Here is a 288,358-nt window from a genome sequence, read left to right as displayed (position 1 = left end):
TTCTGTGTCTGTTTTAATCTTTGCCTCTCTATTCCCTGCCAAGGGTATTCTTGTTCCCCTTTTAAAGAAGGAGTAAAGCATTCACATTTTGATCATCTGTCTTGAGTTTCATTTGTTCTAGGCATCTAGGGTAATTCAAGCATTTGGGCTAATAGCCACTTATCAATGAGTGCATACCATGTGTGTTTTTCTGTGATTGGGTTACCTCACTCAGGATGATATTTTCCAGTTCCTAACATTTGCCTATGAATTTCATAAAGTCATTGTTTTTGATAGCTGAGTAATATTCCATTGTGTAGATGTACCACATTTTCTGTATCCATTCCTCTGTTGAAGGGCATCTGGGTTCTTTCCAGCTTCTGGCTATTATAAATAAGGCTGCTATGAACATAGTGGAGCATGTGTCTTTGTTATATGTTGGGGCATCTTTTGGGTATATGCCCAAGAGAGTTATAGCTGGATCCTCAGGCAGTTCAATGTCCAATTTTCTGAGGAACCTCCAGACTGATTTCCACAATGGTTGTACCAGTCTGCAATCCCACCAACAATGGAGGAGTGTTCCTCTTTCTCCGCATCCTCGCCAGCATCTGCTGTCACCTGAGTTCTTGATCTTAGCCATTCTCACTGGTGTGAGGTGAAATCTCAGGGTTGTTTTGATTTGCGTTTCCCTTATGACCAAAGATGTTGAACATTTCTTTAGGTGTTTCTCAGCCATTCGGCATTCCTCAGCAAAAGGCAGGTGATATGCTATCTGGCAAAATTTTAGTATAATTATGTTTATTTGGCATAAGAAGGTATATCATCATTTATTTGGCATAAGGAGGTACATCATCAAATACTACATCATTAACTCTTAAAATTTCATTCTCTTTCATTTTAATAAAATGTTTCACTTTTGAAGTCCTCATTTAAATGATTAATTAAACAGTTTACTTAACCCCTGAGTACACTTGGAGCCCAGCCTTGGGTATTATAGGTAGAAATGCCAAGAAACATGTTGTCAAAACTAGGTTGTCTAAGAAGAGAACTGCAAACATTTATAATAAACAAAAGCATACTTCATATGACAATATTGAAATGTATGCAATAAAAATTTTCTATACTGGTTATCTGCTGCTGGGAAATGAGGTTTCTCCTAGTGCTGTTGTGCCTTATGTGCAAAACATTATTCCCATCTGAGTGCCAAGCACTTGGGAACAAAGCCAATGCTAGTTTCAAGAACAAAAGAACAGTTTGGAGCCATCTGTTTGATACTGGACTTCTCGTATTGAAAAGTTCCTACAGGAACAACTTCTAAACAAGACAAACAGAAAAAGGAAATGGAACAGATTTTATGTCACTGTATCATATCCAAATTTGTCACTGGGCTTCTGAAGGTAAAAAAGCCCAAAATATGAAAAAGAAAACACAAACCAAAACAGTTGTTTTCATGGTCCTTTTGTGTTTATGTGTCTTCTACTTTTAACATTATTATTTTGAACTGACTGCTACATTATCGTAGCAAAATTAATAATAAACATGGCAAGATTAAGAAACATCATTAAAAATGGCTGAGGCTGAAGGCATGAGAATTGAGTTGTAGTAATACTTATTTGTAGAAATTCACACAAAAGGTCTGATTGTGGCCCTAAGATGTTGCAAACACTCCACAGCATGTGACCCTGGAGTCTTCTAGCTTCCTTCTCAGACTGTCACAGTCACTGTGTCCCATACATCTGGCTTTACGTTTAAGCTATCGGTTCTACCTTCATAAACCAAGAATGGCTCTGTGGAGGGCTAATGTTTTCCTTGGTGCTTTTGGAGGAATCCTTGCTTTTGTGTATGGGTTGTTTATGTCATTACTCCAGGCTCTCTTTATTTCACAGATCCTAGAAGAAGTAGATAAAGAAGCAAATCCTATAGTGAACTATAGGAGGCAACAAACCATTACTTATGTACACATAATTTGTAAAGCATTATACATAATACATGCTGACAAATCTCCCTTGCATCTTTACTTCTCATCCACCAATGAATCCTTCCAAGTGTCTTTTTGAGTATTTTCAAAGTCAAATAATTCCATTTGTAACTTAGAGGTGATGGCCATGCCATCTTCTATGGGCTTTATCATCAACCTTTTGAGTTTGTAGTAATCTAATACATAGGAAACGGTGTCATCTCTCTTATAAGTGAGTGCAGTCAAGCAGGATTCTATATCCCTGAAGCGGCATATACCTGATGGTACCTGTGAGTACCATCTTTAAATATTTTGTCCTTTTTTCCAGGAGTTTTAATTTCATTTTCAATTTCTAAGAGTTCTATGTAAAATTTAAAACATTGAATTCATCTCTACAATATTATGTTTTAATTCCATTTCAGCCTTTCACTCTTGACTCTATTATATTTTCATATGACTATTTATTTCATCTAGCTAAGCTTTTGAATCTTTTATTTTTATGTACCTATATCATTAACCATAATTATAAGGGTTTTCTCATATCTTAAATAATAAAGTAATTTACTGTATATGAGAATATTTGATTTTACATTATCTGTGAAGATTTTATTTACCATACAACAAAAAGAAAAACATGTGTGTAATAAAACCAATATATAAACAAATGCACATCGTAAAAACATCACTAGCATGCATGGCATGTATAAAACTATGTCCAATTTCCTTTGTTTACTAAATGCTGTTTTATTCATAATTCAATATTATTGTAATATTTAACAACAAAAATCTTTTCAATGACATTCAACAAATTTAATAGCTTAGTAATTTATGAGACAGTGAGCTTGGCAGAAACATATTCGTTTAAAAAATAGTTATTTTATGATATGTATATGCATATGTGTGTGAGTATATGGATGTGCACCATGTTTGTATGCAGGGGTTTGTGAAGGTTGGAAGAATATATCAGACCCTCTGGAACTGAATCTGTGACCATGTTGGTGCTAGAAATCAAATCCAAGATCTCTGCAAAGGCAGCAAACATGCTCAACCTTTGATCTGTCTCTCCAACCTAACCAAAATATGTATTATATTTGCTCACTTTGTATACATCAATATGTTCATATATATTATAAATGACAATACATACATATCTGTATATAAGTAACTATATATACGATGTTAAATAATAGTTAGAACTTAGTACTAAAAGGAAAAGATCAGAAAAAAAAAGACATTTCTCTAAAGAAGATGTAAGATGTCAATAAACACATGAAAGGACCATTAACGTAGTTTGTCATTAGTGTTATAACTTGCCCATATAAAGTGTTGCCAATTTACTACTTAAGCTTCTATCTATCTATTTCCACGATAGCTTTGACTATACATAGAGTAATCAAATGTGTCTTATTTCCACGTTTTTGTTTTTCCTTTCAGTGAGATGAACCTCCAGATGTTCACTTGCTATGCTTAGAGGTCTACATGATTGCAGACAAGGAATCAAGAGGACCAACATGATCTTCCTGGCTGCTGCTGCCGCGGAGAGCTCGTAGGCAGCATCCCACGAGCAAACTTGAGCCTCGGACCACAGGTAAGACCAAGTTTTCTGCTGCAAGTGACCTGCCTGGTGAACTCAGGACACATAGAGGCAAAATTCCTCTAGGACCAGGCACTTCCGGTATTTAGCGGGAGTCCCAAACCTACAGATCCCTGCCCACAGCAGCTCTCGGCTCCCAAACCCCGTGGGAGAGAGACCTCACCGCCTAGACAGGTGGGCACTCCTGAGACTGCAGAGCGGAAGAGACCACCAACACGGCCTACCCCTGCCCACATCCCTGGCCCAAGAGGAAACTGTATAAGGCCTCTGGGTTCCCTTGGATAAGGGCACAGCAGCAGCGGGTCCCCTGCATCTGAGACACCGCCGGAACCTGAAGGGACCAAACGGATAAACAGTTCTCTGCACCCAAATCCCGTGGGAGGGAGAGCTAAACTTTCAGAGAGGCAGACACGCCTGGGAAACCAGAAGAGACTGCACTCTGCACACATTACTGATTCCAGAGGAAAACACCAAACACCATCTGGAACCCTGGTGCACGGGAGCTCCCGGAAAGGGCAGCGCAGATCTTCCTGGTTGCGGCCACCGCGGAGAGCTCATAAGCAACACCCCACGAGCAAACTTGAGCCTCGGGACCACGGGGAAGACCAACTTTTCTGCTGCAAGTGACCTGCCTGGTGAACTCAAGACACAGGCCCACAGGAACAGCTGAAGACCTGTAGAGAGGAAAAACTACACGCCCGAAAGCAGAACACTCTGTCCCCATAATTGGCTGAAAGAAAACAGGAAAACAGGTCTACAGCACTCCTGACACACAGGCTTATAAGACAATCTAGCCACTGTCAGAAATAGCAGAACAAAGTAACACTAGAGATAATCTGATGGCAAGAGGCAAGCACAGGAACCCAAGCAACAGAAACCAAGACTACATGGCATCATCGGAGCCCAATTCTCCCACCAAAGCTAACACAGAATATCCAAACACACCAGAAAAGCAAGATCTAGTTTCAAACTCATATTTGATCATGATGCTGGAGGACTTCAAGAAAGACGTGAAGAACTCCCTTAGAGAAACACAGGAAAACATTAATAAACAAGTAGAAGCCTACGGAGAGGAATCACAAAAATCCCTGAAAGAATTCCTGGAAAACATAAATAAACCACAGGGATGGGGGGAGGGAGGGAAGGAGGGAGTGGAAAGAGGGGGAAAGGGAGGGAGGGAGGGAGAGAGAGAGAGAGAGAGAGAGAGAGAGAGAGAGAGAGAGAGAGAGAGACAAGGACTAGGCAGGAAGAACAGGCCTAGGGAGAAGGACCCAAAAGAACAGTGTACCTACAAAAATGCTGTAATGGAACTTATTACTCTGTAAGAAACTACAGAGTAAAGCTAAACACAACCACCATTCCTCCCATGTCTGGCAAGTAGAAGTCCATAGAGAGGAGTCACAAAAATCCCTGAAAGAATTCCAGGAAAACACAATCAAACAGTTGAAGGAATTAAAAATGGAAATAGAAGCAATCAAGAAAGAACACATGGAAACAACCCTGGATATAGAAAACCAAAGGAAGAGACAAGGAGCTGTAGATACGAGCTTCACCAACAGAATACAAGAGATGGAAGAGAGAATCTCAGGAGCAAAAGATTCCATAGAAATCATCAACTCTACTGTCAAAGATAATGTAAAGCAGAAAAAGCTACTGGTCCAAAACATACAGGAAATCCAGGACTCAGTGAGAAGATCAAACCTAAGGATAATAGGTGTAGAAGAGAGTGAAGACTCCCAGTTCAAAGGACCAGTAAATATCTTCAACAAAATCATAGAAGAAAACTTCCCTAACCTAAAGAAAGAGATACCCATAGGCATACAAGAAGCCTACAGAACTCCAAATAGATTGGACCAGAAAAGAAACTCCTCCTGTCACATAATAGTAAAAACACCAAACGCACAAAATAAAGAAAGAATATTAAAAGCAGTAAGGGAAAAAGGTCAAGTAACATATAAAGGCAGACCTATTAGAATCACACCAGACTTTTCGCCAGAGACTATGAAAGCCAGAAGATCCTGGACAGATGTCATACAGACCCTAAGAGAACACAAATGCCAGCCCAGGTTACTGTATCCTGCAAATCTCTCAATTAACATAGATGGAGAAACCAAGATATTCCATGACAAAACCAAATTTACACAATATCTTTCTACAAATCCAGCACTACAAAGGATAATAAATGGTAAAGCCCAACATAAGGAGGCAAGCTATACCCTAGAAGAAGCAAGAAATTAATCGTCTTAGCAACAAAACAAAGAGAAGAAAAGCACACAAACATAACCTCATATCCAACTATGAATATAACAGGAAGCAATAATCACTATTCCTTAATATCTCTCAACATCAATGGCCTCAACTCCCCAATAAAAAGACATAGATTAACAAACTGGATACGCAATGAGGACCCTGCATTCTGCTGCCTACAGGAAACACACCTCAGAGACAAAGACAGATACTACCTCAGAGTGAAAGGCTGGAAAACAACTTTCCAAGCAAATGGTCAGAAGAAGGAAGCTGGAGTAGCCAATCTAATATCAAATAAAATCAATTTTCAACTAAATGTCATCAAAAAAAATAAGGAAGGACACTTCATATTCATCAAAGGAAAAATCCACCAAGATGAACTCTCAATCCTAAATATCTATGCCCGAAATACAAGGGCACCTACATATGTAAAAGAAACCTTACTGAAGCTCAAAACACACATTGCTCCTCACACAATGATAGTAGGAGATTTCAACACCCCACTCTCATCAATGGACAGATCATGGAAACAGAAATTAAACAGAGACATAGACAGACTAAGAGAAGTCATGAGCCAAATGGACTTAACAGATATTTATAGAACATTCTACCCTAAAGCAAAAGGATATACCTTCTTCTCAGCTACTCATGGTACTTTCTCCAAAATTGACCGTATAATTAGTCAAAAAACGGGCCTCAACAGGTACAGAAAGATAGAAATAATCCCATGCGTGCTATCAGACCACCACGGCCTAAACCTGGACTTCAATAACAATAAGAGAAGAACGCCCACATATACGTGGAAGCTGAAAAATGCTCTACTCAACGATAAGCTGGTCAAGGAAGAAATAAAGAAAGAAATTAAAAACTTTTTAGAATTTAATGAAAATGAAGGTACAACATACCCAAACTTATAGGACACAATGAAAGCTGTGGAAAGAGGAAAACTCAGAGCTCTGAGTGCCTGCAGAAAGAAACAGGAAAGAGCATATGTCACCAGCTTGACAGTATACCTAAAAGCTCTAGAACAAAAAGAAGCAAATACACCCAGGAAGAGTACAAGGCAGGAAATAATCAAACTCACAGCTGAAATCAACCAAGTAGAAACAAAAGGCCATAGAAAGAATCAACAGAACCAAAAGTTGGTTCTTTGAGAAAATCAACAAGATAGATAAACCCTTAGCCAGACTAATGAGAGGACACAGAGAGTGTGTCCAAATTAACAAAATCAGAAATGAAAAGGGAGACATAACTACAGATTCAGAGGAAATTCAAAAAATCATCAGATCTTACTATAAAAGCCTATATTCAACAAAACTTGAAAATCTGCAGGAAATGGACAATTTCCTAGACACATACCAGGTACCGAAGTTAAATCAGGAACAGATAAACCAGTTAAACAACCCCATAACTCCTAAGGAAATAGAAGCAGTCATTAAAAGTCTCCCAACCAAAAAGAGCCCAGGTCCAGACAGGTTTAGTGCAGAACTCTGTCAAACCTTCATAGAAGACCTCATACCAATATTATCCAAACTATTCCACAAAATTGAAACAGATGGAGCACTACCTAATTCCTTCTATGAAGCCACAATTACTCTTATACCTAAACCACACAAAGACCCAACAAAGAAGGAGAACTTCAGACCAATTTCCCTTATGAATATCAACGCAAAAATACTCAATAAAATTCTGGCAAACCGAATCCAAGAGCACATCAAAACAATCATCCACCATGATCAAGTAGGCTTCATCCCAGGCATGCAGGGATGGTTTAATATACGGAAAACCATCAACGTGATCCATTATATAAACAAACTGAAAGAACAAAACCACAATCTCATTTCATTAGATGCTGAGAAAGCATTTGACAGAATGCAACACCCTTTCATGATAAAAGTCCTGGAAATAATAGGAATTCAAGGCCCATACCTAAACATAGTAAAAGCCATATACAGCAAACCAGTTGCTAACATTAAACTAAATGGACAGAAACTTGAAGCAATCCCACTAAAATCGGGGACTAGACAAGGCTGCCCACTCTCTCCCTACTTATTCAATATAGTTCTTGAAGTTCCAGCCAGAGCAATCAGACAACAAAAGGAGGTCAAGGGGATACATATCGGAAAAGAAGAAGTCAAAATATCACTATTTTCAGATGATATGATAGTATATTTAAGTGATCCCAAAAGTTCCACCAGAGAACTACTAAAGCTGATAAACAACGTCAGCAAAGTTGCTGCGTATAAAATTAACTCAAATAAATCAGTAGCCTTCCTCTACACAAAAGAGAAACAAGCCGAGAAAGAAATTAGGGAAACGACACCCTTCATAATAGACCCAAGTAATATAAAGTACCTTGGTGTGACTTTAACCAAGCAAGTAAAAGATCTGTACAATAAGAACTTCAAGACTCTGAAGAAAGAAATTGAAGAAGACCTCAGAAGATGGAAAGATCTCCCATTCTCATGGATTGGCAGGATTAATATAGTAAAAATGGCCATTTTACCAAAAGCGATCTACAGATTCAATGCAATCCCCATCAAAATACCAATCCAATTCTTCAAAGAGTTAGACAGAACAATTTGCAAATTCATCTGGAATAACAAAAAACCCAGGATAGCTAAAACTATCCTCAACAATAAACGGACTTCAGGGGGAATCACTATCCCTGAGCTCAAGCAGTGTTACAGAGCAATAGTGATAAAAACTGCATGGTATTGGTACAGACACAGACAGATAGATCAATGGAACAGAATTGAAGACCCAGAAATGAACCCACACACCTATGGGCACTTGATTTTTGACAAAGGAACCAAAACCATCCAATGGAAAAAAGATAGCATTTTCAGCAAATGGTGCTGGTTCAACTGGAGGTCAACATGTAGAAGAATGCAGATCGATCCATGCTTATCACCCTGTACAAAGCTTAAGTCCAAGTGGATCAAGGACCTCCACATCAAACCAGACACACTCAAACTAATAGAAGAAAAACTAGGGAAGCATCTGGAACACATGGGCACTGGAAAAAATTTCCTGAACAAAACACCAATGGCTTATGCTCTAAGATCAAGAATCGACAAATGGGATCTCATAAAACTGCAAAGCTTCTGTAAGGCAAAGGACACTGTGGTTAGGACAAAAACGGCAACCAACAGATTGGGAAAAGATCTTCACCAATCCTACAACAGATAGAGGCCTTATATCCAAAATATACAAGGAACTCAAGAAGTTAGACCGCAGGGAGACAAATAACCCTATTAAAAATGGGGTTCAGAGCTAAACAAAGAATTCACAGCTGAGGAATGCCGAATGGCTGAGAAACACCTAAAGAAATGTTCAACATCTTTAGTCATAAGGGAAATGCAAATCAAAACAACCCTGAGATTGCACCTCACACCAGTGAGAATGGCTAAGATCAAAAACTCAGGTGACAGCAGATGCTGGCGAGGTTGTAGAGAAAGAGGAACACTCCTCCATTGTTGGTGGGATTACAGACTGGTACAACCATTCTGGAAATCAGTCTGGAGGTTCCTCAGAAAATTGGACATTGAACTGCCTGAGGATCCATCTATACCTCTCTTGGGCATATACCCAAAAGACGCCCCAACATATAAAAAAGACACGTGCTCCACTATGTTCATTGCAGCCTTATTTATAATAGCCAGAAGCTGGAAAGAACCCAGATGCCCTTCAACAGAGGAATGGATACAGAAAGTGTGGTACATCTATACAATGGAATATTACTCAGCTATCAAAAACAATGACTTTATGAAATTCGTAGGCAAATGGTTGGAACTGGAAAATATCATCCTGAGTGAGGTAACACAATCACAGAAAAACACACATGGTATGCACTCATTGATAAATGGTTATTAGACCAAATGCTTGAATTACCCTAGATGCCTAGAACAAATGAAACTCAAGACAGATGATCAAAATGTGAATGCTTTACTCCTTCTTTAAAAGGGGAACAAGAATACCCTTGGCAGGGAATAGAGAGGCAAAGATTAAAACAGACACAGAAGGAACACCCATTCAGAGCCTGCCCCACATGTGGCCCATACATATACAGCTATCCAATTAGACAAGATGGATGAAGCAAAGAACTGCAGGCCGACAGGAGCCGGATGTAGATCGCTCCTGAGAGACACAGCCAGAATACAGCAAATACAGAGGCGAATGCCAGCAGCAAACCACTGAACTGAGAATAGGACCCCCGTTGAAGGAATCAGAGAAAGAACTGGAAGAGCTTGAAGGGGCTCGAGACTCCATATGTACAACAATGCTAAGCAACCAGAGCTTCCAGGGACTAAGCCACTACCTAAAGACTATACATGGACTGACCCTGGACTCTGACCTCATAGGTAGCAATGAATATCCTAGTAAGAGCACCAGTGGAAGGGGAAGCCCTGGGTCCTGCTAAGACTGAACCCCCAGTGAACTAGATTGTTGGGGGGAGGGCGGCAATGGGGGGAGGATGGGGAGAGGAACACCCATAAAAGAGTGGAAGGGGAGGGGGGAGGGGGATGTTTGCCCGGAAACCGGGAAAGGGAATAACACTCGAAATGTAAATAAGAAATACTCAAGTTAATAAAAAAAAGTTATTAAAAAAATATAAGTTTGTATACCAGTCAAAATGAAAAAAAAAAAAGAGGACCAACACTTTGATTGTATTTCTGGGTCAGCTAAGTCCCTTTGGATTATGGACATGTCAAAGGGTCCTACATTTTTGGTAAGACACCTGTCTTCTCTAGAGGATATTGAAGTTAGACAGGAAATTCAACATGGAAAAAATGCCCCCAGTACTTCTCAGTGAAAGGCTGTGGTCAACAGGCACATTGCAGCAGATGGAACAGTGATAAAAGCCCAAAAGAGACGGAGGCACCTTTGAAACCCCCCAAAAAAAAAAAAAAACACAAGGATCAGATTATCAACTAGTCTTAAAATTTTAAATCCCAAAATTAATTTTGGCCATCTCTGTTTCCTAAAACACTTACTACAAAAGTCTACCTGAGTGATATTATTGCTAGTAACATAAAACAAACTAAATCTTTTAAAGACAATGAATCAGGCTGTAGAGTCCTGTCTACTGACAGGATAGAGAGCAATAGTAGCCACACCCAACTGGCAACCTATTAAAGGATTCCACATTCTTCTTGGAGAACAGATTTAAAATTGGGTCTCATATTCTCATGATGAAAATGGGTAATACTGTTATACTGCTAGTAGTAATTGCATGATTCTTTGGAACTTGTATGTTTGACCACTATTTTAATTTTCTTTCTTTTCCTCCTCGGGCTTCTCCCCCTCCAATCATCCAGTAGACCACTCAGACCAGCAACTGTCTAACTCCATCTATTTGGATTCCTTTGATCTCTCTCCAATAAAAGTTAGCAAGAGTTGATATTTTTCCTGAGCATGCCAGAAAGTTTTCAAGAAATCAAGAAAGACTTTTACTTCTCTTAATCGTGTAAAGTTTTTGTCAGTTTGACACAAACCTAGATGTCTGGAAAGAAATGTCAGTTGAAAGATCACCTCGTCATTCCATCCCTGGGCAAGAAGACTTGAGCTATAAAAGGGACACACATAGTTGAGAAAGCAGCAGTCTTCTGTGGCCTTTGCTTCAGTTTCTGCATCAGCCTCTCTTGGTATTGGACAGAGAGGTGAACGTGAAAATCCAAAATATACTTTTCTCCCCAAGATGTTGTTGGTCATAGTGTTTTAGTGGAGCAACAAAAAGATAACTAGGACAACCATTTTTAGTGACTGAATAGATGTTTTATAAATCACAGGCATTTGGAGCTGAGATAATTACAAATGTATGATGGAGGTTAGCCAGCAAATCTGGGACCCATCCTGCAGTCTCACTCCTTTGCAGAGGATGTGGCAGAAGGAGCATCCTGCCTAATCTCTGCTTTGCTTGTACCTGAACCATCATTTTCCTCTATGTGTGATCCTTTCTCTTACTCATATTTTGTGATAGGAAAGCTTACCTGATTAATATGACTGAATAACACAATACAAAGAAGTGGTCTGTAAGAATTACAAGAGACTTGGTCTTATAGTTAAATCTTATTATCAAATACATGATTAAAAAAAACTACTTAACCTATTTGAAGGAAGTTAATACCTATCTCACGCATAGAGAATACCAAATAATATATGTTGTTGTTGTTGTTGTTGTTTTAAGAAGAAAACATAAGCCTGAAATTATTTAGTTGGGAAAGTATATTTCACATATGCAAGGTCCTAATTCAATTGCTAGTCCCAAAAAAGGAAATCTATCACCACAGTATCATATTATAGACACTCATCCCATCAACCCCTCTTCTTATCCTCTGTTGAATATGAGATAAATTTAACACTCAAACCACTGATAATTGTCTGTCTTTCCTGGATTCCTCAGCTTTCTCTTCAATGTCAGCATATCAAGCTCACTTACTGACACCCTAATATGTCCCCTTAGAGGGCAAGAGCTACCATATTATTGAGCTGACAAGTTTCTGAAGCTTAGGGTAATGTTTTTATTTTAGAACCTCTTTTCTTTCTCAAAGATACTGGTACCCACAGCACTACCCCGTGATGATTACCTCAACATTTCTGTCTTCCCTCCTCCAGATTTTTTTTGGGGGAGTAACTATGGAATGCTGTATTAAGACAAATTCTGAAACTATGTGGGGAGGGTTCCATGGCCCACAGAAGCAGGAGACAAGAGGGATGATAGCCACGAATTAATCTTTCCTTCTAACGGAGCTCTGAGAAAAGGGAGTTACTCTAAAGAAGCACTAGAAGTCTTGACCTTAAACAAGTTCCAAATGTCATTCTATTGTTAGTAGTCTTGTCTGGATAAAATTCAGGGACAGAACCAAAAGCTGTGGAAGCCAGAACATCTGGAATCAAGTTTCAGAGAAACTCCTTAACTGGGATATTCCCAGGATTTCAGATAGTTTGTGAGTGATGTGAATGGGAAGGCATAGGCAAAGGATGATCAGTTTCCTCTTTCTGTCCCAAGCTTTTCTACAAAACCTTTATTCCAGTTTTATTGATGACCCCTAAGTCCTGTTATCCTCCTGTCTTAGAAAACAATAAAACCCCCAAGACACAGGCTGTATATAGACTCATATTATTGTAACCTGCAAAGGCCTTACAAGGGGCAAAGAAAGGAAAGAAAAATACCTGCAGGGTGTGCTAGAGATTGAACCCAGAGCTTAGAAATGCACACTAGGCAAGGTCTCAAACAACTGAGCCACACCCATGGCCATTTGTTTTTGCAGCAGGGTCTCTCATTCTGTTCTACTCCCAGGACCATCTGTAATTATGTCCATCTGCACCCTCTGTACCCATCTTCACAGCTGGTTCTGAGATCCCTGATGCTACAGGGAGAGACAAACAGGCTATGGAGTGTCTGTAAACACAATACCCAGGTGTCAGTCAGGATTCCACTTTATTTCCGTAGACTTACAGACCAGGTTGCTAGACTCTAGGACAGTAGAGGGTGTCTGGTGGTGCACATCTGCCACCTCTATGTATCCTTCCTCACTTCAGTCATATCCTGAGTGGAATACTTCTTTAGAATTCCCTCCCTTCTCCCTGCCACAAAGAACAAGAGATAGACTGACTAGTGTTGGAGCCTGAGCTCTCAGAACCTCTCATGCTGTTGTCTGTATTTCTATGGTGCTAATTAATAAACTTTGCCCCCCCAAAAAATATTCCACAAGATGTTTGATCACAAAAGAAGTTACTCAGGAGTTGCTAAAGGAAGATTGACCTATTGTATTGCTTGGAGTAAGGCACATATACAGCGCCATGCAGGTGCACAAGTGCATTGTGAGGAAAGGGATGTATAGCAAGAAGAGTTCTGGCATGCTAAGGTACCTCTGCCTGCCTCAGTTCTTCATGTAGTATGTCACACTCTGAAATTCTTAAGTAAGCAAATAAAAAACATGTAAATGTGTATCTCAGAAAGTAAGAAACCAAGAAAAACTAGACAGGATGTTGATAAATTCAGGAAGTAAGGAAGAGGGCCTGCTGTGAAGCAGTGTACTGCCCTAGTACTTCTTCAGGGTTATCTGACTTACCTCTCCACGGCCTCACATGCACCTTAACTCCTCTGTGGTGGCTCACAAGTTTTAGTTGCTTCATTCTTGTACAAATAGAATATACTGATGAGCACATTATTTTCTGCAGTGACTTCAGATTCCTCTAATGACAGCTCTAAGAGCTACATGTGCCCAGTTAGAGATGAGATTATACACAAGGGTGCAAAAGTGTCATCATGTGGAGAGTGACTCTCCATAAATAGTATCCTTGTCAATATAATAAAGTTGTCAAAAGGGGACAGGGTGATTATCTGAGACTGAAAAAGCTTTGTGCATAGATAGGAAGAAAAGAAAAAAAAAGTGACAAAAAGGATCAACCATTTGCCCTTGGATAGTGTTGAATAAGATAGATTTTTCTAGGTGCCTGGTGAATTGAAGATATATCTAAGTATAAAGGATCTTTTTTTATGTTATCTCAGTGGGTGGCTTATATGACTAGATTAAAATTTACTTTGAAAATTTACATGAAGCCTTCTGTTTCGCAATAGTCAAGAACAATGGTATGCCATTTAAATTTGTGAAGGTGCCATTTTCTGAGATGTATTTATGCCAATTGTTACTGTGCACATGATGGGCTGTACAGATATTGATAAAAAACGTATGATCTTTTATTTTGAACTCTTTCAGAATTATATAGGCAATTAAACTGGACCAAGTAATGATCCTTAGTAAAACCCGATCACAAAGACTAAGTCACTTGTGTGAGACTATGAATAATTTCAAGTCTTTTGCAGTCTCACACAAGTGAGGTTGCTCCTCCCACACAGAATCAAGCCTCTGCAGTCTGCAGAACACAGAGAAGGGAGGGTATAAGACTTCTGAAGACAGAGCTTCAAAATAATTATAGACTCTGTAACAAGCCATGAGGAAAGCGACTGAAAGGTAGGACCCTTAAACAGCACTATAGAGCATCCAACATGGCACACATGTGACCAACCCTCCAGTATCCAAGTCTTCCCACTGAAGCTCATTCCTTGTAGAACAGAGGCAAGCCTAGCAGCTGTGCCCGTTATTACTCTCAACTCACTGAGAAAATAATAATGGTTATTTTAAACATTTAGTATTGAGCAATTTGTTCTATAGCCATAAATAATGCAAATGTATTAAACACCTAGAAGCATGTAATCACATTTTCGAAAATGCCTTTTTATGAATGTACGTTTATTAATGCCCTTTCAAAATGGTAGCTTAGATGTATATGTAACTATCTCCACACTCTGTCCTGTGACCAGAATCTCTGCCAAGATTACACAACGTAGATTATAAAGAGCAAATTGTGAAAATATGCAAAGTTAATGATAAAGTGTATAAAAGATCAACACATTGTAGAAAAACACATTGTATTTGGAATATATGTCAGTTTTGCATTTTATCATCATAACTATAAGGATAAAGAATACTTTGCCCATAGTGAAGCTCAGCTTGCTTTTCACTCAGTTGTTCTTGGAGAAGTGGTACAGTGAATGAAACTTATCATCATTTGATAATCAAAAATAATGTAGCCACTTCATACCCACCTTGGAATTTAGTTAGTCCATGCAAACTCCAAGTTTCATACCTGGACAGCATCTTTATGATGTCCATTTCCCTTGTCGTCTACAGAAAAAAATCTAGATTGTGCAATGTCTTGCAATGGACCCGGGGTGAACATCCAATCTGTATATTGACTTCTTAACTTTGTTGGCCTCTTGTCTTCAATGGCCACCTCTGACTTGCTTCTTTTTCTAGCTTATCATGAGATGTTCGTCATCTTTACCACATTGGCTACTTAAGCATCAGAGCCTCTTCTTTTAGTAAGTGGAAGCCAATGTAACATCTAGCCTTTGCCACAAAGATAAAATGATAAAGACATTCTGAGTGATTAGTTCAGGACCCAAGTAGGTCAACCAGCAGCATTGACAATGGGGTGCACAGTTTGAGAATTGTTAAGTATGGCCTTTGTGTCTTCAGGAATAATAGCTATATTTGTACTTTCAATAGCTATATTCAACCTTTTCAAAGTTGCAGCTCCCTACTTGACTATTGGTGAAGGATGGGGCCAATTGGTCCCTTTTGGCATCTGCTACTGCCCTTGGATATTGTATGGGTCAAGTCCCTACTGGGTAGCCATGCGATATAGCTAAAAAATTAATATCTAGCAACCCTCTTTCCACATTACCCCCATGTTCTTCTTGTCCTTAGTTCATGTTAGGTTAACTGACCCTTTGAAACTATGATATATTTTCAAGCCATCCTGGAGTCATGACCATAGCATGTTCTTCTTGCCTGAAAACATGGCCCTTCTCGCAGGCACAGTCACCCTCTATTCCCATTCCTTCCACATTCTTCTCAACAAGCATAGAAATAGTCTTGACTCTTTTCTACTCTAGAGCTGAGGGGTCTTTTTTCAGGTCCTAGAGCAGTAATAGTTGCTGTTTTTAACAAACTCTCCACCATTCAACTTTACTAATGAAGACTCAAGAGCCAGATGCTAGAATGAAAACCTGCTAGCTTAAAGAAGCAGAAAAAGCCTGGAGCTGGCCTTCCTCCTTAGCCAATGTCCCAGAAGGAATATCTTTCTCACATACCATCTCAAACAACCTCCTTCACTGTCCCTCCCTTCTACTTGTGTGCCTCTCTATCCATCCTCCAGACTTCTTTCTCTCTGTGATGGTTTTATAATAATCTTATGTTTACTTCCTGTCAACTCTCTTGTTCCACTTCTTGATATATGGTTGGCTTTATTTAATTCTATTTACAATAAACAGGAAGCTCTTAGAGTAAAGGTGTACACTAGGGGATGAGCCACACCACAATTAAAAACAGGCTTTTAAAGTAAATAACACAATCTTGAGGTACACAGTGTGACCAAATATCCTGCAACAAATAGTAGAAGTAGTTTTTTTTTTCTTTTCAGCAAGGCTTCTCTCTCTCTGTTAGAGCATGAAGAACTTTCTAGTTGTCTCTTATGTATATAAAGGAGGCAATCTCCTTGTCTAGCCAGCAGAAATCTTTTCAGTAGATTTATGAAGTCCTTCCTTCCAGTCCCTTGTAGGTTGTTTGATCATCATCATGTTGCTCTGGAACAACTTAAGTAATTGGTCCCAGCAAGTTCATTACATGATCAATTTGTAAATTTATTCTGTCTACACTCTATATAGAACAATACTGAATAAATGTTTTTAAATGTCTCTGTAGAGAGAGCTTGGTGTGGTTTGCTCAGCCACATGTAAATTTGGAAATCAAAGGACAAAAGTCAGTCTTAGTTGGATTTCTCTATCAGTCTCCACCTTATTTTCTGAAACAAATTCTCTCACTAAATCTAGAGCTCATCAGTTGGATTAGAATGACTGGCCAGATAACCTGCAAGCATCCAACAGTCTCTTCCCTGCCACTTAGTTGGGGGGGGGGGAGTGTTGGGAGGGTGATAGATCCATGCTTGACCTTTGCATGGATGTGAAGAATGAAACTAAGGTCCTCATACTTACACAGAAAGTACTTTTCCCCCTGAGCCCTCTCTTCGGTCTCCCCCTTAAAATTATATTTTTAATTCATGCCTACAGTTAGAAGTGGATTTTTTCTCCGTTCTGTGCAGTAAAACCTATATATTTATGTTTTTAACAAGTGGCGTGTCACCTGAAGCAGTGTTTAAATCATCAGGTGAAACCACAGATATAGGTTGTGCCAGTACTATATGGCCATCTTTTGGTTGTCAGTCAGGTTTTAGTGTGAGGTCTCTAAAGAATTCTGAAAATGTTTGGTGAGACAGAAAGTATAGCAGTTCCATAAACTAAGGTTTCATACTGATTGCATTATTAACTTTTAAAATTGCTTCCCAAAGGCAAATACTGAGTCCAAAGAAAGCCTGAAGGAAGCCAGGACTATGATCACAGTGCCGAAACCACTACTTTTGACACACTCTGTGTCTGATACTCCTCTACTTCTTTTTGCTACTGTTCATTCTCAGTGAAATAACATAGCTAACAAGACAGCTCGGAGAGGACTTCAAGCAGTATAGAGTGGGCAGCCTTGTCTGGTCCATGATTCTAGTAGAATTGCTTCAAGCTTCTCTCCATTTACTTTGATGTTGGCTAGTGGTTTGCTGTATATTGCTTTTATTATGTTTAGGTATGGGCCTTGAATTCCTGATCTTTCCAAGATTTTTATCATGAAGAAGTGTTGAAGTTTGTCAAGTGCTTTCTCAGCATCTAATGAGGTGATCATGTATTTTTTCCCTTTGAGTTTATTTATATCATGGATTACATTGATGGATTTCCATATATTGAAACATTCCTTCATCCCTGTGATTAGGTCTACTTGACCATGATGGATGATCATTGCAATATGCTCTTAGATTCATTTTTGCAAGAATTTTATTGAGTATTTTGACATCAATATTCATAAGGGAGATTGGTCTGAAGTTCTCTTTCTTTGATGGGTCTTTGTGTGGTTTAGGTATAAGCGTAATTGTGGCTTCATGGAACAAATTGGGTAATGTTCCTTCCATTTCTGCTTTGTGGAATAGTTTTAAAAAGTATTGGTTGGTATTAGGTTTTCTCTGAAGGTGTCATAGAATTCTGCACTAAATGCATTTGGCCCTGAGATTTTGTCTGCTTCTATTTCTGTAGGGGTTATGGGACAGTTTAGATGATCATGATTTAACTTTGGTATCTGGTGTCTGTCTAGAAAATTGTCCACTAGCTCCAGAATTTCCAGTTTTGTTAAATACAGGCTTCTTAGTAGAATCTGATGATTTGTCCTGCCAGAGCAATTAGAAAACAAAAATAGGTCAAAGGGATACAAATTGGAAAGGAAGAAGTCAAAATATCACTATTTGAAGATGATATGATAGTATATTTACATGACGCCAAAAATTCCACCAGAGAACTCCTAAACCTGATAAACAACTTTAGCAAAGGGACTGGATATAAAATTAACTCAAACAAATCAGTAGCCTTCCTCTACTCAAAGGACAAACAGGCTGAGAAAGAAATAAGAGAAACAACACTAATCACAAAAGTCACAAACAATATAAAATACCTTGGTGTAACTCTAAACAAGCAAGTGAAAGATTTGTATGACAGGAACTTTAAGTCTCTGAAGAAAGAAATTGAAAAAGATCTCAGGAGATGGAAAGACCTCCCATGCTCATGGATTGGCAAGTTTAATATAGTAAAAATGGCCATTTTACCAAAAGCAATCTACAGATTCAATGCAATTTCCATCAAAATTCCAACTCAATTCTTCATAGAGTTGGAAAGAGCAATTTGCAAATTCATTTGGAATAACTTTAAAAAGCCAGGATAGTGAAAACTATTCTCAATAATAAAGAACTGCTAGGGGAATCACCATCCTGGGCCTCAAGCTGTATTACAGGGCAATCCTGATTTAAAAAAAAAAAAACCTGTAAGGTATTGATACAGAAAAGTAAGGTAGATCAATGGAATAGAATTGAAGACCCAGAAATGAACCCATACACCTATGGTCACTTGATATTTGACAAAGGAGCTAAAACCATCCAGTGGGGAAAAGACAGCATTTTCAACAAATGGTGCTGGTTCTACTGGAGGTCAGCATGTAGAAGAATGCAATTCGGTCCACTCTTATCACCTTGTACAAAGCTCAAGTCCACTTGGATAAAGGACTTCCACATAAAAGCCAATACACTGAAATTAATAAAGCGAAAGTGAGGAAGAGCCTCAAAAACACAGGCACAGGAGAAAATTTCCTGAACAGAACACCAATGGCATATGCTCTAAGATCAAGAATGAACAAATTGGACTTCATAAAATTGCAAAGCTTCTGTAAGACAAAGGACATTGTGAATAGGACAAAATGGTCACCATCAGATTGGGGAAAGATCTTTACAAATCCTACATTCGATAGAGGACTAATATTTACTATATACAAAGAACTCAAGAAGTTAGACTCCAGAGAATCAAATAACCCTATTTTTAAAGGGGGACAGAGTTAAACAAAGAATTATCAACTGAAGAATATCGAATGGCTAAGAAGCACCTAAAGAAATGTTCGGCATCCTTAGTCATCAGAGAAATACAAATCAAAACAACTCTGAGATTCTACCTCACACCAATCAGAATGGCTAAGATCATACCTCAGGTAACAGTAGATGCTGGTGAGGATGTGAAGAAAAGGGAACACTCCTCCTTTGTTGGCGGGATTGCAAGCTGATACAAACACTCTGGAAATAAGTCTCAAGTTTCCTCAGAAAATTGTACATTTTCCTACCTTAGGACCCAGCTATACCACTTCTGGCCCTAATCTAAAAGATTCTCCAACATATAACAAAGACACATGCTCCACTATGTTCATAGCAGCCTTATTTAGAATAGCCAGAAGCTGAAATGGATCCAGATGTCCTTCAACAGAGGAATGAATAGAGAAAATGTGGTACATTTACACAATGCAGTAGTATACAGATATTAAAAACAATTATTTCTTGAAATTCTTAGGCAAATGGATGGAATTAGAAAATATCCTGAGTGAGACAACCCAATCACAAGAGAATCATACATGGTATGCATTCATTGGTAAGTGGATATTAGCTCAAAAACTCAGAACACTCAAGATACAATCCACAGACCACATAAAGCTCAAGAAGTTGCAAGAGCAAAGAGTGGGTGCTTCAGTCCTTTTTAGAAGGAAGAACAAAATATTGACAGGAGAAAATACACAGACAAAGTGTGGAGCAGAGACTGAGGGAAAGGTCATCCAGAGACTGCTCCACCCAGGGATCCATCCCATATACTGACACCAAACCCAGACACTATTGTGAATACCAAGAAGTGCATGCTGACAGAAACCAGATATAGCTGTCACCTGAGAAGCTCTGCCAGAGGCTGAGAAATACAAAGTCAGATGCTCTCAACCAACCATTGGACTGAAAACTGGGCCTCCAATAGAGGAGTTAGAAAAGGACTGAAGGAGCTGAAGGGGTTTTCAACCCTGTAGGAAGAACAGCAATATCAAGCAACCAGACCACCCAGAACTCACAGGGACTAAACCACCAGCCAAAGAGTACATATGTAGGGATGGATGGCTCTAGCTGCATATACAGCAGAGAATGGCCTTGTCGGATATCAGTGGGAGGAGAAGCCCCTAGCCCTGTGAAGGTTCAATGCTCCTGTGTAGGGGAATGCCAGAGAAGGGAGGGAGTGGGTAGGTTGGTGGGGGAACATTCTCATAAAGGCAGGGGAATAGGGGCACGGATAGGTGGATTCCAGAGGGGAAATCAGAGAAGGGGATAACATTTGACATGTAAGTAAAGAAATGATCCATTTAAAAAAAAAGATAGCTGGGAGAGATAGATATCATTGCTTCAAATTCTGACAGTGTAACCTACTCTGTGTAGACTTCCTCTGTCCTAGTTTTTTATTAGTCAATTCAATGAGGCTTGGTGTGTTGAACAAAACTGAAAAAGTCCCTTTTCCTTAGGATGGTGGGAAGATTGGGAAGTATTAGTCATCATTCTCCTTTTTTCTATCAATTAGGCCTGAATTTCTCAGAGCAGACTGCTATCACAAAATCCTGCCAACTGGAGACTCAGACACTACAAATGTAGTGCCACAATTCTGATGGGTTAGAAGCCCCAAATCAGGATGCCATGAGGTAGATTTTGTTCTGAGGTCTGTGCGGTTGACTTCTTGTAAGGAAGCTGTTAATTTCCTTTACTTTCAAATGGCCTCTTCTGAGGGCACACTTCAAGCGAGAGCATGCTATAGCCACTCTTCCTCAAATTCCATCATCCCATTGTGCTGGATTATCTTTAGTACATTATTGAATTTAATACTTATTACTTCCAGGAGCTTCATCTATAAACTTTATATCAGGCAACTGCAGGAGATTCAAAATTTTTTACCTAACACTTCCCTAACCCAAATTTCTTTTAAGGCCCTGGCTTTCCATATCTAAAGCTCAAACTATATTTACTAAGTGATTAGAAACAGACCAAATGTCATGGCTGCCAAGGGATTTCATGCAGTAAAATGCTAAGACATATGAACATTCTGTTAAAAGATAGTTGGAACACTCATGAGCTTACTTATAGTCAGAATTAAAGAACAGTTTGTGACTATTTCTTATTCTGGTTGCATTGCACCAAATACCACCACCTGCTGTTGTTTGTATCAGAGATTTTTCTGAAAGCCTCCTATGTTGAAGTTTGATCCCAGATGGAGCACTCTTCACAGTTAAAGATTTGGAGACATGATTGGATCATGAGTTCATCCACAGATTAATCCATTGGTGGATTCATAATTTAATAGGCCATTGAGGTGAAAAAATGCACAAATTCTGAACTACTTGAAGGGTCATACTTATTTATTGTCTCTCTCCTCTCCCATCTCCCTCATTCCCCTTTCTTTTCCTCTTTATCTTTTTCCTCAATTTTGGACTTCTCTAATGACAGCAGCTTTTGTCTTCTACACTCTCTTGTGTACCCCCTGCCAGATGCCCAAAGCAATGAGGCCAAGAAACCATGAACCAAAACCTCTAAAATTAACAACACAGAGACATACAAACACAGACACAGACACAAAGACACACATACACACACACACATACACACACACACACACACACACCTCTTTTAAATTGTTCATATCAAAATTTGTCTAGAAATAGTAAGTGTACCCTGCTCACACATCTAGCTCCACTTGTGAGACAGAGACTTAGGCCTGGGTAATTTTTTGTCTTCCTTATGCTTCTCTCATCTAGCTGGAAGCAAACTGACTCTTGGATTTGACTAACTGGAGCAAATCAGTTCTGTCTGTAGGTCCAACTAAGTCCCAAACCTTTGCAGTTGTTGGCAGTGTGGCCTGAGAGGAGATAAGGACCCGGTGAGAGAAAAATGAGTCAGGTGTGGAGGTCAGGAGAATCTTGCAACTGTGATTGACTAGCAATCAGGTGCTTTTTTTATTCATACAGGTTTCATAGAACAAAGACAGAGTAATGATTATCCAAAAGGTATAGATTTTATCATTTCATCTTGAAACTTATGTTTGATTATTTACTACATGTTCAGGGTTACAAATTCAGTCACAACTAGGAAGGGCAAATAGAACAGATTTTATTTTTATTATTAGCCCTATAATTCTTAATTCGAAGAATCTAAAGAATATCTCCTCCACAGTATGATATGTATGTCTCTCCTTACTGTATGACAGCTTTTAGGCTGGCATTGCTTGTTATTTTAAAGCACCCAAACAAAAATATCTGATTCAGTCTTTTTATTAATAACAAATACTAATGCCTAACTCTTTACATTATAGCCTTTCATCATCTATATAGGAAAAGGTTATTTTTCTTCATCTATCTTATTTCTAAGTTCTATTCTTTCAGGGGTATACCAAGCAAAATCCCCTCTCTTTGTACTACATTTTCCAAGAGCTATAAACATATTGTAAAAGGAGGCCTTTGAACTGTTACTAATTGTCCTGGTCAGTCAGACTTTGTCAACTATGTCTAAGCTTACTTTGTTTCAATTATAGTGTTTGAGTTTTATTGGGGCAGATACCCCAAGAAGACTTATGGAGTAATGGCCTCATGAACAAATTTATAACTATGTGTTTATCTGTGCTTAAAAATCTCCAGGGAATAAGAAAGACTTCCACATATGGTCATATAAAGGTGTGTCTCAAAAAAGCTGAATGCATAGTAATTTTATAACTTTACCTAAAAACACTCAGACATAATTTTCTCAGGAAAAGACATAAAATGAATCACACGGCAGAGCATCCCCTAAAATGGAACTTGCAAAGACCAAACCTAAAAGTGAGAGCCAGACTGACGGTGATCACAGCATTTGGCTCAGTGTCACTGGAACTGTCTCAAACAGCTGTGCTGGCTTCATGACTTGTGCCATTTCCAGTGGATGGGGATATGCCAAGATGCTATCTACCTTCTGTCTCTGACCTAACTACAGAAGATTAATTCAAAAATATTCTTTCAGAAGGAGCAAGAATAAGCATGGCAGTGGGAGGCTTAGAAGCAGAGAAAAAAAGAAAAGAAAGAAAGAGCATCTGAATCCTAAAAGTGACACAACTGCCCTCATATTCTACTGGCCCAAGAAACTGCTAGGAATAGATGAGACTCAACATGAGAAACAGCTCTTCCTCTCTTCATGAGACAAAAAAAAGGTAAAGCTAGTTTGCAATCAATTATACAAAGACCATTATGTCCAGCATCCCTCTCAGGGTTACTTTCAATACATAATACTCATAGGGCTAGTTTCAATAGCATCGGCTGTGCAGGCACAGACATGAGTCTTATTTGTATACTTTCTTGGCTAGCAATGAATTAAAATCACTCCCATCCCTATAATTAAAAATAAACAATAAGCAACCAAAAGATTAATCTAAACATTCCTATACTTAATTTGAAATCAACATAACTTGGGCAACAGCAAAGAAGTAGGGAGAGGAAGAAGAGGAGAAGAAGGAGGAGGAGGAGGAGGAGGAGGAGGAGGAGGAGGAGGAAGAAGAAGAAGAAGAAGAAGAAGAAGAAGAAGAAGAAGAAGAAGAAGAAGAAGAAGAAGCAAGCTCCTACTCAAAGAAACCAAGCTAGAGCCTCAACTCAGAAACAATATGTCAGAAAGAAAGTGTCACTCAAAGAAGCAATATGCATAGATGAAATTTTAAAATCACAATGAAAGACTAGGATGATATGCCTTCTGCATAATCAAGTAGTCCTACCTTATCCAAGGAGAATTACCTACATAAAATCCAAGACACATAATTTAAAAGAAACACTATAAACACAGTCAAAAATTCATAGAGATTAAAAGAGACAAAGGCATGAAAAACAGGAAAAACCCAAATGAATTTACAGAGGATTGGGATATACTGCAGAATAAAAACCGAGTATTTCAAAACTATATTCGATAAAGAAATAGAAATGCTGAAGCAAACATTGGATCAAAAACTGAATAACCGAGAGTACAGAAGAGTCCCAGAAGCTCCCAAGTCTTCTCTCCATCTCCCAGTGAAGTGATCAGACTTTGAACCACTGTGCTCTTCTAAAACATACATAGAGAGAGTAAAAGAACAGGATAATCATCAGAATAGAAAAGAGATGCTAGCTCCTGGTCTCCTTCGGTGCCCAGAGCTAAGATTGTCCCACAGCCGTTCAGACCCAAAACCTGCCTAGAGGGAGGTGGTCTCCAGCAGTCGTCTCACTCCTAAGCTCACAGATGAGATGCCAATTTCACTATACTAACTGTCCAAAGAGCAACCCACCAGGAGCGAACAGAGCACAGGAACCACAGAGCAGTCTGGGAGAGGACACTTCCAGTCTCCATCTGTGCCCACAGCGAAGGCTGTCTCACAGTCCTCTGGACCCAAAACCTGCCCGGACAGAGCTGGTCTCACAGAAGTGCTTTCACTCCTAAGACAACAAGCTCACAGGCACACAGGAAGGACAAGCTCCAGTAAGAGACAGCAAGACAAAATAACATCACAGATAATGAGAGGACAAGCACAGGAACCTAAGCAACAGAAACCAAGACTACTTGGCATAATCAGAACACAGTTCTCCCAACACAGCAAGTACTGGATACCCCAACACACCAGAAAAGCAAAATTCAGATTTCAAATCACATCTCATAATGAAGATAGAGGACTTTAAGAGGGACATAAATGACTCACTTAAAAAATACAGGAGAACACAGTTAAACAAATAGAATCTGTTAAAGAGGAGACACAAAAATCCATTTAGGAATTAAAGGAAACACAACCGAATGAATGAACTGAACAAAACCATTCAGGATCTAAAACTGGAAATAGAAACAATAACAAAATCACAAGGAAAGACAACCCTGAAGATAGAAAACCTGGGAAAGAGATCAGGAGTCATAGATGCAACATTACCATTAACAACAGAATATAAGATATTTAAAAGAGAATCTCAGAGGCATAATATGCCATAGAAAACAATGACTTAACTGTCAAAGACAATTACTCTTATACCTAAACCACACAAAGACCCAACAAGATATAGAACTTCAGACCAATTTCCCTTATGAATATCGATGCAAAAATACTCAATAAAATTCTTACAAACCGAATCGAAGAGCACATAAAAACAATCATCCACCGTGATCAAGTAGGCTTCATTCCAAGGATGCAGGGATGGTTTAATATACGGAAAACTATCAACGCAATTCACTATATAAATAAACTGAAAGATCAGGGCCCAGGAGCGGCAGGACCCCTGCCAGAGACACCGCCGGACCCTGAAGGAAACAGACCGGATAAACAGTTCTCTGCACCCAAATCCCGTGGGAGGGAGAGCTAAACCTTCAGAGAGGCAGACAAGCCTGGGAAACCAGAAGAGACTGCTCCCTGCACACATATCTCGGACGCCAGAGGAAAAAGCCAAAGACCATCTGGAACCCTGGTGCACTGAAGCTCCCGGAAGGGGCGGCACAGGTCTTCCTGGTTGCTGCCGCTGCAGAGAGCCCCTGGGCAGCACCCCACGAGCGAACCTGAGCCTCGGGACCACAGGTAAGACCAAATTTTCTGCTGCAAGAAAGCTGCCTGGTGAGCTTGGGACACACGGAAGCAGAATTTCTCTAGGACCGGGCACGTTCTGTGTTTACCAGAAGTCCCACACCCGCGGATCCCGGCCCGCAGCAGCTCTCTGCTCCCAGACCCGGTGAGACAGAGACCCAACCGCCTGGTCAGGTGGGCACTCCTCAGGCTGCAGAGCGGAAGAGACCACCAACACTGCTCACCCCTGCCCACATCCCTGGCCCAAGAGGAAACTGTATAAGGCCTCTGGGCTCCCGTGGGGGAGCGGCAGGACCCCTGCCAGAGACACCGCCGGACCCTGAAGGAAACAGACCGGATAAACAGTTCTCTGCACCCAAATCCCGTGGGAGGGAAAGCTAAACCTTCAGAGAGGCAGACAAGCCTGGGAAACCAGAAGAGACTGCTCCCTGCACACACATCTCGGACGCCAGAGGAAAAAGCCAAAGACCATCTGGAACCCTGGTGCACTGAAGCTCCCGAAAGGGGCGACACAGGTCTTCCTGGTTGCTGCCGCTGCAGAGAGCCCCTGGGCAGCACCCCACGAACAAACCTGAGCCTCGGGACCACAGGTAAGACCAAATTTTCTGCTGCAAGAAAGCTGCCTGGTGAACTCAAGACACAGGCCCACAGGAACAGCTGAAGACCTGTAGAGAGGAAAAACTACACGCCCGAAAGCAGAACACTCTGTCCCCATAACTGACTGAAAGAGAGGAAAACAGGTCTACAGCACTCCTGACACACAGGCTTATGGGACAGTCTAGCCACTGTCAGAAATAGCAGAACAAAGTAACACTAGAGATAATCTGATGGCGAGAGGCAAGCGCAGGAACCCAAGCAACAGAAACCAAGACTACATGCCATCATCGGAGCCCAATTCTCCCACCAAAACAAACATGGACTATCCAAACACACCAGAAAAGCAAGATCTAGTTTCAAAATCATATTTGATCATGATGCTGGAGGACTTCAAGAAAGACGTGAAGAACTCCCTTAGGGAAACACAGGAAAACATTAATAAACAAGTAGAAGCCTACAGAGAGGAATCGCAAAAATCCCTGAAAGAATCGCAAAAATCCCTGAAAGAATTCCAGGAAAACACAATCAAACAGTTGAAGGAATTAAAAATGGAAATAGAAGCAATCAAGAAAGAACACATGGAAACAACCCTGGATATAGAAAACCAAAAGAAGAGACAAGGAGCTGTAGATACAAGCTTCACCAACAGAATACAAGAGATGGAAGAGAGAATCTCAGGAGCAGAAGATTCCATAGAAATCATTGACTCAACTGTCAAAGATAATGTAAAGCGGAAAAAGCTACTGGTCCAAAACATCCAGGAAATTCAGGACTCAATGAGAAGATCAAACCTAAGGATAATAGGTATAGAAGAGAGTGAAGACTCCCAGCTCAAAGGACCAGTAAATATCTTCAACAAAATCATAGAAGAAAACTTCCCTAACCTAAAAAAAGAGATACCCATAGACATACAAGAAGCCTACAGAACTCCAAATAGATTGGACCAGAAAAGAAACACCTCCCGTCACATAATTGTCAAAACACCAAACGCACAAAATAAAGAAAGAATATTAAAAGCAGTAAGGGAAAAAGGTCAAGTAACATATAAAGGGAGACCTATCAGAATCACACCAGACTTCTCGCCAGAAACTATGAAGGCCAGAAGATCCTGGACTGATGTCATACAGACCCTAAGAGAACACAAATGCCAGCCCAGGTTACTGTATCCAGCAAAACTCTTAATTAACATTGATGGAGAAACCAAGATATTCCATGACAAAACCAAATTTACACAATATCTTTCTACAAATCCAGCACTACAAAGGATAATAAATGGTAAAGCCCAACATAAGGAGGCAAGCTATACCCTAGAAGAAGCAAGAAACTAATCGTCTTGGCAACAAAACAAAGAGAATGAAAGCACACAAACATAACCTCACATCCAAATATGAATATAACGGGAAGCAATAATCACTATTCCTTAATATCTCTCAATATCAATGGCCTCAACTCCCCAATAAAAAGACATAGATTAACAAACTGGATACGCAACGAGGACCCTGCACTCTGCTGCCTACAGGAAACACACCTCAGAGACAAAGACAGACACTACCTCAGAGTGTAAGGCTGGAAAACAACTTTCCAAGCAAATGGTCAGAAGAAGCAAGCTGGAGTAGCCATTCTAATATCAAATAAAATCAATTTCCAACTAAACGTCATCAAAAAAAGATAAGGAAGGACACTTCATATTCATCAAAGGAAAAATCAAACAAGATGAACTCTCAATCCTAAATATCTATGCCCCAAATACAAGGGCACCTACATACGTAAAAGAAACCTTACTAAAGCTCAAAACACACATTGCACCTCACACAATAATAGTGGGAGATTTCAACACCCCACTCTCATCAATGGACAGATCATGGAAACAGAAATTAAACAGAGATGTAGACAGACTAAGAGAAGTCATGAGCCAAATGGACCTAACGGATATTTATAGAACATTCTATCCTAAAGCAAAAGGATATACCTTCTTCTCAGCTACTCATGGTACTTTCTCCAAAATTGACCATATAATTGGTCAAAAAACGGGCCTCAACAGGTACAGAAAGATAGAAATAATCCCATGCGTGCTATCGGACCACCACGGCCTAAAACTGGTCTTCAATAACAATCAAGGAAGAATGTCCACATATACTTGGAAATTGAACAATGCTCTACTCAATGATAACCTGGTCAAGGAAGAAATAAAGAAAGAAATTAAAAACTTTTTAGAATTTAATGAAAATGAAGGTACAACATACCCAAACTTATGGGACACAATGAAAGCTGTGCTAAGAGGAAAACTCATAGCGCTGAGTGCCTGCAGAAAGAAACAGGAAAGAGCATATGTCAGCAGCTTGACAGCACACCTAAAAGCTCTAGAACAAAAAGAAGCAAATACATCCAGGAGGAGTAGAAGGCAGGAAATAATCAAACTCAGAGCTGAAATCAACCAAGTAGAAACAAAAAGGACCATAGAAAGAATCAACAGAACCAAAAGTTGGTTCTTTGAGAAAATCAACAAGATAGATAAACCCTTAGCCAGACTAATGAGAGGACACAGAGAGTGTGTCCAAATTAACAAAATCAGAAATGAAAAGGGAGACATAACAACAGATTCAGAGGAAATTCAAAAAATCATCAGATCTTACTATAAAAACCTATATTCAACAAAATTTGAAAATCTTCAGGAAATGGACAATTTCCTAGACAGATACCAGGTATCGAAGTTAAATCAGGAACAGATAAACCAGTTAAACAACCCCATAACTCCTAAGGAAATAGAAGCAGTCATTAAAGGTCTCCCAACCAAAAAGAGCCCAGGTCCAGACGGGTTTAGTGCAGAATTCTATCAAACCTTCATAGAAGACCTCATACCAATATTATCCAAACTATTCCACAAAATTGAAACAGATGGAGCACTACCTAATTCCTTCTACGAAGCCACAATTACTTTTATACCTAAACCACACAAAGACACAACAAAGAAAGAGAACTTCAGACCAATTTCCCTTATGAATATCGACGCAAAAATACTCAATAAAATTCTGGCAAACCGAATTCAAGAGCACATCAAAACAATCATCCACCATGATCAAGTAGGCTTCATCCCAGGCATGCAGGGATGGTTTAATATACGGAAAACCATCAACGTGATCCATTATATAAACAAACTGAAAGAACAGAACCACATGATCATTTCATTAGATGCTGAGAAAGCATTTGACAAAATTCAACACCCCTTCATGATAAAAGTCCTGGAAAGAATAGGAATTCAAGGCCCATACCTAAACATAGTAAAAGCCATATACAGCAAACCAGTTGCTAACATTAAACTAAATGGAGAGAAACTTGAAGCAATCCCACTAAAATCAGGGACTAGACAAGGCTGCCCACTCTCTCCCTACTTATTCAATATAGTTCTTGAAGTTCTAGCCAGAGCAATCAGACAACAAAAGGAGATCAAAGGGATACAGATCAGAAAAGAAGAGGTCAAAATATCACTATTTGCAGATGACATGATAGTATATTTAAGTGATCCCAAAAGTTCCACCAGAGAACTACTAAAGCTGATAAACAACTTCAGCAAAGTGGCTGGGTATAAAATTAACTCAAATAAATCTGTTGCCTTCCTCTATACAAAAGAGAAACAAGCCGAGAAAGAAATTAGGGAAACGACACCCTTCATAATAGACCCAAATAATATAAAGTACCTCGGTGTGACTTTAACCAAGCAAGTAAAAGATCTGTACAATAAGAACTTCAAGACAATGAGGAAAGAAATCGAAGAAGACCTCAGAAGATGGAAAGATCTCCCATGCTCATGGATTGGCAGGATTAATATAGTAAAAATGGCCATTTTACCAAAAGCAATCTACAGATTCAATGCAATCCCCATCAAAATACCAATCCAATTCTTCAAAGAGTTAGACAGAACAATTTGCAAATTCATCTGGAATAACAAAAAACCCAGGATAGCTAAAGCTATCCTCAACAATAAAAGGACTTCAGGGGGAATCACTATCCCTGAACTCAAGCAGTATTACAGAGCAATAGTGATAAAAACTGCATGGTATTGGTACAGAGACAGACAGATAGACCAATGGAATAGAATTGAAGACCCAGAAATGAACCCACACACCTATGGTCACTTGATTTTTGACAAAGGAGCCAAAACCATCCAATGGAAAAAAGATAGCATTTTCAGCAAATGGTGCTGGTTCAACTGGAGGTCAACATGTAGAAGAATGCAGATCGATCCATGCTTATCACCCTGTACAAAGCTTAAGTCCAAGTGGATCAAGGACCTCCACATCAAACCAGACACACTCAAACTAATAGAAGAAAAACTAGGGAAGCATCTGGAACACATGGGCACTGGAAAAAATTTCCTGAACAAAACACCAATGGCTTATGCTCTAAGATCAAGAATCGACAAATGGGATCTCATAAAACTGCAAAGCTTCTGTAAGGCAAAGGACACTGTGGTTAGGACAAAACGGCAACCAACAGATTGGGAAAAGATCTTTACCAATCCTACAACAGATAGAGGCCTTATATCCAAAATATACAAAGAACTCAAGAAGTTAGACCGCAGGGAAACAAATAATCCTATTAAAAAATGGGGTTCAGAGCTAAACAAAGAATTCACAGCTGAGGAATGCCGAATGGCTGAGAAACACCTAAAGAAATGTTCAACATCTTTAGTCATAAGGGAAATGCAAATCAAAACAACCCTGAGATTTCACCTCACACCAGTGCGATTGGCTAAGATCAAAAACTCAGGTGACAGCAGATGCTGGCGAGGATGTGGAGAAAGAGGAACACTCCTCCATTGTTGGTGGGATTGCAGACTGGTAAAACCATTCTGGAAATCAGTCTGGAGGTTCCTCAGAAAATTGGACATTGAACTGCCTGAGGATCCAGCTCTACCTCTCTTGGGCATATACCCAAAAGATGCCTCAACATATAAAAGAGACACGTGCTCCACTATGTTCATCGCAGCCTTATTTATAATAGCCAGAAAATGGAAAGAACCCAGATGCCCTTCAACAGAGGAATGGATACAGAAAATGTGGTACATCTACACAATGGAATATTACTCAGCTATCAAAAACAACGAGTTTATGAAATTCGTAGGCAAATGGTTGGAACTGGAAAATATCATCCTGAGTGAGCTAACCCAATCACAGAAAGACATACACGGTATGCACTCATTGATAAGTGGCTATTAGCCCAAATGCTTGAATTACCCTAGATCCCTAGAACAAACGAAACTCAAGACGGATGATCAAAATGTGAATGCTTCACTCCTTCTTTAAATGAGGAAAAAGAATACCCTTGGCAGGGAAGAGAGAGGCAAAGATTAAAACAGAGACTGAAGGAACACCCATTCAGAGCCTGCCCCACATGTGGCCCATACATATACAGCCACCCAATTAGACAAGATGGATGAAGCAAAGAAGTGCAGACCGACAGGAGCCGGATGTAGATCGCTCCTGAGAGACACAGCCAGAATACAGCAAATATAGAGGCGAATGCCAGCAGCAAACCACTGAACTGAGAATAGGTCCCCTATTGAAGGAATCAGAGAAAGAACTGGAAGAGCTTGAAGGGGCTCGAGACCCCAAAAGTACAACAATGCCAAGCAACCAGAGCTTCCAGGGACTAAGCCACTACCTAAAGACTATACATGGACTGACCCTGGACTCTGACCCCATAGGTAGCAATGAATATCCTAGTAAGAGCACCAGTGGAAGGGGAAGCCCTGGGTCCTGCTAAGACTGAACCCCCAGTGAACTAGTCTATGGGGGGAGGGCGGCAATGCGGGGAGGGTTGGGAGGGGAACACCCATAAGGAAGGGGAGGGGGGAGGGGGATGTTTGCCCGGAAACCGGGAACGGGAATAACACTCGAAATGTATATAAGAAATACTCAAGTTAATAAAAAAAAAGAAAAAAGAAAAAAAAAAAAAAAAGACTAAGACCAGTGCCAAGTCCATGACTCCAAAATTTATGACTGAACTCTAGATTGCCTTAAAATTCATGGCTCTCAAATTTATGAGTTCAAACTCATGACTTTCCAGGCTACAGATTTAAATGTATTCAATAATTTAAAAAAAATTGTTTTGTGAGCGAATCGACATACAGTTACTATTTCAAAATGCTGATCTGGAAATGGCCAATGAAGTGACATTGTATCTTGATTGTGTGGTGGTGGCATGGGGGTAAGGTACTCTATCATTTTAGAAAGTATTTACAATGTTAACATTAATACCATTACAAACCTATATTAAAAATAGAACAATTGTAAAAAAAATAAATAAACTGAAAGATAAAAACCACATGATCATTTCATTAGATGCTGAGAAAGCATTTGACAAAATTCAACACCCCTTCATAATAAAAGTCCTGTAAAGAATAGGAATTCAAGGCCCATACCTAAACATAGTAAAAGCCATATACAGCAAACCAGTAGCTAATATCAATCTAAATGAAGAGAAACTTGAAGCAATCCACTAAAATCAGGGACTAGACAAGGCTGCCCACTCTCTCCCTACCTATTCAATATAGTTCTCGAAGTTCTAGCCATAGCAATTAGACATCAAAAGGAGATCAAAGGGATACAGATTGGAAAGGAAGAAGTCAAAATATCTGTATTTGCAGATGATATGATAGTATATTTAAGTGATCCCAATAGTTCCACCAGAGAACTATTAAACCTGATAAAACACCTTCAGGAAAGTGGCTGGGTATAAAATTAAGTCAAATAAATCAATAGCCTCCTCTACACAAAAGAGAAACAAGCCGAAAAAGAAATTAGGGAAACGACACCCTTCATAATAGTCACAAATAATATAAAATACCTCGCTATGACTCTAACCAAGCAAGTAAAAGATCTGTATGGTAAGAACTTCAAGCCTCTGAAGAAAGAAATTGAAGAAGATCTCAGAAGATGGAAAGATCTCCCATGCTCATGGATTGGCAGGATTAATATAGTAAAAATGGCCATTTTACCAAAAGCGATCTACAGATTCAATGCAATCCCCATCAAAATTCCAACCCAATTCTTTATAGAGTTAGACAGAACAATTTGAAAATTCATTTGGAATAACAAAAAACCCAGGAAGCTAAAACTACACTCAACAATAAAAGGCCTTCCTGGGAAATCACTATCCCTGAACTCAAGTAGTATTACAGAGCAATAGTGATAAAAACTGCATGGTATTGGTACAGAGAGAGACAGATAGACAAGTGGAATAGAATTGAAGACCCAGAAATGAACCCACACACCTATGGTCACTTGATTTCTGACAAAGGAGCCAAAACCATCCAATGGAAAAAAGATAGCATTTTAAGACTGAACCCCCAGTGAACTAGACTATGGGGGGGAGGGCGGCAATGGGGGGAGTGTTGGGAGGGGAACACCCATAAGGAAGGGGAGGGGGGAGGGGGATGTTTGCCCGGAAACCAGGAAAGGGAATAACACTCGAAATGTATATAAGAAATACTCAAGTTAATAAAAAAAAAAAAAAAGCATCAACAAATGGTGCTGGTTCAACTGGAGGTCAACATGTAGAAGAATGCAGATTGATCCATTCTTATCACCCTGTACAAAGCTTAAGTCCAAATGGATCAAGGACCTCCACATCAAACCAGATACACTCAAACTAATAGAAGAAAAAGTGGGAAGAGTCTCGAACACGTGGGCACTGGAGAAAATTTCTGGAACAGAACACCAATGGCTTATGCTCTAAGATCAAGAATCGACAAATGAGATCTCATAAAACTGCAAAGCTTCTGTAAGGCAAAGGACACTGTGGTTAGGACAAAATGGCAACCAACAGATTGGGAAAAGATCTTTACCAATCCTACAACTGATAGCTGGCTAATATCCAAAATATACAAAGAACTCAAGAAGTTAAACTGCAGGGAGACAAATAACCCTATTAAAAATGGGGTTCAGAGCTAAACAAGGAATTCACAGTTGAGGAATGCAGAATGGCTGAGAAACACCTAAAGAAATATTCAACATCTTTAGTCATAAGGGAAATGCAAATCAAAACAACCCTGAGATTCCACATCACACCAGTCAGAATGCTAAGATCAAAAACTCAGGTGACAGCAGATGCTGGCGAGGATGTGGCGAAAGAGGAAGACATTGCTGGTGGGATTACAGACTGGTACAACCATTCTGGAAATCAGTCTGGAGGTTCCTCAGAAAATTGGACATTGAACTGCCTGAGGATCCAGCTATACCTCTCTTGGGCATATACCCAAAAGATGCCCCAACACATAACAAAGACACATGCTCCACTATGTCCACAGCAGCCTTATTTATAATAGCCAGAAGCTGGAAAGAATCCAGATGCCCTTCAACAGAGGAATGGATAGAGAAAACGTGGTACATCTACACAGTGGAATACTACTCAGCTATCAAAAACAATGACTTTACAAAATTCATGGATGGAACAGGAAAATATCCTCCTGAGTGAGGTAACCCAATCACGGAAAAACTCACATGGTATGCACTCATTGATAAGTGGATATTAGCTCAAATGCTCGAATTACCCTAGATGCACAGAACACATGAAACTCAAGAAGGATGACCAAAATGCGAATGCTTCACTCCTTCTTTAAAAAGGGGAACAAGAATACCCTTGGGAGGGAATAGGGAGGCAAAGTGTAGAACAGAGGCAGAAGGAACACCCATTCAGAGCCTGCCCCACATTGGCCCATACATATAGAGCCACCAAACTAGATAAGATGGATGAAGCAAAGAAGTGCAGGCTGACAGGAACTGGATGTAGATCTCTCCTGAGAGACACAGCCAGAATATGGCAAATACACAGGGGAATTCCAGCAGCAAACCACTGAACTGAGAACGGGACCCCTGTTGAAGGAATCAGAGAAAGGACTGAAAGAGCTTGAAGGGGCTTGAGACCCCATATGAACAACAATGCCAACCAACCAGAGCTTCCAGGGACTAAGCCACTACCCAAAGACTGACCCTGCGCTCCAACTGCCTAGGTAGCAATGAATAGCCTAGTAAGGGCACCAGTGGACAGGGAAGCCCTTGGTCCTGCCAAGACTGAACCCCCCCCCCCCGTGAACGGGATTGTTTGGGGGAGGGCGGTAATGAGAGGAGTATGGGGAGGGGAACACCCATTTAGAAGGGGAGGGGAAGGGGTTTGGGTGACGTTGGTCCGGAAACTGGGAAAGGGAATAATAATTGAAATGTAAATAAGAAATACCCAAGTTAATAAAGATGGAGAAAAAAGAAAAAGAAAGAAAATATACCCACCCCAAAAAAGTAAAACAAATATCAAGAAAACAGTTGACTGGATTTAAAATTAGGCCATGCATCTGAATGGAAAGATCTCAAAAAAGAATTAAAAACAGCTTAGATATCTTTCCTTAAAACAATTCAACATCCTTAGCAATTATAAAAATGAAAATTGAGATTACTTTGAGATTTCATCTTATCCAATGAGACTGGCTATGACCAACAATAGCGTTTACAGGAAGTTCTGGAAGGGATGTGGGAGAAAGGTTCGAATCTTCATCCGCTGCTGATGTACACGCTCTGGAAATCAGCACGCAGAATTCTCAAGAAGCTCAATGTACATCTTCCAGGTGAGCCAGCTGTGCTGTTCCTTGGCTTACATACCTAAAGGACTTGATGTCTCACTAGAGATACGCAGCCATGTTCACTATGACTCTGTTCAAAATAGTTAGGAAATGGAAACTGTGTACTTCAATGGATGAGGGATAATAAAATGGCATACAATGTGTAATGTTATTTAGCTGTAAAGGAAATTTAAATAATAAAGTTGGCAGCTAAATGAGGAATAGAAAAACATTACACTGAGTGAAGTAACCTGGACTCAGAAAGACAAATGTCACAAACACCCTCATGTATCGATTCTAGCTCCAAATATTTAGATGTGAGCATGTGACCTGAAATAACTCCAAAGCCAGGAAAGTAGAAAGGATCCATTAGTGGTTGGGGCCTACAGAAGGATGGCTCTCTAGAGAACAATAATGGGACATAGGTTCTATGAAGGAAAATATGGGGAAAGAAAACTAATGGAGAGAGGTAAGAAGAAGCAATCAGAAGGAGAGGAAGGAGGAAAAATAGATAACACTAGAATACTATAAAAGCCACAGGAAAATGTTATTTTATAAGATTACTAAAACTATATATTCATCTACAAAATGCTCCTGCAAAAGAGAAGACAAGAAGATTATATAAACTAGAATGTCAGGGTGTTTGCTGTAAGATTGTGTCTCATAGTATTATTAGAAGCTATACCCATAAACCAGACACTCACAAACATGACTACCCAAACAGGTATAGTATTACATGGATTCAACAGCTAATATTTGGGAACATATGTGTATATACACATATTCTTATGCATTAAATAACAATTAATACAAAACAAGCCAATATAAATAGAAACAGATTATGTATATAAATATATTTCTATTTATTATATTATATATAATTTATTTATATGTTTACATATAGTTTGTGTGTGTATATATAATCTATACCTATACTGCTAGATAGACTAGACAGATAATATGTAGATAGATGATAGATAGATAGATAGATAGATAGATAGATAGATAGATAGATGAGATGGATAGATAGATAGACAGATAGTTACACTACACTAATTGATAATGCTCTCCCAAGATCCAGACTAAAAATTTCCAGTGTGAGGCATGGGAAATTTCCCTTTGAGTTGCTGATTGCGGTCCAAAGAGACTTTCAAAATAATACAAGCTATTGCCATTGCCTTTAGCTGTCTCCCAAAGTTGAAGCCTATTGCTGAAGACACCTCACACTTAGGAATCAAGCTAGGCCTGATTTTGAAGCCTTTTCATTGAAGACTAACTTGGTAGTATTGGAAGGTACTGTGCTACCTGCAAGGACAGAAAACCAATCAGTGGTACTACACAGCTGTTAAGCCTACAGACCACAATAATGACCAGCCTGGTAACATATGCTAGTGGCACAATAATGGTACCTTTATCTTGGAAATAACTAACAGGTGTCTAAGTAGACTTAAGTCTCCCTTAGCAGGAGGTAAATGATACCTGGTACAATAAACCTAGCCTAACAATAATAAATAATAATAATAATAAATAATAATAATAACAATAAAGCTGTGGCTGGAGAAGTCATAGACCCAAAAAGAAAATGCTTTCCTTTTCTTGCTTGCTTAATTTTTTTAAGTTATTTTAAGGCAAGATCTCACTATGTAACTAACCCAGGAACTCACTGGGTAAACCAGGATAGTCTTATACATACAGAAATCTGTACATCTTTGTGGCCAAGTGCTGGGATCAAAGGCATTTACCACTACACCTGGCAGCCTGCCATTTTAAAGCTATTATAATTGCTTACTTATTCTAAATATCTATCTTGATACCCAAATAAGTGTAGCTCTCACCTCTTTCCAAAGAGGCTTCTTTTGGCAGTGGATAGAGACCATTGCAGAAATTCACAACTGGCCTACAGACAAAGAACAAGCTTTGATAGCGTTCCCAGCCCCAGGGGGGCAAGCCATGCAAACCCTACACCCAAGGGAAAATCACAGAAGAGGGGAAAGAAAGAAACGTAAGTCCTGGAGGATCAGGCATTCCATTACAAGATGGTATCTTCTAGATGGGAAAAGGAAGCAGCACCCATGACATCTCCACAATGTGACTGCATAATGAGAATACCAGTTGACGTGCAAATGTTGAGGGAAGGGTCAAGAGCTGAAGACAAATCACTTGCTAGATTACCCAATACTATGTGATCAGCCCTAACACACACACACACACACACACACACACACACACACACACACACACACACACACACAATATTATAAAAAAGGAGTAATGAATTTGAGAGAGAATGGGTGACATAGGAAGATTTGGAAAGAGGGAGAGGGAAGAGTGACTACAAACGTACGTACTTATGTATGAAAATCTCAAAAAATGTAAATTAAAATATTACAAAGTTTACTTAGAGAAAGACTGGGCTTATAAATATGTTTGAGAGAAATGTTTCATACAGTTCAGAAGTTACCCATCAAATACACAATGAAAATTTATTTGAACTAGCACATGGAGTTTTAGTTAGAAAGTTTCATCTTCTTTTTTTGTTCTTTTTTCCCCCACATTTCTGACTTTTGAGTAATTTAAAATATATATTTAGGAAACCCTGAGGCATACTTTAATTTCCCTTTGTTACTCCTGGACTGACAAAGGTTTTTATCAGAGAAATATCTTTGGGTGCCATGTATTATATTTAAAAAGAGCATAGTACATCAGTTAGAAGACTATAATGCACCAAAATCTACATTCTGAAAATGCATTTTATTTTAAGCCAGTCAAGGAAAATGTTGAAAATTTTGTTAGTGATATTCTGCCACCTGCTGTACAATGCCTGTAAGCACCACCATTTTTCTTCTATGTGTAGACCAGAGGAATCCTGCAATGGAGATATCTTGTCCTTGCAAATAACAGTTTCTTAATCCCTTTTGTGCCCATGGAATTTGTTGAAAGCATTTCATAAGAATTTTTTAAATAAAAGGAATAAAATATAGGTATTATAGAGCTTTTTCTAATAACAAAGATGAGGTTGGTTGAATACGTTTTAACACAGAGATGACAAAATCTAGAACCAGGGTCAAGTTGACTATGGATTTGGACAAGAGGGTAAGTTGAGGCATCTGCAGAATGTATGATGACAAGACAATGCATAAGGATGTGATGACACGGTCACATTCTCTCAATCAGAGGGAAAGCTAAATTTCAGTCAGGGGTTGACCGAGAAATATCGTCACTGTTTTCTTTCTCAATGCAGAGGCTGCATGAACTCTACCCACGAAACTATAGGATCTATAGACATCAAGTTATCCATCTGATAACCCTTCTGTAAATTTGATCATCCAACGTGAAATAATTACCATAAGGCTGTAGCAATCTAGAAATAACAAAGCAGTTATTTTACTCTCATAAAAACTTCTAGGTGCCAGGTAAGAGTCATGATAGTGGAGGTAATGTATATTTCTAATATTTTGTAATTATGACTTACTCTGTATAGAGGTATCAAATATGTGTGGCTTCCTTTGATTTCCTAATTGCCGCACTAAAGTGTGAATTCTAGTTCAAGGCTTATTTGAATGATCATGGCTGTGTTTCCTCTCTTCCTACTTTTCTTCTTTCCATTTTTTTCTTTTTCTGTTTTTCCTTATCCCTTCACTATTCTTCTTTCTCCCTCTCTCCTCTTTTCACCCAATTTTATTTTTCCTTCAGTATATATTTTGTAAGAAATGAATGAATGAATAGCACGGCTCACCATTCCAGCCCATGTGCCTGGCCCCAACGGTCGGTCGCACTGCTGGAGAACATAAGCTTCCACACACCCCATTATCTGTGGCACTCTACAAAGGGACTCGACAGTAATTTGTGCTTTTAGGATTTTTTTAACTTTGCAAAAGTGAGAGACATTTGCCACAACCAACTAAATCCATCATCTCTCCCATATCTCACTTTCTCTTGATTGAGGAGTTCCTGGTTATTATAGATTTGACTGTCTTGCAGAGAGAACTAAGGGTGCGGATAATTTAGGTTGAGTTTGGTAAACTGGATTTCCATGGATCATATTCGTTTTAATCCATAGAGGACTTGCTTAACCTCATGATTATACAATAATAAATAAGGAATTCAACTAATTTTCCATTATGTAGGTAACGTTTACATACTTATAAGTGATCTGCATCTAATTTCATGATTTTGGAAGGTAATAGCTAAGTCTTTGTAGCTGTGAAAGCTAATACTTCACAGGTACTTTTGTAACCAAAATAAAATTCTTTAAGAAGAGATATATATCTGCTTTTCCCTATGCTAGATACCACAGTCTTGACAAAAGTAGTGAGAATTCAATTCATTTAAGTATTTCTCCCAGTAAATACCCCGTGATGGTTAATTTTATAAACTTGACAGGATCTAGAGTCACCTAGAAGACAAGCCTTTTAGGTCTGTTAACGATTACTATGGTCAGGCATCATCTCCCTCCTACTGACAAGTCTTGACTCCAATTAGGCACATCGGTACCACCCAGACATGAGTGATGCTGTAGGATCTTTGTGATAACTTTCTATGCTGCTTATAATTACAGTTCCCTGCATTGGCATCACAGCTAGCTGGGACTAATGACTGCTTTCTTCTCTTGGCAGCTTAAGAAGCACCTCTGGCACAATGAAAAATAGAAGAATAAAGAAAGCTTTTAGATTAGATCCAGCTCAAACTTTGTCATGTGCAGTGTCCTCAGCAATAGGGGTTTGCTTTCGGTCACTGAGAGGAATAATTGGGCAATTTAATAACAGTATATTATATTGTTTGGATAGTTTCTTGGATGCCCCTTACAAATAACCTGAATGGAGATTTCACATTTTAGGTATTTGTTGATAGACTGTGGCATGGCATACACATATACATACATACATACATACATACATACATACATACATACATACATATGTATATATGTACACACAAACATTCATACATGAATACATTTAGGTAAATATAAAATAATATGAATTCTGATGGATTTTCAGTCATAGTTATTTGTCCATTCTTATCCCCTTCCCAATCACAGTTCCTTGCCATTATTTTCCATTTTCCCTTCCATATCACTGCTATCCTGCTAGTCTCTTTCTCTATTCCTATCATTTATCCCTGCCACAGTTCCTTCCTATTTCCTTGGTTTCTGCAGTAGCTCTAGGTTATATACTCATATAAGAAATTTGGAGTTAGGAACTACAAATGAGAAAGAACACACAATGTTTGTCTTTCTGAGTCTGGGTTATATCACTCAATAAAATCTCTTCTAAGCCCATCCATTTACCTGCAAATCCAATGGTTCCATGTTGCTTTACATCTGGAGAGTGCTCCACATTCTCCTTATACATTCGTCTATTTGATGAGCACTTGGGTTGATTCCATTTCCTAGCTATCATGGAATAAGTTGCAATTAACACGCTGAGCAAGTATCTGTGTCATAGGATGTTAATCATAGGATGTTAAGTCCTTTGGTCATATGATGACAAGTGGTAGAGTCGAGTCACATTTATTTACCTTTTAGAGGATTCTCCATCCTGATTTCCAGAGTGACAGTAACAGTTGGCATTCCCACAAACCCAGGGCTAGGGAGGTGATGGACCTTAGAAAAGCAACTACTACTACCAACTTACTAGACTGCATAATTGCTAATTGCAATCTAAACCTCATCACTGGGATGTTTTAGCAATTGGACAAGCTAATTGCAATCTAAAACATACCTTAATACCCATAGATAAGTAAAATTCTCAGACACATCAAAGAAGCTTTTCTTTGCAGCAAATGGAGACTATTACAGAACAACACAGTTGATCAGAATGCAGATATCAATTAATTTGGGGAATCTCATACCTAGTGGATACATTGCCAGTGTAATTCCTGTGTTTAAGGCTCAGAGGACATCACAGGAGAAGAGGAAGAAAAATTGTAGGTGCCAGAGGTCCAGAATGTCTGTTGTGAGATTGTGTTTCCTAGAAATATCAGAAGACATGAATGGTAACAATATAAATAGTTACACATACATACTAAAAGTAGACATCGCCATTCCATGGGTTGGGTTCTTAGGCTCCATAAATAGTGGGAAACCAGCCGAACCCCTGCATTCACAGCTTTCTTCTTCCTGAGTGTAGTGCAGTGTGACCAGCCACCTCCATTTCCTACTGATATAACTTCTACACTCTGATGAAGTCAAATGGAGTCAAATAAATCCTTCCTTTATTAACTGTCATGTCAGCACATTCTATCAAGAAAAAAATCAATTAACACAGTACTTAAGGTCTCCCAAACCTTAACAAATTGTTCATGACGTTATTAAGGATGGTCGAGAGTGACTGAAAACATCACTCCACAGCAGGAGTCTGTCATATGCCAACTTAACTAGAATGGGAGCTATGTCTCAGAACATTTTTCCTGTGTGTTTCTCACTAGAGATCACTGAGAGTCTCCTGTGTGAGGTCCTGTCTGCACCTCACAGGCTGCTCTGGAGCAGGAGCCAGGACTATTCCTCCTACTCCAGAATCTTTCGTAGCCCACTCCAAACTCAGGGCTAAACAACACATCTCACTTTCATGTAAACATAGAAGTAGAGAGGAAAACGTTTATAATTCTCAGTATGATAACATATGATAAAATATTCTGTTATTTAACAAAGAATCTCCATTGGAAAAGAAGAAATTAACAAAAATTCTCAACATAAATTATTAATTTATTAAGATGGCTACTATCTTAAGGGTTCTAATAATAAAAGATATTACTTGCTACAGTGCACAACGTTTCACTTTGAAAAGTTCATAGAAGAACACTAAAACCCAAGCTGTAGTAACAGTTATAACTTTAGTATAAAATAACTTATATATTATTTCATTTGTATTTATCAAATAATCCAAACAGAATATAGTATTTAAAGGTATAGAAACATAGAGTGACTAATTTGAGCTAATCACCTGAAAATAATTAGCTAATCAACTGGCCTTACGTTGACTAAGAATATTACATGTACAACAATTAAAGAATAAATTATAGGCTTTTCAGAGTGAAATGAATTCTATTTTTCAATAACATTAAATAATACTAGCAGTACAAAACCATTGTAAGAGTCAAAGAATAAAAGAATAAGTCAGAATAAAAGCATAGTTATACTTTTATTTCTTCATAATGCACATGATTGTGTTCCTGGGCTGCATCTTTGAGAAGCAGATTAATATGTCTGCATCTGTATATATGGGTTTGACACCAGGACTGTGACTGGAATTCCAGAACACAATCTGTGTTTCCATTTCTTCACTGGTCAATGGGATTGGCATGAAATTGTACATGGAAAACACTAGAACATTAAATAATCAATAGATAGTAGTCATTATCTCGATTGGCTAACATGAAGAACTTTTCTGAGTCTTAGAGATGGCTCAATTGGTAAAGATAATTACCATTGAGCCTCACAGCATGAGTTCAGTCCACCAGGACACATTGTAGAAAGAGTAAACCACACATGCATGCATGCACACACACACACACACACACACACACACACACACACACACACACACCAATAAATGTGATTTTCAACTTTAAAAAATAGAGAGCACTTTCTCTAAAATTCATACTAGGTCACTCCTTTTTAGTTTTTTCTCCAAATAAAAATTTTAATTTCTGTGGTTTTTAGTTTTTATTCTAATCATAATCTATAGGGAGATAAGTCAGGATGGCTTTAAGCCTGCAACAATAGCAGAGGTTAAGAAAGCACAATGGTGAGTTACACTAAAATTCACTCATTGCTATGCAAATGTCCAAGAATTCAGGCAAAATTACTTATGAATAGTAAGATAAACAGCAAAAATAATGTTTTATAACAGTATTAATATCATTATATGACAAGTTAAAGTTGCTTCTTGGCTCTTCACTGAAATTTTGAGGTGACATGATTGCTTTTATGACAAATGACAAAAGGTAGAAAAGAGAGAATGCCAGACTTAAAGCAAGAGATGAATCATATACAGGAGAATGGGTGACCACCACTGCAAAGATGAAAGGTGAACAGACTACAGTTCTAGGGACAGCGGGAAGAAAAGATGACCATAAAAGGTGACACGACATGAAGGTGACCAAAGTGAGACCCCAGAAGAGCCTATATGTTCCTTAACCAGGGGAAGACAGAAGGATGCCCAATCAGGAATTCTAGCAACCCACGACTACATAACAGCAAGTGCACATTGAACTGGATTGAGAGGAAATTTAGGGCAAACCATTTATTAGTAGTTCAACTTTAGACAGGTGATCTAAGCTATTCAGTTTTCATTACTGTAAGTATAATAATAATTATAACTCTAATTTCTTATTATTTTGTTGCATGGAAAAGATAACATCAAGAGAGGGATTAGCATGAATCCTGGAAGAAAGGTTTTCACATTTTAATGGAGAAATAATGACAAATATAGTTGTTATGCACAATGTGATGTATTGATATCCTGATGCATATTTTTATGAATTATCAAGCCAAGTTAATTAACATACCTTTTATGGTGATACAAATATCTAAAATTCACTGGGATTTTTACACCTTATTTTTATAAACAACACTGTTCAATAAATCTAAAAACTTACTGATTTTGTCTAGATGTAACTTTGTACCCTTTGGCCAGCAATGTCTGCTTATTCACAAACATTATTAATTGATGTGAATATTATTAAATGAAGAGACATTTTAGTTAAACTAAGCTACCATGGGAAATACGGCAGGGAAATGAGTAAAGCATCATCAATGTCCTTTATTGAAGAGTTATGACTTGTATTTTTGTGTCTTAGGCCTTCATAAACACTGTATTTTGATTTATGACTTGGGTCTGAAACTTATCTCCTGTTTGTAGACAGCTCGTTGTAGGATTGAAAAATTAAAACAGAAAATGTATATGTTCTTGAGGAACTCTGCACTAACTTCAGCTTGATGCCTGACTTAGGAATGCTCCGTAACTACCTTGCTGCCATGTGGAAGGCTTTAAGAAGAAAGAATACGCTTAATGACACTGTGCCAAAAACAACGAGGGATGTGCTGGGTGCAACTGTCTCCTACATAAATAGCAGCGGCAATCTTGTCACAGCTTCATAATGATTGGAAAGTGACCATCATCTCCAAGAGTTATTTGTAGTTCTTTTAAAGGTATCCTGTGACCAAACTTTGAAAGGTGTTCTGTGATGAAACTTTTCCTGAGGAGATGGTTTACTGTCTCAAAGACAGCTAGCTGCAACACCAAAGCCCTCCCTAGCATGGGTGACATCTTCACAAAAACTGGAAACTGGAACATACTGCAAAGCCTGAAGGTAGCGCAACAGATTGGAAATGTCCTTTCCAAGTGGTTCCATTGCACTAAACCTCTCCCAGATGGCTCTGCTGGTCTCTGTTTCTTCCAGGCAACTTTGTTGGTCTCTTGCTTTCTTCAGCCTGCTGGACCGGTCTCCTTAGCGGCTTGACTTGTCTGGGAACTTCTCTCAATAGTTTACACCATTTCTCTTGTGAGAAAGAAGTTTAGGGAATCTAGTCAGTTTCACAGACTTCCTGATACTATCTTAAGTTGTTTACTTTTTGTCTTAAATGACCTGCTTCCCTGCAGGATAGGTTTCGATCTGAGAGAAACTGTTTCACTTCAAAAGGTCACTATGCTATAAGTTTTGGTAATGCACAAAGGATTTTTTTAAAACTCTGATATTACAAGCTGTAAGTCAAAGCATGCTCCAACATGCTCCAATGTCTTGCTCTGTGCTACAGAAAGGACACCTATAGTGAAGACAATCTGAAGACTGTGTCAGAAGTCTCAGTTACTGCTTAGCCTCTCCTGACATGAGTTTCTTCCTCAGAAATGAAGCAGCTGGCCTTGCTCATTGTTAACTCCTGAGAGGTCAACACTGTGTGTTCTGTGAATGTAATAGGTACCTATGGGGTTAACAACACTTTAGTTTCCCAGAGTATTTTTCCCCCGCTACATACCAGTAAGATGCTTTAGGTAGTAACAGTTTTGTGTGTATGTGCACACATTGGCTTGTGCCTGTAGAGAAGCCATAAAACCTATGCAAGAAGTTACAAAATGTAAAAAAGAAAATTGATGCCCAGAAACCTATGATAATGGTAATCTTGCAATGACTTATCAAAAATCTTTGTATTAATTTGTTTTCAAATATTAGTCAACATTTATTTACCCAAATCCTCATAATTATCAAGGAAATTAACAGGAATTATTTTTTAAAGAGTTATTTATTTTATGTATGTGAGTACACTGTAGCTGTTTTCTGACACACCAGAAGAGGCCATTGGATCCCATTATAGATGTTTGTGAGCCACCATGTGATTACCGGGAATTGAACTCAGAACCTCTGGAAGAGCAGAGGTTCTCCTCTTAACCGTGGAGCCATCTCTCTAGCCCTTAACAGGAATTCTTAATGACAGCTTACCCAGTTATTAGCTGGGGGAGTGGAAATAAAATCTGTTGATAAATCTCTTAAACTCATATCACTTTTCTTGCATTTCTGTAATGAGCACAATTCCCTACTCATTGAATTTGATCTGATTGGTTTTATACTTCTGGAAAAACATATGCAATACATTATTTAAGAAGGACATGGGTAGATAGGGAAAAGTGAAAACAGATTCTCTAAGATGACTGCTTCTTGTTCCCAGAAGATATTGGGAGAGAAAAAATAATAATAACTCTTAGACAAGGACATAAACAGGACCATTAGGAGAAAAAGGAAAATGCAAGGGTCCTATAACCAACCCAGAATCAATTTAATAGACTCCCACTTCTGAGGCTTCTCCCATCCTAAAGGAAGCTGTTTAAAATAAGCCCACTACTTTGGCTTTATCTATTTATTGATCTCTGACTTTCTCAGACATTTGATGATTTGTCCATCTCATGGAATATATGTTGTGATCCTCTAGATAAAAACCAGTATCTTTGTTACAGCCCTTAAAGAATCATCCAGGACTTGAAAAGATTCCCTTCTCGATATCAGTATAACTGAATGGAAGTCCCAAAGGCTCCAAAGTGACTATGATCTTATGACACTTACTTCCAAAACTCTTGAGGACCCCTTTTGAGAAAAGGGAACCCCCAGCCATGGCTAGCATGATCAGAAACCCAATTCAGACTTTACATCAACCAGGACCAAGGAGGGTAGGGAATGAGACGACCTTAGAAAGACGTTCAGTGTCTATCTGTGAAAGGAGAGATGAAGCAAGGGTTAGAGTACATAAGTAGACAGGGAACATGAGACTATCCACTCTAACATGGTGGCTTCTTGTTCTGAGAAGACTGAAAAAAATATGGGGCTATAAAGAGGATCAATAGAAGAAAAGGGGGGACCCCAGAGCCCTATAAAACACCAACCCAGAATTAGTTTCAACACCCAAAACTACCAGCTCTGGAATCTCTCTCATTCTTAAGGGAACTATTTTCAATAAAGTTGTTACTTTTGCTTTCTTTATGAATATGTCTGCTGGTTTTCCATGATTTCCAGTTATTTGAACAACCTATGGAATGAGTTTATCAATTCTTGAGATGACTACCAACACTCATTACAATCAGAACAAATACTTTAATAAATGTTCTTTGCATCTTAATAGTGAAAATCCAAACAGGACACTATTCACTGAATAACAATGTTATTAAATGGGCTTTATGGTTGACTTCAAGATGGTAGATAACACACAGGAGTGATCAGCTACAATTATCAAGCAACTAGGGAAAGCCCAGTTCTCACATGTTTCTCTTTCTGTTACCTGCAGATCAAGACGTAGTTCTGAGCAACTTCTCCAGCACTGTGTCTACATGCCTGCCAGCATGCACCCCACCATGATGATAATAGACTACATCTCTGAAACTGTAAGCAAGCCTCAACTAAATGCTTTCCTTTATAAGAGGATCCATCCCACATGCAGCCACCAAACCCAGTCACTATTGGGAATGCCAAGAGGTGCATGCTGATAGGAGCCTGATATAGCTCTCTCCTGGGAGGCTCTGCCAGGGCCTGACAAATACAGAGGTGGATGCTCGAAGTCAACCATTGTACTGAGAATAGGGTACCCGATGGAGGAGTTAGAGAAAGGTCTGAGTTAACTGAGAGGGTTTGCCACCCCACAGGAAGAACAACAATAAGTAAGAGTTACCTTGGTCATGGTGTCTCTTAGAATATTGACTAAGAGAGTGGTGGGCTTGGAATCTGTGCTGTGGATCCTTCATCTCTCCTTACGACGTTTTTCTATCTCCATGATGTTCTGCAAGGGACAGAAGATGGCTTAGTGCAATTTGAGTGCACTGAGCCCCACCTTTTTTTATTTCAATTCTTTTTTATTCTTCTTTTTACTTCCTCTCTCTATCTTCCTCCCCTCTTTCTTTTCCATTTAATCAAAGGAAAAGAAGTGGTACAGAAGAGTCTGAAGACAGAATGATGAAAGAAAATATAATTTTTCTTTGACTATAACTTGAGTCTTGTCATCTCTAAAAAGAATTGCAGGATGCTTAGCAACTAATGTTCTAATTTTATATCTTTTATTAGCTTCTCTCTAATAAATTAGTTAATTTTTATTTTATCATGTATTTTGTTCATATTCTTCCCCTCCCCCAAATCCTCCCATATAGTCCTCACCTCTCTATAAACAAAACTTTGTTTTTGTTTCAACAAGCAAAACAAAAACAACCAAAAAACTGAGAAAATAACAAAACAAAAAAACAGATGAAACAAAATGAAAAAATCAATAATACAAAAATTACCAAAACAGAACAAATAATCCATCAGAGAGAGAGAGAGAGAAAGAGAGAGAATGAGAGAAAGAGAGAGAGAGAAAGAGAGAGAGAATGAGAGAAAGAGGGAGAGAGAAAGAGAGAGAGAATGAGAGAAAGAGGGAGAGAGAAAGAGAGAGAGAGAGAGAGAGAGAGTCTGTTTTATGTTTACCACTCCTCCTGGAATTGGGGCAAGTCCTAGAGTTTGTCTGATATATTTAGTGGCACTCCATTAAGAAAATTATTTTTTTCACTTCCCAGTAGATATATATTGAAAATAGTTTCTAGGTATGATAATATGCATCCATTTCCCCCTTCCCAGTACTAAGATTTTGTCTGGCTTAAATGTACACAGTCTTGTATATGCTACAAGAGTCTCTGTGAGCTCATATTTATATCAGTCCTATCTATTATGTCTGTAAAAGATCCAATATCTCTGGCCCCTATAATCTGTTTCCTCTCCTACATAGATCCCTAAGCCTTATGGAGAAGAACTGAACATCCCTTCAAAGTCTACTTATATGGTCTCCAAAGTCTCTCACTGTCTGCATGTTGTGCATCTGTAGATCTCTGTTAATTACCATCAACTGCAAGAAACATCTCTGATGAGAACTGAGTACTGTTCTAGTCTATCAGTATAGCAATATGCCATCAGGATTCGCTTAGTCAATCTGTTCTTTAAGCAAAATAATAGTAGTAGTTTTTCCCCTAGGCCACTGAACCATCTAGTCTCAGGTTTTTGACTACACTAGCAGTGTCATATATGAGTTCCATCTCATAGAGTAGGCCTTAAATCCAATCAAAAAGTGCTTGGTTACTTCAAAATTTGTGGCATTATCACAACAGTGTATCTTGCAGTCCAGTCTCTGTTGTAGGTCACAGAATGTGCAGCTGAGTAAAATCAATGATTATGTTTCTCCTCTGGTAGCACACAAGTAATTTGCAACACCATGAACACAAGCCAGTAGGACTGAAGCTTCTAGTTGGGGACCAGCTCTGTTTTTCCTATATTCAATAATATAAGTTATGTCTTCAGCAATAGGAATTTATCATTAGATCATGAAAAGAACCAAGAACCCTGGTAGTAGCCTGTGATATGGGGGTTGGGGGTCGCCTATGAGACCATTTTGACCAATGACTAAACTCATTCCTGGCAGGATTTTATTTAGTGGCATAAGATGGCTAGTTGAGGCATTTTCCCCCCCATTGTATGGTGACTCCATTTAAATTCCTTTTTATATGTATATATTTTAGGAAGTTTTGACATATGTTTTTTCCAAAGACCTTTAGTGTTAGCTGTCCCTTACCACTTTTCCTTCTTTCTCCATTATCTGTTTATAAAGTTATATTTTAGTTCCTCTTTCTTACAAGATTTCCTCCTCCCTTCCTAGTCTCTTATTACCTACCTAACCTCTGTGGTTATTTGGATCCAAGCACCCATATCTAAAGCTTAAAAGCTAGCATTCACATATAAAAGAAAACATTTAACACTTGTTTTAGTGGTCTGAATTACCTTACTTGGGATGGGTTTTGTTTAGCTCCATTTATTTATCAGCAAATTTCATCATTTCATTTTTCTTAACAGCTGAATAAGATTTGTGTATATATACATTTTCATTATCTGCCCATCAGTTGATGAACATTTCAGCTGTTTTGATTTCTGGCTAGCTACCATGAACAAAACAACAATGAACGTGGTTGAACAATTATCTCTGTTGTAATATGTGGTCTTTTGGGTGTCTACCCAAGTGGAATCACTGGATCTTGGTGTAGATCAATTCTTGAAAACCTTTCAAATTGATTTCCACAGAGGCTGTAGCACTTTGCATCCCATCAGCAGTCAGTAAGTGTTCTGCTTTCTCCCCAGCCTCAACAGCATGTGCTGTCATTTGTTTTATTGATCTTGGGCATTCTGATTATGGTAAGATAAAGTTTCAAAATAATTGGTAGTTCCCTCAAGGCTAAGGATACTGAAAAATTTTAAAATGTTTCTCAGCTATCTGTTTTACACCTTTCAATACTCTCTACTTTGCTCTATATGCCATTTTAACTGGGCTATTTGGGCTTTGGGAAGGGGGATTGATGAACAGGTTTTTAAATACACAATTTAAAAAATTATATCAGGTTCTAAAACATATAATTTTAGACCCGAACTCTGCCCACCATGTAATTAGTAAAGATTATTTTCTTTTTCTGTTGGCTGCTACTTTGTTTGAATGCTATCATTTTCTATACAGAATACTTTTTAACTTTATGAGCTCCTATTTATTAACTGCTGATCATAATGCCTGTTCTACCAGTATCCTACTCAGAAGGTCCTTTCCTGAACCAGTGAATTCATAGCTATTCTCTACTTTCTCTTTCATAAGGTTCAGCGTATCTGGTCTTAGGTTAACATCCTTGACTATTGTGTACAGTGGTAGATATAAATCTATTTTCATTCCACATGCAGTTTTCCTGTTTGGCAAGCACATTTTATGAAAATATCGCTTTCTTTGATATGTATTTCTGGCTTTATTTCAGGTTGATTTCATTGATTAGTATGTTTTTTATGCCAATACTATGTGTTTTTTTTTAATACTACAGCTCTGCAATGAAATTTAAGTCCGATGTGGTGATGTCTCTAGTAGTTTTATTATCCAGGGTTGTTTTAGCTATCCCAGGATTTTATGTTTCCAAATAAAGTTGAAAATAAGTTTTCTAATTTCTATAAATTTCTATATAATTTCTGTAATTTTGAAGGGGATTGAATTAAATCTATAGTTTGCTTTTGGCAGGATGGCCATTTTTGACACTGGGGCAGCTTTTCACTTTCTGGTGTCCGATTTCTTCCCTTAGTGACTTAAAGTTTCTATTATACAAGTCTGTTACTTGCTCAGTTAGAGCTATACCAAAATATGTTTGAGATTATTGTGAAAGATATTGTTTCTTTGACTTCTTTTTGAAATATACTTCTCAATTTTATGTAAGAAGATAGCTGTATTGTTACTTTGCCAAAGGTGTGTTTATCAGCTGTAGAAGTTTCCTGGAGTCTTCATGGTCTTTAATTATAAAATTATATTGTCTACAAATAAAAATACATCAAATCCTCCCTTTTCTATTTGTATTCCCTTGATGTCCTTCAGTTGTCTTATTGCTTTAGCTAGATTTCAAATGTTGTACTGAATAGGGAAAATGGATGTCCTTGTCTTGTTCCTAATTTTAATGGAAATTTTTAGTTTCTCTTCATCTAGAATGATGTTGCCTGTGGGCTTGCCGTAATTGTCTTTATTATATTGCAGTGTGCCCCTTATATCCTAGGTGTCTATGGCTATTATCAAGAAGAGATGTTGGATTTTTGCCAAAGACCTTTTCTGCATTTAATGATTTGATCTCAGTGTTCCTGTCTTTTAGTCTCCTTATGTGATAGATTATTTTTTAATTTATGTATGCTGGACCATCTTTGAGATGTAGCCAACTTGATCAGTGTTAATAATATATTTAATGTGTTCATGAATTTGGTTTGGAAGCATTTATTGGAATTTTTAGATCTATGTTCTTAAGAGATATTAGTCTATAACTTTCTTTTTTGCTGAGTCTTTGTACAGTTTTGGTATCATGATAATAGTGGATTCATAGAAAAATTAGGAAACATTTCTACAGTTTTTATTTTGAAAAATAATTTGAGGATTATTGTATTAGTTCTTCTTGAAGGTACTGTAGAATTCCTGGGGCTAAAACAATCTAGCCCCAGGCTTTTGGTGCTGCTGGAACATTTTAAATTACTGTTTATTTTTCACTAGAGATTGTGGGTCCATCTGTTAGGTTGAAAATATCATGAACACATTCATTTCTTTTAGGTTTTCCAGTTTTAAGAGCAAAATTTTAAAGTACATCCTTTTGATTCTTTGAACTTCCTTCCTATTGTAACCCCCCCTTTTTTTTTTACTTATTTTTGTTTCCCCCTCCTCTTATACATGCCTTCCACTCTTGCTTCCTCTGCTCCAATAGACAAGAAAACAAAAGGTCTCATTGTGGAAGCTGTAGTTTGTCACATCGTGTCTCACAATATACCCTTTGATTCATACTTCTTTGCTTGCAAATGTTCAGTGGAATAATTCACTGGTCTGGTATAAGGCCTGTGACTTCTGCTACTCTGTCAATACTGGAACCTCACTGGGACTCCTTTAGGTATTCTGATGTTGCCCTGTGTCATGGAGATCCTTTAGTTTTGGGTCTGTAAGACTTGGCACTCCAACAGTTCGTTGATGGTGTAGATGTTGTGTTGGACCAATTCAAAGCCCTGGATCTGGGCCTGAGAGGTATCTGAACTGGTCAGCCTACTGGCTTTTCCACTCCTCCCACACCCTCCGGGCTGGCTCACCAGCAGGTAACCAGAGGTAGCTTCCCAGAAAAGGTCCAGGGCCTGCTTTCCCAAGTGTTGCAGCTGATGAAGGACAAGGCAGTTCTCTCACTCTCATGACCCAGGAGCTAGCTCTCCTGTCTACCATAGCTGTCAAGGGATGGCAGGGAGGGGATCTCTCCCTCATCTGCACCACCTCCCAATAGACAAGTGGTTGAGTCTTCTGAGTTCACACCTACATGGCACACTCATCTGCAACCCCCATATCCAGGGCCCTCTCATCCAACTGCTGCAGTAGGTGAGAGACAGGACCAGATCTACTGCTGTCATGACCTCAGGGCCAGCTCCCCTGCCTGCCTTATGTGGGAAGGGGTGAGGGTGTGGAGGAGATCTCTCTCTTGCCAATGCTGCTGCACAGCAGAGAAGCTAGGGCTAGCTCTCCCATGCTTGCCCCCTCAACCTGGCAATGAGCAGGGACAGCTCTCCTGCTCTCATAACTACATCAGGGATAACTCTCTCAGCTGCTGCCAGTGGGCAAAAGGGAAGAGCAGGGAATCTCTCCCTCGATGACACAGCTGCACAGCAGACAAGAGGCAGGGAGCGTTCTCCCATACTCATGATCATGGGGTTGGCTCACCCCCAAACACCACATCCTAGGCCAGCTCTACTGTGCTGTTGCCCAGATGAAGTGCAGGGCCTGCTCTCCTGAGTGCTTCAGTAAGGAAAGGATAGGGACAACTCTCCCATTCTGATGACCTTGAGGCCAGCTCTTCTGCTTGCCCATAAGTGGCAAGGGGCAAGTTGGAGGGCATCTCTCCCTTGCCAATATCACATTACAAACAAGTCCCATTTTCAACCCCTCAAGTCCAGCTTACCCACACCCCTGCCATCAGGGTCAGCTCTACTGTGCTGCCCAGAGAGGTACATGGCCCACTCTCAAGAGTGTTGCAGCTGCTGAGGGGCAGGACCAGCTCTCCTGCTCTCCTAGTCCCAGGACCAGGCCTTGTGCCTGCTGCAGGTGGTGAAGGGAGAGGAGAAATGAGGGTATCTCTCCATTGTCTGTGCCACTGCATGGAAAACCAGTGGTAGGGTCAACTCTTCCATGGTTATATCCTCTAGGCCGGGACCTGGACTGTTTCACCTACAACTTCCACAATGGGCAGGGCTGCTCTCCTAAATACTGCAGCTGCCTGGGGGTGAGGTCATCTCTCTGCTCTCCTGCTGCCAGAGCCAGCTCTCTCACAGTGCCCAGTGAAGAATTGATCCAGTGGCTGGGATCAGTTCTTCACATCCTCAGATATCAACGTGTCCAGGGATGTCCACCAGATCTTTGGGGGTAGCAAACCCCTGCTGCTACAGGGCCATGGACCTAGAGGTGGCCCCTTGCAGCAGCACAGGCCAGGACACCACCATGGTCCCCAGTAGTATTTCATCTTTTTTGGTAGGTGTCTTAGTCTGGGTTTCTATTCTTGTACAAACATCATAACCAAAAAGGAGAAAAGGGTTTATTCAGCTTACACAGTCACATTGCTGTTCATCACTAAAGGAAGTCAGGATGGGAACTCACACAGGTCAAGAAGCAAGAGCTGATGCAGAGGCCATGGAGGGATGTTACTTACTGGCTTGCTTCTCCTCCCTTTCTCAGCTTGCTTTCTTATAGAACCCAAGACTACCAGCCCAGGTTGGAACCATCCACAAGGGCCTGCGTCCTTCCTGCCCCCCTTGATCACTAGTTAAGAAAATACATTAGAGCTGGATCTCATGGAAACATTTTCTCAAGTGAGGCTCCTTTCTCTGTGATCACCTCAGCCTGTGTCAAGTTGACACACAAAACAAGCCAGTATAGTAGGTGCTCTATTCCTTGGTTGCTGCTACCCAATCTGGGTCCTAACCCTGCATGGCAGCTTTGGTTTCTTTGAGTCCTACCTAAGTGTGGTGGCTTTGGGTTTTCTGGTAGAGAACTGTACTGCAGTTTATCAGGGTGTCACAGAATAGGAGGCAGGCTAGAGGGAAAGGCTGAAAGGGGTTACTAGGAAGAAGTACAGGTGTGAGCAAACACTTCAAAGTCAAGACTCATATTTGGGAAACAGTTCTATTTTCTGACTTGTACAACTAGAAATCGGGGTAGATTTTGGAGAGGGTCTGACTTTTTTCATATCCACTTCCTCTTTCATATCCACTTCTGTTATGAAGTACTGCTTTAAGTGACTACCGTATTTCTTAACTCAGCATCAACTGCACTACTGTTAAAAGAAACAGTTTCATCATGTTTGAAACAGTTTTCACTTCTAGAGATCATAAAAAGTTGTTGCCTTGTTTCCTGTTTGAGAATAATTTAATATTTAGTATTTTAATATGAAAGAAAAGGACATAGAAGACGTTTTTGGATAGATTTTTCACTCATATTATTTAGACTTGTGGAGACACAAATATGAGGCCTAATGTATACAGTGATGATGTGCTTGCCTAACATGTACGTGGTCCTGGTGGTCCTGATTTTGAGTCTGAACACTGAAAAGAAAACCAGGTAAGTATCAGTACCATCCTATACCAAGAGATCCAGCAACTCTAGACCTTAGGTTATTGCATTCATGAGACAAGAAAGCATTTCTTTTTATATTTATTTTGTGTGTGAGTATTTGTGTGTGTTTGTGTGTGTGTTTGTGTGTGTGTGTGTGTGTGTGTGTGTGTACACCACTAGCATGTGTCGATGTCAAAGGACAACTTGCAGAAGAAGTTCTCTCCTACCAATGAGTCACAGAGTTCGAACTCAAGTATGCAGGCTTGGTAGAGGGGCCTTTACCCACTGAGCAAGAAACTGAAGCAGGAAAGCTTTTAGTTTGTGTGTCTGTTTTTAATAGCTATCTCTAGAATTATTTTTTTACTCTCTTTACTAAGAAAATTTAGGAGGAGGAGGAAGATATGAAGGTAAAGAAGGAGGAAGAGGAAAGGATGAACAACAACAACAACAAATAGACATGTCTGAACTACTAGCATGAAGGGTGAAGTCTGAACTACTGGCACGAAGGGTGAAATATAAACCTTGCTTTGTGAAGCATTAAGAGTTAGCGATTGGATTGAGACTGTAACTCGGTGGTAGAATTCTTGCCTAGCATGTTTGGTTTTGTGGTTACATGGGGGTTTGAAGTTCCAGAAAAGTGTTCAAGGGAACAGAGCACTCATTCTTTTTGACAAAAGGGGTTTGAACAAACAGGTGATCTCATTAGAAACATACAAGGAGGGGGATAAGTAATAATGGGGCTGCATGGTTACTGCTCCACGACTCCCTGCCTGTAAATCTTCCTTGCTAAGACTACAGAAAACCATCAGCTTCACACCATAAGGCAACTGACACAGCTAGTCCCTAAGCTGTCAGGGGAAAGAGCTTCCCTAAACCAAAGGAGCTGTCAGAAAAAGAACATGAACCAGAGGCCTCTTATCTGGGGCTAAAGGTCATATAACTCTTCCCTAGGGGTAAAACCCTTAAAAGAACCAAGATTATATGACGCTTGCTTCAAACTGACTTTCTGAATGTTGATTTAAATATTCACTTGAAAGACAATATATCTAAAACGGGACAGTTGCTGGTTCAGATCAATTTGAAAAATTTTGTTTTCCTGTTAGCAGGAGTAGAAATAATTTGCTGTGAACAGTTGAAATTATCTGTGAAATGGAATAAGGAAAGAAAATTACCTTTCTGTCCATCAAGGAATAAGGATCATATTGCATCACTGAGTCCTGGAGGGAAAGGTCATGCAAGCTGTAAGGAAAACGGGCAGAATACAAGCATGCTCAAAACGGGCAGCATGTCTGCAACTCTGGTTCTTTTTCAGGACCAGTGTAAATGAAAGCCCTACCTTCTCCTGGGTGAGCTATCAAAGTTCTAGATACCTTACCTCACCTGGCTTCTTTGTCCATACTTTTGATTTTTTTTCATCTCTCTCATTATAAAATGCTGTATAACTTTTCTAATAATTCAAATTTCCATTGAGTTTTAAAAGGTATATACAAAAATTCCTCTATCGAGTCTCAGTTTGACAATATTCTATACAATTTGACCTTTAGATATAAGAAGAAATATTACCTGTAGTCTTAGTCTTACTGCTGGTTTTAGCAGACAACTAAAAATGTCTTGGAAGTTTCTAAATGATAAAAGGCAATGAGGACATCTTTTGCTATAGCGAGGCCACACTTGGTGGCTCCTAGATGGCTTCAAGATAGAGGATGGCTGGGAAAAAGACTACATATAGATTAGAAGGTCAGAGTTTTAGTCCTGCTCCAAACATCCAGAAAGGAGAGAGGGGCTGCAGATTGAGTCAGTGGCCAATGCCAATGATTTCATTGATCATACCTGCACAAAAGAAAAACCCATAAATCCATAAGCAATGAGGTTTAGGAGCTTTGATTGGAGCCATTCATGTGCTGAGGGCAGTGTAAGTCAACTCCACAGAGACAAGGTATGCAGTTAGTAACCTTCTAGACCTTACCCTGTGTGCACTATGGTTTGACTGTTTGGGCTCTTTGTAATAAACTGTGAAAGTTAACACTCATGTTACTGCATTCTGAGTGACTGTAGCAAACTACTGAGGCTTGGGTGAGATAAGGGTATTCTAACCTGAGGACTTGATGCTTACAACTGGTACTTAAAGTTAGGGCCATCTTGTGGGCCTAAGCTCTTAAACTTGGGAAGTCAGACGCTAATTGTGAGTAGTGTTAGAATTATGGGACAGCTAGCTGATAACAGAACTAGAGAACTGGTGTTGGAAAAAACATGGCACCTTTGGGAATCAGAAGGCAAAACAAACAAACAAAAATCAAACAAAAAACTGTAATTCCACAGGTACCTATCAAACTTTAAACACACCTTCTGATTACACATTAAATTATATCACATTTCAGTCATATTAATTATTAAAACATTTCTTGACTGTACTGCCCCAGTATCCCTACCAAAAATACAGCTAAGTTTTTGTTTTAATTGGTTTTTTATTTATTTACATTTCAAATGTTACCCCCTTCCCAGTTTCCGCTCCACAAACCCTGAAAACAGGTTGTTTTTAAAAAGATTTAAGTGTTGCATATTCGTATGTTATATATTTTGTCAATATAATTTGGACTAGTTGGAAATATTTGCATCTGACTTTAGTTTTAAAAGACAAGACAAGCAGTTTTTAATTAACTAATTAATTAATTCATAATTTTAAGTGACAAGGTTATCATGTAGACCTGGATGACCTAGAACTTGCTGTGTAGACCAGACTGTCCTCAATCATAAAGAGATCTTCCTGACTCTGACGCTCAAGTGCTGGAATTAAAGGATTCTAGCTTCATACAGTTTTAAGATCACACTTCAGAGAACTTAAATTACTATGTACCATTAAAAAATGTATTGTTCCATTTATAAGAAATATCCTAATTACACAAATATCTCAAAGGTGAGGAAATACAGTAGTGTTTTTCCCCAGTGAAAATGTTTTTAAAAATTAGTGTGCCAATTTAGCTACTTATTCTGACATTTAGTAGTGAATGGTGAAGTCACAACTTTAAGTAACTATAAGTATTTGTTCGATTTATGTCACATAGACCATGAAAATTTGAAGTCAATTTCATTGTTTATTTTTAAAGCCTAAACTGAAATTACAGCTGTAGAGATGAGTCAGTAGTTAAGAGCACTGACTGCTGTTCCAGAGGTCCTGACTTCAATTCCCAGCAACCACATGGTAGCTCACAACCATCTGTAATGGGATCCGATGCCTCCTTCTGGTGCGTCTGAAGACACCTACAGTGTACTCACACACATGAAGTAAATAAATCTTTAAAAAAAAAAGCTGTGCTCAAAAAATTGCATTGTAGTGTTTGACTAGTTTTTTTTTTAATGAAATTACAAAATAATTTTGGAACTGGAAGAGTAGAACACTTTCCTCACATGCATGACGCCCTGGGTTCATACCCTATGAACCGATTACAATGGAAACATAACCAATGTCATTAAATTAACACATGAATTCTATGTCCATAACTTTAGGCATTTATGAAGAAAACTCCTATTTTTAAAGATTATCTGACTTTTTATATCAATTACTTTAATACATTTTAAAAACCTGTTTATTTGAGGGATGGGGCGAGCTAAGGGTAATTAATTGTTTTGTGAATAAAAAAGTCTCAGAAGATCAAAAATTCTGAACTGTAGGACAAGGTAACTAACATTTTTGGTAGTCTTAGAAAAAAATGAATGCCACATGTTTTGCTAACAATTATGATTCCCTTGAGAATCAAGCATGTTGGGTGGAGGTGAACTTCACAGGTTATTAGGATCGAACTTCACATTACCTCCTGTCACTTAGGGGAAAAAAGGAACCTTATTTATATTTCCCAGTAATTTAATTAGTGACAGTGCTGATGTCTGATAATTTCATTACAGAATTAGTGTGAAATTAAAAATCCTCTGAGGTGTATGTCTAGAAGTCTAGGAAAATCACAATGAAAACTGCAGCAAGGATCCTTAACAAACATGTTCATACAAATCTGTACATTGGCTAGTAGAGAGGAAAACACTATACTTTATTCCTTTCATTATGTGCTTAAAACATCTGTCATTTCTAGCTTTCCATATTATACTATTCTAGCATATTCTTCAACGCCACCTGTGGACAGACTCTAGTATTCCCAACACACCTTGAACAGATTCCCGCTGGGAAAAGTGGCTAGAAACACCTTCTAACGCAGAGCCACTCCTCTTTATCTGAGGGAAACAGAAACTATTTACCATGAGAGGCATGGACCTGGACGTTGCAAGGATTTTGTAAGCCTAGTGGATCTACAATGGCATTTGGCTGCCTGGGTTGTATAATAGTGAAGACGGCTTTCCCTTCAACTACATACATTGGCATGTTATCAGTCACGGAAAGTGTTTCTTTTTATTGCTTTGTTTCTGACTTTGTTTGGTGATAGGAAGACCACACCTTGGGTTTTGTGTATGCTTGACAAGTACTTTACCAATTAGCTACAGGTCTACTCTCTGTTTTGTGAAAACAAGGTCTAACTATGATGCGCAAGCTGGCCTTGAAAGTGAGATTCTCCTGTTTCTGCTTCATAAATGCTAGGATTCCAAGTGTAGCTACATAACTAGATTGGAAATGAAAAGCTGATTTTAACAGCCTTGGCTGCGTGACTCATAGGTTCATGAAGCCTAGGTATCCTTCAGACATGGAGCATTAGTTTTTTTTCCAAGAGCTGAAAACTGTCTCATCTTAGATGTGAATGCTTGGTTGGATCTCAGCCAGCTACATTTGAGTTTCCTTTGAAAAGGGTTACTGTATTTCACAGGAAGGGTGTTAATGATCACAAAGTAAATGTTTATTTAGACAGTACCCAGACTTATGCCTGGGTACATGCCTAGTTCCTCAGAGAATACACTTTTAGGAAAGGGTCCTAAAAGGAGCCAGTTGTCATGCTGGGCAGTGAGATGATTTCAGTTCAACCCTCAGAGGCACACATGGGGGCAGTCATGCACTCAGCATGGCTGAGTAAGCCACATCACCCAACTTCTCTTCCTTCCCTGGCCCCTGTTAACTGTGGTCTTGGGCAACTTACCTTCCTTCACTAATCTTTGGGGAAATTATCCAGTGGGTCCTGTAATGTGTGATATCTAGAAGTGACAGGGATCTTCAACAGTCACTCCGGGACACAGGAGACAGGTGTAAAGTCAGCAAATGCTGAACTGGTCAGCTGCAGTACTCAAGCTCATCATTTCCAGAGATCAGTGCTTGCTGCTGCAAATGCCACTTACGGTCTTGGTCTATACTTGCTCTTTTGCTTCCCCTTTGGCATTTCCACAGCTGACAATATTTCTGCTTATAGTACGTGGGCTAACATCTACCTACTACCACTTGGGGAAAAAATCTCCTTTAGCCCAGTTTTCTTGGACAGCAGCAAGGGTAACCTCTGCCTGTCTTTAATTAACTGGTTTGCAGAAAACAATGCCCTCCCAACATGCACATACCCCAGGCAGTATTTCCAGAGATGCATCTAAGCCTGGAGCCTCAACCATGGTCCTCAGGCTCCCTCAGAGACCTAAACACCATGAGAGAAGACTGTAACTCATTTTTTAGGAAGAGCCTAGAAACAGAACCATTGGGTTACATAATGGCTGGTGTTTATGAACGTCTACAGTGTGCATATTTAACCTTCCACCCTTTATGCTTGAAGAGACTGAGATAGAGAGAAAGCTGCGATGGTCTCATACAGAAAGCAGAGAAGCTATCTCTTTGTGCTTCAATCTGCTGAGCTACAACCACCTTATTCTTGCTTTCGGTGTGTTCAGAAAAGATATGCAAGATGATTTTAGTGGATGATTTAGTGGAAAAGGTTTTCTAAATGTTTTAACATCGATTTTACTTGTATTTTTTTTAAGCCAGCTCTAAAGAACCTGCAGATATTATTCCTCAAGATACGAAATGTGTATCTTGTAAATGGCCAGCCCTAGAAAATGAACTAGGTATTTCTGAGGTAATTAGAAGATACAGCTCTCCTGAACAGTGCTAAACCTCACTGGTTTCTAGGACTTGGTGCATGGCTCCAGCTTCAGTACTCTCTGTATAGAATTCCATTTCCTCAGGTAGGTGAAACTGTACAGTTGGAGGAAAGTGTGTTGATAATAATATAAGACTTGTCAGAGAGTGGATTCCAGAAGTTTTCTAGCATAGGTATTCTAGAATCCAAAACCTCAAAAAAAAAAAAAAAAAAGGAAAAGGCAGAATATTAAACACAAGACTCTCAGGAAAATACATTGTTCTATGAAAGCTTCAAATTCCTCTCTGATTAAAGGAATTTTAATGTGAATGATGGAACCTGTTAGAATCAGTCTCCTGCGATATTTCTTTGGTTTGTCACACCGATCCTGTTAATGTAGCTAGATAAAATTCACTATGTGCGTTGCCTCCTGCTAGCTTATGTACTTTAAAGGCACTGCGTTGTTTCAGTGGATATGCCAACATTCAGAGTTTTTCTTCTAGAAACAAGCCTAACATGTATTTCATTTACAATGTGCTAGCAGCCAGGAGCAATTCCAGTTCCATTCCCTATTGCAACTTACCTGTCTATAGAGAACGCTCCACACGGAACCAATGGATCCTGAGTTAAGTAGGATTAACCCTTTAGCTTACATTGAAGTAATTATCATATTCTGCTAAAACTACATACACATGCCTTGTTCATCTTACTTCCTATGGAAGGAGTTTCTTACTGCAGAAATACCACTCTGGGTTCCACACTTAATCTGTTCAGCCTATTTATGAAACACAATATCTGCAGGGCAGGAACCTTAGGTAACACTCAAGATCACTCTTTTCTAGGGCCCAAGTAGTAAAAGTCATGTATTAACTCATTTAATCTTTTTAAACTCAGAAATGGGCTATTTTCCTGTTTTAAAGATGTGAGAATAACATGGCTGTGGTCAGTTTACATACTGACTTGAGGCCTTTCCACCGTATTTCCCTCATGTTCCATCGAATATCAGCTCACTGTTCATGGGCTGGTCTCACAGTCTGTAGATATGCTCATATTTTCAGCACTTCACAAAACATACAACCCATGAAGACAAAGCTTTATAGTGTTGCATAAATGCCTATGAGTTTATTAATAACTTCTGACACCCTTTAAAGAATAAAGAATAAAGCTTACCTTTTAATTTTTCGAAACTCAATTCTTTAAGAAGTTAAAATTTGTGACAAAGACTGGCTTACCTTCCATATGAGTAAAGAACTTTTGTCTCAGAGAGAAAGGCTGACATCCCAGGCCTTTCTCTTGGACTGTTTTACCTTAACCTTGTCCTTCACTATCCTCACAAATGGTCCATCTCAATAGCTAGCTGCCCACTTTTTGCCAGAAAGCAATGCTGTTTCCAAGGCTTGGCACTACTGTTATCTAGTTTAATGGAGTCACAGCAAAATCCTTCAAGTACAATCTTCGCTGACCTCTCTTAAGAGTCTCACACATGGAAATGTGAACTCTTCCCTGACATTTTTTACTTTACAAATGATATTCAGGAAAAGTCATCAAAGTTCAATTTGAGTAAGATTTATTGAGCGCCTACAGTGTGCACTGCCCATCACTAGACATGTTGACATTCAGCACACACCACCTCCCAGCCGCCAGTATATTAGGATCTAATTAGTATAACACAGTTTAGACATTGACAAGTGAATTCCATGTCATGGCTCAATCAGAACCAACATTAAAGAGCTGTAGTTTAATTAATCCAGAACAGCATCTAATCCTAAAGTCATGTGTAACATTTATTTGGCTTTAGGTAAATTCCACTGCAGACAAAAGTCACAAAGATGAAAATGCACAGCGACAGAAGAGAGGACTATAGATGACTTTTAGTTTGTATTCTCTGTTTTCTTCTTATAATGGTCCGAAGCCTCCGCAAGACCAGCTTATCAGAGAGTAGCATGTCATCCTGTTGTTCTAGATAATCCAGCAAATTTTCAGTCCACTCAAGTGCAGCTCTGTGGCTGATATGCTTCTCTGGATTCAGTTCTGCTTTCCGAGTCTTCCTGGAGGGCTGTTTTTGCTCACCAGCCTTTGCCCGGTCCGCAGCACCTACAAGGTCAGCTAACACCTGACAGTTGGAGCCACTACTCCGGGAGTCAAACCACTGCCCAATATTTTCAATGTTAACATGTTCACAATCTTCGGTATTCTGTAAAACCGTTGCTAAATTAGCTGCTAAAATGGCTCCTTCGTCAATGCTCACACTTGGATTTTCCTCATTGCCAGGGAAAAGTTTTCTCCACGCTCTGGTTATGGTACTCGATCTTATCTGGTTCCAGGCTCTGGATGCCTCATAAATTGCATCCAACACTGTCAAATTCTTCCAAAACAATTTAGGGTCATTTCCTTCATCCATGTATTTTTGGATAAGTCCTGCTCTGTAATATCTTTTGACAGTGGTTAGAACTCCTTGGCTCATAGGTTGAATTAGACTTGTGACATTTGGCGGCAAATATTTCACAATTATTCTGCCATCATCTGAGTTCAACAGTTCTTCGGCAGGATGTGCTGCAGGAAAATCTAAAAGTAGTACTGCCTTTTCTCGAAGCCCTTTGGATTTCAGATGCTTCTGCACCTGTGGCACAAAGCACTTCTCAAACCACTGTTTGAGAACAGAGGGCTCGATCCACGCACTTTTTTGACTGAAGTACGTAACAGGAAGGTTTGAAAGGTCAGTTCCTTTGAACGCACGGGGTCTTTTTGCTTTTCCCACCACACAAAGATTAAGCTTGTGTAAACCTGTGGCATTTGCACAACACATAATAATGATTCTTTCTCTGCTTGTCCTATACTCACAAGTACTCTGGTCAGTGTCAAAAGCCAATGTCCTTGTTGGTAGACATTTCCAGAACAATCCAGTTTGATCAGCACCATAAATTTGTTCTGGTAGGAGATTTTCTCTTTTCACAAATTCCTGAAAGTTACCACAAAATTCACTGGCAGCAGTTTCATCCCCTTTTAACTTTGTGCCTTTACCAGCAGCCTTTGGAATACCATGACGCTGCTTAAACCTAGTAAGCCAACCAGAAGAGGCATTAAAATCACCTTCCATACCCAAGGCATCGAAAAAGAACCTAGCCTGCTTTGCGCAAATAGTTCCAGACACTGGAATCCCATTTGTTTTCTGTTGATTAAACCATTCTATCATAACTCTGTCAAGCTCCTCATATGTTGATGACTTCATAGACTTACGCTTGGATACCCCACTAGTAGGATCTGAATTGTTGGCATAGTTTATAATTCTCTCTTTGTTTTTTTTAATGTCACGAACTGTGGATTCACCAATTCCATACAGGACAGAGAGTTTTTTGAAGGAGTTGCCTTCTTCAAGCTTCTTAATAATGTCAAGTTTGTCTTTAATTGTCAATACCACACGTTTACGTTTTCCCAACATTTTAGCCTAATTATTTTAGACAATTAACAACTTGGATGTGAACACAAAGAGACCAGAAAATGGAGGCTTAAGAGTCCTCAGCTGTACCCTAGGACTTGGATGGTATAACAATTTTCAAAGAAAGTCTGATTTTTTCATTTCATTTAGAACTTAACCTGTTCCTACAACAAGGAATAGCTCAAGTGAACCCTATTTTCTCTTCTTCCTCCTTGCTCTTTTCTTGAATTGCAGCCTTACTGGAAGCTGAATCAATACTGCCCTGCCACCGAGGTTTCTAAAATATTCTCATGACCATCAACTTTTGCCATTACCGCGGGATTATTTTTCGTTTTTCTTACGCTATGTTCAAGAATACAGTTTTACTCGGGCTTGCACACTTAACAGACAGAAAAACAGAGCAGGACGACTCACTGCCTGACTGTTGTTGTCTCTGTCGATTCTGCCCGATTCAAGGCAAGGACTCCTGGTGAGTACCTATGAAAGTCATAGCTAGCAGAGGTGAGCTGTCAGTGTAAGGGGACAGGCAAACAATTCAGTACTTTAAATCAACAAGAACTTATAGCTAATGGATTTGGCAACTGAAAGGGAAACAGCGGACAAGAAGTAATGTCACATGATTCAAGAAAGGATAAAAAAACTTCATTGGTGGAAATCAGGACCCAACGCTGCAACTAGGGGGTGATAAGCTGGGTGAAGATCGTACATTAATCCTGGTAGAAGATGATCTCCATGACCACAGAAGTAGCTGCTGGGTCTGTAGAGGTACTCGAGCCTTTGAAACCTATAGGAAAATATCAAACACGTTTTCTTTTCAGTATCAGTCCACGATATTACTCATACCTACCCCTGCAACTGTGGCTAGGTCATCTCCACCTATCAACCTGACAGGTAATAGACAAATTAACGCTCGCAGGCACCACCCGGGAGCTGAGAGCCTACCTCCTGACACTACCAGGGCCTCTCCCCGCCGGCCAGCAAGCTCCGAGCCGGACGCTGGGTGAAAGTCGGAGGCAGGGGATCACCGCCACAACCCTGCAGCGGGCTAATGGTCACCGGGCGCGCGGGACGCCGGGAAGCAGGGAGCGGGCATCGTTCTGCCTGACCGGCCAGAAAACAGAGCCAGCAATGGAAGTCCCCAGCGAAGCCGACCCCGCCAGCCGCCGCAGAGTGAGCGCGCAACGGAGCTGCGCGGCCAAGCCGGAAGGCAGGGGATTAGGTACGCGCGCGCGCCCCCGCAGGAACGTGTTGTCGGCGAGGGGGCGGGGATGCGCGGGCGAGCCCGCTGAGGGGCGTGGCTTCTTGGAGGAGGGGCGGGACTTAGTCAATGCTCCGCCTCCGGACACTCAGCTTGTGGCTCACAGCTGAAGCCAGCAGAGGGCGACGCAGGGTCATTCCAAGTGGCCGGACTGCAAATGAGGTAGGAGTAGCAATTGCAAGGTTTTCATTCAGGTAAGACCCCAGGGAGTGCACAGAGCCTGCGTGCCTTCTTCTGCGACTGCGGCGACACAGAGCCAGATAGCAGGGGCGAGCCAGAAAGACACTTGGCACAGAGGACCTTATGCTGGAGCAGGAATGTAAGGATCACCACCTGCTGTCAAAGCGGAATTTCAAAACTTCCACCTGAATCAGTCCCAGAGACCCCTCTCTAGCACAATCGTTTTTTGGATGTTGTTATTGTTTTTAAATCCTTCTTCCATAAACCACAACCTGATCTGGAGTATTCTAACTTCTGTTTCTCAAGACAGACGGGTTTTTTTTTCCCCCATAGAATTCTAGTACCAGGAAAGCGAAATCAGACTGAGCATTCACTCTGCAGAGAAGAAATGTTGATTCCAGGCCCCCTTCTGTCTCCCAAGTCATATCTGTGCTGTCGTCCTGAGTTCCAGCCTTCCACTGTCTGGCCTATTAAATAGAAATCCTTTGATCTTTGATCTATCTGTGCTATCATTGGAATGACGTTGCTGGGCAAGGCCTAATTTTGCCTGAAAGTAGACTTCTCACAGCTCTTACCTGCTTCAAGCCTCCAACGAAGCAATCTGGGCAGTTCTGAATGACCATTTCTAGTAAAGTACAATTTCATTTCTATTGCTTTTAAAAAGTTCTCTTGTCCCTTCTCATTCCTAAGGAGTGAGCAAAAACACTGCACCACCTGCTCGTCTCTTTAACAGAGGAGAGCTAGCTTTCACAGAGGCCAACCTCATGGAAATCAGGCTGTACTTTGCTTGCCTGGCATTTCTTTCCTCTTCCAGCCTCCTGGGGTCACTGTGGCCTATGATATTACAAAAGGAAAATAACTCCTGCCTTGCTTGCCCATCCCACTTTCTGGAAGCTAATTTCCTTTCCCATAATGTGGTTGGGGTTTCATTTTATAGCTGTTCTCTGTCACTCAAAACAATTCTATTTACAGGCCTTTAACAACATTTTTAAGGTAGCAGTGTCTTTAAAAGGTTTAGTTCTGGGTTGGGGATTTAGCTCAGTGGTAGAGCGCTTGCCTAGGAAGCGCAAGGCCCTGGGTTCGGTCCCCAGCTCCGAAAAAGAACCAAAAAAAAAAAAAAAAAAAAAAGGTTTAGTTCTTTCTGGTGTCTCTCCTTTTGGTCTGTGGTTATGGAGGTATGATATGTTGTGAACTGTGGCAGACTCAGGATTTAAAACACTAAGTAAAATGTGTGTTTCTGTAGTTGTGCATGTGACATACATTTGTCTAACATGTAGAAGGCATACTATCAAAAGTGAACTTTCGAGTCAGGTATGGATAGGAGGTAATGGGAGGTTCATAGTTGTGACAGGTAGTACCACACTGGTAAGGGTGTTGATAATGGAGCAGCAGCATGAAGACAGGAAATCTGTCTTGTACTCAAATTACGGTGAACCTAAAATTGCTCAAAACAAAAGTAGCCTGGCCCAGATGAGTGTGGTGCTAGACATTTGCAGTCTTAGTTACTTAGGAAACCTGGGACAGGATGATTGATTGAGCTCAGAGCTTTGGGGCCAGCCTGAGCACCCCTGGGAGACTTATCTCCAACAAGGAAACAATAAGTGTATTTTTAAAAATATATCATTAGAAAAAAGTTCTTATCTAGCATGCATAGAGCGCTGGGCTCTGTCTCGAAGCACTGCATAAAATGGGGTATTTTAGGACATGGCTTTAATATAGCACTTGGGATATGGAAACAGAAGGACCAGAAATTTAAGGTCATCCTAGGTGACATATCAAGTTTGAGACCAGTCTGGGCTGTAGGAGACTCTAATTAAGAAAGAAAGAAAGAAAGAAAGAAAGAAAGAAAGAAAGAAAGAAAGAAAGAAAGAAAGAAAGAAAGAAAGAAAGAAGGGAGGGAGGGAGGGAGGGAGGGAGGGAGGGAGGGAAGGAAGGAAGGAAGGAAGGAAGGAAGAAAGAAAGAAAAACAAGTAAGCAAGTTCCACACCCTTCTTTCCTAAAAGCCCTGTGGGCCCCAGGGAATTTCTCATAGCCAGATCTCTTCTCTTTGCGTCACAGCTTCTCTTCCTCTTGGTATACTCCAATTATCTTCTCATTTCCCAAGTCTCAGATTTCTTTCATTCCTTTGCAAATGCTTTGGGAAGCATCAGATTCTTTTTTTCTTTATTATAGGAGTAATTGTGTACTTAGTCTTTTTAAAATGTATTGTAACCTATCTTGCAATCAAAAGACATAAATCATGGTCCACACTTGTAATCTCAGCACCCAAACAATAAGAGGATCAGGAAATCCAGTCTGGGCTACTAGCAAGTTCCAGGCTAGCCTGGGATGCATAATGGAACCCTGTCTCAAACAATTAATAAATAGACATTTTGCCTTTCCTTATTATTTCTTTCCCTCTCAAATATGCATCATCTCTTAACCCATTAAACACTTTGTGAGATAGTGTGATCTCTGTTGATATATGGGGGAAAGGGCTAACATGATATGTATAGTTAAGATTTTAATAAATCACAGCACTTGGTCACTACCCACCTCAATGATTTATGTTCCTGAATGAAAGACACCCTCGGCCTTCTATTTTAATATGCCTTAAAAAGCACAGTTGCTGGTCAACTACCTACCCTTTGTGCTGTTACAATCCACTTTCTGACCAATAACTCCGAGTTACTACTTAGTAATTTCTATGTTCTGTCTTGGCCGCTCTTGACCCAACTGAGCAGCCCTCTAGGCCATGTTGTCTTGGCTGTTTCACATGGTGGCACTCCTCCTTCCTCCTGCACATTCTTCTCCTTCCACAGCATCTCTCTCTCTTCTACTCCCTCCTTCCTCAGGGTCCCAAGCCTGAGAAACCTAAACCCTGCCTATGTCTCTTTTCCCCAGCTATTAGGGGCTGGCATCTTTATTTACCAATCAGAATTCATTGGAGGCAGGGTTGCTCAGTGTCTTAAATGCAGACTCTCTCATGAAAACAGTTTTGGGGAATCAAATTAGCATTTGAATACAAGGAGCCGTAGACCAGCCTTTGACAAGTATGTGAATATATTAAACGTCATGGACAGAAAGGAAAGTTGGCTCTACATCATTCTGGCTTTAAAACAGGGTGCTCTGCCTACACCGCCATACTACCAAGTGGAAATTCTCAACTCAAAGACATAAAAAGGAGAAAAATATGTACTGAGATTATTTTCACCTGAATATTTAAATGTCTTTACTGATTCAAAATATTTTACATCAGCCAAGCAATGACTTCTTAATCATTAGAATACTATAACCCAGTGATCACCAGGCAATGAACATAGTTCATTTAAACTGGACATTCTGAAATTACTCGAGCCAATAATCTCTGATTCATCTTCCACTGAGCTAGTATCTATGGACCTGTTATCTGTTTTTCTTCACACATAATAAATAGTTTTGTAATAGAGGGGATGCCTCTAGGAACCTAAGTTCTGAATTTTAAGGGGTCTCCTATGTTCTTGTTTTAACTTGTTTTTCTTTTGTTTGTGATTCTAATTTACTAAGAAACTTTTCGCCTGATACTAAATTAATTATTTGAATAAACATAAAATCATGAAATTCTTTATGATAATACTGTTATTCTGGATATTAAAACCACTTATATTCACACAGCCACTACCAATGGAAAATCAGCAGTTTCTACAGAATCCAAGTCCTGTTGCATGCTTTCAGTTTAGAAATGACCAAGGGGACTTTTCCAGTTGAAGGGTAATTTGGATTTATTCTGGATTTGTGTTCATTGGCAAACAGAATATAGATATTTCTCATCAGTAAAACAAATGTTTGCTCTTTGAAGTTCCTATTGTTGCTAAAGTTATTCTACTGGAACTTTTGACACATTCCCTGGTCTCTTAGGAAGATATAACTATAGCTTTAGTTAATCACAAATTCCATTTATTTAGCCAATCATGGGTACATAATGAATCTTCCATTACTCCTGACAAGGGGATTTGGTTTCATTCTGGCTTGGTGAATATATGAGAACTTCACTTTTTTGCTATCTTCCTTGCCCCATTCTCATCTGTTTGTTGTTCTAAACTTGTATCCTTTAGAACAAGCGAGTCATTGTAAATATACTGTTCTTATGAGTTATGTGAGCTGAGCCATTACAGCAAATCATCAAGTCCAAACAAATAGAGAAACCCAGGACTTGTGCTTAGCATCTGTAGTAGTCAGAGCTGTGAGACTGAGCCCTTAAATTCTGGGATTAGACATGAACTCAGATGGAGACATCTGAGTTCCACTGGACCATGGGCCATTCATCTAGGATTGGAGAATTGTTTTGCATGGAGGGGAAACAGTAACATGAATTTGGTGTCAGAACTGTTATGTAGATACAGATTATAAACAGCAACAACCCATGCCTTCTCACTATTTCTGAAAGCTATAAAAACATTTTACTGTTATTATGGCTATAACTATAAAAGGAAGGATGTCTAACACCATGATGGTAATGGCCACAGTGGCCTGTAGTTCAACACCCAATGTCAGGGTATGTGCCAAGAAACCAACAGGCAGAGAAATCTGTCCTCAGAGCATTAGCTCAGCATAGTTCCCATTGCTTTATATGGGACCACTCTAACAGCTATATGCCCTTCCTTCTCTCCATCCATCCAGACCTGGCCCTGGCCCTGCCCCTGACCCTGTGCTCTACCTGGATGATTCTACTTGACTGCTTAGCTCTGCACTCCACCCTGTGGCTATGCTCTGCAGCTAAGTTCTATACAATCAAAGCTCTCCACCTGGGGTCCTTAAAATCTTCTGTAATGAGCTTCATTGTTTGCCTCTGTGTCTGCTGTCTCGTCCTTCAGTAAAGACTCTTTGAAGTCTGTCATCTCCTTTATTTTTCAGTCATTCTATGTGACATGGCTACTCCTGGCACTGATACCATGAAGAATCAGAGCTCAGTCCCTGGTAAGTGGGCAAGAGTGTTGTCTGGAGAATTTTTGAGTATTGCTCACTGATAAACACCCAAAGCTCCAGCTTGGTAAACAAGAGAATTTGGTGCAGGGGGACAGAGGGTAGATTTTATTTCCCCTACAGGTTTCCTAAAATATAATTTTAATTTCTCATTTCAAGAACACACAGAAAATGCACAACATCTACCTATTACAATTCTAAGACCTATAAGGCGGGATATAAGCGTTACAGTTTTGCTTAAACTGTGAAATATATTGTTTATCTTCTCCTCACGAAACAAAGAAATATCTGTTCACTCCAGAAAGAAGGGGAGCAACAAAATGCCCAAGTCCAGCACGGTAAACTAATGAATTGATTTGAGTTACTTATAAAGGCTCAGGCTGTACAAAGGTCAGCAAGCCCTCCAGACAACTTCCAGACAGTGCAGTTCCAAAGAGCAATGTTTGCTCTCAGTCGATTGTTTACCCCTTCTATAATGTCATGAAGGTGGGGAAAAAGCCTAGTGTGGATCTCATAAAGACTCTAAGACTTGGACTGGAGAGTTGGCTCAGCGGTTAAGAGCACTGACTGCTCTTCCAGAGGTCCTGAGTTCAATTCCCAGCAACCACATGGTGGCTCACAACCATCTGAAATGGGATCTGATGCCCTCTTCTGTGTGTCTGAAGACAGCTACAGTGTACTCATATAAATAAAATAAATCTTTTTTAAAAAAAGACTCTAAGACTTTCAAGTCTCTAGACTTCCATGAGACCTGTGAACCCTATGAACTACCCTCTAAGAGTCCTAGCTTGTGAGAGCTTCATGAGCCTGGTGAGCAATCTCCACTATGGATGATCCACTATGAATGAACTTTAGTGGTCCCAACTTCATGAGGGTCGTGTGTAGCTGCTCTCTTCAAGATGACAACTGCAGTGCCAAACTGGTAGGATATAGCTACAACATGCATGCTAATGTACATGCACACACACAAACTGTCATGGGCATGCTACGTCAGAAGCTTAGTCATGTATTGTCTTTCCACAGAGTAAAAAATTATTCAATAACAATGATTTCATAACGCATATTGGTTCATTGGCTGCAATTTGACATATAGTTATGATTTTCCTTGATAACTGACAATTAGCAAACACAGGCTCTTTTATTCCATTCTTAATTGTAAACTCAGCTCATACATCACAGAGAAATATATCTCTGTATGCATAGGTTGAAGAATGGATACATGATTAAAGAGATGGCAGCGAGGTTCAAGGAATTCTCAGAGTTCCAACCTCTTAGAGAAGTAGACAGCTGAGAGATGCAAAAATCTCCAGGGGAGTTAGATAATGAACTTTACTGGATATCTACTGGGGGCACCAGCCAATTTCCTGATCACAGGCTTGAGCTTTGCCTTGGTGTCAAATTGGACTGCAGAAGGGAGGTGTGGTCCTATGAAGTCATGCAAGAGCTGTGTAGAACTATGTCTTAGATTGATGAATGGAAAGATGGGTGGATAAAAATTCAAGTCACTAACATCAGCAGTGGTAACAGCCAACACAAAGCTCCTGGGGCAGTTAGAAGATCTCTGTGTACAAAGGACAGAACAGTGGGGCCTTAGCCATTGCCGTGTTAGGCGAGATATTGCACCATTTCTTTAGTCTGGAGTGTCTTTGCACATGCTTAAATAGTCTAGATTTGCTTGACAAATTCATGACGTGATACCCATTTTACTTTCAGGAATGAATTATCAGTCTGTTTATGTGTGCGATGAAGTGCAGAGTTAACTTGTATACTATTTACCTGCTGTGGCAACATGCTCTAACAAAAGCTATTTATGGAATTATGGAATTAAATTGACATTAAGAAATATCAAGTTTGTTTCAGTCAACAGTTTGGATGTGCAATCCACTCCAGCAGGGAAGCACAGCAGCAAGAGCATGAAGCAGCCGCTCACACTGAGCCTGAGCAGAAACTCATGAATGATGCCACTCAGCTCCTTTTCTTCTGTTTTGCTTTTTTCCCCACACCAAAGTCTTTCCTCCCCAGCCATGACATTTTAGCTAGCTTTACAGTGTCAGCTATGCAGTCATCTATCTGGTGGAGGCTTCTTATCCAACCAGAAAGGGATCAGTTATCCACAACAGTCAGTCATGCCTCTACTGCACCAATGGTCAGTTTTAAGGATTGTGATGACAGCTCCAACACCTGCCACTTACAATTGGCTGACCAAACTCATACCCTCAGCCATCTGGTCTGCAAGGATACACAACAAGGAATACAGACGAGTAGGGCACTTTGTTTCTCACCCTCTCAAAAAGAACCATAGGTATGCTATTATGGGGCAGGAGGAGGAGATAAGGGTAGTGGCAGATCCTACATCAGCCAGTCCAAAAAATTTCTGCACTGACCTGCTTCCTGTGTGAAAGACGTGCCTCTATGCATTATCTTATAGAATAAGATAAGATATAGAATAAGTTCAATGTGTGTGTTGTCATTGAAATATATCAGTCAATGATATGGACTTTATAGGCATAAACTTTTGTAAGTCAGCAGGCTGAGCGTGAGAAGGATCTGATTGTATTCTCTGGCTTCTATGTGCCCCCTGCTTGACTCTGATGAAGTGATTGTGTTGGGTATGAGCCAGCCTTCCTTACTGTTGTCTCTGAATCTTTCTAAAGATACATACTTGATCAGCAAGGCTAATGTTCTGTTATGAACATACATATCATTGGCCAAGGAAGGCTTCATAATTTCAGATATTAGGATGTTCCGAAGATGTCAGCCCTATGAGGCTAGTCTGGCTGTGCCTCTCTGGGAGAATATTTCCATAATGGTTTTTCCTCCTATTTGAGAAAAATGTGTTCCCTTCCTTCCTGCTTGTTGCCGGACAACAGCAATCTTGACACAACTCTGCTATCAGGAAGTCTCTTTCAAGAGCTACCCATTATTTCTAAAGTTTTACTAATGAAAACACTGTCATTCTCACAAAAATTGAAAGACTAGTAAAGTGAAATTTCTGTGCTAAACACTTGAATATGGAAGTCAACATCATTGAGTCTGTGGGCTTCTCTGCACCAGTGTGTCTGTGCTTGTGTGCCTTTCTATGTGTGTTTTATACATACTCTGTGTTTATAATGAAATATTTGAAGGCACGATCATTGCTATTACATTTTTCCTATCCCAAGTATGCTCCTTATGAAGATATAGAATACTACTGAAGATGGAGGGAGGAAAGTCAAAACTTCAAGAAGTTCGAGTTTGTCTAAGTTACGCAGAAAGATCTGGGCAAGCTACATGAGCCTGCACGTAGGAAAAGGACTGTTGTTGCATGCGGACCACATTAGCTCTTTCATTATATTTCTTCTATAACAAAAACAATCGTAGTCCTTGTAATACAAAAAAAAAATTTCAAATTTGCTAAAATGAGTTGGAAAGCAATCGGCTTTTGTTTTAGTTAGTAAGCTTTACTGTTTTGAGTAGTGATTGTTTATGGAAAATGAACAGAAAGTACACAGTTACTGTATATACTATATGTCTACCTTTCCTGTTCAGATCATCATACATTTGTTATAATAGCTAATGCTGGATTCCATGCTTAATATTAGGGTTCACTTTTAGTTTAGCTTTCTATGGTTTTGGACAAATATATAATGATATGTATCTGGGGTTTGTTCTAACCTACTCCCCTAGTTGGAGTGTTTCCTGTGACTGGAGGTTCCGTGTAGAGGCTGGTTGTTATCAGCCTCAACATGTTTGGAAAGAACACTCTGTAAATAATGAGCTGTTTATTCTGCATCCTGTCAGGAACATGCAGTGCCAACTTCCTCGGGATTTCTGATGAGAAACTTGATCAGAGCAAAGGATTAGCTGATTAAAGGCAGACGTACCAGTAAAGGGAAACTTTTAAAATAAAATAACTTTCATTTTCCTTTTGACAACTAAAAATCTCATTGTCCCAATAGTCTTTCACTTGAATTCTTGTATCCACTGACCAACTGTACTTAGATAATTTACTATTACAGTTTTCTAATTCTTCTGGAACAAGAACCTTTCATGCCTCTATCCCTTTCTCAGACACTAAGGACTTGAATTTGTATATACAGATTGATATCATTTACACTTGTTACTCCTATGGAGACTTGATTTAAACTTGTCCACAGGCTCTGACACAACCCCTTTGTCTTTGAACATGGTCTCGTTTGCTAGAAGGACACATCTCAGGATGTCTTTCCATCTCAGGCTCTCTCTCTCTCTCTCTCTCTCTCACACACACACACACACACACACACACACACACACACACACACACACGCACACACCTTTGATTTGATAAGGGGTGGTTTTTACTCTGTGCATTCTTTCTTAGATGTTGTAGGATTAGCTCCAGGTCAAAGCACTGAGTAGAAGCTCTGACTGGAATAGCCGTATGGTCTGAGTATCCTTCCCAGTGCCTTAAGCTCAAGGCATTTATTTTTATAGAGGATTGCCTCAAGGAAATACAAGACCTCTGATTTTAGCAGTTACAAATGAAGATGGAAGGATCTTAACAAACAGCTGCTCCTGATTAGTGTCCTCCTGGGCCTTCTAAAACTGCCAGCACTGAAGAAGGTACATAGTATTGAGGGACCAAGAGCTTAAGCCTGAGGGTGGCCCTTGTATGCCAATCTACAGATTACTACTAACCTTCAGTATGGAGGTTTTCTTACTTGTGTGCCTTTACTTAGCTGGTCCTATTGACAGATGGCTTTGAAAGCAAAGACATTCTTTTCTTGGTAATTTTTTTATTATTCTCCCATATTACATCCTGATCAGTTTCCTCTCTCCTCTCCCCCAACCTCTCCCCACCTCTCCTATCTTTATCCCTCATACCCCTTCACTCCCTTAGACCCTCAGAAAATGGCAGACCTCTCAAGGACATCAGTCAAACATGGCATAGCACGGTACAACTACACCAGGTGCATCCCATCATATCAAGACTGTACAAGGCAACTCAGTAGGGGGGAAACGGTCCCACAAGTAAGCAAAAGAATAAGGGTTATCCCCCACTCCTGCTGTTAGAAGTCCCACAAAAATACCAAACTACTCAGCCATAAAATATACAGAGAACAAAGGTCAGAGCCCTACAGGTTCTCTGATCTCTCAAGTTCTCATGAGACCTGGTCAGTTGATTCTGTGTGCCATATGCAAAGACATTCTTTTTTACTTGTGAGAGCGTCAATGACTGAATCACCACTCAAAGCTTTTGAGACTCATTCTGTTTACTGTATTCATAAAAACCTTCAGGTCCAAATATCAGAAACCAGAGCCACACTTCTGAGTGAATGTCTGTTTTAAAAAGACCAAGAAAGCTGGGCATAATGATCCTTGTTGTAATTATATCTGGTTCTTCCGTCCAGCCCCATGCTCCCAAAAATAAGACTCAGACTCAAAATATATTTACAGATACCTTGGTCACATAGTTAGGCTCTTTCTTGACTAGATATAACTGGAAACATCCTGTTTATTCTAGCCTACATTTTGCCACGTGGCTGGTTACTGGTACTCAGGTACCATGCATCCATCTAGTCACTTCCTCCCTGTGAATCTCCTGTCAGAATTCCCTCCCAGAATCCTTTCTGCTCACAGATGCCCCACCTCTCTTTCCTGCCTAAGCCATAAACCATGAACCTTTTAATTGACAAGTGATGAATCCATACAATACACAAGATATCCTCTCCACAAGTGCTCACCTGTGGTCACATGTATTTGAGAAGCTGAGGTAGAAGGAATTCCAAATAAGCCTGGGAAGCATGAAGAGTCTACATTTCAGCTAGACAGACAGAAAAGCAGACATAGAAACAGGCATTGTGCCCACAAGGACATGGAGTTTGTTTCCAATTGTATTATCTATACTGATCTCTGCAGAGCCTGTTTTGATTTTTACCGATTTCTACTTGGATGAGGAATTAAAACTGTGTCCTCTGTATGGGCCTTCCTGAGTGTTACTCCCGCCTCTGAGGGCGCCAGGCACACATTCTGGCTCCTCTGCATCGTGTGCCTTTTGCAAAGTGGAGGATCACTGAGCTCCACTGAGGTACCTGCTTTCCTAGTAGTTTTTATTAGGATTTGACAAGTGAAGCCCCTGAAATCCTTCTCTCTCTCTGTCTCTCTCTGTCTCTCTCTCTGTGTCTCTCTCTGTCTCTCTCTGTCTCTCTCTGTCTCTCTCTCTTTCTCTCTCTCTCCCCCCCCCGTTTCTCTCTCTGTCTGTCTCTCTCTCTCTCTCTCTCTCTCTCTCTCTCTCTCTGTGTGTGTGTGTGTGTGTGTGTGTGTGTGTGTGTGTGTGTGTGTGTGTGTTCCATATTTTAGGATAATGGCTTGCTATGTGGCTCTTTTCCCTAAAACTTATAACTTTCCTACCCCAGCCTCCAGTGCCCAGCTAAAAGAGTTTCCTCTTCCTTTTTATCATTACTGAGAATCAAACCATGGTACCAAATGTGCCAGGCAAATCCTCCATCATTAAACTGTTACACCCCTAGTCTTGATTTTCTTTTTTCTTTTCTTTTTTTTTTCTTTGTTTCGGAGCTGGGGACCGAACCCAGGGCCTTGCGCTTGCTAGGCAAGCGCTCTACCACTGAGCTAAATCCCCAATCCTTTTTTCTTTTTTTTATGAATGTTTTTATTCACTTTACACTATTTTCTAAGATCCTTATTTTCTGTTTACACTGATTACTGCTTTTCAAGGTATTTTTCAACCCCTTAGTGTATCTTCTTGCAGCACAGAAGTGGACCTGCCCAGGATCAGCCCAGAGCTGTTTTTACTGGGAATTCTTAGGGCAGTACACTCATCAGCACAACTGAAGAAGGGCAAGGTCAGACAAAGTAAGGGCCATAGAGTCTCTGAATATAGGTGGTCAGAGTTAGCAACTGTCTTCTGATCAGTTCTCTTTGTGACTAACCACTTAGGACAAGGACATGGAGGAAGTGCACAAATAGTGGGAGCACAAAAGAAGGCAAGTCTAGGTGGAGGCAGAACAGTCACTTGGAGGAGTGGCTTCACCAAGTGCTTTACAGTAAAGTAATGACATCCATAGACATATAGGACAGAACAGGTGAAGGTCCAGTGACCCTGAACACTGTGGAGCAGGACTGGGTATTCGTTACCTATTATAATTGTTCTATCCTTTGTACAAAGATAAAAGAGAATACTGCCAAAACACTCAGTAGGTCTGGGTCCAGCTCCTGCCCTTCCTCACTTCTCTACAGCATTTTGGACACTTGATTATTGCTCCCATGACATGTAAGCTCTGACTGACCCCCAAGGTTTGTCCTCAAATACTATGGAAGCATGTGTTATTTTATCCATATGTGTACACAGATGCACACACCTAATATAGCTCCTATTTCAAGCTTAAGTGGTTCTTTCCTCTTATTTTAGTTTCTGTGAATGAAATAATTATAAGACTAACATCCCTTTGATATTCAAGTTTACAAAGAGATAGTGATGTTACTATTATTTTAGAATATAAACCAATTTTGTATTCTTTAAATAAATTATTATTTTTTTACTTCTAAGTAAGTTCTATTTTTCTATGACTACCAAATAGTTCCTGTTACTTATTGAAAAGAACATATTGTAGTCATATTAAACTGTGGTTACTTTAATGGTATAAATAATATAACTATGTTATAAATAGTATAAACTTCCATTTATACTAGGATTTTTCTTAGGACACTTCACTGTGAGGGCAGGAGGTCACAGATGAGCACCAGGGAAACCGGAAATGTTAAACACACAGACTGTCTCTTCAATAGAAGGGATGTGTACCTGTTTTCCACCCAAAAGTCTGGGAGCAGATGTAGTTAAAGTCTGGTGATCTCTGCTCTCTGTAGGGCCAGTCCAGGCCTGAGTCCCCCAGAGTATTATGTTTATCCAGATGATATATAAATCTCTCTTCCTACATACAAAATTATCTTCTGTTGGGCTGAGGATATAGCTTAGTGACAGAACACAGGTCAATAATATGTTACAAGGCTCTGTCCCCAACATAAGAAAGGGAAGGGGAGGTGAATGGGAAGGGAAAGGAAGGAGGGGATGTTAAAGAAAGGGAAAGTAAAGGGGGAAACAGAAAGGAAACAACTAAACTTCATTACAAATATTTGACCTTGAAGGAGCATGGTTATCTGCCTTGAACATGGATGCTCTGAACTTGCTATTAAACCTAGAGCTTTTCTTTATGCCATGACGTACTTTCCCACTGCGCTTCATCCTAAACAGATGCTTCAGCTAACTAATAAAGAATGATTTGCATTGAGCTGTACAACCCGGATCAAGCATTTGAAGATGCGTTTAAGGCATTGAGGCACCATTCAACAGGAGGTCTTCAGTGCTTCCAAGAACACAAAAGTTACCTATCTTCCCTTAACTATCATCCTCACATCACAGGCAAGTCCAGCTGCTACAGAGTGTTACCTATAGAAAAATGTAAACACTGTCCAGAAAACTTGTTGGTACAACCTACCTTTTTACAGAAAAAGAAAGAAAAGGGGACCAGGAAGCTGCAGCTGTCTGGCTACTTACATGAATCTCCATGTTGTCTCAAGTTTTATATTCAGTAGGCTGATAATGCCATCGGTTTCTGTGTGTGGGGGCGGTATATGTTGGGACAAAGAAAAGGCAATCTGAAGACTATGGTTTGCCAGAAGGTAGCCAGAGTACTGAGGCATTAGTGGAGCACAGGAGAGATGACCAACATCTAGAGATATACAGGTATAGTGAGATTCTCTCCACTTCCAGGGCATAGTCTCTTCTATTCATAGCATGTTCTGGTAGCCACCAGGATGCAAACTACTGTGCATATGCCCACTGCTGTGAGCTAAGCCACCCTAGCTGCAAACTGGAGTTAGCTTTTTTTTCCTTCCTAGCAACAGAAAACTCTAAATCAGAGTTTTTCCAAAGCAAACAGCTGCCATCCACAGAGGCACAGGTTCCACATCATGGACTTAGCTGCCCTTGAGTCAAACATGTTAGGGGAAAATGTCATATTAAACATTTGCAGGCTTTTGTTCTTCTTGTGACAACATTTTACCTAGTGTTTAAACTTTATCAATGTTAAAGTAGACCTAAGAGAACTTCACATGTTGAAGAAAGATGTTTCTAAGTAATAGGCAGATACTCTGCCACTTTAGAAATGAAGGCCATCTCAGAGTCTCACAAGAAACACTAGGTCTGGGGAACCTGCACTGAAAAGGAAAACTTCAGTTAACATCTACTGTATTGTAATTTTATTAATAAAAATGTTATTTCAAACAATTTTAAGCATAGATTAGATGTCCTTGTGCGTACTATTTGCTATGCAAACTTTTTTCTTTTTTTTTTTTCTTTTCTTTTTTTTTTTATTAACTTGAGTATTTCTTATATACATTTCGAGTGTTATTCCCTTTCCCGGTATCCGGGCAAACAACCCCCTCCCCCCTCCCCTTCCTTATGGGTGTTCCCCTCCCAACCCTCCCCCCATTGCCGCCCTCCCCCCAACAGTCTAGTTCACTGGGGGTTCAGTCTTAGCAGGACCCAGGGCTTCTCCTTCCACTGGTGCTCTTACTAGGATATTCATTGCTACCTATGAGGTCAGAGTCCAGGGTCAGTCCATGTATAGTCTTTAGGTAGTGGCTTAGTCCCTGGAAGCTCTGGTTGCTTAGCATTGTTGTACATATGGGGACTCGAGCCCCTTCAAGCTCTTCCAGTTCTTTCTCTGATTCCTTCAACGGGGGTCCTATTCTCAGTTCAGTGGTTTGCTGCTGGCATTCGCCTCTGTATTTGCTGTATTCTGGCTGTGTCTCTCAGGAGCGATCTACATCCGGCTCCTGTCGGTCTGCACTTCTTGCTTCATCCATCTTGTCTAATTGGGTGGCTGTATATGTATGGGCCACATGTGGGGCAGGCTCTGAATGGGTGTTCCTTCAGTCTCTGTTTTAATCTTTGCCTCTCTCTTCCCTGCCAAGGGTATTCTTGTTCCCCTTTTAAAGAAGGAGTGAAGCATTCACATTTTGATCATCCGTCTTGAGTTTCATTTGTTCTAGGTATCTAGGGTAATTCAAGCATTTGGGCTAATAGCCACTTATCAATGAGTGCATACCATGTATGTCTTTCTGTGAGTGGGTTAGCTCACTCAGGATGATATTTTCCAGTTCCAACCATTTGCCTACGAATTTCATAAAGTCGTTGTTTTTGATAGCTGAGTAATATTCCATTGTGTAGATGTACCACATTTTCTGTATCCATTCCTCTGTTGAAGGGCATCTGGGTTCTTTCCAGCTTTTGGCTATTATAAATAAGGCTGCAATGAACATAGTGGAGCACGTGTCTTTTTTATATGTTGGGGCATCTTTTGGGTATATGCCCAAGAGAGGTATAGCTGGATCCTCAGGCAGTTCAATGTCCAATTTTCTGAGGAACCTCCAGACTGATTTCCAGAATGGTTGTACCAGTTTGCAATCCCACCAACAATGGAGGAGTTTTCCTCTTTCTCCACATCCTCGCCAGCATCTGCTGTCACCTGAGTTTTTGATCATAGCCATTCTCACTGGTGTGAGGTGAAATCTCAGGGTTGTTTTGATTTGCATTTCCCTTATGACTAAAGATGTTGAACATTTCTTTAGGTGTTTCTCAGCCATTCGGCATTCCTCAGCTGTGAATTCTTTGTTTAGCTCTGAACCCCATTTTTTAATAGGGTTATTTGTTTCTCTGCGGTCTAACTTCTTGAGTTCTTTGTATATTTTGGATATAAGGCCTCTATCTGTTGTAGGATTGGTAAAGATCTTTTCCCAATCTGTTGGTTGCCATTTTGTCCTAACCACGGTGTCCTTTGCCTTACAGAAGCTTTGCAGTTTTATGAGATCCCATTTGTCGATTCTTGATCTTAGAGCATAAGCCATTGGTGTTTTGTTTAGGAAATTTTTTCCAGTGCCCATGTGTTCCAGATGCTTCCCTAGTTTTTCTTCTATTAGTTTGAGTGTGTCTGGTTTGATGTGGAGGTCCTTGATCCACTTGGACTTAAGCTTTGTACAGGGTGATAAGCATGGATCGATCTGCATTCTTCTACATGTTGCCCTCCAGTTGAACCAGCACCATTTGCTGAAAATGCTATCTTTTTTCCATTGGATGGTTTTGGCTCCTTTGTCAAAACTCAAGTGACCATAGGTGTGTGGGTTCATTTCTGGGTCTTCAATTCTATTCCATTGGTCTATCTGTCTGTCTCTGTACCAATACCATGCAGTTTTTATCACTATTGCTCTGTAATACTGCTTGAGTTCAGGGATAGTGATTCCCCCTGAAGTCCTTTTATTGTTGAGGATAGCTTTAGCTATCCTGGGTGTTTTGTTATTCCAGATGAATTTGCAAATTGTTCTGTCTAACTCTTTGAAGAATTGGATTGGTATTTTGATGGGGATTGCATTGAATCTGTAGATTGCTTTTGGTAAACTGGCCATTTTTACTATATTAATCCTGCCAATCCATGAGCATGGGAGATCTTTCCATCTTCTGAGGTCTTCTTCAATTTCCTTCTTCAGTGTCTTGAAGTTCTTATTGTACAGATCTTTTACTTGCTTTGTTAAAGTCACACCGAGGTACTTTATATTATTTGGGTCTATTATGAAGGGTGTCGTTTCCCTAATTTCTTTCTCGCCTTGTTTATCTTTTGTATAGAGGAAGGCAACTGATTTATTTGAGTTAATTTTATACCCAGCCACTTTGCTGAAGTTGTCTATCAGCTTTAGTAGTTCTCTGGTGGAACTTTTGGGATCACTTAAATATACTATCATATCATCTGCAAATAGTGATATTTTGACTTCTTCTTTTCCGATCTGTATCCCCTTGACCTCCTTTTGTTGTCTGATTGCTCTGGCTAGAACTTCAAGAACTATATTGAATAAGTAGGGAGAGAGTGGGCAGCCTTGTCTAGTCCCTGATTTTAGTGGGATTGCTTCATGTTTCTCTCCATTTAGTTTAATGTTAGCAACTGGTTTGCTGTATATGGCTTTTACTATGTTCAGGTATGGGCCTTGAATTCCTATTCTTTCCAGGACTTTTATCATGAAGGGGTGTTGAATTTTGTCAAATGCTTTCTCAGCATCTAATGAAATGATCATGTGGTTTTGTTCTTTCAGTTTGTTTATATAATGGATCACGTTGATGCTTTTCCGTATATTAAACCATCCCTGCATGCCTGGGATGAAGCCTACTTGGTCATGGTCAATGATTATTTGATGTGCTCTTGGATTCGGTTTGCCAGAAGTTTGTTGAGTATTTTTGCGTCGATATTCATAAGGGAAATTGGTCTGAAGTTCTCTTTCGTTGTTGTGTCTTTGTGTGGTTTAGGTATAAGGGTAATTGTGGCTTCATAGAAGGTATTCGGTAGTGATCCATCTGTTTCAATTTTGTGGAATAGTTTGGATAATATTGGTATTAGGTCTTCTATGAAGGTTTGATAGAATTCTGCACTAAACCCGTCTGGACCTGGGCTCTTTTTGGTTGGGAGACCTTTAATGACTGCTTCTATTTCCTTAGGAGTTATGGGGTTGTTTAACTGGTTTATCTGTTCCTGATTTAACTTCGGTACCTGGTATCTGTCTAGGAAATTGTCCATTTCCTGAAGATTTTCAAGTTTTGTTGAATATAGGTTTTTATAGTAAGATCTGATGATTTTTTGAATTTCCTCTGAATCTGTTGTTATGTCTCCCTTTTCATTTCTGATTTTGTTAATTTGGACACACTCTCTGTGTCCTCTCGTTAGTCTGGCTAAGGGTTTATCTATCTTGTTGATTTTCTCAAAGAACCAACTTTTGGTTCTGTTGATTCTTTCTATGGTCCTTTTTGTTTCTACTTGGTTGATTTCAGCTCTGAGTTTGATTATTTCCTGCCTTCTACTCCTCCTGGGTGTATTTGCTTCTTTTTGTTCTAGAGCTTTTAGGTGTGCTGTCAAGCTGCTGACATATGCTCTTTCCTGTTTCTTTCTGCAGGCACTCAGCGCTATGAGTTTTCCTCTTAGCACAGCTTTCATTGTGTCCCATAAGTTTGGGTATGTTGTATCTTCATTTTCATTAAATTCTAAAAAGTTTTTAATTTCTTTCTTTATTTCTTCCTTGACCAGGTTATCATTGAGTAGAGCATTGTTCAATTTCCACGTATATGTGGACATTCTTCCCTTATTGTTATTGAAGACCAGTTTTAGGCCGTGGTGGTCCGATAGCACGCATGGGATTATTTCTATCTTTCTGTACCTGTTGAGGCCTGTTTTTTGACCAATTATATGGTCAATTTTGGAGAAAGTACCATGAGGAGCTGAGAATAAGGTATATCCTTTTGCTTTAGGATAGAATGTCCTATAAATATCCGTTAAGTCCATTTGGCTCATGACTTCTCTTAGTCTGTCTACATCTCTGTTTAATTTCTGTTTCCATGATCTGTCCATTGATGAGAGTAGGGTGTTGAAATCTCCCACTATTATTGTGTGAGGTGCAATGTGTGTTTTGAGCTTTAGTAAGGTTTCTTTTACATATGTAGGTCCCCTTGTATTTGGGGCATAGATATTTAGGATTGAGAGTTCATCTTGGTTGATTTTTCCTTTGATGAATATGAAGTGTCCTTCCTTACCTTTTTTGATGACTTTTAGTTGAAAATTGATTTTATTTGATATTAGAATGGCTACACCAGCTTGCTTCTTCTGACCATTTGCTTGGAAAATTGTTTTCCAGCCTTTCACTCTGAGGTAATGTCTGTCTTTGTCTCTGAGGTGTGTTTCCTGTAGGCAGCAGAATGCAGGGTCCTCGCTGCGTATCCAGTTTGTTAATCTATGTCTTTTTATTGGGGAGTTAAGGCCATTGATGTTGAGAGATGTTAAGGAATAGTGATTATTGCTTCCCGTTATATTCATATTTGGATGTGAGGTTATGTTTGTGTGCTTTCATTGTCTTTGTTTTGTTGCCAAGACGATTAGTTTCTTGCTTCTTCTAGGGTATAGCTTGCCTCCTTATGTTGGGCTTTACTATTTATTATCCTTTGTAGTGCTGGATTTGTAGAAAGATATTGTGTAAATTTGGTTTTGTCATGGAATATCTTGGTTTCTCCATCAATGTTAATTGAGAGTTTTGCAGGATACAGTAACCTGGGCTGGCATTTGTCTTCTCTTAGGGTCTGTATGACATCAGTCCAGGATCTTCTGGCCTTCATAGTTTCTGGCGAGAAGTCTGGTGTGATTCTGATAGGTCTGCCTTTATATGTTACTTGACCTTTTTCTCTTACTGCTTTTAATATTCTTTCTTTATTTTGTGCGTTTGGTGTTTTGACTAGTATGTGACGGGAGGTGTTTCTTTTCTGGTCCAATCTATTTGGAGTTCTGTAGGCTTCTTGTATGCCTATGGGTATCTCTTTTTTTAGGTTAGGGAAATTTTCTTCTATGATTTTGTTGAAGATATTTACTGGTCCTTTGAGCTGGGAGTCTTCACTCTCTTCTATACCTATTATCCTTAGGTTTCATCTTCTCATTGAGTCCTGGATTTCCTGTATGTTTTGGACCAGTAGCTTTTTCCGCTTTACATTATCTTTGACAGTTGAGTCAATGATTTCTATGGAATCTTCTGCTCCTGAGATTCTCTCTTCCATCTCTTGTATTCTGTTGGTGATGCTTGTATCTACGGCTCCTTGTCTCTTCCTTTGGTTTTCTATACCCAGGGTTGTTTCCATGTGTTCTTTCTTGATTGCTTCTATTTCCATTTTTAATTCCTTCAACTGTTTGATTGTGTTTTGCTGGAATTCTTTCAGGGCATTTTGCAATTCCTCTGTGTAGGCTTCTACTTGTTCTCTAAGGGAGTTCTTCACGTCTTTCTTGAAGTCCTCCAGCATCATGATCAAATATGATTTTGAAACTAGATCTTGCTTTTCTGGTGTGTTTGGACATTCCATGTTTGTTTTGGTGGGAGAATTGGGCTCTGATGATGCCATGTGGTCTTGGTTTCTGTTGCTTGGGTTCCTGCGCTTGCCTCTCGCCATCAGATTATCTCTAGTGTTACTTTGTTCTGCTATTTCTGACAGTGGCTAGACTGTCCTATAAGCCTGTGTGTCAGGAGTGCTGTAGACCTGTTTTCCTCTCTTTCAGTCAGTTATGGGGACAGAGTGTTCTGCTTTCGGGCATGTAGTTTTTCCTCTCTACAGGTCTTCAGCTGTTCCTGTGGGCCTGTGTCTTGAGTTCACCAGGCAGGGTGCTGCCCAAGGGCTCTCTGCGGCGACAGCAACCAGGAAGACCTGTGCCGCTCCTTCCGGGAGCTTCAGTGCACCAGGGTTCCAGATGGCCTTTGGCGTTTTCCTCTGGCGTCCGAGATGTATGTACAGAGAACAGTCTCTTCTGGTTTCCCAGGCTTGTCTGCCTCTCTGAAGGTTCAGCTCTCCCTCCCACGGGATTTGGGTGCAGAGAACTGTTTATCCAGTCTGTTTCCCTCAGGTTCCGGCGGTGTCTCAGGCAGGGGTCCTGCCGCTCCTGGGCCCTCCCACACGGGAGCCCAGAGGCCTTATACAGTTTCCTCTTGGGCCAGGGATGTGGGCAGGGGTGGGCAGTGTTGGTGGTCTCTTCCGCTCTGCAGCCTCAGGAGTGCCCACCTGACCAGGCGGTGAGGTCTCTTTCCCACAGGGTCTGGGAGCAGAGAGCTGCTGCGGGCCGGGATCCGCGGGCGTGGGACCTCTGGCAAACACAGGACGTGCGCGGTCCTAGATGAACTCTGCCTCTGTGTGTCCCGATCTCACCAGGCAGCTCTCTTGCAGCAGACAAGTTGGTCTTACCTGTGGTCCCGAGGCTCAAGTTTGCTTGCGGGGTGCTGCCCAAGGGCTCTCTGCGGCGGCAGCAACCAGGAAGACCTGTGCCGCCCCTTCCGAGAGCTTCAGTGCACCAGGGTTCCAGATGGCCTTTGGTGTTTTCCTCTGGCGTCCGAGATGTATGTACAGAGAGCAGTCTCTTCTGGTTTCCCAGGCTTGTCTGCCTCTCTGAAGGTTCAGCTCTCCCTCCCTCGGGATTTGGGTGCAGAGAACTGTTTATCCGGTCTGTTTCCCTCAGGTTCCGGCGGTGTCTCCACAAACTTTTTTCTTATGTTTTGTCAGTTTGGATGGTTTTATAGATTTTCTTTCAAGATAGTATTGCTATACTTACCACATTCATGGCATAACAGATGTGCCAGCACGTAGAGCTTAGATATTGGTTTAAATGTGTTCTGTCCTGTAATCACCCTTAACATGGCTTTTTAGGTTCTTCAAACATTGTTCACAGGTTATGCCGATATGTGTGTCGGTGGCCTTTAAAACTACAGTGGATTGTTACCTTTTTGATAATATCTACTATAATAAATATTGGGTGATATCTCCTTGTAGTTTTAATGGGCATTTTTTTTTTTTTGGTTACAGGTAATATTTTTCTCTATGTCTCTACTAACCAACTGTATACCTTTTGAAAAATACATATTCAAATCTTTTGCCATTTTTATGCAAAATATCTGTTTTCTTATTAGTTTGAGTTCCTTGATTTTTTGCGGTTGCTTTTGTTGTTGTTTGTTGTTCCATTTTCTGAATCAAGGTCTTATTCTGAAATGCGAGACTGACCTCAGATTGACACCAAACCTAACTCAGCCTCCCAAGTACTGGTATAATAGCTGTGAGCCATCTTGCTGAGCTGAATATTCTACACATTGGTTCTTTACCCACTTCAGGGGTTGAGAATACAAGCCTCCCATCTGGGTTGTCCCTTTCACTGTTTACTCAGTAAGAGGCACATTTCTGGCGTCCACAGCCCTCTCTGCCTGGCTTGCTTCCAGTGCTTGCCAACGCTCTGCACAGAACACTGACAGGGAATTTTAGCCCTGTCTTTTCTTGTGTTTTTTTTGGTAGCTGCAGATCATACCTGTAAGTCTTTAATTCATTTTGAGTGGATTCTTGCAAATCAGGGTTCATTTTCATTCTTCTCCATTCTGATGGTTAATTTTGATTGTCTACTTGATTGGGTTAAGGAATCCGTAAAGATCCAACTTAACCTATCATCCCAGCTTTTTGGTAGGTTGTGGTAGGAAGCTGGTTAGTTTTTACTGTCAACGAAAGCCCCCCCTTTAATCCTTTTCATCATAACCTACCCATACTAGTGCTAAATCATGGCTAAAAGTACCACTGCCTAAGATTAGTCAATACCAAATACATAATATAAATTGATTCTTGCTGAATTTTCAGTAGGGAGATATGGTTTATAAAGGTGGTACATTAAAAGAGACAATTATATGAGCAAGATAGGATAATATAAAGGATGATATAAAGTCTTTAAATGGTCATAACGAAAACCATTATTTTTACAGGAAAGAATTAAATATCTCATGGTCAATTGGCCAGATTCTTTAAGATGATAAAATTCAAGATCAAATTGTACTCATAGGGCTCCTAGTCAAAAAGATGAGTGCAGAATCAAGGTGTGTATATTAGTTTTTGTCACATGAAGCATCATCGTAGGTTGTTACTACATCTAAACACAAAGTGCTCTGGAAAGTTAATGTGGATATAAACAACGAGAAGTAACATGGATCATGGGACCAGGAAACTTTTATAGACTTTGCCAAGTGAGTAACTATGTGTTTCCCGTCCTTAACTCTAAACTAGATGGGTTGTTTTTATATTAAAAATGTTATAATGAGTACATAAGTCATTTAGTATTTGCACTTTGGTTAGCTGTTATATTCACTCTTTTGAAAAACTGAACTTTTAACTGTGTGTGTAAGAACACACGCATGTATATCCATATTATACTTGATATGACCACAGAGGCCGGAAGAGGGTTTGGATTTCCTCAAGCTGAAGGTATAAGTAGCTACAAGCCACACTGGGAACTGATTTACAAGAACAGCTCAGACTCTTAGCTGACGAGCCATCTGTTTAGCTCAGCTATATTCATTCTTTAAAAAAAAGAGCCTTACCCCACAAATTGTTTTGCTTTGTGTTTTTTCATCTTTAAAATAAATTAGATTTAACTTTGTACATCATGTTTTTATAAGGTGCATGCCAACCAACTACCCCAAACACACACACACACACACACACACACACACACACACACACACACTGAAAACTCTCTTCATTGTGATGTAGATATAGAAATACTTCTGACAAAATTGAGAAACAAACTTTCATGGCCATTTTTACTGTGGAAGTAACTTGAAGCAAGCAAATTTAATCTATTGCTTATAATATACACCAAAGACTATGTGCTCAAGTCATCCAGAGCTGAAGGCAAATATTCCTTAAAACAACGGAATATAATCAATTGCTTGTAATATACACCATTGACTCCAGATGCTGAGTCCTACAGAGTTACAGGAAGATTCCTTTTCTCCACTAAGTCAAAGAATAAAACATCAGGGAAAAACAAGGTCTTAATGCCCAGCCAAGTTTTACTGAAAGCAGACATGCACAGCCAAGTGTGCTAAGAGTCAGACTCCCAGTGAGGCGTGCCCTCAGAGATGGTATCTGAATTGGTCTGACAGAGACAAAATGATTTATTATCTTTAGAGATGGGAAGAATTCCCTTCTCCTTCAGAACTGGCTGGTTTATACTATTGCAAGGACTTGGATAATCTAGGCAAAGAAAAGGAAACATGTTGGTTCATCTCCTAACCCCACAGGCAGTTTGGAAGTCTTATGGAACAGCTCTTACCAGTGGGGGAGAAGAAGCAGAAGCCAGCCATCTTAACTTTTAAGTAGAAAATAGACTAATCCACCCAGACCTTCTTTTCCCTGTCTGTTTACCTGCCCAAAGTCTGTATAATTCAGTCCCCTATTCACCCCTCTCATAGGTTGCTCTTTTTGCTGTTAGGGAAGTACTCAGGCTGCTTCCTTCATCAATGATCAAGATGTCCCCAGGCAGGCTGAATTAAGGGGTAAAAGTTGAGACCAGGGATCCAGAATGAAAGACAGTCATTTGGTGATGGTATGTCTTCTTTTGACATTTCTAATACTGGATATAACATCTATAAAATAAAAATAGCAACCTTACCAAAAGGATAATCTAATGAATTGTGGATCCCATCTCTAAAAAGCAAAGTCGGGGAGGGAATGTGAAGAGAGCCAACCAAAATACTTTTGATACTCACTGTCATTAATATTGACAAGGACACTTTTGTCACCCTTTTCTACAGAATGTGTTTTATGGAGTAATTATTGGTCTGGTTTAGGAGTTTGAGGAGTTTTTCATCTGCCATATTAAATTTGGAGGTCAACCATTGGGTTTTGCACACTTCAACCTCATAGAGAACACTGAGGGATAAGATAACATTTTTTTCTACATCTAGATTTGACATAGATTTGTTTGTCATATTAAAACATAACTTCAATGAGCCATCAATTATATCAGACTCCCATAGGGGAGCAAATGCCTAAAAAGTTCACAAAAGAATTTAGTTAAAGCAACTATCTCATTAAGGGTGCCCTTCCAGTAACAGACATCCCTGCCCGTAAAAAGAAATAATGCCTGGTGAACTCTAGCAGGCCAAACCTAAGTGGAATCTAGATTCTGTTCTTATAGAGAACACAAAAAGATAGCAGCATCAAATTGACAATCTGAAAGAAATGTAAATCATTGAGTCTAGATTTTGGTTTTGTTTGTTTCTGATTGTGTTCTACAGCTGGTAAATATATTCCTAGGGTTGGCCTCAAAGTTGAAGAAACTGGCCCAGATTTGCTGAGTTGTAAGTAGGCTCTATAGTATGGAATAAAGCAAGGGTCAAGATGTTCTATATCTTGGAAGCATTTCCTTATCAAGGAGAAAATGTTTTCTATAAAATATCACATATGAATTTTAGTCTGGAGCTATGTGATCCATTGAACTGGAAAGATAGCAATCATTTTAATTTATATTTATACTTTCCTGTTGAATGTTGAAGAACATGCAATTGGCTAAAATTAAAAATTTTCACTTTTGCTGTCAGGGCTAGTAGAGAATCTTTTCTTCAGAGGTCACTCAAGCTGGAGAGAAGCTCTGGCTCCTACAGACTTTCTTTACCAGTGCTGTATCAATGTGAGGATAAGTCAAAGGCTTGGCTTGACCATGGCTTTTCCTGGAAGCATGGAAGAAGTTTTACATCTGTGTGAATCCTCTTTGAAAAGTGGACATTGGCTAGAGTTACCTAGAACATGATCTCCATGACCTCCCTGAACAAAGAACAGGCTATTTATCAGGTCTAAAGGAGATTTTAAAGATCCTTCAGTCTTCCAGATTTAGTTCACGATTAAAGGCAAGGAGCATTCAACAGAGGAACGGATATAGAAAATGTGGTACATCTTTCTAAGAAAATGTGGTACATGTTTTCTAAGAAAACAACAACAACAACAACAACACACACATACACACACACACACACACACACACACACACACACACACACACACACATACACAATGGAATATTATCCAGCTATCAAAAACAATGACTTTATGAAATTCCTAGGCAAATGGATGGAACTGGAAAATATGCTGAGTGAGGTAACCCAATCACAGAAAAGCACACATCATATGCACTCATTGATAAGTGGATATTAGCCTAAATGCTCGAATTACCTTAGACAAACAGAACACATGAAACTCAAGAAGGATGACCAAAATGCGAATGCTTCACTCCTTCTTTAAAAAGGGGAACAAGAATACCCTTGGGAGGGAATAGGGAGGCCAAGTTTAGAACAGAGGCAGAAGGAACACCCATTCAGAGCCTGCCCCACATGTGGCCCATACATACACAGCCACCAAACTAGATAAGATGGATGAAGCAAAGAAGTGCAGGCCGACAGGAACCGGATGTAGATCTCTCCTGAGAGACACAGCCAGAATATGGCAAATACATAGGCGAATGCCATCATTAAACCACTGAACTGAAAACAGGACCCCTGTTGAAGGAATTAGAGAAAGGACTGAAAGAGCTTGAAGGGGCTTGAGACCCCATATGAACAACAATGCCAAGCAACCAGAGCTTCCAGGGACTAAGTAAGCCACTACCCAAAGACTATACATGGACTGACCCTGGACTCTGACCTCATAGGTAGCAATGAATATCCTAGTAAGAGCACCAGTGGAAGGGGAAGCCCTTGGTCCTGCCAAGACTGAACCCCCAGTGAAGGTGATTGTTGGGGGGAGGGTGGTAATGGGGGGAGGATGGGGAGGGGAACACCCATGATGAAGGGGAGGGGGAGGGGCTAGGGGGATGTTGGCCCAGAAACCAGGAAAGGGAATAACAATCGAAATGTAAATAAGAAATACCCAAGTTGATAAAGATGAAAAAAAAAATAAAGGCAAGGAGCAAAATACTTTCCCTTTCAGTCCAATGATCACATTAATATAGGCTGCCGAGTATGTTTATTCAATGCCCATAAGGCCAGTTATGTCAACCTGGTATTTTAAACTGCTGTGTAATATTTAAACAAAACTCACGCAGAAATCAAACACTAAAAATAAAATTTGATTAGACATAAATCATTGCTCTTTTAAGTCAGTAGTTGTGTTCCTAAGAGCAGATAAAGTAAGATCGAGGTTTAAGGTGAATATGTTTGACTTTAACCTTAAAAGTGACTGTGTAATATACTCAGAAGTCTCCTCTGTTACCTACCTCACATAACTTACTCAGTGCTTTTATGGCCTGTTGTAGGCTTTTTAGACGTTTCTGGTTTTCGTTTTTGTTTTTTACATTGTAGCAAAACATTCATCTATCTTTTTTGTTTTATTTTGGGTTTTGCTGTTTTTTTGTTTTGTTTGTTTCCAGACAAGGTCTCAATAAGTATGGTTGGCTGTCCAGGAGCTTAAAATATAGACTAGACTGACTTAGAGTACCTAGACGTTGACCTGTCTTCTTAGTGCTAGTATTAATAGCAAATGCCACCATGTCTAACTCACATCCATTCGTCTTATATCCATTATATACAAAATCCTTTAAAAATACCTTAACTTTTACAATCTTTTAACATTTCTTTCTCTTTGCCCCTTCCTACTTACCATTTTTTAAAAAAATTTTCTTTAAAATGAAATTTTATCCAAATTCCATACATGGCACTCAATGTGGTAAATTATATATACATGGCATCCATTATGCTAAATTACATACATAGAATCGACTATGATAAATTCATACATGGTACCCATTGTGGTAAATTGCATATGTAGCACTCACTATGGTAAATTAAAACAATTGTCTGTGGGCATATTTTAAGCTAGCAAGCATTTCTTGTTGCAAGCCTCAAGTAAACCTATCCACTTGCACTTTGCATGTGCCCTACCCCATGTCCAACCCTCACCCCCACCCCTGCCAGGGTCTTACAAAAGCCAGTAGAAAAACTAACTTTACATTCTAGTGAAAGCCTCAGCATATAATCAGAATTACTTTGAGAGGGAATATTCTCTCCAAAGAAGAAGATAAGAAGAAGCAGAGAAAACAACAACAACAACAACAACAACAACAACAACAACACACACATACACACACACACACACACACACACACACACACACACACACACATACATTTTAGGTACAAAGTAGACCACCAAATCCTAAAAGTGTGAGCTCAGCTGGAGCTGGCTAACCCCGTTAAATGAAGGATTGCTGGTAAACAGAAAGAAGTCTAAAATTAGCTTTATGAAGTAGTTTTCTGTCAGTCAGGGAGAGACCCAACATCGCTCATCTGCCCCTACAGTGAAGTACCTCCAGCAAATGGAGCCTATAGTTCCTTATTAGCACACACCGGTAAGGCAATGCATTTGGGCGTTCTATCCTAAAAGTTTCCTGGTTCCCCACCTCTGTAACCACCTTAGGATTCCTTGCTTGTATGTCTTGTTTACACTGTTTTGCTCTCTTCTTGAGACCAGAATGGGGCTCTTGGACTTGCCCTCTTTATCCCATGGTATTCCTGTAATCTAATTTCCCAGCTGTTGAGCCGTTTGCCCTTTATTTTGTAGTTGATAGACCAGAGTGTGATCCATCAAACCCATGCTTCTGATTTTGAGTGAGTATAAGGAGCAGCAGGTACATAGTAAAACTTTATCAAGTTGATAACATCCAGCAGATATTAAAGAAGCTCCATTATAACTATTACATTGACATCTTTGGTTCAAAGATTTTTAGGCAAAGTCCTGTCTGTCTTCTCCATGGATGAGAATTTCATTAGCTGCTTTTACTGAAGCTATCTTTATACCAGGAGTTAAACAATAGTGGCTTCAATTGAAACAATCACCCGCAGCTGTTCTTAAGGGCACACGTGCCTTTGCTCTTGGGCTGTTTTGTTCTTCTCTGTCTCCCTTGTCACAAAGTGGGGGAGGGGCAGCCTGACCCAGGGCTGGAAGGCAAACATGTTTGGCTGTGAAATGGCACAAATCTCATCTCCAGTGCTTTCAAATAGTGTATAAAAGTTTACCAAAATAATCCACTTCAAAGTATCTATTCCACTATAAACTGTGAATACCAAATTTTGCCTTTGCAGGTATCAGAGAAGAGGAAGGGAACCCAGTGGTTTATACAATACAAGAGTCTTATTGTTGAGCCCAGTGATGACAGGCTGGATCCAAGAATCTCTTCTTATAACCTGTGCAGAATTGTCTAACAGAATCTTATATTGGGGATCGTGGCTGAAAAGGGATAAAAAGTGTTTTTCCTTAAAGTATCATCAGAGACATAACACGATTTTAAAGGTTCCTACTCTCTTATCTTTAGATCTTATAAGATCATGGATGTGTGATAACCTGCATTCTTAATCAGGCAGTATCAAGCTCTCACAAGTATGTGTCTTTACCAGTAGACACTTGAGCTCTTTCCTGGCTAGTCTTAGGGAACTGACTAGTTGAAAACCTATACTCACAATCATTGAGAGAGAGAGAGAGAGAGAGAGAGAGAGAGAGAGAGAGAGAGAGAGAGAGAGTGTGTGTGTGTTTGTGTGCACGCACGGGCGTGCGTGTGTGAATGGAGGCAGACAAACTGAAAAACCTATGGTTTCCTCCCTCCTCTAAAACAAAGTAAGGGCCTTTCACTGGAGGCTTTGAGAAGCTAGAGTTTTTCAGTGCTTCAGGGGATAGGCCAGCAAAAAATTGAGACAATCTTACAAGTATTGTTTTTCTTTTTCTTTTTTTTTTTTGGAGCTGAGGACTGAACCCAGGGCCTTGCGCTTGCTAGGCAAGCGCTCTACCACTGAGCTAAATCCCCAATCCCTACAAGTATTGTTTTTCATCTGTAATGAAAAAGCAAATGAGAGAATTTTATGGGATATGTTCTTTTCCACTCTTCCTTAATCTATTGTAGGTGAGGGTATTCCTGGGCTATGGGGAAGAAGATCTCAGAACCTCAGAACGTCCTGACTGACCTTAGCTTTCCTGATTTCAGCTGGGAATGATCCAGGTTTATCTGTGGTCCTGACTCCTGATAGCTTTGCTATATCATAGATACCGTTGATCCCATCTGTGAAGCAAATATAAATAGGAAAGATAGATTGAACATTACGCATACCTTCCCTGACTTTCAGCCATTTGTCTGGAGAGGCAGCTATATGTCAGGACATATGTGATATATGTTGGGAGCTATAAGCACAACCCCATTGGGTTCCATAGGGTCAGTTCTCCGGTATGACTGGTTAACCCTCACCCACACATGTGATCCTATTCCATGATACTTTTGCTTGTGACTTTCCTGTTTTTGATGGATACCTCCATTCTATACATTAGTTCCTATCTAGCCTTTTTTTGTATAGGACACATCAAAGTTAGGTAAGCCTAATGCTTGATATATAGAACTCTTTCTCTTCTCACAGAGAATATACAGTAGTTTAGCAAACTACTGTTTATGGTAAAGAAGACTAGAGCGACCTGTCCTCTCATGCAGAGGGGAGTGGGACTCCTGAGCATCTCAAAAGTAGCCAAAATAAGTGATAGCTAGTAAGAAACTACCTGAATCAAAGCCTGACATAGCTTAAAGAGTGCTCAGCAGGACAATTGGACAAGAAAGGTCCATATTACTCCTGCTGAAACAGAAAAGGAGATTCCTATGCCTGTGGTCTTCCCAATCTCATGTCTGTTCTCTTCATCAGTCAGCCCGTATTTTATTTTAATCTAGACAGCAAGCAGGATAGTCATCCATTGTAAAAAAGAAATTTATTTAACAGGGCCTATCTAGATGGGGAGAGCTCTGTAATTTAGTGAGTGCAAATGGGACTTAAGTCCTCTTGCTCTAGAGAAGACTAAACATATAAAACAACAGCAAAAGGAGGTTTAAAAATTAAAGCATTGGCCTGTGCTTTTCCTTGGCCTGTCTGTGTTACTGTAACCAGAGGAGGAAACAAAGCAAAGACATGCTAGGTCAAAAAAAGTGATAGGTCAGAAAAAGACAGTGGAGGAGCAGAGGAGCCTTGAGGGGACAGCAGAATTCTTTTTCAGATAGGATAACACAACCCTAGAGTGATATCAGGCACAGAAAGCAAGAGTTAAGCTCCAGAGTAGTGAACTCCATCTCCAGCCTTCTGCTGATCTTTCTTATTTGAGTTGGGAATGGTCCATGTTGACCTGTGGTCCTGACTCCTGATAGCTTTGCTATACCATAGATATTGTTGATCCCATCTGAAAAGCAAATATAAATAGGAAAGATTGATGGAACGTTGTGTAGCCCTTTGTCTGGAGAGGCAGCTCTGATGTGTGTTGACAGGTATAAGCACAACCCCATTGAGTACCATAGGGCCAGTTCCCAGGTATGACTGGCTAGCCCTCACCCACACTTATGCTCCTATACCATGATGTTTGGGGGAAGATTCCCACTCACAGCAACTTATCTAACAGCTGGTAATTTATCACTTAGGCCCTAGTTTGGATCTGTGCTTTCTCAGTATTTGTCTCTTGGCCTCTGCAAAATCATATGAATTTTCTACATCTTGTGAGTTTTCTTTGTTAGTTGAGCAGTGTTGGTGGCACATGGATGGGAAAACTCTACATCCTCTTTAAAACCTTATATCCCTAAAACCTTCCATAGAGGTCCCTATTTCCTCCTTAATCTGGTTCAGGAAATGGCATCAGCCTTATCACGTTGACAATAGAGGCCATGTTGGAGCCTCCTCCACTTCCCTCATTTCAATGATCCCATTACTCATCAGAAAGATAAAAATCAAAAGTGAAAAGGCACATACCTTTATTCCCAGCAGTCTGGAGGCTAATGCATGAAAACTTCTGAGAGTTTGAAGCCAGCCTGGCCTACAAAATGAGTTCCAGGACAGCCAGAGCTATAACAGAGAGAGAGAGAGAGACCAGTCTCTAAAACAACAATAACAACAAAACAAGAACCAAAAGAAAGAAGGACATGATCGGAATGTATGACTGGCTACCTGTGGCAGGAGCTCTAGGAGCTCAATGATTCCCTAAATGTCTCAGTGGTACTAGGAAGTTTTATGGGTGCTGACATCTTGATGATGTCATTAACCGAGATGGAAACCAATGATGACCATCCTCATTTTCTAGACAAGATACATGGTGGCCTCTATCTTTATTGAAATCTCTATGATGGTAACACAACCATCTGCCATCTACTTTCTGCCTGTGGTGACCTTAACTCCATGATAAAGTGAGTCTACTCTTCCATCAGGGCATGGTTGTGGGGATCCAAATATCTCAGACTAATCACGCTCACTTACTTTACTGTTTTAAATAAGTGCCAGAGCTCAACCCAAAGGAGAGTTCACGGGCAGCTGTTGGAGTGGCTAGTGTGTCTTTCCTTCCAGATGGTTTCTAAAAACAGATAGAGAGAAGGAATTTATCCACTGTTCAGTTTTTATGTTAAAACAACAGTAGGCCTGTCCCTCTGGGTTCCAGTGGGATGGGAGAAGTATGGGAGGAGCATGTGCTTTGAAAGAAACCAAAGGTTGTCTGTCTCTAGGCTGACAGTAGCTTCAGACATCTCCCTAAAACCTATGCTACTTCAAACAGTTTTCTCCCTCGATTTTCTAAAGAAATGGACCCCTTTCTTCCTGACGTCCTTGATTTACATGGAGCAGAGATTTCTTGCATCAGGTTGCACCATGAGCAGTCTGAGTCCAAGGATGTAAGCCAGACTGTAGGTCAAGACGACAAATGGGTTTTCTTTGTTTACTTTTGTTATTACTGGTTTTGTCTGTTCAAGTCTTTGGTTGCCCAGTGATTTACCTTGCTTAAAAAATATTGTACACACCCTGCAACCACTTAATGTTCCCTTTTATTTTGATTCAAACAGGTGGGCTGAAAATGGAGAAAACGGTAAAGATAATTATGATTCCAAAGATAAAAATGCAAGATACAATCTCAACTGGGGAATATTCATGAAGAATGACTGCACCCAGCTGTCAGTGATTATTGCTAGAACTGAGTGGTCACAAGGCTCAGGCCTGGCTATCTGTATGTACAAACAGACAGAGGAGTAGCTAAGGGGGCTTTTTCTTGTTAGCCTTTCAAAAACAGGAGGAGAAACAGCCTCAGGGATCCAGCCCCACCCACTGCCATTCCAGGATTCTGGAGAGGCCCTGGCCTTGTGCTCCCAGTTCCCTTCACAGTTTGATTAGCAAGCACTGGCCCTGGATGAATCTCAGGATAAGCTCCCAAATTGAAGCCATCATGGTGAGTCATCCAGGGCTAGAGGAACAGATTCGTTTTCTCAACTGATTGAAAGGAGGAGAAAACAGGAAATGCAAGGCTATAAGTGCCTTGGCTAACTTTTCGTAAAAGCAGAAGATGTTGCTGTTTCCTGGACGTGGTGATTGTGCCTCAGAGAGCACAACTGAGATGTCTTTGTGCTGTGCTGTGAGTCATCACAGCATTTGCAGATCACCAGATAGGAGGAACACAGTGTTTCATGCTGGCTGTTTTTAATTCAGTGGGGTTGGTTCTTATTTATTTTCCTGACACTTCAAGTCAGAGGTAGCTGCAGGTGACCTGTCACTTTTTGGAGATCGAATGGGGTTTGAGATGTCTTGCCATGTTTCCCGTTCATTTTGCTCCACACTTGGTTGCTATGGTAATGTATTTTGGATAATGGCACGTGTCCCTCTCTTACATTCATTTAGAACTTTAGGTTTCTCATTATCTCTCACTGATTTTAGCCACCAGATTAATATAAACCATTCACGGCACTAAGCAATGTGTGGGAGTTGTTGATTTTTATTCAAGTCAAGGGAACACTAAGTGAAAGCTGCTGCTGTTCCTTGGGTGTTTCTGTTTGACCATGTGACATGATGTCCTCAGTGTAACTGGCGGATTTGTCTCCGGATGCTCTTTTTAAGTAAAATAAAGTAGAAGACTGGTTGAAAGAAAGCATTTGAAAAACTGAGTCAGGAGACACATCCTGCCTGTCACAGGCTATTTAGAGTCAGCCCAAAGGAAGCTCAGTAGGTCTCGCTGTGAGTTAGTTTTGTTTCATTTGTAATTTCTTGCATGTAGGCAGGATGTTTTCTATATTTGATCTTAGCCAAAAGGCCAAGAAGCGACAGGATGTTTTCTATGACTTATTTCAAATTGTATATTTACAACATTCTCTAAAGCATTTTCATTAAAATGGCAATTTTTTGTGAGTTTTTTCCCATTAAACAGATATTACTAACTTGATAGGATGGTGTGATTTCATAATTTGAGACACTGACTCAGGATGCTACCAACAAATTTGTGACCAGCCTGGTCCAACTCGAAAATTCTAGGTAAGGCTACAGACTGAGACCCTGTTTAAAAACAAACAATGTTACTTGTACAAGGTATTACTCAGTGGTGGAACATTGGCCTGTCATACAGGAACCTCAGCACAGGAAGAAGAGACAATTTTTTCTAATATTTTGTTAGCTAACTAATCATAGATCTGTGGAGCACACAGGTGTGTGTTTATATGTGTTTGTTGCAAATATGTGCATGTATGTTCAGTTCAATTTGAGGTTGGAGAACAATGTTGAATTTCATCTATCAGTCTACCAGATACTGTCCACTATTTTTTTTTGAGGGAGGATTTATCAGTGATCATTGCTCAGCAAGTCCCAGAGACCCAGCCACGGCTCCCTCCCTATTGTATAAGATTACAGATGTGTGCCTGCTTTCTCCATGCATACTCAATCTCATGCTCTGCAGTTTCAAGACAATCTCTTAACCAACTGAAGTGTCTCCCCAAATGAATCCACCATGGTACTGAGTTTTCTATTGTAAAGTACTTCGTAGTTCTAAGTGCTAAAATAAGAGAATCCACTATCTAATACTTACAGTGAGTTCTCTTGATTAGTTAAGCTAATTAGTAACAACTTTAATATATCCCTCTTTGGATATCACTTAGCTGAGGTCAACCAGAAACTTACTGGATGCTTTGTCTATCACTATATATCCACTATTACTACCAAAATGCTACACTGTGTAGGAGTTATTATTTAGAGTGATAGAATTCACCATGCAAAACATTTGGAGAGCTAATGTAATACATTGTATAATATCTTAGCTGACAATAGTATACTCTTATCCCTCTAGCATTCTGGGTAACCTCTTCACCATTAATCCACACTGCCAATTCATCTCTAGTTATTGATAACTATTTAACACGCAGGTTTTAGATGCCATGGTTTAAACTAAGACTTAAACTGGAATGATTGAGACAGTGCTCTCAAATCTCGCATGGATATTTTTAAATCTGGAAGCTGTGATGAGAAACTCTAAACTGTGTAGTAAATGTCAATAAACATTGAAAACTTTGGGAATGAAATATTCTGAGGAAAGACTTGGTTCTAAATAAGAAACTCATTGTGGAGTAGAATGTAATCAGAGGAAATTTTAAATGTATAGCGTGAAGCTTCAGAAAAATTCTCTACTTTGTATAGTTTGTTTCAGGACCCATGTCTCTCCATTATTATAATCCAATCTTCTGCCAAAAAGTCCTTTGTTGGAGCCAGTCATGGTGGCTTAAATGCATAATCCCAGTACTTGGAAGATTGAATCAGGGGATCATGAATTCCAGGTCAGTTTGGGCTACATAGTGAGGTGAATCTGTGAGCTACGTAGTATGATGAGGAAGAGAAAGGATGAAAGAATGAAAGAATGAGAAAGCAAGTGAGAGAGAGGGATAAGGAGAGGGAGAGGGAGAGAGAGGGAGAGAGAGACAGAGACAGAGAGACAGAGAGACAGAGAAAATATCTGTACTGGATAGATAAGATATAGAGGAGCCTACACTCCTACACAGGAACTGGGCTGGACCACAGACGGGGCATGCACACAAATTTTTCACTACGGTACATGTCTATGCTCATTGGAAATAAATTTTCTGTTCTAGTCATCAGGTATATAGATGGCAAAATGATACTCTTCTGAAAAATTGGAGAGGCTTGTGTTCTTGTTTGTGAAGGAAACTAAAGATTCATGAAAACAACTGTATTTGTGTTCAGTGAATACATTTACAACACAACTTTCACAGCCAAGGCCCAGAGAACATTGAAGAAGAAAAGAAGGAAAAATTCTAAGAGCCAAAGAAACAGGAACTCGGTTGTAAGATTGTGCCTTGTAAATATTACAAGAAAGCTATACTTATGAACTCTCAATAGCATAGATACCTAAGCAAGGCCTAAACAATTCCAACAGCAATTCATATCCCAGTGTAGATGGGTGAAATCTCGCAACACCACACACCTAGATGAAGAGTTTCGGGCAATTTGTAACTTCCAAGAGAGGGGAATTGGTCTTCTCCAAGGATGAACCTGCCCACTCCACTCAGAATGGGGTGATAAGTCCTAGAAATATACATACAGATAACATTGAATGGACTCAACAGCCTGTGCTTGTGTACATGTGTATATAGTAATACATATCAACAGTGGTTAAAGAATAGGTCATGAATTTGGGAGAGGTAGTCAGGTACAGGAGGGGTGGAAGGGAGAAGAAGGTCTAACAAATGATGCAAATATAAAGTAAATTATAAAATACTTTAAATTGTCAGGCACAAAAGATGTGTGGAAAGAAGATGGGAACTTGACCTAAGGAGTCTTATAGCCAGATGTTAAGTTAAAACTTCAGCAGGACAACTTTTTGTTAAGTAAAACTGTCCCACTGATTCACACACAAATGTGCCTGTGAGTCATACATTTCATCTGTGCCGAGCCGTCCAAGCATGCCTTCTAAACTAGAACTGTGTGCGTGTGTACATGTGTGCGAGTGTTTGTGTGTGCACATGTGTGTGTGCCACAGAAACTGAAGACTCGTACACCCTAAGAAAACACTTTTCTACAAGAATATATATCCAGCTATAAAATAATGTGTTGAGAATAAATTTTCTTTTCCTTTACATGACTTGATTACAAAATGTAAAATTATTTTATATTTCTAATTTAAAAGTTTTATACAAAGTTGATTCTCAATTTCTGTAGGATATATGTCCAAAGATTTATCTTATCTCAGACAGCAATTATTATAGAAGAATTGCATCTGTACTAAACATGAACTTCTTTCTCCTCACTGTTCCCTAAACAATAAAGCATAACGATTTACAAAAAATGTATAATTTGTTAAATATCATAAGTAATCTAAAGATGATTTAAATTATGTATGAAGGTACAGATTGGTTATTTGCATATACAACACAATTTTAAAAGGCACACAGACATCTGTGATGTTGGTATAAACAGGGCCCTGTAACCACTGTTGTAAATCTTAATGGACAATTGTATATATGGTTTCTAGTTGTCACTAAACACATTTAATTCAAAACAGATTGTGTTGCAAAAAGTTTCCTCCCCAGCATTTCTGACCCTCATCCCAAAATATTATCAGTCACCCTAATCGTAGAGAGGTTTACATTCTAATAGCTTCTTAAACATATTTTATGTGTATACTAAATATTTTACCTTTTTGCACAAACTCAGCACCCTGTCCAAACATCTTTGGTCACTTAGTTCATCTCAGATACTCTGCATATAGCAGAACTTCGCTCATGTTTCTTTCTCCATAATTCCACTCTTTATGTATCATTTTAAAGAAATTCCATACTGATGCATTCTGTTTTTTTTTCAAGACAAGGTTTCTTTGTGGATCCCTGGTGGTCCTGAAACTTTCTCTGTAGACCACATTGGCCTGGAACTCAGATATTCACCTGCTTCTGCCTTGTGAGTGCTGTGATTAAAGTATGTGCTGTTACACCAGCAAACTCCTGATTAATGTTGAATTGCTTCAAATCTCTTGCTATTTGTAGAGAGCATTTCCACAATGAAATTTTAACATAATCTCTAGCATAAATGAATGCACCTATAGGAGTTCTCGAGGTAATCAAACAATATGCACATTTGTAATCAGTGCTACAGGAACTGGAGTGCACATGCACATCATGGGGAGAAACGGGCATCATTCGAACTACAGAGTGTTTTTCTTTAGTCCCTCTATAGCACGCTCTGTCCTATCACCCAACCAGGTGTTCTTGGATATTATACTGAGCATTCTAGTGACGTAAACGTGTCACTTTTGACCGGGGTTAAATTTGAGTCACTAATCCTGTCTTCAGACTGTGCGTGTACTGGCAGATTCCAGATTGTCCAAATAAAAATTTCAGCTTACCAGGGTGGGAGAGGCCATGCCACCCACATCTTGAAAGGATACATGATTAATTAATTAATTAATCACTGTAGAGGCCACCAGGGCATCTTTCCTTATGTGACACTGCCTTTCTAGGAAACCACTATGCCTGTGTAGGTTTGAAAGTCACTACCAAGTTGGAGGGAAAGAGACCCAGTTTGCTTTGCTTAATGAGCTCTGTGGTTTCCTTTCCAAAACAACAGTATTAGCACTGTGCCTATAATACAAGTACACTCCTCTGCTAAGGGCCTATGGAATTGCTTCTCCGGTAATGTAATCACAGAGAGGCATTTGGTTATACTTTATTACTCCACAGAAAATTTAGCAACAAGACATGAAACAAAATTCTTAAAATTTTAAGGACAAAACGGCTTACCAAGGCCTATATCAAGGCTTTAAAAAAGACTTTTTAATTTTCTTCTTTTAAAATACATATGTTGAGGGTTGGAAAGATGGCTCAGTGGGTAAGGGCACTGGCTACTCTTTAGAAGACCCAGCAGGTGCTGACAGCTTCCAACTATTTGTAAATCCAGTTCCAGAGGATCCAACATCTCACACAGACATCTACACAGGCAAAACACTGATGAACATAAAACTAAGTAAATACATTAATTAATTAAAAATACATATGCCACAGAACATGCTATCACTATAGATTTTAAAGCCATCTTTCCTGTAATGTTTATGGTGTTGGTCCTACTCTTCAGCACAAAATACAGCTCTACAATTTATCTTACACGATGTAGGATTCATTATTTACCACGAGGTGGCAGAATGTGCTTATGTATTGTGGTAAGACTTCCTGAGCCAAAGTGGGATAAAATACAAATCCTGACTTCTGGTGCACTTAGTTACAAAGATGCATTCATATCATTATAAATATTTCATTAAAAATTTTGTCAATGGCACAGGTTTTGACAGATGTGTCTTTTTCATTTCTAAAACACTGATAAATTTCAGTTTTACGATGACTAAGCCATGTCCCCTAAAATCCAGTATAGGAGACCTAAAATTTCCTAGGAGTAACCTTGCTTCATGCAGCTACCTATGTCCTTTGTCACATTTCTGTTGTCATCATAACTTCTTAAAACTGTTAAATAGGAAAAATTAAAGATTATTTAATTTGGTGGTGTCCTTTGCAGTTTTTAACAATACAGCTCACTAGGATATATGAATGTAATATATCCACTTGGAAGAGGGATTTTCCCTGTTGAAAATCACTAGATCATGGGAGTTGGTCTGAGTGGTCTGCTCCCAAAGAAGGGGTGCAGTGCACATAAAAAGGACAGAGGCAGAAAAAAGGTAGTAACTTTGATGACTTCCGTGTGGACTTTGTCCGTTCCACTCCAGTGGTCCAGTGGGATCAGGAGCCTTGAGGATCGCAGACAGTCCTTGAAACTGGGTAGTCATTTTGGAACTGCTGGACCTGGTCTATTTTAGGGAGAGTTAAAAATAATTTTGTTGGAAGGGAAAAGATCTAAGGTCAGAGCTAGAAAAATGTAAAAAGCAGAAGCAAAGGGCATTTGCTGTACCAGAACTGTAAAGCAGAAATGGCCTGCGGAGCCAAGTAAACACTGGCGCGGACACAGAGGTCCAGACTGGTGGGGTTTGGGCTTTGCTCAGGATAGGGTACTCCTTTTTATGTGTGCTCGAGGCTTGGTGTTTGAACCTTTTGGAAGTTAGGTGAACATTAGTCGAGAAAATAACACAGAGTTTGGGTGACTATGTTGAAATCTAAAAATCCCATTTAAACAGATCAAAACAGCAACATGTGCTGTGATGCAGGACAGTTTCTGTAGATGAGAAATTGGACAGAATTTAGCTGTGTCTTCTGACTTAGGGTCCCTTATAAGGCTTCGGTGACACTGTCAGCCTAGGCTGCAGCCATATCAAGACTTGAAGGAAAAGTTCCCCTCTACACTCATGTAAGATGGCTGTTGGGAAGGTTCAGTAACTTGTCGGCTGTTAAAGCAAGGGTCTCAGTTATGGATTGTTGGTCGCAAAAGAAATAACAGCTGCCGAGAGAGGGGAAATGCAGAAAAAAGGGGAGAGGAGGAGGAGGAGAAGGAGGAGGATGAGGAGGAGGAGGATGAGGAGGAGGATGAGGAGGAGGATGGGGAGGAGGAGGATGGGGAGGAGGAGGAGGGTGAAATAAGAAACTGGGTGGATTACATCTGATTCTCAGAGTGAGATCACATCACATTTGCTATGTTTTATTACTGGAATTCAGGCAGTAGATCTAGCCTTCAGTGGCGTGTACTACATATGTGCATAAAAAGTACTTTGAAGCTCCGAAAAAAAAAAAGTACTTTGAGCATGTTAAACCTCCCATGTGTACACAAATGTAATGTATGTCTGTGTCTGTTTTATATGAGACTTACTGAGTCCACTTAGTGCTGTCAGTATGTACATGGTTACAGGCTGTATGCTGGAGCATAGGTAGTCGCTCAGAGGTTGCATCCATAAAGGAAATAACTCTCCCTTTCCCAACAGCCATCATGTGCTGGTAGCTCCTCAGCTGGGGGTAGGACACCATGACCTCCTTCCTTCCCCGTATATTCCTGGATTATGGTTATAGATCCTGTGAAGCTTTTGTCAGTGAGGTGATAGTTGCAATGTGCTACTGTGTGCAACAACCTTGCCATGCCTAGAGACACTGTCTCACTGTAATTGCTCACTACCTGTATCTCTTACAATCTTTCCTTCCCTTCTTCCACGATATCTATGAGGCTGGAAAAGAGTCTTATGATATAGCTACTCCATTTAGAGCTGAGCACTCAGGCATAGTCTGTGCAACATTGTTGAGTTGTAGGTGTCTGTTAATCACCACCTTCTGCGAAAAAGAAGCTTCTCTACTGAAAGTTAAAAAGTGTAGCTATTTATGTAGTTATTTATGGTAGGGTGATAACCTCATTAGGAATCAGTTGAGATGTTTTGTGACTTAGCAGAATAAGAGTGCTAGGTTCTCCCATAGTGCCTATAACCTATTTAGCTCCCAGAGTCTTGGCCTCAGTAACAGTGCTAGTCATGAGTTCAGTCTTATGGAATGTCCTTAAACCCAATCAGAAAGTGGTTGGTTGTTACCTTAACCTTTGTACCAAATTGCACAAGTGGGCCTCTCCTGCCAGACTGGTCATTACTGTAATTCACACTTTATAGCTGAGTAAGACTGATTGCTGATTTATTTTTCTTCTCCAGTAGCTTTCATAACACCTCCCTGTACCATGAAAGCTAGCCAGGAGAAATGAAGCTTCCAGGTCAGTACCAGTTTGGTCTCTACATATGCTATGACTCAAGTCTATGGTATCTTTAGTAACGGTGCCTTACAACCAGGTTCTAGAGAGAACACCAAGAAAAATGTCAGTAATTTGGGGACTATGGAACCCCACTGACTGACAACTTCAAAAGAGAAAAACGATATATGAGACCAGGCTTTTTATTTGATGATCTGTAGCTTCTGGGCCATGCACTTTCTTCCCTGATAAAAGATAACTCCACTTAGATACTTTTTGTATATGTTTCTATATTAGGAAATAGGCTTTTAAAAATGTATTCCAAGTTAATTATCCCACCCCATTATTCCCCTCTTTTCCTGGGTTCTTTCGTACTTCCCTTGAAACCCCCATTCCATCCATACTTGCAACTTTCCTGCTTTCTATGGCTAATACAGTGTAAGCATACATCCCTAAGGATTCAGAGCTAAAAGCCCACAAATGAGATAGAATACCCAGCCAGCATTTGGCTGTGAGCCTGGGCCAATCAGAATAATTACATCCAGCTCCAACCATGTATCTGCTAACTTCAATTTTCTTTACTATTGAATATTCCATTATATGCACATACCACATTTTCATTATCCATTACAGAGAGAATATCTTGCTTTTTGCATGGATGCGTCGTCATCAATTAAAAAGCCTGTGGTCTATGGCTTAGGCAGGAGGTAGAGGTGGTATATCTGGAAGAGAGAAAAGATTTTTGGATAGAGCCAGCCAGGAAAGATGGGATGAGATAGGCACACGACAACCTGCCATATGGCAGAATACAGGCTAGAATAAATGGACTATTTTTCGTTATGTCTAGTGAAAGAAGAGCCTAGCTATATGGCCAAGATATTTGTAAATATATTTTGAGACTGAGTCTTATTTCTTGGAGCATGGGGCTGGGAGGAAGAACCACAGCCTAACTTCAACAATCCATTCATCAGTTAATGGATATCTAGGCTGTTCCTGTTTCCTGGCAGTTGCAAATAGAACAACAATGAATTTGGATGAGCAATTATTTTTATAGTATTAAAGTGTCCTTTGGGTATTATAGCTGGCCTATATTGTAGAGCAATTTGTAGCTTTTAAAGGAACCTCCATACTGACTTCCATGGTGGCTGCAACAGTTTTTATTTCCACAAATGATGTGTAAATACCCATTTCTCCTTCCCCACATGCATACCAGCATTGGTTGTTTCTTGTTGGTTTTTTTTTCACTCTGGCTAAGTGAGATGAAATCTTAAAGAAGTTTTAATTTGTGTCTCACCAATACCTAACATATTGAACATAAAAAAGAAATATATCTCAGTCATTTGTATTTCTTCTTTTGTGAGCTCTTTGTTGCCCCAAAAATTAAAAATTGTTGCCCCAATTTTTAATTTGGTTTTTTATTGATTTTATTTTTTGTAGTTCTCTGTATATTATAGATAAAAACCATTTGTCAGCTATATAAATGGTAAAGATTTGTCCTTTTCTGTAGGCTGCCTCTAACATAAGTGATGGTGCCCTTTGTTGTAAAGGAGCTTTTAGTTTTGTGGTTTCCCATTTGTCAGTTGGCATTTCCTGTGTCTTGGCGTTCTTTCTGGATATTTTATTTGGGAGAAAGAGTTGCCTGTTAGCTTGTTTGGGGCATATGGATGTATTAGTACAAACTTCCTTCATGGATCATATTTGCTATAAATAACCCACAGACTTTGACGTTTTATTGTTATTTGTATGAGTTCCTAAAAATGTTTTCCTTCATCTATTAGTTTTTTTCAGTTGCTTACTTGCAATTTTCTTCCATTTGTATACTATCCATTCTTTTATACTTGTATCATTTCCCCCTATTTCCATTCATTGAGACTTGAGTTGTGGCCTAAAATGAATCTATTCTGAAAAATACTGTATGTTCTGATGAGAGGTAGCTTCCTATTTTATTGTATTCCCTTTCCTTTTAGCTATAATAATATTTGACTTAATGTATTTGGGTAGCTGTGTTTCATGAGCATATATATTAACAACTCTTCTATCGTATTGCTGAATTGAGTGTTTTAGAAATGTGTAATGAGTGTTGTCTATTATAGTTTTATTTAAAGTGTTTGCTTTTTCTGGCCTGAGTATGCTAATCCCTCTAACTTTTTGCTTATAATTGGTTTAACATGTTGTATTGCTATGCCCTTTTTGATAGAAGTAGAGAAGGACAGGGAGGGGGGAAAAGAGAAGACAGAGGGTAAGCACTTTTGAAGTAGTCTACTTTCACAATAACAGCATGAATCCATTGTCACATCTTGACCTCACATCTCTTAAAGGTCTCACCCTATGACACCTGGACAGTACCAAATAGGCACTTATTTCAACTTGGAGTTGGGAGGAGTAAACCTCAAACAAGTGCTGATGGTCAAACTGCACTGGCTAAGGGTTCATCAGCCTCCTCCATTTCCTCTTGGTCTATGTTTAACCCAGAGTCACGGTTCCATCCTAATGAAGCTTTTCCTGCTAACCTCTCTGTCCTGGCCGATTGCAAGTCAACTGATGCAAGAGCGTTGTTTCACATGACTCTATAGCTTTATAATCTTACATCTTAGATGTAGTGATCAATAAAAATATTACTTATTTCAGAAATCATTTCAAAGGTAATGGCATACAGTTCAGATAGTTCTTCATACCATTTAAAAGTGTTTGTTTATGGAATGGTAAATGCTGCTGGAATTTAAAGTAATCTTGTGTGAGATAGTAAATGAAGTTTTTGTAGGGCATCGTGTGTTTTCTATGTATGCCACAGCATTCTTTGTAGAGGTCAGCTTTTATAATATCGTATATGATCACTTTAGTTGATATATAGTAGATTTGAAGAGATTGTGGCTGGTGACCACAGGACTTTGAGAACCTTGGCTAGAGTTTACATTTGTTGCTGCTCTATATTAGAAAATATACAGGCTCTATATACAGTCGACTTGTCTGTAATGGGCTATTCCCTTCTCCCCTTGCTGCTTTGAGTCTCAGACACGAAGGTCTTTTCCAATTAATCAAATAAAGTGGAAGGCAGTGGAGCAGCTCCTACTGCAGACTGAGAGCTTTGTACCCACACTTGGAGGTCACTTGAGTGCTGCTGGCCTGCTGAAAACTTCCCATCCAGTTTTACTCTGCCCCATGTTTCCTTTAGCAGCTCTGTGCCAGTGCCATTGCTTAGAAGTAAGAACAACTCATTTCTCATTAGTTAGTAAACTATCCTTTAAAATGTATTAAAATGTATGTTTGTAGAGTTGTGATCTTTTCTCACCATCTCCTAACCCCTACTATTTCACACCAAGTCCTCGTCTCCTACCTACAATAATACAAGACGGATTAAGAGATGTGGTTAACAAATGGAGTTCATGAAGCTATATATAAAAAGAATACTCCAGTAGCAATAGGGAAGAGTTGTGATGTTTGGGGGTAGGAGAAATTCATTTCTATCCAGGTAGTGTCAAGAAGGAACAAAAACATGAAGTTAGACTGTAGTTATAAAATATTAATACTTTATAATACTTAGTGAACTCTGAGGCCAGAGGCTAACTGCTTTGTGAGTCCTGACTTGATGTGGTGGTACACTCATGTGATGATACTGCAGAAGAAGTACAGCAGGAGACTCTAGACAAACCAGAAAAAAGTGAGCCCCCAAATACTTGTGTCCATTATGAGAGAGAGAGAGAGAGAGAGAGAGAGAGAGAGAGAGAGAGAGAGAGAGATTTTATCTACTTTTGTGGTCCTGGGAGTTGAACATGGCATCTTGTACGCACTCAATATGAATTCCACTAATGAACTATACTCCTAGGGAGGAAAAAAATCCTCATTTTGCCAAGTTACTCTAGAAAAAGAAAAACATCTTTTTCATAGTATCAGCAGACAACTTGAACCATATGGTAAAGGTCACGGCATAGACGCTACCAGCTTGGTGTTCAAAAGGGGATCAAACCTTACAAAATGATTTTCTAATATCAGGTATCATTTTTTCCAGGAATGTCCCGAAAATACTGAAAATTGGTATGGTCCCTTAAAGGAGATCTGTAGAATGTCTTTGAGTCACTGTAATGTACACTGAAAGGGGACTATGAGAATTTTGTTTCTTTCTTTCATTCTCCTTTCTGGTTCAATATAGTTTCTAGACATTGAAATGTGCCACTCTCATGAGAGCCACAAATTACTATTGAACCTTAAAAACCATGAGCCAAGCTTTGTATACAACAATAACAAATACCTTGAGAAGGAGATCATGGAAATGCTCCCATTCACAAGAGCTTCAGAAAAAGGAACAAACAAATAGCCAGGACAAAACACAACCAAAGGGGTAAAATATCTACAATTTAAAAATTTAATCTGCAAAGGAAGAGCTTAGGAAAGACATTAGAAGATAGAAAAGCCTCTCATATTCATGAATTGGTAGAAATGATATTCTGAAAATAACCATTTGCCTTAGTCCATTTTTCTATTGCTGTGAAGAGACAGTGTGACCACCAAAACTCTTAAAAGGGTTGGGCTTGCTTACAGTTTCAGAGATCTAGTCCATTTTCATCATGGCAGGAAGCATGGTGGCATACAGGCAGACATAGTGCTGAAGAACTAGCTAAATGTTCTAGATCTGCAGGAATCAGAAAAAGAAGGAAGCAGGGGGCCTGATTTGAGCTTTTGAAATCTTGAAACCCCCTCTCCAGTGAACGCTTTCTCCAACAAGGATACACCTGTAAATCCCTCCCAAGTATTGACACTCTCTGATGACCAAGCATTCAAAACTCTTGAGTCTTTTTAAGAGGGCCATTCTTAATCAAACCACCACATTCCACACTATGGCCCATTTAGGCTTGTGGCCACATCATAATAATGCAAAACTGCATTCAGTCCCATTTCAAATGTTTCCATAGTGTGTTATAACATAGACTGTTGTAATAGTTTCAACACTTCTTAAAAGTGAATCTAATAGAAGAAAAAGTGGGAAAGAGCTTTGAACTCATTGGCACAGGGGGAAATTTTCTAAACAAAACTCCAATGGCTCACTCTCTAAGATTAATTCCTGATGAGTGGGACTTCATGAAACTGGAAAGCTTCTGTAAGGAAAAGGACATAGTCAATGGGAAAAATTGGGAACCTATGATTGGGGGAAAAAAATCTTCACTAACATCATATCTGATAGAGAGCTAATATGCAAAACTCAAGAAGCTAACCTCCAACCCCCCCCCAAAATAAACAAACAAAAACCAACCCAATTAAAAAATGGGGTATAAAGATGCACAGAACACATGAAACTCAAGAAGGATGATGAAAATGCGAATGCTTCACTCCTTCTTAGGAGGCGATAGGGAGGCAAAGTTTAGAACAGAGACTGAAGGAACGCCCATTCAGTGCCTGCCCCACATGTGGCCCATACATATATAACCACCAAACTAGATAAGATGGGTGAAGCAAAGAAGTGCAGGCTGACAGGAACCGGATGTAGATCTCTCCTGAGAGACACAGCCAGAATATGGCAAATACAGAGGCAAATGCCAGCAGCAAACCACTGAACTGAGAACGGGACCCCTGTTGAAGGAATCAGAGAAAGGACTGAAAGAGCTGAAGGGGCTTGAGACCCCATATGAACAACAATGCCAACCAACCAGAGCTTCCAGGAACTAAGCCACTACCCAAAGACTATACATGGACTGACCCTGGGCTCCAAATTCATAGGAGGCAGTGAATAGCCTAGTAGGGGCACCAGTGGAAGGGGAAACCCTTGGCCCTGCCAAGGGTCGACCCCCAGTGAATAGGATTGTTGGGGAGAGGGTGGTAATGGGGGAAGGATGGGGAAAGAACTCAAGGCCTGACACGATTACTGAGGTTGTGGAGCGCTCGCAAAAAGGGACCTATCATGACTGTCCTCTGAAAGACCCTACAAGCAGCTGAAAGAGTCTGATGTAGATATTTACACACAACCAATGGACAGAAGCTCTGACGCCTATGGTTGAATTAGGGAAAACGGGAAGAAACTGAGGAGGAGGACAACCCTGTAGGAGAACCTGCAGTCTCAATTAACTTGGACTCCTGAGACCTCTCAGGCACTGGTCCACCAACCAGGCAGCACACACCAGATGAGATGAGGCCCCCAACACATGTACAGCAGAGGACTGCTGGGTCTGGGTTCAGTCAGAGAAGTACCTAACCCTCAAAAACCTGGAGGCCCCAGGAAGTGGGGAGGTCTGGAGGGGTGGAGGGTGGGGCGGTGGGGACATCTTTGTGGAGACAGGGGTGGGGTGGGGAGGAGGTATGGGATGTGGAAGAGTAAGAAGGTGGACTGGGAGGGGGATAAAATCTGGAGCATAAAAATAAATAAATAAAATTTAGGAAAAAAAGTTCACAGTTTAAAGTCTCTTCTGAGACTGTCAGCAATCTCTTAATTGTAACCCCCATAAAATCAAAAGCAAAAAGCAAATGACAGTGGCACAGACTATGCATCACCATCCCAAAAAGGAGGAAAGGAGCATAGTGACAAAATACTGAACCTAAGCAAGACTGAAAACCAGCGGGGCAGACTCCCAATTCTGTTTCTCCATGTCTGGTGTCAGAGTGCTCTTTAGTTCCCCAGTTCCTTTCAACTTTGCTGACTGCAACAAACATTCCCATCCCCCACCTCTCTCTGGCCATTTCTATTCATTGTTAACAGCTCTCCCTGGCAGTTAGCCCATGATGCCAACACCTCTAGCATCTTGTGCTAATGAAATTCAGCCTTCATCTTCATAGCTTCCTACATTGGCCTCTCTAGGCCTCCAAACAGGAAAACCCTTGACATAGGTCTAGCCTCAGCAGCTTTCTTCAGCCATGAAAGAAAATTCCACAATGCCTGTCTTATATCTTTGAACCTAAAGCCAGAACCACATGGCTGAATTTGCCAATTACTTCTGCTTCTTGGGTCTGGAACTTGGCCTCTTTGTTCAAATCTTTGTATTTTCAGTGGCTTCCTTTACTGCCTACGGTTTTTATTTAATTCCTTGTCACAAGTCAGAAGAGTAGCTGGATGGGGTCTTGCCCTTTGTTCCACTTAACACCCCCCCAACTTTTCTTTAAACCTTTTATCTCCTGAGCAGTGGGCTTCACTTCCCTACATTTCCCATTGCTCCTTTTTCCTTCAAACTGTACATTTTGGAATTTTTCTTGTTCATTTTTGTTAGCGATCTGCATGAATGGCCACTAATGAACACATGACACAGTCAATATTAGGCTGTCTTGAAATATCCTCCATTAACATATTAATCACAAATTCTTCAATTTAACTTCCCTCCAGATTTTTTTTGACAAGGGGAAAATCAGCCACATTCTTCACCAAAATATCACTCAAGAAAGATTTTTAGGTCACTTACTAATATTTTATTCATGTAAAACTCCTTGAGCCAAATTGTCACAATTTACATTGCTTTTAGCATCACTGTCTTCCAAGCTCCTAAAGTATATCCCATTAAATCTCACTAAAGTATCCAACTGTTATTTTACATCCCTCCAACAAGCAGCATGGTCAGGTCTGTCAAACTCCTAGATGCAATTTCTGTCTTAGTCACTGTTCTATTGATGTGAAAAAAAGTCAGTGTTCTCTGATTATAGCAGCTTTTATAAAAGAAAGCATTTAATTCAAACCATTACACCATCCTACCAAAAGGAAAAGAATTACAGGTTCAGTGCAATCTGTATCAAAACTTGCATGACCGTCTTTGAAGGAATCAAACAAACAAACAAAATCAACCAAACACCAACAAAATTTCATGTGGAAGTACAAAAGATCACAGATAGATAAAACAATCTAGGTTAGACTACTGCTAGGGGAATTGCCATGCCTGATTTCAAGTTATATTGTATAATAATAAAAACAGCACAGAATTCCACTAAAATAGGCATCCAGATTAATGGAACAGAAGAGAAGGCCCAGTCTTAAGCAAGCATAATTGCAGCCACCTGATATTTGGTAAATATAAAGAAGAAAAGGAAAAATAGCATCTTTAATAAATAATGCTTGAAAGCTATGCTCTCATGTAGAAGAATGAAATCAGATCTGTATCTGTCAAACTGTGCAAAACAGCTTCAAATGGATTGACAACATTATGAAACCAGAAACTTTTAAACTGCTAGAAGACAACACAGAGAATATCCTACAAGATAGACCAGGAGAGGACTTTCTGAACAGGACTCCACTTACTTGCGAATTAATCACAACTGACAAACAGAACCTCACAAAACCAAAAAAAAGCTTCAGTATAGCAAAGGAAACATAAAAGGCAGAAGTCCACACAGTGAGAGAGAATCGTTGCCAGATACACATCCAACAGAAAACTAATGCCCAGAATACACAAAGAACTAAAGGAATCAAGCATCGATTAAACAAATAGCCAAACCAAAAACTGACCAATGTTATGAACAAAGAATTCTCAAAAGAAAAGAAAATGGCAAGAAATATCTTTTAAAATGTTTAACATCCTTAGTCATCAGGAAATGCAAATCAAAACTACTTTGAGTTTCCATCTTACCCCTGTTAGAAGTGCCAAGATCAAGAAAATGCTGGTGAGGATACATAAATTCCTCACTAAGCATTGGTAGGAATGAAAACATGTGGACCCACTATGAAACTCAGTGTGAAGAATGCTTAAAAAGGCATATCTACTGTATGACCCAGTGTACCACTATTGTGCATATACCCAAATGGCTTGATATCCTACTACAGAGACACTTGTTTATCTGTGTTCATCTGCTCTAGTCTCAATAGCTAGAAAATAGAACTAGTCTAGATGTCCAACAACCTGGGAATGGGTACACAATGTGGTATACAAATCCAGTGAAATTTGGCTGTGACAAAGAATGATATCATTACATTTACATGTAAATGGTTAGAACTAGAAAATGTACTCACTGAAGTAATCTAGACCTAGAAAGACAAATGCTGCCTGTTCTTGTGTGTGTAGGTGTAGAGCCTGGAGTAACATTAGAATCCAGGAAAGCGGAAAGGGACCATTAAGAAAGGATGGACGGAGCTCTAGAGGGAAGGGGGTGGCAAGCCACAGTTGCTATGAAAGGAGAAGGGAAATCAGGGGAGATATTTAACTGCAGAAGAGGAGAGAGAAATTAATAAAGAGGGAAGGTGATGAATCTGTAAATAACAGTAGGGATGATTGGAAAATACATAGCGAAACCAATTAAAAATCTTAAAAATCTAACCTAGCCTTCTCTCATTATATATTATTATCTCTCTCTCTCTCTCTCTCTCTCTCTCTCTATATATATATATATATATATATATATATATATATATATATAATGATGCTCTCAGGAGCCAAACTAACAAAAACAGACTTAGAACCTACTCAGTCAGAGGGGAAGATGTGACTGATACTTTAAAAGTAGTTAGCACATGGTGGTCACAGGCTCTAGAGAGGTCACAAGCTCTAGAGGACAAGCTAATACTGTAGCTTTACTAAAGCAATGTGGTTCCCAACTACCCTCTAAATAATCATCTTCTTCCCATAGATAATTGCAGCTCTTACATCTCATCAAAGAAGCCTCCTTTTGTAGGGAATGGAGGCTATTACAGAGCTACACTCTACTCAAAAGACAGAAAATACATGACTGTCAGTGTCCCATCCAAAATGGAACTTCTATAACACAAGCCCTATACCTAAGGCTCAGAAAATATTGTGGAAGGAGTGGAAAGACTATTAAGAGCCCAAGGACCTGGATAATTGCTACAAGAGAGTGTCTTCTGGACAGTACCGGGATGTTATCCCATTAACTCTTCAGCAATGTTTGCCTACACAAAACCTGTAGATAGTACACAGCAGTCAACATGCAAATATCAGTGGAAGAAACCATGACAATGCCTTACTCTAAGAGGAAGAGCACAGACAGTCACTGACTACCAGAAGAAGAAGAACCAGTCCTTTTCAGGTAAGAGCCCTTGATCCCAAGTAGTCAGCCGCAAATACGTGCAAATAAGGGCAGCACTAACTAAACTTAGTAGTGTGTGTGTGTGTGTGTGTGTGTGTGTGTGTGTGTGTGTGTGTGTGAGAGAGAGAGAGAGAGAGAGAGAGAGAGAGAGAGAGAGAGAGAATGTGTGTGTAAACAATTCTAGGTAAAGAAGTTATGAATGGAGAGGGTGTAATTGGAGGGACACAGGATCTGGGAGTGTGGCAGGGTAGGAATGATGCAGATATAGTGTACTTGTGTGTGGAATCTAGCAAAAAACATTAGCTAAAATAAATGTCCCTTTACTTTATAGGTAGCCTGATTCAGGTATTTTGTTGCAGCAATGGGAAGCTTACCTTAAATAACAGTTTCTAAGCATATACATGTCCTGAGACTTTCTCAGAACTCCTATCTGGTTCTTAGGAACCACACATCTTTGCCAAGTTCTTGAGATGTGGTAATGTTTGCACTTTGACACAAACTAGGGTCATCTGGAAAGAGGGAACCTCAATTGATGTACGGCCTCCTTCTAGTTGGTCATTGGGCAAGCAAGTCCATGTGAACATTATTTCTGATTAATGACTGTTGTGAGAGGAGCACTGCCATCCTGTGAAGATGGTCCCAGACTGTGTAAAAGAAAATCAGGCAGAGTAAGTCATGGGGAACAAGCCAGCAAGTAGCACTCTTCCATGTTTCTGCTTCAGTTCCTGCCTCCATATTCTTGTCTTGAGATTCTTAGCCAACTTTACTCCATGATAGACGGTAAACTATAAGATAAACCCTTTCCTCCTCAAATTAGTTTTGGTTTGGTCAATGTTTTAATCACAGGAACAAAAAGAAAACTATGGAAAAATGCAACTCAGTCCAGGCCTGGACAGAGTGCAGCAGCACAGCTACGTCAGTTTCTCTGTATCATACTCCTGGTTACGGTACCACACCTGCTCATGGTATCTTATTACAGCAATAGAGAACTAAGAGCACCTGATAACCTCCCATTTTATGGGGACAGTAGCTCTAGCTGACTGTGGGCCAACCTCTATGACCTTATTTAACCTTAAACAAACAAACAAAAAAAAAACCAAAAATCTCTTCAAAGGCCCCAGTGTCTCACATTCTGAAGTACAAGAGGTTACTGCTGAATTGGTTGGACCAGGGCACTATTCGTTCAGTAACCATGACACAACAGAAAGTATGTCACAGAAGCTTTGTTCATGAAAAAATTTCATACTCTATTTAATGATATTTTTCTTTGCTAGTTTGTTTTATCCATTTTTTATGCAAAAGGACTAGTGGTCATTCATGTGACTGCAGATGTATTCATACTACTCTATATGTGTAGAGCTCATATGTGCACATACAATTAATTCTGTGTGTGTAGAGGTCATACAAATACCTTGGGTGTCGGTTCTCACCTTCTACCTTGCTTGAGACAGATTTTGTGTGTATTCCAAGCTACCTGTTCTAATTAATCAAGAACTGCCCACACTCCAGAACCAGGCTCTGCGCCACCTTCAGTGACTCACCACCAACAGCCTATCTAATGCAACACATTGACACTACCACCACTGTTGTGTGTTTTCCCTGTGTTCATGCTCCATAGCCCCTGTAAAGCCAGCAACATCATAGCCTCCTCTCTGTGTTTTCCATCCCCTCTCAGAGGCAGCCTTTTGTGTTGTTGTCTCTCTTCTCCCCAATAAATCTGTGAGGACTGCTGTGTGGTGTGATTTCAGTGGCATTCCTTGGCCCCAGTCACCAAGGTATATCTTTGCCAGCAAAACCCTTTCAACCCGGCCTGCAAATGTTGTCTCCTGTCTCCTTCCTTCTTGCCATAGGAGCACTGGGGTTAAAGACATTGCATCACTGTACCCAGATTTTCGTTCTAGGGATCCAAATTCATTTTCTCATATTTGTGTGGAGGGCATTTTGTCCTCTGAACCATCTCCCCAACTTTCCAGAGAGAGTACTTTGGGGTATATCATGAATGTTTTCAACAACAGAATAATGACAAAGCAAACATGGTTTGATATATATATATATATATATATATATATATATATATGTGTGTGTGTGTGTGTGTGTGTGTGTGTGTGTGTGTGTGTGTCTGTGTGTCTGTGTGTGTGTAATATACCATATGTATTATGATTATGCACAAGACATTTTAATGAGTCTTTTTTTATTAAATACTGTCATTTCAAATCCTGAAAATTTGAGGTTGGACTCGTAATAGTCAATAAAGGAAGTGTTGAGGTCCTCCTAGTTAAGGAGAGTAAAGAAGGTATGTTTTGGCTCTGAGACAATATAGCCCTATAAAAATAAGCTTTTCTCTGTAATAATACAGGTCAAAATAGCTCAGAAGATCAACCATGCTGCAGCTGGTTAACTCTGTCTGAGCTACTTTTCTTTTCTTTTCTTTTTTCTTTTTTTTGTGGTTCTTTTTTTCAGAGCTGGGGACCGAACCCAGGGCCTTGTGCTTCCTAGGCAAGTGCTCTACCACTGAGCTAAATCCCCAGCCCCTCAGCTACTTTTCTAATGAGTTCAAACGCTGCACCTGTTCATTCCTACAGCTGGATACAAGATGTTTGACAAATCTGTGCATGCCTGCTGTTTCCTTTTGCTTCTTTTGCTTCTGTTTCTTTTTGCTAGGGCTTGAACTAAGTGCTTCACTAGTAGGAAAGAACCCTTGGCAACTACTCTATCTAATGCTTACACACAGAGGGGATATGCCTAGCCAGCTACACTGTTTTTGTCTTCTCTTTTCCTAGTACTTTTATATTGTTTGTTGAGAAAAATCTTGCTATCCCCTTCTCCCACAGAAGAAGCTAGTTTCTAATTAAGAATCTCAAGGGATCTTCCTACCCTGACATCCTAAGCACCTGTGACAATTGACATGCATATGCCAATGTCCCCTTTCTACTATACACTAACATATAATGAATTGATTGGTATACTTTCCTTAAAGACTCCCCTGCTTTTATAAATCAGCTCTCATGATAACCAGCAATATGGTTTTCTTGGTGCTATATTTCAGTTAAATATCATATTTCAGCTTCTTCAGTATTTCCATAAGTCCTTGGATTGCAGCCTTGTGACAGATAATAGAAGAGTACAGTTTCCTGCTTGACTGTACCCCAATGATTGTACCCAATGATTTGCAGAATGTTATTCTGTAGTTTCAAGTGTTTCTTGAAACATTTAAGCTACACCAAAATTACTGTTGAGAAGAATCTAGGCACAGCTTGTGAGCGCCCTGTAACTTTTCATGTTACGGATCAACAATTACCTTTGACATTATCAGATTTATTTTCTTTTTCTTTTGAGATAGGATGTCTCTGTGTAGCCCAGCTCACTTCTAACTCTAGTTCCCCTGCTGGCCTATGATGCACTTGGATTATAGGTGTATAGCATCATGCTCAGCCAGATTCATTGGTTTCTTATTATAAATTATTGATATTGGATTTCACTGTTCTCTAAAGTTTTGAGGTCATAGTAATTTTAATTCACAAACCAATATACTTACGTACCAGGTATTTATGTTTGTTGACTTCTGTAAGAACATTTGTTTTGTATCAGAGGCCCTGGTTTAGATAATTCATATTTAATAGAAACAAAATGACATTCTTCTTCATTTCCTGATGACATGTCAAGATGAACTTTGACCACAACAATTTTTATTCCTCAATTAAGGTTTCTCAGCTTGGAATATTCTACAGTTTTTGCCCTTTGAATCTCTATTTTGCTAAGTTGGTGACATGTAACTTTCTGTGCCTGTCACCCCAAGTGTGTTTTGTAAGTAGGCATGGGTTGTAAGCAATGGAAATATTGCAAGGAGGATTCATTTGATGTAGGGATACCTGCAAAGCCTTTTATCTTAGTATTTCTTACTGAAAACCCTTCCATAACTGTTGGGAAACAACTTGGTTCTGGTGTGACATGATACTACATAGATGAGGCCGCCCCAGGATTGGATCAAGTGTAGTTTACTGTGGGATTTACTGTCTGAATCATGGTCTAGGTAGTAGCAAGACCAATGGCAAACATTTGGTCAAGACAAAAGACTCCCTACTTGGAACATACCTGCCTTATCTTATGCTCATATCACATTCCTGGTATCTGGGTCCTGTTGTAAACCTTCACATGCATATACAAAGGTAGGACTCTCCCCCCGCCCCCTGCCCCATGATGGTATGATGCCTAGCGTTGTAATTATGCAGGTCATATTTAGGCAACCACGTTTTTGAGTTTTAATGTATGAAGCTTTCCTGTATATGTAGAAGACATTATCTTGCTAGACATGTCCTGATTCTTTGCCTCTATATATCTCTGTCCCCTTTTACATGATTTTCCCCAAGCTTTAATTATGGAGATTGCATTGTAGATATGTCAATAAGGGCATTATAGATATTTCAGATGTAGAATTTCTGTAATGGTCTCCAGCTGCTGCAAAAAGAAGCTTCATTGATGAGTTGGAACTACTCTTATCTGTGGGTATGAGGATAAGTATTTAAATGCAGTTGTGATTATGCTCGTTTATGAAAAGTGACAGCAATATGTTCTCAAGATCATAGCCTCACTAGTCACAGGTACTTGTCTCAGTTTTCAGTAGCAGTCATCAATTCTCTCTCATTGAGCATGCCTTAAGCGATTTCTCACTTACGTTAGTTATTGTCAAGATGAAAGTATCACATTGTACCCTTGGGTGTGTCTTGGTGGTTGTACTTTGTGGGTGTATCTTGCCATTGTTGTGGTTTGTGGTATTCCAGATGGGTAGATCTGTTGACTGTTTTTATTGCTTGGCAGCTTACATCACTCCTTCACAAACTTTGAGAATATTTCTAAGGGAGAGAGAGGACTTTCAAGAAAGTTCTAGGTGTATTCCTCCAAGTCTTGGGTCATAAGTATGTACTGTCTTCAGCGGTAGGGCCTAAATTTTTAGGTTCTGGGAAGGAACTAAGGGCAAGTACAATAACCTATATTGTTTTGGAAATCACTTAGATTATTCTAATCACTAATGTAAAGGGTTTCCAAGCCTGACACTGGAGTTATTGTTAGACTATGTGGCCTTTGGAAGGACCATGATCACCCCAAGTGGTGCATATATATAGTTTTGTTTTTGCGTTTTAAATTCTGACAGCTCTGTAATGAATCTTGAAATCTGGTATTGTAATCCCTCCAGCATTGTTATTTTTGCTCAGGATTGCTTTGGCCACCCAAGGTTTGTCTGTTTCCATATGAGGATGAGAGATTTGTTGTTGTTCCTTAGAAGATCTGTTACATTTATTGGAATTTCATTGGATCTCTAAATTGCTTTTGGTAGAATGATCATTTTCACAGTGTTAGGTTTATCGATCCAATGGTAGTAAAAAGTCTATTTGTCTTCTAGAAATTCTTTCTTCTGAAATTTAAAGTTTTCACAATACAGGTTATTCACATCATTGATTCAGTTTATTCCCAGATATTTTTAAGGCAACAATGAATGGGGATATATCCATGCTCTGCGTCATTTCTGTTATTAATATGTAGAAAAGTTACACATTTTTGTAATTTAGCATATCTTGGTCACTTTTCTGAACATGGTGATCATTCTAGATATTTTCTGGCAGAACTTTTGATATTGCTCAAGTATATCGTAACATCTATTAATAGAGATAATTTCACTTTTTTTATGCCTGCATCCTAATTCCTTTCGCTTGTCTTACAGTTCTAGCTAGTGCTTCCAGCACTATATTGAACAGGAGTGAGGTTATTGGATATCTCCTTGGTCCTGATTTTAATAAGATTGCTTTGAGTTTTTCTGAAGTTAATAATGAAGTTGACTGAGTATTTGTCAGATAAAGCCTTTATCATGTTGAGGTATGTTCCCTCTAGTAATACTGTCACTTCAACTTTTACCATGAACGTATGCTGGATTTTGTTAAAAGCCTTTTGTGTGCCTGTCAAGATAATCGTGAGTTTTGCCAATAAGTCCATTTATATGATATATTATATTATATTTCTTGCCTACATGTGTTGAGCCTCCCCTGTATTCTGGGATCAAGATGACTTGAGGATAATGGAGATCTCTCCATATATATCTTTGACATTTTCATTTTATTGTTTAGAAATTGTGCATCTATGTTTATCAGAGATACTGGTCTGTATTTTCTTTTTTGTTGTGTTTTTATTCAGTTTTGATATTATAGAAATAAGAGATTCACTAAAGAAATTTAAATATGCTCCTTCTGCTTCCAAATTTTGGAATAATTTAAGATGTATGTCTCCACAGCCAGAATACAGCAAATACATAGGCGAATGCCAGCAGCAAATCACTGAACTGAGAACGGGACCCCGTTGAAGGAATCAGAGAAAGGACTGGAAGAGCTTGAAGGGTCTCAAGACCCCATATGAACAACAGTGCCAACCAACCAGAGCTTCCAAGGACTAAGCCACTACCCAAAGACTATATATGGACTGACCCTGGATTCCAACCTCATAGGTAACAATGAATAGCCTAGTAAGAGCACCGATGGAAGGGGAAGCCCTTGATCCTGCTAAGACTGAACCCCCACAGAATGTGATTGTTGGGGGGAGGGTGGTAATGGAGGGAGGATGGGGGGGAACACTCATGTAGAAGGGGAGGGGGAGGGGTTTGGGGGATGTTGGCCCGGAAACATGGCCAGGGAATAACATTCGAAATGTAAATAAGATATACTCAAGTTAGTAAAGAAAAAAAGGAAAAAAAAGATGTATGTCTCCACAGAAAGTCTGTTAGAATTGTGCTGTAGACCTATCTGGACCTGGAGTTTCGCTTTAGTCACCGGGTTTTTGTTAATGTTTCAGTCTTATTTGCTGGGAGTCTAAGCTGTTGATCTCCTGTCGGTTTAATTTTGGTGGTTCAGGTGAATCTAGAAGTTCATCTGTTTCTTTTAGATTTTCTGGCTTAATTTGGTACATGTTATTAAAGCATTACCTCATAATATCCTGGGTTTTTCTGGAATCCATTGCCATCTTTTCTGTTCATTTCTGATTCTGTTTATTTGGATTCTCTTTTCCTTCTTGTTTGTTAATTGGGTTAATGATCTGTCAGCTGGACCTTCTCAGATAACCAGCTCTTAGATTCTCTGAGTCTTTTTTTTTTCCGGAGCTGGGGACCAAACCCAGGGCCTTGCGCTTCCTAGGCAAGCGCTCTACCACTGAGCTAGATCCCCAACCCCTGATTCTCTGAGTCTTTACATTGTTTCCTTAGCTTCTAGATCTTTAATTGTTTTCTGATTTTTATCTTTTTCTTTCACTCTACTGAATTTGGTGTTGCTTTGTTCTTGTTTTTCCAAATTCTTTAGTTGCAACATTAAGTCATTTGTTGTGGTCTTTCTTATTTTTTAAATGTGGGCATCTAAGGTTATAACCTTCTCTGTTGGGGCTACTTTTCATTTGCCTTAGAGGTTTTGTTGTCTTGGGCTTTCAATTTGTTTAGTACCAGAGATTTTAGAAATTTATTTTTATATTTCTTTTTTGGCCCATTTATCATTCAGTAATATGTTTTTATTACTATAGATTTGTTTTTATTGATTGTAATTTTCATTGCATTGTGGTCAGATAAAATACATGCAGTTATTTTGAATTTTCTGTGTTAAGATTTGTTTTGTCTGAAGGGGATTGAAACCCCATAGGAAGAACAATATCAACTAACTGGACCACTCAGAGACTAAACCACCGAAGAGTATACATGGAGGGATCCATGGCTCTAGCTACATATATAGCACAGGGTGACCTTATCTGGCATCAGTGGGTGGGGAGGCCCTGGATCCTGTGGTGACTTGATGCCCCAGTGTAGGGGGATGCTAGAGCGGTGAGACTGGAGTGGATGAGTAGGTAGAGAAGCACCCTCATAGAGGCAAAGGGGAGGGGTGATGGGATGAGAAGGTTGCAGAGGGGAAACTGGAAGGGGGTATCATTTGAAATGTAAATCAATAAAATGATTAATAAAAATAAAAAAGAATATGAGCAAGCTGTGTGAAAGATTTCACAGCTGTTACTAACATTCAGACTTTTCTCTAAGGAAGAAAGGGAAAGTTTGTTTTGTATCCCAGCATGTGGTCACGTTTTTCTTTTTCTTTTATTTCTCTTTTTTATTAATAATTCTATTCATTTACATCTCAAGCAATATCCCACTTCTCGGGGGTACTCCTTCACAAGCTCCCCATCTCACAACCTCCCTCTCTTACCTCCCCTTTGCCTCTATGACAGTGTTCCCCTAACCACCCACCCTCTCCCACTCCACCCCTCTAGCAACCCCCTATGCTGGGGCATCAAACTTTCACAGGTCCAATGGCCTCCCCTCCCATTGATGTCAGACAAGGTCATCATCTGCTGCCTATGTATCTGGAGCCATGGATCCCTCCAAGTACACTCCTTGGTTGGCAGTCTAGACCCTGGAAGCACTGGGTGGTCTGGCCACTGATATTGTTCTTCCTATGGGGTTGCAATCCCCTTCGCTCCTCCAGTCCTTCTGCCAGCTCCACCACAAAGGTCCCTGAACTCAGTCTGATAGTTGGCTCCAAGCATCCATAAAAAGATATGCTTCTAAGAGCTATTGAGTAAAATGTTCTCTCTTTCTCTCTCTTTCTCTCTCTCTCTCTCTCTCTGTATATGCATTTGGATGGAATAGTCTATGTATCTCTTAGGTCCATTTAATATATGATGTCATTTAATTCTGATGTTTCTTGCTTTATTTTTCCTCAAGATGACCTGGTTTTGGAGGAAGTAGGATATTGAAATCATTAACTATTACTGAGTTAAAGTTAATCTGCGTATTAAAGTCCCTTAATATACTTTTTATAAAATTCAGCACACCAGAGTTTGGTACATATATATTTAGGTTAGTGATGCCTTCTTGTTTAATTGTTCCCTTGGTTAGAATGAAGAATTTAAGTTTGAAGTCTTCTTTGTCAGATATTAGGGATAATTCAGCATAGTGATACCTGCTTGCTTTCTGTTGTTCTTTGCAAAAAATATATGTTTTTACAAACTTTACCTCAAGGTGATGCCTATCTTTGAGGGTAAGATTAATTTCTTATAAACAATAGAAAATGATTTTATTTCTTTTTTTATTACCTGCCCCCATGATTTTATATCGTAATTCATTCAGTTTACATGTGTCTTTTGATTAAGGAGCTGAGACCATTAATATTTAAAGCTAAGGAGAGTATTGATGTTTTCCATTTTTAATTTGCATTCTTAGCTGTATATTTTATTTTTTTGTTTCAATACTTATAGCTTCATTTGTTTTCCTTAGGTAGCTTCTTAGCTAGACTTACGTGTCTCTGTCTAAAGTATTGCCTTTTTGTCTACAGTTTTTTTTTTCTCTGTAGGGTTGATGCCATGGACATGAATTCTTTAAACCTGTTTATGCCATGGAAAGCTTTTTTTGTTTTTATCTTTACTCTCCATCAACTATGGCATATTTTTCTGGGTACAGTAGTCTGGTTTGGCATGTATGATCTTCTAAATTTTGAAGTACATTGCTCAAGGCTTTTCTGGCCTCCAAAGTTTTCATTGAAAAGTGAGCTGTTATTCTGGTGGTGTTTTCTTTATATATGACTTGTGAGGTTTCTCTTGAAGTTTTCAGCATCTTCTCTTTGCTTGGCACATTTTGAATTTTAAGTCTAATATAACGTGAACCTTCTCCTCTGGTCCTATTTGATGTTTTATATACTTCTTGCATACTGTATGCAATTGTATGACTTTCCTTTAGAAAGTTTTCTTTTATGATCCTGTTGAATATCTAATTTACATCATTGATCTGGGATTCTTCTCCTTTACTTATGCCTATAATTCAAGATTTGATTTTCATTTGCTTTGTGGTGTCCCAAAGTTCCTGTATTTTCCTTTCATGTGTTGAATTTTTTCATTCTTTGCTTCAGTAGTCCATTTCCTTGACTGTTTATTCAAATAATGATAGACTGGATTCTATTGGATGCATTCTATTTGTAAGCCTTCTCCCCAACTCACATATTAAAATTGGATTTTTCAAATCCATTTTCATTTTAATTAAATTCTCTTCAGGATTTCTATCTCTTCACTCAATTCAGTCTTAAATCTTGAATTGTCTTTATCATTCAATTGTATTGAAGTGTTTATTTATATTTTCTCTTTTTAAACTATTTCTTTTATGTATGATATTACAATTACATCATTTCTCCCATATCCTTTCTCCTTAATCCACCCATATTCTTCCTTGCTCTCTTTCAAATAAATGATTAATGATCTCTTTTTTTTCTTTTTTTTCATTCATTGTTAACATACATAGTTGTGTGTCTGCCTCTGTGTGTGTGTGTGTGTGTGTGTGTGTGTATTCATATTCCCAAACAATTAAATGCAATCTGGTTAGTCTGTATATTGTTACTTGTATGAATACTTTCAGTGCTGACCAAACTGGATAACTAATGGCTGTTCTCTTCCCTGGAAAATACTATTTCTCCAGCAATCAGTATTCCTTGGTTGCCTCTGGTTCTATATGCATGATTGGGGCCTCTTGAGCTTTCCCTCTGCCCTGTTAGCTTATTTGTTCGTGTTATACTTCTTCAGATCATACTTAGATAGCCATGCTAGTAAGGATTTATGAGTGAAAATTCTGACATTTCTAGGAGACACAATGTCACAATTAAAGTCTCCAATCCTCTGACTCTCGCATTCTTTTTGTACCCTCTTCTGCAGTGTTCCCTAAGCCTTAGGTGCAGGAGTTGTACCTAGATGTATCAGTTGTGCCTGGACTCTATATCTCTGGATTTTTATTGGTTGTAGTTTTTTGTAATGGCGCCCTATCTTGCAAAGAGAAGTTTCCTTGCAGAGGAGTGGAAACTACACTTAGCTGTGTGTAGAGGATGCCTGTTTAGAATGCTGTTTGGACTTGTGCTGGTCTGGTAAGGTTGTGAGGATAGGTTCTCATTCAAGACCGTGACTTTACTACCACTGGGTATCTGACTATGTTTCCAGTACCAGATGTGATTTCCCTCTAATCGAGCAGTTCTCAAATCCAAATAGTTATTGAATACAGCTAAAGTGTGATATAAAAGGTATAGATAGATGCATAGATATATAGATGCTAGATAGACATCATAGGAACCAGTTGTCCCACTCCTTGGTATCCTACTCCACAGATCCTCATGCTCATACTGTGCTCAATGCTTAGTCATGGTCCTTGTTGATCTATCACATTACCTAGGAATGGAAACAGCTTCAATGTCTTTAAACCAACAAATGGATAATGACAATGCAGAACACAAACATGGTGGACCACTATTAAGCTGGAAAGAAAAACAGGATTATGAACAATGCACATAAATGAATGGAACCAGAAAAGACCACAAGTGACATAACCCAGACCCAGAAAGAGTAATGTCAAATATTCTTTCTTCTCTGAAGCTCCCAGCTCCACGTTTTCAGGCAGGAGTCCTGTAAAACACAGGAAATTAAGGAGACGGTGGCATGTAGGGGGGAGCAATAGAAAGAGGAAAGCAGGGTACAGGTGATCTGATCAAGGAAATGAAAAATAGGGGATGGGGAAGAAGATAAACACAAATGAAAAACAGGTAATATAACAGTAAGAATCATAAGGAATCATATTATTCACTATCTAGCCAAAATAGTTATAACACATGCAAACTGGTATATAAATATAAATAGTTTAAATGAGATTCTCCCATATGAGCTGACAATATTTCCTCTAATAGCTAAATACCATCTTACGAAAACCCAACACCAAACATGAGAAATCTTCATTAATCTTGTTGGTCAGCCTTCTCCAAGAGACTCTCACAATACAGGCTATTGCTACTGCCCTTCGCTGCTAGCTCCTTCCACACCCACCCAACACACACACACACACACACACACACACACACACACACAGAGAGAGAGAGAGAGAGAGAGAGAGAGAGAGAGAGAGAGAGAGAGTAAAGGCTGAAGATGCCATGCACTTCACAAACAGGCCCCAAAGGCCTCTGAGTTTGAAGTTATCTGAAAGCCTCCTTCCTGTCTGGGGACTGGCTTTCATAGCACCAGAAGGCACCAGACAAGCTTTGAAAGAAGGGAGTAGCCAACAGTCTACCCAGCTATGTTGCCTATGAACCACAAGAGCAACTAGCACGCACAATAACTGTAAGGGTCAGTCATGCCTTCTTTAAACCCCTAAATAGCTTGAAGAAATGTCTGGTTGCTCTTCTAAATTTTTTCTTGTGGTTTTCATCTATGTAATTCTCATTGGAGAACTTTTCTATAGCACTAGTAGGTTTGGAGGGAGCCATATGGTCTTGGCTTTTTATATTGTGTTTTTGCAGTGTGACTTGCAGGTCTGACTTCTTCATTGGTTTTGTGTCTAGCCTCCCTCATAGTGGGTCAGTATTAGAAATGTGTGATAAGAGCTAGGCCTGAGAGTATGGAGGCAGTGTGGGCAGGCTTGATTCATTGAGAATTCTCCAAGAAACACCTGTGTATGGCATTGATGTCCAAAGCTAGGCCTATATGTGTAGAGATGGTATGGTCAGGCCTGGTTCTGGCAAACATACCAGGAAAAGTCTGTGCAGAAGGTAGGCTGATGGCTTGAGAATAGGGGGCAAGGCTTTGAGAAGCTCTTGAACCAAAGGTGGCATGTGAGCTACTCAACTTAATTTTTTGGTACTGGAGCTTGAACCCCAAGCACAGTGGTGTTAGGCAAGCACTCTTCTACTGACCTATCACAGACATTTACTTTTGATTTTTAAGATCCCAAGTGATCATATATCCCAAATCAGTCAGAAAATCTATGTAGTGTTTTAGCATTTGAAGATCTTGTTCATTTTGTCTTCTGTGTGTTAGTATCATCTATCTGGGGGTTTTCATGGCCTCATTACATGAAGGTATGCTATCCCCAGAGACATGGGTTTATCTCTTGATTTGTTTCCCCTCAGGGGGTTCACTGGATTTCTTCAAATGTCAGTGGGTAAAAACATTTTCCTCTTCAGCAGTTTCATTGCTCATGTCAAAGAAGGGAGAGTCATGCTTGCCAAAGGGCTCCTGTCTCTTTGTAGATTTTCACCAGTTCACATTTTCACGTGCACTCCTCGCTCCAGCCTTCAGTCTCTGGAGTGTGCAAGACTTCTTGGCTACTTCTATGTCACCCTCCTCCTAGGAATCTGTTTGCTGGGTATGCAGCTGCAGAGCCTCCCTGGGCCAAAGACTTCCAGTCAGGGTCTCCTTTCAGTTATCTCTGTGACCTGGTTCCACCTTCCCTGCTGCACCTTTTAATCATCAGTGCTTACATTTGGTAAACATTATTTACTGTCATTCCAGTGGAATCCAGGGAAGATGACAAAATCTCATACTATAGCAGCCGGTCTCTTTAATGGAAATGAGCCCCTGTCTTTTTCACTTCCCATAACTGATTGTGAAGGGAACAGAGCTTCCAAACAGCAGCTGAACAAACACCATTGCAGGTCTCAGGTCACTAGAATTTGATAACTCATACAGCAGTGGGTTTTTTCTTAAAAAGCTATCCTAATGACAGGGCTATTAAAATTATTACCATAAGTAGCAATAAAGAAATAAATTTCAGGGAGCTCACCCGGGCCTGGGACTTGAATTTTATTTTTCTGGATTGCATGAGAAGCCTAGTTGAAGGTGGTCATGCTTAAGCAGCTCTTAGCCACCTACCCTGGTGCCACATACGTTGTTTAGAGTTGAGTCAGTGTGCCTTCCCTGCAGGTTTACTTTCTGTACAAGGACGGCTGAATATCAGGTAGTAGGCGTGTTCCTTGGATATTTGAGTCCGATGAAAAGCAGAGGACAAGTTTCTTTTTCTAGACACACATTCTCATTGAGAAGTGCTTTTCAACTGTCAAAAATTATGTTTCTATGAAAACTTCTATTAAATGACAAGCGTCACCTTTTTCTTGTTTTATATGTGTTTTATTTTCCATAAGCAATATTAAATAAATATAAAAGCTGATTTATTTTTAGCTAAAGATTAAACACAGAACAGAATTAGAGGGCTGACATCCAGATATCTGCCCCCAGGTGCTACTCAGTCAGAGATACACTCCACACAACATCAGCATGACAGCTGGCCTGCTTTCAGCCAGGTCGATGTGACTGGAAAAATCTTAGTGTTTTTTATAACTCCTGGGCCTCTAAATTTCTAGATTCTGATAACCAGATGATGTGTTCTTTGCTGAATGTGCATGTACATCTTTAATCTTCTTGTAATAACATTTGATCCCTGACATAATTTGGAGTACAGGATAGGTTATCTAAGCTTGAGAAGAGAAAGGGCAACATTATTGCATGAAGGTGTGTGAGCCTGCAATGCAGACACAGTGGTGTCTGGGTATGAGTCTTTCACCTGCTGACTCTGACTTGGCTGATGTTGCTCTCCTTATCTCTGAGGTCTTGTTTTTTTTAAAAATGTTCTGTTTCCATCCCATGGTATTTTTAAGGAAAGTAGATGTCCCCATCACTATTTGAAACAGTCTGTCATTTTAAAGGAAAGCTCTCCTCTGACTTTCTTTTTCCCATGTCTATGTTTAAGCCAGATGTACTTCGGGGTATTACTAAGGCAAAAATTATCTAGCATGAAATTGATGTTTTTGAAGTGTGTTATTCGGTGCCTGTTATTATATTTATAGAGTGTAATCATCACCATCATCTAATGCTTGAATATATCCATGATCTTTGCTTTATTGCTTGCTCACACCTTCTGTTAATTTGGATTTTTGAGCACCTGTTTTACTGGAAATAATCTTTCAGAGTCCATAAACAATTTATGTCTCTTAAGGAAGAAAGGGAAAAAGTCTATGATGTAGGACTAAATACTTCTGGGATTTAAGGTTTAATTCATATGCCATTAAATGCACTTAAAACCCCCTTTCACTAAGGGATTTGATCATTAGAGCCTAGAAAAAAGACTAATGATGTGATTATTTTGCTGAAATTTCAAATTAGTTGTACTTTGCTCATTTATATGGCACTAGCATTGTGGATAAAGCCGAATTGTGTTAGTTAGGCTATGGCTACTAGTGTTCAAGATTAGAGCGTCATTTTAAAGAAGGCTCCACTTCCCACACACATGATTATTTTCTCCACTTTCCTGTGCACTTGTTTGATCATTTACACAAATCAGCCTCCTCATCTGTTACAAATGTGTGTTTTGAGGCCTGGTATTTGGATATGTGGGTCACTGAGAATTTTATGTTTTCTTGTATATTTTTATTCCCGTCTACTGTCCCTACTCAGTAAAATGAATACGTGGAGCTCCTGCATAGCATCACCTGCTGAGTGGCTGTCCAAGTCAGGACTGAAGGTTTCACTTCTTCTCACACCCCTGTATTGAAAACAGATTCTTTTCTCGTATAATATATCCTGATTAGTCAATCACTTGTTCCTCTACTCCTCCCAGTTCCTCCTTACCTCCCATCCCATCCAGATCCACTCCCTCTCCATCTCTCCTTCGAAAAGTACCCTCACAGAAGCAGAGGAGAAGAGGGAGGTGATGGGGGTTGTGGAGGGAAAACTGGGAAGTGCAATAACATTTGAAATGGAAATAAAGAAAATAACCAATAAAATGACAGAAAATAAATAAATAAATAAATAAATAAATAAACTATATAAAGGGGCAAAAAGAAAAGAACAGACTTCTAGAAGGTAACAACATAACATAACAAAATCAAATATAAGATAACACAAAAACTGTCACATTTAAGTTGAACAAGGCAAATAGAAGGAAAAGAGCCCATAAGAAGACAGAACTTAGGAGTCCATAAAAACACTAAACTGAAAGCTATAACATATATTCAGAACATCACAAGCAGACATGTACTAGCCAACCCACAACTCTAGATTCAGAGTCCAAAGTGCTAACCACTACCAAATGGGACCCTCTCAACACACAACTCTAATGAGGTTGTCTCCATCAAATCGCTCCCTCTGGAGCTCAGGGAACTCAGAAGAAGAGGCAGAAGGAGGGTAAGAGCCAGACAGAGGGAGGACACCAGGAGTACATGGCCCATGGAGTCAACAGAGCAACTAAGAAAGAAAATAAATCACATTTTATTTATTATCACAGAGTTCGTACATCTTCTGCCCAGACATTCTTTTAAGCTTTTATTAAAATACTGTCTCTGCCCCAAAAAACAATTTAGAACATACAAAAACATATTTTAAACATAAATGAGGATATTCCTCCTCCTGAACTAATGATCCTTTCCTTATTTTATTGATTGGGAGAAACATCTCAATGTTTTCTCCTAGAGGGCACTGTTAGGAGCTCTGTGACAATGCCCGTAATAATGATGACCTGTTAGGTGCTCTAACACAAAGTTTTTGCTCTGATATCAGACTTTTTGGAATTCAGCTACAGCTCAGTCACTGGTAAACATGAAAATATTCAATATTTATCTGTGAGTGACTTACCTTAACACGATATCTTCTACTTGCATCCATTTACTCTATCTTTATGGCTAAAATAAAATCCCAATGTGTATTTAAATATTGTATTAATTCCTTTGTTTTTGGACACCTAAGTTGATTTTGTAACTTAACTGTTGCAAATAATACTACATTGAATGTTGATGGGCAATTATCTCTGTTAAGCTGATTTCTAATGCTTGGCTAAGCTCTGCTATAAGTAGACCTGTTTTACTCCTTTGAGGAAACTCCAGGCTAATTTTCACAGTGGCTGGACTGCTTTATATTTTTACTCACAAACTTGCTAACATTTTACAATGTTTTATTTTAATGCACTTCTTCCATGAGAATTTCATGTAGACATTCAATATATTTTGATTATATTGACTTCCAACTCCTTCTTCTTATGGTACTTGTTCTCCTGCCCATTCCTCCACCTCTTTTTCAATGTTTCTTTTAATACCCTACAGAGTATTTGTGCTGTATTTTCATATATTCATGGGTATTAAAGCATTCATTTGAGCATGATAGACCTACCACTGACCAGTCCTTTAAAGAAAATTGAGTCTTCCTCTTCTAGCATCATCATTTGTGAATAACTTCTTATCTAGAGTTGGGGTTTATGATCTCCTATGCCATAATAGAATGTTGAAAACCATTGCTGTTATAAGTTCATGAGTTAAGATGTCACATCTAAGAGATGCTGTTTCAAAGTAAGACTATGACTTTCAAAATATGTCTGTCCCTTCTTCCTTTATGTTCCCTGAGCATTAGTGGGAGGGATGTGATATAAATGCCACACTGGTGCTTTATCACTTCACTGAAATTTATTCTCTACACATTATCTGGTCGTGAGTTTCTGCATGGACCATTACCCACTACACAACTAACCTTCTCTGATAATGTCTAAGAGCTGGACTAATCGATCAATGGAGTGACAAATGTAGAAAGCAGTGTGATAAAGTCCAGCTAACCATAGTAGTAGCTCTAACTCCAAGGCCTGCAAGCTCCCTAACCATGGTTAGATTTACACAGTATCACACATGTGCTTCCTCCTATGGAGAAGAACTTAAACTCAATCAGAAGTGGTTAGTTACCTCTCTAACATTAGTCCACTACTACACCCATATCATTACTGTAGTTCATGGGAGTCACAGAAATAAAAACAGTTAATGAGGATTCTTTTGTTTTCTTCTAGCAGACTACATAGCACCTTTCTTTGTTTCCATAGGCATTAGTGGGAGGGATATGATATACATGTTCCATTTGCACCTGAGCACTTCACTGAGTCTTATTCTCTATACTCAGTCTAGTTGTGAGTTTCTGTACGGAAAATTACCCACTGAGAAAGCTAGCCAGCATGAAGAAAGCTACCCAATCAGTACCGATTTTTAGTCCCCAAGTCCTGTTACCCTCAGCAATAGAATGAATTCTGGTGGGCAACTCACAGCTGTTACAATAGCCTGTAGAACTTGGAAAGATAGAACACCCGGACAAACAGCTCATGTGGAGTTATTCTATACCTGGCACTGGACTTTTTGTTTGTCAGTCTATGATGTCTGTGTAGGTTAACTCCAATTAAACTGCTTTGTTCATTTGTTTCTTTACATGTATTTTGTATGTGTAGCATATAATATAGTAATTTTTATATGGCCATTTTAATTATTAGTGTTAATTGTCCCTCTCCTCACACCTTCTCTCCCCTACCTTATCACCTTTCTTTTTTTTTTATTTTTTTTTATTAACTTGAGTATTTCTTATATACATTTCGAGTGTTATTCCCTTTCCCGGTTTCCGGGCAAACATCTCCCTCCCCCCTCCCCTTCCTTATGGGTGTTCCCCTCCCAACCCTCCCCCCATTGCCGCCCTCCCCCCACCAGTCTAGTTCACTGGGGGTTCAGTCTTAGCAGGACCCAGGTCTTCCCCTTCCACTGGTGCTCTTACTAGGATATTCATTGCTACCTATGAGGTCAGAGTCCAGGGTCAGTCCATGTATAGTATTTAGGTAGTGGCCTAGTCCCTGGAAGCTCTGGTTGCTTTGCATTGTTGTACATGTGGGGTCTCAAGCCCCCTCAAGCTCTTCCAGTTCTTTCTCCGATTGCTTCAACGGGGGTCCCATTCTCAGTTCAGTGGTTTGCTGCTGGCATTCGCCTCTGTATTTGCTGTATTCTGGCTGTGTCTCTCAGGAGCGATCTACATCCGGCTCCTGTCGGTCTGCACTTCTTGCTTCATCCATCTTGTCTAATTGGGTGGCTGTATATGTATGGGCCACATGTGGGGCAGGCTCTGAATGGGTGTTCCTTCAGTCTCTGTTTTAATCTTTGCCTCTCTCTTCCCTGCCAAGGGTATTCTTGTTCCCCTTTTAAAGAAGGAGTGAAGCATTCACATTTTGATCATCCGTCTTGAGTTTCATTTGTTCTAGGCATCTAGGGTAATTCAAGCATTTGGGCTAATAGCCACTTATCAATGAGTGCATACCATGTATGCCTTTCTGTGATTGGGTTAGCTCACTCAGGATGATATTTTCCAGTTCCAACCATTTGCCTACAAATTTCATAAAGCCGTTGTTTTTGATAGCTGAGTAATATTCCATTGTGTAGATGTACCACATTTTCTGTATCCATTCCTCTGTTGAAGGGCATCTGGATTCTTTCCAGCTTCTGGCTATTATACATAAACCTGCAATGAACATAGTGGAGCACGTGTCTTTTTTATATGTTGGGGCATCTTTTGGGTATATGCCCAAGAGAGGTATAGCTGGATCCTCAGGCAGTTCAATGTCCAATTTTCTGAGGATCCTCCAGACTGATTTCCAGAATGGTTGTACCAGTATGCAATCCCACCAACAATGGAGGAGTGTTCCTCTTTCTCCACATCCTCGCCAGCATCTGTTGTCCCCTGAGTTTTTGATCTTAGCCATTCTCACTGGTGTGAGGTGAAATCTCATGGTTGTTTTGATTTGCATTTCCCTTATGACTAAAGATGTTGAACATTTCTTTAGGTGTTTCTCAGCCATTCGGCATTCCTCAGCTGTGAATTCTTTGTTTAGCTCTGAACCCCATTTTTTAATAGGGTTATTTGTTTCCCTGCGGTCTAACTTCTTGAGTTCTTTGTATATTTTGGATATAAGGCCTCTATCTATTGTAGGATTGGTAAAGATCTTTTCCCAATCTGTTGGTTGCCGTTTTGTCCTAACCACGGTGTCCTTTGCCTTACAGAAGCTTTGCAGTTTTATGAGATCCCATTTGTCGATTCTTGATCTTAGAGCATAAGCCATTGGTGTTTTGTTTAGGAAATTTTTTCCAGTGCCCATGTGTTCCAGATGCTTCCCTAGTTTTTCTTCTATTAGTTTGAGTGTGTCTGGTTTGATGTGGAGGTCCTTGATCCACTTGGACTTAAGCTTTGTACAGGGTGATAAGCATGGATCGATTTGCATTCTTCTATATGTTGACCTCCAGTTGAACCAGCACCATTTGCTGAAAATGCGATCTTTTTTCCATTGGATGGTTTTGGCTCCTTTGTCAAAAATCAAGTGACCATAGGTGTGTGGGTTCAATTCTGGGTCTTCAATTCTATTCCATTGGTCTATCTGCCTGTCTCTGTACCAATACCACGCAGTTTTTATCACTATTGCTCTGTAATACTGCTTGAGTTCAGGGATAGTGATTCCCCCTGAAGTCCTTTTATTGTTGAGGATAGCTTTAGCTATCCTGGGTTTTTTGTTATTCCAGATGAATTTGCAAATTGTTCTGTCTAACTCATTGAAGACTTGGATTGGTATTTTGATGGGGATTGCATTGAATCTGTAGATTGCTTTTGGTAAAATGGCCATTTTTACTATATTAATCCTGCCAATCCATGAGCATGGGAGATCTTTCCATCTTCTGAGGTCTTCTTCAATTTCCTTCTTCAGTGTCTTGAAGTTCTTATTGTACAGATCTTTTACTTGATTTGTTAAATTCACACCGAGGTATTTTATATTATTTGGGGCTATTATGAAGGGTGTCGTTTCCCTAATTTCTTTCTCAGCTTCTTTCTCTTTTGTATAGAGGAAGGCAACTGATTTATTTGAGTTAATTTTATACCCAGCCACTTTGCTGAAGTTGTTTATCAGCTTTAGTAGTTCTCTGGTGGAACTTTTGGGATCACTTAAATATACTATCATATCATCTGCAAATAGTGATATTTTGACTTCTTCTTTTCCGATCTGTATCCCCTTGACCTCCTTTTGTTGTCTGATTGCTCTGGTTAGAACTTCTAGAACTATATTGAATAAGTAGGGAGAGAGTGGGCAGCCTTGTCTAGTCCCTGATTTTAGTGGGATTGCTTCAAGTTTCTTTCCATTTAGTTTAATGTTAGCAACTGGTTTGCTGTATAGGGCTTTTACTATGTTCAGGTCCATACCAGGGCCTTGAATTCCTATTCTTTCCAGGACTTTTATCATGAAGGGGTGTTGAATTTTGTCAAATGCTTTCTCAGCGTCTAATGAAATGATCATGTGGTTTTGTTTTTTCAGTTTGTTTATATAATGGATAACGTTGATGGTTTTCCTTATATTAAACCATCCCTGCATGCCTGGGATGAAGCCTACTTGGTCATGGTGGATGATTGTTCTGATGTGCTCTTGGATTCGGTTTCTCAGAATTTTGTTGAGTATTTTTGCGTCGATATTCATAAGGGAAATTGGTCTGAAGTTCTCTTTCTTTGTTGTGTCTTTGTGTGGTTTAGGTATAAGAGTAATTGTGGCTTCGTAGAAGGTATTCGGTAGTGATCCATCTGTTTCAATTTTGTGGAATAGTTTGGATAATATTGGTATGAGGTCTTCTATGAAGGTTTGATAGAATTCTGCACTAAACCCGTCTGGACCTGGGCTCTTTAATGACCTTTAATGACTGCTTCTATTTCCTTAGGAGTTATGGGGTTGTTTAACTGGTTTATCTGTTCCTGATTTAACTTCGGTACCTGGTATCTATCTAGGAAATTGTCCATTTCCTGAAGATTTTCAAGTTTTGTTGAATATAGGTTTTTATAATAAGATATGATGATTTTTTTAATTTCCTCTGAATCTGTTGTTATGTCTCCCTTTTCATTTCTGATTTTGTTAATTTGGACGCACTCTCTCTGTCCTCTCGTTAGTCTGGCTAAGGGTTTATCTATCTTGTTGATTTTCTCAAAGAACCAACTTTTGGTTCTGTCGATTCTTTCTATGGTCCTTTTTGTTTCTACTTGGTTGATTTCAGCTCTGAGTTTGATTATTTCCTGCCTTCTACTCCTCCTGGGTGTATTTGCTTCTTTTTGTTCTAGAGCTTTTAGGTGTGCTGTCAAGCTGCTGACATATGCTCTTTCCTGTTTCTTTCTGCAGGCACTCAGCGCTATGAGTTTTCCTCTTAGCACAGCTTTCATTGTGTCCCATAAGTTTGGGTATGTTGTACCTTCATTTTCATTAAATTCTAAAAGTCTTTAATTTCTTTCTTTATTTCTTCCTTGACCAGGGCATCATTGATTAGAGCATTGTTCAATTTCCAAGTATATGTGGGCATTTTTCCTTGATTGTTATTGAAGACCAGTTTTAGGCCGTGGTGGTCTGATAGCACACATGGGATTATTTCTATCTTTCTGTACCTGTTGAGGCCCGTTTTTTGACCAATATATGGTCAATTTTGGAGAAAGTACCATGAGGAGCTGAGAAGAAGGTATATCCTTTTGCTTTAGGATAGAATGTTCTATAAATATCCGTTAAGTCCATTTGGCTCATGACTTCTCTTAGTCTGTCTACATCTCTGTTTAATTTCTGTTTCCATGATCAGTCCATTGATGAGAGTGGGGTGTTGAAATCTCCCACTATTATTGTGTGAGGTGCAATGTGTGTTTTGAGCTTTAGTAAGGTTTCTTTTACACATGTAGGTGCTCTTGTATTTGGGGCATAGATATTTAGGATTGAGAGTTCATCTTGGTGGATTTTTCCTTTGATGAATATGAAGTGTCCTTCCTTATCTTTTTTGATTACTTTTAGTTGAAAATTGATTTTATTTGATATTAGAATGGCTACTCTAGCTTGCTTCTTCTGACCGTTTGCTTGGAAAATTGTTTTCCACCCTTTCACTCTGAAGTAATGTCTGTCTTTGTCTCTGAGGTGTATTTCCTGTAGGCAGCAGAATGCAGGGTCCTCGTTGCATATGCAGTTTGTTAATCTATGTCTTTTTATTGGGGAGTTGAGGCCATTGATATTGAGAGATATTAAGGAATAGTGATTATTGCTTCCCGTTATATTCATATTTGGATGTGAGGTTATGTTTGTGTGCTTTCATTCTCTTTGTTTTGTTGCCAAGACGATTAGTTTCTTGCTTCTTCTAGGGTATAGCTTGCCTCCTTATGTTGGGCTTTACCATTTATTATCCTTTGTAGTGCTGGAATTGTAGAAAGATATTGTGTAAATTTGGTTTTGTCATGGAATATCTTGGTTTCTCCATCTATGTTAATTGAGAGTTTTGCAGGATACAGTAACCTGGGCTGGCATTTGTGTTCTCTTAGGGTCTGTATGACATCAGTCCAGGATCTTCTGGCCTTCATAGTTTCTGGCGAGAAGTCTGGTGTGATTCTGATAGGTCTGCCTTTATATGTTACTTGACCTTTTTCCCTTACTGCTTTTAATATTCTTTCTTTATTTTGTGCGTTTGGTGTTTTGACTATTATGTGATGGGAGGTGTTTCTTTTCTGGTCCAATCTATTTGGAGTTCTGTAGGCTTCTTGTATGCCTATGGGTATCTCTTTTTTTAGGTTAGGGAAGTTTTCTTCTATGATTTTGTTGAAGATATTTACTGGTCCTTTGAGCTGGGAGTCTTCACTCTCTTCTATACCTATTATCCTTAGGTTTGATCTTCTCATTTAGTCCTGGATTTCCTGTATGTTTTGGACCAGTAGCTTTTTCTGCTTTACATTATCTTTGACAGTTGAGTCAATGATTTCTATGGAATCTTCTGCTCCTGAGATTCTCTCTTCCATCTCTTGTATTCTGTTGGTGAAGCTTGTATCTACAGCTCCTTGTCTCTTCTTTTGGTTTTCTATATCCAGGGTTGTTTCCATGTGTTCTTTCTTTTTTTTTTTTTTTTTAATTTTTTTTTTTATTAACTTGAGTATTTCTTATATACATTTCGAGTGTTATTCCCTTTCCCGGCCATGTGTTCTTTCTTGATTGCTTCTATTTCCATTTTTAATTCCTTCAACTGTTTGATTGTGTTTTCCTGGAATTCTTTCAGGGATTTTTGTGTCTCCTCTCTATGGGCTTCTACTTGTTTATTTATGTTTTCCTGGAATTCTTTCAGGGATTTTTGCGATTCCTCTCTGTAGGCTTCTACTTGTTTATTAATGTTTTCCTGTGTTTCTCTAAGGGAGTTCTTCACGTCTTTCTTGAAGTCCTCCAGCATCATGATCAAAAATGATTTTGAAACTAGATCTTGCTTTTCTGGTGTGTTTGGATATTCCATGTTTGTTTTGGTGGGAGAATTGGGCTCCGATGATGCCATGTAGGCTTGGTTTCTGTTGCTTGGGTTCCTGCGCTTGCCTCTCGCCATCAGATTATCTCTAGTGTTACTTTGTTCTGCTATTTCTGACAGTGGCTAGACTGTCCTATAAGCCTGTGTGTCAGGAGTGCTGTAGACCTGTTTTACTGTTTTCTTTCAGCCAGTTATGGGGACAGAGTGTTCTGCTTTCGTGCGTGTAGTTTTTCCTCTGTACAGGTCTTCAGGTGTTCCTGTGGGCCTGTGTCTTGAGTTCACCAGGCAGGTCACTTGCAGCATACAAGATGGTCTTACCTGTGATCCCAAGGCTCAAGTTCGCTCTCGGGGTGCTGCCCACGAGCTCTTTGCGGCGGCAGCAACCAGGAAGACCCTTGCCGCCCCTTCTGGGAGCTTCAGTGCACCAGGGTTCCAGAGGCTTGTCTGCCTCTCTGAAGGTTTAGCTCTCCCTCCCACGGGATTTGGGTGCAGAGAACTGTTTATCTGGTCTGTTTCCTTCAGGTTCCGGCGGTGTCTCAGGCAGGGGTCCTGCCGCTCCTGGGCCCTCCCCACGGGAGCCCAGAGGCCTTATACAGTTTCCTTTTGGGCCAGGGATGTGGGCAGGGGTGGGCAGTGTTGGTGGTCTCTTCTGCTCTGCAGCCTCAGGTGTGCCCACCTAACCAGGCGGTGAGGTCTCTTTCCCACGGGGTCTGGGAGCAGAGAGCTGCTGCGGGCCGGGATCCGGGGGTGTGGGACTTCCGGTAAACACAGGACGTGCCCGGTCCTAGAGGAATTCTGCCTCTGTGTGTCCCGATTTCACCAGGCAGCTTTCTTGCAGCAGACAGGTTGGTCTTACCTGTGGTCCCGAGGCTCAAGTTTGCTCGCGGGGTGCTGCCCACGGGCTCTCTGCGGCAGCAGCAACCAGGAAGATATGTGCCGCCCCTTCCGGGAACTTCAGTGCACCAGGGTTCCAGATGGCCTTTGGTGTTTTCCTCTGGCGTCCGAGATGTATTTACAGAGAACAGTCTCTTCTGGTTTCCCAGGCTTGTCTGCCTCTCTGAAGGTTTAGCTCTCCCTCCCACGGGATTTGGGTGCAGAGAACTGTTTATCCGGTCTGTTTCCTTCAGGTTCCGGCGGTGTCTCCCTTATCACCTTTCTTCCCACTTCTTTGTGGGCTTGTTCTAGTTGTCTGGTTTCCACAGGGACTCCAAGTTAAACATAAAACCCAAAGTCTCTATGTGAGGGAGCCATAAGTAAGAAGATGTGGTATTGAAGGGTGGGTTTGTGCATTGTATATTTTAGATGCTGATTTCTATGCTCAGAGATCTAATTGCAGTCCAGATATTGGTATGGTCATGATTATTGAAGCATCTTTTGTCTCATTGATGTGTAAAAATTGTTTTCCATCATCTCTGATTGGTTAATGAAGAGCTCATCAGCCTGTAGCTGGGCAGGAGGAGAGGGGAGGCTGGGCTTCAGATCCCAGTTAGGGGATGAGAGACCAGGAGAGAGGGAGCGGGAAGGAAATAGAAAGGGGAGGGGGAAGAAGGAGAAAGAAAGAGGAAGGGACAGGAGAGTCACCATGAGAAATGTCACCAGGGATTCACTATTAGGACTCACATGGAGCAGACCAACGCAAAGTAAGACTCAGATGGCAAGTAATGGGGTACATGACTGGGAAAAAGTCCAGGTCAGTGTGGTCAGGTTAGAATATGTGAGCATCTGCCCAGCTGTAGTGCTTGGAGCCTTTTAATAAATCAATATACAGTCTTCTGTGTCATTAATTTAGGAATAGGGGGCATGAAAAGCCCCCAAAATTAAACTTACAATGTGGCACTTGTCTTTTGGGTCTGAGTACCCACACTGTGATTTGTTCTAGTTCAGTTTGTTTACCTGTACTTTTTATTGTTCCACATTGTGACACAATATACTTTCATGTATACATTCTGCATCTCTATCCATTCATCAGTTGATGAACATCTAAGCTGTTTCTTAGCTTTTGTGCATAGAGCTGCTATGAACATGGGTGAGCAAGTGTCTTTGTGATGGACATCACGTCCTTTGGATTTGTGGGGAAGAACTCGGTCACAGGGTAGATCTGTTTCTAACTTTCTGAGGAACTTGCACTACCATTTCCTTAGTGACCACACCTATTTGCATTCTGAATAGCAGTGTGTAAGGAATCCTCTTTCCCCAAATCCTTGCTGGCTTCTGTTGTCATTTCCCCATCCTTCTGTTCTGAGTAGGGTGAGATGAAATCTCAGAGCAGTTTTAATTGCATTTTCCTGATTGCTAAGAACGTCAAACACTTCTTCACATATTTCCACATGTGTTTTTATTTCTTTCTTTGCTAGACTTTGTTCAATTCTATAGTATATCTTAAGTTGTTTATTTCTTGGTATTTAGTTTGTTGTGTTCTTTGTATATTTTAAACACCAATTTTCTGTCAAATATATAGTGATCAGAAAATTTTTAGCATTCTGGAAGTTGCTTTTTCAGTCCATTCACATTTTTCTTCACAGAAAGGGGATTGTTTAATTTCCAAAGGTCACACTTGGAAATTGTGGTGCATGCAGTTAGCATCCCCATTTCAGAAAGTCATTGCCTGAGCCTGTTTCCTGAAGTGTACACCCTGTTCTTTCTTCTCCATGTTTCAGAGTTTCAGGCCTCACATCTTTTATCCATTTGAAATTGATTTGTTTGCAAGGTGACACAGGGAACCAAGTATCAACCTTCTACATGTAGGTAGCAATTTTTCAAGCACCAGTTGTTAAAGATGTTGCATTTTCTCTAATATTTAGTCTTGTATCTTTGACAAAATTGAATGATACATGAGTTTCCATCTGAGTCCTCTATTTTGTTCCATCAATCAATGTGTCTGTCATTGTACCAGGACTATGCCAGTGTTACTACTATGACTGTAGTAAAACAACATCAAGAACAGTGACACATCCAGCAGTGTTGTTATTGTTTGGAATTGTTTTTTCTATACCAACTCTTTTGTGCTTTTATATAATTTTTTACTCTATTTTTGAATATTTTTTAATGAGACTAGATTTACAATACCTCTTCTCCATTTCTTCCCTCCAGTCCCTCCCAGTTATCCTCCCTCAGACCCTTCCCATGTGCCCCACATCAAGTTGATAGCCTCTTTTTCTTTTATTATATTGGTTACATAGATGATTTTTTAAGATCATAATTTCATTTTTTGATGAAGACTTGCATTGAGATTTTGAGGGGCATTATTTCAAACCTATAGGATGACCATATTGGTGGTATTATACCTGCCAATCCATGAACTTGGAAAGAGTTTTCATCTCCTGATGTCTTCATTTTTTTTCTCCAGGTTTTCAGTGCAAAGAAACTTCACTTTCTTAGGTTTATTCCAAGGTATTTTGGGAGTCATTGTGAATTGATTTCTCTCTCAGTTTGTGTTTCATTGGTATATAGAAAGGCTACTCATTTGAGCATGTTAATTTTATGTCCTGGTAGTTTGCTGAAAATGTCTATCAGCTCTAAAAATTTCCTGGTGGAGTCTTTGTGATCCTGCTTGTATGATTCACCTACAGGCATTGATACTTTGTTGACATCTTTGTTTCATCCCATTTATTTCCACTTTTGAAGTCTTAGGGTTCTAACTAGGACTTCAAACACTGTTTTGAATAGGAATTTCAAAAGGAAACACCCCTGTCTTTTTTTCCTTCACTCCCCTGACATCCATGTCTTGTTCCTGGTCTTAGTGGGAATGTTTTAGGTTAGTCTCCATTTGACATGGTGATGTCTCTCGGTTTGTCTTGGATAGCCTTTATTATCCTGATGTACGTTATCTTCATCCCTAGTCTACCCAGAATTTTTATGATGAAAGGATGCTGAATTTTGTCAAAATTGTTTTCTTTGTCTATTGAAACGATCCTGTGAATTTAGTCCATTTATGTGGAGAATTATAATTATTGGTTTTCATATGTTAAAACGTTCCAGCATCTGGGGAGTGATTTTGGTGTATGATATTTCTTACGCCAATATGTTCTTAATTTCGTTTGCAAGTATTCTATTGACAACTTTTGCATCTATTGTTGCCAGGGAAATTGGTCCATAATCTTCCCACCCTTTTATTTAGTTTTGATAGCAAGATAATATTGGCTTTGTAGAAAGAGTTTGGAAGTGTTCATCCTTTTATCTGCTTTATTCAAGAATATAAGAACAGTTAATTTTTCTTTGAAGATTTAGTAGAATTCTTTACTGGATCCATCTGGTCCTGAACTTTTCCAGTTAAGAGAACTATTTTTTCTGAAGCATACTTTCACTATGTAGCCCTGGCTGTCCAGGAACTCTCTCCATAGATGACATGGGCCTTAAACTAACAAAGATCCACTTGCCTCTGCCTCCTGCATGCTGGGATAAAAGTATGTGGGACTACAGCTAACCCAGCTAGGTAATCTTTAACTACTGCTTCTATTTCATGGTTCTATTTAAATGATCTACTTCTTCCTCTTGTTTTAACTTTGGTAAGATATGCATCTAGAAATTCACCCATTTCTTTTAGATTTTCTAATTCAGCAGAATATGCAAATTTTAAACTATTTCCTTGTTGTGTGAAGTTAAAAACAAGGCACCCATGCTACCACTGGCAGGGCACTGGTGGGCAGGCCAGCCTGGGCTCTTCTCATCCTGGCCTCTCTGATTTAGAGCTCTGAAATCTCTCCATCAACTGACTAAGTTCCCTTGGCAGGTCACTACCATGCCAGCCCCACGCTTGCAAAATCTCAGAGCCTTTTGGGGTGCACTTCTGAAGAAACCGTGCTTTGCCACCATACCTTTCTCTCTGGAACCCAGTTGAGTCGCCATGTGAAGGAAAACACATAAACTTAGTTTAGAATCAGCAGGTAACACAATTGCTGGGCTCGGGAACTAGCATCCTAGTTTTGGAAGCTATTCTAAATATAGCTCCTCTGGTGGCGAATCTTGATGGATCCGCCATTGAAACTGGGGGCCTCTTGTTAGCTTTTATACTATCTGAAAACTGTCATCTTACTATATTCTCTCAGTGTTAAATAGCCTGGGTTGTCTATAAGACTAACTAGTCTTTTAACCCTGCCAGAAATCTGAGAATGACCAATATTACCTGAAAAATATAGGAAGCCAAACACAGCTTCTAGAAGTGAGACAAACTGTAGAGACACTGCCTACCTATACAGTCCCAGTATGTCTGGGCGTTGGAAGCATCAATCTTCAGCCTTCTAATCCAGCATCATCTGACAGACCTTGAAAAACAGGAATTACCAAGGACCAGCTTATTCTGTCTCGGCAGAACTAAGCTGTCCTAACCTGTAACTTGAATCCTCTCAAGAATGGTACAGGTCTGTAGGAGAAAGGCGATTCTGCCCAATGGCCACCTAGCCACAATGTATAACCTCACCCGGAGGTAGAGATGCTCAATTGTCTCTTTGAATCTTCAAATGAGGAGCTGTTCAGAGCAGATAAGTTTCAGCAAGTGAATAGATAACATTAAACATCACATTTTGTGGGCTTCTGATGTTTTTGAAAACCATCTATCTGTGTAACCTGGGCTGATGTTCATTAACTACTCTCAGCTATTTTTAATTGAAATATCTTGAAAACACCCTAACAGTAAACTCAGAGCCATGAATTTGCTATCTGGCCCTTAACTAAAAGGATTAATCATCTCAGATCAGTTTGGAATGGCATTTATAGAAGGACTGGATCCAAGCCTTGTATTCTCAAATGTGTTGGATAGGCACAGTGCCTATATGAGAGTAACAATATTAATCCCAACTTTATGTCAATAAGAAATTTTTACCAATGAAAACCTTAAATTTGTATCAAAATAAATTCTGTACCAAAGTAAGAAATTATTACTTCAACTTAGTAACGATTTCTACCAAATGAGATTATGGCTACACAATCAATTCTATTACCTCCCTGTTTATATTATGACCATTTCTAAATTCCCCAGAAAGACAACTTAGAATAATTACCTTCAAACCCGCAAGTCCAGGGAACCGGGGTGACGACTCTTCATAACTACTCCAGTTGAATATGGGCATTGAGATATCTCCAAAGGGGAGAAGGGTATGGAAAATGGGGAGTTGTTTGGCTTTAAGAAGGCCACAACAGTGATTGTTATAGTCTCTGATATCTTTCCTGACTGGATCTGGCTGAAAGTCCCCGAGATCAGGAGTTCAAGCAGGTCAGTTCAGCATGTCTGACAGTGAGACTCACCAAAAGATGTGCATTATGTTATATATGAATCTCAAAACAAAATTTTAGTACTATCAAGATAACTTTTTTGTTTGATTCCCTGGAATCTAGTTCTTCAGGGAATCTCCCTTTGCCATATCTGATCCATATAACTCTGGAAGGTGTGTACACACTGATCACTTTTTCTAAAAACGAAGAGACAAAACCTTTCTCCCAAATCAGCATATCCATCAGTCAGCAACCAGGAAAATTTGTATCCTGTCTTCTTATTCATAGGAGTAATAAAACAACCAAAAAACTTATAATCTGGATCATTTTGATAATAAAAACAATGCAAAACAAATGAACTACTAAGCAAATACTGTAATAGCCTATTTTAGGCCTGTTCTAATTAGTCATGTCAGGAAACTAACCCAAAATTCCCATTGTGGAAGCCCCCAGTTCAGGTGGCAGATCCATTGGGAGGATTCAACTTAGAATGGCTTACAGATTAGGATACTAGCTGCTGTGCCCAGCGATTGTGTTACCTGTTGATTCTAAACTAAGTTTGTGTGGTGTTTTCCTTCATGCCGCGACTCAACCAGGTTCCAGAGAGAAAGGTATGACTGCAAAATGTGCATTTTCGAGAAGTGCACCCCAAAAGTCTGTGGGAATTTGAAAAGTGTTGGGCAGGCGTGGCAGTGACCTGCCAAGGGAACTTAGCAAGTCGGTGGAGAGATTTTAGAGCTCTGGGTCAGAGAGTCTGCCGAGATGAGAACAGGCTGGCCTGCCCAGCGGTGCACTGTCAGCGGTAGCATAGATTGCCTTCTAAATATTTCACGTAACATGTCCTTATAATTCTCTGAGTTTCCTTTGTATCTACTGAATTGCGCTCTCTCTCTCTCTCTCTCTCTCTCTCTCTCTCTCTCTGTCGAAGTACGTGTGTGTGTGTGCGCGCGCGCGCACGCGCGCGAGCGCATGTGCGCATGTGCACACATAGGTATACATATGCCTAGGCATACAGGTAAAGGTCAGGAGACAACCTTGGAGCTTAGTCCTTACCTCCCTGTTTGTTTGAGATGGGGTTCTCTTTTCTTACGTAAACCAGGCTAGCTGGTGCATGAGTTCCTGAGGATTCTCTTGGCTCTGCCTCATCTAACTATGCAAACACTGGATTACAGACACATATTACTGCAAGCAGCTTTATGTGAGTTCTGGAGACTTGAACTTGGATCCTTACTTTTGGACCTGGGATTTACTTGCTGAACCATATCCCTACCCTATCCCCATACTTTTGTTTTTCACATGTTCCAGCCACTGCCGAGATATGCTTCCCCGTTCTTACTTTCCCTAGCCTCCAGAAGTACTGAGCAATAACTTGTCCTCACACACAGGCATCCCATCTGCAGGATCCCTGCAGGCTGGCAGGAAAGTCGCTTTCATCACATATTTCTGGAAACAGTACAAATTACCTATTTGCAGTGTGTTAGCACTTAATTAGCATGAAATGAGGTGAGGATAAATGTAGTGCTAATAAATTAAGGCCTTTAATTTACTCTGAATATATTTGAACAGGAATTCAGAAAGGATCTGTGCTAGCAAGATGGCTCAGTGGGTGAAAATGCTTGTCATGCAAGCCTAATAATCTATGCTCAGTTCCTAAAGCCTGCATAAAAGTGGGAAGAGAAAACTCTCTCACAAAGTTGTCCTCTGGCCTCTGACTTCAACCTAAGTGCCATAGCCTGCAGGCGTGCAGCATGTGGGCACACACAAATGAATGAATAAATAAGTAAATACATAAATAAATAAAAATGCTGTTGTGGCATTATATATATATATATATATATATATATATATATATACACTTTGTAGCTGACTAATCTTCCTTTATATCTTATTTGGCTCATTTTTCTGTTTGTATTCACTTGACTATCCAAAGCCACCTAAAAACTCTAATCTAATCTGTGCATTAATTTAACTGAATCAATTTTAGATGTAATTAAAGCTGTAAATTAAATTAAATCTCTTTAACTGAGTCAATTTTTAAATGTAACTAAAGTTTTAAATTTAGTTAAATCTCTTTGATGTCTGTCAAAAAGATAGATTGGGATTCTCCCCTAACTTTTTGCTGTGGAAAAATATTGTATTTTCTTTGATAGAAAATTGAACACAAAGTCATATATATTAGCACTCAACCCCAAAGCTGACAAGCCAAGTTTGAAGGGAAGATGGAATCTTCTTCCATATGCCTGTGACTCCCAGCATATCACCACATATTCTCAGCAGTATGCAAGAATGAGAATCGCATCCCAAATTCTGAACCTTACTCACCCCTACCCCATAAAGGGAGAGGTTAATGTAGCTCAGTGAATGCTTAAGATCACACGTGGTGAGACACCGCCGGAACTTGAAGGAACAGACCGGATAAACAGTTCTCTGCACCCAAATCCCGTGGGAGGGAGAGCTAAACCTTCAGAGAGGCAGACACGCCTGGGAAACCAGAAGAGACTGCACTCTGCACACATCTCGGACGCCAGAGGAAAACACCAAACGCCATCTGGAACCCTGGTGCACTGAAGCTCCCGGAAACGGCGGCGCAGATCTTCCTGGTTGCTGCCGCCGCAGAGAGCTGGAGGGCAGCACCCCGAGAGCTAACTTGAGGCTCAGGACCACAGGTAAGACCAACTTTTCTGCTGTAAGTGACCTGCCTGGTGAACTCAAGACACAGGCCCACAGGAACAGCTGAAGACCTGTAGAGAGGAAAAACTACACGCCCGAAAGCAGAACACTCTGTCCCCATAACTGGCTGAAAGAAAACAGTAAAACAGGTCTACAGCACTCCTGACACACAGGCTTATAGGACAGTCTAGCCACTGTCAGAAATAGCAGAACAAAGTAACACTAGAGATAATCTGATGGCGAGAGGCAAGCGCAGGAACCCAAGCAACAAAAACCAAAACTACATGGCACCATCGGAGCCCAATTCTCCCATCAAAACAAACATGGAATATCCAAACACACCAGAAAAGCAAGATCTAGTTTCAAACTCATATTTGATCATGATGCTGGAGGACTTCAAGAAAGACGTGAAGAACACCCTTAGAGAACAAGTAGAAGCCTACAGAGAGGAATCGCAAAAATGCCTGAAAGAATTCCATGAAAACATAAATAAACAAGTAGAAGCCCATAGAGAGGAGACACAAAAATCCCTGAAAGAATTCCAGGAAAACATAAATAAACAAGTAGAAGCCCATAGAGAGGAGACACAAAAATCCCTGAAAGAAATCCAGGAAAACACAATCAAACAGTTCAAGGAATTAAAAATGGAAATAGAAGCAATCAAGAAAGAACAAATGGAAACAACCCTGGATATAGAAAACCAAAAGAAGAGACAAGGAGCTGTAGATACAAGCTTCACCAACAGAATACAAGAGATGGAAGAGAGAATCTCAGGAGCAGAAGATTCCATAGAAATCATTGACTCAACTGTCAAAGATAATGTAAAGCAGAAAAAGCTACTGGTCCAAAACATACAGGAAATCCAGGACTAAATGAGAAGATCAAACCTAAGGATAATAGGTATAGAAGAGAGTGAAGACTCCCAGCTCAAAGGACCAGTAAATATCTTCAACAAAATCATAGAAGAAAACTTCCCTAACCTAAAAAAAGAGATACCCATAGGCATACAAGAAGCCTACAGAACTCCAAATAGATTGGACCAGAAAAGAAACACCTCCCATCACATAATAGTCAAAACACCAAACGCACAAAATAAAGAAAGAATATTAAAAGCAGTAAGGGAAAAAGGTCAAGTAACATATAAAGGCAGACCTATCAGAATCACACCAGACTTCTCGCCAGAAACTATGAAGGCCAGAAGATCCTGGACTGATGTCATACAGACCCTAAGAGAACACAAATGCCAGCCCAGGTTACTGTATCCTGCAAAACTCTCAATTAACATAGATGGAGAAACCAAGATATTTCATGACAAAACCAAATTTACACAATATCTTTCTACAAATCCAGCACTACAAAGGATAATAAATGGTAAAGCCCAACATAAGGAGGCAAGCTATACCCTAGAAGAAGCAAGAAACTAATCGTCTTGGCAACAAAACAAAGAGAATGAAAGCACACAAACACAACCTCACATCCAAATATGAATATAACGGGAAGCAATAATCACTATTCCTTAATATCTCTCAGCATCAATGGCCTCAACTCCCCAATAAAAAGACATAGATTAACAAACTGGATACGCAACGAGGACCCTGCATTCTGCTGCCTACAGGAAACACACCTCAGACACAAAGACAGACACTACCTCAGAGTGAAAGGCTGGAAAACAACTTTCCAAGCAAATGGTCAGAAGAAGCAAGCTGGAGTAGCCATTCTAACATCAAATAAAATCAATTTTCAACTAAAAGTCATCAAAAAAGATAAGGAAGGACACTTCATACTCATCAAAGGAGAAATCTACCAAGATGAACTCTCAATCCTAAATATCTATGCCCCAAATACAAGGGCACCTACATATGTAAAAGAAACCTTACTAAAGCTCAAAACACACATTACACCTCACACAATAATAGTGGGAGATTTCAACACCCCACTCTCATCAATGGACAGATCATGGAAACAGAAAATAAACAGAGACGTAGTCAGACTAAGAGAAGTCATGAGCCAAATGGACTTAACGGATATTTATAGAACATTCTATCCTAAAGCAAAAGGATATACCTTCTTCTCAGCTCCTCATGGTACTTTCTCCAAAATTGACCATATAATTGGTCAAAAAACAGGCCTCAACAGGTACAGAAAGATAGAAATAATCCCATGCGTGCTATCAGACCACCACGGCCTAAAACTGGTCTTCAATAACAATAAGGGAAGAATGCCCACATATACGTGGAAATTGAACAATGCTCTACTCAATGATAACCTGGTCAAGGAAGAAATAAAGAAAGAAATTAAAGACTTTTTAGAATTTAATGAAAATGAAGGTACAACATACCCAAACTTATGGGACACAATGAAAGCTGTGCTAAGAGGAAAACTCATAGCGCTGAGTGCCTGCAGAAAGAAACAGGAAAGAGCATATGTCAGCAGCTTGACAGCACAATTAAAAGCTCTAGAACAAAAAGAAGCAAATACACCCAGGAATCAGAGAAAGAACTGGCAGAGCTTGAAGGGGCTCGAGACCCCATATGTACAACAATGCTAAGCAACCAGAGGTTCCAGGGACTAAGCCACTACCTAAAGACTATACATGGACTAACCCTGGACTCTGACCTCATAGGTAGCAATGAATATCCTAGTAAGAGCACCAGTGGAAGGGGAAGCCCTGGGTCCTGCTAAGACTGAACCCCCAGTGAACTAGACTGGTGGGGGGAGGGCTGCAATGAGGGGAGGGTGGGGAGGGGAACACCCATAAAGAAGGGGAGGGGGAGGGATTAGGGGTATGTTTGCCCGGAAACCGGGAAAGGGAATAATACTCAAAATGTATATAAGAAATACTCAAGTTAATAAAAAAAAAAAAAGATCACACGTGGTACAGACTCCTATCAGTACTTGGCTTTTCCAATTCATCTATACCTGGGATAGTTTAAATTACAAAATAATGATTTCAGTATAAGGTTAACACTGATTATAAAGAGTATTGTGATAATATCATATAATCAACCATTTAAAATTTAGCATTTTTTAGTCTTTTTATAGACTTATTTTTATTCATATGCATGTATTAGAGAAAGAGGTGTGCATGTGTGTGTGTGTCTGTTTTTCTGTCTCTGTGTGTTTGCCTGTGTGTGTATGTGCATGCGCACATGTGTTTGTGGGGTGGGGCAAATGCCTATGGAGATCAAAGAGTGTTTGAACACTAGGAGCTGGAAATACAGGCAAGTGTGAGCCACTGCCTTGGGTGCTGAGATACAAACTCAGGTCTTCTCTAAGAGCCTTGGCTCTTCCACTGAAGCACCTCTTCAGCCCCCTATGTATAATTTTTCACTGAACAGTTTCAGCTTACATTTGGTACTGAGTTACTGAAATGGCAACAAGTAAATATTTTCATAATGTTTTTATTTTAATGTTACTGATACGATTAACTTATAAACAAGCTAGTGTGTATGACATGCCAGATATTATTTTGCAGTTATTCTTTTTTATTCTTAGTAAGTGATGATGAGGTAGAACTCGTTAGAATAATTGTTATTGTAGAGACAATACTTATTCTGGTTTTGCTGGAGCAAAACAGGGAGAACTTGAAACACAACGATAAAATTTAGAACTGATCCAGCTAACAGTTATGGCAAGGAGCAGTCAGTGATTAAAAAATATTTAAAGAAAGCCTTAAGTGTTAAGGGAATTAGGATAAATCTACCTAAACGGTAGAGAAGCTGTAGATCTTGAACTGGAGAGACTAAACCCTCACTAAGTGCTGGGCTTTTTCACTGTATAGTAAGCACATCAACACTCATCGGCTTTCACAGGTAATAGAACTATGACCCAGTTGGCTTAACTGGCTCAATACACACATTTAATAGATGACAGAACAGTGATTTGGATCCAGGCTGCTCTGACTCTATACCTCATACAACTTTCCCATTGTTGAACTGATAAGTGCACTTTAACAGAAGCTACTCTACTAGATCTGACTTGACTGTTGACTGTCAGGAAGAAAAGGAGGTCTAAATTCAACAACAATATAGTGTCTCAAAGATAAATATTTCTACACCCACTATCATGGGTGATACCCTTTGCTTTTAAATACATTCCTTGACTTTGTATAACTACAAATAGAGTAGAGGATGCTATTCTACTAGCATAAGAATTGCTTTGAAAGAATGAAGACTTGGGTGCTACTATCAAAGTCCCCTCAGAAAGGCTATGTATGAGGTAGAAAATCCTGCTTTTAAGTTAAAAACCTAACAATTATGGGGAAGAGTGATCAAAACTGAGACTCATTAATATTGTTTTACATACAGAATAAATAAATTTGATCAATAAATTCTTTAACAAGAAAAAATAAATGCTCAAGGCTTACCTTAAGTTCTCAAGGTTCATTTTTTGTAATAGAAACTTAGAATTTTTATTATATCTGTATGAATTTTGATGTTTGAAATATACCGAAGAACTTTATTTTTTTTTTAGATATCAGAAATGATGTTGAGGAAAACTGCTTCAGAGACTCTAAAAGAGTTCCCTCGGGCAGCCACCAACACCTCTTCAGTTGCACCAAAGCTGCATGAATGCCCCCCAGCTCCTCATTTGAGAATTTTAAAAATATTTTCATGGGTTCTTTTTAATGTCATATTATGCATCCCAATTCCATTCATTTTCCCCTCCCCTTGTACCCACCCAAAACCCCTGCAACCTCTCCTTCAACCAAGAAAAAAGTCTGGTTGTGGAAGCTGTAGTGTGTCCCACAGTACACTACTCTGTCCACACTTCTTTTCATAAAATGACTCTTTAGTTTGATATGAGCTTCTGCTACCCTATTGATACTGGAACCTCTCTGGAACTCCTCTTAGATATGCTGCTGTTGCCCTGTGTCACGGAGGTAGTATAGAAGTTTTTATAACTGTAGGACCAGCCCCTTCACCTGATTTCTTTGGTGAGTTAGTGGAATTCTGCTGTTAGTGTAACCATGTCTTCTCTATTTGCTACTTATTTACATGGGTGGTGTCTCAACATGAAAACTAAAACTTTGACGAACCTTTAGAGAAATTCTCATATTCTCATTCTCTCTCTCTCTCTCTCTCTCTCTCTCTCTCTCTCTCTCTCTCTCTCTTTCTCTCTCTCTCCCTCATATATATATATATATATATATATGTATGTATGTATGTATATATATATATGTATATATATGGAATGTGATCACTCTGCTTCCTAACTTTTAGGCCAGTCTCATGCTGCCATGATAGACAGACTGCACTATAACCATATGGGACTGTAAACCAAATTAAACGCTTTCTTTTCTATTTCCCAGGCTATTTTATCGTAACTAATAACTAATACAAAACTGGTACCAAAGAAGTGGCATTATTCCTCTGAGAAGCCCAACCTGAACTTTGGTCTAGAAATGCCACTGGGTACTATACATAGAGGTTCACGGAGGTTAATGGGCCATTGTTGTGGAATACTGGAAGGCAAAAGTGCTCAAAGAACTGCAGGTGGCAGGTGTCTGAGTCATAAGGTTCCAGAGAGAAGAAAGGACTCTATCAGCAACAGGACAGAGGCTCTTTATGTGATATTTTGGCAAAAAAGTCTCACTGCATTCTACCTACATCCATGAGGCTGAGTTTGACAGTAATAGATGTTTTATTTGGTGGGGAAAATTTCCTGATAGAGTAACATTGAATTTGTGCCATTCTTTTTTGTTGATTATTCTTACTCAGGTCTACAATGCAAGGGACCTTCAAGTAGGACAGAGAGAAATTTTTAAAATGTATAGTTTGGGAGTAAAATGCACCCTGGAGATGTCATTTCCTGAGAGAGGCTAAACTGTAATTGCTAGAGCTGACACCATAAAAGAGAAACCTCTTCCCTTTCTGCTGGAGTTGTAGGTAACTGGGCACACTTAGATCTTTCCAGAGCTGGATTGTCACTCTCCAGCGGTCCTAGAAATCTCCTGTTACTGGCTCTTCGCCATGGTTCTCTCTTCCCTGTGGTACAAATAGTTCCCTTCCAAGGACCCTTTGTTGGGGAATGGGTGAACACACACTTGCAATTTCTGCCTTCCCCCAACTTTGGATTTGAACTTCCATACCAGAGACAGAGGAGGCTAAGAAGAAAGGGTAGAACCCTGCCTCATTTAGGAAGCCTGGTGCTTCTCCCCACATCCTAATCTATACAGATTGGAAACCAGGAACTGGAAAGCAAGTGTGGGCCCTGGAAAGGCCTTCTAGTGAGCGCTGCCCACGCTCACATTCAGATTTAAATCTTCAGATAACTTCTAAGTTCTAGATTCTAGACTTTACTGTCTGAGGAAAGTAGGTGAATAACTACTCCAAGAATGAGGTGTTAGAAGGGCAAAGAAGGACAAAACTCCTAGCAAGAAGAACTTCATGCTAAGGCTGGGGAAAGGGACTCTGAATAACAGCCTGGTTTCCTGACAGGTACAATGAGTGACTGCTGATCTTGTAGAGTTCCAGAGGAAGAGTACAACTGGCAGCTGGGGGTGATTCCTAAAATCAAGGGTCTTGGCGGTGGGAGAAGGGAGGCATGCATCTGTAATCCTGACAATCTGGAAGTCTCAAAAAGAAAAAAAAAAGAGGTGACTGAAGAGGATGGGAGAGCAGGTCAGTGCTGAGTGGGGCTGTCGCTCTGGCTGCAAGCAGGATGGTTGTGTCAGGCAAGCCAGGAAGGCAGCTGGCAGCACAGAAAGGGAGTTGTGCAGCATCCTGGGACTCCTATGGATCCTGCCCCCAAATGAACGTCCCAGATGCAAGGTCACCCTGATTCTGGGCAACAACAGGATATCTGAGATAGGACACATTGATAGTCCAGTACTTATGGTGCTTAAAAAGCCAGAAACCTTTAACCAGGCCAATAACTCATTTCAATACGTATTTGTGTGTAACGCTGTATCGGCAGAACAATATTCTGTGTGACACACTGCAGTTTCCGGTGCCGATTGATGGATTAATGCACAATGCAGAGGTGGGGAAAGGGCAGAGCAGTGGTTTTAAGGCAGTGGAGAGAGTGGAACTAGGGAGATGGAGGCTATGGTGACCGGTGTGGGAATGAGGCTTCGGTGGACCAGGGAGCATGTTGTTGCCAAGTAGGGTCAGTAGATTGGTGAGCAGCAGTCCAGAGCTTTCACAGGCTCTGCCCCTGAACATGCTGCCCAGTTGTACGATCTTTCTGCCTCTGTGAACAAAATATCTGAGATGAGGAATGCTTTATCTTCTGTTCTAATCCCCCTCAAAAGACCTCAATGGTCCATTATGCTGCCAGAGGCGAACCTGGTGCTAATGGTCCATGGTGCAGCCTGGGTCGTGCTAGTGTACGTGGTCTTGCCATGTTCTTCATGTTCATGATCAATGCCTTGGTCAGAAACATGTTGATGGATGAGGAGATCATTTTGATGTTCATGGTCCATGCTGCCCCTGCACGTTATGGGCAGCAATGCCTCTTTTGCATAATTGAGAATGAGAGACATTGAAATCCTCTATCCCTCTCCCTATCCCCACTCCTCAAAATAAAATAAAAACAATCCAGACAGGAAGCTATTGACTTTTTTTTTTATTAACTTGAGTATTTCTTATATACATTTCGAGTTTTATTCCCTTTCCCGGTATCCAGGCAAACATCCCCCTCCCCCCTCCCCTTCCTTATGGGTGTTCCCCTCCCAACCCTCCCCCCACTGCCGCCCTCACCCCACCAGTCTAGTTCACTGGGGGTTCAGTCTTAGCAGGACCCAGGGCTTCCCCTTCCACTGGTGCTCTTACTAGGATATTCATTGCTACCTATGAGGTCAGAGTCCAGGGTCAGTCCATGTATAGTCTTTAGGTAGTGGCTTAGTCCCTGGAAGCTCTGGTTGCTTGGCATTGTTGTACATATGGGGTCTCGAGCCCCTTCAAGCTCTTCCAGTTCTTTCTCTGATTCCTTCAACGGGGGTCCTATTCTCAGTTCAGTGGTTTGCTGCTGGCATTCGCCTCTGTATTTGCTGTATTCTGGCTGTGTCTCTCAGGAGCGATCTGCATCCGGCTCCTGTCGGTCTGCACTTCTTTGCTTCATCCATCTAGTCCAATTGGGTGGCTGTATATGTATGGGCCACATGTGGGGCAGGCTCTGAATGGGTGTTCCTTCAGTCTCTGTTTTAATCTTTGCCTCTCCCTTCCCTGCCAAGGGTATTCTTTCTCCTCATTTAAAGAAGGAGTGAAGCATTCACATTTTGATCATCCGTCTTGATTTCGTTTGTTCTAGGGATCTAGGGTAATTCAAGCATTTGGGCTAATAGCCACTTATCAATGAGTGCATACCATGTATGTCTTTCTGTGATTGGGTTAGCTCACTCAGGATGATATTTTCCAGTTCCAACCATCTGCCTACGAATTTCATAAACTCGTTGTTTTTGATAGCTGAGTAATATTCCATTGTATAGATGTACCACATTTTCTGTACCCATTCCTCTGTTGAAGGGCATCTGGGTTCTTTCCAGCTTCTGGCTATTATAAATAAGGCTGTGATGAACATAGTGGAGCACGTGTCTCTTTTATATGTTGGGGCATCTTTTGGGTATATGCTCAAGAGAGGTATAGCTGGATCCTCAGGCAGTTCAATGTCCAATTTTCTGAGGAACCTCCAGACTGATTTCCAGAATGGTTGTACCAGTCTGCAATCCCACCAACAATGGAGGAGTGTTCCTCTTTCTCCACATCCTTGCCAGCATCTGCTGTCACCTGAGTTTTTGATCTTAGCCATTCTCACTGGTGTGAGGTGAAATCTCAGGGTTGTTTTGATTTGCATCTCCCTTATGACTAAAGATGTTGAACATTTCTTTAGGTGTTTCTCAGCCATTCTGCATTCCTCAGCTGTGAATTCTTTGTTTAGCTCTGAACCCCATTTTTTAATAGGGTTATTTGTTTCCCTGCGATCTAACTTTTTGAGTTCTTTGTATATTTTGGATATAAGGCCTCTATCTGTTGTAGGATTGGTAAAGATCTTTTCCCAATCTGTTGGTTGCCGTTTTGTCCTAACCACAGTGTCCTTTGCCTTACAGAAGCTTTGCAGTTTTATGAGACCCCATTTGTCGATTCTTGGTCTTAGAGCATAAGCCATTGGTGTTTTGTTTAGGAAATTTTTTCCAGTGCCCATGTGTTCCAGATGCTTCCCTAGTTTTTCTTCTATTAGTTTGAGTGTGTCTGGTTTGATGTGGAGGTCCTTGATCCACTTGGACTTAAGCTTTGTACAGGGTGATAAGGATGGATCGATCTGCATTCTTCTACATGTTGACCTCCAGTTGAACCAGCACCATTTGCTGAAAATGCTATCTTTTTTCCATTTGATGGTTTAGGCTCCTTGTAAAAATCAAGTGACCATAGGTGTGTGGGTTCATTTCTGTGTCTTCAATTCTATTCCATTGGTCTATCTGTCTGTCTCTGTACCAATACCATGCAGTTTTTATCACTATTGCTCTGTAATACTGCTTGAGTTCAGAGATAGTGATTCCCCCTGAAGTCCTTTTATTGTTGAGGATAGCTTTAGCTATCCTGGGTTTTTTGTTATTCCAGATGAATTTGTAAATTGTTCTGTCTAACTCTTTGAAGAATTGGATTGGTATTTTGATGGGGATTGCATTGGATCTGTAGATTGCTTTTGGTAAAATGGCCATTTTTACTATATTAATCCTGCCAATCCATGACCATGGGAGATCTTTCCATCTTCTGAGGTCTTCTTCAATTTCCTTATTCAGTGTCTTGAAGTTCTTATTGTACAGATCTTTTACTTGCTTTGTTAAAGTCACACCGAGGTACTTTATATTATTTGGGTCTATTATGAAGGGTGTCTTTTCCCTAATTTCTTTCTCGGCTTGTTTCTCTTTTGTATAGAGGAAGGCAACTGATTTATTTGAGTTAATTTTGTACCCAGCCACTTTGCTGAAGTTGTTTATCAGCTTTAGAAGTTCTCTGGTGTAACTTTTGGGATCACTTAAATATACTATCATATCATCTGAAAATAGTGATATTTTGACTTCTTCTTTTCCGATCTGTATCCCCTTGACCTCCTTTTGTTGTCTGATTGCTCTGGCTAGAACTTCAAGAACTATATTGAATAAGTAGGGAGAGAGTGGGCAGCCTTGTCTAGTCCCTGATTTTAGTGGGATTGCTTCAAGTTTCTTTCCATTTAGTTTAATGTTAGCAACTGGTTTGCTGTATAGGGCTTTTACTATGTTCAGGTCCATACCAGGGCCTTGAATTCCTATTCTTTCCAGGACTTTTATCATGAAGGGGTGTTGAATTTTGTCAAATGCTTTCTAGGCATCTAATGAAATGATCATGTGGTTTTGTTCTTTCAGTTTGTTTATATAATGGATCACGTTGATGGTTTTCCGTATATTAAACCATCCCTGCATGCCTGGGATGAAGCCTACTTGGTCATGGTGGATGATTGTTCTAATGTGATCTTGGATTCGATTTGCCAGAATTTTGTTGAGTATTTTTGCGTCGATATTCATAAGGGAAATTGGTCTGAAGTTCTCTTTCTTTGTTGTGTCTTCGTGTGGTTTAGGTATAAGAGTAATTGTGCCTTCGTAGAAGGTATTCGGAAGTGATCCATCTGTTTCAATTTTGTGGAATAGTTTGAATAATATTGGTATGAGGTCTTTTATGAAGGTTTGATAGAATTCTGCACTAAACCTGTCTGGACCTGGGCTCTTTTTGGTTGGGAGACCTTTAATGACTGCTTTTATTTCCTTAAAAGTTATGGGGTTGTTTAACTGGTTTATCTGTTCGTGATTTAACTTCGGTACCTGGTATCTGTCTAGGAAATTGTCCATTTCCTGAAGATTTTCAAGTTTTGTTGAATATAGGTTTTTATAGTAAGATCTGATGATTTTTTGAATTTCCTCTGAATCTGTTGTTATGTCTCCCTTTTCATTTCTGATTTTGTTAATTTGGATGCACTCTCTGTGTCTTCTCGTTAGTCTGGCTAAGGGTTTATCTATCTTGTTGATTTTCTCAAAGAACCAACTTTTGGTTCTGTTGATTCTTTCTATGGTCCTTTTTGTTTCTACTTGGTTGATTTCAGCTCTGAGTTTGATTATTTCCTGCCTTCTACTCCTCCTGGGTGTATTTGCTTCTTTTTGTTCTAGAGCTTTTAGGTGTGCTGTCAAGCTGCTGACATATGCTCTTTCCTGTTTCTTTCTGCAGGCACTCAGCGCTATGAGTTTTCCTCTTAGCACAGCTTTCATTGTGTCCCATAAGTTTGGGTACGTTGTACCTTCATTTTCATTAAATTCTAAAAAGTTTTTAAGTTCTTTCTTTATTTCTTCCTTGACCAGGTTATCATTGAGTAGAGCATTGTTCAATTTCCACGTATATGTGGGCATTCTTCCCTTATTGTTATTGAAGACCAGTTTTAGGCCGTGGTGGTCTGATAGCACGCATGGGATTATTTCTATCTTTCTGTACCTGTTGAGGCCCGTTTTTTGACCAATTATATGGTCAATTTTGGAGAAAGTACCATGAGGAGCTGAGAAGATGGTATATCCTTTTGCTTTAGGATAAAATGTTCTATAAATATCCGTTAAGTCCATTTGGGTCTTGACTTCTCTTTGTCTGTCTACGTCTCTGTTTAATTTCTGTTTCCATGATCTGTCCATTGATGAGAGTGGGGTGTTGAAATCTCCCACTATTATTGTGTGAGGTGCAATGTGTGTTTTGAGCTTCAGTAAGGTTTCTTTTACATATGTAGGTGCCCTTGTATTTGGGGCATAGATATTTAGGATTGAAAGTTCATCTTGGTGGATTTTCCTTTGATGAATATGAAGTGTCCTTCCTTATCTTTTTTGATGACTTTTAGTTGAAAATTTATTTTATTTGATATTAGAATGGCTACTCCAGCTTGCTTCTTCTGACCGTTTGCTTGGAAAATTGTTTTCCAGCCTTTCACGCTGAGGTAATGTCTGTCTTTGTCTCTGAGGTGTGTTTCCTGTAGGCAGCAGAATGCAGGGTCCTCGTTGCGTATCCAGTTTGTTAATCTATGTCTTTTTATTGGGGAGTTGAGGCCATTGATGTTGAGAGATATTAAGGAATAGTGATTATTGCTTCCCGTTATATTCATATTTGGATGTGAGGTTATGTTTGTGTGCTTTCATTCTCTTTGTTTTGTTGCCAAGACGATTAGTTTCTTGCTTCTTCTAGGGTATAGCTTGCCTCCTTATGTTGGGCTTTACCATTTATTATCCTTTGTAGTGCTGGATTTGTAGAAAGACATTGTGTAAATTTGGTTTTGTCATGGAATATCTTGGTTTCTCCATCTATGTTAATTGAGAGTTTTGCAGGATACAGTAACCTGGGCTGGCATTTGTGTTCTCTTAGGGTCTGTATGACATCAGTCCAGGATATTCTGGCCTTCATAGTTTCTGGCGAGAAGTCTGGTGTGATTCTGATAGGTCTGCCTTTATATGTTACTTGACCTTTTTCCCTTACTGCTTTTAATATTCTTTCTTTATTTTGTGCGTTTGGTGTTTTGACTATTATGTGATGGGAGGTGTTTCTTTTCTGGTCCAATCTATTTGGTGTTCTGTAGGCTTCTTGTATGCTTATGGGTATCTCTTTTTTTAGGTTAGGGAAGTTTTCTTTTATGATTTTTGTTGAAGATATTTACTGGTCCTTTGAGCTGGGAGTCTTCACTCTTTTCTATACCTATTATCCGTAGGTTTGATCTTCTCATTGAGTCCTGGATTTCCGGTATGTTTTGGACCAGTAGCTTTTTCTGCTTTACATTATCTTTGACAGTTGAGTCAATGATTTCTATGGAATATTCTGCTCCTGAGATTCTCTCTTCCATCTCTTGTATTCTGTTGGTGAAGCTCGTATCTACAGCTCCTTGTCTTTTCTTTTGGTTTTCTATATCCAGGGTTGTTTCCATGTGTTCTTTCTTGATTGCTTCTATTTCCATTTTTAATTCCTTCAACTGTTTGATTGTGTTTTCCTGGAATTCTTTCAGGGATTTTTGTGTCTCCTCTCTATGGGCTTCTACTTGTTTATTTATGTTTTCATGGAATTCTTTCAGGGATTTTTGCGATTCCTCTCTGTAGGTTTCTACTTGTTTATTAATGTTTTCCTGTGTTTCTCTAAGGGAGTTCTTCACGTCTTTCTTGAAATCCTCCAGCATCATGATCAAATATGATTTTGAAACTAGATCTTGCTTTTCTGGTGTGTTTGGACATTCCATGTTTGTTTTGGTGGGAGAATTGGGCTCCGATGATGCCATGTAGGCTTGGTTTCTGTTGCTTGGGTTCCTGTGCTTGCCTCTCGCCATCAGATTATCTCTAGTGTTACTTTGTTCTGCTATTTCTGACAGCGGCTAGACTGTCCCTATAAGCCTGTGTGTCAGGAGTGCTGTAGACCTGTTTTACTGTTTTCTTTCAGCCAGTTATGGGGACAGAGTGTTCTGCTTTCGGGCGTGTAGTTTTTCCTCTCTACAGGTCTTCAGCTGTTCCTGTGGGCCTGTGTCTTGAGTTCACCAGGCAGGTCACTTACAGCAGAAAAGTTGGTCTTACCTGTGGTCCCAAGGCTCAAGTTCGCTCGCGGGGTGCTGCCCACGGGCTCTTTGTGGTGGCAGCAACCAGGAAGACCCGTGCCGCCCCTTCTGGGAGCTTCAGTGCACCAGGGTTCCAGAGGCTTGTCTGCCTCTCTGAAGGTTTAGCTCTCCCTCCCACGGGATTTGGGTGCAGAGAACTGTTTATCCGGTCTGTTTCCTTCAGGTTCCGGCTGTGTCTCAGGCAGGCGTCCTGCCGCTCCTGGGCCCTCCCCCACGGGAGCCCAGAGGCCTTATATAGTTTCCTCTTGGGCCAGGGATGTGGGCATGGGTGGGCAGTGTTGGTGGTCTCTTCCACTCTGCAGCCTCAGGAGTGCCCACCTGACCAGGCGGTGAGGTCTCTTTCCCACGGGGTCTGGTTGCAGAGAGCTGCTGCGGGCCGGGATCCGCGGGTGTGGGACTTCCGTTAAACACAGGACGTGCCCGATCCTAGAGGAATTCTGCCTCTGTGTGTCCTGATTTCCTCAGGCAGCTTTCGTGCAGCAGACAAGTTGGTCTTACCTGTGGTCCCGAGGCTCAAGTTTGCTTGCGGGGTGCTGCTCACGGGCTCTCTGCGGTGGCAGCAACCAGGAAGACCTGTGCCGCCCCTTCCGGGAGCTTCAGTGCACCAGTGTTCCAGATGGCCTTTGGTGTTTTCCTCTGGCGTCCGAGGTGTATGTACAGAGAGCTGTCTCTTCCAGTTTCCCAGGCTTGTCTGCCTCTCTTAAGGTTTAGCTCTCCCTCCCATGGGATTTGGGTGCAGAGAACTGTTTATCCGGTCTGTTTCCTTCAGTTTCCGGCTGTGTCTCAGGCAGGGGTCCTGCCGCTCCTGGGCCCTCCCCCACGGGAGCCCAGAGGCCTTATACAGTTTCCTCTTGGGCCAGGGATGTGGGCAGGGGTGGGCAGTGTTGGTGGTCTCTTCTGCTCTGCAGCCTCAGGAGTGCCCACCTGACCAGGTGGTGAGGTCTCTTTCCCACGTGTCTTTGACTTTTTTTTTTTTAATTGTGATAAAGGTACTGAAGTGTAGCTAGCTCTCCACAGTTGATGGCTTCTCTTTGGAGCAGTAGGGGAGGACTCAGTTATATTTGAAGGCTGGCTACTGGGAGTTTGGCCTGCTCCAGGGAGTATATGGGCAACACAAACTGGACTTGGTCTACTTTTTTCTTTTTGGGGGAGGGCACAAGAATGGGAGGGTAGACATGGGAGAAATGTGAAGTGGTTACATTTTATGGTATTCCCAAATAATTAATAAAAATTAAAAAAGAAAATAAACAGAAACCTCCCGCTCTGCATGGGACCACGGAACTGTTTGGAAAGAGTTGGCAGGTATGGACTTGGAGGAGGTGCATCACTGAAGTCGAGCCATTCCTGGGGCCTCACTGGGGACCACTATTCAAACCTTTAGGTATTGGGTAGTTCTCATCTAAACCAAAGTGAAACGGTGAAAGACACAGCCAGGTTCTGCTGCCAGCTTGAGATGGAGTCTGTCCTCCTTGGGACACAGTTGCATCAGCTTTTGTATGCTGACATTGGTGAAAATTTTCCCTAGTGTTTCCAGGATTAGGAAACCCCTTAGTCTACTCATTCAAGTTGGAGGCTTAGCTGCATGGGTTGCTGCCCTGAAGACATTCTCAGATTACCTTGGGCCTAACAACTTCCCAGACCAATCTGCAGTCACTAAAGGCTGATTTTATTTTTTTTAAACTAGCTTCAGAGATTATGAATCATCTTGATAGAAGCCAGAAACTGCACAAATGACTGATTCTGTATTTACTGTGGTTATGGTTAATTACAAACTTACTTATTAAGTGATGGGAAGAAACAAAAGACTCTATTGATTTTTAGCTCTTGTTTCACTTTTTAAATTCAGCTGCTCGCTAATGTTCTTGGCACTTTACATTAAATTCATTGTGTATATTCAATTAGTTTTTATGACTTAAAATATCAATGTCTTTAATCGCTAGTGAAAACAAATTTTGCAATTGCTACTAATGGGTAAAGCATTTTAATCCATGATGCCTCCTGTCTTTGCTTGCTTTATGGGCAGATCTAGGAATAAGTTCTTATGTTCAGAAGTATTTCAACGCTAACCAGCAACAATTCCAAGAGTTCCTGCAGCTTAAAGATACAATCCGTTTAGATTGTGAATTCCTCGTTCCATAGTTCCATATTGACTTCTATCAAAGATGATACAGATCACTTAGCGGCAGCACCAAAAATGTTTTGAAATTTTGTTTTATTTGAAACAACTCTTGCCAAATTGCCAAGCTGGCACTGAACTTGTAATCCTCCTGCCTCTGTCTTCTTACTACTGGAATAATGAGTATACACCATGATACCTCATATAAAATGCTTTCAAAATTCTAATATATAGCATTTATGATACCCGATGTAAATTTTTCTTTGTTGCTGGAGTAAAACAATTCATATTGAGTATTATGAATGGAATTTTTCTACTTTATTTTCATTTTAAGATTTCTGGGAAATTGTGTTCTCCCTAAGAACTCAGAATATTTTTGTTCTAGATTTCATTATCCCAGTGAGCTTTCTTCCTCAGTTGAGTATGGCTGAAAGCTTTAACAGCTCTATAATTTTTTGTCTAGAAAGTAATACATTTCTCCATTTAGACTTGTATTTATGTTTTTATAGCTCCAACTTTTAAAAGCTTTAAAAGGTACAATATGGAATAAAATATGAAAGGTTGTATGAAATAACTTTAAATTTTTAACCTCTTTCTCTCTAACTTTCCCCAAAACACATTTTTTTTGTTTCCAATGTTTTACTTTTGTAGACTTTAAATCTCTGCCTTTTGTAACTCAAAAGACAGATCTTGTAGAGACATTGGCAAAAGGGGTCGTATTGACAACCCAAAGCATCACAAGCTATTGGTTGTTCTCCCCAATCTGATGGTAAGAACCTATTGGTGAAGAGACCACTTAACGTTATCAAACATGGAGAACCAGGGCCAGTCCCCAACTAACAGTTTCATTCCTGTTGACTAGCTTCATTGTTCTGAAACTGAGTGATTCTACCAGGAGAGAAAAGTAATCATCAATGTCATCCAAGGACAAACCTGCAACCCAAACTAGTGACTTCCTGACAGACATACTGATGAAATTGCAGCATGATTGTTAAGGGAGTAAACAACCACATTTTAAAATTGAATTTACAACCTATTCTACAGGATTGAATTCATACCTGACTCTGTTAGTGGGCCCGGAACCTGAGACTAAATAGGTCTTTAGTCATAGAGAAAAATCTACTATCATTCTGTAAAAAGAACATAGCAATAAAATAACTCTTAAGCACGCACGCGCACACACACACATACACACACACACACAAACACACACACACACACTATATATATGCACATATGTATATAATACATATATATATATGTATATATCTCAGTGCATCACTCAAGTCATCAAATCATCAGAGAAGCTTCTTCTTGCAGTAGATACTAATTAGCAAAGACCCACAACTGGAAAAATATGAAGGGTATAAGAGACTTTGGAGCCCTTAGTCCTAAGTGCTTTTATTGAAACCCACCTCAAAGCTAAAAAATCTATGTAGAAAAAGAAGCAGAAAGAGTGTAAGAGCCAAAGGTAGTAGATGACTCCAAGGAAATAACATCTTCCACACATAGTAATGCCAATGCACATATAAACTCAGAGAGATTGTGACAACATGTACAAGACCAACACAAAATCAATCAAGAGACAATACTAGCACTGAGAACAGGAAGTAGATGTGGTGTCCCAGTCCCAACCAAGAAGCTATTCACAATTGATACCTACTTAGAAATGGAAAATCAGTTTTCTCCAGTGTAGTGTAGCTGGGTACATCAAATACAGTTCAGAGCAAGTCTTGTACCTAGAAGTAGTTGGCCAATATGAGAAAGATTTCATGGATTTGCTTGTGGGACTTTGTTTCATTTTCTTTCTTTGATAATTTGTTTTTGTTTGTTTTGAATTTTATTCTTTTAGAGAGAAAAAATAAGAATTTGCATAGTTAGGGAGGTAGGGAAGATCTAGGTGTTGGTTGGGAGGATGAGAAAGAATATGACCAAAATATAGTGTATGAAAAGGATCTTATTTTTTTAATTCTGCCTTTTATAAAACATTAAAATACAAACAACTCTGTATCACTTAAACCACCTGTTTTGCTAATCTCATTTACTTACAATCAAGACTTCTAACAGAGAGAGTAGATTTGCTGGCCTTTGGTCAATTCCTTCCTTAGCAGCAACAGTTAAGTATGGTTGTGATTCACACACTTTTATACCTGGAAATTCAAGTGAAAGAAATGTATTTGATGATTACTGGAGAAAAACAGAATGATATCACTTGCAGTTGTTTGTTCAAATAAGAACAGATAAGAGAATAATACAAGAGGGAAGATCAAAACAGTGTAGAATTATTACTGTGGTATCACTGTCTCTTTGTAAAGTGGACAGAGTCACTCAATTGAAGCATTGTAAACTTCTGGTTTTTAGTTAGTATTGCACAAATATATTTTCATGCAAGTTGGTTTCCTGATAATAACAAGTCTCTGGTTTCTTTAGAAAGTATGCATTTCAATCACAAATTATGATAAAGAAATAAATAAATATGATCCATTTACTCATGAGTTAGTCATTTCTTCCGAAGACATATCCTTTTTACAATAGTTTGTAAATCATACATACTCTTCCTCCAGGTCTTCTGTGTGAAGACATGAATAGAGTTTATTACTCTGATTAGTAATGCCTTAGTAATAATTTAGTGATGATTAGTGATGCTTTGGCGCTCAGCTTTCAAAATATTAATTATCAGAAAAGAGATTTGTAATCTTGGTCCTCTTCAAGAGGTGGCACTGCTCTCATAGTGTGGCACACCTGAAACCCAAGCTGGGAATGTGAGATACAAGGTTTATATTTTCAAGAAAAACTGGAAGACTTTGTGTAAGGAAAAGAAAAGAACAGAGGGAATTTTAGACTAGAAATAGTGGCTCAGCAACAAACTGCTTGTTTGAAATAAACCATAATCTTTCTTCATCCTTGAAGGTCTATTCCAAAGCCTCAAGTGGATGTCTGAAAGTTAAGATAGTAACAAATGATCAATTTGATCAATGGAATCAAATTGAAGACCCAGACATAAATCCACATAACTATTATACCTGGATCTTTGATAAAGACAGAATACACACTAGAAAAATGACAGCATCTTCAACAAACGATGCATGGTTGCATATAGAATAATCCAAATAGATCCGTACTTCTCACCTTGCAGAAAACTCAACTCCAAATGAATCAAGGACATCAACATGAGGCCAGATATACTGAATATTATAGAAGAGAAAGTTGGGAATAATCTTGAACTCACTGGCAGAGGAGAAGGCTTCCTGAACAGAACATCAATAGTACAAGAAGTAAGAACAAAAATTAATAGATGGGACCTCATGAAACCAAAAGCTTTAATGGCAAAGGACAGCATGATTTAAACAAAGTAGAAGGCTATAAAATGGGAAAAGATCTTTACCAACTATATGTCCAACAGAAGGCTAATATCTAAATTACATAAAGAACTCAAAAAATGGACATCATAAAAACAAATAGCCCAATTAAAAACAGATCTGAGCAAATAGTTCTTGAAAAATGAAACACAAATGGCTGAGAAACACTTTAGGAAATGTTCAGCATCCTTAGTCATCAGGCAAATGCAAATCAAAACTACTCTTAGATTTAACCTAACATCAGTCAGAATGGCCAAAATCAATCAAACAAATGACAATGCATACTGGTAAGAATGTGGGATACAACTACCCAAAGACTATACATGGGCTGACCCTGGGCTCCAACTGCATAGGTAGCAATGAATAGCCTAGTAAGAGCACCAGTGGAAGGGGAAGCCCTTAGTCCTGCCAAGACTGGACCCCCAGTGAACGTGATTGTTGGGGGGCGGGTGGTAATCGGGGGAGGATGAGGAGGGGAACACCCATATAGAAGGGGAGAGGGGGGGTTAGGGGGATGTTAGCCCGGAAACCGGGAAGGGGAATAACAATCGAATGTAAATAAGAAATACCCAAGTTAATAAAGATAAAAAAAAGAATGTGGGATACAGAGAACACTCATCTATTGTTGGTGGGGCTACACACTTGCCTTGGTTCCTCAAGACACTGGGAATAGATCTCCCTGAAAATCCATTTATAGTACTCATGAGTATATATGCTACATTCTACTACAGAAACATCTGTTCAACCATGTTCATAGCTTTTCTATTCACAACAGGCACAAACTGGAAACAGACTAGATATCTGTCTACGGATGAATGGATAAAGAAAACATGGTACACTTACACAATGAAATATTGTTTAGGTGTTTTTAAAAAAATGAAATCATGAAATGTGTAAGTAAAGGGATAACACTAAAAATATTATCCTGAGTGAGGTAGTTCAGACCCAAAAAGACAAATGTATTCACTTATATATAGTTGTTAGCATTTAAGTGTTTGTCAAGAAGGCTACGATCCTAATAACCACAGTGTCCGGGTATAAAGTAAGGGACTATAGCATGGGGCATGATCTCCCTGAAAAGGTAAGTAGAGGAGATGATATGGGTGGATAGAGAGACCGGAATGAGAGGATAAAATGTGGATGGAGAGAGATGAGAAGGGTAATGGATGAGAGGAATATGGTGATACAGCTAAAGTAAAGGGTCATTTGAGCCTTTGATTGAGTCCATATGATAATATGGAAACCTAACACAGTAAGCTTATATATATCAAAGAAATCAAAATTTGAATCACCAAATATCAAGAGAAGTAAAGCCCTAGCTATTTATTTTCACCACCAAATGAAACATCCAGGGCCAGGAATGGATTACATCTAGTGCAATTGTTGGCCAAAGAGGCTCCATGGAAATACCCATACAATCCAGGTTGTTGCCAAGGCTATTGTCTGACCTCCACAAACTGACAGTAAGACCCTATTGCTGAAGACTACACTTACACAATTCACTGAACATGTGCTATGTATTCACTTATACATAGCTATTAGCATGTAAGTCTTTGTCAAGCAAGGCGACAATCTTAAAAAACACAGTGGCTAGGTATAAAGTACTAAGACATGGGGCATGATCTCCATAGAAAGGGTAAATAGAGTAGAGGTTATGAGTGGATGGAGGAGACTGGACTGAGAGGATAAAATGGGGATGGAGAGGGTAGTGCCTATCTAGAGCCTTCGCCCACTAGTCCTAGTGTTCATGGTACTAGAAGGTATTCTGCACACTACCAGAGGAGAAAGGTAAACACCATCCCAGCTATAAACCCTGTGCTCTCCAGTGGTCACCAGCCTGCAAGGTACACTGGTGCAATTATGGTCCAAACTTATAAGAGGAACTAACCACTGATTGGAGTGAAAGTCCTCTCCATGAGACAGAATACATGCCCAACACTGTGTAAGTGACCGAAACCTGAGACTAGATACATGGGCCATGAAAATAAAGGAAAACCAAATTCTACCAAAGGAACATAGAAAAAATGACTCTGACATTTGGTTATCCCATAAATCAGTGTCTTGATCAGCCGTCACTAGAGAAGCTTCCTCCTACATTAGATAGGAACGAATACAGAGACCAGACAATGTGGAGAGAGTGAGGAACCTCTAGCATAGCAGGACTGACATATATATGAAGTCACATATGGAAGCATATATAAGGCCTACACAGGTCTAAAACAGATAGGATCCAAGTGTTGAGAGGAAATAAATACGAGCCTCCATCCCTAGCCCAGAAGCTATCTCCGACTGATAACTAAGGGGGAAAAACAGTTCCCCCAACAGAACCTCACTGTGTACAGAAACCAGAATTAATGGCAGGCACCATGCCCAACAACATAACTCAATTGTATTTTTGGATTTCTTTTGTCCCACAAGGCTTTGTCTGGTCATTTCTCTCTTTCCCATATCCCCTACAGATCTGCTTATCTATGACTGTTTCTGATTTTGTTTTGATGATTTTCTATGTGTGTGTCTCAGCATTGTGTTTCTTATGACTTTTCTTTCCCTTTTTCCTTTTATTCTATCATATAGAAAATTCCAACCACAATTTGTCCTTCCCCAATTACTCCCAGTTCCTCCCCACAACTTCCCCTCTCACCCAGATCCACTCCTAATTTTCCTTTAGAAAAGAGCATACCTTCCAGGGATGTCAATTAAACATGGCATAGCAGGCTGTAATAAGACTTGGTGCAAACTCTTATATCAAGGCTGGATGAGGCAACACAATAAGAACAAAATCAGGACACCCGCGGATCCAGGCCCGCAGCAGCTCTCTGCTCCCAGACCTGGTGAGAGAGAGACCCAACCGCCTGGTCAGGTGGGCACTCCTGAGGCTGCAGAGCAGAAGAGACCACCAACACTGCGCACCCCTGCCCACACCCCTGGCCCAAGAGGAAACTGTATAAGGCCTCTGGGCTCCCATGGGGGAGGGCCCAGGAGCGGCAGGACACCTGCCTGAGACACCGCCAGAACCTGAAAGAAACAGACCGGATAAACAGTTCTCTGCACCGAAATCCCGTGGGAGGGAGAGCTAAACCTTCAGAGAGGCAGACAAGCCTGGGAAACCAGAAGAGACTGCTCCCTGCACACACATCTCGGACGCCAGAGGAAAAAGCCAAAGACCATCTGGAACCCTGGTGCACTGAAGCTCCCGGAAGGGGCGGCACAGGTCTTCCTGGTTGCTGCCGCTGCAGAGAGCCCCTGGGCAGCACCCCACGAGCGAACTTGAGCCTTGGGACCACAGGTAAGACCAAATTTTCTGCTGCAAGAAAGCTGCCTGGTGAACTCAAGACACAGGCCCACAGGAACAGCTGAAGACCTGTAGAGAGGAAAAACTACACGCCCGAAAGCAGAACACTCTATCCCCATAACTGACTGAAAGAGAGGAAAACAGGTCTACAGCACTCCTGACACACAGGCTTATAGGACAGTCTAGCCACTGTCAGAAATAGCAGAACAAAGTAACACTAGAGATAATCTGATGGCGAGAGGCAAGCACAGGAACCCAAGCAACAGAAACCAAGACTACATGCCATCATCGGAGCCCAATTCTCCCACCAAAACAAACATGGAATATCCAAACACACCAGAAAAGCAAGATCTAGTTTCAAAATCATATTTGATCGTGATGCTGGAGGACTTCAAGAAAGACATGAACACACTTAGGGAAACACAGGAAAACATTAATAAACAAGTAGAAGCCTACAGAGAGGAATCGCAAAAATCCCTGAAAGAATTCCAGGAAAACACAATCAAACAGTTGAAGGAATTAAAAATGGAAATAGAAGCAATCAAGAAAGAACACATGGAAACAACCCTGGATATAGAAAACCAAAAGAAGAGACAAGGAGCTGTAGATACAAGCTTCACCAACAGAATACAAGAGATGGAAGAGAGAATCTCAGGAGCAGAAGATTCCATAGAAATCATTGACTCAACTGTCAAAGATAATGTAAAGCGGAAAAAGCTACTGGACCAAAACATACAGGAAATCCAGGACTAAATGAGAAGATCAAACCTAAGGATAATAGGTATAGAAGAGAGTGAAGACTCCCAGCTCAAAGGACCAGTAAATATCTTCAACAAAATCATAGAAGAAAACTTCCCTAACCTAAAAAAAGAGATACCCATAGACATACAAGAAGCCTACAGAACTCCAAATAGATTGGACCAGAAAAGAAACACCTCCCGTCACATAATTGTCAAAACACCAAACGCACAAAATAAAGAAAGAATATTAAAAGCAGTAAGGGAAAAAGGTCAAGTAACATATAAAGGGAGACCTCTCAGAATCACACCAGACTTCTCGCCAGAAACTATGAAGGCCAGAATATCCTGGACTGATGTCATACAGACCCTAAGAGAACACAAATGCCAGGCCAGGTTACTGTATCCAGCAAAACTCTCAATTAACATTGATGGAGAAACCAAGATATTCCATGACAAAACCAAATTTACACAATACCTTTCTACAAATCCAGCACTACAAAGGATAATAAATGGTAAAGCCCAACATAAGGAGGCAAGCTATACCCTAGAAGAAGCAAGAAACTAATCGTCTTGGCAACAAAACAAAGAGAATGAAAGCACACAAACATAACCTCACATCCAAATATGAATATAAAGGGAAACAATGATCACTATTCCTTAATATCTCTCAATTTCAATGGCCTCAACTCCCCAATAAAAAGACATAGATTAACAAACTGGATACGCAACGAGGACCCTGCATTCTGCTGCCTACAGGAAACACACCTCAGAGACAAAGACAGACATTACCTCAGAGTGAAAGGCTAGAAAACAATTTTCCAAGCAAACGGTCAGAAGAAGCAAGCTGGAGTAGCCATTCTAATATCAAATAAAATAAATTTTCAACTAAAAGTCATCAAAAAAGATAAGGAAGGACACTTCATATTCATCAAAGGAGAATCCACCAAGATGAACTTTCAATCCTAAATATCTATGCCCCAAATACAAGGGCACCTACATATGTAAAAGAAACCTTACTGAAGCTCAAAACACACATTGCACCTCACACAATAATAGTGGGAGATTTCAACACCCCACTCTCATCAATGGACAGATCATGGAAACAGAAATTAAACAGAGACGTAGACAGACAAAGAGAAGTCAAGACCCAAATGGACTTAACGGATATTTATAGAACATTCTATCCTAAAGCAAAAGGATATACCATCTTCTCAGCTCCTCATGGTACTTTCTCCAAAATTGACCATATAATTGGTCAAAAAACGGGCCTCAACAGGTACAGAAAGATAGAAATAATCCCATGCGTGCTATCAGACCACCACGGCCTAAAACTGGTCTTCAATAACAATAAGGGAAGAATGCCCACATATACGTGGAAATTGAACAATGCTCTACTCAATGATAACCTGGTCAAGGAAGAAATAAAGAAAGAACTTAAAAACTTTTTAGAATTTAATGAAAATGAAGGCACAACATACCCAAACTTATGGGACACAATGAAAGCTGTGCTAAGAGGAAAACTCATAGCGCTGAGTGCCTGCAGAAAGAAACAGGAAAGAGCATATGTCAGCAGCTTGACAGCACACCTAAAAGCTCTAGAACAAAAAGAAGCAAATACACCCAGGAGGAGTAGAAGGCAGGAAATAATCAAACTCAGAGCTGAAATCAACCAAGTAGAAACAAAAAGGACCATAGAAAGAATCAACAGAACCAAAAGTTGGTTCTTTGAGAAAATCAACAAGATAGATAAACCCTTAGCCAGACTAACGAGAGGACACAGAGAGTGCGTCCAAATTAACAAAATCAGAAATGAAAAGGGAGACATAACAACAGATTCAGAGGAAATTCAAAAAATCATCAGATCTTACTTTAAAAACCTATATTCAACAAAATTTGAAAATCTTCAGGAAATGGACAATTTCCTAGACAGATACCAGGTATCGAAGTTAAATCAGGAACAGATAAACCAGTTAAACAACCCTATAACTCCTAAGGAAATAGAAGCAGTCATTAAAGGTCTCCCAACCAAAAAGAGCCCAGGTCCAGACGGGTTTAGTGCAGAATTCTATCAAACCTTCATAGAAGACCTCATACCAATATTATCCAAACTATTCCACAAAATTGAAACAGACGGAGCCCTACCGAATTCCTTCTACGAAGCCACAATTACTCTTATACCTAAACCACACAAAGACACAACAAGGAAAGAGAACTTCAGACCAATTTCCCTTAGGAATATCGACGCAAAAATACTCAATAAAATTCTGGCAAACCGAATTCAAGAGCACATCAAAACAATCATCCACCATGATCAAGTAGGCTTCATCCCAGGCATGCAGGGATGGTTTAATATACGGAAAACCATCAACGTGATCCATTATATAAACAAACTGAAAGAACAAAACCACATGGTCATTTCATTAGATGCTGAGAAAGCATTTGACAAAATTCAACACCCCTTCATGATAAAAGTCCTGGAAAGAATAGGAATTCAAGGCCCATACCTAAACATAGTAAAAGACATATACAGCAAACCAGTTGCTAACATTAAACTAAATGGAGAGAAACTTGAAGCAATCCCACTAAAATCAGGGACTAGACAAGGCTGCCCACTCTCTCCCTACTTTTTCAATATAGTTCTTGAAGTTCTAGCCAGAGCAATCAGACAACAAAAGGAGATCAAAGGGATCCAGATCGGAAAAGAAGAGGTCAAAATATCATTATTTGCTGATGACATGATAGTATATTTAAGTGATCCCAAAAGTTCCACCAGAGAACTACTAAAGCTGATAAACAACTTCAGCAAAGTGGCTGGGTATAAAATTAACTCAAATAAATCAGTTGCCTTCCTCTATACAAAAGAGAAACAAGCCGAGAAAGAAATTAGGGAAACGACACCCTTCATAATAGACCCAAATAATATAAAGTACCTCGGTGTGACTTTAACCAAGCAAGTAAAAGATCTGTACAATAAGAACTTCAAGACAATGAGGAAAGAAATTGAAGAAGACCTCAGAAGATGGAAAGATCTCCCATGTTCATGGATTGGCAGGATTAATATAGTAAAAATGGCCATTTTACCAAAAGCAATCTACAGATTCAATGCAATCCCCATCAAAGTACCAATCCAATTCTTCAAAGAGTTAGACAGAACAATTTGGAAATTCATCTGGAATAACAAAAAACCCAGGATAGCTAAAGCTATCCTCAACAATAAAAGGACTTCAGGGGGAATCACTATCCCTGAACTCAAGCAGTATTACAGAGCAATAGTGATTAAAAACTGCATGGTATTGGTACAGAGACAGACAGATAGACCAATGGAATAGAATTGAAGACCCAGAAATGAACCCACACACCTATGGTCACTTGATTTTTGACAAAGGAGCCAAAACCATCCAATGGAAAAAAGATAGCATTTTCAGCAAATGGTGCTGGTTCAACTGGAGGGCAACATGTAGAAGAATGCAGATCGATCCATGCTTATCACCCTGTACAAAGCTTAAGTCCAAGTGGATCAAGGACCTCCACATCAAACCAGACACACTCAAACTAATAGAAGAAAAACTAGGGAAACATCTGGAACACATGGGCACTGGAAAAAATTTTCCTGAACAAAACACCAATGGCTTATGCTCTAAGATCAAGAATCGACAAATGGGATCTCATAAAACTGCAAAGCTTCTGTAAGGCAAAGGACACTGTGGTTAGGACAAAACGGCAACCAACAGATTGGGAAAAGATCTTTACCAATCCTACAACAGATAGAGGCCTTATATCCAAAATATACAAAGAACTCAAGAAGTTAGACCACAGGGAGACAAATAACCCTATTAAAAAATGGGGTTCAGAGCTAAACAAAGAATTCACAGCTGAGGAATGCTGAATGGCTGAGAAACACCTAAAGAAATGTTCAACATCTTTAGTCATAAGGGAAATGCAAATCAAAACAACCCTGAGATTTCACCTCACACCAGTGCGATTGGCTAAGATCAAAAACTCAGGTGACAGCAGATGCTGGCGAGGATGTGGAGAAAGAGGAACACTCCTCCATTGTTGGTGGGATTGCAGACTGGTAAAACCATTCTGGAAATCAGTCTGGAGGTTCCTCAGAAAATTGGACATTGAACTGCCTGAGGATCCAGCTATACCTCTCTTGGGCATATACCCAAAAGATGCCTCAACATATAAAAGAGACACGTGCTCCACTATGTTCATCGCAGCCTTATTCATAATAGCCAGAAAATGGAAAGAACCCAGATGCCCTTCAACAGAGGAATGGATACAGAAAATGTGGTACATCTACACAATGGAATATTACTCAGCTATCAAAAACAATGAGTTTATGAAATTCGTAGGCAAATGGTTGGAACTGGAAAATATCATCCTGAGTGAGCTAACCCAATCACAGAAAGACATACATGGTATGCACTCATTGATAAGTGGCTATTAGCCCAAATGCTTGAATTACCCTAGATCCCTAGAACAAACGAAACTCAAGACAGATGATCAAAATGTGAATGCTTCACTCCTTCTTTAAATGAGGAAAAAGAATACCCTTGGCAGGGAAGGGAGAGGCAAAGATTAAAACAGAGACTTAAGGAACACCCATTCAGAGCCTGCCCCACATGTGGCCCATACATATACAGCCACCCAATTAGACAAGATGGATGAAGCAAAGAAGTGCAGACCGACAGGAGCCGGATGTAGATCGCTCCTGAGAGACACAGCCAGAATACAGCAAATACAGAGGCGAATGCCAGCAGCAAACCACTGAACTGAGAATAGGTCCCCTATTGAAGGAATCAGAGAAAGAACTGGAAGAGCTTGAAGGGGCTCGAGACCCCAAAAGTACAACAATGCCAAGCAACCAGAGCTTCCAGGGACTAAGCCACTACCTAAAGACTATACATGGACTGACCCTGGACTCTGACCCCCTAGGTAGCAATGAATATCCTAGTAAGAGCACCAGTGGAAGGGGAAGCCCTGGGTCCTGCTAAGACTGAACCCCCAGTGAACTAGACTGGTGGGGGGAGGGCAGCAATGGGGGGAGGGTTGGGAGGGGAACACCCATAAGGAAGGGGAGGGGGGAGGGGGATGTTTGCCTGGAAACCGGGAAAGGGAATAACACTCGAAATGTATATAAGAAATACTCAAGTTAATAAAAAAAAAAAAAGAAATAAAGGAAAAAAAAAGAACAAAATCAGGCAAAAGAGTCAGAGACACTCCTACTATCACTGTCATGAGTCCAACAAAAATTACAAGTTAACGAACCATAGCAAATATGCAGAGGACCTAGCACACACCCATGCAGGCTCCAAGGTTGCCACTTCAGTCTCTGTGATTAGTTGATTCTGTGTGTCGTGTTCTCCTTGTGTTCTTGACCCCTCTGGCTCCTACAATCTTTCTTCCCTTCTTCCATGAGGTCCCCTGAGTTCTACTTAATGTTTGGCTTAAGTATCTGCATCTATACCCATCAGCTGCTGAAAGGAGCCTCTCTGAGGACAGTTGGGCTAGGCACAAATCATTAGGAATCACTCCATTGACTTTTTTGGAGCATGGAGGACAGTCTGTTTAGTTCAACTCTAGATATCTGGATTATCCCATTTTTCTTGTGTTTTTGTTTGGCTCTGTTTTTCTGTTTGCTTGTTTTGTCCTATTCTATTTTTTGTTTTTATTTTATCTTATAAATATTTAGATGTCTGTTTGCATTCTAATGAGAAAGAAAAACTGAATAGAGATGGATGGGGGGAGGATCTAAAAGGAGTTGGGTGAGGGAAACCACAATTTGAATATATTATATGAATATATATATTCAATTATAAAACAAAAAAGATAGCACTAAACTATAAAGTATGATAAGTTTAGTTCATGTTTTGAGCAAAGTCAGAGATTAACAAAAATAGGTAGTAATTATAACATTTTATTGTATTATAAATATTATATTGTTATAGTCTAACCTTATCACAGTATACTGTAATGACAGTTTGCACTTTGAGACTATTATTAAGTAAAGCAAAGGTTATTTGAACATGAGTGCTGAAACACTGAAAATCAGTAACTGAGATGCTGACAAAGTGACTAAAAGCCATGTAATATATACGGTATTTATAGCTGGACAAGGAATGGCTTATGACCATTTAAAATTTATAAATTGTATAATGTTATAATTTCCCATTTAATATTAAACCAAAGTTGATTATAAGTTACAAAAACTATGAAAAACAATACTTTAGAAGAGATTAGCAATGTATTGAGATGTGTACATTGTAATTAGTATTTTTTCATACAAGAAATAATTTTCTTTGTTATATTTAAGAAACAGTGACACCCTACTATTCTATCACCTTAATTAAGTGGACTTTTAGATGTGAGCTCACAGAAAAGATGGTTAAATGGGTGGTTTTCCAGGCTCTTGCCACAACAGTGTGATTTAGGGTTGGCAGTGCGTGACCCCTTCTCAGGAGAGTACCACTCTAAGGACTAAGCAGGCTTAGTGGTCTACCACTGCTGACTGGAGCCAGAGTCAAACTTTCTTCAGACTCTCTTATCCTTTTAAAGGTAATCCCTTGAGTCCTTGAATCTCTGTGGGAAGGCAGTGATTAAGCAACATCTGCTCAGTAACTGGTGATCATCTGATGAAATACGTGCTCTAGCATGAGTGCAAGATTCTTTAAATGCTTAGTAAGGAGCTGTCCAGAGCCCATCAGCACTGCTCTACTGATACAGTTTTAAAACTGCAGTCGCACATTTCACCCCAAGCATATTCGCAGAGAACTCAGGCACATGTGATTTTGATTCTGTATATCAGATTTTAGAGGAGAGCAGCCCAGAAGATTCTATTTAAAGGCTGATGTGGGGTGGGTGGATGTTAGCTGGATTAAAATGTTGGCGACAGTTTATAAAACTACATACAATGTCCAAGTTAGAATTGCTTGCCTTCTGATTTACAAATTTCTTACTTCATAATGATATAAAACTGCATTTGGCACAAATCTGAAATTTGGATTTTGATTTCTTTTGAGCTAGTTACAAGCAGCCATGTGATAAAAGTAATGAACTCATGGTCATAGGTTAGGCCTAGTGAGCATATTTTTGACCTACAAAGTTTTATACTGATGATCTCATCATCTAATAAGGAGCAGGGCAAGTAAGTGAGAAGACAAAGGAGACGTCATCTCCTGGGCCGTGTTTTCTATTGGTCGCACACTGCCTCAAGAAGACTGCCTCTAAGCTAGTACCTGTTGCACCCTACTGCACCGCCTCTGCACTGTGCTGCCTGCAGGCTCACACCATTCATTCTGAAGCGCCCCGTCTCCATGAGGCATGTGTGTACTTAGATTCAGCTGTTAAGTACAATAACTAGCTACTGGAAAAAAGTGGGTTTTGGCAACAAAAAGGGGAGATTGCATTTTAATAACTGCCTTTCTTTTTATTCTTTTAAAATAAGGTTGAACTGAAAACCAAATTATCTTACTAACACGAATTGTCTAACAAAGTTAACTCACTATGGTTGTCCTCTGTGATTAAAAATGAAAACTTTAGTGCCAGAGGTCTATTGAAGAGTAATCAGGAGAACAGCTCTTGACTTAAACCACTTTCAGCATCATCCAGGCACAACGAGTTGAAGTTTTAGGCATGAAAACACACAAAAGGTAAATAAAACAATGTCTGTAAAGAGAAACACATTCACGAACTCCTCACAGAATCTAGTCACACCTTACACTCTCAACAGGACACAAGGCAGGAGTGTGTCACATTCATCAACTCCAGAATTGTTGTCTAACATCCTTGCACATTCTTTTACTGCTGCCTGCATTTTCTCTGGTAAGATTCTTACACAGATTCAGACATGAGAGGGCACATTTTTCTCCCTAACTCATTTAATTAACCACATTTGTAACTTATAAATTTCTCACTGCATGTTTCTGAAACTCTGTTTCCTACGTGCTCATATATGAGTTAGTTTTCATCATTAAAATTTTTCATATCATTTTATTTTTCTATAACCTTTATTTATTTGATAAATTCATGTTGTCATTTGAAAAAAATATGTGCAAGAACTCATTCAGAGTTTCCCCACTTAGGGAGTTCATACACAAAGGGGATGGGCCAGGGAGATTACTACCCTAAGTAAAGCACTGCATTTGTAATGAGTGTCATTGTGATATTTACGGTAGAGCCCCCTCCTTTTCAGATGATGGTTTATGCAAACTGTTTTGATCATATTAACTCACTCCCACAATGCTGCCAAAACAACCCCTCCCTACCCAGCTATGTGCCATTCCTCTCTCTCTCCCTCCCTCCCTCCCTCCCTCCTTTCTTTTCTTTCTTTCTTTCTTTCTTTCTTTCTTTCTTTCTTTCTTTCTTTCTTTCTTTCTTTTGTCCAGTAACTCACTAAAATGAATTTATGCTGACCAAGTACATTTGGATGTGTTACCTTCTACTGATCAATTTACCAGGAGCAACAATCTTAGAGAAAACTTTCTTTCCCTCTCCCAGTAGCTAAAAATTGCCAACAGCTCCATGAACATAGATACTTTACTACTCTATAGTAGATTACTTTGGGGAATTGATGGGTGTCTTCTCATCTAGCTTTCCTCCATTCAGAACATAACAAGTATAACATCTTTCATCTTCAAAGGTTACAAAGTTAATAATCTTACAGATTACTATTCTAATAATTAATTAGCCTCATTTATTTAACAAGTATTTACAGGTAATACTTTATATAGTAGGCAATGCTTTATATTGGTGATATGTTATCAAGTACCTGAGTGACCACCCATTGAGAATTCAAATATGAACTTTCACTACAGATGACATTTATACTGACATAGAAAGTATGAGAAGTTGCAAAGTACTCAAAGATGAGCAGGCAATCAAATACTTCTGACACACACCAACCAGACTCTGGTTTCTACCTTTATTCACTCTATACCATAAGACTGTTTCCTTACTCATTCTGAATCTCAGCTTCTTAGCTAAAAAATAGAATAGCAGCCATGCCCTTATTGCAGTGGGAGAAAGAAATGTTTAAATGTGAAATGTTTATGCATGGTAAGCACTCCACATAACATTGTTATTATGCTTCTCTCCCAGTAGAAAGAATAGGGCAAATGTTCTGAAGATAACTTGGCTTTTTTCAAAGTAGTTTTGGATAATGTTAGGAATCCAAATATATGCTTGCTCACAGCATTCTCAGTCAGAAATGCTCTTATTTCCCAATGCTCATCTTCTATCAAAACCTCTATGTGAGTCTATTGTATAGCTGTCTCTCAGAGCCGAGTGGTTTTCCACAGATACTTTGGAAACTCTCTGACCACTTCTGCATGCAAGTTCACCATCCTTTGTTAGAAAACAACAAGGAACCTCACATTAAGATCTAAGTTAATATCCCTTATCTGTCATTTAGACACTATACTGTCTAGACAAGTTACTTGTAGGAACCACATTTTCTATACTTAACATACATATTCTGAAAATAATCCTCAGAAAAATACCTTTAGGATAAAACCAGAATAAATATTGCAAAAAATTATCAAGTAGCACTTGCCTGTAATAATTTGTATATTTCAATCATATGACTTCTTGGGAACAAACTGTTTAATTGAGTTCACCTCTGTTTAATTTCTTCACAAATACCTCATATCCCTAAGAAGTATGCTGTATTAACAGGAGAGGGTGGTTGTAACTTTAATTTTTTTTCTTTGAGAATTTCTGAGATGTTTTGTTTCTAGTCTTACACCAATTCTTCTACGATTAATCCCCATTCTCTACCAGCATAATCCTATCTCCCTTTTAAAAAATTAAAACCATCGAGACTAATTTGTATGACTCAACTTGGATATGTTGTCTTCCATTATAGCATAGTTGACTCTATACGCAAGAGTGCCAAACTCCCCTTTCCAGGATAGGATTTGATAGGCCCTAAACTTGTACAGGTTTTTTTTTTTTTTATTAACTTGAGTATTTCTTATACACATTTCGAGTGTTATTCCCTTTCCCTGTTTCTGGGCAAACATCCCCCTCCCCCTCCCCTTCTTTATGGGTGTACCCCTCCCAACCCTCCCCCCATTGCCGCCCTCCCCCCAACAGTCTAGTTCACTGGGGGTTCAGTCTTAGCAGGACCCAGGGCTTCCCCTTCCACTGGTGCTCTTACTAGGATATTAATTGCTATCTATGAGGTCAGAGTCCAGGGTCAGTCCATGTATAGTCTTTAAGTATTGGCTTAGTCCCCTGGAAGCTCTCGTTGCTTGGCATTGTTGTACATATTGGGTCTCAAGCCCCTTCAAGCTCTTCCAGTTCCTTATCTGATTCCTTCAACGGGGGTCCTATTCTAAGTTCAGTGGTTTGCTGCTGGCATTCGCCTCTGTATTTGCTATATTCTGGCTGTGTCTCTCAGGAGCGATCTACATCCGGCTCCTGTCGACCTGCACTTCTTTGCTTCATCCATCTTGTCTAATTGGGTGGCTGTATATGTATGGGCCACATGTGGGGCAGGCTCTGAATGGGTGTTCCTTAAGTCTCTGTTTTAATCTTTGCCTCTCTCTTCCCTGCCAAGGGTACTCTTGTTCCCCTTTTAAAGAAGGAGTGAAGCATTCACATTTTGATCGTCCGTCTTGAGTTTCATTTGTTCTAGGTATCTAGGGTAATTCAAGCATTTGGGCTAATAGCCACTTATCAGTGAGTGCATACCATGTATGTCTTTCTGTGATTGGGTTAGCTCACTCAGGATGATATTTTCCAGTTCCAACCATTTGCCTACGAATTTCATAAAGTCGTTGTTTTTGATAGCTGAGTAATACTCCATTGTGTAGATGTACCACATTTTCTGTATCCATTCCTCTGTTGAAGGGCATCTGGGTTCTTTCCAGCTTCTGGCTATTATAAATAAGGCTGCGATGAACATAGTGGAGCACGTGTCTCTTTTATATGTTGAGGCATCTTTTGAGTATATGCCCAAGAGAGGTATAGCTGGATCCTCAGGCAGTTCAATGTCCAATTTCTGAGGAACCTCCAGACTGATTTCCAGAATGGTTGTACCAGTCTGCAATCCCACCAACAATGGAGGAGTGTTCCTCTTTCTCCGCATCCTCGCCAGCATCTGCTGTCACCTGAGTTTTTGATCTTAGCCATTCTCACTGGTGTGAGGTGAAATCTCAGGGTTGTTTTGATTTGCATTTCCCTTATGACTAAAGATGTTGAGCATTTCTTTAGGTGTTTCTCAGCCATTCGGCATTCCTCAGCTGTGAATTCTTTGTTTAGCTCTGAACCCCATTTTTTAATAGGGTTATTTGTCTCCCTGTGGTCTAACTTCTTGAGTTCTTTGTATATTTTGGATATAAGGCCTCTATCTGTTGTAGGATTGGTAAAGATCTTTTCCCAATCTGTTGGTTGCCGTTTTGTCCTAACCACAGTGTCCTTTGCCTTACAGAAGCTTTGCAGTTTCATGAGATCCCATTTGTCGATTCTTGATCTTAGAGCATAAGCCATTGGTGTTTTGTTCAGGAAAATTTTTCCAGTACCCATGTGTTCCAGATGCTTCCCTAGTTTTTCTTCTATTAGTTTGAGTGTGTCTGGTTTGATGTGGAGGTCCTTGATCCACTTGGACTTAAGCTTTGTACAGGGTGATAAGCATGGATCGATCTGCATTCTTCTACATGTTGCCCTCCAGTTGAACCAGCACCATTTGCTGAAAATGCTATCTTTTTTCCATTGGATGGTTTTGGCTCCTTTGTCAGAAATCAAGTGACCATAGGTGTGTGGGTTCATTTCTGGGTCTTCAATTCTATTCCATTGGTCTATCTGTCTGTCTCTGTACCAATACCATGCAGTTTTTATCACTATTGCTCTGTAATACTGCTTGAGTTCAGGGATAGTGATTCCCCCTGAAGTCCTTTTATTGTTGAGGATAGCTTTAGCTATCCTGGGTTTTTTGTTATTCCAGATGAATTTACAAATTGTTCTGTCCAACTCTTTGAAGAATTGGATTGGTACTTTGATGGGGATTGCATTGAATCTGTAGATTGCTTTTGGTAAAATGGCCATTTTTACTATATTAATTCTGCCAATCCATGAGCATGGGAGATCTTTCCATCTTCTGAGGTCTTCTTCAATTTCTTTCCTCATTGTCTTGAAGTTCTTATTGTACAGATCTTTTACTTGCTTTGTTAAAGTCACACCGAGGTACTTTATATTATTTGGGTCTATTATGAAGTAATTTCGTTTCCCTAATTTCTTTCTCGGCTTGTTTCTCTTTTGTATAGAGGAAGGCAACTGATTTGAGTTATTTGAGTTAATTTTATACCCAGCCACTTTGCTGAAGTTGTTTATCAGCTTTAGTTGTTCTCTGGTGGAACTTTTGGGATCACTTAAATATACTATCATATCATCTGCAAATAGTGATATTTTGACTTCTTCTTTTCCTATCTGTATCCCCTTGACCTCTTTTTGTTCTCTGATTGCTCTGGCTAGAACTTCAAGAACTATATTGAATAAGTAGGGAGAGAGCAGGCAGTCTTGTCTAGTCCTTGATTTTAGTGGGATTGCTTCAAGTTTCTCTCCATTTACTTTAATGTTAGCAACTGGTTTGCTGTATATGGCTTTTACTATGTTTAGGTATGGGCCTTGAATTCCTATTCTTTCCAGGACTTGTATCATGAAGGGGTGTTGAATTTTGTCAAATGCTTTCTCTGCATCTAATGAAATGATCATGTGGTTCTGTTCTTTCAGTTTGTTTATATGATGGATCACGTTGATGGTTTTCCGTATATTAAACCATCCCTGCATGCCTGGGATGAAGCCTACTTGATCATGGTGGATGATTGTTTTGATGTGCCCTTGGATTCGGTTTGCCAAATTTTATTGAGCATTTTTCGTCGATATTCATAAGGGAAATTGGTCTGAAGTTCTCTATCTTTGTTGGGTCTTTGTGTGGTTTAAGTATAAGAGTAATTGTGGCTTCATAGAAGGAATTCGGGAGAGATCCATCTGTTTCAATTTTGTGGAATAGTTTGGATAATATTGGTATGAGGTCTTCTATGAAGGTTTGATAGAATTCTGCACTAAACCCATCTGGACCTGGGCTCTTTTTGGTTGGGAGACCTTTAATGACTGCTTCTATTTCCTTAGGAGTTTTGGGGTTGTTTAACTGGTTTATCTGTTCCTGATTTAACTTCAGTACCTGGTATCTGTCTAGGAAATTGTCCATTTCCTGAAGATTTTCAAGTTTTGTTGAATATAGGTTTTTATAGTAAGATCTGATGATTTTTTGAATTTCCTCTGAATCTGTAGTTATGTCTCCCTTTTCATTTCTGATTTTGTTAATTTGGACGCACTCTCTGTGTCCTCTCGTTAGTCTGGCTAAGGGTTTATCTATCTTGTTGATTTTCTCAAAGAACCAACTTTTGGTTCTGTTGATTCTTTCTATGGTCCTTTTTGTTTCTACTTGGTTGATTTCAGCTATGAGTTTGATTATTTCCTGCCTTCTACTCCTCCTGGGTGTATTTGCTTCTTTTTGTTCTAGAGCTTTTAGGTGTGCTGTCAAGCTGCTGACATATGCTCTTTCCTGTTTCTTTCTGCAGGCACTCAGCGCTATGAGTTTTCCTCTTAGCACAGCTTTCATTGTGTCCCATAAGTTTGGGTATGTTGTACCTTCATTTTCATTAAATTCTAAAAAGTCTTTAATTTCTTTCTTTATTTCTTTCTTGACTAGGTTATCATTGAGTAGAGCATTGTTCAATTTCCACATATATGTGGGCATTCTTCCCTTATTGTTATTGAAGACCAGTTTTAGGCTGTGGTGGTCTGATAGCACGCATGGGATTATTTCTATCTTTCTGTACCTGTTGAGGCCCGTTTTTTGACCAACTATATGGTCAATTTTGCAGAAAGTACCATGAGGAGCTGAGAAGAAGGTATATCCTTTTGCTTTAGGATAGAATGTCCTATAAATATCTGTTAAGTAAATTTGGGTCTTGACTTCTCTTAGTCTGTCTACGTCTCTGTTTAATTTCTGTTTCCATGATCTGTCCATTGATGAGAGTGGGGTGTTGAAATCTCCCACTATTATTGTGTGAGGTGCAATGTGTGTTTTGAGCTTTAGTAAGGTTTCTTTTATGTATGTAGGTGCCCTTGTATTTGGGGCATAGATATATAGGATTGAGAGTTCATCTTGGTGGATTTTTCCTTTGATGAATATGAAGTGTCCTTCCTTATCATTTTTGATTACTTTTAGTTGAAAATTGATTTTATTTGATATTAGAATGGCTACTCCAGCTTGCTTCTTCTGACCGTTTGCTTGGAAAATTGTTTTCCAGCCTTTCACTCTGAGGTAATGTCTGTCTTTGTCTCTGAGGTGTGTTTCCTGTAGGCAGCAGAATGCAGGGTCCTTGTTGCGTATCCAGTTTGTTAATCTATGTCTTTTTATTGGGGAGTTGAGGCCATTGATGTTGAGAGATATTAAGGAATAGTGATTATTGCTTCCCATTATATTCATATTTGGATGTGAGGTTATGTTTGTATGCTTTTCTTCTCTTTGTTTTGTTGCCAAGACGATTAGTTTCTTGCTTCTTCTAGGGTATAGCTTGCCTCCTTATGTTGGGCTTTACCATTTATTATCCTTTGTAGTGCTGGATTTGTAGAAAGATATTGTGTAAATTTGGTTTTGTCATGGAATATCTTGGTTTCTCCATCTATGTTTAATTGAGAGTTTTGCAGGATACTGTAACCTGGGCTGGCATTTGTGTTCTCTTTGGGTCTGTATGACATCTGTCCAGGATCTTCTGGCCTTCATGGTTTCTGGGGAAAAGTCTGGTGTGATTCTAATAGGTCTGCCTTTATATGTTACTTGACCTTTTTCCCTTACTGCTTTTAATATTCTTTCTTTATTTTGTGCGTTTGGTGTTTTGACTATTATGTGACGGGAGGTGTTTCTTTTCTGGTCCAATCTATTTGGAGTTCTGTAGGCTTCTTGTATGCCTATGGGTATCTCTTTTTTTAGGTTAGGGAAGTTTTCTTCTATGATTTTGTTGAAGATATTTACTGGTCCTTTGAGCTGGGAGTCTTCACTCTCTTCTATACCTATTATCCTTAGGTTTGATCTTCTCATTGAGTCCTGGATTTCCTGTATGTTTTGGACCAGTAGCTTTTTCTGCTTTACATTATCTTTGACAGATGAGTCAATGATTTCTATGGAATCTTCTGCTCCTGAGATTCTCTCTTCCATCTCTTGTATTCTGTTGGTGAAGCTCGTATCTACAGCTCCTTGTCTCTTCTTTTGGTTTTCTATATCCAGGGTTGTTTCCATGTGTTCTTTCTTGATTACTTCTATTTCCATTTTTAATTTCTTCAACTGTTTGATTGTGTTTTCCTGGAATTCTTTAAGGGATTTTTGCGATTCCTCTCTGTAGGCTTCTACTTGTTTATTAATGTTTTCCTGTGTTTCTCTATGGGAGTTCTTCATGTCTTTCTTGAAGTCCTCCAGCATCATGATCAAATATGATTTTGAAACTAGATCTTGCTTTTCTGGTGTGTTTGGATATTCCATGTTTATTTTGGTGGGAGAATTGGGCTCCGATGATGCCATGTAGTCTTGGTTTCTGTTGCTTGGGTTCCTGCACTTGCCTCTCGCCATCAGATTATCTCTAGTGTTACTTTGTTCTGCTATTTCTGACAGTGGCTAGACTGTCCTATAAGCCTGTGTGTCAGGAGTGCTGTAGACCTGTTTTCCTGTTTTCTTTCAGCCAGTTATGGGGACAGAGTGTTCTGCTTTTGGGCGTGTAGTTTTTCCTCTCTACAGGTCTTCAGCTGTTCCTGTGGGCCTGTGTCTTGAGTTCACCAGGCAGGTCACTTGCAGCATACAAGTTGGTCTTACCTGTGGTCCCAAGGCTCAAGTTCGCTAGCGGGGTGCTGCCCACGGGCTCTTTGCGGCGGCAGCAACCAGGAAGACCCGTGCCGCCCCTTCTGGGAGCTTCAGTGCACCAGGGTTCCAGAGGCTTCTCTGCCTCTCTGAAGGTTTAGCTCTCCCTCCCACGGGATTTGGGTGCAGAGAACTGTTTATCCGGTCTGTTTCCTTTAGGTTCCGGCTGTGTCTCAGCCGCAGGGGTTCTGCCGCTCCTGGGCCCTCCCCTACGGGAGCCCAGAGGCCTTATACAGTTTCCTCTTGGGCCAGGGATGTGGGCAGGGGTGGGTAGTGTTGGTGGTCTCTTCCGCTCTGCAGCCTCAGGAGTGCCCACCTGACCAGGCGGTGAGGTGTCTCTCACACGGGGTTTGGGAGCAGAGAACTGCTGCGGGCCGGGATCCGCGGGTGTGGGACTTCCGTTAAACACAGGAAGTGCCTGGTCCTAGAGGAATTTTGCCTCTGTGTGTCCTGAGTTCACCAGGCAGGTTTCTTGCAGCAGAAAGTTGGTCTTACCTGTGGTTCTGAGGCTCAAGTTTGCTCGTGGGGTACTGCCTAAGTCCTCTCCGCAGCGGCAGCAACCAGGAAGATCTGCGCCGCTCTTTCCGGGAGCCTCCGTGCACCAGGGTTCCAGATGGTGTTTGGTGTTTTCCTCTGATGTCTGGATGTGTGCAGAGTGCAGTCTCTTCTGGTTTCCCAGGCATGTCTGCCTCTCTGTAGGTTTAGCTCTCCCTCCCACGGGATTTGGGTGCAGAGCTGTACAGGTTTTATACATGCTGAGCAAACTGGTCAAAGTTCCATCTGTGCCCATACCACACTGTATCCTCATAGTCACCCTCTACCTCTTTCTTGATGATCCCTGAGCCCTTGGAGGACATAATGTGGTATATGTGTTCATTTTAACCGAAGAGCCTACAGACTCTAATTCTCCATACCTTGGAAAGCTGTGAATCTCTGAGTTAATCACCATCTGTAATAAGTAGAAATTTCTCTGATGAACCAGACATTCTTAACTGATATAGTTTCAGGTGTGAGTTTCATTGTAAGGAGCAGGACTTAATTCTAAACTGTGGTTGGTTATTCCTATGATGTTTGTGTTGCTATTGTACCAGTGAACATATATCCTCAGGCAAGTCATTACTGTGGCTTGACAAAGTCACAGCTAGATGATGCTGATCTTTACTTTTCTCCTCTTGTATCATGCATAGCACCTTCCAGTTCTATGAAAGCAAACTTGTAAGGATAAAGTTTCCAGGTGATGCCCCATTATAATATAATCCACCTTAAATAAGTTTCTGCATTTGTTCATTTCCATGTGACTCCTACAGTTCCTCTTCAACCCTCCTCTCCACTTCCCCACCCCTGTTTAACCCTTCCCATCCTACTATTCACTTTCAACACTTTATAAAAGTTAGTTTTCCCTCCCTTCACATAAAAGGCTTTTCTCATGGCCCCTTTGCAATTTCCTGGCCTCTGTGTATAATCCAAATGAAACACTTGCATCTGATATTCAGAACTAACACCCACAAATGAGAGACCATATGATATTTTGCATTCTGGATCTGTATTACCTTACTTGAAATCGGTGCTTTCAGCTCCATTCATTTAACTGAAACTTTCATAATTTCATTTTTTTAACAGCTGAATAATATTCCATTGGTTAAAAATACCATATTTTCATTATCCACTCATCAGTTGATAGAAATCTAAGCTGTTTCCATTGCCTGGCAATTGTAAATAGAGCATCAATGAGCACTGATGAACAAATGTAGCTATAGTCAGATATTGAGAAGTCCTGTGGATATACGCCCAAGGATGGTATAGCTGAGTCATGTGGTAGATGTTTCCCCAGTTTTCTAGGAAATTTTCACACTGATTTCTGTAGTAGTGACACCAGTTTGCACTCACACAGTCAGTGAATGTATCTCATCTTCCCATTTCCATGCCAGAATTTGTCATTATTTTTAGCTTTATAAAAAAAAATGTGTGTGTGCATGCATGTGTGCATGTGCATGTTTATGTGTGTGAGAGGGTATGTTGTACATGTAACTGCAGGTGCAAGCAAAGGCTAGAGAAGTTAGATCTCCCTGGAGTCCTTACAGGAAGTTGTGAGATGCCTGTTACACTTGCTGGGGATTGAACTTGGGTCCTCTGAAAGAGTAATACTTAATAAAGTGATCATGTGACTTCTGCCTTTTCATCTATTTATGCAGTGGATTAGGTTGACTGGTTTATGTACAATGAATCATTCCTGTATGCTCTAATAAAGTCAATGTGATCATGATAGATAATGAGTTTTATGTATTCTTGAATTTGGTTGCCAAGAATTTTATTGAAAACTTTTTCATCTGTGTTTATCAAGGAGATTGGTGTGTGTGTGTGTGTATGTGTGTGTGTGTGTGTGTGTGTGTGTGTGTTCCTTTTTCTGGTTTTGGTCTCAGGATAATACTTTTTTTTAAAAAAAAGGAATTTGAAATGCTTCTTTCTTCTCTGTTTTTGCATAATAGTTTGAGTAGAACTAAGGTCAATTCTTCATTGAAAGTCTATCTACAAATTCATCCAATTTTTTATTTTTCTAGCTGGAAGAGATATGAATTTTAAAGTATATTCTTATGATTCTCTGAATTTTTTCAGTATCTGGTTAATTTCTCCATTTCTGTCTGAGTTTTATTAATTCAGATTATCTTCTTCTAGTGGTTAATGTAGAGAATGTCATCAATCCTGTTCAGCTCTGTTTTGATGATTCTTTATTTTGCTTTTTGTGTCCATTAATTTAAACACAGATCCTTTATTTTCTTTTTCTGTCTACTTCTTTGGAGTGATTCTTATCTTTATAAGGCCTTCAGATACATTATTAAATTATCAATTTGTAGTCTCTCAAGTATTTTGATGTAAACATTAGTGTCATACACATTCTTTTCATACCTGCATTCAGTGTGTGTCCTAGATTTTAATGTGTTTTATTTCCATTTAATTTCAGGAATATTTTTATTTTCCTAATCTCTTCCTTCATCCCATTTTGATTCTGTAGAATAGAAGTTAGCATCTACGAATTTGTGACCTTTCTGTCATTTTGCTGAAATCCAGCTTTATTTCATAATGATCAGATAAAATGCAGGATATTATTAAATATTCCTATATTTACTGGAACTTTCTGCCTTAGAAGCATTCTATTTTGTAGAAAATTTCTTTGGGCTGCTGAGAAAATCAAATATTATTGACTGCCTTTGTCGAATGTTCTTTAGACATCTTTATGTCCATTTGATTTATGATGTCATTTAACAGCAGAGTTTTGGTCTATTTTTTTCCAGATTCCCTCTCTCTTGGTGAAAGAGAATCACCCACTATCATTGTGTTTATCTCAATCTGTGATTTTCAATCTAATTGACTTTGTTTTGGTTTGGTTTTGTGAAAGGATGTTTCTGCATTCTGTGTATATATGTTTAGAATGATAATATACTTTTCTTGGATTTTTTCTTTAATGAATATAAAGTGTTCTCCCTTATTGCCTCTGATTAGTTTTGATTTGAAGTCTATTTTGTCAGATATTAAAATAGCAATGCCTGCAAGTTTCGTAATTCTAGTTAATTAGAATACGTTTTCCATTCTTTTTGTGATAATCATAGTGAAATTTTTATTTTCAATTACTGGTGTCAATCAAGGATGCCAACATATCATCCTTAAAGGTGGCTCTTAGAAACGCTGTTATTTTTTTCAAATACAGCATTTCCCCTCAACCATAGTGTGATCAAACTGAGCTAAGGCTCCCAAGGACAAAACTCTGTCAGTCATATTTACATGATACTTATAAAGTAAAATAACCTTTTAAGTTAAGTACCATCTCTTGTTGGTCATGAGCTAAGTTTCTTGGTGGCAGCTAAAAAAAATGGATCTCATTTTTTTTTATTCAATCTGTTAGTCTCTGTCTCTTTATTGGGAATTTGAGACCATTAATTGTTATTTTTGTTTAACATTACTAGTTGCTGTCATTTTGTTGCTTTGATCATAGTTTGTTAGACCTCTCTGTATTCAATAGTCTGGGATTATTTGTTCCTTGTACCATTGTGGATATGTTCAATTTTTCTCTACAGATCCACGTATTTTTTTCTAGTATCCTCTTTGGAACTGGCGGTCATAAATTCCTTACAATTGTTTCAATCATGGATGAATGGTTTTTATTCCTCCTTCAATTATGACTGATAATTTTATTTGGGGTAGTAGTTTGGGTTGATATCTGTGGAATTTCGTAACTTGTAGAGGACTGATTCAATTATTTCTTTAAAAGTCTTCTTTATTCTATTATTCGGATAGGCCTGTCGTATTTGAGTTGACATTCTCTCTTGCAGATTTTAATATCTTTTTGTGTTCTGTACATTTAGTATTTTAAGTGTAAGATGATGTGGAGAACTTCTTTCATAATCCTGTCTATTTGGTGGTTTACATGTTTTTGCAATTTGATAAGTATATTTTAAGTTTTCTTCTATGATTTTGTTGAGATTTTTTTCCATGCCTTTAATTTGTGTCTCTTCTTATTAGTTATACATTTGGACTTTCTAGAGTGTCCTAGAGTTCCTACACATTCTGTTCTTGCAAATTTTTTTTGGATTTGGAATTTTCTTTGACCATGTTATTTATTCCCTCTACCTTTTCTTTAGGATTTGATATTATGTCTTTCACTTCATCCAATATATTGGTGACAATTTCCTCTGAATTTGTTTGAATTCCTGAACTTTCAATTTCAAGTTTTACTAGTTTTGACTTTTTCCCAAAATTCTAAGAATGTATTGAATTCTAATTTTATATCTTGAATTGTTACATTCAATTGTTTGTATTTTAGCATTCTTTATTGTCTTCTGTATTCATACCATCTTTGAATTTCTTGATCATGTTTCTTATTGCTAGTCTGAAATCATTGTTTTGTATATAATCTAAGTTACATTTCTCCAGGAACATTATTATAGCAGTATTAATTTTGGGAAGAGACTTATTGTTTACCTATTTGCAATGGAATATAGACTTAGGTTGTTGGTAATATTTCTTGGTAGGTAGATGTGTGTGTGTGTGTATCTGTGTGTGGGTCTGTGTGTGGATCTGTATGTGTGCATGTGTGTGTGTGTGTGTATCTCTCTGTGTGTGCATCTGTGTGTGGGTCTGTGTGTGGGTCTGTGTGTGGGTCTGTGTGTGGGTCTGTGTGTGGGTCTGTGTGTGGGTCTGTGTGTGTTGGGGGGTCTAGAAGTTCTGTTTCTGCTACCTACATAGTAAACGAAGAAAAGGATGCTTAGGGTTCAATCTTTGGGCAGTTCAGCAGTGAAATAGTCTACGCTTAGCTTGGGCTAAATGAATTTGAAACCCAGGAGCAGACATTAAATAGAATTTGAAGATTCTCACGGGCCAATTGTCAGGATTCTAGGGACAGTGAGCAAGATTTTTCTTTAAACAGTGGGTGCTTGTGGAGAGGGCTGGGTAAGTTTATAGTACCTATCTAAAGAGGAAGAATAGAAGGGAGATTGCAAGAAAGATATGGTACATATGGTTCTCAGGAAGGTTGAAGGAGTGGGTGGAATTGTTGGTGTGGGTCTAGTGTTCCTCCTTGGAAAGGAGAACTCCTCAGATCTGGTGGATGAATGGAGTGGAATGGATTGATATAATCTAGTGTTTCTTCCTAGTAAATGGAACAAGTGTTTTGGGTAGCAATGGGTGGAGTTGGCTGTAGTGTGTGGAATTGATGGCAGAAGACTAGACTCCCTGCCTAGAAATATGGAGGTGAGGGGACTCAGTGAGCATGGATTGGATATTGTCATGAGTCTGGGCTTTGTACATGAAGAGGGAGCAGCAAAAAAAAAAGGGGGGGGGGAAGGATACATGGATACATGGGTGTAAAGCCAGTTGTGGGCTGCTGGTTATAATTTTTTTAGTGACCCTAGAAGTCCCTAACATGATTATAGGAATTTTTGTTGAATAAAACAAATAATAATTTGATGATTCATGAAGAAAGCTAATGCCTTTCATTCCTCTTTTTAAAAAGCAATTACTTAAGCTTATCTTATGTTTGAAATACTAAATTTGCTGGGTTAAGAGAAAGAACCAGGGATCCAAGATAGGAAAGGAATAACTTTAAGCAGTAAACAAAATGGAAACTTTTAAAAACAATACATTAGAAATGATTACATCAGGGGTTCTTTTACTACTAAGAAAGAACAAATGCATGTTCCTCAGACATATACAGAAAAGAAATGGGTTGAGAACAACTGCTAAGTGTTCCAAATATTTTATTGTGTGTGAGTGTCTGTGGGGGGGGGTTGATTACTTTAGTCTTCTCCATCCTAGTCAGAACAAACAGAAAATCTGAAAGACTGTTTTCAATAAAGTCGGTTTTATCCTGCTGTGAAACAAATGTTTCTATTCTTGCTATATTGGAAATCAGCAGTCGTACCTCTGCCACACATGGTCATAATTGTTGGGGTTATAAATGGTGATGCTTGAGAGAGTTAAATTCCTTATGAGCATATGGGAGAGAAAAAATTTTCAGTTGATGACCTTTGTTTCCAAGTTGGTGATGTGGCCAGACCTAAGGGCAGTTTTAATACCTATGGTATTTGAGGCCCTCATACTCTGTGTCAAAGATAATACATAAAGTAAGTTTTTATTATTCTCTTCTATTGACCATTGGACACAGAGGCTTTACCAGACTTCCACCTTTAGTCAACAGACCTTTTGCTAATAAATACTTTCTATATCCTTTCCTCTGGAGAAACAACAGATGATGATGTGACCCTCACAATGGACTATAGTGCAGAGAGGAGGCACTCTCACAGTTGCTGTCTCTCAACCTGTGTACCCTGTAGCAACATTGAACAATGCTTGGAAGTAAGATATCTGAGGAGAAAAAGCATAAAACAGTGCTATCCCAAGAAAACCAATTTACAAACTCCAAAAGAATTTGTCTTCTCTTCCTTCCTTAAGACCCACTTCCTGACTACAGTGGAAATATTTCACTGTTCACCTTGGTTTACTTAATGTGATGATTAGTTTTGTGTCAACTTAGCAAAAGCTGTAGTCATCTGACAGGAAGAAATCACATTGAGAAAATTCTTCTGTAAGATTGGGTTGTAGGTAAGCCTGTAGGGCATTTTCTTAGATTAGTGACTGATGGGAGAAGAACCAGTTGATTGTGGGTAGAGACACCCTTGCAGGCAGAGCAAGTTACAGAGAGCAAGCCAGTAAGCATCACCCTCCCATCCTCTGCATCAGCTCCTGCCTCCAGGTACTCGTTACATTTGATTTCTTATTATGAGTTCTCTCTCTCTCTCTCTCTCTCTCTCTCTCTCTCTCTCCCTTCCTTCCTTCCTTTCTTAGTTTCTTTCTTTAACTTTTAACTCTTTATTGATTCTTTGTGAATTTCATACCATGCAACACGATTACACTCATCTCCTCACCCTTCTCTTCACATCTGCCCTCCACCCCTGCAACCTTCCCCTAAAAAGAAAAAATAAAATAAAATCTCATCGTAAAAGTACACCATGTCACAATGTGTCACACAGTATACCCTTTTCTACATGCATATTTACTTGCAAAATGTTCATTGCAATGAGTCATTGCTTTGGTTCTAGGTCTCTGTCTTCTACACTATCAATAATGGATCCTCATAGAGACTTTCCTTCTGATATGCTGTTTTTGTACTGTGTCATGGAGATCTTACAGGTTTGGATATGCAGGACTGGTCCCCTCATATTCTCCCACAATTCATGGATGGTGTAGATGTTGGGTTGTGCCGATTCAAAGCCCTGGATCTAGTTTCTAGTGGAGCTATGTTAGTCAGCCAGCCAGATCTCCTGCACCCACACCAGAGCCAGCTCTGCAGCACTGTCCTAGCTAGATCACCCAATGCTGGAGCCTACAAAGGACAGGGCCAGCTCTTCCACTCACATGACCCCAGGGATAGCTCTCCTGCCTGTCCCAAGAGGCACAGAGTGAGGGAAAAGAGGGCATAATTCTCTCATCCATACCACCTCATAGCAGAGAAATGATGGAGCCAGCTCTCCTGTGTTTATGACCTAGGTCCAGCTCACCTGAGCTCTTGCCACTATTGTGTTAGCCATTAGCCAGAGCTCTACTGTGTAACCCAGGCATGGTGTAGTACCCACTCTTGTGATTGTTGCAGCTGGTGAGGTATAGTGCCAGATCTGCACAGTCCTTGGACATCAGAGTTCCAGAAAGCAGCATGGTCATCTGTGAATATCTTATGCCAGTCTATGACACACAGCAGGTAGCCTATTCTGACTTCTTTCAGTGATGAACAGAAATATAGAAGTCAAATAAACCCTTTCCTCCCTAAGTGATTTTGGTTATGGTTTTTCACCACAGCAATAATAACCCTGAGATCATTGTATTTTCCTGAATCACAGTATTAATACTTGTTTCACTAATTTTTTCCACCATTCTGTTGGCAACTTTGCTTAGTTATAGTAGCCAGAACTGCTGAACATTGTCAGTGAAGCTAACTTAAACAGATAGACAGTCAGTCAGACAGACAGACAGACAGACAGACAGACAGACAGACAGACAGAAATCTTTTATTCCCTACCTTTCTGGGGTGCATATGCTTCCAACAGGTATCAGATTATACACTGGTGCACAGTTGATGAACTGAAAGAGCATGTCCCTGCCCTCAGCAGGCTTATGCTTTGTAGAGGAAAATAGACAAAATCACCAAATACATAAATAACTGTCATGGCCATAAGACCATGTCTTGGTGGTTGTTGGCTGCCAGGACCATTATCACCAAATTATGTGCATTAATTATCCAAATTTAATAATGAAGAAATATGCATATGCAAGTGAAGTAATATATACTATTGGATTTAGTAAGAAAGAAGTGCTATGATTTGACCATAGACTGTAGAAGAATTGGTGGCTAAATTTTTGGTTCTGAGCTGGAATTAGAAAACACTGCAAAGTTATATCAGGTGCTGACTTAGATGATACAGAGGAGAAACAGTGTTTCAATGTAGCATGTTCAATGTACTAAGCCATACACACACACAAATATCATGCTTATCATGATATTTCTTGCCATATGAACAGTTTCTTTCTTGTGGTTCCTGGAAGAAGCCCTAATTTAAATAGAAATCAAGACACATTAAGCACATTAAGCACACTGAACACTGACTGACTGAGGGTATCTACATCCTAGAGTTAATTAATAAAAAGACATGTACAAGTGGTGGTGACACATGCCTTTAATGTTAGCACTCGGAGGTAGAGGCAAGCAGATGTTCATGAGTTTGAAGCCATCATGGTCTGCAGAGCTAGTTTGAGGACAACCAAGACTAAATGTGTGGGAGTACACACACACACACACACACACACACACACACACACACACACACACACACTGTCTTGATAAAAAACAAAAGATGACAGATGATAGATAGATAGATAGATAGATAGATAGATAGGTAGATAGACAGATAGATGATAAATGAATAAGAAGCTTCTGTTAGGTTTATTTAGTGTAGCCCTAGGTAAAAGAATAGATAGTTGGGGCTCCTCAGTAACTATAACACTTAAATATTGTAGGAAACAGTCCAGAGGCAAGTGAGGACAGGTAAAACACTTGGTTTAATAGTGTTTACCGGCACAATGCAATGCACAGTGCCCACTACATAGGTGACCTTCAACGCATGTGAGGTGTATAAACTGAGAAGTGAACATGAAGATTTAAATTGTTTTTAATATTATAAGAAAAGGAAATGGGAGTAGCCCACAAAATTTATTTTAAAGTGTAGCTATAATAACTATGTGACCTAGCCATTACTTAGGTATCAAATAACATCTTTTCTAGAAGGCCTTTTCAGCAGAATCCTCACCAAATACAGAATTCTTCATCCTTCTTATAAAAGGACCTATTTCCATTAGCTTATATTTTCCTTAAATAATTTGCTTATTAAGTATGATATGTATATAACATTCTATCTCCTTATCTCATAAAGTAATTTTTAGGAGGTGTACTCACTTTCTTTCCTGTTTATTATCCCCTGAAGCATTTCCTATCTGCAAAAATAAAAAAAAATTTTAGCTATCTGGTATGTCTTGGATGGAGCTGAGCACACTTTTGCACATGTGTTGAATTAACTCTTTTGGTATTTCCAGTCAGTTGAAGGACACAACTGTACACTCTTACTACATCCTATTGCCTAACTTAGCAAGTACTTTAACTTCTTGTTGAATGTTCAGGAAGTTTTTGTTTGTGTTGAATGGAAGCCAAGTCTGATGAGATTTCTGGCACACAGGAAGTTGTTTACAGTTTCTCTTTCTCATTGGTACTATTGTGTAAAGGAACCTGCCTGGGGAGGTCCTTTACACCACAGTTGTGTATTCAGTGGCACACTGCTCAGCTGACCCATTTACCACTCAAATACTTAGGTAAGTTGTGCAAGCTTGAAATGTTTTCAGTGTGGGGCCATGTAGGATAGATACCCTGCTGTATTATTTGCTTTAACATCACAAACAGGAAAATTCCCTTAAACACACAAATATGAAATATGAGCTAAATTTCTCAGATCACATGTATTAGTTGTATATGTTAAGGATATGCAGTATGTTGTTTCCATACAGGTATGTCACATACACTGATCAGATCTATCCATCTCTTCCCCAACCTCTCATTCCTCATTCCTAAATTCCTTATAATCTTAAGTAATCACTATCTCCTTTCAAATTCACAGTCTTTTTGAGGATCTAAATGTGAGAAGGAACACATAGTACTTGTCTTTCTGCATCTGACTGCTTTGTTTAGCACAATATCCTCTACCCACATCTATTCACTGCTAGTGACAGGGTTTCATTTTGAAGATAACCATTTGTGTGTGTGTGTGTGTGTGTGTGTGTGTGTGTGTGTGTGTGTGTGTGTGTGTGTTTCTTGGAGGCCAGAGGGCAGCCTCAGCTCTCATCTTTAGGTATTCTGTCCACCTCCTTTTAAAACAGGGTCTCTTTTGGCCTGAATCTCACGATAGGTTAGCCTAGAAGTTCTATGAATGACCTTCCACCGTCTCTATCTGCTAGGCACTGAGATTACAGTGTGGGCCACTATACCTAGCTTCCTTTTTTCTATTAATTTAATTATTTATTCACTTTACATTCCAATCACAGCTCCTCCCCATGTGGGTCCTGTTTCCCTTACTGAACTGCCTTCTCTGCCTCAGTGGAGAGGATGTACCTAATCCTACAGTGACTTGATGTGCCATGACTATCTTCTATGGAAAGTTCTTGGATTGAACTCAGGTCCTTATGCTTCTGAAGCAAGCACTTTACCAAGTAAGCTATTTCCCCAGCTCATATATCACACTTTCTTCTATCAGTTAGTAAGAACCTAAACTGGGGTTGTAGATTTCAGGGGTGTCCAACCTTTTGAGACTGTCCAAAAATGTGTAGGGCCACATCTGTAACTATTCTGAGATACCTAAGAACCATGAGCCACACCTTGGAATCAACTGGTTACCCACTGTGAATAGTGCCATAGTCTGTCACCATTTCTCCTCTATTCACAGACCCTATTTCCTCTGGATAGATACACAAATATGAGCATAGTGAGCCTCTCTTCATGTTTGTTTGAGATAATTCCAAGTTTTCTCCACATTCCATATGCTCATCCACAACATAGAAGAGATTTAGGGGCGGGTGATGTAGCTTAGTGGTAGAGTACTGTTCTACTATAGACAAGGTCATGGGTTCAGTTCCCAGCACTGAACAAAACAAACCAGATAAACAAAAGGAATACTGTTTTCCTCACATCCTTGCCAGCACATTTTTTCTAATAACCATTTTTCTAGTAATTACATGTTTTTCTAATAGCTATTCTAATTGGAGGAAGATAGCATTCATTGTCATTTTGATTCACATTTTTTCATGTATATGTTAACTATCTGTATTTGTGTCTCTATTACGATCATATGCTTGGGTTTTTAAATTTTTATTGTTTAGCACATTTGTTTAGTCATATAATGATTCTTCATTGTTTCCCCTCCTCCTTCCCCTTTCCTATATGCTCCGCTCCCCCATTGGACACTTTCCTCTCAGCATATTCTCAGACATTTATATCTTTTTTTTCCTGCATGTGACCCACTGAGTTTAATTAGACTTTCTTGCTCAGATGTGAATGGGGAGTTACTCAGTGAGCAAGGACTACTTATCTGTGCTAACCAACTAAAGAAAATGACACTGCCTGTCTCAACTACCTTTAACTGTGAGTCTTTCAGGAAGAGGTGGAGTCTGGTGTCACCTCCTTCATCCATAATTAAATGTTGATGAACCCAGTCATGTGTAGATCTTATATAGATAAGCAGAGCTGCAGTCGGTCCAAGAGTGCCAAGGCTATATACTGTAAAGAAGTCATCCTTTTGTTGCTTATCCTTTGCCTTCTACATTCTTTCTACTCCCTCTTCACTGATCCCTGGAGGAAGTGGTATGGCTGCTCCACTTAGGACTGAGAATTCATTCCACCATTACTTAACCTCATCACTTTGGCCAGTTGTAGATTTCTGCATTAACTGCCACCTATGGCAATAAGAAGCTTTTCTATTAGAGGTTGATTGCTTCATTAATTTATGACATAAACATGAGTACAAAGAAAGAACTTTGATATTATAGACACTTAGCAAAACAATAATGTCCCTACCCCACACACACACAAAAGCATATGATAATATGGTAGGCTTGTGCCTAAGATTAAAGAATGAAGTGTGAGTTCTCTCTGTAGAGTGGGGCTCAAAGCAAATTGGAAAATAAATAGCTAAGTCTGTAAATGTTGTGCCACTATTATCTCTTACCTGGAAAGTCATTGTTTTAGCTAACGATATTTATAGCTCAGTAAGAAGACTTTTCTTCCTGAGAGACATTTATAGCACCTTCTGACACTATGAAGGCTAGCAAATAGGAGGAGAGCTCCCAACTCATCTCCAATTTGATTTCTTTATGTTCTGAAATGTGTGGTGTCTTAAGAGTAAAGTCATATCATAGCAAGAGCAGTGGCAATCACTTCTGTCATTAAATTATTTTTTGATAATTTCATAATGAATAGTATATTTACAATACTTTCAACCCACAATTCATCCTGCGTTCCCCCACTCCTTTTCATATTTATGTCTTCTTTATTGTGTATGCATGTAATGTGTATAACAATATGAATAAAGGGATGTATATATGTATTTATAAAACATATATATGTTATATATAACCACTGAGTCCATTTTGTGTTGCTTTCACGTACGAATGTTTAAGATTGACTATTTCAAATTTAATAACTTATCAGGGGTATCTTCTCCAGATAAAACAGATCCTCCCTTGCTCAGTATCCATTAGTTATCTGTAGCTCTTTTTCTAGAGGTGGGGCCTTGTGAAAGTTCCCCTGTCCACATTGGGACTCCCAATGGTATTGTCATGCTTTAGGCAACCTTGTTGTTAAGATATCATAAGCTTCCCTGTCATGTCTAGAAGACTCTATCTCTCACCAGGTAGCATTCTGCCCATTTTTCTTCAATAAGCCTTGGGTGTGCAGGTTGTACTGTAAAGGTACCAACTAGTTCTGGGTACCCCAATGGTCACTTGCTCTCAGTGGTTTGACCAGTTGTGGATTTCTGTAATTGTCTCAATTTTCTGCAAAACAAAGATACTTTGATGATGCATGAAAAATACACTTATTATAAGGTCAAGTATGTAGAATTCATGTAGGAATTAAACCAGCCATGGGTAGTTGTTTACTTTGTTGATAGTACCAGACATGGACTTCCTCCTGTTCATCGGGCCTTAAGTCCAATTAAGAAGATGTTAGTTTATATTCAATAGTCAGAAATAGCACAAAGAAATTACTTAATGTTGCAACTCAAGAGTTTGGAAAAATTGAAAACAAAGAAATAACAAAATTTAGAGCAGAAATGAACTTAATAGGAATAAAGAAATACAAAGAATTGGTGAATTCAAGATCTGGTTCTTTGAAAAGCCCTTATACCAATTAACCAAAAGAAAGAGGAGACATAAGTTAATAAAATCAGAGATGAACATAAAAACATTACACAAGACACAAAAGAAATTATAAAAAGAAACTTGAAAACCCTAAACATATTTTCTAGATTCATCCAATCTCTTAGTTTACACCAAGGAGATCAACAATCTAAACAGTCACATAACCAAAAAGGTGACTGAAACAGTAATAAAAGTCTTCTACTCCCTACCCCTCCCCCCAAAAAGCCTAGATTTTTAAATAACTAAGCCAATACTTCTAGACAATTTTTAAAAAAGAAACAAAGGAAGGAAGGAAGGAAGGAAGGAAGGAAGGAAGCAAGGAAGGAGAGAAGGAAGGAGAGAAGGAAGGAAGGAAATCACTTCCAAACTCCCTCTGTGAAGCCAGTGTCAGTCTAATGCCCATACCGGGTTAAGACTTAAGAACAACAATACAAACGAAGACTAGATGCCCATTTTTTAAAGTATGTTTCCTACTTTATTCTCTAGTAGCTTCACACATGACATGGAGGTACTTGATAAATTCTGGAATTGATTTTTATTTAGGATTACAAATATGTATCAAATTTTAATCCTCTGTGTTTAGATATCCAGTTTCTCTGAAACCATTTGATAAAGAGGCTATCTTTTCTCCAGTGTGTTTTTTTGCCTTCTTTGTTAAAATATCAATTAGCTATAATTGAGAGGAATTGTATTTGAGTCCCTGTTCTATTGTATTGGTCTGTGTATCTGCTTTTGTGGCAGTACCATGCCATTTCTATTACTATCGCAAAATAATACCTTTAGCAATGTTCTTATTGTTCAACGTTGTTTAGGCTGTCTTCTGTCTTTTGTTCTTCCATATTAATAATTTTGCTATTATTAAATATTTCTGTGAATAACTGAATTATCATTTTCACTGGCATTGTATTGAATGTATAAATTTCTGTTAGTAGAATAGCCATTTTTATATTATTAATCCTAGCAGTCCATGATCACACTAGGTCATTCCATCTTCTAGTGTGTTCTTAAATTTCTTCCTTCATTGTTTTAGACTTTTGTTCGTAGTGGTATTTTGTCTCTTTGATTTGGTTTATTCTAAGATATTTTTCTCTCCAGACTATTGTGAATGGGCTTGTATTCCTAATTTCTTCATCATACTTACTGTCATTGGTACATAGAAAGTATACTGAGTTTATGTGTTATTTCTATATCCTACCACTTTGTCAAAAGTATTTATAACTTCTAGAAGCCATTTGACCATTTTTTAATTTGATAACTTGGCTTTTTTAGCTCTCCTTTTTACTTGCATGTATAATGTAGGCATTAACCCTCTATCAAATCCCGACACATTCTCTCACTCTGTGAGGTGTATCTTTACTCTGTTTACTCTTCCACTATTGTACAGGAGCCTTTACCTTTACACTGGCTTTTCTTTGCTGTACTTTGGGATTCCATCGAGGAAATGATGACCTTGAAATCTTTTCCATGTGATTTAGAAGTTCAGTTCCTTTCACACATTTTGATTAGATTTCATAAAGGATGAAGATTGGGGTTTAAGTTATTTTCTTATTTTGAAATAGATCTCACTATTCGATACTTGAAATATGTCACTTCCTATACCATGAGGCATGCAGTTTATTTTGTTACTATTCCAGTCTGAGCTTTGGTCTTTCTTTCCCAAACTGCCACTGACAGTGTCTCCTTACCCATTTGAATAATTCTAGTTATATTATTTCAAGGGTTGTTTATATCAAAGATAACTGATTTTTACCTATAACTCATTGATTTGGCAGTATTTCCACTAGAGATGAACCATAATATACACAATGTTTTATATAAATAATAAAGGCATCAAATATACATTTTATTTAATTTTGATCATGGTCTTTCCCCTCTCTGAATTTCTCCTAGTTCCTCTTCTACCCAACATTATCCTCTCAATTTCATGTTCTCTCTCTCTTTCTCAAAACAAAAGCAAAACAAGAAATAAAAAAACAATAAAACAAATATTAAAATGAAAACAAAAATCACACACAGAGAGAGAGAGAGAGAGAGAGAGAGAGAGAGAGAGAGAGAGAGAGAACAAACAACAACAACAAACCTGATGGAGTCTGTTTCTGTTTTGCATTGGCCAACTGTCTCTGGGCATAGGGCCTTCTCCTAGAGTGTGATTGATAACACCCAGTGGCATTCCACCAGAAAGAACTGGTTTTTCATTTCCTAGCAAGGATCACTAAGACCTGAATGGAATGTCTTATCAAACCATTTGACAGGAAGACAGAAAGATTATAAATGCCAGAGGTGGTGAATGATGTCAGCACAATAACGTCTTCCCAATATAGTAGGACTGATGCACATAAGAACTCACAGAAGCTATATTTTACAAGTATATAGTTCATATATTTACAAAAAGGAAAATAACTTATGAATTAATTTGCAAGAAGTGCAGAGATTAAAGGTTTTAAGTTCCCATAAAGTCATGCATGATACTGAGCTCTATTTGTTAATATCTGGTGAACTGGACACCTTGTCCTTAAGATGTTCCCTAATGAAAACACTTTCACCACAAATTTCAATGCAATAGAACCTGCAATTAATGATATAATTGAGGATGAACCTAATTTTCTCAGAATAACAGTGCCACAATTTATTCTCATGTAATAGAGGAAAGTAACACAGTAGGACTTTGGAAGATAAATAAGAATTTGTAAGTGAATTAGAGAGAAAACACCGTACAATAAAAAGATTATGGGGGAAACTCTGAAATTTGAAGTATATCTTAGAGCATAAGGAGCCAAGAATGAAATTTTAAAATGCAATTTTAGGAGTAATTCAATCATATTCCCTTTGGGTAGATATAAAGCTTAATAATTATGCTGAAAATTGTCTTAATTTTTATTTTAGAAATCAATTTTAATGCTTTTTCTGGATAAGAACCTAAAATTAATCCTTTAAATGTACAGTGAGTTTTCCTATTCTTGCATTATAAAATGACAGTGTTTCTAATCTACAGTTGAGTTTCTACCCAACCCTTCCAACTTGTTGAAGAGGGTAGTACTCATACATGCCCCTGATCTTTGACACAATAATTGGTTTTCAAGGATTATCAATAATATATCAATTTACTGAGACATCTGAACTAGAGTTACAAATGATTGTGAACCACCATGTGAGGACTGGGACTTGAACCTAGGTCCTCTGGACAAGCAGCCAGCTCTGTTAATAACTGATCCATCTTGCTAGCACTTGACTCAGGCTTTCAGGTAGAACAATCTTCTTTACCTTTTTGTTAGCTCTTGCTCAATAATGACCCTTACCTAAGCTTGAGGGCAGACACTATCCATCTTACCTCCAAAAAGGTTTTATATGAGGCATACACCAAGATTTTTCATCTCACTGAAAGATGCTATGACAGAAGTCATGAAATAAAAGTATTGAAAATGATGATGCTCGACAATATACTTGTGTATATCATTATTTCTGTTTTAATTATTGCAGATTTAATGATGATTTTTAATTACAGTCAACTGCCACTGTTTTTTAATTTCCTACACAGATAATTGATACAATGAAATCAAATACTTAGAGATTTGAAAATATCTGAAGTCAATATACTATAATTCAAACACAGTTGGCATAATCATTTAGAGCTTTCATATACAAATATGTAGTTTTATTGGCATTTTTAGAAGCAAATATTTAATTTGTCAGTAGCAGTGTTTGTTGTGAAAAATCTGTAAAATAAAGAGAAACTAAATTTAAGACAATATTTGCAAGGAATGTATTGCACAAGACTGGGCAATTTAATGAGATGATCATACAGGCAGAATCAGGTCCATGAACATCCTTATTCTAAAGCTGAAGCAAATGATGAGAAGGCACAATTAAAATATCCCATAGTTTTTACCAATGAACCCTTTTTAATTAATGGCTTAAAGCGGAGAGCACTTTATATGTTTCTCCTGAACCCAAGGTCTCCATTCCTATAATGTCAGCATCTTATGATCAGCCACAGTCTGAAAATACTAAATAGAAAGTTCTCCCAAAGAAAGAAGAACACTCCTCCATTGTAGGTGGGATTGCAGACTGGTACAACCATTCTGGAAATCAGTCTGGAGGTTCCTCAGAAAATTGGACATTGAATTACCTGAGGACCCAAGCATATACCCAAAAGATGCCCCAACATATAACAAAGACACATGCTCCACTATGTTCATAGCAGCCTTATTTATCATAGCCAGAAGCTGGAAAGAACCCAGATGCCCTTCAACAGAGGAATGGATACAGGAAATGTGGTACAACTACACAATGGAATAATACTCAGCTATCAAAAACAACGAGTTTATGAAATTCGTAGGCAGATGGTTGGAACTGGAAAATATCATCCTGAGTGAGGTAACCCAAATCACAGAAAAACATACATGGTATGCACTCATTGATAAGTGGCTATTAGCCCAAATGCTTAAATTACCCAAGATGCACAGAACACATGAAATTCAAGAAGGATGACCAAAATGCGGATGCTTCACTCCTTTAAAAGGGGAACAAGAATACCCTTAGGAGGGGATAGGGAGGCAAAGTTTAGAACAGAGACTGAATGAACGCCCATTCAGAGCCTGTCCCACATGTGGCCCATACATACACAGCCACCAAACTAGGTAAGATGGATGAAACAAAGAAGTGCAGGCTGACAGGAACCGGATGTAGATCTCTCCTGAGAGACACAGCAAGAATACAGCAAATACATAGGCGAATGACAGCAGCAAACCACTGAACTGAGAACGGGACCCCCGTTGAAGGAATCAGAGTAAGGACTGAAAGAGCTTGAAGGGGCTTGAGACTCCATAGGAACAACAATGCCAACCAACCAGATCTTCCAGGGACTAAGCCACTACCCAAAGAATATACATGGACTGACCCTGGGCTCCAACTGCATAGGTAGCAATGAATAGCCTAGTAAGAGCACTAGTGGAAGGGGAAGCCTTTGGTCCTGCCAAGGCTGGACCACCAATGAACGGGATTCTTGGGGGGAGGGCGGTAATCGGGGATGGATAGGGAGGGGAACACCCGTATAGAAGGGGAGGGGGAGGGGTTAGGGGTATGTTGGCCTGTAAACCGGGAAAGGGAATAACATTTGAAACGTAAATAAGAAATACCCAATTTAATAAAGATTGGGGGAAATAAGAAAAAACAAGAAAGTTCTCCCAAATAAAGGCTTTTAAATTTATAACGTCATAGTTCTTCGCACAGCATAAAATTTCATGCTGTTCTTTATGAGCCTACTACATCCTGCTCAAGACACGAATCATTCCTTTATACAGTCTTTAAGCACTAGATAAGCTAACAGCTTGTTAGTCATTTAGTAGTTGTTTGGTAATTAGGTCAGCTGTTTGTTAACATAACACTGATGTGATCACAGTCTACATTTTAATAATATACCTATAGTTCAATAACATGATGCCGGCATGTAGGTAGGTTAAGAAGAAGGTATGGAGTTGAAAAAATGACTTGGTCACTAAAGTACTTGCATGTGTCCATGTCCATGTGGGAGCCATGTGTGATGTTGCATATCTGTAATTCCAGCACTAGGAGGAGGTGTAAGCAAAGACAGGAGTGTCCCTGGGCCTGGCTGGATTGCCAATATAGCCAAATCTATGAGCTTCAGAGCTAATGAGAAATTCTGTATCAAAACCTATAGTGGGGAACAACTAAGAAGAAAGGAAAAGGAAGTCTTGATAGATTTGTTACTATACATACATACATACATACATACATACATACATACATACATACATACATACACATACATACATATTTACTATACTGTAACAACGTGTAAACATTACAAATGTTTAAACTATCAAATATAGTAAAGAGTTTGTTATAATAAAAGACATACTAAATTGATTGTTGAAAACATGAATAGGAAAAATGTTTCAATTGATAGCAAACTTAACATTTATGAATATATAAGCAAGGGGTCCCCTTAAAGTAATGGTCCAATTGTGGCCTTGAGTAATCATAAAGCTACTTATTACAAGCAAAAACTACTTACATAATTTCAAGAATAACTTTGGGCTGTAAGTTTTAAAATATACTTTAGAGGCCATGCTTGGCAATGACTAAAACTTACTGTCACATTTCAGGTAGAGTTGAAGAAGTTGGTCAAGAGAAAGGAAAACATCTAAAGTTTGTATGCAGTTTTGATGAAGCTGGGCTCTTCTGGAATCAGATGGTCAATACAATCTATTCTAATGGGACAAAGGAGGTACCAGGCCAAAAAAAATATGAGAGATGGAATAACCCTGCCACTGTGTGGCAGAGCTGCAAGACACATGTTAAAGCCAGGTATTGAGTGCAGTAAGAATAATCTATATTCTCACAAAACCAAGAACGAAGTATCTACCCAGTTTTGGCAATATGAGCTAACAATAAGGCTGACAAGTGTCTTGCTTGCCAAGTTATTTTACCACTGCTTTATCCTTGAGGTAAAACCAATTCTGAAGATGAAGAGTTAGCATTGTATGTTCTGTTTGACATAGAACACATCTGGCAACTCACAGTTTGTCAGGTATGAAAACGTCAATAGTCATGTTTTACTTTATCTCTACATTCAATCTCATATATTTAACTCTTTCAGGGCAAGTATTCAGATTGTCAAGACCAAATAAATCTTCCTGCTATTTGATCCCATTTACTCAGCCATTGGTATACACATTAATCTGGACATAATGGGGAGAAGGTAGCGCTTGGAGTCATTCACCATCATGATCCATCATGAGGGACTGGCAGTGTCCCTCAGCAGTTCTTACTGCTTGAATAAGTTTGGGAAAAAAGAGATCTAATAAATTCAGTCAGTTATAAGTTTTTCTTTTACTCATGTTGATATATTTTAGCCCCCTTTAGAACAGTGGTTCTCAACCAGTGCGTTTTGACCTGATCCTTTCACAGGGGTCACATTTCAGATATTCTATATATCAGATATGCAGGGTATCTGATATTTACATTACAGTTCACAACAGTAGAAAAATTACAGTTATGAAGTAGCAAATAATATAATTTTAGGGTTGGGGTCACCATAACATGAGGAACTATATTAAAGGGTCACCACATTAGAAAAGTTGAGAACCTGCTTGAGAACATCCTGTATCTTAGTAAGCTTTCCCCAAAAGTGGAATGTTTTATCTCAGAGGAAATTGCTAGATGGCACTTGGCCATGCATTTTTAACAGGTCAATTAAAGAGTAAGAATGAGAGGCACTGCAGTCTTCCACTAGCAGCCTTCAGATGAAACTCTCAGCTCCGCCTGCACCATGCCTGGCTGGATGCTGCCATGTTCCTGTCTTGTTGATAATGGACTAAACCTCTGAATCTATCTTGGTAATGTTCTGACCTCTTCAAAGCCAGAGCTGTTAATGATACAGCAGAGAGCAGTGATATTGGGGCTAAGTCTGAGGAAGAAGAGATCCAAGAAGAGTTAAAATGAGAAGAAGTGGCAGTGATGATGAGAAAATAAGAAATTGATGAAGAAATAAACAGATAAGAATTTTAAAGTCTTGTGGGTATATGCCCAAGAGAGGTATAGCTGGATCCTCAGGCAGTTCAATGTCCAATTTTCTGAGGAACCTCCAGACTGATTTCCAGAATGGTTGTACCAGTCTGCAATCCCACCAACAATGGAGGAGTGTTCCTCTTTCTCCACATCCTTGCCAGCATTTGCTGTCACCTGAGTTTTTGATCTTAGCCATTCTCACTAGTGTGAGGTGAAATCTCAGGGTTGTTTTGATTTGCATTTCCCTTATGACTAAAGATGTTGAACATTTCTTTAGGTGTTTCTCAGCCATTTGGCATTCCTCAGCTGTGAATTCTTTGTTTAGCTCTGAACCCCATATTTTAATAGGGTTATTTGTCTCCCTGCGGTCCAACTTCTTGAGTTCTTTGTATATTTTGGATATAAGGCCTCTATCTGTTGTAGGATTGGTAAAGATCTTTTCCCAATCTGTTGGTTGCCGTTTTGTCCTAACCACAGTGTCCTTTGCCTTACAGAAGCTTTGTAATTTTATGAGATTCCATTTGTCGATTCTTGATCTTAGAGCATAAGCCATTGGTGTTTTGTTCAGGAAATTTTTTCCAGTGCCCATGTGTTCCAGATGCTTCCCTAGTTTTTCTTCTATTAGTTTGAGTGTATCTGGTTTGATGTGGAGGTCCTTGATCCACTTAGACTTAAGCTTTGTAAAAAGATGCCCCAACATATAAAAAAAGACACGTGCTCCACTATGTTCATCGCAGCCTTATTTATAATAGCCAGAAACTGGAAAGAACCCAGATGCTCTTCAACAGAGGAATGGATACAGAAAATGTGGTACATCTACACAATGGAGTATTACTCAGCTATCAAAAACAATGACTTTATGAAATTTGTAGGCAGATGGTTGGAACTGGAAAATATCATCCTGAGTGAGGTAACACAATCACAGAAAAACACATATGGCATACACTCATTGATAAGTGGCTATTAGCCCAAATGCTTGAATTACCCTAGATGCATAGAACAAATGAAACTCAAGACGGATGATCAAAATGTGCTTCACTCCTTCTTTAAAAGGGGAACAAGAATACCCTTGGCAGGGAATAGAGAGGCAAAGATTAAAACAGACACAGAAGGAACACCCATTCAGAGCCTGCCCCACATGTGGCCCATACATATACAGCCATCCAATTAGACAAGATGGATGAAGCAAAGAAGTGCAGGTCGACAGGAGCCGGATGTAGATCGCTCCTGAGAGACACAGCCAGAATTCAGCAAATACAGAGGCGAATGCCAGCAGCAAACCACTGAACTGAGAATAGGATCCCCGTTGAAGGAATCAGAGAAAGAACTGGAAGAGCTTGAAGGGGCTCGAGACCCCATATGTACAACAATGCCAAGCAACCAGAGCTTCCAGGGGACTAAGCCACTACCTAAAGACTATACATGGACTGACCCTGGACTCTGACCTCATAGATAGCAATTAATATCCTAGTAAGAGCACCAGTGGAAGGGGAAGCCCTGGGTCCTGCTAAGACTGAACCCCCAGTGAACTAGATTGTTGGGGGGAGGGCGGCAATGGGGGGAGGATGGGTGGGGAGCACCCATAAAGAAGGGGAGGAGGAGGGATTAGGGGGATGTTTGCCCGGAAACCGGGAAAGGGAATAACACTCGAAATGTATATAAGAAATTCTCAAGTTAGTAAATAAAAAAAAATGCTAAAGTTAATGAAATGGGAGCTTGCTATTTTGTAGGAAATAAGAACAGTTCATGGCGAAAAAAAATTCACCCATTAATCTCCCTTTCAATAAAGTATATGAGAAAATAAAAAAAAATTAAAAAAAGAATTTTAAAATCATTGTTACCAATGGCTATAAAGATAGCTTTGCCCAGGATACAGTGACATTCCTAATGATTCTTCCTGGAGTGCCAGAAGCAGTGAAGAGGAAAATCCTGGAGATCTGAGCTTGCAAAAGACAGCAAATACTGAGTTCACCAAGCTACAAATGAAGATCCCAGTGAAGATGCTTCAGGAATACATCATCTGACAAATGACTCAGATAGTGAAGTATGCTGTGATTCTGTGGAGCAATTTGGACAAGAAGAGTATTAGGTAGGAGGTGTTCCCACTCAGCACTTAGAAAGTTCTGGTTTTTGTGAAGATGCTCAACTATCTCCTGGAAATGGCACCATTGGAAAAATGCAGATGGTAGCAGTCAAGGGAAAAGGTGAAGGGAAACACAGAGGAGAAGATAGCAGAAATAGCAGTGGAATAGCACACCGTGAGAAAACAGGTGGAGAGAGCAAGGACTTCTCCAGTGTCAGGAGAGGGAGAGTAGGGCATAGAATGCCACGTTTGAGCAAAGGAACCAAGGGTCAGCAAGTAGGAAGTGGGGGTGATGGAGAATGTGGGGGCTGGCTCAGACCGAGAGTCCAGAGGCAGCCTCAACATTCTTTGTGGTCTAATGTAGGTGGAAAAGTGTGTGACAACTCTTCAGACAGTTAATCAGATTTTAATTTAATCACACACAATCCTTTGTAACAGTTTTTCTTTAAGTGAGGATATTTACTGTCTGCTTCATAAGTGGTTTGTAAGAAAATGAAAACTTATTTATACCATTTTTATTAAGGCAGCAAGTGTATCAAAATCCTTTTTTCTGCAAGTTTTAAATGACAGTCTCAATTTTTAACCTCTTAGTGCCTCAGTTTTCCTTTGGGGTATACATCACAAGGTATCAGAAGTACTTTCAGTCTACAGGTCTCTATGACCACATAATTAAGGAATGCCTACCTAATGGAAACTTATGTTCCTTCTAGCCACTAGAACAAAAGGAAGATCGATTTAGATCCTGGAAGACTACATTTGATCTGCTCACTTTCTTTTTTTTTTTTTTTTTTTTCTTTTTTTTTTTTCGGAGCTGGGGACCGAACCCAGGGCCTTGCGCTCGCTAGGCAAGCGCTCTACCGCTGAGCTAAATCCCCAACTCGGAAGACTACATTTGAAAAATAATCATCCTTGTGTACTTTCCCACACCTGTGCTAGGTGATATACTTTATGCTTTGAAGATTTAATTTAAAAAGCTTATGGCAAACCCTTTGCTGCTTTTCCTTTTGAGACTTGGTAGTTCATGCCAGCCTCCAGGTCCCTGTGTAGCTAAAGATGACCTTGAATACCTGATGTTCCTGTCTCTAGGGCCACAGCCATGTACCACCATGGCCAGCTTTGCATAGTAAAACATTTTAATTTGTTCTTGATTTGTATGATGCTGGGAGGCGTTAGAATTATGTACCACATGTTTTCAGTAAGAGGGAAAGAATCAATCTCCATAATAAAGGGTTGTTCTTTGAAAAAAACATAATATGCTTGTCATAGACTTTACAAACACATTTTTTAAAATTGTAACTTCATTTTAAAATTGTGTATCACAACTTGGTTGATCTGCCTAAAACGATATATTAGCTTTTGCTTATGATTAAAAAAAACTCAAATATATTTTCTACTCTTTAGAAGGAAGACAAAAAGCAAATAACTGAATTATTATAGAAAGCTTTAGACCTATGGACATTTTGTTTTAAATTACAAAAGAAGGTGGTACGATAAAGGGATGGCTTTTTATTATGTAAATAAAATGCAAATCAAAGATGTAACCAATTGTGGTGCATTGAGAGTAGTCAAGTGTAACTAACTCCTAAGGGCAACCATTTGTATCTTACATATCAGAATTACTTTACAGTTTGAAAATACTTGGCACACACTTCTTGTATATAAAGGATATAATTACAGGATATGGTGGTAATGCTTTAAAAAATGAACCTCACTTTAAAAATTAACAGCTATGGTATTTTTTCAATAATCAGCTTTTCTGTTTATTGTAGAACTAAGCTAAGAATAAAAAGTTAATGAGGGAAAAAAAGAATGAGAGGCACTACTCACTATACCCACACTGAAGAAAAGAAAGTGGTTCAGTGACTTCCTCAAGACCATATTTCAGGTCCTAGTATGAGATGTTGGTTCATTTGTTTTGTTGCTATTTTATAGGGTTTTTTCTTCTTTTTTATTGGATGTTTTGTTTATCTAATTTCAAATGTTATCTCTCTCCCCAGTTTCTCCTCAGGAAACTCCCAAATCCATCCCTCCACCCACTGGTCCAACCACATCCTCTCACCCGCCTCCCTGCCCTAGCATTCCCCTACAGTGGAGCATCTAGCTTTCACAGGACCAAGATCCTTGCCTTACAAGGCAGTCCTTGGCAACATATGCAGACGGAGCCATGAATCAGTTCATGTGAACTCTTTGGTTTGCAGTTTAATCCCTGGGAGCTCTGGGGTGCCTGCTTAGTTGATGCTGTTGTTCTTCCTATGGGGTTGCAAACCCCCTCAACTGCCTCAGTCCTTTCTCTAACTCCATTTTTCAGTCCAACAATACACTACATGCATCTGCCTCTATATTTGTCAGGCTCTGGTAAAGCCTCTCAGGAAGAGCTATATCAGACTTCTATCAGAATGTACTTCTTGATATCAGTAATAGTATCATGGTTTGGTGACTGGATATGGGATGGAATCCCATATGTGGCAGTCTCTGGACGGCCTTTCTTCAGACTCTACACTTTGTCCACATATTTCCTTCTGTGAGTATTTTGTTCCCCCTTCTAAGAAGGGCTGAAGCATAACCAATTTGGTATTCCTTCTTCTTGAGCTTCATGTGGTCTCTGAATTGTATCTTGGGTATTCCAAGCTTTTGGGCTAATAACCACTTATCAGTGAGTGCATATCATGTGTTCTTTTATGATTGGGTTAACTCACTCAGGATGATATTTTCCAATCCCATTCATTTGCCTAAGAATTTCATGTAGTCATTGTTTTTAATAGCTGAGTAGTACTCCATTGTGTAGGTGTACCACATTTTCTGTATCCATTCCTCTGTTGAAGGGCATCTGGGTTCTTTCCATTCTGTGGCTTTTATAAATAAGGCTGCTATGAACATAGTGGAGCACATCTCCTTGATATGTGTTAGAGCACCTTGTGAGTATATGCCCAGGAGGGATATAGCTGGGTCCTCAGATAGTACTGTGTCCAATTTTCTGAGGAACCTCCAGACTGATTTCCAGAATGGTTGTACCAGTCTGCAATCCCACCAACAATGGAGGAGTGTTCCTTTTTCTCCACATTCAGTATCTGCTGTCATGTGAGTTTTTGATCTTAGTCATTCTGATGAGTGAGAGGTGGAATCTCAGGGTAGGATTGGTAAAAATCTTTTCCCAATCTGTTGATTGTTGTTTTATCCTAATGACAGTGTCCTTTGTCTTACAGAAGCTTTGCAATTTTAAGAGATTTGATTTGTCAATACTAGATCTTAGGGCATATGGTATTGATGTTCTGTTCAGGAAATTGTCCACTGTGTTAAAAAAAACTCTCCCCCACATTCCCTTCTATTAGTTTCAGTGTATCTGGTTTTATTTAGAGGTCCTTGATCCACTTGGACTTGAGCTTTGTACAAGGAGATAAGAATGGATCAATTTGTTCTTGGCTACATGTTGACCTCTAGTTGAACTAGCACCATTTGCTGAAAATGCTGTCTTTTTCCCCCCACTAGATGGCTTTAGCTCCTTTGTCAAAGATCAAGTGACCATAGGTGTGTGGGTTCATTTCTGGGTCCTCAGTTCTAGGTCATTGATCTAACAACATGTTTCTGTACCAATACCATACAGTTTTTATCTCTATTGCTCTGTAATACACCTTATGGATGGAGATGATGATTCCCGCAGAAGTTCTTATATTGTTGGGAATAGTTTTTGATATCCTGGGGTTTTTGTTATTCCAAATGAATTTGCAAAGAGCTCTTTCTAACTCTATGAAGAATTAAGTAGGAATTTTGATGGATCTTATTGAATCTGTAGATGGTTTTGTCATGATGGCCATTTTTACTATAATAATCCTGCCAGTCCATGAGCATGGGAGGTCTTTCTATCTTCTGAGTTCTTCAATTTTTTCTTCAGAGATTTGAAGTTTTTGTCATACAGATCTTTCCCTTGCTTGGTTAGAGTCACACCAAGGTATTTTATATTATTTGTGACTATTGTGAAGGGTGTCATTTCCCTAATTTCTTTCTCAGCCTGTTTATTCTTTGAGTAGAGGAAGGCTACTGATTTGTTTTAGTTCATTTTATATCCAGGCACATATCCAGCTGAAGTTGTTTAGCAGCTGTAGAAGTTCTCTGGTGGTATTTTTGGTGTCATGTAAGTATACCATCATATCAACTGCAATAATGATATTTTGACATCCTTCTTTCCAATTTATATCCCTTTGACCTTTTGTTGTTTAATTGCTCTGGCTAGAATTTCAAATACTATATTGAATAGGTAGGGAGAGAGTGGGCAGTCTTGTCTAGTCCCTGATTTTAGTGAGATTAGTTCAAGTTTCTCTCCATTTAGTTTGATGTAGGCTACTGGTTGCTTTTACTATGTTTAGGTATGGGCCTTGAATTCCTGATCGTTTCAAGACTTTTATCATGAAGAAGTGTTGAATTTTGTCAAATGCTTTCTCAGCATCTAGTGAAATGATCATGTGATTCTTTTCCTTCTGAGTTTGTTTATATATAGTGGATTACGTCGATGAATTTACATATATTAAATTGTCCCTGCATCCCTGGGATGAAGCCTACTTAACTATGATGAATGATTATTTTGATGTGTTCTTGGATTCGGTTTGGGAGAATTTACTTGATTATTTTACAATATTCATGAGGGAAATTAGTCAGAGGTTCTCTTTGTTTCTTGGGTCTTTGTGTCATTTAGGTATAACCATAATTGTGGCTTCAAAAAATGAATTGGTTAGTGCTCCTTCTGTTTCTATTTTGTTTAATAGTTTGGACAGTGTTGGTACTATGTCTTCTTCGAAGGTCTGATAGAATTCTACAGTAAACCCATCCAGACCTAGACTTTTTTTGGTTGGGAGACTTTTGATGACTGCTTCTATTTCTTTAGGAATTATGGGGTGGTTTAGATAGTTTATCTGTTCCTGATTTAATTTTGGTACTTGGTATTTGTCTAGAAAATTGTCCATTTCATACAGATTTTCCAGTTTCATTGATTATAGGCTTTTGTAGTAGGATCTCATGATTTTTTTGAATTTCCTCAGAATCTGTTCTTATGTCTCCCTTGTCATTTCGGATTTTGTTAATTTGGATATTTTTTTCTGTGCTCTCTGGTTAGTCTGGCTACGGGTTTATCTATCTTCTTGATTTTCTCAAAGAACCAGATCCTGGTTCTGTTGATTCTTCAAATCATTCTTTTTGTTTCTATTTGGTTAATTTCAACCCTGAGTTTGATTATTTCCTGCCATCTACTCATCTTGGGTGTGTTTGCTTCTTTTTGTTCTAGAGCTTTCAGGTGTGCTGTCAAGCGTCTAGTGTTTGCTGTGCTTTTGGAGGCGCTCAGAGCTATGAGTTTTCCTCTTAGCACTGCTTTCACTGTGTCCCATAAGTTTGTATGTTGTGCCGTCATTTTCATTAAATTCTAAAATGTCTTTAATTTCTTTCTTTATTTCATCCTTGACCAAGTTATCATTCAGTACAGTGTTTTTCAAATTCCATGTGTATGTGGGCTTTATGTTGTTTTTGTTGTTATTGAAGAACAGCTTTAGTCCATGATGATCTGATAGGATGCATGGGATTATTTTTATCTTCTTGTATCTGTTGAGGCCTGTTTTGTGACTGATTATATGGTCAGTTTTGGAGAAGGTGCCAACAGGTGCTGAGAAGATGGTATATTCTTTTGTTTTAAGATGAAATGTTCTATAAATATCTGTTAAGTCCATTTGTTTCATAACTTCCGTTACTTTCATTTTGTCTCTATTTAGTTTCTGTTTCCATGATATGCCCATTGATGAAAGTGGGCATTTAAGAGCACCTGGAAGTCAGGCTTCCTCTAGTTGTTGTAAGAGTGGGTGCAGAGCCAGCACCTCAGGTCTGCTCAGGGTCCACGTTCAGACCAGAAGGAACCTGTGCCACTTGCTGTGTGGCGGTTCCTATATCCCTGGATCCAGGGGAACCCAGTTACTCTGGGTGCTGGGGGTAGATGTAGCCTCTCCTGTGATCCTGGGCATTTCAGAGCACCTGGCAGTTGGGCTCCCTCTGGGTGTTGTAGGAGTGGGTGCAGAGCCAGCTCCCAAGGTCTGCTCCAGGTGCAGGTTCAGACTGGAAGGAACTGGTGCCACTGTGATCCTGGGCATGTTAGAGCACCTGGAGTCAGCTTTCCTCTGGGTGTTGTGGGATTGGGTGCAGAGTCAGTGCCGAAGGTCTGCTCAGGGAACTAGTTCAGATCAGAAGGGCATAGTTCTTTATTCTAAAAACTATTTTTTCAGTTTTTATTTATGTATATGTTTTTACGTCTATGTGGGTGTGTGCAATTTGTGTAATGGTGCCTATGTAAGCCCAAAGAGGGTGTAAGATCTTCTGGGATTGGAGCTTTAGGGCAATGTGAGCTACCAGATGTGGCTGTTAGCAACCAACCTTTTGTCTTCTGGGAGTTAGGAGAGAAGCTAAGATGTATGAATAACTAAACCAGCCTAGTCAACCATGGCCCTGCACGGCATTGACCCTGCACTGTTTCAGTTCAAGTCTCTTCAGCAACATAGTTTGACAAGTGATCAGCACTGTGAAATCTCTCCCTCGGAGGCAAGTACTCTCTCTTGTAGGCACTGGGTTTAAGCTTTCTCCTTCTCTTGGTTAGAGATTTTTTAGGGAAGTTCTTATTTCTTTCTTTTTTTTTTTCTTCTTTTTTTTTTTTTCGGAGCTGGGGACCGAACGCAGGGCCTTGCGCTTGCTAGGCAACTGAGCTAAACCCCCAACCCATTTCTTTCTTATTAAAAAATTGTATTGCATTTATTTATTTGTGGGGGTGAGCTCACATATGACAGTGCATGTGCAGAGGTCAAAGGACAACTTACAGGAAGTAGCTTTCTTCTTCTACAATACGAGTCCTGGGGATTGGACTACCATGGTCTGCCTTAGCAGCAATGTTTACCTTCTGAGCCATCTCACTGGTCAAAATTCAATTTTGTTGAGATCCACTATTTCAGTGCTCTGCTAGACAAGAGGGCAGAGAGTATCCCCTGAAAACATTCTCATTCCTGCCAGTATAGCTTACATTCTTCCTTCCTGGTTCTGCCAATTGAGACATCCTTCACAATTTGATAAAAGCAATGCATCATCCAAATTATCTTGCTCAAAAATTTTATCATTTTTGTCAGTTTCACAAGGAATTTTTCCCACACTCCTACTATAAAATGAACATATCCACAGGTGTCTTTTAAATACACCATTTCTATCTTTGGCTCATGCTAGGACGGTAGGAAGGCAATCTATGAGACTTGTATTTAGTCACCTAAGGAGAACCCTATGTACCCCAGTAAGAAGAACTCTTGTTCTCCAGACAGAAGTCAGCAAATGGCTACATAGTCACGCTGGGCCTGGTGAGAGCTACCTTTGTTCACAGACTGTTGTCATGCCTAATGTCTGAGACTTTTGAATCCGGTCTTATTTTCTTTTTGTAATAATTCTCCTAATTTATCTTTAATGAACTTTACTACAGTGTCAAGAAGAAAGCAGGTGGCACAATTCAAAATGATATTTGAAATTTTTTTAAACTGTACAGCAAAGCTATTCTCTTATAAATCCTGTTCCCCATGTACCTACAGATTGCAATTTCACCAAGTTTCCTGTCATGGAAGACTGAAACTGCCTTCCCTTCTCTAACAATACTCTCCTCATTTCTGTCCTGAATCCATAAAGTTCAGATTTCCACTCACAGCTGTCCCTACAGCACCTCCTCTTCCAACCAGTTCCAAAGCTGTTGTTACTTCTCTTTGAAACACTTATTAAAGAATCACTTTAACATAACAAGTTCTATTGACTTTCCTATTTTTTCCTAAGAAGCTTCTACAAACACAGTGACTTAAGAAGCTCCCTGTTATGTGACTTTTCCTGGGGAGTCATAACTTACATCTATTTACTCTAAATAATTTACCATCAACATACCACAGAGATGGTTCCACCCTAGTGCAGCCTAATGAGGCATTGTGTTCCTTACAGCAGTACAAGGTGGAGGAGATTACTTTTGAAGGAAGCATGATGCTGTAACTCCATCACTGAAAAGTCTGCCCCAGAATGAAAAGAAAACACAAAAGCTGCAGCCCAGTAGCTTCCTGCACAACCCTCAGGCAGTTTGGCAAATCAGAGAGTCTCATTTTACTTGAAAGTTTTAGTTACTTTGGTACAGGGCCCTGAGTACTGAAAGGTTACCTGCCCAAAAAGTTAGGTGCTTGTCAATGGAACAAATAAATGTCAGCTTATATAAGGGGACAAAAAGAACCCACCTCTTTGCAGAAGCAATTAAAATTAGAACCTTTTGGTGAGAGGACTATCCTGGATTATCTGGGTTGGCACTAAAGGCAAATACATGTGTTTTTATTAAAAGAATGCTAATTAAGAAAAGACACACAGAAGACAGGGCAGGAGAACAGAAGTGTTGGCCTTTATCAAAGATCCATGTGACACAACCACACTGAGGGATGCTGGCTACTACACTCTAAATGAGGAGAAGGAGGACTTAGTTCTTCAGAAAGCTCATTACAGGTCTGCTCCAGCTGATGCCTTGCTTTTTAACTCTAGCACTGCTGGTTTTGTTCTTCATACTGCTAAAACTAAAAGATAATATAATATGTTTCTGTTGTTCTGCAGCCACCCAGTGTCTGGTTTATGTTTTTGTTTTTGTTTTGTTTTGCTTTTTGTTTTTTTACAGAAACTAATACCAACAACTTTAAATGAGTCTAGGAACTAGTAAGATGGCTCAAGGGTTCAGAGAATTTGAGTGATTCCTAACACTCCCATGGTGGCTCACAACTATCTGTAACTCCAATTTCAGGGTATGTGACACTCTTCTTGTCATCACAGGCACCAAACAGACATACATGCAATCACCCACACACATGGCAATGTTTAATGCATTTTTAAGTGATACCAAAGTGTTACTTTTAAAATTTATTTAAGAGTTACTCAGTGAGGCTCAGTGCTTTCATAATATTTCTGACTAGTCATGCTTCTGCTTGTGAGTTTTTCCAACTTTTTTTTTATGTTTTTCTTAAGAATGTATTTTGTTTCTTAAGTTAATTAGTACTCTTTACCTAGTCTAACAGTATACCAATCCTATGTCAGGTTTACATGTTACTAAATAAGACTTTTAATAAGATTTTTAGCTTTTTTTCACGATGTATATTGAATTCGGGCTTGCTTTCAATGTATTTTTATCATGGAAATTTTAAACATTAGAATGGGAGAGACTAGTACAATAGACCTTCCCATTTCCCATTATTCAACTTTAATAATGACTGGCATATTTCCAAGAACTGATATTTTTCCCGTTAATAGTAATTTTTAAAAGATAGTGTGTGTGTGTGTGTGTGTGTGTGTGTGTGTGTGTGTGTGTGTGTGTGTGTGTGTATGCATGCATATATCTGTCCACGTGGATGAAGTTGTATATAACCATGCACTCACATGCAGAAGTCAATGATGGATGCTGAGTGTCTTCCACCATTCTTCTCTGCCTTATTCCCCTAAAATTGGGGTCTCTCACTGAACCTGCATCTCACCTGTTTGGTTAGACTGGCTGGGCTCCCAGCATCCAGAATCTGCCTGTCTCTGCCTGAAACCCTGACTGAGGTTACAGGTACATATGGCCAGGCCACATGAATTCTAAGGGTACAAACTCAAGTCTTCACGTTTGCACAGTAGGTCCCCTTGCCCACTGAACCATCTCCCACACCAAATCCTTTCTTCTTTGACAGTTCCTAGGTGTAAATGGTAATTTTATCATCTACTTCCTCTAATCTACCCCAACCTCCCACTCTTGCTTAAACCCAGTCTTCCCTGAGAAAGTTCCCCTCCTACTTACATGCCTTTTGTTTTGTGGCCCATGGAGTTTAATTAAAATTGTTTTAATGAATATGGGTATGAGGTTAGAATCGGAGAGTCATGATACTCAGGATCCTCTCCCCAAACCATGCTGGAATATTGACATGGCCCTATCCTGTGCAGAGCTTGGGATGGTAACAAGAGCTCCTATGAGTTCATGAGTGCTACAGCCATGTCATGTCCAGTATTCCACATCAATCCTTTCTTCTTCCAGCTCTTGGTCTTTCTGCCCTCCATTCTCTGAACTTGCTAGTGGTGATAAAGATGTGCCAATTAGAGATTAGCAATCAAATGTAATTTGTTCTTACTATTTTCATCAATTAATAAGTCTGCATTAACTATCATGTGTTATAAAAAGAAGCATCTTTGATGAAGGTTGGGAACAGTCTTGATTTTGACCAGATCTACAATAGAGTATACAAATTCCCTCCTGTGGAACAGACCTCAAATCCTGTTGTATATAGCAGTTGGGTACTTTTATAATAAGCATGCCTCCATTACAATAGCAGAACACATCTTGTCCAGGCGGGCAGTGTAACTCACAGAGGTCACAGGTGAGTAAAATAGGCTGAGGCGTGAGGTTTCGGAATGAAATTTTATGTGATAGTGAACAAGTGGGGTCATTTGGCTATGGTAAATTCCAAGAGAATGCTAGCTATGAGAGTTTAGCTATGATGCACAAGTCATCAGAGAAATGCAATACAAATACTTACCTGTGTACATGGCTATCATCAACCAGATATAAAGAAGCAACCAGTTGCAAGTGTAGAGACAGGGTAGCATGCATATGTAATTAGTAGAAATGTGAAATGGTGTAGTTGCTATGGAAACACATTTTGGAAATACCTCAAAAAGTTCAAATTAAAACTACTAGATCATTATTTTTGTCCCCTTTTAAGTGAGATTCAAGTATCCTCACTTGGGCCTGCCCTCTTGTTTAGCTTCTTTGAGTCTGTGGAGTGTAGTTTATGGCTGTACTTTATGGCTTATATCCACTTACGAGTAACTACATACCATAGATGTCCTTTTGGGTCCAGGGTACCTCACCCAGGATAATATTCTCAAGTTCCATCAATTCGCCTAAAATTTTAATCATGTCTTTTTTAAATGGCTAAATAATATTCCATTGTGTAGATTTACCATATTTTCTTTATCCATTCTTCATTTGAGGGGCATTTAAGTTGTTTCTAGTTTCTGGCTATTATGAAAAAATCTGCTGTGACCATAGTTGAACAAGCGTCTCTGTGGTATACCTGGGCATATTTTGGGTATATGCCCAGGAGTAGTATAGCTGGATCTTCAGGTAGAATTATTCCCAGTTTTCTGAGAAACTGTCAAGTTGATTTCCAAAATGTTTGTACAAGTTTGTACTCTCATCAGCAGTGGAAGAGTGTCCCACTCTACCCACATCCTCTTCAGCATGTGCTATCTCTTGAGTTTTTGATCTTAGCCATTCTGACTGTATGAAGGAATCTCAGGGTCATTTTGATTTGTATTTTCCTGATGACTAAGGACTTTGGCATTTGTTCAAGTGCTTTTTGGCCATTCAAGACTCCTCTGCTAATTCTCTGTTTAGCTCTGTACTCAATTTTTAAATTAGGTTATTTGGGTTTTGGTATCTAATTTCTTGAGCTCTTTATGTATTTTGGATATTATCCCTCTGTCAGATGCAGGGATGGTGAAGATCCTTTCCCAAACTATAGGCTGTTGTTTTGTCTTATAGACAGTATCCTTTGGCCTTTCAGAAGTTTTTCAGTTTCATTTATCAACTGTTGATCATAGAACTGATCTTATGTTCTGTTCTGAAAGTTGTCTCCTGTACCAATGAATTCAAGGCTATTCCCTACTTTCTGTTCTATTAGACTTAGTATCCAGTTTTAAATTGGGGTCTTTGATCCACTTAAATTTGAATTTTGTGCAGGGTGATAAATATGGATCTATTTGCATTCTTCTACATGCTGCCATCCAGTTGGACCAGCACCATTTGCCAAAGATGTTCTCCCTTTTCCATTATACAATTTTGACTTCTTTGTCAAAAATGAAGTGTCCATAAATGTGTTGGTTTATTTCAGTGTCTTCAATTCAATTCCATTGATAAACCTGCCTGCTCCTATACCAATAACATGCAATTTTTATTTCTATTGTTCTGTAGTGCATATTAAGGTCAGGGATGGTGATATCTCCAAAAGTTCTTTTATCATGTGGAATGTTTTTTAGCTTTCTTGGATAGTTTGTGTTTTCCATATAAAGTTGAGAAGTGCAGGGAACTGTTTGGGAGAGGATACAGGGAGGGGAATGGGGTTGTTTTCAGGATCAGGTGAGGGAAGAGACTGAAGAGAGATCTAGAGGGCCAGGAGAATGAATGGATAATTGCAACTGGCAGGGGTAGGGGTAGAGGCATCTCAAGGACATGCTAGAGACTAGGGAGTAGGGAGGTTCCCCATTAATCAATGGTGGTGACCTTAGCTGAGACTCATGGCTGTGGGGATATAGAACTTTAAAAGGCCACCTCCTATAGCCAGGTCAAAACCCCATTGGAGCAATAGGGACAACAGCCCATCCACAAAACTTTCAACCCCAAATTTATCCTGACTACAAGAAATGTAGGGACAGGGATAGAGCAGAAATCCCTATTAATGATACTCTGTTATGCTTGCAGACAGGAGCCTAACATGACTGTCCTCTGAGAGGCTCTACACAGCAGCAAACTAAAACAGGTGCAGAGACTAATGGTCAAACAGGGGATGGAGTGCCGGGACTCTCTTGGAAGAGTTGGGGAAAGAATTGAGTGGCCAGAAGTGGATAGGCTCACCACAGGAAGACCAACAGAGTCAACTAACCTGGATCCTTGGAGGCTCTAAGAGACCTAATCACCAACCAAAGAGCATAGAAGGGCTGGACCTGTAGCAGATGTACAGATCAGTCTCCATGTGGATTACCCAACAACTGGAGCAGGGGCTATCCCTAAAGTCCCTAACTGAGCTGCCTTGATGGTCTCAGTGGGAGAGGATGCATGTTACCCTGCACAGACTTGATGTGTGGGGAGATACCCAGGGGGCCTCTACCCTCCCAGAGGAGAAGGTGAGGGAGAATGTGATGAGGGACTGTGTAAGGAAGAACTGCAAGGGGACAGCAATCAGGATATAAAGTGGAAAAATAAATGAATTAAAAAAAGAAGTGTGTGGCATTTCTTACAAGGACATGACAAATTTCCTGTTTGTGTATAGTTTTCAGTTTCCTAAAATTACATTAATCAAGTCAAAATATTCCTACTGATAGGAACAATTCCATGACCACATTGATCATGAGAAATAGTTCTACTTTATTATAAAATATTTTAAGACTGTGAAAGATTTTATATAAACCTTGTTATTTAGAGCAAGAAAATTTGTAAACCATTTGTTCTTAATAAATTCTAGTAGTCAATTGTTCATTTGATGTAAAATGACTTAGAAATAATTATAGCTATTATCTGTCTGTGTAGACCAATGTTTTATCTGACATCTGCATCTGAAATCAATATAGTGTTAGTACTTTGCAGTGTAATGCCTTGTATGGGCCTATACTGGAAAGTTTAAATGTAAAATTCATTGATGACAACTGTGGGGGTTGGAGGGACTACCTGATCACACAGAAATCAATTTTCTAGCTTTTTATTCAAAAAGATAGAAATTCAGACCTTAATGTGATATTCTGTTTCTTGTTTATTCAACATAATTCACAAAACAAAGCTGTGATAATCACCTATATGACCATGAATAGATAATGAAAATAAAGATTTTGACACCATAATAATAATTAATCATTATTCCCCTTTAGAAAGGAGGAAGCCTTGCCACATGCATCACTGGATGAGCCTTAAGAATGCTATGCTGCTCCTTTTAAGTTAGAGGGTGAGGGGTTCATATCATCACTAGTCATCAGATGGCCAATGGGATCTACTTAGTGGAGACTGAATTTGGCCTGATCACACCATAGTGTGTGGCCATTCGGGTTCTCTTAGAGATTGCCTTGGTTTCTACCATTTTCCCAGCACGGGACCTGGAGAGCCCTGGTTAGAGGTCACTGGATCATTCTGAAATAGGGCCCAGGGGCACTGTGGGCAGTCCTTGCCTCTTGTAGATTCAGCCTTAATTTCTGACATCCCAGGAAGCCCAGACCCTGCACAAAGTGGATATCAGAGTGACTACTGTAAGGAGTAAATAACAAGAATAGTTTTACCAAAGAGAATGAGATGCCACATCACGTCTGCCTGTTACACTGATCTGAGTGCACCATTAGAAAACTGAATGTTCCAAAAACCCAGGACATTTTTGGAACTTGTATGCTGTATAACAACTTTGTGTAAATTTTTATACAAGGACTATTTTATTAATTGTATAAAATAGAAAAATAGGGGGAAAAATACTATGCTACCATCTTAAAGATTCTACCCAGCAGCTGACTGAGACAGATACAGATACCCACAGATAAACATTGAACTGAGGTTGGTGACCCTATGGAAGGGTAGGGGAAGGATTGAAGGCCCTCGAGGAGATGGCAACCCCACAAGAAGACCAACAGTATCAACTAACATAGATCTGGATCTCCCAGACACTGATCCACCAACCAAAGAGCACACACAGGCTGCTCTGAGGCCCCCTGGCACATATGTAGCAGAAGGCTGCCCTGTCTGACCTCAGTGGGAAAGGGTGTTGCTAATCCTGCAAGACTTGATGCACCAAGGTAGAGGGATAATGTTGGGGGTTGTCCTCTCAAAGGCTAAGCGGAAGGGAAAGAGGAGAAGAGCTCTGTGAGCAGGGACAGGGTGGAAGCAGCATTTGGGATATAAATAAATAGATAATTAAATAATTTAAAAAGAAAAAAGAACATTATACTGAATAAAATAAAGCAGTCAGAGGAGGGTGAACCCTGCATAAAGCTAAAGAAGTATATTAAAGAAGTATAGTTTTATGCAAAACAGGAAGTGCAGAAGTGGGGACTAGTGAAAGTAGGAAATGCCACTGATTCAAGTAAATGAATGATCAAAGTCTTTCACTGTTGGAGACACTTGTACAGTCATGTGACCAGGGGAAAGGAATGAACCTCAAAGCTCTTGGAGGTATAACGTTCCACACAAGAAAGAACATACACAGGCTTTGAGTTGGAGGCAGGCCTGTCCTGTTTGGTAAGCAGTGGTAAGAGGCTAGTGTGTGTTAATTCCTCAGTGAGTCAGGGGGAAAGTAGAAGGAAATTAGATCCAAGAGGCAACAGGAACTATGTCACGTCTATCCTGCAAGTCACTGCCAGGACTTTGACTCTGGGTGAAGCTGTTAGGCAATATTGGGTACAGTACGTGGACTGACTCATGTATTGACGATAACAAGCTGAAGAGAAAGAAAAGCAGAAGCAGGGAGGCTTATTAGGAATGTAGCCCAGGCTGTGGTCAGGCATGAGTCTAAATCAGTAATTGTGGAGAACGGGCTGCCTGGAGAGGGGTTGTGTTTGTGAAATTAGCAACTATCACGGAGGAGAAGCCACAATCAAGGAAAGGAAGTGTTAAAGGATGAGGGAAGAAAATACCAATGTTTTAAATAAATGTTTATGGATTCTGAATTTACCCTGAGGGTGGCAGACAGGCAGGCAGACAGGAAGACAAACAGAAATGATCCGCATCGTTACCCATGTTGTGTATAAATGATGTGTCAATCATGTAATAGAGTTCATGCCGAGTTTATAGGTTTACTAACCGTAAAGTAATCTATCAGGTTAGTAAACAACTGTCTAGAAGAGTCTGGATGAGCATATCCTTATTCTAAATAAGCCTCTTGTGGGTTGTGCTTGTTAGCTAGTATTGCTATTACATATTACATCTTCAGGAATCTAGAGGTTGACTTCAGAGCACATATAAGCCATATACCATATTCGTCTGTCTGCCATTGACTAGAAACTCTTCGTACTTTACTTCTTTATTTGAGTATGGAAAATAGCCCCTAGTCACTTTATGCACAGTAGATCAATAAGTTGGGGAGTGGCAATTAAATATTAACTTTCAGGTTTAAAAATGAGATATACTATAAAATAATCACATTGACTTTCTTTCTCTCGCTCATAAGACAACTCACAAAGCACTCACTGAAAAGAATGCTCTGAGTAGAGGCAAACTACTAGAATAAGCTGTGAAGCAACTAGTGTAAAAGGGCTTACTTATTAATGTGTTAGGTGGCAAGGTTAACTACAATCACCAGTGTAATTTATAAAGCCATTGTCAGCACTCAAACTTATACAGCTCATAGATTTCCCAAGCCATTTCTCATCTCTTTTTGCTGCTTAAAATCATTGCTTGCGTCTCCATTTTTTTGTTTAATATCAAACCCCAAACACAGTGAGATTAAATGAGAATTTGTTTACTCTCTCTTTTTTAGTATGCAGGGGATCCTCTGAAGGGGAAAAAGATGCCCTATATCCCAGCAGAGCTTAAAGAGTACAACAAAGGAAGTCAGAAAAGGAACAAAGAAACAACAGCAAGATAGGGGCTTCACACCTTTTAAAACATGGGAAGCGGGGTTGGGGATTTAGCTCAGTGGTAGAGCGCTTGCCTAGCAAGCTCAAGGCCCTGGGTTCCATCCTCAGCTCCTAAAAAAAAAGAACCAAAAAAAAAAAAAAAAAAAACAAAACAAAACATGGGAAGTACTTCGTGTATTATCTCATTTAGGAATCATAGTAGCACTTTGAAAAGGGGGCTCTGTGTCAATTTCTCTTTGATGCACTCAAATATTTGAGAAGAAGCAACTTAATGAGGAGTAATTTACTGTAACTCAGTTTCATTGTGAAGAAGGCACTGTGTCTATGGCTCTATGTGGTGGAATCTTGTATCATAGTTACTCGCTTCCAAATGTTAGCAGTGGAGATGGAACAAAAACCAGGGCACTCAAAATCTCAAGACCTAAATCTCAGCAACCTACCTCCTCTAACTGAGATCTACCTCCTAAAGATTCCAAAATGATGCTACCAGCTAGAAATCAAGTATATAAACACACAAGCCTATGGGGACGTTTTATGCTCTAACTTTCTACTCCTGGCCTCCATAGACTCATGGCTTCTAATAATGCAATACACATTCAATCTGATTCTAAAAGTTTTCATAGTCTCGTACACTCAGCATTGTTCAAAGTTTAAAGTCTCTTCTAAGACTCCAGGCAGTCTCATAAATGTGAGTTCCTGTAAGGTCAGAAAACAAGTAATATATTTCCAACATACAATGGTACCGAACAAACATTGCATTCCAAAAATGGGGAATGAGGATGTAGTAAGGAAGATTAGACCAAAATAACAAAATAATAATGAAACTGGAAGGGAAACACTAAATCCCACAACTCAGTATTGAGCGTCTGTGATTGATGGCATTATTTGGGCTCTAGTCACTGGGTAAGTGGTTCCTCAGTGCTATTGCCTGCGTATATGTGGTCCCTCTATATGGCCAGATCCACTTAATGCATGCAGCTTTTCTTTTCTTTTCTTTTCTTTTCTTTTTATTAACTTGAGTATTTCTTATATACATTTCAAGTGTTATTCCCTTTCCCGGTTTCCGGGCAAACATCCCCCTCCCCGGTCCCCTTCCTTATGGGTGTTCCCCTCCCAACCCTCTCCCCATGGCCGCCCTCCCCCCAACAGTCTAGTTCACTGGGGGTTCAGTCTTAGCAGGACCCAGGGCTTCCCCTTCCACTGGTGCTCTTACTAGGATATTCACTGCTACCTATGAGGTCAGAGTCCAGGGTCAGTCCATGTATGGTCTTTAGGTAGTGGCTTAGTCCCTGGAAGCTCTGGTTGCTTGGCATTGTTGTACTTTTGGGGTCTCGAGCCCCTTCAAGCTCTTCCAGTTCTTTCTCTGATTCCTTCAACGGGGGTCCTATTCTCAGTTCAGTGGTTTGCTGCTGGCATTCGCCTCTGTATTTGCTGTATTCTGGCTGTGTCTCTCAGGAGCGATCTGCATCCGGCTCCTGTCGGTCTGCACTTCTTTGCTTCATCCATCTAGTCCAATTGGGTGGCTGTATATGTATGGGCCACATGTGGGGCAGGCTCTGAATGGGTGTTCCTTCAGTCTCTGTTTTAATCTTTGCCTCTCCCTTCCCTGCCAAGGGTATTCTTTCTCCTCATTTAAAGAAGGAGTGAAGCATTCACATTTTGATCATCCGTCTTGAGTTTCGTTTGTTCTAGGGATCTAGGGTAATTCAAGCATTTGGGCTAATAGCCACTTATCAATGAGTGCATACCATGTATGTCTTTCTGTGATTGGGTTAGCTCACTCAGGATGATATTTTCCAGTTCCAACCATCTGCCTACGAATTTCATAAACTCGTTGTTTTTGATAGCTGAGTAATATTCCATTGTATAGATGTACCACATTTTCTGTACCCATTCCTCTGTTGAAGGGCATCTGGGTTCTTTCCAGCTTCTGGCTATTATAAATAAGGCTGTGATGAACATAGTGGAGCACGTGTCTCTTTTATATGTTGGGGCATCTTTTGGGTATATGCTCAAGAGAGGTATAGCTGGATCCTCAGGCAGTTCAATGTCCAATTTTCTGAGGAACCTCCAGACTGATTTCCAGAATGGTTGTACCAGTCTGCAATCCCACCAACAATGGAGGAGTGTTCCTCTTTCTCCACATCCTTGCCAGCATCTGCTGTCACCTGAGTTTTTGATCTTAGCCATTCTCACTGGTGTGAGGTGAAATCTCAGGGTTGTTTTGATTTGCATCTCCCTTATGACTAAAGATGTTGAACATTTCTTTAGGTGTTTCTCAGCCATTCTGCATTCCTCAGCTGTGAATTCTTTGTTTAGCTCTGAACCCCATTTTTTAATAGGGTTATTTGTTTCCCTGCGATCTAACTTTTTGAGTTCTTTGTATATTTTGGATATAAGGCCTCTATCTGTTGTAGGATTGGTAAAGATCTTTTCCCAATCTGTTGGTTGCCGTTTTGTCCTAACCACAGTGTCCTTTGCCTTACAGAAGCTTTGCAGTTTTATGAGATCCCATTTGTCGATTCTTGATCTTAGAGCGTAAGCCATTGGTGTTTTGTTCAGGAAATTTTTTCCAGTGCCCATGTGTTCCAGATGCTTCCCTAGTTTTTTTTCTATTAGTTTGAGTGTGTCTGGTTTGATGTGGAGGTCCTTGAACCACTTGGACTTAGGCTTTGTACAGGGTGATAAGCATGGATCAATCTGCATTCTTCTACATTGACCTCCAGTTGAACCAGCACCATTTGCTGAAAATGCTATCTTTTTTCCATTGGATGGGTTTGGATGTTTTGTCAAAAATCAAGTGACCATAGGTGTGTGGGTTCATTTCTGGGTCTTCAATTCTATTCCATTGGTCTATCTGTCTGTCTCTGTACCAATACCATGCAGTTTTTATCACTATTGCTCTGTAATACTGCTTGAGTTCAGGGATAGTGATTCCCCCTGAAGTCCTTTTATTGTTGAGGATAGCTTTAGCTATCCTGGGTTTTTTGTTATTCCAGATGAATTTGCAAATTGTTCTGTCTAACTCTTTGAAGAATTGGATTGGTATTTTGATGGGGATTGCATTGAATCTATAGATTGCTTTTGGTAAAATGGCCATTTATACTATATTAATCCTGCCAATCCATGAGCATGGGAGATCTTTCCGTCTTCTGAGGTCTTCTTCAATTTCTTTCCTCAGTGTCTTGAAGTTCATATTGTACAGATCTTTTACTTGCTTGGTTAAAGTCACACCGAGGTACTTTATATTATTTGGGTCTATTATGAAGGGTGTCGTTTCCCTAATTTCTTTCTCGGCTTGTTTCTCTTTTGTATAGAGGAAGGCAACTGATTTATTTGAGTTAATTTTATACCCAGCCACTTTGCTGAAGTTGTTTGTCAGCTTTAGTAGTTCTCTGGTGGAACTTTTGGGATCACTTAATTATACTATCATATCATCTGCAAATAGTGATATTTTGACTTCTTCTTTTCCGATCTGTATCCCCTTGATCTCCTTTTGTTGTCTGATTGCTCTGGCTAGAACTTCAAGAACTATATTGAATAAGTAGGGAGAGAGTGGGCAGCCTTGTCTAGTCCCTGATTTTAGTGGGACTGCTTCAAGTTTCTCTCCATTTAGTTTAATGTTAGCAACTGGTTTGCTGTATATGGCTTTTACTATGTTTAGGTATGGGCCTTGAATTCCTACTCTTTCCAGGACTTTTAACATGAAGTGGTGTTGAATTTTGTCAAATGCTTTCTCAGCATCTAATGAAATGATCATGTGATTCTGTTCTTTCAGTTTGTTTATATAATGGATCACGTTGATGGTTTTCCGTATATTAAACCATCCCTGCATGCCTGGGATGAAGCCTACTTGATCATGGTGGATGATTGTTTTGATGTGCTCTTGAATTCGGTTTGCCAGAATTTTATTGAGTATTTTTGCGTCGATATTCATAAGGGAAATTGGTCTGAAGTTCTCTTTCTTTGTTGTGTCTTTGTGTGGTTTAGGTATAAGAGTAATTGTGGCTTCGTAGAAGGTATTCGGTAGTGATCCATCTGTTTCAATTTTATGGAATAGTTTGGATAATATTGGTATGAGGTCTTCTATGAAGGTGTGATAGAATTCTGCACTAAACCTGTCTGGACATGGGCTCTTTTTGGTTGGGAGACCTTTAATGACTGCTTCTATTTCCTTAGGAGTTATGGGGTTGTTTAACTGGTTTATCTGTTCCTGATTTAACTTCGATACCTGGTATCTGTCTAGGAAATTGTCCATTTCCTGAAGATTTTCAAGTTTTGTTCAATATAGGTTTTTATAGTAAGATCTGATGATTTTTTGAATTTCCTGTGAATCTGTAGTTATGTCTCCCTTTTCATTTCTGATTTTGTTAATTTGGACGCACTTTCTGTGTCCTCTCATTAGTCTGGCTAAGGGTTTATCTATCTTGTTGATTCTCTCAAAGTACCAACTTTTGGTTCTGTTGATTCTTTCTATGGTCCTTTTTGTTTCTACTTGGTTGATTTCAGCTCTGAGTTTGATTATTTCCTGCCTTCTGCTCCTCCTGGGTGTATTTGCTTCTTTTTGTTCTAGAGCTTTTAGGTGTGCTGTCAAGCTGCTGACATATGCTCTTTCCTGTTTCTTTCTGCAGGCACTCAGCGCTATGAGTTTTCCTCTTAGCACAGCTTTCATTGTGTCCCATAAGTTTGGGTATGTTGTATCTTCATTTTCATTAAATTCTAAAAAGTTTTTAATTTCTTTCTTTATTTCTTCCTTGACCAGGTTATCATTGAGTAGAGCATTGTTCAATTTCCACGTATATGTGGGCATTCTTCCCTTATTGTTATTGAAGACCAGTTTTAGGCCGTGGTGGTCCAATAGCACGCATGGGATTATTTCTATCTTTCTGTACCTGTTGAGGCCCGTTTTTTGACCAATTATATGGTCAATTTTGGAGAAAGTACCATGAGGAGCTGAGAAGAAGGTATATCCTTTTGCTTTAGGATAGAATGTTCTATAAATATCCGTTAAGTCCATTTGGCTCATGACTTCTCTTAGTCTGTCTACATCTCTGTTTAATTTCTGTTTCCATGATCTGTCCATTGATGAGAGTGGGGTGTTGAAATCTCCCACTATTATTGTGTGAGGTGCAATGTGTGTTTTGAGCTTTAGTGAGGTTTCTTTTACGTATGTAGGTGCCCTTGTATTTGGGGCATAGATATTTAAGATTGAGAGTTCATCTTGGTAGATTTTTCCTTTGATGAATATGAAGTGTCCTTCCTTATCTTTTTTGATGACTTTTAGTTGAAAATTGATTTTATTTGATATTAGAATGGCTACTCCAGCTTGCTTCTTCTGACCATTTGCTTGGAAAGTTGTTTTCCAGCCTTTCACTCTGAGGTAGTGTCTGTCTTTGTCTCTGAGGTGTGTTTCCTGTAGGCAGCAGAATGCAGGGTCCTCGTTGCGTATCCAGTTTGTTAATCTATGTCTTTTTATTGGGGAGTTGAGGCCATTGATGTTGAGAGATATTAAGGAATAGTGATTATTGCTTCCCGTTATATTCATATTTGGATGTGAGGTTATGTTTGTGTGCTTTCATTCTCTTTGTTTTGTTGTCAAGACGATTAGTTTCTTGCTTCTTCTAGGGTATAGCTTGCCTCCTTATGTTGGGCTTTACCATTTATTATCCTTTGTAGTGCTGGATTTGTAGAAAGATATTGTGTAAATTTGGTTTTGTCATGGAATATCTTGGTTTCTCCATCTATGTTAATTGAGAGTTTTGCAGGATACAGTAACCTGGGCTGGCATTTGTGTTCTCTTAGGGTCTGTATGACATCAGTCCAGGATCTTCTGGCCTTCATAGTTTCTGGCGAAAAGTCTGGTGTGATTCTGATAGGTCTGCCTTTATATGTTACTTGACCTTTTTCCCTTACTGCTTTTAATATTCTTTCTTTATTTTGTGTGTTTGGTGTTTTGACTATTATGTGATGGGAGGTGTTTCTTTTCTGGTCCAATCTATTTGGAGTTCTGTAGGCTTCTTGTATGTCTATGGGTATCTCTTTTTTTAGGTTAGGGAAGTTTTCTTCTATGATTTTGTTGAAGATATTTACTGGTCCTTTGAGCTGGGAATCTTCACTCTCTTCTATACCTATTATCCTTAGGTTGGATCTTCTCATTGAGTCCTGGATTTCCTGTATGTTTTGGACCAGTAGCTTTTTCTGCTTTACATTATTTGACAGTTGAGTCAATGATTTCTATGGAATCTTCTGCTCCTGAGATTCTCTCTTCTATCTCTTGTATTCTGTTGGTGAAGCTTGTATCTACAGCTCCTTGTCTCTTCTTTTGGTTTTCTATATCCAGGGTTGTTTCCATGTGTTCTTTCTTGATTGCTTCTATTTCCATTTTTAATTCCTTCAACTGTTTGATTGTGTTTTCCTGGAATTCTTTCAGGGATTTTTGTGTCTCCTCTCTATGGGCTTCTACTTGTTTATTTATGTTTTCCTGGAATTCTTTCAGGGATTTTTGCGATTCCTTTCTGTAGGCTTCTACTTGTTTATTAATGTTTTCCTGTGTTTCTCTAAGGGAGTTCTTCACGTCTTTCTTGAAGTCCTCCAGCATCATGATCAAATATGATTTTGAAACTAGATCTTGCTTTTCTGGTGTGTTTGGATATTCAATGTTTGTTTTGGTGGGAGAATTGGGCTCCGATGATGCCATGTAGTCTTGGTTTCTGTTGCTTGGGTTCCTGCGCTTGCCTCTCGCCATCAGATTATCTCTAGTGTTACTTTGTTCTGCTATTTCTGACAGTGGCTAGACTGTCCTATAAGCCTGTGTGTCAGGAGTGCTGTAGACCTGTTTTCCTCTCTTTCAGTCAGTTATGGGGACAGAGTGTTATGCTTTCGGGCGTGTAGTTTTTCCTCTCTACAGGTCTTCAGCTGTTCCTGTGGGCCTTTGTCTTGAGTTCACCAGGCAGCTTTCTTGCAGCAGAAAAGTTGGTCTTACCTGTGGTCCCAAGGCTCAAGTTCGCTCGTGGGGTGCTGCCCACGGGCTCTCTGCAGCGGCAGCAACCAGGAAGATATGCGCCGCCCCTTCCGGGAGCTTCAGTGCACCAGGGTTCCAGATGGCCTTTGGTGTTTTCCTCTGGCATCTGAGATGTGTATGCAGAGAGCAGTCTCTTCTGGTTTCCTTGTATGGCTTTTTTAATACCTGTGGTTATTGCGCATTGTTTTCTTAAATTATCAATTGAGTTGCTTAACCTCAGCCACCAACAAGGCCCTGTATATCTTGGCTCTGTAGCCCCCTAACTTGTGGCCTGGAAGGGGTCTGCTTTGGGTTGGCACTCTGGTTTGGTGGCACTCTAGAGTAGTGCAGTGCACTTCTGAGCAGCTTGTGTTTGTCCAGAAATATTGCTTCTTTCTAGAGGAATCTTGAAAATGTAAACATAATAGGATTCTGTGGATCTGTCTAATCCAATCCCTTTATTATACAGAGCTGGGAAATGAACAAGATTCATGAGGCTCAAAATGGTTGCCCAAGTACCCCCAACTACTTAGAGACTTGTGTTGGTTGTTTATAACAAGGTAATTTACAAACTAGGATATGAAGCATGTTTCTTGGCTCAGTGCTCCATCTCATTGGGTTGCCTGTTTGTCTGAACTTTAAAATCATAAAAGGAAAAAGAATCTATGTAGGTGATAAATTCCACTTAAAAGCTTAAGACAGTGGATTTAGAGTCCCATAGGTGGAAATAATTGTCAATCTTGTAGTTGTTAATTCACAGAGGTATGGAGGAATGATAGAATTAATGAAGAAATACTGATTTGTGCCTAAAGAAGAACAATAGGGGGTTGGGGATTTAGCTCAGTAGTAGAGCGCTTGCTTAGCAAGCGCAAGGCCCTGGGTTCGGTCCCCAGTTCTGGAAAAAAAAGAAGAAGAAGAACAATAGACTTCTACAAACAGAGGCAGTCTTAAACAAATTTCTAGCTTTTCCTACTGACTGCCCTTGGGTGCTATCAGATCCAAAGAAAACTCCCATTTTCCCAAATCCAAAAGGCAAAAGGGGATTAATGGCTATCTGTGTTAGCACACCGAAGTGCATACTGACCTCCAGGCTCCCTCAATATTACAAGTAACTGTTACACACCTCAAAGTCTGTGAATTGTGGTTCTTTTTTTTTAAATCTCCTCCTCTATGCTAAACTCCCTCCAGTTCACAGTCTTTCCTCCCCACAGAGATTCATTCTCCTTATAACCCCGCTGTTTCTCTCTCTCTCTCTCTCTCTCTCTCTCTCTCTCTCTCTCTCTCTCTGTTGCTGTTAGATCCTCACCTTTTTTATGTTTCTCCCTCTCTCTCTCTCTCTCTCTCTCTCTCTCTCTCTCTCTCTCTCCACTCTGTTCCTGTTTCTTTATTGCACAAGTCCAGTCTGCTATCCATGTTCAGTCTTCCTTCTCTTTCTGCTCTGGATTCTTCCAGATGCCTCTGCCTCTTCCTTCTCTTATATCTAGAATATAAATGTTTCCCTTACCCATACTATGCCATATACATGTTGTCAGTTTATACAGGTGCCTTGTTTCTTTTTATCATGTTCTAGCATTTATTTACCTATAGTTTTAAAAGGAAATACAAAAACTAATCATTTTATCCAATTTTAGTCAAGATGGGCAATGGATTATGTGTTTAATCACTTGATCTCCTACATGGCGTGATGGACGTAGTTTATCCCATCACAGTCAGTCCAAAGTGGGAATTGGTTCATTCACTATTTACAGTAAATCACCTGCCATAAACAGCTGTTGTAACTGAAAAAAAGCACAGCACTACAGCATGGACTTGTATGGAGACCTCATAAATGTGTCCTTAGGTCTTTGTGTAAGGCTGTAATAAGAACAGTGGCAGCTGAAAGTCTTGGCAGCTCTCCGTCCCAGAAGAGGTTCCTGAGCCTTTCTGAGTCTGAGAATATACTGTTCTCAACAGGTGTCAGGACAGGATCCAGCACAAACATAATTGATGTTGGTCGTTTCTGTATGTGATGTTGGTAATGTCACTCAGAATCCAAATCCCTTGTTTTTAATCTTAAAGTGATACCTTTCATCACCTTCTTAAGTAGCAAGAACAGACTTCCTGATTCCTCAGCACCGTACTGACTTCTGACCTAAATAATTCTGGAAATGTTCTTCTCCCCTGGAAGCTGCTTTTCTTTCCCTTGTCTGAGAAAGACCAAGTACCCTAGTTATAAGGATTCTCTGGGCATAGTTTTAGCAACACACCAAAACAGAGAGGTGTGAAAAAAATCTCTAAAATCCAAAGGTGAGCGGCAAGGCTCTGTAGCCTATGATGGAAGGCTAAGTCCAGTCTCTATAACTTGCTCCAATTTCACACTTTGGGGTTCTTGGGAATTTTTAAAAATTTTTATTTGCTCTTTGTGAATTTCACTTCATGTATCCCAATCCCACTCATTTCCCTCTCCCTTTAAACCCACCCTCCATCCTTGCAACCTTCCCCCAGACAGAAAAAAATTTCATTGTAGACGCTGTAGAGTGTCACAGTGTATCTCCCAGTATACTCTTTGCCTACACATCTTTGCTTGCTTATGTTCATTTCAATGACTCCCTGGTCTGGTACAAAGCCTTTAGCTCCTGCTAAACTATCAAGACCGGAACCTCACTAGGACTCCTCTAAGATATCCTGCTGTTGCCCTGCATCATGGAGATCCTGAGTTTGGGGTCTGTAGCATTTACTCCTTCATGTACTCCAGCACTTCATCAATGGGGTAGATAAGCCAATTGAAAACCACTGTATTTGGACCTGAGAGATGTGTGAGGTGGTAAGCCTGCTGGCTCTCTAGCTCTCATTACCTAGGGGCTGCCTCACCAGCAACCCTCTAAACCTGGGCCATCTCTACCCTGTTGCCCAGGCAAGGTACAGGGACTGATCTCCTGAGTGTTGCAGCTGGTGTGGGACATGGTCAATTGTCTCACTCTCATGACTTCTACCCAGATCTCCCACTTGCCATAGATGGTGACGGATGAGAGAGAGGAGGAAGGCCTCTCTCCCTCATCCTCAACACTGCCCAGTGGTCAAGAGGCAGGACAGGATCTCCTGCTCTTAGAATCATTGAGCCAGCTTTACCACCTGCCACACATAGGTGACAAGGGGTGAAAGTGAGGAAAGGTTTCTCCCCTTATCCATATTGTGACCCTACAGACAAGTTGGGGGCAGCTTTCCCATGTTCACACACGGGGAGCCAGCTTAGCCACACTCCAGCCATCAATGTCAGCTCTACAGTGCGGCAGCAGGTGAGGGACAGGGTCAGCTCTCCTGCTGTCCTGCCCCCAGGGTCAGCTCTCCATGATGTCCAGGTGAAGGGTGGGGGCAGTTCCCCGCAGCCCTCAAACATTAACATGTCCCTAGGTGACAGCCCAGACCAGAGACATATACCTGGCTTTTGGTGGTAACAGACTCCTGCTACTGTAGGGCACAGATCCAGATGTGGCCCCCAGTGGCAGCCAAGACTCCACCATAGTTCCAGGTGGCATCACCAGCTACGCACATCAGGCTGTTCCTCACTATCCTTGAATATTTTTCTCTTCATTGCACCCACATCCTTCTTTTTCTCTTTCTCTTCCAAGTCTCCACCACTCGCTTGCTCCTCACAGTGGTGCCCAGGGTCTCTAAGTGCCTGGAGTCATCTCAGGAGTGATTTCAGGAGTGCTATGCCTTGTTCATGCAGTATGGCAGTAGGCAGGGGTCATCTTAGGCATGGTATGCCCACTCTCTCCACCAGCCCTGCATGTCACTAGACTGGTGGTCCTCTCAGGCTAGCTCCCTGTCTAGGTCCCATAGCACAGATCTGGTTATTGTCTTGGGCTCCGATTTTTCAGGGAATGTTAGGCTCCTTCTCATTCTGATGTTCACGGGTCAGAACACTGAGTGTCAACGTAGCCTCTCTCCCCCCTGCCACCTACTGATGCACAGGCACTGTGTTTGCATTTTAATGGGTTACACAGAGGAAGAACACATTCGATTTAGAAAATTTAGTCTAGTAAATTTAGTAATTTTACTGAATTGTACTAAGAAAGTTCTACACAAAATAAAAAAAACATCAGGACACTCCTGTTACTACACAAAGTTAGTTTCCACTTCTTATGAAATCAGTTTATTTTTGCTTCAGTGTGATTCCTTTACTCAGAAGAAACTGCCTGAGTTAAACAAGTTTTTATACTGCTATGAAACATGCCAGAAGCACACCAGAAGTATTTTCCTTCCTAAGAAATGTGAAGTATCCAATTCTAATTTTTCTTCTTCAAAATAGAAATAACTGGGCCAGCAGTGGGTGAAGATCTTCACACAAGCCATGGTACATGCATACCTCCATAATAAATAAATGTAAACTAGAAATAATTTCATGGAGTTTCTTCATATTCAAGCAGGAGATTATTATTAGAATAGAGGATAGTAGTAGAAAATTGAGTGAATCTTAAAATAATGATTATTACAGATATGGCATAATAAAGAACTAACGTATTAAATCATATTAGTTAATCAAAATTCCAACTACACATTATTATTCTTACAGAAAAAAGAAAAAATCTTATAATCCCAAAATATGTCATAAAGACCTCATCATTTGTCTACTCAGAAAAAGTTATCAAATTAATTTAATAACCCTTTTAATAGTTTATATTTATGGGATATATACATGATACTCCAGACTAGTCCCTTTGACATTTATAGAGCTGTTTTTTCTCCAGTGTCCCAGATTTTCTTGAGTTGACTATCAGAAACATTTAAAGAAATTCTTGTCTCTTGCTGTTAAGCACAAGTTGCTATAAAAATAATTAAGGTTTTATTTTCACAGGCAAATCAAGTGAAATATTGTGTCATTTCTTAATGGTTTATTTGTAACAATGGCACATGGCTTTTTAGAAAAAAATTCCTTATAAATTTGAATCCATTTTGATTTTCATCTGGAAAGTTACTTCAAATATCTGTTTTGCTTTCCTTTCTGGAGTCGAACAACCTTTTGTTTGGTTTTCATGGAAATGTTTGTGTGTTGACTTGCACATGTTTAATTCACATACACATTAGCAATGATGCCTATTACTCAGTAAGAATTTGGTATCAGGCAGGTGAGCTGTTTCTGCAGGGAAAGGTAGTTTTGCCAAGCCTTGCAAACTCAGGTCAATCCTCAAGTCTCAGGTGGTTGAAGAACTGAACCTTCTCCACCAAATTGTCCTCTGGCCTCCTCACATGCACAGTGGCAGGTACTACAATCTCCCACAAAATAAATGAATAAAAACCAAGTGGACCCATATATATATATATATATATATATATATATATATATATATATATATATATATATATATATATATATGTTGACCTTGGTGTTGCATTCATGAAACAAAAGATTTTCAACACCTAGTGAGCATGATATAACCATTCTTAAATAAAATTTTCTTGTGAACTCGGTATAGTCACTTCAAGGGTCAAGACCCTAAGTGAATCACTTCCACAGTGAGGTTCTAAACTCTTTGAAAGAGTTCTATCAGTCTCGTTAGATTTGTCTCATTTGTTAAAGTCTAAAGAAATGGATAAGTTAATGTATGTGCCCTCATCCTCCTCCATCTATCAGTCTGCCTGGCTTATGGCTCAACTCATTCACAAGAGAAATTATTCTACATTCATTCTTTAAGCTATGGTTTGTAACTTTAGATTTCTGTGGACTTACATGATTGAATCTCACTTTACATGTTCAGTTTAGAGATGATCATATGCTGTGATTTCAACTCCCCGTGATAAGCTAGAGCATGTGAGTACAGAGGGTTGTTATAGAACTAACTCTGTAACCAAAGTATTTGTTTGCTTGGTATTTGAAAGAGGAAGCTGCAAACATCTCCGAGATACAGATAGTGTACTCATTCCAAAGTGTCTATGTGAGCTACGAGAAGGATATATGTGTCCTCAGTATTACTGTTAGCCATCTGGCTCCCACCTCTGTCTTTCTCAGACATCTCTAGTTACAGCTTTATTTGCCTTGGCCAGACAAGTATTTTTGATCCCTACATAGGCCAGAGATATGAAATGACCATCAAGCAATGGCATCTGTGCATTGGCTCTGGGACAGCTCCCTAATCTGTCCCTGTATTTCCTCTGCCTCCAGTTGTCTTTGCTCTTGGGCAACGACAATGATTATATTTCTCTCCCTTCCTTCCAGAAAGCCTCTTTTTGGTTTGAATCCCAGACGATAAAAATGTACACCATGTCATAACTTACTGAATAAGCAATGACCTCACAACAACAGGGTAAGGGACATGCTCATCCAACTGCCATTCCCCAAACTGCACTAACTACAGACGCAAACGAGCAACTGGAGTAAATAACATGGAAGAAAATTTTAGACTTAAGTGAAACTATGTAGACAGAAAAGGCAAAGCCACAGCTCCTGGTAACCCGGCATGACTGTGTTATTAGAGGAGATGAAATCTATCTCTGTCAAAAAATAAACTCTTTATCTGAACCACCCTGGAATCCCATACTCATTGCTCACAGCCTAAGTATTGAGGGAAGACCAGCAAGCTGAGAGAAGGCTGCCTTTCCTCTTTCTTGCCATGGATTTGGGGTGGCCTAAACTGTCATCCTGCACCTTGGCCTTAGCAAATGCCATGGTAGGGTCATCTCAGGAGGGTGCTTAGACTCGCTCAGTCGAAAGACAAAGGGAGATAATAAAGACGACTCATTTCCTTCCTGATTTTGATCAGTGAGTTTAAAAAGTGATTAAAATTAAAATTGCAGTCACATGATAGTTGAGGATGCTGTCCATAGTTTTCCACGCATGTTCTTCGGGAAGCAGAGCTGGAGAGCTAGACCACCTCAAGTGTACACTGAAGTAACTCAGATGTGTACAGCCAGGCAGCTGTGTGAACAGGCTACTACTGAGTTAGTTTTATTCCTGCAGGTCACTTTTTTCAGGGATGGTTCGGGAGATTCTCTTCAATGATAAAAATTACCTCTCTCAAGTGTGTTATCTCAATTTTTTAAAAATATCTACACTTACTACTAACAAAAAGGAGAAATTAAAAATAATCTAGATGATTAGTTGAGTCACAGTAAGAATTACTTCCAGGTATTTTAAAATAATTGTTAGTACATACGCATGCATTTTGTGTTGCTTCTATAAATTTATACATTCTAATTAGTTTGCTTTTCCTATTTAATGATATTTCTACTTGGTGTCTCATGTATCAACCTTGTTTATACACTTAGTCTTTTGTACAACTAGATGTAGTAGTAATAGAAGCAGTAGTTCTGACAGCTAACACTGATGAAGTGCAGGTACTTGTAGTTACTCCATCTTGTATATCATCTTGTATTATCTCATCCAAAAATTGTATCTCAGATGTTTGGTCATAATTGGCCATTTTAAGTATTGTGACAAATTTTAATTTACTTTTGATACAAAGAACCACTATACCATATATGTTAAAAATTTTTGAATTTGAAAGATCATGTGAAGACATTATCTACAACAATGGAATATGGAGAGTTTTCTGACTAATGTTCAACAAGATTCCACCTCTACTCCCTCAAATAATGAATTTTAAGTAAAATGTATTGCTTATTCATGTTACAGCTACCTGCTATTTATATTAGTTATATATGATATACATTAAAGTTCGAGTTGAAGCTTTGTATACCAAACAGTAGTATGTAGGGTATTTCCATCAACAATTCCCTCCAACACACTGTATACACATGCACTCTAGCCTTGTGTACACCAATTAGACAAAGGGGCACAAATCCTACAAAGACTTTGTGGAACAGTCAACCAAGAAATAAATGTCTATTGTATTACACCACTGGGGTTTCAGAGTTAATTTGTAACTTCATCACAATGTAGTCTACCATGATTAATATATGTAGACAGCTTTCCATGAGTCTGTGGTTAATTTTATACATTTATTAACCTTTGATCACATTTGTGATTATTCATTTGTCCACTGCTTTCTCTTACTGCTGGCAATTTTACAGTTAGTTTGTTTGATCTTTATTAATATCTAGTGTTTTCAACTGTTATCTATTGAAGGTATTCCAAATAACCCCATTTTATATAGAATTTAGTGTTTTTCTTTCACTTATTAAGGATTTTTATTGTAATATATCAAATATACTAGTCTTTTGTTTTTGTGCTTCCCACATCCTGTCTAAGAAATCTTCATCTACCTGAAGCTAACTAATCTAATCTTCTTTTATTCCTTTTTGGGAAGTCTTTTAGGTTTTGTTTTACTCTACCTTGTAAAGTATAAAGTAGTAATTTAATTCTGTACGTGAAAAGTAATCATCACATGATTTGGCAGTAGTCTTTCTCCCCACACTTTGAAATGTCATTTTTAATGTAATATCAGATTTTCCTGCATTAAGTTGTCTTATTTGGTGGCTTCATGTTTCATGCTGACAGGACAGATCTTGACTGTTGTTTATTACTGAATATCATCTAGTTCATTTTGATTTTTGGCTTTTAAGTTAAATATCATCACATTTTTATAAGAATATTTTTAGACAGGGTCACATGTAGCCCTCCATGCCCTCAAATTTGCTTTGTAGCAGAAGATAACTTGAACTTTTTGAACCCCCCATATCCGCCCCTGTGCCTCCCAGGTCCTGGGATGACAAGTCTGCATCACAGTGCCTGGTTTATGTGATGCTGGTTATCAAATCCAGAGCCTTATGCTTGCTAACCAGAGCTTTATACCTAATCCAAGACATTTTATTTAAAATAAAATCAATGGAAATAGCCTGTGTTATTTTGCAAAAGTCTGGTGCCTCCCTGACCAATTATTCCCAGGGAAGTAACCCATGCCTTGTACTGCAAATTTCATTAGTTTCTACACTGGAATTTTAAGTGAGATTATGGTTACATTGCAGACATTCTTCCTCCCTCCCTAGGCCCTAATAGAGAACTAAACAAATAAATGATTAATTACTTCCTGTTATTTCATATGAAATTGTATAGTGTTGATATATGTCTTCACATCTACTTATTGTTAGGCTTATGACATTTGCTATAGATATTTCATGTTTGTCTAAGTGTCATTCATATCAGTGAAGATAATTAGACAGTTCTGTTTTTTGCTTAATGATTTTTCTTTAACCTTAAGTCAAGTCTGCATCATGAGAAGAAAACAGTTCTGAGCTTGGTAGATTATTCTTGCAAAACTTGAAGGCTTTGCAGAATTATCCTTCATTTCTGTCCCTGAAACCTATTAAAATCAGAATAGCCATTCCTTTAGCACTTATCGAAGTGTGCTCATAACACTGTCTATAGTGAAACTTAGAGTTTCCTTTGCTTATATGTTAATTCCCCATTTGTGTTAACGTGTTGTCTTTTAAGTAGTGACTGAATTTATTTAATAGTTAGAAATATATTCAGGTTTCCTACTCTGAACTTACTTTGGTGAATTGTAATTTATAGAAAATTTATCAATTTTAACTCATTAAAACAGTAAAAAATATATCAGCCAGTTGGGTTTTTTTTAACTTTGTATAGACTCCTTGTGAATTTCACATCCTGCTCATTTCCTGTCTGTTCCCATCTACTCACCACCTCTGCAAACTCCCCTCCCCCCAAAAAATTAAATTAAAAAAAAAATCTTGTCCTCGAAGTTGTAGTATGTACAGGGTATCACACAGCATACCCTTGGTCCATACATTTTTCTTGTAAATGTTCATTGCAATGAGTTATTTGTCTGTTTTAAGACCTCTAGCTTCTGAGTCACTATACTATTTCTGAGGAAATGTCACCAGGACTCCTCCTCTCAGATATCCTGTTGTTGCCCTGTATCATAGAGATCCTTTAGCTTTGAATCTGTAAGACGAGCCCTTTCACATGCTCTAGCAGATCATACATGGGTAGATGTTAGGGCAGGCCAACTCAAAACCCTGCATCAGGGCCAGGGAGATAGTAGATTTGGTCCACTTTCCTGCACCTGCACCACTAGGGCAAGCTCTGCAACTCTGCCCCAGCTAGCTCACTCAGTGCTGTAGCTGGCAAAGGTCAGGTCTCCTGCTGCTGTGTCCTGGGGGACAGCTCACCCAAGCCTTCTCCACCAGGGTCAGCTCTACTGTGCTGCTCAGAGAGGGGCAGGGCCAGCTCAGCACTGGGCCTCAGGAGGCAGTCCAGACCTGGGACATCTGCATGACCTTTGGTGGGAGCAAGGGCCCTGGGATATCAACACAAGCCCGTGCTGTGATAGAATCACAGACCCAGACATTCACTTCCCAGATCCCCCTAGCATCAGCCCCGATGTTCCCATGACCTCAGGTAGCAGCACAGGCCACTCAGCTCATCATGTCCTGTAATGGCAGCATAACGATCAGTATTCGTGTGATCACCAGTGGCAGCTCAGACCACGCATATCCTATCTGTCTTTGGTCAGGCCATAGATATCAACACATTCCAGCTGCAACAGGACCATGGACCCAGACATGGCCCTTGGCAGCAGCCAGGGACAGGAACTTGCCATCGTCTCCTTGTATCTGCCTATTCCTTACTGCCGTCCAGTCTCCAGTTCCATCATTCTCCACAGTGTGCAAACCTCTTGGCTTCACCTTTTCTTCTGTCTTGCCACTTAGTCCTCCTACTTTCCTCTCTCTCCACCACACATTCATCCATTTTAGTGGTGCCTGCACCAGATGCTAGGGTGTCTTTCTTCGACTACCACAGGCCATCTTGGCCAGGGCAGATATTCTCTAATTGTTTTTTAAAGCCACAACTCAACCCTTTAAATGAAACTGGGGTGGGGGTAGGGAGTGTACCAGCAAGATGGCTCAGTGGGTAAAGATACCTGTTTCCAAGCCTGTGATCTAAACTCAAGCCCTGGAACTCACCCAGTAGAAGCAGAGAATGAGTTCTGACAAGTAGTCCTCTCTCCTCCACATACATACCACAGTGCACAGTAAAATTAATGCAATTTTTACCATGTGGACTCAGGGGATCAGAATTAGTGGCAAGCACCTTTACCCACTCAGCCATCTTGTCTGTCCGTGTTCTAATTTTTAAAAGCTAATCTTACCTTAGTTACAAATTTTCTCATTTATAATATTATACTGACAGGAGTCTGATATATATGTCCATTGAGAGGCTCTGCCAGAGCATGACATATACAGAGGCGGACACTTGTAGCCAACCATTTAGCTGAGAACAGGGTCCCTATTGGAGGAGTTAGAGAAAGGATTGAAGGAACTGAAGATGTTTGTAACCCATAAGAACAACAATACCAATCAACCAGAGCTCCCAGGGACTAAACCACCCTCCAAAGAACACACATGGACAGAACCATGGCTCCAGCTGCATGTGTAGCAGAGGATGGCCTTGTTGGTCATCAGTGGGAGAGAAGCCATTGGTCCTGCCAAGACTCAATGCCCCAGTGTAGGGGAATGTCAGGGTGGATAGGCAGGAAGGAGTGGGTGGGTGGGGGAACACTCTCATAGAAGCAGGGGGAGGGGGATGAAATAGGGGGGTTATGGACAGGAAACTGGGAAAGAGGATAACATTTGAAATGTAAATTTTAAAAATCCAATAAAAATAATATTATACTGATGCAGCTAGACGATGAAGGCAGTAGGATACTGTACTATGAACTTTTTCTTTTCTTCTCTTCTGTTCTTTTTTTTCCTCTTTTTTTCTTTTCTGGTCTTGATTAAAGTTATGAGAATCACCTATTTCTCTCTCTTCTTCATATGTCTATGTTTATGGTGTATACTATGTTCATATGGAGGGTAATCATATATGCATGTGCATGCAGATATATACTATATATGGATATATATGTATACACACACTACACACACACACACACACACACACACACACACATATATATATATATATATATATATATATATATATATATATATATATACATACACAAGGGTCAACATGCATGTAACAACCCAGAGATTGACATCAAGTGTCATGGTTGATTGTTTCCACCTTACATATTAATGGAAGATCTCTAACTTAGCAAATCTTGGTAGCAATCATATTTCAGTTTTTCTGTCTCCACCTCCCAAATGTTGGAACTACAAGTAGGCCACCATGCCCATTTGGCATTTGTAAAAAGTAGGGGGATTCCAAACTCCTGTCCTCACACTTTCTCAGTGTGTTGGTTAGTTTTTGGCAAGTTAACATAAACTAGAGTCGTTTGCAACAAAGTTCCTCAATTGAGAAAATACATACATCAAGTTGATCTGTAGACACGTCTGTGGGATATTTCATTGACTCATTGTTGATGTGCAAAGTCCTTGCCCACTGTGGATGGTGCTATCCCTGGGAAGGGATATAAAATATATAAGAAAGCACACTGGATATGCCAGAGAGAGCAAGCCAGTGAACATCACTCATTTGATTTGGCTGGATTTTCTCTTCTCTGTGCTACCTTTGGGTACAGCATCCTGTTGGGATGAAAACAACTCAGCTGCGTGCCTTGATTCTTCCCTAACTATAAATGTCTCGTTACCCTCTTGGTCTAGTTTTCCCTTACATGCTCTCCAGCTAGGACCAAAGCCTAAATAAGGGCTAACAAACACACCCATAATATCAAGCTTATATCTTGGTCTTTTCACAGCCTGATGCAAGTGGTTTTTAAGTCCTAGGTAACAAGCCTTCAAGCATGATTCACTTCACAAATTGTCACCATTTTTCAATGCGCCATCAAGGTGAACAAGAAGAGAGAAAATCTGTGAAGAGTTCACGGGCACTTTCCTGTCTCAGCACACAAGTGACATTTGTCCCTTTAGTAATGTTCTAGAAGTCAGTAGCAACCATGTGAGACTGGGAATTATCACTCTTCTTTATGCCAATGAAATTAAATAAGAGTTGGGCTATAAAGACATTGTTATTGACACGATTTACCTTTATGTTCACCAAATACAATTTTTCCCATTCCTTATTACATGAAAATCCATACTCAGCTCTTCTCCACACACACACACACACATACACAAAGGTTAATTTCCAAAGAATCGTCATTATAAGGAGTTCATACTCTAGCGTCACTGGGTATGCATAAATATTTCTTCCTGACCTAGATATGGCTGCTCCTTCAGTCTAAGAATGTGAAGTTAAATTTCCTTCCCCTTCTTCTGTTCACACAGCCATATTCAGAAGGACAGTGTAACCAAGCCCACTGATTTCTGCTCACACTCCTGCATGTACACATGCACAGCACAGATAGACACAGAGCCTTTGGATAGCCCTAGATTGCTATACAAACAAACCTGTTCTCCATTTTCTCTGGCCCTGACCATCACCCTCTGAGAATCTCCTTATTATTCCACGGAAGTGTGTAGAGAGGTATGTCTTGCCTAAACTATTCAACCTGCCTCCTGTTCCTGAAAATTGAGTGACTCAGGGATTCTTCAGAGTCTTGAATAGCAAAGGCATGTTTAGTCTGGCTGATGTTTTTGTGTGGTTGTGATGGTGGCTGTGGTTTCAGGGAGGTTGGTGATAAATCCCCTCAAAGACGTAAGAACGTAATCTATCCCTAACCTATCTTCCTTCCGTCAGCCCCAAAGGTCTGTTAGAAATTCCAGAGAATTCTTCTCTTTCCCCCACCTTCCAAATGTCAAGAAAATTTTCTCAGCATAGTTAATTACCCACATTCTCACTGTCAGCAATACAGGAAAATGAAGTTTCCAGGCTTTATGTCCTATCAGTATAATATATCATACATTGAAATGAAGTTTTTCAACTAGGTAGAATAGATATGCTAGCTATTAAATTGATTAGAACTGCCTCTAAGGAGATGGAATTGAGCTTGAACTTTTTATATTAATTCTTTCCACTTTTGAGACAATAATAATTACACTATAAACCCCTTCCTTTTTTCTTCCTTCTAACCTTCACATATATCTCTTATTGCTCTAATTCAAATTCATGGCCTTTTTTCCTTCTCCCTGCCCTCTTCCACCCAGGTTCCTCCCTCCATCTGCCTCCTGTGATTATTCTGTTCCACCTTCTAAGTGGAATTGAAGCATCCATAGTTTGGCCTTCATTCTTGTTAAGCTTCATATGGTCTGTGAGTTGTAATGTAGGAATTCAGAGCTTTTGGGCTAATATCTACTAATTAGTGAGGACATACTATGTATGTCCTTTTGGGTCTGGATTACATCACTCAGATGATATTTTCTAGTCCCATATATTTGCCTGTAAAATTTGTGAAGTCATCATATTTAATAACTGACCAATAATCCATTGTGTAATTGTACAACATTTTCTGTATCCATTATTCTGCTGAGGTATGTGTGAGTCATTTCCAGCTTCTGGCTATTGTAAATAAGGCTGCCATAAACAAAGTGGAGCACGTGTCCTTGTTATATGTTAGAGCATCTTTCAGGTATATGCTCAGTAGTGGTATAGCTGGGTCTTCACACAGAATTATTTTTAATTTTCTGAGAAGCAGAATGATTTCCAAAATGGTTATACCAGCTTGCAATCCCACCACCAAGATGTTCCTCTTCCTCCACATCCTCGCCAGCATCTGCTGTCACCTGAGATTTTTTTATCTTAGCCATTCTGACTGGTGTGAGGTGGGACCTCAAAGTCGTTTTGATTTGCATTTCCCTAACGACTAAGGATGTTGAACATTTCTTTGGGTGCTTCATGGACATTTGATATTCCTCAGTTGAGGATTGTTTGTTTAGTTCTATACCCCATGTTTTAATTGGGTTATTTGGTTTTGGGGAGTCTAATTTCTTGAACTCTTTGTATATTTTAGATATTAGTCCTCTATTGGATATAGGGTTGGTAAAGATCTTTTCCCAATCTGTAGGTTTCCATTTTGTCCTGTTGACAGTGTTGCTTGCCTTTCATGAGGGCCCATTTGTACATTGTTGATCTTAGAGCCTGAGTCATTGGTGTTCTGTTCAGAAAATTTTCCCCTGTGCCAATGAGTTTGAAGCTCTTTCTTACTTTCTCTTCTATTAGATTCAGTGTATCTGGCTTTATGTGAAAGTCTTTAATCCACTTGGACTTGAACTTTGTACAAGGAGATAAGAATGGATCAATTTGCATTCTTCTACATGCAGACTTACAGTTAGATGAGCACCATTTGTTGAAAATGCTTTATTTTTTCCACTGAATGGTTTATCACTATTGCTCTGTAGTACAGCTCAATGTCAGGGACGGTGATACCCTAAAAGGCCTTACATTCTTAAGGATTGTTTCACCACCCTGGGATTTTTGTTATTCCAGTTGAAGTTGAGAACTGCTCTTTCTATCTCTGTGAAAACTTGACTTGGAATTTTAATGGGATTACGCTGAATCTGTAGATTGCTTTTGGTAAGATAGCAATTTTTAATCCATGAGCATGAGAGATCTTTCTATCTTCTCAGATCTTTTTCAATTTTTTTCTTAAGAGACTTGAAGTTCTTGTCATACAGATCTTTCTCTTGCTTGGTTAGAATTCCACGAAGATATTTTATATTATTTGTGACTATTGTGAAAGGTGCTGTTTCCCTAATTTCTTTCTCAGCCTGTTTATCCTTTGTGTAGAGGAAGAGTACTGATTTGTTTGAGTTTATCCCTGAGATGAAGCCTACTTGAGTGTGGTGACCGATAATTTTGATGTGTTCTTGGGTTCAGTTTCAGGGAATTTGATTGAGTATTTTTGTCTCAATATACATAAGCAAAATTGGTCTGAAGTTCTCTATTTTATTGGGTCTTTGTGTGGTTTAGGCATAATTGTGGCTTCAAAGAACCAATTGGGCAGTGCTCCTACTGTTTCTATTTTGTGGAATACTTTGAGAAATATTGGTATTAGGTCTTCTTTGAAGGTATGATAGAATTCTGTAATAAAACCATCTGATCCTGGCCTTTTTTTGGTTGGGAGACTTTTAATGACTGCTTATATTTCCTTGGGGGTTTGAGTGTGGTTAGACAGTTAATCTTGTCCTGATTTAACTTTGGTACCTAGTATCTAGAAATCCATCCATTTCTTCTAGATTTTCAAGTTTTGTTGAGTATAGGTTTTTATAGTAGGATCTGATGATTTTTTTAAAATTTCCTCAGTTTCTGTTATATCTCCCTTTTCATTTCTGATATTTTTAAAATTTGGATACTGTCTCTGGGCCTTTTAGTTAGTTTTGCTAGGAGTTTATCTATCTTGTTGATTTTAGCAAAGAACCAGTTCTTGGATATGTTGATTCATTGTATAGTTCTCTGTTTCTAATTGGTTGGTTTTAGGCCTGAGTTTGATTATTTCCTGACATCTACTCATCTGGGGTATGCTTGTATTTTTTTGTTCTAGGGATTTCAGATGTGCTGTTAAGTTGCTAGTGTAGGATCTCTCCAATTTCATTATGAAGGACTCAGTGCTATGAATTTTCCTCTTAGGACTGTTTTCACTGTTTCCCATAAGTTTGAGTATGCTGTGCCTTCACTTTAGTTAACTTTTAGAAAGTCTTTAATTATTTTTATTTCTTCCCTGACCAAGTTTTCATTAAGTAGAGAGTTGCTCAGTTTTCATGAGTATGTGGGCTTTCTGTTGTTTTTGTTGTCATTGAAGATCAATCTCAGTCCATGGTGATCTGATAGAATGCATGGCATTATTTCAATTTTCCTGTATCTATTGAAGCTTGTTTTGTGTCGTATCATATGGTCAGTTTTGAAGAAGGTACCCTGAGATATTGAGAAGAAGGTATATTCTTTTGCTTTAGGGTGAAATGTTCTGTAGATATTCGTTTTAAAAAATGGTTCATAACTTCTTAGTTTCCCTGTGTCTCTATTTAGTTTCTGACTTTATGTTCTGCCCATTGGTGAGAGTGGAGTGTTGAAGTCTCCCACTATTGTTATGTGAGGTTCAATGTGTATTTTGAGCTTTAATGAAGTTTTGTTTACAATGGGTACCCTTGCACTTGGGACATAAATGTTCAGTATTGAGAGATCATGTTGGTGGATTTTTCCTTTGATGAGTATGAAGTATTTTTCCCAACCTTGCTTGATAGCTTTTGATTGAAAGTCTATTTTATTGAATATTAGAATGGCTAATCCAGCTTATTTCTTGGGATCATTTACTTGGAAATGTTTTTTTCCATCCTTTTACTCTGAGATAGTGTTTATCTTTGTCACTGAGGTGATTTTTCTGTATGCAGGAAAATGTTTGGTCCTGTTTATGGATCCAGTCTATTAGCTTGTCTTTTTACTGAGGGATTGAGTCCCTTGATCTTTAGAGATATTAAAAACCAATGATTGTTAGTTCCTGTTATTTTTGTTGTTAGAGGCATTTGTATGGTTCTCTTCCTTTGGGTTTGTTGTGAGATGATTAATTTCTTGGTTTTTTTCTGGGTGTAATTTTTCTCCTTGTGTTGGAGTTTTCCTTCTATTATCCTCTGTAAGGCTGAATTAGTGGAAATATATTGTTTAAACTTGTTTCTGTCATGGAATATCTTGGTTTCACCATCTAGTGAGACTTTTGCTGGTTATAGTAGCCTGGGATGGCATTTGCGTTCCCTTAGGATCTGCATGACATCTGTCCAAGATCTTCTGGCTTTTAGAATCTCTATTGAGAAGTATGGTATAATTCTGATAGTTAATTCTTCTGTTAAGAAATGAAAAGTTAATTAGCCTATATTTTTAAATAAAAACAAAACTTAATGGGATAATATCCAATTGATTTTATCTAATTCCAATATTCAAAGTCTTTTTGTGGAGAGACTAAGGAAAGTACCAAAATTGTTTAACTAAAATGTATCACTTTCTAGATGGATCAAATTAGAAAAGTTTCAAAGAAGATTGCATTTGTTCATTCAACCAAACTAGTTCATCACCATTGGCCTCCTCCAAGGATTCTTCTTATGTGTGGAGTTCAACACATAGGTTGGGAAGCCTGACACGAGTCAAGGAGATGGTGGCAGTAGATTGAGGAAGACATTGAAAGTGAGACTGGTACTTTTCAATTTATGTCCTATTAAATATTATAGGAGTCATATATGGTAGCACAAACTTATGATTTTAACTCTGAAGTGATTGAGTCAGGAGAATCATAAGTTGGAGTCTAACCTGGGCTACATAAGTAACAATGTCTTTAAAAATAAAAAGACTTGGGCTGGAGAGATGATTCAGTGGTTAAGATCACTGGCTGCTCTTCCAGAGGTCCTGAGTTCAATTCCCAGCAACCACATAGTGGTTCACAACCATCTGTAATGAGATGCCCTCTTCAGGTGTGTCTGAAGACAGCTACAGTGTACTCATATCAATAAAAATTAATTAAATTTTTTTTAAAAATTAAAAAATAAAGAGACTCCTCTAGTTAACCTTTGTTATACTACTTCAATAACATAAATAAAATGGACAATAAGGAGACACAAACAAGCTCCCCTTCTTAATGTTTTACCTTATTTCCTACCTGTTTGAGTATGCTGCAAAAAGATACATTGATACTTTGCGCCATTTTATTTTCAGACTTTTTTTTACCCATAATATGTAATTGTTAACCTTTTCTGTCCATTCAAACTTCATAATAACAGTAATAACCACTCTCATCATTTCTCAGATATCTCTAGTGCTGCATTATTTATTGTTGTCAATAGAGTTGATTAATCCATTTTTAGCAAAACTTTACTAAAAATGACTAACTAGTTTAAAGAGTAAAAATATTTTGTGTTCTTCAACAAAAGCAAAATTAATTTTTACTAAAGAATTATAAAACAATTATACAGCTTCTAGAAAATGCAAAATGTCAATTGTATACATCCTCCCAAGCATAAAATATTATAATTTAATTTAGTCTCTAAGTAGAAAAAAACACCATCTTGGGTTTTCTTTTTTTAGTTATATGCTATTATATCCAATGAGCCCTCATCTATTTCTGAATATTGTTTGTGGTAGTTTGATTAGGTATGGCCCCTGTAGACTCATATGTTTGAATGCTTGGTCCATAGGATGTATCCCTATTAAGAGGTGTGGCCTTAGAAGGGGAAGTGTGTCATTGTGGGGGAAGGCTTTAAGGTCTCATATGCTCAAGCTACTCCAGTGTAGAATACAGTCTCTCCTTGCTGCCTGGGGATCAAAACTTCAAACTCTCAGCTCCTTCTTTAGCACCATGTCTGCCTGTATGCTATTATGCTTCTTGCCATGATTATAATGGGCTGAACCTCTAAAACTGTAAGCCATTCCCAATTAAATGTTTCCCTTATAAGAGCTATATTAACCATTGTGTCTCTTCATGGCAATAAAACCCTAACTAAAATATTGGCTTGTATTTGCATTTCCTATTTTCCAAAGTATATTTTTGTTTGATTCAAGGGTATAACATTTATTCACCAAAAAGGATCAAGAGTTTGCAATAGCAATACAAATATACCAGAATATAGTTCTTCTCTGTGACAATGTCATTTATTATGCATGAAATTTTCAGAGAAAACAATGGAGTCAAAATAATAAAATGATTCTTGAAAAATATACACATTTGTTACCTGCCACTTCCATGAAAGTAGTTGTATAAAAACTCATCCCTAGAGAACTTTTCCATGCTATTTTAAGAAGAACAAACATTCAAAACTGAAGTATTTTAATTCCATTTATTTTTCCAATACTGATCTCAGTAGTAATCTGGTTTTATTTGCTTATACACATTGTGAATTTATTGTGAATTATAAATATTTGCAGCGAAATTGTAAAGATAAAGAAAGGGCCAAAGAGCTGGAGTGTGGATTCATCTGACTGTGGCCTTCATAAGTGCCCCTCATTATGCATTTCCATGCATTTGTGTTTTTGGGATATTGGGGAGGGTAGTTTTTCATTCCTTGATCCTTTGTATTCTACCCAGTGCTAATAGTGTACCTTTAATAAACTGCCTCCTCTGACTCTTAGCTTTCGTCCCTGCTGCTTCTTTCACAGCATAAATGTTACCTGTTCTGTAAGGTAAAGAGAGATGCACAAAGTAACAGTTTTTTACTAAATGTAGCTAAAATTTACATTAAACTTAAATCTTCATAGGCTTGGGTTAAAGGTCACCTTAATTTTTAAAGAGGACACAATTAGACTGAAAGCAAACTACCTAAACTATAGTCTATAGTGACTCCCTGGTGCTCTATTGTCTAGGCATACCAACATTTTGTCACTGCATCATGCTAAAGACAATATGAAGAAGACCGTCAATTACTGCTAAGCCTGTGTTAAGCCATGAAGAAATTGCATATATTACCTAGCCAAAATGTACATTTTTTTTATTAACTTGAGTATTTCTTATATACATTTCAAGTGTTATTCCCTTTCCTGGTTTCCGGGCAAACATCCCCCTCCCCCCTCCCATTCCTTATGGGTGTTCCCCTCCCAACCCTCCCCCCATTGCCGCCCTCCCCCCATAGTCTAGTTCACTGGGGGTTCAGTCTTACCAGGACCCAGGGCTTCCCCTTCCACTGGTGCTCTTACTAGAATATTCATTGCTACCTATGAGGTCAGAGTCCAGGGTCAGTCCATGCATAGTCTTTAGGTAGTGGCTTAGTCCCTGGAAGCTCTGGTTGCTTGGCATTGTTGTACATATGGGGTCTCGAGCCCCTTCAAGCTCTTCCAGTTCTTTCTCTGATTCCTTCAACGGGGGACCTATTCTCAGTTCAGGGGTTTGCTGCTGGCATTCGCCTCTGTATTTGCTGTATTCTGGCTGTGTCTCTCAGGAGCGATCTACATCCAGCTCCTGTCGGTCTGCACTTCTTTGCTTCATCCATCTTGTCTAATTGGGTGGCTGTATATGTATGGGCCACATGTGGGGCAGGCTCTGAATGGGTGTTCCTTCAGTCTCTGTTTTAATCTTTGCCTCTCTCTTCCCTGCCAAGGGTATTCTTTCTCCTCATTTAAAGAAGGAGTGAAGCATTCACATTTTGATCATCCGTCTTGAGTTTCGTTTGTTCTAGGGATCTAGGGTAATTCAAACATTTGGGCTAATAGCCACTTATCAATGAGTGCATACCATGTATGTCTTTCTGTGATTGGGTTAGCTCACTCAGGATGATATTTTCCAGTCCCAACCATTTGCCTACGAATTTCATAAACTCGTTGTTTTTGATAGCTGAGTAATATTCCATTGTGTAGATGTACCACAATTTCTGTATCCATTCCTCTGTTGAAGGGCATCTGGGTTCTTTCCATTTTCTGGCTATTATAAATAAGGCTGCGATGAACATAGTGGAGCACATGTCTCTTTTATATGTTGAGGCATCTTTTGGGTATATGCCCAAGAGAGGTATAGCTGGATCCTCAGGCAGTTCAATGTCCAATTTTCTGAGGAACCTCCAGACTGATTTCCAGAATGGTTTTACCAGTCTGCAATCCCACCAACAATAGAGGAGTGTTCCTCTTTCTCCACATCCTCGCCAGCATCTGCTGTCACCTGAGTTTTTGATCTTAGCCATTCTCACTGGTGTGAGGTGAAATCTCAGGGTTGTTTTGATTTGCATTTCCCTTATGACTAAAGATGTTGAACATTTCTTTAGGTGTTTCTCAGCCATTTGGCATTCCTCAGCTGTGAATTCTTTGTTTAGCTCTGAACCCCATATTTTAATAGGGTTATTTGTCTCCCTGCGGTCCAACTTCTTGAGTTCTTTGTATATTTTGGATATAAGGCCTCTATCTGTTGTAGGATTGGTAAAGATCTTTTCCCAATCTGTTGGTTGCCGTTTTGTCCTAACCACAGTGTCCTTTGCCTTACAGAAGCTTTGCAGTTTTATGAGATCCCATTTGTCGATTCTTGATCTTAGAGCATAAGCCATTGGTGTTTTGTTCAGGAAATTTTTTCCAGTGCCCATGTGTTCCAGATGCTTCCCTAGTTTTTCTTCTATTAGTTTGAGTGTGTCTGGTTTGATGTGGAGGTCCTTGATCCACTTGGACTTAAGCTTTGTACAGGGTGATAAGGATGGATCGATCTGCATTCTTCTACATGTTGCCCTCCAGTTGAACCAGCACCATTTGCTGAAAATGCTATCTTTTTTCCATTGGGTGGTTTTGGCTCCTTTGGCAAAAATCAAGTGACCATAGGTGTGTGGGTTCATTTCTGGGTCTTCAATTCTATTCCATTGGTCTATCTGTCTGTCTCTGTACCAATACCATGCAGTTTTTATCACTATTGCTCTGTAATACTGCTTGAGTTCAGGGATAGTGATTCCCCCTGAAGTCCTTTTATTGTTGAGGATAGCTTTAGCGATCCTGGGTTTTTTGTTACTCCAGATGAATTTGCAAATTGTTCTGTCTAACTCTTTGAAGAAATGGATTGGTATTTTGATGGGGATTGCATTGAATCTGTAGATCGCTTTTGGTAAAATGGCCATTTTTACTATATTAATCCTGCCAATCCATGAGCATGGGAGATCTTTCCATCTTCTGAGGTCTTCTTCAATTTCTTTCCTCAGTGTCTTGAAGTTCTTATTGTACAGATCTTTTACTTGCTTGGTTAAAGTCACACCGAGGTACTTTATATTATTTGGGTCTATTATGAAGGGTGTCGTTTCCCTAATTTCTCTCTCGGCTTGATTCTCTTTTGTATAGAGGAAGGCAACTGATTTATTTGAGTTAATTTTATACCCAGCCACTTTGCTGAAGTTGTTTATCAGCTTTAGTAGTTCACTGGTGGAACTTTTGGGATCACTTAAATATACTATCATGTCATCCGCAAATAGTGATATTTTGACCTCTTCTTTTCCGATCTGTATCCCCTTGATCTCCTTTTGTTGTCTGATTGCTCTGGCTACAACTTCAAGAACTATATTGAATAAGTAGGGAGAGAGTGGGCAGCCTTGTCTAGTCAGTGATTTTAGTGGGATTGCTTCAAGTTTCTCTCCATTTAGTTTAATGTTAGCAACTGGTTTGCTGTATATGGCTTTTACTATGTTTAGGTATGGGCCTTGAATTCCTATTCTTTCCAGGACTTTTATCATGAAGGGGTGTTGAATTTTGTCAAATGCTTTCTCAGCATCTAATGAAATAATCATGTGGTTCTGTTCTTTCAGTTTGTTTATATAATGGATCACGTTGATGGTTTTCCATATATTAAACCATCCCTGCATGCCTGGGATGAAGCCTACTTGATCATGGTGGATGATTGTTTTGATGTGCTCTTGAATTCGGTTTGCCAGAATTTTATTGAGTATTTTTGCGTCGATATTCATAAGGGAAATTGGTCTGAAGTTCTCTTTCTTTGTTGTGTCTTTGTGTGGTTTAGGTATAAGAGTAATTGTGGCTTCATAGAAGGAATTCGGTAGTGCTCCATCTGTTTCAATTTTGTGGAATAGTTTGGATAATATTGGTATGAGGTCTTCTATGAAGGTTTGATAGAATTCTGCACTAAACCCGTCTGGACCTGGGCTCTTTTTGGTTGGGAGACCTTTAATGACTGCTTCTATTTCCTTAGGAGTTATGGGGTTGTTTAACTGGTTTATCTGTTCCTGATTTAACTTCGATACCTGGTATCTGTCTAGGAAATTGTCCATTTCCTGAAGATTTTCAAATTTTGTTGAATATAGGTTTTTATAGTAAGATCTGATGGTTTTTTGAATTTCCTCTGAATCTGTAGTTATGTCTCCCTTTTCATTTCTGATTTTGTTAATTTGGACGCACTCTCTGTGTCCTCTCGTTAGTCTGGCTAAGGGTTTATCTATCTTGTTGATTTTCTCAAAGAACCAACTTTTGGTTCTGTTGATTCTTTCTATGGTCCTTTTTGTTTCTACTTGGTTGATTTCAGCTCTGAGTTTGATTATTTCCTGCCTTCTGCTCCTCCTGGGTGTATTTGCTTCTTTTTGTTCTAGAGCTTTTAGGTGTGCTGTCAAGCTGCTGACATATGCTCTTTCCTGTTTCTTTCTGCAGGCACTCAGCGCTATGAGTTTTCCTCTTAGCACAGCTTTCATTGTGTCCCATAAGTTTGGGTATGTTGTATCTTCATTTTCATTAAATTCTAAAAAGTTTTTAATTTCTTTCTTTATTTCTTCCTTGACCAGGTTATCATTGAGTAGAGCATTGTTCAATTTCCACGTATATGTGGGCATTCTTCCCTTATTGTTATTGAAGACCAGTTTTAAGCCGTGGTGGTCTGATAGCACGCATGGGATTATTTCTATCTTTCTGTACCTGTTGAGGCCCGTTTTTTGACCAATTATATGGTCAATTTTGGAGAAAGTACCATGAGGAGCTGAGAAGAAGGTATATCCTTTTGCTTTAGGATAGAATGTTCTATAAATATCCGTTAAGTCCATTTGGCTCATGACTTCTCTTAGTCTGTCGACATCACTGTTTAATTTCTGTTTCCATGATCTGTCCATTGATGAGAGTGGGGTGTTGAAATCTCCCACTATTATTGTGTGAGGTGCAATGTGGGTTTTGAGCTTTAGTAAGGTTTCTTTTACGTATGTAGGTGCCCTTGTATTTGGGGCATAGATATTTAGGATTGAGAGTTCATCTTGGTGGATTTTTCCTTTGATGAATATGAAGTGTCCTTCCTTATCTTTTTTGATGACTTTTAGTTGAAAATTGATTTTATTTGATATTAGAATGGCTACTCCAGCTTGCTTCTTCTGACCATTTGCTTGAAAAGTTGTTTTCCAGCCTTTCACTCTGAGGTAGTGTCTGTCTTTGTCTCTGAGGTGTGTTTCCTGTAGGCAGCAGAATGCAGGGTCCTCATTGTGTATCCAGTTTGTTAATCTATGTCTTTTTATTGGGGAGTTGAGGCCATTGATATTGAGAGATATTAAGGAATAGTGATTATTGCTTCCCGTTATATTCATATTTGGATGTGAGGTTATGTTTGTGTGCTTTCATTCTCTTTGTTTTGTTGCCAAGACGATTAGTTTCTTGCTTCTTCTAGGGTATAGCTTGCCTCCTTATGTTGGGCTTTACCATTTATTATCCTTTGTAGTGCTGATTTGTAGAAAGATATTGTGTAAATTTGGTTTTGTCATGGAATATCTTGGTTTCTCCATCAATGTTAATTGAGAGTTTTGCTGGATACAGTAACCTGGGCTGGCATTTGTGTTCTCTTAGGGTCTGTATGACATCAGTCCAGGATCTTCTGGCCTTCATAGTTTCTGGCGAGAAGTCTGGTGTGATTCTGATAGGTCTCTCTTTATATGTTACTTGACCTTTTTCCCTTACTGCTTTTAATATTCTTTCTTTATTTTGTGCGTTTGGTGTTTTGACAATTATGTGACGGGAGGTGTTTCTCTTCTGGTCCAATCTATTTGGAGTTCTGTAGGCTTCTTGTATGTCTATGGGTATCTCTTTTTTTAGGTTAGGGAAGTTTTCTTCTATGATTTTGTTGAAGATATTTACTGGTCCTTTGAGCGGGGAGTCTTCACTCTCTTCTATACCTATTATCCTTAGGTTTGATCTTCTCATTGAGTCCTGGATTTCCTGTATGTTTTGGACCAGTAGCTTTTTCTGCTTTACATTATCTTTGACAGTTGAGTCAATGATTTCTATGGAATCTTCTGCTCCTGAGATTCTCTCTTCTATCTCTTGTATTCTGTTGGTGAAGCTTGTATCTACAGCTCCTTGTCTCTTCTTTTGGTTTTCTATATCCAGGGTTGTTTCCATGTGTTCTTTCTTGATTGCTTCTATTTCCATTTTTAATTCCTTCAACTGTTTGATTGTGTTTTCCTGGAATTCTTTCAGGGATTTTTGTGTCTCCTCTCTATGGGCTTCTACTTGTTTATTTATGTTTTCCTCAAATTCTTTCAGGGATTTTTGTGTCTCCTCTCTATGGGCTTCTACTTGTTTATTTATGTTTTCCTGGAATTCTTTCAGGGATTTTTGCGATTCTTTCAGGCATTTTTGTGATTCCTCTCTGTAGGCTTCTACTTGTTCTCTAAGGGAGTTCTTCACGTCTTTCTTGAAGTCCTCCAGCATCATGATCAAAAATGATTTTGAAACTAGATCTTGCTTTTCTGGTGTGTTTGGATATTCCATGTTTGTTTTGATGGGAGAATTGGGCTCCGATGGTGCCATGTAGTCTTGATTTCTGTTGCTTGGGTTCCTGCGCTTGCCTCTTGCCATCAGATTATCTCTAGTGTTACTTTGTTCTGCTATTTCTGACAGTGGCTAGACTGTCCTATAAGCCTGTGTGTCAGGAGTGCTGTAGACCTGTTTTCCTCTCTTTCAGTCAGTTATGGGGACAAAGTGTTCTGCTTTCCGGCGTGTAGTTTTTCCTCTCTACAGGTCTTCAGCTGTTCCTGTGGGCCTGTGTCTTGAGTTCACCAGGCAGCTTTCTTGCAGCAGAAAAGTTGGTCTTACCTGTGGTCCCGAGGCTCAAGTTTGCTCGTGGGGTGCTGCCCACGGGCTCTCTGCATGGGCAGCAACCAGGAAGACCTGTGCCGCTGTTTCCGGGAGCTTCAGTGCACCAGGGTTCCAGATGGTCTTTGGCTTTTTCCTCTGGCGTCCGAGATGTGTGTGCAGGGAGCAGTCTCTTCTGGTTTCCCAGGCTTGTCTGCCTCTCTGAAGGTTCAGCTCTCCCTCCCACGGGATTTGGGTGCAGAGAACTGTTTATCCGGTCTGTTTCCCTCAGGTTCTGGTGGTGTCTCAGGCAGGGGTCCTGCTGCTCCTGGGCCCTCCCCCACGGGAGCCCAGAGGCCTTATACAGTTTCATCTTGGGCCAGGGATGTGGGCAGGGGTGAGCAGTGTTGGTGGTCTCTTCCGCTCTGCAGCCTCAGGAGTGCCCACCTGACCAGGCGGTTGGGTCTCTCTCTCACAGGGTCTGGGGGCAGAGAGCTGCTGCGGGCCGGGCGCTTTCTCAAATTTACCAGCTAGGTTGAGATTCGTAAGTGAGACGTCTTGTCAGCAGGAAAGGTGATCTCGGTCGCTCTCAGACTCATCCCTTCCATCTTCACTGCCGTGGGCTTTCCTCAGGACGCTTCGGGCTCTGCGCCTCCAGCTCGCGTCCACACAAGCCGAGCCGCGCTCACCCTACTGCCCAAAATGGACATTTTTTAACATGCTTTAGAAGTTCAGATTATACAAAGAGTAGCATAGTAGTTATTTACAGTGTGTCATCACGAGCCTGGAAAAATGACAAGCAGGGAACCTGCAGAAATTGTCTGATTCTTTTTTCAGTTAAATACACTTAAGTTGGGGCTGGAGAGATGGCTCAGAGGTTAAGAGCACTGACTGCTCTTCCAGAGGTCCTGAGTTCAATTCCCAGCAACCACATGGTGGCTCACAACCATCTGTAATGGGATCTGATGCCCTCTTCTGGTGTGTCTCAAGACAGTGACAGTGTATTCACATATATAAAGTAAGTAAATATTTAAAAAATACTCTTAAGTTACAGCAACTGAATCAGTTGCCATCTGATATTGGTCATTGTGGTCATTTCATGCTGAGTTGTGTGCATTTTATTTCTTTTATTCTTCATTAATCTACATTAGTTTATTTCTTATTGTTACTGCTTGTAATGATACTTTTTATCCAAGTACTTGGGGAAAAGTTGCCACATCTCTGTGAGTGCAAGGCCAGGTTAGCCAACATAATGCGTTCAAAGACAGCTCAAGACATGTAGACTGATATTGTGTGATCCTACTATTTAAAAAGTGAGTGGATGTGTGTTTTCTGTGTGTGTGTGTGTGTGAGAGAGAGAGAGAGAGAGAGAGAGAGAGAGAGAGAGAGAGAGTGTGTATAATGGTTGGGAAGATCATATGAAAAACCAAGACAGCACATGACAAGAGTCAACAACTAAATAATACCTCTTGGAGGCTGATGTCCAGGGAGAAAGGCAGAGAGATGCAAACACAAAGTGGGAGAAAGTCCATGTAATATATTCAGAACGTGAAGCTTCTCCCAAATGCATTTGGTAGCCATTGATAAATCCTAAGTAAAAACAACTATGATTAACCGTGTGCTTATAAAGTACAAATCTGATGATTTATTAGGAAAAGGTGTAGTGTGAGTGATGGAAGCATAAGAGCCAACTAGAAAGGAGTCTGTTGTCCAGATAGTCATCTAGGGCCTGGATTGGATGGAGATGAAGAGAGAGATTTTGAGATGCACACTGCTTAGGATTCTTGTGTGGGGAACTCTGGCTGGAAGCCATGGAATCTAATGATTGAATTCTGGCTATGCTACTTGTGCTGTAACTTTAGATAAATATTTTGCAAGTTAAGATCTTTATTCAGGCTCATGGTTCAGTTAAGTTGAATTGGAACTCAGAAGAGGAGATAAAAAGAGATATATTTAAGAATCTCTGTCGAGGGACTGGAGAGATGGCATACTGGTAAAGAGCACTGATTGCTCTTCCAGAGGTCCTGAGTTCAATTCCCAGAAACCATATGGTGGCTCATCACCATCTATAATGAGATCTGATGCCCTCTTCTGGTGTGTCTGAAGACAGCTACAGTGTACTCATGTATAATAAATAAGTAAATGATCCTTCAGAGCACTCACTTCAGAGCCAGGGATGCATGTGTACCTGACAGCTGGTGCACTGAAGAAGCCTTGCTGGATATACCAACTAAGTGTTCAGAATTGAGCTCAGTTCAGAAAGGCACAGCCCCGAGTTAGTATCAACCCCATAGACTAAGGATTGAAGTTCCACAAGACAACAATTACAATTCCAGGCTGTTAACTTACATGCACAGCCAGCTGGCTTACATGCAGGATTTCCACTTGCCTGTCCTCTCACCCCAACAACACGGTGTGGCTCAGAACTCTCATGCACTTCACTTTGGCTCTCAGGTTCACTACAAAGGAAGCAAACCCTGCAGCAGCTGGATGGAAGAAATGCAAACTCCAAGAGGAAGGTTCAAGAGCTTCCATGGCCTCTCAGTGTGCCACTCTCCACAGTGCTTCTTTGGATTTGTAAATCAAAACCTCTTGGAACTGTGTTCTCTCCCTTTTCACTGAGGTCTTGCTAAATAATAGTGATTCATTCAACCATTGTGGTTAAACACAATTTCCAGACTGTTCTCCCCTCTCTAGAGTTAAATGTCCTCATCTTCCAATCACCACACAGTTCTTGTGGTGAACCTAGGAATTCTTGGATCTGTAAAGATTTTATTTTTAGTATTATTTTTTTTATTTTTTCCATCTTTATTAAATTGGATATTTCTTATTTACATTTCAAATGTTATTCCCTATCCTGGTTTCCAGGCCAACATCCCCCTAAGCCCTCCCACTGCTCTTCTATATCGGTTTTCCCCTCCCCATTCTCCCTCCATTAACTCCATTAACGCCCTCCCCCCAATAATCCCATTCACTGGGGATCCTTGGCAGGATTAAGGGCTTCCCCTTCCACTGTTTCCCTTACTAGGCTATTCATTGTTACTTATGCAGTTGGAGCCCAGGGTCAGTCCATGTATAGACTTTGGGCTGTGGCTTAGTCCCTGGAAGCTCTGGTTGGTTGGCATTGTTGTTCCTATAAGGTCTAAAGCCCCTTCAAGCTCTTTCAGTCCTTTCTAAGATTCCTTCAACGGGGTCCCATTCTCAGTTCAGTGGTTTAATAATGGCATTCGACTATGTATTTGCTGTATTCTGGGTGTGTCTCTCAGGAGAGATCTACATCTGGTTCCTGTTGGCCTGCACTTCTTTGCTTCATCCATCTATCTAATTTGGTGGCTGTATATGTATGGGCCACATGTGGGGCAGGCTCTAAATGGGTGTTCCTTCTGCCTCTGTTCTACACTTTGCCTCCCTATTCCTGCCAAGGGTATTCTTGTTCCCCTTTTAAAGAAGGAGTGAAGTATTTGCATTTTGGTCATCCTTCTTGAGTTTCATGTGTTCTGTGCATCTAGGGCAATTCAAGCATTTGGGCTAATATCCACTTAACAATGAGTGCATACCATGTGTGTTTTTCTGTGATTTGGTTGCCTCATTCAGGATGATATTTTCTAGTTTCATCCATTTGCCTATGAATTTCATAAAGTCATTGTTTTTGATAGCTGTGTAGTATTCCATTGTGTAGATGTACCACACTTTCTGTATTCATTCTTCTGTTGAAGGGCATCTGGGTTCTTTCCAGCTTCTGATTATTATAAATAAGGCTGCTATGAACATAGTGGAGCATGTGTCTTTGTGAAATGTTGGAGCATCATTTGGGTATATGCCCAAGAGATATATAGCTGGGTTCTCAGGTAGAACAATGTTCAATTTTCTGAGGAACCTCCAGACTGATTTCCAGAATGGTTGTACCATTCTGTAATCCCACCAACAATGGAGGAGTGTTTCTCTTTCTCTACATCCTCACCAGCATCTGCTGTCCCCTGAGTTTTTGATCTTAGTCATTCTGACTGGGGTGAGGTGGAATCTCAGGGTTGTTTTGATTTGCATTTCCCTCACGACTAAAGATGTTGAACATTTCTTTAGGTGCTTCTCAGCCATTCGATATTCCCTGCTGTCTAACTTCGTGAGTTCTTTGTATATTTTGGATATAAGTCCTCTATCAATTGTAGGATGGGTAAAGATCTTTTCCCAATCTGTTGGTTGCCGTTTTGTCCTAACACCAGTGTCCTTTGCTTTACAGAAGCTTTGCAGTTTTATGAGATCCCATTTGTCGATTCTTGATCTTAGAGCATAAGTCATTGGTGTTTTGTTCAGGAAATTTTCTCCAGTGCTCATGTGTTCAAGATGCTTCCCCACTTTTTCTTCTATTAGTTTGAGTGTATCTGGTTTGATGTGGAGGTCCTTGACCCATTTGGACTTAAGCTTTGTACAGGGTGATAAGAATGGATTGATCTGCATTCTTCTACATGTTGACCTCCAGTTGAACTAGCACCATTTGCTGAAAATGCTAACTTTTTTCCATTGGGTAGTTTTGGCTTCTTTTTCAAAAATCAAGTGACCATAGGTGTGTGGGTTCATTTCTGGGTCTTCAATTCTATTCTACTGGTCTATCTGCCTGTCTCTGTACCAATACTATACAGTTTTTATCACTATTGCTCTGTAATACTGCTTGAGTTCAGGGATAGTGATTCCTCTGGAAGTCCTTTTATTGTTGAGAATAGTTTTAGCTATCCTGGGTTTTTTGTTATTTCAGATGAATTTGCAAATTGTTCTGTCTAATTCTATGAAGAATTGGATTGGAATTTTGATTGGGATTGCATTGAATCTGTAGATCGCTTTTGGTAAAATGGCCATTTTTACTATATTAATCCTGCCAATCCATGAGCCTGGTAGATCTTTCCATCTTCTGAGATCTTCTTTAATTTCTTTCTTCAGAGGCTTGAAGTTCTTATTATACAGGTCTTTTCACTTGCTTGGTTATAATCACACTAAGGTACTTTATATTATTTGGGACTATTATGAAGGGTGTTGTTTCCCTAATTTCTTTCTCAGCTTGTTTATCTTTTATGTAAAGGAAGACTACTGATTTATTTGAGTTAATTTTATACCCAGCCACTTTGCTGAAGGTGTTTATCAGTTTTAGTAGTTCTCTGGTAGAACTTTTGGGATCACTTAAATATACTATCATATCGTGTGCAAATAGTGATATTTTGACTTCTTCCTTTCCAATCTGTATCCCTTTGATCTCCTTTTGTTGTCTGATTGCTCTGGCTAAGTATTATTATTTTTTTATCCTTCTATTACATCCATGAGACAACTGAAAACCAGATAGCAAAGCTCCTTTCCTGGCTATGTCAACAGCTGTCTTTTCATACTCTAGAAACCCAGAAGATTTTACTAACTTCCTTTTTATGTGCTGCTACAGAATGTGACCTTGTTTACACATTCCTTCTACCAAACACTCAGTTTAGCCAATGACCTTTAAATCCACAGTCCTGTTACATTGATATTCAGCCAGAGGAACATGTGAATAGTCCAAAGTTAGTTTGAGCTGTTTTTAAGTCAGATATATTTTTTAATCTAAAAATTATAATTATACTTGGAACTACCAAGTATACCTTTGATTTCAGTATTCTGAACTACTTAGTCAGCAATGGAGATACACTGGGTCATGTATCTGAAATCCTTGAAATACCATGAACTTCCCATATTTTGCTTGGATTCTATGTTGACTTCTTGCTAGGCCAACTTGTCTTCTAATTCCAGGTGGCTGCCAAGGGCTTCCATGGCATTATGCCAGTAATTGAGAACTGAAGACTCTGAAATTTTACTACTTACTGATGGCTGACTGGTTACCCTCTCTGTGTTCAAGGGGTGTCAGCTGAAGTCATAAGACTGCTGATCAAATTTAAACAGTTCACTAGTCACAGCCACAGCAAAGGCTGACACTTTACATGCTGTTTCCTTATAACCAGTAGTGATTCAGAGGAGGCTGGGTAACTCCAGCTGGGACAAGCTGTACTGCAGGAGGTAAAACCCCCACCTGGAGAATCTGAATCTTTCATAACTTCTATTAAGCATGGACTGACTATCACTCCCAAGGGAGATGCTATTTTTGTCATGAGAGCAGTTAGGTAAAGAAGTCTTTGTTCCTAGTTGTTTAAACTCAACTGAAAGGTAGAAAAAGAAATAGCCAAAAGAATGTTAAATTGACATGCACACAAAATAAAAGTGATAGTTTCCAGCCCATGCTGGGAGACTTCAAAGAAAGCCTTGGGAGATTAGTGTGTGAGGTATATGTTGGTGGAGATCCAATATGTATTTCCTCAATCTTCTAAACCAGACCTCTCTGTGGTGTGAGTTATTGATCCTTATAACTTAGAGTCTAGCATATTATTAGCATAGCTAGTTTGTTGAATGAATGAATAATTTTTCTCAAAATCTATCAACATTGTATTCTAATCTTTACTTTTATAAACTTGATTTTAAATAAAATCTTATATGATGCTCATCTTGAGATTTATACTTAAGAAAAAGAAAAAGTGTAGTTTAACTTTTTTCTAGTTCATGTTAAAATACTATAGTTTAGGGCTGAGAGTGTAGTCCTTAGAGTGTTTATTTAGTGTCCACAAAGCCCTGGGTTTGAATCTCAGCACTAGCTAAAACTGGATGTGATGGTATATGAAATTGGGTGGGCAGGGAGGTGGAGGAAATCTTGAAGAAGTTGAGAAAGTAGAAAGAATATGCTAAAAATATATTGAATGAAAAAATGTAGACTAAATATTGTAAAAATAAAATAAAATGGGGAAAAAGATTATCTTTTCTTCCTCCGTTGATTGTTGTACAGACATCATTGAAGAATTATGACAGCACAAGACAGCCACTGTCTCCACTCAATTCATGCAGCCTCTCCCAAGACTGTCATGATAAGTTGAACACAGGAATCTCCTCTGGTTCACCCTAGATGTAGCCCCTTAGGCAACTGCTATGGATAGCAGACAATGCATTTCATTGCTGGTTACTCATTGTCAACTTGACACAAACAAGAGTTGGCTGAGAAGAATGAACCTCCTCTGAGAATTGCCTCCATTTTATTGATTGATGACTCATGTGGGAGGGGCCATCTCACTGTGAGAATTGCCATTTCTGGGCAGGTAACTCTGGGTTGTATAACCCAGCAGGGTGAGCAAGCCATGAAAAAAGTCAGTAAATAGCTTTCCTCGTGACTTCTACCTGCCTCCTACTTGAGTTCCTGCCCTTGCTCCATCAATGATGGACAATGATTGAAGCCAAATCAGCCCTTTCTTCCCCAAGTTGCTATTGGTATTTATGACAACAACAGAAACCAAACTAAAACACATAGGTTAATTGATTCACCTCTATAGCCACAGAAGTAGTCATGCTTGGGAACTCCATGCAGGTCTAAATTTGGAGCATTGAGACACAGAAGGGATGTGGGGATTGCTGAGGTAACCACCAATTGGTGGTCATTAGTAAGAAACATTTATATTAGTGGGTATCAGGCTTAGAAGATGAAGTAAGTGTATAATTTCTGGTGGTATAGTTTTTTAACTAAGATTAATGTTTAGAGTAAATCCACCCAGGAAATGCACTGATGTCACCCTACTCTTTCCTTCACCTCATGGATGAAGTAATTACTACAAAATGCTCTGCAGTCCAGATAATCATTTAGCAGTCTGTATTACCTTTAACGGTTTGACTACAACCTAGTTCTCCAGCCTCTACTCTTTCCACTACCTTCCATTCTCTTCTCTACATAGCTGGTTCAGATTTTCTATTGTCCTCCTGTTTGCAGAACTTATAAATATCCATTTCCAAACAAATATATTCATTTCTTAAAGTCTATAATTTTTAAAACAATTTTCATTTCTCATATGTTTTGTTCCTCCAGTGATTCGGTTAACATTTGCTTCTTCCCTACGAGGTTACGAGCTCCAGAATATAGAAACCAGGTTGATTTATTTTCTTGCGCATCTTTAGTGGCTTACAGGTGGTAAGTGCTCAATAAACACCAGTGGTTAGTGAATGTATTCCAAAACACTCGTGGCAGTGTGACATATGAGTTACTACCTCTGAAATTAATGTCCCCGCTCACTTTCTAAACTGATCACTTACTATCTGGCTAACCTTGAACAAGTTCCTTAAACTATCTTATGTTTGTTCTTCTTTATGAAATAGATATTTTAATGCCTATTACATAGAGTTAGTGTTTTTTACTGAATGTGAAAGGGAGTCTAATATTTAAACATTATTCCTACTGTGTACTGAACAGCTAGCTATTTTTACAACTCCACTTGCCTTGGAGATAGGAGGCCAGGTTTGTATATCCATGCTATACCAGCCAGTTCCCCAAGACTATAGCTAGCACCGTTCATTATAGATAAGTTCAAAATTCATCTATAATTGTCATTAGCATGAGTATTTTAAATTAATTTTCAAATTCAGAGAATTCAGATACTTAAATTTAAATCATGGGGGGGGGCGTAGTATGGTAATAATACTTCCCAAGTTCTACAGTCATTATTTTTATGAATTATTTAAGGTAATAGTTCCTACTTACCCTTTATTATATACCCAATCTATTTCAGACTGTCATGATACATGAATTATTCCACTAATTTTCCCAACAACTATGAGGATTAGGTCTTTTATTGCCCTGATTAAGGCATTTGAGTCCTTGAGGAACTGAGAGACTCCTTCACATCATTGGCTGCCAGAAAATGCTGAAAAAGACAAAAAAAAGTTACTTATTTGTAATTCAAGCACTTTTTGTAATGTAGGTTGTACTATAAACTAGGAAATGACAGAATGTTTTGTCCTCCCTTTGCCAAACTCTGAAGATAAACAACGTAGATCCTCAATGCCCAGTGGAAATTCCAAGGCCTGGAGTCTGAAGGTTTCCACCCAGGAGGCCTTTTCCACCAGGAGCCAGTAAAGGCCTGAGCCTTATGTGACTTTGTGACATGTACATTCTCGGTGGATTAGAAGACATTTCATTGTCAAAAAAAAACAAACAAAACAAAATACCCCACTACATGCTAACATACTAGTTCTTAGAGATGACACCAGCTTTGCATTGCTGCCCCCTCTCTCTGTGTTGCTAGAATACTGAAGGGTTCTGTTCTTATTCCCCTCCGCAGCTCTACGAATGTTCACTCCCTGAGAACCTGATGGAGAGCCAAGAGACACAGTTTCACTTGCTGACTGAGGAGTTCCCTTCTTCTGAGATCCCTACTCAGAGAAAGCTGGAATCCCTGGCATCCCCATAAAAAAAGAGTTTCAGAATGATTCAGGATGAAGCGTTGCTGGAATGTACTAAGAAGCAGGGGTTTTTCTTATTTTTATTGGATATTTTATGTATTTACATTTCAAATGTTCCCGCCCCCTCCCATCTCCCCTGTCCCTCCCCCTGCTTCTATGAAGATGCTCCCAGGAGGAACAAAGAGTAGCACAGGGACTGAAGGAAAAAAGGCCATCCAGAGACTGCCCCACCCATCCCATATGCAGCCACCAAACCCAGTCAATATTGCTGATGCCAAGAAGAAGCAGTTTTAAGGCCAGGTGTAATACTCATGCCTTTGATCTCAGAGCATGGTGGCAGCGTCAGACGGTGCTCCATGAATCTGAGGGATACTTGATTGACAGAGAGAGTTCCAAGGCAGCAAGAGCTGGATGAGCGTGGTGATAGAGCAGGAGAGTGAGAATGGAGCTTTAACATAAATTTACTACAGGTGTAAATAGAGAAGTGCTCAGGGAAAAGGTAGTCTACAGCCAAGTTAAATGCAGAGTGAGCTTCTCAAGGGGCAGGTGTGCTTGGGCTGTGGAAGTCATGCAGTTACCCGAGTGCCTGCCTAGCATACAAGACGCCCTGGGTTCTATCCTCAACAGCACATATTTCAGATATGGTGGGTCATGCCTGTGATTTTAGCCCTTGGGAAAGAAAATTGAGGGGATCAAAAGAAAGTTCAAGATCAGCTTAGAGTATACAATGAGTTCAAGGCCATTCTTGGCTACTGGAGAACCTTTCCACAAGTCAAAACAAAACAAAAACAGCCATACTTAGCAGTAGTCATAGAAATGATTGTAGTGGTTTCTCGAGCTATGCTACGGAAGGTTGCTGAAGAAGAACTGCTCACTTTTCTTCTCTTTTGGAATGTAAGATGAGAAGGTCCAACTGTCCACCACATAGGCTTATCGGCAGATAAGATGAAGCCATAGGGCACAAAGATTGCACAAAGGAGTTAACATGGTTTACCTCCAGTAAAGGAAATTTGTATAGTCCTGTATGTAAGATTTCCAGAAAATTTCAAAAAACTAGGGAAACAGTAAGAAAAGTAAGGCTATACTCGAAGGCCATATATACCCAGATCTTGAGCACAGTTCATTGCTATTTGAAACATTCTTGTTTTAAATATCTCTATGTACTGGCTTGTACAACCAGCTCGGTTTAGCAAGCCAGCTTTTTTATTTAACTTTCTAATCTTAATATATGTTTTCACAAATATCAAAGAAAAAATATTTGTTTCCTGACATTGTAAAACTTTGAGTCGGTTGCACACAAATTGTAACACTTTTGTTTTTTAATTCTTGGATCTAATACATAAGACTTGGTCATCTTCTTAAACCTCAACTGCTGTTTCACCAGGTAACCGGGGTTCGGCCTCCCAGTTATTCCTGAGCATCTGCCTGGTTTCAATGGCATCTCCCTGCCTCTGCTCTCCCTCTACACTAGTGAGAACCGGAGATCACTTAACAAATTGGGATAAATGATGAAAAGGTATAAGAACAAAACTTTGTATTACTAATAGAATCAAAATTGGTTAAAGTACTATGTCTACATTCTTAGGCCACTTGGGACAAACCATTGCTTTTTGTTTGAGGTTTTGCTGCAAGGAAGTCTTGAAGTTAGGGAGTTGAACAAATAACTCTCTAGAGTGGAAAGCTGACATCTGTCAACATTGATGGATGTCCTCACTCCACCCCACTCCACTGGCCACTTACCTGTGAGCATCTCTGAGAGCTGAGACTTCCCGGAATCCACACCTATCACAGATAGTGAGTGCCCCATAGGCTAGGTAGAGTGCAGAAAACCTTTTCTGACTTCAGATCCTTCCTTAATATACTACAAACTCAGATTCTTTTCATTTTTCTTCCATAGATATCCCATAAACAAAGGTTTTGCTATTTTGTTTTTAATAATCAAAGGAGTGAGTTTTACCATGGGATTCTCATATATACTTTTGTTTTTTGTCTAAGCTGACAGATTTTTAAATCAATTCAAACTTAATTTCTAAGACAACAGAATTTGCATACAAAAGTAATACATTTTAGGTAAGAACTACTTGTAAAAACCAGCATTTCTTAAAGGTAAGCAGGTGATAATCAGCTATGCTTTGCTTGGTGGTCATTTATTCATTCTCTATACAAATATTTATAGGCCACCTGCTGTTTGCTGGGTACTGTTCTTAAAGGTAGAGCAGTTAACAAACAAAGGAATCCTGCTGAACTTGTACAGAGGTGAGGAGGTAGTTAAAGCAAACCCTGGGTGGAGAGGCTTCCAACTGGGCACATTGTGAAGCTGTAATTCACTGGATCTTTTTCTCAAGATGATTTTAATTAAAAAAATATAAACTTTCTATGAGTAATTTTTCAATAAGATTAAAATTGATGTTATGCTAAAGTTCATAGTTGACCCTCAACTTTGTATCTGAATAAGATTTTGGTCATAACCTTATTTAACATTGACCCACGTTTTACAATAGAAGAATAAGTCAAGAAGTCCACAGCTCCCAAGATTCGGTAATGTGTTAGAAGTTTGCAGAATGTTCTTTCTTGAACTTTAAAGCCATCAACAGGTACTACAGAGATTGCTAAAACTGCTAATATAAGTGCTATATTGTTATGAATTTCAGTCCAGCTTAACATGCATTTTGACTTTCCTGAGAATACATTTGCAATCATTGGAAAACATCCTTTATCTCCACAAAAAAAAAAAAAAAAAAGAGGGAAGACCAGTGTCACATTCAGCGCACAGAATTCCTGTTTCTTCTTCTGTTCTTCTAATGCTTTCATTGCTTGGGGCACATGCTATTCCATTGTCCCACAGGAGAGGGGCTCACTGTCACTGACAGATTCATGTCAAGGTGAAATATATTAAGTGTGAACAACCTTAGCTCTTTTTGGTTTTGATCCTGGTCATATTTGGTTTGCAACTATTTTAATTTTTCTTTCTAATAATAAAGCATTTTTTAAGTTTTTATTCTACTAATATAGGAAAATAAAACGAGTCCACCTTGTTTTGAGGTTACATTCCTAGAGGGAGTTAAAAGATAAAGAAAGGAAAGGTCTAAGCGCAGATGACAGATAAGGCAGGGAGAGCAGGAGAAGACTGTGCAGGAGAAAAGGGAGGAAAAAGTAAGCTTCACTGTGGGGGTCCATATCATTTCCCAGAATGCCCTTTCTGAGCTGGAGAGAACACTTGCCTGTCAAGCCCACTGACCTGCGGCTGATCCCTAGAGCACAGATTTATACAAAACAAACAAAACAAAACAAAAAATTGGGTGTGATGGTGTGTGCTTGTAATCTCAGCACTATGGATCCCTGGGCCTTGATGGTTGGACACACAACTTTACCTGGCTGATGAGCTTCAGGCCAGTGAGAGAACCTGGTTCAAAAGAACAATAGATAAATACTTAAAGAAATAAATATTCCTATTTATATTAATAAATAAATATTCCAGAGGAACAACACCTGAGATTGGCCTCTAGGCCCCGCACACACCAGCACATATACTGCCATAGGCAGGCAGGCACACACACACACACACACACACACACACACACACACACACACACACACGGAAATGTCATTTCTTCTTCCGATGTTGACACTCAGCATGTAACCAAGCATGTAGAGGATCATGAAGACCAGAGTTCAGGCTGGAGCTGGAGCAATTCTGACCCTTACTTGGCAGAACAAAGAATCCCAACTCTCTCTGCCCAGGTTTCCTTGTCCTTGAAATGGTAGTAACTGCTGCCTTCATTACTGTCAAACGGAGCAGGTGAGTTTGTATAAAACTCTTGGCAACACAGCTGGCTGACAGCACAGATCAAGTGTTCAATAACACCTGCATAAACAGTAGCAGCGTGTAACAGAATGTCTTCTGTTTACATTCTCAGGGGACAATTATTTTTGTTTCTGTTTCTATAACACTTTAGATGCTGAAGTAGTCCAAGTGCTATAATTAGACTTACTGTATGCCTGCAAAGGCGTGCGTGGAATGTACTCCTTTTTAAGTTCCGGGGATTGTTGATATTTTTTCTGTACACATAACTGATCTTTATCTCAAACAGCCAGAGGCCAAGTTCTTAAAACAAAGCGTTTCTCACAGATGTTTTACACTTTATAGTTTTTGTCTTCAAGTTCAAAAGTTGGTGAAATACACACACACACACACACACACACACACACACACACACAAACACACATGCACACAAAGGTTGGTGTGGAGTAGTAAATATCGGCCAGAAGCCATTGGAAAGAAAACGTGCCCTAGTTGGCCTTCATTTTAGGTGTTGTTTGAGTAGCCAGTGCTGGCTGGGTGACTGTGCACATAAAGGCAAGCACAAAGAAAGACTTAGAAACAGGAAGCAGCTCCCAGTCCTATAAGCACATTTGATGCAAATGTTTGGATTTTTTTTTCTACAGTTGTGATTTTTTTCAATACTTTTTTAGGAAAAAAATATTGGAATTCTTCCCATCCCAAGCACAGAGGCCTTGGGGGATTTTATATTATGCATGAGCTTGAGTTCAAATTTAGTTGAGGAATCTAGTGTGCCTGGTGTTCATCTGAGACTTTTGTCACTCATGCTTGTAGAGGTTTTAAAAGGTTGTGTTTTCTCTAGGTGTTATCTAGCTTAGACAGTGATGAGACCATACTCTGCAGAGTCAAAGAATATTTCAAGTTGGGCACAGTGGTACACGCCTACACTTCTATATAACTGGAACGTTTAGACAAGAGGGTCATGCAATCCTAGTAATTAAAAGGCAGCCTGGGCACTGGTGAGACCTGTTTGCAAAAGAGAAAGAAAATTGCAAAGGAAAGGATCCACAATATCCTGGTGTTTTGCTTGTGGGTGACATTGCACTTCCGGGCCTCTTTTTGGCATCAGCTTTTGTCCTTTAGCCTTCACTGAGCAAAATTCCTGCGACACTTTAGAGAAAGGAGAAGTTTATCTTGGAGCAGAGTTTGGGGAGTTCAGTCCTTGGCCACTGAGCCATTCCTTCTCAGCATGCAATTGAAGTAGTGCATGGAGAAGCAAGGGATCGATCTACCACAGTCCTCTAGGAGGCTATTCCTCCAGTGACCTAGAACCTAGGTGCCACCTGGTTCCATAGAGGCACAAACCAAGCGTTTGTGGATTAGACTTTGGGGATCATTCCAGATCTCAACTCTAGCACAGCCTTTCCCCACCAACTCTTCCCATTTGTTTCTTCATTCCTTCACCCCAGGATACCAGTCTGATACACCATTATCACTCCTCTGTGACTATTCTCAGTAGGGATTAACATGAGAAGGATTGTGTCAGAATAACAGGAAGGGTGTGGCTTAACATACAGTCTGAAAGTTTCCCTAGAAAATGTCAGTACCTCCTGCTGCCTGTGCCTTTTAACAAAGAGAACATAGTTTTGCATTTATTTTAAGTTCTAAGCCTCATTTGATGTTTTTCCAGGATGTTATTTATACATTGGATTATTAAGAATTTTTCTAATCTGATTTTTTTAGATCCTCAAATCCAAGAGTAAAGTATCTATCTATTCAATGTTTCAGGATTCTGTATCCAGAGCTGTATGAGGGTATCCCTCAAATCAGCCTGCAGCTAAGTTGTAAGAAGAATCCTGCTTGAATAATATGATTTCAGTAGAAGATGCTGACGGTACCATGGTGATACCCAGGTTTCCTTGATCTTCATGGTACAAATTTAATCACATGCTCTGATATACCTACCTATGTGTCGAGATATTGTGATGAACTCTAGGGTCAACAGCACTGGTATAAAGTATGGAAAATAACCAAATATTTGCAAGCCATTGTATATATTGAGACTATTCTAATAGCTCTAATATATAAGAGATTGGGGGTTATTTATTTATTAAAAAGGCTTTTAACTAATAAGACTATACTGAATTTACAGCTAAAAGTTGAAGCATTTATTTTGAATTTTCTGTAGAAAAATATTTAGGAAAATACTAGGTACAATTGAAATCAGACTCAATGCTAGAACCAACTTCAACAGATCAATTATGATACTGTTTGGGGGGCTGTGAAATTACTCGTTATACCAGAAAAAAAATCTCTGATATGCCTGAAGAAAAGAACATGAAAAAAATTCTTTAAATAAATAAGTGAGGCCTGCATGCTATTTACTAGCATGTGAATTTGGGGATGAAGAAGGTGCTTAGCTGGTAAGGTGCTTACTGTGCAAGTGTGAATACCTGAGTGTGGATCCTTCACTCTTGTAGGGAGCTGGGCACAGTAGGATGTTCCTGGAATCACAGCCAGAGAACTAGAAACAGGCAGATGCTAGGGCTCAACAGCCAGCAAGCTTAGACAAATTGTAAGCCCCACACTGAGGAGAGACCTCATCTCAAAAAGCAAGGTTGTTGGTTCCTAAGAAATGACAGCCAGGTTATGTTCTTTGGCTTCAACATGCACATACACCTGCACACACAGAGAAAATAATTATCTTTTATGACAATTTATAATTGAACAAAATGAACAAAAGTCTGTGTAAGTATTAGCCATCCTAGAGATTGAAAATGATCTGATATTAAATATCAGATATTTAATATTAGGTAGCATGGAGCTTTTGCCTTGGGTTGCTTTTTTAAAAAGTTAAACTTCGAGCTGAATATTGAAAGATAATGGTAATTTTAAGAAAGAAAAAGACCAGGATAACTTTGAATAGGTCCAGTTATGAAGGACACTGGGGTGAATAGAAAACCAAAGTTGGAAAAAAGAAAGGGGCTGGATCGGCGAGGAGCTTGGCTTCTGTATCCTCCATTCTCTAAACTGATACCTCCTGGCTCCAGGAACTGGTCTACAGCAGATGTTGCTGTAAGGGTACAAAGCTCATCAGGCCCCTGTGTTTTTAAACCTGACATGCAAATACAGAGGCAAATGCTCACTGCCAACTATTGAATTGATAACAGAGTCCCCATTGGATGAGTTAGAGAAAGGATTAAAGGAGCTAAAGGGGTTTGCAAGCCCATAAGAAAATACCAATCAACCAGAGCTCCCAGGAACTAAACCATCATCCAAAGAGTACACATGGACAGACCCATGCCTCCAGCTGCATATGTAGCAGAGGATGGCCTTGTTGGGCACCAGAGGGAGGAGAAGCCCTTGGCCCTGCCAAGGCTAGATGCCCCAGTGTAGGGGAATGTCAGGGCAGGGAGGTGGGAAGGGGAGGGTGGCTGGGTGGGGGAAAGGGGGTAACATTTGAAATGTAAATAAAAAAACCAATAAAAAAATACGAGGGGAGGCACCCAGTGTTTGGTTGAGATCCTTGGGAGGCCTGCCCTTTTTCTAAAGGGAAAGGAAGAGAAGTGGATGGAGGTGGAGAGAGGGGAGGTTGAGGGAGAGATTTGGAGGGGAGGATGGAGAGAGAGAATCTTGGTCAGGATGTAATATATGAGAAAAGACTAGATTTAAATTTTAATTTTAAAAGTTAACCAAAAAAAAAAACCCAATAATTAGAAAGAAACCGTCTTCTATCAGTGTGCAGGATACAGTGGAAGAGATCAAGTTTCAAGGCAATTATAATTTTGCCATGATTAAGTATTAATCTTACCTGAGATCTAATTTTGTGACATTTGTAGAGAAGTTTAAGTCTAATACTTGAGGACAACTTCAAAAGCAGTTGTCTGATTCCCATCATCTGCATTTAGAATATGAAGGGTGTGGTAATGTTTTTATCGCATACAACATACCCGAGAGAAATCAACTTTTAAAGAGAAAATTTACATATTTTAGTTGAATCCTAGCACTGGGGAAAGTAGAGGTGGGTAGGTCTCTGTGAGATCTGAGCCAGGTTTGTCTACACAGTGTGTTCCAGACAAGTCAAGTCTACATAATGAGACCTTGTCTCAATAAAAATTAATTAATAATTAATTAGGGCTGGAAAGCTAACTTAGAAATTAAGAGTGCTCAGTTTTTTTTCCGAAAACCTGATTTCGATTACCTGCACACACAGGATAGCTAACAATTTAAAACAAAACTCAGTTTTATTGTAGTGAATGAGGCAGAAGAAGGCATACACAGTAGAAAGCAGAATATTTCTCAACTGTAAAGACTGAAATTTGTAGGAAGATGGATGGGCAGAGAAAGTAAACTATTAAGTGAGAAAAATACATAATATTCAGATAGAAAGGAAAAGCATATTCTCCCCTCTATTTGGATCCTAGCCTATAAAATATACATTTATATGTGTAAACAAGTGTGGGTGTGTAAATAAGTGTGGGTGATTGGGAAGAATGGAATGCAGGTAACGAACACATGCGTCATGAAAAACAGTTGAAAGCAAACTGTTCTTGCTCCAATTTTCTCATGCTTTTTTTCCCTTTTTGTTGTTGATCAAATGCAAAAAGTATAATTATAATGAAAGTATAAAACCTTAAGCCACACTTTACTTCACAATGGCCATCTTAATTTTCATTAAACTAGAGGCAAGTGTTCACTAGATTGTCTACCTTACTCTAGTTGTGTCATTTTAGTTGTGGGTTTGTTACAATAAAGTGATTTTTTTAATTTAAAAAATGGCTACATAGCAGAAATTTACATGAAAAAGAATTTTTGTCATAAAGTTATGTTACTAAAATTCAAAGGAGAATAAATAGTACTTTGTTCTTTATTTTATGTGTATGGGAGTTTTCCTGCACATATATCTGTGTGCCACAAACATGTCTATTGCCAGCAGAGGCCAGAAGAGTGTGCTGGATTTCCTGAGGCTGGAGTTACAGAAAGTTGTGAGCCCTCATGTGGGTACTGGGAATAGGCTCAAGTCCTCTGGAGGAAAAGCAGATACACTTCACTGTTGCCACAGAATAGCACGGTTCTACCAGAGCGTCCCTCGCTCCCTCCTCCTGTAGCACTAGACATGCGCTCACCTCTTTCAGAGGCACTGACTGAGGTGAAGAGGTTATTGGACAGTTGCCTCTTCTAATGCAAAGTAGGGTCATCCCAGCATGGCATTCTTCCTCTTTTAAAGGCATGGTGGTAGGAGCAAACTGGGGTGCAGTTACCACAGAAACCAGACTGAAGGTGCTAACTATTATGTTAAAACAAACAGCAAACAAAAACATTTCAAACCTTAACAAGCCATGCTAGTTTGAAGATCACCGAAATCCCAGCATTGTAAGTCTTGTTAGCTGCAGAGGCGGGTGTCTGTGTAACATTGGAGGAGAGGTTGTCCCTACTCAGACTGTAACAGAGCACAGTAGCAGAGAGAAAGGGCAGGTACTCCTGAAAGGTGACTCCCGCAGGAGAGGGAGAAAGGCTCTTTGTCTTTTCGCCCTGGAGGGCATCCAACTTGAAGCTTCTTGGGTTATAATCAAATGTTACTGGGCTGATCAGTATTCCAGGGGACACAGAATCAGAAAGAGCAGCTGCAGAGTGCTGGGAGTGGCACACACACACACACACACACACACACACACACACACACACACACACACTCTCTCTCTCTCTCTCTCTCTCTCTCTCTCTCCTGAGACCACTGCTCATAAGCACAGGGTTAGCCTCCGCTCTGCAGGATTAAAGTGACCTGTGTGGCTTAGAAAAATGTTCTTAGTTTCAACATAAGCCTGTCATTTCCTTCCAAGGTGAGACATCTAAAGACACTGTAAAAACAATAGAAGTTTTGTCCTTGACATTTTCAGAAAGATATCACATCATGCAGAGCAAATTATTGAAAAATATCTGTGATGATAATATAGTAAATAACAGTGCTGGAACACCCTCCCATAACCCATAAAAATATGCATCATACCTTGTTCATTTTTTACTTTCTTAACACCATTTCATCATGCTGGTTGCCTTCTGGTGCTCTGCGGGTACTTAAAAACCCTCTGGTTTGTGTTCTTGCTTCTCTTAGTGCCATACTCCTTCCATTTCCTCTCCATCCTGACTTCTTCCTCAGCCACCTAAGGCTCCTGCTGCATGTTGCTCCTCTTGGGATGAATTCTGTTACAGAATACATTCAAGTCAGTGCCGTAGACCTCAGCACAGATCTCCAGTGCTGGGGCCACTCCACCTTGGCATTTATTACATAGCCACCATGCCCAGAATTCTCCCATCTACCAGCCTGGGGGCTTTCATATCACCAGTTCCCAAAAGCCTACTGCATTTCTTTGAGATGTCTCCAACATCCTTCTCCCATTTCCTCCTTATGATCTCAGACCCAACTCAAGCATCATCACCCTTGCAGCTAGATAATTACTGATTTCCTCTCATCGGTCTGCTTCATCACTTTCTCCACAGCGATATTGCATGTGTCTGTCTTTTACTCGCAACTCTACACACGGTTTCCAGCTCTCTGTGTGGATCTTCTCAGGGCTGTCATTGCCATAACTCATCAGTGACACTGCCTGGAAAATGTTTATTCCTAATTCCTCAGAAAGCAACCTCTTCCCTGCCCCTTAGCCCTGCTATCCTTCCATAACCAGCCAGTTTCAGAATGTACTTTCTTACTCCCTCTACTTCTGCAGACCCTGAAATTTAAGCATCTCTCTCTGAAGTGGAAATTTCTGATTTTTTGGGGGGAGACTCAATTGTGTCATGTGATGTTTTTCTGGAAGCAGTGTCATGAGAGGATGTTTTGCTGAGGTAGACACTTGAGAGGGTGTGTGATGTTTGGAAGAAGTAGAACCCAGCAGACAGTGAACGAGGCTCTTGCATTGGTTCAACTTGGAGCAGTTCGCTACTCTTTTCTGATTTTCTCTTGCCATGACCTCATAGAGGGTAACCTGCCAAAGAACTTCTTGTGGTATTCCAGCTGCTCCTTGCCACTTCCACAGACTCCTGCCAATTTGGTGGAGGCTCTTGGTTTCTTCTGGATCAAGCCACTGCTACTGATTTCTGTTTAGTGTTTGCTGATTGGACTGGACTGCCACTGCTGATTCATGTTTGATGTTTTGGACTGGACTGCTCATATCCTGAGAGCTGAGATTGGAATTGCCCCCAAAGAACTACTTCTAAGTTAGGTCCGCACCCACTTTTTTCTATTAACCATCTTTCTCCCCTACCATTGGCCATGGCTAGAAGGGAGGTTGAAGTGTTTAAGAGCCATTATTAAAGAAGATTTTGAAAAATCTAAGCCTACATCACTCCTTATCAGAACTGTGTATTGCTTGCTTGTATTAGCCTACAGGAGACTTCTTGTCCTCCGCCCATGTTTCCAGCCTGCTTTCCCCTAACACACTTCATTGCTGTAACCAATTACTCAAGATAATCAACTGACAAGGAGGAAACATTGATTTCAAAGGTTTCCTCCCATGCTTTGTTGGTCTCATTCCAAGCCTGGGTTTGCATAGCAATATGCACTCACCTCAGGAGGCCAAGAAGCACAGAAAGTGAGATTTCCCATCTCCTTTCACAGCACATACCACCACTAACTTTCCTCTACTAGGACCGCCTTACTAACGATTCTCTCACTTTCATGCACTACCAACATAACCAATCCTGAACAACACATGGGCCACTGGGGAAGCTGTGGTCCCTGCCCTTTTTCCATACGATAGTCAACACATGCCAAGGCTTCCCAGGACTATGCTTGTTTCAGACATTCCCCTCCAAGATTCAACCATCTATAAGATTTTACTCCTTCTAAATACTGTAATAACTTCTCTGAGTGATAGTGTAGCTTTGTCACATAGCTCAGTAAAAAAAATAAAGAATTGTTGGTCTCAAGAGTGACACTGAATGAGGAAGCCATGATTCTGAGGTCATTGTGTTGACGTGTGTTTATTAAATTAGGCAACATATTCAAGATGACCTGTTTGGCTTGACAGGCTTGGACTGAGTGTGGGTCTTCTGATAACCTTACAATTATTTCTTGCCAGTCTTCTATCTCCAGGTGCTTAATCCTTTTGTGTCTTTATCTTCAGGTCACTGAAGCACTCCTGTGTATTTCTTTCACCTCCACAGAAGCAGCTATTAGCATGTTCTCTATTCTGCCAACTTAGTCATTACTGTTGTGATAACATTACATGAGCCCCATTTGGTCTTACATTCTTCTACTAGACAAAGGTACCCCTGCCTTCATCTCTCTATTTTAGTGGCTTTTCAGAGACTGGGCACTGACTCTAAAATATGAGAACTGTATGTGCTAGTTTCCCAATGCAGTCCTTGGAAAGTCCTGACCCAGAGCAATTCTGCTCTATGCACCTGGTGATACACAGAAGTGGCTGTCTCTGTGCCTACCCTTCACTGCCCAATTAATCCTGGGCCATCACATTGCATTCATATCAGCAATCTGCTTTTTATTTACGTAGGTGAAGAGGTTTGTAAATATGCACCTACACATACTGGCAGTGTTTTGTGCCCTGTGACATTTGCCAAAGAATACCTGGTGCTTTATCAGTGAAGCTCATAAGAATCTAACTTATGACAAGATTAATGATGAATATTCAACATTAACTATACTCACTTCCCTTCAAATGATCTAATCTATCAATTCTGATATTAAATATGGTATTATTTCTAAGGTCCAGCCAGCAAAAAATGTAGTCATAATTGTTCTGTGTTTGTACTTCAGGAAGGGCACTTAAACTACTGCCTGTACATTCATATTTTCCCTGCAGTCTACCTCCCTCCTCCATTGCCTAGAGCCAGGTTTTGATATTTTAGACTGGATACCTTCCAGGATCCATCCTACCTGAATCTACCCACAGGACCGTTTTCACCAGCTACACTACCCCACTTGATATGCAGACTTCTAACAGCCTTCTCCAGGGTCTAGCCTAGTGAGTTCCTCAGACCTCCTCTTTCATACCTTTTGGTAATCTATCAAATTTAGCCAGAGCCTTAAAACTATTATATCAGCCTACTCTGGTTTCTGAATCTAATCTAACAATTTAGCAAGAAAGGGGGAATTGGGGAAGGGCAAGACCTGCCAGTGTCATGTTTGCCGTGTCAGGCCTACTAGAACCCTTCACCTTTCCTTTAGTGAAGGGAGGTTTTCTTCTATAATCTATATCTGCCTTAGCTTCATTGCAAAGGAGCTCTGGGCCAGCATCTTTCCTATATAGTGACCATACCAACAGGACTCACATCCAACCTAGATAAACCCCAATACAAAAAATTTGAAGGAAAAATCATGCACTTTCTAAAGGAATTCAAGAAGTTTAATGACTCAAAGAAACAGGTCAATGAAATCAGAAAAAGAGCTTAAGGCAAATCAAGGCCTGGATGATGCTCCATACACCTAGAGACAAATGAAAATGGCAAAGACAATCCAGGCTTTGGAAATAAAATTCAATAGAGAGATAAAAACATTAAAGAGGACTTGAGGTAAAATGAAGATGGAATTGAAAAACACATTAACCCAACTAGAAATACCAAAGGAAAATCTTACAAGTATATTGAATCAAGCAAAAGACAAAATATCAACTCTGGACAGTAAAAATAAAGCATATAGAAAAAATAAGTAAAGAATATTAAAAAATATCAGAAGAAAAAAGAGAAAAAGAAACAGAGGGAAGGAACACACAGGAAATATGAAACGTTATGGAAAGACCAAAGTTTCCAGTTATAAGCATAGGTGAGTGTAGTAATTTAGATAAAAATGGCCCCCATAGGTTCATATATTCAAATACTTAGTCCTCAGGGAGTAGCACTACCTGAGAGGGATTAGGAAGTGTGGCTTTAAAAGAGTAGATGTGGCCTTATTGAAAGACATGCATCATTGGGAGTGGGCCTTGAGGTTCCAAAAGCCCAAGTGAGCACCAGGGGCTCTCTCTTCCTGCTGCCTGTGGATCCGGATGTAGAACGTTCAGCTACTTCTCCAGCATCATGTCTGCCTTTATGCCTCATTCCCATGATAACTGACTAAATGTCTGAAACTGTAGGCAAACTCAAATTAAAAGCTTTCTTTCATAATAATTGCTGTGATAACGGTCTCTCTTCACTACAGTAGAACACTAAGACAATGAAGGCAAAGAATCCCAAATCCCAAATTATTGAAGAAAACTTCCCCTCACTAAAGGAAAGGTGAAAGGTACTAACTAACAGGCCCGAGCATAGCAAACATGGCACTGTCAGGTCTTGACCTTCCTCAATTCCCTCTACTTTGCTAAACTGTTAGGTTACGTTCTGAAAGCTAGCTCCAATATCTAGTTCCTTATTTAGCCATTTCCTCTTCCCGAGACTAACCATCAAGGTACAGCTCTCACCTTATTGAGGTCCAGCAATCAAAAGTCCCCTTTTACCTACCCTAATTAACATGCCCAATCAAAACAAACAAGATCATCCTCGGAAAAGGGGTTTCCCTTTTCCCTTTGCTAACCTTCATTTCCCTATGGGCCATGTCTATCTCCTCTCTACCCAGAGGTAGTTCTTTGACCCTCCTGGGAAAATATCCCTTCTCCTTCTCCCTTGTTTCCTTTCCCTTCTTCCTCATCCTCTGTCTCCTGGTTTTGTCTCTTATTATAGCCCTCTTTCCCTCTGGAGCAAATAAATATCTCTTGTGTTGAGAATTTGATCTTAGTGTTTGCTCTGCCAACTCTAGTCCCTTCAAAAGGCCACCCATACAAGTACATGAAGCATACAGAATACCAAATAAGAAAAGAAAAAACAAGGCCATGGCATGTGACAGTTAAAACACTAAGTATACATAACAAATAAAATGTATTGAAAGCTTCAAGAGAAAACAAAAGCACAAAAACCTCACAAGTCATATCTAAAAGAAAACCCATCAGAATAACAGGTGATTTTTCAATGGAATATTGAAAGTCAGAGGAACCAGGAAAAATATATACTAAGTTCTTAAAGACTATGAGAGCCAATCTAAATTAATATATCCATGAAACTATTTGTTGAGATTCTAAGAAGAACATTCTTCTGTCATATAAATATCCTAAGGAAATATAAGAACCATTATATTGGGCTGAGAAGAGGAATGAGCATAGCAGAGAGAATGTGGAGAGAAATTTAAAGCTATACTTATTAAAATACTAAATACCCTGAAAATACAAACAACATCATTAAAAAACAAGAACAGCAGCTAACCTACATTTCAATAATAATTTAAATATCAACAGCCTCAATTACCTCATCTAAAGGCATGGACTGACAGAATGGTCAAGAAACAAGTCCATCTGCCTGCTGCCTATAAGAAACACATCTTATTTTTCACCCTTCTAAGAAGGACTGAAGCATCCACATTTTAGTCTTCCTTCTTCTTGAGTTTCATATGGTCTGTGAATTGTATCTTGGGTATTCTGAGCTTTGGAGCTAATATCCACTAATCAAAGAGTGCATATCATGTGTGTTCTTTTGTGACTGGGTTACCTCATGAATTCCAGGTGTTGAGATGAGAGTGGGGGAGTTGGGGATTTATCTCAGTGGTAGAGCGCTTCCCTAGCAAGCACAAGGTCCTGGGTTCGGTCCCCAGCTCCGGAAAAAAAAAAGAAAAGAAAAAAAAGAGATGAGAGTGGGAGGGTAGGGAGGAAGCATCCTCATAGAAGCAGGGGGAGCAGGCATGGGAGGGGGGAAATTGGGAAAGAGGATAACATTTGAAATGTAAATACATAAAATATTCAATAAAAAATCAAAAAAGTCTTAGTTTTAAAGATACATACTGCCTTAGGGTTAAACGAGATTTATTTTGCTACAGAAGGAAAGAGGGAAAAGAATAAGAGACAGAGACAGCGGACAGAGGATGAGGGCAAAAGGAACAGGAACAGGAAGGAACAGGAAGAGGGAGAAGGGATATTTGGCCAGGAGGGTCAAAGGACTGCCTCTGGGTAGAGAGGAGATAAAAGATAGATAACAGTACTTTAATTGAATAGGACCAGGAAGTAAGCAGGCACCATTGTTCTAATATCTAATAAAATAGATTTCAAACAAAAATAAGTGAGGACATAAGCCAGTAGAGTCAGAAATGAGGAAAAGAAATACTACAGGGATATCAAAGAAATTCATATTATTAGAAGATTATATTTAAAGGCCAGTACTCAATAAAGCTGGAAAAACTATAAGAAATGGGTGATTTTCTAGATACAGCCAAACATCCACAATTGAGCCAAGAAGTCAAGAACCTTAGCATATAGATGAGAAATTAATATATTCAAGTAGTAATGAAAAGACTTCCTGAAAGTTCAGGACTGGGCGAATTCACAGTAGAATTCTACCAGATATTAAAGTATCTGCAGCCACTCCTTCTTAAACTATTCAAAGAAATATAAGGAGCACTCTCAAAGTCCTTATATGAGGCTAGTACCATTATAACACCCAAACCAGGTTAAAGACACAGCAG

General features: G+C 39.6%; 1 protein-coding gene, 1 non-coding gene and 1 pseudogene across 2 annotated transcripts; 1 reads left to right on the top strand and 2 right to left on the bottom strand.

The window, feature by feature from the left end:
- Positions 1-63,759: 63,759 nt before the first annotated feature.
- Positions 63,760-66,852, bottom strand: Tigd2 (tigger transposable element derived 2). The gene is made up of 2 exons (NM_001305180.1): positions 66,588-66,852; positions 63,760-66,429 (listed from the first exon to the last, which is right to left on the bottom strand). The coding sequence occupies exon 2, from the start codon at positions 65,646-65,648 to the stop codon at positions 64,068-64,070; it is 1,581 nt and encodes a 526-aa protein (NP_001292109.1). The 5' UTR covers positions 65,649-66,429; positions 66,588-66,852; the 3' UTR covers positions 63,760-64,067.
- On the top strand, positions 66,369-213,577 carry Acbd5-ps1 (acyl-CoA binding domain containing 5, pseudogene 1; annotated as a pseudogene).
- Positions 213,578-240,440: 26,863 nt separating this feature from the next.
- On the bottom strand, positions 240,441-240,571 carry LOC120102697 (small nucleolar RNA SNORA17). Its single transcript, XR_005504311.1, has one exon. It is a non-coding gene; the product is annotated as a small nucleolar RNA SNORA17 (small nucleolar RNA).
- Between the last annotated feature and the right edge of the window lie 47,787 nt (positions 240,572-288,358).

The sequence above is a fragment of the Rattus norvegicus genome, chromosome 4 (assembly GCF_036323735.1).
Source record: "Rattus norvegicus strain BN/NHsdMcwi chromosome 4, GRCr8, whole genome shotgun sequence".
Taxonomy (NCBI): Eukaryota; Metazoa; Chordata; class Mammalia; order Rodentia; family Muridae; genus Rattus; species Rattus norvegicus.
This window is presented reverse-complemented; position numbering and strand designations above follow the sequence as displayed.

What these genes read in the sequence shown, in the direction of transcription:
- Tigd2 (NM_001305180.1), bottom strand. Translation starts at nt 65,648, where the DNA reads ATGTTGGGAAAACGTAAACGTGTGGTATTGACAATTAAAGACAAACTT.